Genomic DNA, 246,840 nt, shown 5'->3' with positions numbered 1-246,840 from the left:
TGAGGATTCAAGAAAAGCTGATTTAGGTATGAAGTCAACAAGTTTGTGTCAAGTGAATGTGGTATTTGGGATCAAAGGTTGTGTCTGGTGGAAATAATTGTCCAGAAATAAAGTGAAACCATGATTCACTGTTACATGCCTGAAAATAAGAATACAAAGTGTTCTTGCCTTTCATGGGTTAAGTTCACAGCCTCCTAAAACAACACATTTCAAAAAACAAACAAACAAACAAACATTAAATCAAGACAAGGGCAAGGGGATGGGGAAGGAGAAGGAATCTGCTCTCCCACAAGACCTTAAATAAACCGTGGAAGAAAGACACTGGAGAGAAAATTCAAGAAGGATGAGGATCCAGGCGGACATAACTGAACATCTGTCACATGGAGAGGGTTTAACTGCATTCTAACTACAGAAGGCAGAAGGCAGCAGTAACGGGGCAAACTTACCAAGAGGAAGGTTTCCACAAAATATCAGTACAACTACTTTGGAGGGCAGCGAGTTCCCATTTTTGAAAGTGATTCAAACCCAGGAATATGTGGTCAAAGGATTCCTGCCTTGGAGGGAGAAGAGCAAAATGATCTTGATGATGTGTCCCTTCCAGTTATGAACCTGAATATGTGTTAATTTATAGAATTACATTAGTGCGAAAAGGGCAATTATTTCACTCAAGAGCTAGAAGTGCATGTCCCCTTTAAGATCTTAAATTACACAGCTAATAGGACTCTTCAAGATTTTTATTGAAAATATCACAATAACTATGTATGGTACCTGATAAGTACTTGAAATATTAAGGGGAACACTTTGTAAAGTATATGATTGTGTAACCTCTATGCTGTGCACTTGAATCTAATACAAAATAATACTAAGTGTAAACTGTAATTGAAAAACAAAAATAATAAAAAAGGTTATTTTTCAACTTAATTGTAAAACAAATATTTGGAAAGTAGAGCATATTGCTTACTTAGTGATGCACAAAGCACAAGTAGCATATTAAGTACTCTGACAAGTCCTACAACAACACAATCCCCTTAGCTTTCTTTAATTCAGAATTTCAAATTTTTGAAATTTTTGAAATTCTGTTTTCAAAATAAATTTTGTTTTTGAGACTCAAGCCAGAAAATCAGATGTTTGCTGAGCAAACTAATGAAAGCAAAATGTCTTCTGCAACATGGTGCTGGAGGCAGAGCCCTATGAAAATGTTTGGTATCACCATGAGCAAAGACAAATAACTTTCTCAAAGCAATAACAAGGGTAGCAAGGGCTTTGACATGAGCAAATGCACCTTTTAGTGTCTGTTGTGTGGAACCCAGAAGTATGCAAAAGAGGATTTATGAAACACAAAAAAATGAAAATGAGATTATGACATAATCTTTATATTTCTCAATGAGGAGGGTTTGATATTTATTTATGTGAGTATAGTTGGTTTACAAAAATTGAGCTTATATAACTACATAGTAAACTGCTTATTGATTTTCAAAAAAATCATTGATTCTTACATATAGTGTGTTGCCTATTTTTGTTTTACTTTCAGTGATTCAAGGTGATTCTTGGAAATTAATGAAAGCTCTAGATCAGTGATTTTCAACCTTTTTCATCTCATGGCACACATGAACTAATTACTAAAATTCTGTGGCACATCAAAAAATATATTTTTTTCCAATTGGCAAAAAAAATGGGTATAATTTTGATTCACTCACACTCAATGGCTATTGTTGTGTTGGCTGTTGTCATTTTGGTGGGGAGGAGGATGTTTTTCTTTTTTTTTTAATCCTCACCCAAGGGTATGTTTTTATTGATATTAGAGAGAGAAGAAAGAAGACAGAATAAGAGAAAGAAATGTCAGTCAGTTGGATTAAACCCAAAACCTACGTGTGTCCTGACCAGGGAGCCAACCAGCAACATTTTGGTGCACTAGATGATGCTCCAACAAACCAAGCCACCAGGCCAGGGCTTTTTGTAAAAAATTGAATTCATTGAGGTGACATTGGTTAACAAAGTTATACAGGTTCAAATATACTATTCTATAGCGCATCATCTGTGTATTGTATTGTGTGTTTAGCACCCCATGTCAAGTCTCTGTCCATCGCCATTTATCCACCCTTCACATTCATCTGTATTCCTACCTCCCCCCTTCCCTCTGGCGATCACCGTACTGTTGTCTGCTATTGCCATTTTTTTATTTGACAATCTAAGGGAAAGAGGTCAGTGTGTCCATGACTAAATAGTCAGATAATGCCTGTTTTAAAAATTCTTGTGGCACACCAGTGTGCTGTGGGCACATCTGTTGAAAATTGCTGCTCTAGATGATTCATCTACACCCAACAAGTTGTTCATTCCCAGCTTGAACAGCAGCATTGATAATGTGTGGATTTTTTCACAAACATAAATGGGTTTAAAATAATACAAATTTTATATCACAGATTTTTGAAAACAAATTTTTATTTATCAACCATTCATGTCTATGTATGCACATTTGCTAAGCCATCAACCACACAAGACAATAAACAGAAAAATAAGTAATAATCAACCTGCTTGGGAACCTTACCAAATAGTTAACATGATGTAAACACTCAACTAAGAAGAAGTATTCAAAATTTTAGCTACTAATGTCAACGAAAGAAAAGTTCAAATCTATAAATAATTTTATAACAGTTTATTTAAGCCAAAACTCATGGCAATTCCCAGGAAACAAGATCCCAATTGCTCTGGAAAGTAACAGTTTTGCAACTTCTTTTATGCATTTGAAATCAAGGAGGAAATGTCAAGAAAGGTTACATGGAGATATGAGAAAGCAAGGTGGGGATGGGTTACCGAAGAATTAGGATGTTGTACACTCTTGAAGGTGCTCCTGTTTTAAAAGGAGAAGCCTAAGAAAAGAGGCATCTCAAAGGTGTGTTAACCTAGATACCCAGAAACAATGGGCAGGGTTTTACTAAGGCAAATTAGCATTTTACTAAAGTAGCTACAGGCCTGGCCCCAGCCAGGTGGCTCCGCGGGTTGGAGCAAGGTCGTGACTGCCCACCATGACCTGTCCAGTTAGGAATTTATGATCTTCCCTAAAATCCTTTTTTTTTAATCCACACTATTAAATTACTGTTGTTACTAACTACCAAATTGGTATGGTTAATTTCCAGATACTCCACTCTAATAAAATATGATCACCAAAGTACTATTCAGATATGTTAGGGCCTAAAATATGGCATTCTGTTAGCAATCCCATTACAGAAGGAAAAGACTTCCAATATAAAATATAAGGTGTCTATGTATAAGCTATCCTTTTTCTCAGAAATTTTTCTTCAAGGTCAAATAATTTTAAGTGATAGTAATGAAGAGAACACTGGCCAGAATGTTGAAAAATATCCTTTTTCTAGGTTACCAGGGAAACTAGGGAAAGTTATGTGACCTAACCAGAATGCAATTCCTTCATCAATAAAAGAAGAAAATTGGATGAGGAGAGCAAATATCCATTTCAGCCTTTTTATTTCTAAATGTATAATTTGATAGTAATTTATCATATCAAAACATGAAATACCCAGAAGAGAAATGAAAGTTCAAGGGCATTTAATGTCAAATGTTACTTTCTCTAACAGCTTCAAAGTTTCTCAGTCCCAATCTTTAGTTACAAGGAACAAACTGGCCTCTTACAAACTTTTTCACACACTCATTTCCTGTGGAAGGAATAATAAGCAAATCAAAGAGATGGCATGTCCCTTCCCTTCTTCTTCTTTTTTTCTCTTTTTCTACCTTCCAGTCCTAAAGTCATTACGTGGAGCATAGCACAATAAATGGAAATGACCAGAGGGCAGTCATAGTGCCCCAATGAGGTGTGTTGGAGACTGAACCAGGGAAGAAGGGTATCCTAGAAAGAGGAAAACTTAGTCCAGGCAGTTAGAGCCCAAGCGGGGTGACAAAGGTATCCAGAGTGTGGAGGGAACATGGAAAATCACCCATGCATCTTTAATGGGTTAAGAGTTTGTATGTGCACCTCAGCACCGAATGTCTGCACCCAAGTGTGACAAGGGGAGCATACTTCCCCCCATAGTTTGTTACAGCCCAAGCTAGAGGAGGACGGAGTACATGCAAAGCAATGGTCTTGCTGTAGAGCAAAGACTGGAGGGCATCCACATGTCGAGAGTGAAGAGGGACAGTCTGGTGTGGATAGTCAGAGCCTGGGTGGGTGAGGAAGGCATCCCTGCTTGGTGGTGGCCCTGCGCAGAACGTCAGAGGTGGGTGGGCAAGGGTGAGAAGGGAGACCCCGCTGAGGTACCAGAGTCTATGCAGGGAGGAGGGCGTCTGACACGGGGGTGTGGTAGTATGATTTAAATAGGAAATATACATTTGGTCTTCATTCAGTTTCTGGCACACAGCTAAAACCCTTGGAATTTCCGAAGTGAAAAAGGAGTTATGTCAATGCAGTGACTTTTGGACAGACCAGAGGATGGGAGCCTGTTGCCAGAAAAACCAACTATATAATTAGAGGGTTGGAAATTTCAGTCGCTCTCCCACCCCTGTCCTCTGGAAGGAAGGAGGGACTGGAGATTAAATTATTTGCCAATGGTAAATGATTTGATCAACGATGCCTAACCCAAAAGGACTGGGTTCAGAGAGTTTCTGCATCGGTAAATACATTGAGATTTGTGGAGAACAGTCAGAGAAAGGATCGAAGCTCCATGCCCTTTCCCAATACCTTGCCCTCGGCATCTCTTCCATCTGGTTGGTCCTCAGTTATATTCTTTTATAATAAACCAGGGATGAAATAAGTAAAGGTTTCTCTGTGAGTGATTGGAATCTCTGACCTATAACCAATCAGTCAGAAGCGTAAGTGACAACTTGGACTTTCTGACTGGAGCGTGAAGGGAGAGGCAGTCTTTCTTGTGGAACTGAACCCTTAAACTGGGATCTGACGGTACCTTCAGACAGGTAGTGTCAGAATTGAGTTCAGTGTAGAACACCCAGCTGGTGTGTGATACTTGCTTCAGGCGTGTGGAACCCTCCCGACATATTGAAATTTGGGTGCAGAATAATAGAGTATCAGAAGCCAAGAGGAGAAGTGGGGAATCAAGAGATGACATCAAAAATAGAAGATGAGTTATACATAGGAGACTCATTAAATAAATAAATATATTATAGACAATAGTGGTCAGTTTTCACATTGTTGGGGACGGTTGTTGCAAACAGGGAGAAAACAAGAAATGAACTAGAAAACTAAAATGAACTCGTGGTGTTAGGTTGGAATTGGCGATATAAGAGTAAAATTATGGTTTTCTGTATATAAACAGATGAAAAGATACAGTTGTAAATAATCCCCAACACTGTCCACTGGGATGGCCTGGGAACAGCAACACCCTAAGAGCAATGAGCATATGTAAGGCCCTGAGCTTGGCCTCTAAAAACTATTCTCCACTAACAAGAACCAGGGCTCCTTAGAGAAAAGGTAGATCACAGGGCTAGGCAGAAAAAGAAACAAGATGAATCCAGGAACTCATATGTCTGAAGGCAAGGAAGTGGTCAAAAATGTGGAAATACATATTCAAGTATTCTAAGATAATGAGTGGGACATCAGAGCAGCCACTTACCCTCAAATGGTCCAGAGGAAAGGTCTTTGTACTGTGCATCTTTTCTGTGAGTTTGTAATTGCTTCAAAATTTTAGAAAAAGAACACCGAGTAAGTAATAAGGAGAAACTTCTGGCAACAAATTACATAAAAATTAAAAATAAAACTTTGCTAAAATCCTGACTTGATAACATCCAGTGAAACTAACTTACTCACCACATATTTTTAACCTCTGGATCACAGTCCATGCGGTCGGTCTATTTTCTATTAAATACCTTGTAGTTGAGGTTAAGCAGAAGTAAGATGATTGCTATAATGGAGATGTTAAAGATTGCTGTAGAGATAGGATGCTGAGCAAATAATTGACAAAGCAGTTAACCCTTGAGCTTGAATGGTAAGTAGAAGTTTGACAGAAAGACAGGAAGTAGAAGCACATTCCAGGACAAAGAAATGCAAAATAAAAAATCCTAGTAGACCTGAAAGAGCAAGAACTACAAGAAGGTCTTTGGGGCTGGAGAGTCTGGAGCAGAAACACAGAATCTGACAAAGTTAGGAAAAATCTCAAAGTTCCACTGGTCAAAGATGTCTTTTATCTAACGATGTTCCAGAAGATTTTTTATGGTCATCTTCAGTAAAAGTCCCCTTGGTGAATTTAAACCTTTTTCATATATTACAAATATCAAATATTTATTTCTTATTATCACAAACACACCACACATAAAATTCTCAAATAATAGCAAGATGGTGACTCTCTCCAAATCATATATGGCTATTCAGCCATAAATGCCACAGACAATGTAGGTAGGAATCAGATTTGTATACATCTACACTGAACTTAATTCCTAATATACAAAGTGGTAATTAAAGTAATATTTGCTCAATCTACATCACTGAATAAATGAAAATCAGATATGATAAGGTGTGTGAAAACTCTTTATAATCTGTAAAACAGAATGACAGTGTTGTAAGCTAAAATGGTAAGGTAATGTGACCTGCGTAATCGGCCAAGTGAACTGCCATTAAAAATGGAAAAGAACAACCAAGGAAACCCTGGAACAAAGTCTACTTTATACCTAACAACATTCTTGAGGTTGTTTTCCAGGAAATCAAAGCACTAATCAGGAATGGAAACAACCAAAGATACCATCAAGTCTAATCTAGTCATTTCTGAGTAAGGAAAGGGGAGCTCAGGGCAGTTAAGTGACATGGTCAAGGACACATTGAGACTGGAACATAGGCCCAAATCTGTGTCTTTCCATTATACCACCAAAAATATAACCAATGTTTTGAGAATAATAACAGCTTATGACTTTTAGTGAATTGAGAAAATGAAACTGGAAACTATATTAGCCCATGTCCTTCTTAGGTCTTTTTCCTTCTTTGTCTTTAGTACTTTTCTAATAGACCCATATCCCCACGTCTTTTGTTCCCATTCAGCCCAGCTCACCCAGGGCAGCCTCACTATGGTTTCTGTGCTTTATAATTCCACACATTTTTCAACTTTTCTTAGAATTTTTGGAAAACTTAGATGTCTAACATGGAAAGATGTTAAATAAATTAATGAAAAAAGGAACAGCAGAATATGTTGCAAAACTATATAAACAATGTGCGTGCATGTGCACACACAAGTGCATGCACTTAACATTAACAAAGGTCTAGGGGACTATGCACCAAGCTGTTTACAGTTTCCATCCTAAGGAGTAGGTTTTGGAGAACAGGAAATTCAAAGGAAAGAATAAGACCTTTCTCTGGAGAGAAGAATTAGAAAAACGTATATTTTTCTTTATACATTTCTTTGGCATTTAAATTTTTCAAAAGGTGTGTCTTTTATAATCAAATGAATAACAAAATGATCAAAATGTGGATGGTCCTCGAAGTCTGGGTGGCTCTAAAACGGGGAGTTAGATTAGTCAGTGTCTTCATGCACCCCAAGACGATAATCCTGTACAAGAGATGAGACACTCCTATGCTGTGTGACCAGCATGATTCTGTATCACAGAAAGCTAAGAAAAATAGCAGATTTATAAAAATAATCCTGAAAGGCATCTAGCTCCTCTCACTCTGTAAATCTAGAATAGCCAGTCTCTGATGATGAAAGGGGTAAGTGGGGCAACGACCATGAATAATTCTCCTTAAAAGGATACTTGCTGTACTCTCAACTTTCCCAGCACCTGAGGGTCATAGTCCCAAAGTTCCAAGTGGCATTGACCTGTGGGGAAATATAACCATGTAAGAACAATTAAGAGCTTGGTTTTCAGAATAAGAGCTTAGTACAAAGCCTAGTCTTAGGCAAATTTATGGAATGAAATCATGGCAAGTAACTCTTCTCAGAGTTCTCAACCCCTTAGTACCCAGAACCCACATCTGTGCCCCTGCCCACCCTTCCTGCTGTTACTTCTTTCATTATTAAAAGTTAAAAACCAAACAGAGCAAATGTTTTCTCTTCAGTGCATGCAAGATTAGGAGTTTAAATCTACATAAGGATTCTCTTGACCAGCTTCATTTCTAGGTTTTTTCGAGAGACTCATTCACACCATATTCTTGCCGCAGAGGTGCTCTCCCAGTTATAAAACATTCGTCTACGACTCCTCGTGAAGTAATGAAGCCGTGTTGAAAAGAGCTGCCACATCTCTAAGGAATGCACCATAGACTACTTCAACCCAAGATGCCCTGGCAGCATAGTAGTGAGGAAAGAACAATGGAATAAGAATGAGAAGACTTGAGTTCTCATTCTAACTGAAACCATGTAAACAGTTTTGTCACCTTTGCAGCTTCAGTCCTATAGATCTTCCGTGAATCTCATGGGGTGGTGCTGAGAGTTCAATGTCATAACACAAATTAAAGCATTTCATAAACTGCAAAACAAAGGAAAAGTAAAATTTCATCCTAGTCAAACCAGACTGAAACATCATTTTGAGCATGGTTTACAGCATTGTGATGCTACTTGTCTGTCGGACACACATAACATCAAACAGGCGAGGTAGCCATTCCTCTCTGGACCAGAAAATGACTTCTTTGTTGGCCCACGCATGGTTCAGAAAGCTCACTTTAGAAAACGCTGATTTCTTTCTTTCTTTCTTTTTAAAATTTGGATGGAGTTTGTCCTTTTGTAGAAATTTGAGCATTTTCTAGTTCTATTTCTTATTTGGATGTCTTTGGTATGTTTCAGAAGGAAGGAAATTATTCTTGGCACACACTCATGAAAAACCAAACTTTAGTACCTGTGCCTTTTCACATAAATGTGATCCATCCTGATGTGACAGTCTTAATGCAGATAAATGTACTTGGAGCAAAGTATGACTTACACAAAAATAATGTAAAAGCAGGATAGATATTATAGTGAAAGAAAATGATTTGAATACACAAGAGACATCCTTCCCCAAATAGCATGTCTTAATACCCTAAGACCTGTAGGGAAGGGTTCAACTTGTATTTGTGACAGAAAAAAAAAAATTCCTTAGACATGAAGTTTGATGCCACTGAGAAAATAACAGATTTGCAAGTGTCCAGGGTTTTTTTATGTTCCAAGCACAATCTCTAAAAATGCCTCATTTGTTGGATGTGTATTTCTGAAAGTTTGTGGACAACTGATAGTCTTCAGATGTCTTCTAGGATCCCCAAAAGCTGGTCTTCGATTCAAGTTACCCAAAACATGTTTCCTCTCTTTTGTAGGTGAAAAATGTATTTTCCACTGCAGCTTGGGGACTAAAGTAGATATGGAGAAAAAAATTCCTATTAAAAGAAGCCCAAATATTTACTCAGAAAAAAGCACCATGGGTCTTTTCAAGGTTAATATAAGCAGGAAAAATTAGGTGTTTTATTCCAAACTTCCATAGCTATCATCTAGATTTCTCTTACATGAAAGAAAAAAGAATTGCTATAATGAAATTAACTCCAAGAAAATACTGAATGCAGATGGATTCCTTTTTAATCTTTCACTACCTATCACTTGTGAATTTGAGGGGAGGAGAAAGGAAGAAGGAGGGTAGAGGAAATTGGTCTATAATGGTATGGGTTTGATAATATCAGTTTCATATACTAAGTTCTTATTTCCTTTGACATTTTTCAGTTTTACTATTTAAAATGGAATTGAATCTTCAAACTATAATTTCCAAATTGTTTTATTTTCCGACAATATAATTGTTCTTAAGATATAGTTTACATTATCTTAAATGTCATAAAATATAGTTTACATTATCTTAAATGTCATAAGAATGTGTAGTTGTTCTTAAAATATAGTTTACATTATCTTAAATGTCATAAGAATATGTTGCCGATATAATCTTAATTTTTTGATAAGCTTGAATTTGTTTTTGTAAGAAATGTGCTTAGAGAAAAGAACTGAATGTACAAAAACATCAACTATCATCATATATGGATGCTGAAAATGTGAAAACTTTTTTCTGATTTTTTATATTTTCTAAATCTGAAAAAAATGATTTCACAATTAAGTTTTTACTATTAATTTGAAAATAGCAATAACAACAAAATAAAAGCATTACAGAGTTAAATACAATGATAATATAAACATCTTTTGATTGAAAAACCCAGTGTTAAGAGTGTGGCAAAACTTTCCTATTCTGGATTTTATGCCTGTGTGATTTCCTTTAATTTGAAGAAAAAACCCTTCTTTCTTCTTGCCTATAGGGTTAATTACAGAGTCACATTAAGAACAAAAGCTGAGTCTGCAAACTCAATATTGAGCAGGGAAAAAATGTCGTAAGGCCAGAATTTTTATGCTTCCTAAAACTTTCCAACTGCAATTGTACCAGCCCACATGTAAAGGAAAAGGCACATTAAAACCTTAAAATCCAAAATATTGCATAGGAATAATAATTACTTCAGAGAGTTTTAATGTAAAATATGACTATCTAAATACTAAGCTATCTAAATAACACCAAAAATTTGATCTAAATATTTTATTTAAAATAAATTCTCCAAGCTGTTTCTTCCTACTTAATCATTTAAGTAGGAAGAAACTTTAATCAACCAAAAGTCGACACAAACAAATATTTACCAATATTATGTTCAAGTTTTCAATCTTTATGATGCAAAGTTATCTCTATTGGATCACTGTCTATTTTATTCTTCATCATCTTTTAATTCTACAATTTGAATTTTTGAAAAACTCCGAAAAATCTTGGAATAAACTTGGAGCCAAAATAAATTTGTCATCCAGATAATTTAGACAGAAAGTTGAAGCTGATAAACCTTAGTTTCCTTTCTGCTCCTTTATCTTGAAAGAGGTTCTTAATGCTCCATCTTGGCCAAGGCTGGAGAGTAAGAGTAGCAAAATGACTGGGATTATGAAAAGAAGTACACACGCAGCAACAGTGTCTCAAGCACTATGTCTGGGCTCTGCTCTAGATACAGCACCAAAGAAAGGAGCTGGGTGCTGTTAGAGACCTTTTCTAGAGTAGGTTCAGAGATGACTGGTTTGTAAGATAGAGAATATTTAGATTACTGTCATTTTTTAGGCATCTATGCTACTGCTGACACTATAGAATTCAATATTTATGACTATTGCTCCAATTCCATCAACAAAAATAACATATGCAATTACTCTTTCTAATCTACAGTTAGAATAAAGACATGCTCACTCTGGGACAGTTTGGTCAATAGGGCAGGTCTGCTCAAAACCTACAATAAGATAAAAGTTTTTTCACTATATCATCCAGATTAATGTGTAGTAGGATAAATGCCATCATTTCCGTACAGATGTTATTTTCTTCATATAACCTTTGCTCCAATTATTTGACATTTCAATTCTAGTATATGAACATTTGGAAAATAAACTCATTGTCTTAACCAGAAAATAATGTTTTGCCTATAATTTATACCGTTAAACATTAGGAGTGAATTTAAATCAAAGATAGACTAAATATAGAAAAGTAAATTGGTTTTATAAGTTGACTCATTTATAACAAATTCCAATATTAAAGAGCAGTATACATTTCTAATTCATAATCTTCTTTTGATATAAATATTGATAAGGGTAGTGAAGACCTTTATCTGCTAACAAATTCATCTATGTTTGAGAAACAAAAACAAAAAGAGACAATGCTCTCCGACTGGGCTGCTGGCCAAGAAGCCAGATTAAAATAGAAGCATCAGTGTTTGATCAGCTGGTGAAGTCAGCCATGGCAAACCAAGAATGCTATTTACACTGCATTTCCACTTGCAACTCTTACAGCTGTTCAAGTGGGGTTTTCTTTTTTTTTTGAGGGGGGACATTTCTTTTCTTTACCTGGATTCTTCTAACAGCTAAATATCATCCAAAACATATGATTTTAAAAAATGGCACGGAGGTCCCTCGCATAGAAGTTTTTCTCTCTCTCCTCCTCTCTCTCTAAAAAAGCAATGAGAAAATGTCCTCAGGTGAGGATTTCAAAACAGGAAATACCTTTGTCAAACATTGTAAGGACTGTAGTAGATACTACAGTGAAAGTACCTATCACAAAGGTGTGTGTGCATATATAAAGGTGTTTCAAGCACTGCACTGTACTTTCATATATTTCTTTCTTTTTCCAATATGTACCACAATTCCCTAAAACAATACTAATTGTGATGATGACATTGTTCCTTATTTCAAATCAGAAACATTTGTTTCTTTTTCATTGATAAAATATAAACACTCAGAAAAGAAATTTCTTTTTCCATCATCAAATCTACAGCCACCCTTATTTGAACTCTTAAACTCTGCCTTCTCTCCTGCTACTGCAAATAAACTTTTCAAGTTCTTTTCTAAGACCAGCTCTCCACCTGGGCAATACATTTCTCTTGTTCATTCAAAGTCTTTGTTGCCACAATTAACCGTCTCTCTCTTACTATATCATCAGTTTTTCCCTCTGCACCAGATCATTCCCATGAACAGAAAATGTTATCTACGAGCACTTAAAAGTTCCTTTCACCCAACATTTCTCTCAAGCTATCACTCCATTTCTTATGGGTTGAATTGTGTCCATCTAAAGAAGATATGTTAAAGTCCAAACCTTCAATAACTCAGAATGTGACCTGTTTGGAAATAATGTCATTGAAGATAGAATTCGTTAGGGTAAGATCATAGGGTGGGCTTCTGATCAATGTTACTATTGTCCTTACAAGAAAATGGACTTGTAGAGACAGGGCCACAAAGGGAGAAGGCCATGGGACAGAAATTGGAGTTGTACAGCTCCAAGTCAAGGAATGCCGAAGAGTGATGGCCAAGTACCAGAAACCAGGAACTGCAAGGCAGGACTCCCTTAATGGTTTTAGGGCAGGTATGGCCCTGCCAACAACTCAATTTCCAACTTCCAGACTCCAGAACTGGGTGCGAGACGGTACATATTTGTTGTTGTAGCACTTAGATTCCAGTGAGGGAGACAGACAATAAGCATATTAAGAAATAAACATAAAATATTATTTGTTTTCAAGAATTCAACAGTAACTGATACAAAGAGGTCTTGGGCTTTGCAAGCATACATTATCACTGATATTTTACCCTAAGGTAAACTATGATGTCTTTATTTTATATTATACCTTCCAACACTGCTAGCAGATATGAATCTTCATATTTGTCCTACGTGTTGGGGAAAGGAGGTTTTAACTTTATCGTACAGATTTGGAAACTGAATTGAGAACCAAAGGGCCTCCTTGTAACCCCTAAGTTGGTAAATAATAAAATGCAAACTGGGATAAAAATTTTCACTACCAAGTTAGTTTAATTTTCACTAAAATCCTCCACCACTATCCCTACCATATAATTTCATTGACATTTCAGATTATTTTCTTAATTATATTAAATGAGAAAAACAACTTCCTCCTGGACAATAAGGCAATGTAGAGATGAGGAATATGAAATCAGAGATATTATGCAAATAAGTGCAATAAATGAAGATTTCTTGTTCAGTTAAATACTCTGAAGACCAGCAGAAATTTAGCACAGTGACCCGATAAAAAGAGATAATTAAAAAGAACTGTTAAGCATCTTCATAAAATGGATTATCTAAAATGTGAATGAGACTATGATCACGTCAGTCCATGACATGATAGTTCACAGTAATCAGCCACCCATAACCACATAATACTTGACTTCCCATTTTCCCATTACCCCTTGTATTAGAAGTAAACAGTAGCTCAACTGCAAGATGAGGCAGCAAATTAAAGATATGGAATTTTTCTAACTGAAGATATCAGGGATATGTTGTGAAAATTCCTATAGAGGCCTCCATAGTGAAAGAACACTGTACATTTTATTGAAGTCATTTTCCGGAAATAGAATAACATGACAATACATTTTAGTCATCCATATGTATCTGCAGTAACAATAATTTTATGAATACTGTGTTTCATATTTCCACTAAACTCATCTTTTTAAAATGCCTATGTGCTGATTTTATGAAGAAAATCAAGAAATTTCAAGGACAAAAGTTATATTGGATGTAACAATATAAAAATTATTTACAAAAATGCATCTGTGTGCTATTTTATGAAATCTTACTTTAACCTTTGTTTTAATTCTCTGTCCCCTAAAACTCTGCCTTCATAACTACTCCTCCTTCCTTTCCCATCATTTCTTCCTTCCATTCTAGACAAATGGAAAAAGTTGTCTCTATTCTTATCCTGTACCTGAACTATAAACCCTTTCTCTTTGTCCACTTCTAGCATGCTCACCAGTTATCTCTTCTCTCTCCTGCACAGTTCCTGCCCCTGTGCCTTCTTCCCAACAACACACACACACGCACCCAACTATTCTTCATTCTCCTGGAGACATTATGCTATGTCATTTCCCTTTTCCCAGCCCAAGTTTGCACCTTGTTGGGGACCACTTTGTGTGGTAACTGTAGCCCTGCACGAGCCAGGCCCTGAGGAGAGTCTCTGTAAGCTTCGACTGGAACACCAGGAATGCTGGAGGCAAACATGACCTGATACCAGCACAGAGGGCTCTAGTGGGAGATTTGGCCTAAGCAATAATTATTTACTGAAATTTGCTCTGCTTAGTACCACCCTGAGAAGGAAAAGCCAAGTGCCTGACTTCAAGTCTAGAAGAAAAATTCCTGAGCCCCTGAGCCATGCCTTAATGACCACCTGGCATCAGTATGTCTAACAGACCCTAACCTAAGGCTAACCTGTATGTTCTTTCTATTATCTATAATAGAAGTCTGTTTTCTATTAACTGTAGCTTTATGTCACTGATTGATGAGCTATGCATGTATGCTGTATACCCCCACACGTCTAGTTCTCATTAAAGCCACTTCAGTGATGGGTTCGAGGCATTCTCCACCACAGAGAATCACCACCCCGTTCTCCTGACAGGCAAATTGTTTCTTGTACAATTTATTTCTTCATCTGTGGCAGCTGGGAGCACTCTGTGGGATGGGGCCTCCCTCAGCACCTTCCTTACAATGATCAACCTACAGGCTCAACAGTCTCATGTTTGCCCTCTCTGCTAGGTCTCTCAGCAGCATTTGGATTTGGCTGATGACTCTCTGCTTCTCTGAACAGTCCTGCCCTTGTCTTCCAGGAGACCACACAGCCCTGGTTTTCTATATAGTTTTTTTCTATGGTCCTTATCAGTCTGTTTTCTGGCGTTAGATGTTAGTTATATTGATGTTGGTGTCTCTCCAAACCCTGTTCTAGGCTCTGTTTTCCTCATTTTACGTGTATTTCTTGAAAGTTTATTCCCTTTGTCTCAATTACTACAATGTTATGGGCTGACTATGTCCTCTCAAACGTCATATAAAGAAATCCTAACCACTAGTACCTCAGAATGTGACTGTGTTTGGAGATAAAGTTTTTAAAGAGGTAATTAAGTTAAAGTGAGGCTATATGGCTGGGCCCAATCCGATATAACTGATGTCCTTATAAGAAGGAGGAGATTGGGGCATAGATAGACACAGAGGAAAGACCATGTAAAGACACAGGGAAAAGATGGGCAAAAAGAGAAGCCTCACAAAAATTCTTTCCTGTTGTCACGTTGATCTTGGGTCTCTGGCCTCCAGAACTGTGAGAAATAAATGTCTGTTCTTTCAGCCATTGATCTGTGAAATTTTGTTATGGCAGCACTCACAGACTGATACACAACCATTAATAAGGCAATGATCTCTAAACTCATTACTGTAGTGTCAGCTCTAACCACCAGATCATATCACACAATCTAGCAGATCTCATTACATGGATGTCTCAAAAATATTTCAAAACTTCAACATATCCAGTTGCCACACATCCAGCTGCCTAAGCCAAAAATGTGGTCCCCACTGTAGACTCTGCTCGTGCCCTGCGTCAAACCCCCTCAGCCCTCCTCTAACTCCAGTTTCACCTCAAGTAATTCTCTCAGGTTTTCTGACTCAAGGTTTTCTCCAAAGTTCTGAGAACTTGCTCAGCAGCTCTCAATAGTTAACATTACTGAGGCAACCACAGACCAAAGAGACATTAGTCTGTGAATGAAGGCCCAGTCTCCAGTCTTCCAGAAGGATACTTCTAAGGAGCTTTCAGCATGGTTCCTCAGAAGATCCCCCACAAGACTGTGTCCCAATTTTTCATGGTAGTAAAAAGCTCAGTAATGCACACTGGTTGACTTTTCTCCTTCCTTAAACTGGCTACCCTCATTTCCTGACTCACTCTCTCCATTCCTTCATTCTTACTTCCTGGGGTCATCTCTAAAACAAACCTCCTGAACTCTAGTCCTTATCTCATCAGACTTGCTTTTAGGGGGAACCCACACTTAAATAGTCAATGTATTGTCTTTATTTTTTATCCATTTTTATCTGGCAATCAGTTATTATTCTACCATGGCTTTCAAATTAGTCTACCCTTTCCAAGCCTACTGCCTCTATCCTGGATTCAGGCCACAATCAACTCTTACCTGGATCTCCAATCTAACTGATCTCCTTGCCTGTGAGTTGCCCCTCACCAAATTGCTCTCCACAGAGAAGTCAGTGTGTGCTTTCTAAATGAGCTGCCTGATCCCATTCACTCACTCATTAAAGCCTTCAATATTCCTCATTGTTTTAGGTATAATGTCCTTAACATGATTTGCAAGGTCTTTCAGACATAGTTTTCCTCCTCAACCTCATCTTTTACCTCTCACTTGATGGTCTAGTCCTATTAAGCTACTTCCAGGTCTCTAACCAGCCACACAACGTCTCACAACAGAGACTTTGCACAAATTAATAAACGAAGTAAAAATTGTTAATAATGTTACTAAAGATTTTAACAGCAAAATAACTGGTAAGCAAGTTTTCAAATCATATAGAAATGGTTGAAGCAAAACAGAGAGAAGATTAATAAATAGAAACTCTATAAAAATCTAGGACAAAAATTCTATCTTCAGAAATCTTTGATATCATTATGTGGTAACCATGGATACATGCCTACTCAGATTTTTTAAAAACTCATTACTTAGAAAGCAATTTTTAAAGTTTGTAATATAAAGAAGGAATTTTCAAATTGAAAAAATTAAGTCAAAATCAATCCCGTAAATTAGTGACTTTTTAATAAAATGGTTCTAATTTTTATCTCATCAATTGTAACACTAAGATGCTGAACAGGATTAACCTATGAGTAAAGCTGAGACATAAGTAAAATCTGTTCCAGGCCTTTGGCTCCATGATTTCCCATCTTCACAGAGTTCTTTCCCTCTCCCCGCCTCCCCCCAATGGCTTTGCTCTAAAATCTGAAGCTACCTATGTCTACCCACTGCCCTGTTGAATTGTCTTCCCAGCTCCAACCATTTAAACAACATGTGGTCACTGCCACTCCCCACCCCTCCACTTGGTTGAACACAGACAAATGCCTGCAGTTCAGTGCATAATTGGGAATTTCAGGTCAGCTAAGATGAAAAGGTTTGTTTCCTGGGCCATCGACGGAGAATGTGTAGAGGCACAGCCTCGAAGGATCTTGCCAACTCCTCTGGCTAAATGATTCCTGTTCAAGATCCTGAAGAAGTACTTCCTGGCAGGGAACCTGTTATCAGGGTGCCAGTACCACCAAGTAAAAGTTTTTTTCAGCATAATCCAGGAAGTGTTGCTCTGGCCAAGACAAAGCTTTAATCCTCACCAGCCCTTAAAAACAGTCTGCCATTATTCTCAAGAGAAGGGGCAGGAGAGGAAGCATATCACTCCACCACTGAAAAACCATTGAGTTGCAGAGATATTGTCATCCGTGACTCTGTGAGAAAGCCACTACAGTAATGTGTTCCTTAAAAGCACTGCATTCCTTCAGATGTATTCCCAGAAATGGGATAGCTGGGTCAAAAGGCAGATCCATTTTTAATTTTTTGAGGTATCTCCATCCAGCTTTCCACAGTGGCTGCACCAGTCTGCATTCCCACCAACAGTGCAAAAGGGTTCCCCTCTTACCACATATTCGCCAGCACTTGTTGTTTGTTGATTTATTGATTCAATGTTGCTGGTCATATTTTCCTAGCCTGCTTCCTTTGCTGATTAGGTTCCACTTACAGGTGAGATCATATGGTATTTGTCTTTACCCCCTGCCCAGCTTATTTCACTTAGCATAATGCTCTCCAGTTCCATCCATGCTGTTGCAAATGGCAGTAGCTCTTTCTTTTTGCTGTGTAGTATTCCCTTGTGTAAATGTACCATAGGTTTTTGACCCACTCATTTACTGATGGACACTTAGGTTGCTTCCAGCACTTGGCTATTGTAAATTGTGCTGTTATGAACACTGGGGTACATAGGTTCTTTTGAACTGGTGTTTTGGGATTCTTAAGGTATAATCCCAGCAGAGGAAATGCTGGGTCAAAAGGCCGTTCTATTTTTAGCTTTTTGAGGAAATTCCAAACTGTTTTCCACAGTGGCTGTACTAGTCTGTATTCCCACCAACAGTGTACTAGGGTTCTCTTTTCTCCACAACCTCACCAGCACTTGTTTGTTGATTAGTTTAAGATGGCCATTCTGACCAGTATGAAGTGGTATCTCACTGTGGTTTTCATTTGCATTTCTCTGATGGCCAGTGATGCTGAGCATCCTTTCATATGTCTCTGGGCCCTCTGTACATCCTCCTTGGAGAGGTGTCTGTTCAGGTCCTTTGCCCATTTTTTAATTGGATTGTTTGTCTTCCTGGAGTGGAGTCATGTGAGTTCTTTATGTATTTTGGAGATCAAACCCCTATCTGAAGTATCATTGGCAAATACATTTTCCCATATGGTTGGTTCCCTTTTCATTTTGCTGATGTTTTCTTTAGCCTTGTTGAAGCTTCTTATTTTGATGAAGTCCCATTTGTTTATTCTTTCCATTATCTCCCTTGCTTTAGGGGACATATTGGTGAAAATATCACTGCATGGGATATATGAGAGTTTCCTGACTATGCTCTCCTCTAGGATTTTAATGGTGTCATGACTTATATTTAAGTCTTTTATCCATCTTAAGTTTATTTTTGTGTATAGCATAAGCTTGTGGTTGAATTTCAATTTTTTGCATATAGCTGTCCAGCTCTCCCAACACCTTTGTTGAAGGGGCCATTTTTATTCCATTTTATGTTTCTGCACTCTTTGTGAAATATTAATTGACCATAAAAATATGGGTTTATTTCTGAGTTCTCTATTCTGTTCTATTGATCTATGTGTCTGATTTCAGATATTGTGATACCTCTTACTTTGTCCTTCTTTCTCAAAATTACTGCAGCTATTTGGTGTCATTTATGGTTCCATATAAATTTTTTAAATGTTTGATATATACTTTTGGACTGTTGTGTGTTCATTTTCATTTGTTTCCAGAAACTTTTTGATTTCTTCTTGGATATCATTATTGACCCATTCATTGTTTAATAGCATGCTCTTCAGTCTCCATGAGTCTGAATGTTTTTGAGGATTTTCCTTGAGGTTGGTTTCTAGTTTTAAGCCTTTGTTGTCTGAGAAAACACTTGTTATGATTTCAATTTTCCTAAATTTGTTGAGACTTGTTTTGTGTCCTATCATGTGGTCTATCTTTGAAAATGTTCCATGTGCATTTGAAAAGAATGTGTATTTTGCTTCCTTGGGATGAAATGTTCCATATATGTCAGTTAAGTCCATTTGATCTAATGCATTGTTCAGTTCCGCAATATCCTTGTTGATGTTTTGTTTGGAAGATATAGCCATTGTTGATAATGGGGTGTTAAAATCCCCTACTATCAATGTGTTGCTGTCTCTATCTTTCATGAAGTCCTCCAAGATATTCCTTATATATTTGGGTGCTCCTCTGTTGGGTGCATATAGGTTTACAATGTTTGTGTCTTCTTGATATATTCTTCCTTTGAGTATTATGAAGTGTCCTTCTGGGTCACTTTTTACGGCCTTTGTTTTGAAATCTATTTTGTCTGATATAAGTATTGATACTCCAGCTTTTTTTTTCTGTCCATTTGCTTAGAATACTTTTTTCAAACCCTTTTTTTTTCAGCCTCTGCAGGTCCTTTGTTCTGAAGTGTGTCTCTTGCAGGTGGCACATGTGTAGGTCATGTTTTCTTATCCATTCAGCTACCTTATGTCTTTTGATTGAAGCATTTAATCCATTTACATTTAAAGTTACTGTTCATAGGTACATATTAATTTTTTTTCCTTTGTACCTGTGTTCCTCTTTCTTACTCTTTTTCTTCATCTTAAAGCAGTCCTTTTAGCATATTTTGCAGTGCTGGTTTGGTGGAGGTGTATTCTTTTAGCCTTCTTTTGTCTGGGAAACTCCTTATTTCGCCTTCCATTTTAATTGAGAGCCTTGCTGGGTAGAGCAGTCTTGGTTGCAGGCCTTTGTTTTTCATGACTTGGAATATTTCTTGCCATTCCCTTCTGGCTTGTAGTGTCTCTGTTGAGAAGTCAGCTGCTAGCCATATTGGGGCTCTCTTGTGTGTTACTACCTGTTTCTCCCTTGCTGCCTTTAGGATTCTCTGTTTGTCTTTGATATTTGCAATTTTAATGATGATGTGTCTTGGAATGGGCCTCATTGGGTTCCTCTTGAATGAGACCCTCTATGCTTCCTGGACTTGTGTAACTTTTTTCTCCTCAAATTAGGGAAGTTTCCCATCATTACTTTTTGAAACAGGTTCTCTATCCCTTGCTCCTCTTCTTCTCCTTCTGGTATCCCTATTATACCGATATTATTACATTTCAGGTTGTCTTGCATTTCCCTAAATGCCTCTTCATTCTTTTTGAGTCTTTGTTCATTTTTTTTTTTTTTTTGCTCTTTCTAGGGGCTTTTTTCTACCTCACCCTCCAGCTCACTGATTTGATCCTCTGCTTCATCAAGCCTGCTTTTGATTCCTTCTACTGTGTTCTTCAATTTAGAAACTGTATTCTTCATTTCCTCTTGTCTCTTATTGATAGTTTCTATGTCCTTTTTGCTGATATAGTCTGCAGTAAGTTCCTCATAATTTCCCTGTAAGTTTTGGTAATTCTCTTTGATCTCACTGAGCTCACTGAGCTTCCTTAGAACCATTGTTTTGAACTCAGTATCTGATAGTTCACTTGCTTTTATTTCATTTAGTTCTCTTTCTGGGGATTACTCTTTTCCCTTAGATTGGGGGTGTTTCTTTGTCTTCCCATTATTTGTGAGATTCTTCTTTTTTGCTTCTGCTTCTTAAATTGATCCATCTTGACTTCCTGACTTTGTGGTGTGAACTTATATGGTAGGAGACCACTGTCTTTTCTTTCTGGATCTGCCCCTGATGATGCCAGATGTTGACCCCATCTGACCTTAGGCAGTCATTTTGAAGCTTCCAGGAATCTACTGTCTGTGGCTGTCTCCATCAGTTGTGAATCTAGTAACTCTGCACTCAGCAGTCAGGTTTAGGCACCACACGGCAGGACAGAGTCCCTCCGAGGGGCAGGGTTATTGTGTCCTTTCCCGCTGTTGCTGCTCAGGGGAAATGGTCTGCCTGAGCAAGATGGCTGCTGCATAGGGGGAGGAGTCAGCACCAGGATCCTGCCCACTACTCTCTCCATTCTCTCCCCAGATCCTCTGTCTCCAGACCCTCCTCCAAGGTCTCTAGACCACTCTGTGCCCCCGTTAACCAGGCATCTATTCTCTGTGACTGCCACTCTCTACTCAGCAGTCACGTTTTAGCACCACCGGGCCAACGCAGAGCCTCTTGGGTGTGGGGCTATTGTGTCCTCTCACATTATTGCTACTCAGGGGAGTGGTCTGCCTGAGTATGATGGCTGCTGCCATATGGGGAAGGGGTCAGCACCAGGATCCCACCAACCACTCTCTCAGTTCTCTCCCCAAAGCCTCCTTCCCCAGTCTCTCCTTTGGTGGCTCCAACCCTCTCTGCTCCTGCTTTTGCCAGAGCCCAGGGTAAGTGGCTACAAATAAATATTTATGCATTGGCCCTTTAAACAGCTCTTTGCATCTCCAGCCACCTGTCTCTGGCAGAGAGCAGCCCTGTCACTTTTCGCAGATGGCTGTTATCTGCATATATTTTTGGGTCTCTGGTGCTGCAGGCTGGAAATCTCCACCAATGGTTCAGACTGCACTCTTCTCAGCAGGCTTGAATTGACCATTTAAATACCCTTCTGGCACTGTTGTCCGTGGGTGCCCAACCCCGTCTTCTCGAGTCTCTACCACATTCCTTACCAGTTAGATTGTGCCAAAGCTGATTCCGCTGTCTGTCCGAAGTTATAAGGCTCTTCTTTTGCTTTTGTTCAGTTGCTCATTCCAGGTGATTTCTCCACAATTTAGCTGTAATTCCAGATTGGTCCTGGGAGGAGGTCAGTGTGACTTCCATTCACCCCTCTGCCATCTTGAAGTACAAAAAAAATTATTAATTTTTTAAAATTTATTTTTTATTGTTGTTAAGTTACAGTTGTCCCCATCCTCCCACTGCTCTCCTTTGCAAAATTACTAAATATTTTTTTAAATAAAAAAAGATTAAAACCTCCTAAAAAAAGAAAGCACTGTGTTTAAGACTGCAAATTCCTTTGGTCCTCAATTTAGCAGGCACTAAATTTCACCATATGTAAGCTCTGTATTGATTCTAAGGAGCAGCTAATAAAAGCAAACAAATTTCAAAAATACAATTTTGTCATTTCACCAAATGTTTTTGGAGTGCTTGTTATGGACCTGCCAGGCAGTACTCTGTGCACTAAAAGATCATCAGTGAAAGGACTACCATCCTTGCTTTGATAGAGTTCATGCTGCAGTAAGAGTAGAATGAAAAAACATATAGTGCATTTTTAAAAACACATATACAATGAGTCACTCACTGTCTAATTATTAAATATCACCTCCCCAAAGAATAAATTTAAATATTTGAAAATATGTATATATAACGTTAAGTGGAAAAAAACTAAGATACAAAATATTATGCATTATATATGTATGATACAACTATACATGTATGATTTCCAAATTTATAAAAACAAATTAATTGAGGCATATGTAGACATAGATATAGCTTCCATAGAGAAGTTTATATTTATAACTAGACATAAATTTAGGGGGGAAAAAAGAAATTGTACATACACACCAACAGTTACTCATGTTATCTTCAAAGTGAGATTATTAATATATATTTTCTTTTTTATGTTTCTTGTACTTTCTAAAATCTTATAATGAATATCCTTTCAAGACCAGCAAAATAATACTACATTATATATTTTTAAATGTAAAAAGAAGGCTCAGATGAAATTTCATTCATAACTGCTGACAGCTGAAGGCACCCAAGAGGTCCTTCGATAGGTGAGTGGGTAAGCAAACTGATAAGGAAATATTATTTAGTGATTTAAAATAAATGAGCTATCAAACCACAAAAGACATGGAAGAAGCTTAAAAACATATTGGTTAAAAAAAAAAGAGAAGCCAATCCAAAAAGTCTTCATACTATGTGACTACAGCTATTTCACATTCTGATAAGGATAAAACAATGGTAACAGTAAAAAGATCGGTACTTGTCAGGGGTTTGGGTTGAGGAAAGGATGAATAGGCAGAGCAGGGATGATTTCTAGAGCAATAAAATCACAGTGCATGATACTGTGTTGGTGGATACATGTTATTATATACATTATCAAAACCCATAGAATGTGCAACACAAAGAGTGAACCTGAATGTAAACTATGGACTTTAGTTAATAACAACATATCAATATTGGTTCATCAATTACACCAAACATTAAGGCAAGGTATTAATAAAAGGGAAAAGTGAGGAAATGGGTGGGAGCTTATGGAAATTCTCAGTATCTTTCACTCATTTCTCTGTAAACCTAATATTTTTCTAAAATAAATTTATTAATTTTTATAAGAAATAGGCCAAGATGAACTCTTATATTTTTGAAGTTCTGGTGGTATAGGATTCAAACCACTATACGAAATAGTGGTTTCCAGATCTTGGAACTTCAAAAATCAGTAAAATTTCCCAGAGTCAGAAAGAGACAAGGTGTTTCTCACTTTTTCTTTGTGGAGCAAATACGGACACACACGCACGTGCCCACATACACCCACTCACTCTCTCCACTATATTCTCTTAAAAAAGGGAGGGCATTTTATTGCCAAAACCTAAAAGCATTATCTTAAGAAAATTTCCTGTAAAGGTAATAAACTTGGCCTTATGAAAAACCTACTTCATTTTGTGACTCTTCTCATTTCTCTATGCCCTGTGAATACCTGTGCCTCAAGGGGTGGGAAACACTACATGTGGCCCAGTATTTTACCCTGCTATGAACCAGGAATGGAGAAGGACGTGTTACAGAAGTCAGGACTCTTCAGCCTTATCTTTCAGACGTCGCAGAGTCAATCTCCTGAAGTCAACCATTCTTGAGCAGTTGGCTGATTGCATGTTCCACACTCTTCTTTGTCATTTATCATTATTGTGAAATCATAGAAAATGATTTCATTTTCTATGCTAACATTGCGTAAACAGTGAAATAGTCATCCAAGGTGCTCATTTTATTTGTTTATGTCCTTGAAGTTCTCACACCTGTTCCTATGAAACAGAACTGGAAGTGTACGTCCACAGACCAGATCTCCCAGTAAAACCTTTAGAGTATGGTTCACTGCAGAATCAATGAGGTGATGACAGAGTACTGGCAGAGGAGGCGGGTGTTGTCACTCACCAAAGATTTCCAATAAGTACTCCCTGATCCTCAATGAGAAGCTCAGAACTTCCAGATCCAACGCTGTGGTCCACTGCTTCCTCTGCAGGTGCTCACCTCTGCCCCAGGCCTGCTGCATTGCCAGGTGTGGCCTCCATAGCATTTATCTCTGCCTCTGAGAGGAGTACCGAGTGCAGAGCATTAGTGTTGAAGGGCAGGGGTCACAGCTATCTGTTAGTGATGTGTTATTTTACATGATCATTGGAAATGGCATAATTTTCCTCAGGACACAACATTCAGGGGAATTCCTGATCCTACTCCCCAGCTAAATTCTCTTTCTACGAGCACGGTCCATGGCAACTCCTGGATGAATGCAAGGCTGCAATAGCAAAGTCAAGGAGGATGGGAGGGAGTCACACACACCCTTCCCTTCTTGGGTCTCAGGCAGATTAGAACAGGTCCACATTCCTCCTCTCACACTCTCCCCAGAGGTTAGAAGTAAAGACTTGGAACTTTGCGTTGGGCTTCCCCTCTGGCACTTGAGTGATTATTATTCTGGAAAGAAAGCAGTGTGGCCCGATCTTTTTATCTGACTCCTTCTCTGTAAATTGACAAAGAGAAAATGGTGAGCTCCTCTGGTCATTCCAGTTCCACAAAATTCCAAATAAAGGAAAAGTTTTAGGTACAATTTTTAAAGATCGAATTGCAAATAATGTGTAATGCCTCTATTTATCAAATAAGGGAAAACTGATCTTTCTTCTAAGGTTATTGGTCCTAGAGGAAAGTAGTCTTACACAACTAATAAGAGAAATTAAGAATATGATAAAACATACTGTATAAATTGTGCTGCATTTAATTTTTTTTCACTTCACCCACTGAATGATGTTTGTGTTAAATTAACACCTCAGAACGACCTGGTGCACATAACCCTGCAGTGTTACTGACATCTTAGCCCAGACAAAATCCTGGGGGCCTAGAACACACCGACAGAGTGAAGAAATTCAAGCTGGCCACCTGGGATGCTCACAGTAACTGAGAAAGGCCTTCTCCATGCGCACAAACCCGGGCATGTGCTGTTTTCCCCATATGATTTTTTTCAGTCCATAGAACACCAATTGCCTGACTCTTCAATCCTCCTGACAATACCATTGATGACATTTGAACCAGTTTCCCTAATTCTCCATATATATTGATTTGTTTGGAGAGATTGATCTAATGGGATTGAGCTTTCGCACCAAAAGGTAGAGGGCCCATGCTAGGCCATTTCCCTAAACCTGAGGACCAGAGTCACTATTATTATGGACTATTGACACACATCTTGCTTAAGAAGGATAGCACCACATCTCCCTCCTTTCCGGGTAATTCCAGACCGTTCCCTTTCCTGTCTTCCATCATCTGTACTGATCTTATCTGCACAGTTAACAAATGATACATGACTGCCCTGTTTAGCAATTTTAGTTTAAACTTCCGGATTCTTTCCTCATCATTCAGAGAATAAACTGCTAAGATCTTTTCCTAGCAGTAAATATTAATTTTCTTTTTTACGTATTATAGTAACCCCTAGGTAAAATGGTAAAGGTAAAATTTCTGTCTCAGCACCTTTCTCACCATTGTTCCCTTTCAGGCACACATTTCAGACATCCACATGTTCCCTATTCTCCCCTCTAATACAACTAGTTTCTAGAAAAATTAATAAATCGTTCACTCTAAGGTACAATATTAGCAAATTTGAGCCCCTTTCCAAAGATATTTGCTTTAACAGACAACAAAATTCTTGATTTTCAGAGCTAGAAATGCAACATCAATAGACGGTATCAGGAAATGATACTGTTTGATATGTTTTAAATCAGACCCCTTAGGATATAGTTTCAAATTGGGGACAACCTCCTTCGTGGGTTAATGCCACGTTATTTTGAAATAAAACAGAAATGAAAGAAATAGAAATATCAAGGCAAGCATCAGTTCCATTATACCTATATATGTATATGTATATCTATGTACTTACATATAGAATACACAAATGCTTTTTTTACAGTGATCATCATAAAACTGTAATTATAGTGATGATTTTTGATCATCATCAAAAGTGTGAGTTACCTGCACATTGTCTCTAAGTCAAGTCACCAGATTCTTTTGACTCTTCCCATATAACCTCACTAACATACATCCCACTTTTTCATTCCCAGCACTATCAACATAAGTCAGACTTTTCATTTCAATTCCAAAGTTCTGAAATAATCACAAAGTCTCCATAACTGCAATCTCTTTCATTCTTCTGGATATTGAGGGTTTTTGAAACACAGAGGCTCCCTCTTCAAACTCATTCCTTAACTCTTACAACTTTACAGGACAAAAATCTATATTTCTTAGCTTGGCTCTCCACCGTCTGGCCCATTTTGACCTTGTCAACACTACCTCCTGCAGTCACTAGACTTGTCTCCAGATACTCCAGAGCATGCTGAGCTTTGCCATAATGATACAATCAAAAAAGCCCAGGCTGCAAGACACTTTATATTAAGTGCCTAGATTGTTCAACTGATAAACTGCAAGGCAAACCAACTGTCCGTCAACAGATGAGTGGATTAAAAAAGCTGTGGTATGTATATACAATAGAATATTAATTGACCATTAAAAAGAATGAAATCTTACTTTTTGCCACAGCGTGGTTGGACCTAGAGGGTATCACGGAAAGTGTAGTAAGTCAGAAAAAGACAAATATCATATGAGTTCACTTATATATGGTATCTAAAGAACAAAATAAACAACAACAACAAAAGAGAAACAGGCTCATAGATTCTGTTCTCTTTTTCAATTCCAAAGTTCTGAAATAATCACAAAGTCTGCAATAATCACGAAGTTCTGAAATAATCACAAAATTGAAAAGAGAACAGACTGTTGGTTGCCAGACAGGAGGGGGTTCGGGGCGGGGGTACTGGGTGAAAAGGCGAAGAGACTAAGAAGTACAGATTGGCAGTTACAAAATAGTCATGGGGTGTAAAGTACAGCACAAGGAATGTAGTCAATAATATTGTAATAACTAGGTACAGTGCCAGGCAAGCACTAAAAAAATTTGAGAGGGGATATACTTTGTAAAATATATGATTGTCTAACCACTATGCTGTGTACACCTGAAACTAATACAAAATAATGTTGAATGTAAACTGTAATTGATACATTTTTAAAATTTTTTAAAGATTGGAATGGAAGGTAAGCTTGTAGGATAAAATAGACCCCCAAAAAGCTATATCCAGTTTTTAAACAGACAAAATAAACTATAGTATCTAACAAAGTATATTCACATGATAAAAATAATGAGAAGGAAGTGATTACCATAACATTCAGGAGAGTGTTTACCTTTGGGGAGAGTGCTGAGTCTGAATGGACAGGTCACCTGGGAAGGCTTCTGAAATGGCCCGCAAAACTTTATTTTAGGGCAGGTGGTAGTTAACAGAGTGTTCATCTTATAATGTTTTGAAGTCATACAATTCTTTTGTGTGGTTTTTTGGGATCTGTATTTTATTTTACAATAAAAAAGAAAAATATACAAGTCTTGTGATTTAAAAACCCAGAACTAATACAGCTTTGCTTGACATCTCATCACTCACATGGGAAAAACCACAGAAGCTCACAGGAGTATTTTTCCCACATGATTTACAGGCATTACCTTCTCTGAAATGAAGAGCTCTTTTCTGTAAGTAGAACTTAGGTTTTAAATCTCTCCCGTATCTCCGAAGTACACAGCTGCAACTGGCTCTACGGTGATAACAGAATACGATACATTCTGAGCCAAATACCAGCTTTACTAGCAATTAAAAGTCATGCAGGTCTTTACAGAAATATAACCTACACATAAATTCTGGCTACGGGTTATGACAATATACTGGCTTCCCCTGCTTTTATTTTTGTCCCCCTAACCATCTTCTCCACATAGCAACTAAAATGATTGTTTGTAAAAGCCAAATGAGAGTGGTACGTGCACTTCAGGAAAAGGTCAGCTAGCTTCCTGTGAAACAAAACACACCTACTTTATGGCCCATCATTTCTACTCCCAGGGATTTGCCTAAAAGACACAAAGAGTATATATTTACACAAAAAGATTTATACGAGAATTCTCACTACTCCTTTCACTGTAATTGCCACATACTGCAGACAGCCCAGATGTTCGCTGATAAAATGGACAAACTGTGGTACATTTATATAATGGAATACTACTCCACAATAAAAAGTTACTGATACATACAACACATGGGTGGATTTCAAAAAGAGTATCTTGGCTGAAAGACACTTTACACAAAAGAGCATATACTGTATGAATAGTATATTTATGGGAAACTTTCAACAGGCTTCATTAATCTATGGTGGGAATAAATGAGTATAGCAGTTGCCTCTGGGACAGTGAGTATGAATATTTACTGGGGAAAAAGCACAAGGTTTCCAGTGTGATGGCAATGGTCTATATTTTAGTAGGGTTTGATTAGCACAAGCGGAAATATTCGTAGAATGCAAACTGTTTATGCACTTCATGTTATGTAAATTTTTCACCAAAATAAAAAGAACAACCAAAAACTTTAGATAACAATATGCATATTGAATTAATTAGAGGTAAATGTATAGGGATCTATAAATCATGAACTGCATTAAAAGCTGATAAATTACTGGATGAACAAGTGAATAGGTACATGGTAAAACAAGTTTAACAAAATGATACTAGTAGGATCCAAATGTGGCTATGTAGGTGTTCACTCTAAAATTCTTCCAATTTTGTTGTACATTTACAATTATCATAATAAAATGTTAAGCAGGGGGAAAAAATGAGATCGTCTATTTCCTTATTTAGACACCTAAGGAAGATTCCCATGTCAAGCAGAGTGAAACACAAACTCCTAATGCATGGCCTAAAAAGCCCTGTATAATCTGAGCTGTATCTATCTCTCTGTTCTCATCCAATATTACTCCAGCACTCTGTCATTTTGCTCCAATGACCTTGACCCTCTGTCTATTCTTCAAGTACACATCAAGCTTACTTGTACTCCTCTCCCAGGTCTGCTCATTGCTGCTCTTTCTTAGTTCACTCTCAGCTCAGTTGTAACCTCAGAAAGACCTTTTGTTACCCACCAGTCGACACTGACATGCCAAACATTCCTGCTTTCACCCTATCACATCTGCCTGATTTATTTTCTTCATACCTTTTACCCTCATTGAAATTATTTATCCATTTGGAACTGCCTAAGGTCTAGCATACTTTTCAACACATGTTTCCAGACAAGTAGCTGATATCTTCAGAGAAATACTAGCTAATTGCCTACATGACTAATCACATAAGGAATATAACCAGTATTAAAGAAAAAAATCAAAATGAAAAGAATCTACCACATGAAGAAAAATTAAAAATAAGCACAATACATTTCCTCAATGACATCCAGGAGAATATTAATAAAATGAAGAAAAGAGATTGATGAAGTTGAATATGATTGAACTAAGACACAATAAATTGAATAAATAGGATGGATACTACTAAAGAATAAATCAGTAAGTTGGAAGATAAATTGAAGGAACTTCTAGAAAGTATCAAAAAAGGGAAAAAGGAATAAAAACATGAACTAAATATAAGAGACATGGGGAACAGAAGTAGAAATGCCAATGTCTTGAAAATAGAATCCCAGAGAGAAAATAACAATTGCAGGTGAGAAATTGTTTCTCTACAAAAACAAATTTCAAGCTCCATGAGAAGACTATTTTTTAATTTTTAAAATATGTTTATTGATTTTAGAGAGAAAGGTAGAGAGAAAGAAAGAAAAAGATCGATTGATTGCCTCCTATACATGCCCTAACCAGGAATTGTACACACAAACTAGGTATGAGGATTAAATCCTCAACCTTTTGGTGTATGGAACAATGCTCCAACCAACTAAGCCACACTGACTGCCCAGAGCAGAGAAGACACTTAAAAATACCTGAATAAATGAAACAGTATTTTATGCTATTAGATGAGACAGCTTAATTTTTTAAAGTTGTCACTTTTCATCAAATTAATCTATAATTTCAAAATTATGCCAATAACAATGCCAACCATATTTTATTATGGACTCCATGAAGTGATTCTAAAATTTATATGGAAGAATAAATGCCCCCAAATAATTAAAACAACTTTGAAAAAAGAGCAAAAGGGAGGATCTTCTTGACAGGTATTAAAATGTATTTTCATGGAAAAAATACACTATTGTGCAAGAATTAAAAAAAGTGGAACACTGTATCAAAATAGACAAGTCAGTCTATTTTGAATAAAATAGAAATCTGACAATCGATCATTATTAACATGGTAATTTAATGTATGAATTAAACAACACAAATTAAGAATGACAAGAAGGACTATTGCAGTGGATATTAGTGGAAAAGTGAGTCACTGTGAGGATAGAAGATCTAACACCATGTGCAACATGAAATCACAGATGGATTAAAGGCTCAAAAGTGAATTTAAAAAATGGGCACATATTAGGGAGGCTAATATGGGAAAGTATCTTCATGAACAAGAAAAAGGACTTCTTAAGTAAAATTCCAATAGTACAAACCATAAGATAAACTTTGATTAATTCAATTAAATCAAAACTAAATATGCCTTTCCAACAAATGACAATGTCAATAGAGTAAGAAAATGAATGACAGATTAAGACAAATATGTGAAATATACAAGGTTCTAACATCTGGAATAAACAAGGATTTTTTCAAAAACAAAGCTTAAATTATGAACAGACAATTCACTGAAGAAACCAAACTCATTAATAATTAGACAAATTTAAATTAAACCAATGATTTTCACTTTATATGCATTATGTTGCCAAAAAATAACAAACAGAATAATGCTAAGTTTTGACATGAATATAATTATATAAGAACTACCATTCCCTGCTAGCAGGTGTGCAAACTGGGACAGTCTTTCTAAAGAGAAATCTGACAATCACACAACCTGTAGGGAACATATTGAAAGGTACTCATCACAGCATTCTTTGCCATAAAAGGAGACTGAAGATAATCTCACAGTCTTTCTCCAGGGGAACTGAGAAATATGATGTGACAGAAGCACAGTGAAAAATGTTGCACAATATTTCAAAGGGCTGTATTATTTATACAATTACATGAGTAGATCTTATATCAAAAAGCCAAGTTAAAAAAAAAGGGAAGAATGAGATGAAGTCTACAAGACAATAACATTTCTATAATTTTTATTTTAAAATGCACATAAAACAACTATACATATTTAGTGAAACAAACAAATAAATGGATCAACTCCACGTATGACATTTGTAGGGCCTAGAATAAGAATGTAGACCTATGTATCTAAAGTCTTTAAAGTTATGAATCAGGCCAATAAATTGCTAAATAAAATGTTTTATCCTTTTATTTTGACAAATATACCTTCTTTTTTTGATAATTTTTATTGTTGTTCAATTACAATTGTCCCCATTTTCCCCACATTACTCCCCCCACCCTACCCACCCCCATCTCCCACTTTCAACCCTCTCCACGCTCCCATTGTCTTTGCCCATGGGTTCTTCATACATGTTCCTTGATAACCCTTCCCCTTCTTTCCCCCCTTACTCTCCTCCACCCTCCCCTCTTGTTACTGCCAGTTATTTCTTTATTTCCATGTCTCTGGTTATATTTTGCTTGCCTGTTTGTTTTGTTGATTAGGTTCTACTTATAGGTGAGATCATATGGTATTTGTCTTTCACTACCTGGCTTATTTCACTTAGCATAATGCTCTCCAGTTCCCTCCATGCTGTCGTGAAGGGCAGGAGTTCCTTCTTTCTTTCTGTTGCAGAGTATTGCATTGGGTTTGATCTCCAAATTATATGAAGAATTTATACAACTCCACCCCAGGAAGACAAACAATCCAATTAAAAAATGGGCAAAGGACCTGAACAGACACTTCTCCAAGGAGGACATAAATAGGGCCCAGAGACATGTGAAAGGATGCTCAGCATCACTAGCCATCAGAGAGATGCAAATTAAAACCACAGTGAGATACCACTTCACATGGCTCAGGATGACCATCATAAACAAATCAACAAACAAGTGCTGGCGAGATTGTAGAGAAAAGGGAACCCTAGGACACTGTTGGTGGGAATGAAGACTGGTGCAGTCACTGTGGAAAACAATATGGAATTTCCTTAAGAAACTAAAAATGCAACTGCCTTTTGACCTAACAATTCCACTTCTTGGAGTATACCCTAAGAATCCTGAAACACCAATTCAAAAGAACCTGTGCACCCCAATATTCATAACAGCTCAATTTACAATAGCCAAGTGCTGGAACCAGCCTAAGTGCTCATCAGTAAATGAGTGGTCAAAGAACTATGGTACATTGAAAAATATACCTTCTTAATGATAACATTTATAAACATGTAAATATATGACTAAAAGTTGACAAAATATCAAAGACAAAACTGAACTTAGTTACTACTGCACCTGACTGGGTATTCAGTAAGGGACAACAATATTTGGCTCAGTAATTGTTGAACTACAGACTAACCCTTGGTTACCATGTGCAACTTTTCAACTAACATGCTTATTCACAAATCCTCTTGAACTGCTACTTGAACACAAAAAATGTTGAACACAAAGAGGTCAAGAAAATATTTATCACTTAAAATTATACTTAATTTTGTCAAAATCTATGACTTCATATCATCTGAAAGCAAGGATTTGACAAGGTAATTTATCTTTTTTCATACCTAAGTGTTTGCATTATTCAAATCTAACAGCACAATGCACAAACCTTCCATGCATTTGGACCCAAAAGATACAGAGAAATTCTACCCAGGGGGCTGAATAGTGTCAGAAGTACGAATGTCAAGGGTTACAGGTTGTGCTGTGCCAGTTCTGAGCACTGGACAGAAATGTCTGGGTATTTTTTAAATAAATTTGTTTTTGTGATATTCAGGTCCCTCTGAAGTAAGGTCTAGGCCAAGGGCCAAAGCGTAGCATCAGTTGGATACAAAATAAATATTTTGTTAACAGGCTTATGGGAGGGAGCAGAACGGAAATAGGAAATGGGAGTAGAACAGAATAGATAGTTGAAAGATGAATAGATGATAGATTGAGACATAATAGAATAGCAATGATGGTATGCCATGAGCCTAAATGCGTGATTAACTTAAACTTCTCTACTTGTGGTTCATAAAAGAGGAGAAAAAATGAGTAAGGAATGAACCGAGTACTGTTTGGATAGTGGGTTGTGTTTTGGTAGCATTTTTCTGCCGAAATTCCAAAAGATCACTGTATCACATCATTCACAGTTTGATCATGCAGCATGATCTGAGTTTTGTCATTTTTGTAGAAATATTTGGGTGCCTCATCAGTTTTTCTGAGTACATTTTCTTCATTCTTTGATATTCAAATCAATCTCTTTTGAAGCACCAATTATCATTTGGGTAGATTTTTGCTGTCTTCTGTTGCTAACTGGTTTAATTGTTCCTTATGTTCTTTTTCCAATGAAAGGTTCAGTAGTTCTTCAACATTGTGTCCCACACTGCATGTAATCCTACATTTTTTTTTGCAAGATTTGGAATTTCACTTTGCAATTGATTTGCATTTTATTGTGACATCTAAAAATCAGTAAGGGGAAGATGAAGAACACACACTATAGGCCTAAAAATCTCGAGTGGTGTTAAGGGGAAGGGAAGCATAAGTGGAGATTAAGTTTGTAAATAGAAGTTCATTAGTAATTATTTTCATGCTTTAAGAACTTTTGCCTGTCTCTACAAATCTGTGTCTTTTCTCTGGGGACTCTCTCAATGAAAACTTGGATAGCAAGCAAGGATCTCTTAATAAAAAGTTGGATAACTATCAAGGATTCCCAACATGGTTATCTCAACTCCTTTAATTGACCCAGATGGGAGAATGTTGAATTGTGACCCTACCTAAGAAACGAAGGTTTTAATCTCCCTTAATACAAGTATAACTTATTATTAAATAATTCCAACTCTTTTTTAATATTGTTAGTTCTGACAGTGAGAAGATTTATGATATTTTAAATAAGATTGCCATAAGTAACACTAAAGGAAGAATTTCCAGGGACAACACACTCCAGAAAGAACAGTACTGTTAAGAAAAAGATCATTTTGACTCCATGCTTAAAGGGAGACTCACTTAACCTGCTCATACACATTAGAGCCGGGTTGTTAGCGGCATATTCAAGTTAAAATAAGAAGAATATGTATTAGAACAGAAAAAATTAAACAATCAAGCAAACATAAGAGTTTCCAGTTGACACAGTTCTGGATATTTTGAAAATCTTTGAACTCACACAAATTTTACAAAAAAGTGTCAGTGTAATTCTGCCTTCCCTTGGCCTTAATACCCTCCTTCTATTGCCCTATTTCATTTTGCTCAGGTATTTAGAAATATATTACTACTAAAATCTTAATTATTTAGCAGCTGACTATTTGAACAATTGGATTTCTTGAGCTCCTTTGACCTTCTCTTTCTCTATATATTGAACAAGTTTTTCCTGAGGTTCAGGAGAGTACAAAGAAGCAGAAGCATGAATCGCTTAGTTTTAAGAATTCTGTGATATGGGAAGAAAATGTATGCTATTGCATTAGTCTGGGTTCTCCAGAGAAATAGAACTAATAAGAGATTAGATAGATATATAGATATTTATATCTATATATCTATATCTATGTATTATCTATATCTACTTATATCTATCTATAGCTACATATTTATATTTATCTATATCTATGTATCTATCTATATACTTCTATGTATATCTGTATATCTATGCAGATATTTACACCTAATATATCTACATGTGTGTGTGTGTGTGTGTGTGTGTGAGCGAGCGCGCACGCATGGGGAGAGAAAGATTTTAAGGAATTGGTTCATGCCATTGTGTAGGCTGTTAAGACCAAAGTCTGCAGAGTAGGCTGTGAGGGTAGAGTCCCGGTAAAGAGTTGCAGTTCATGCCTTTACCTCATCACAAGTTGTTTCTCCACAAATATATATTAACTAAGATGAAACAGCAATTTACGATAGAAAAATCAAGCAGATACATCCTGATAGAGTGATCATTATCAGCTCCCCCAGTAATGGGACAAATGCAATAGTGTGTCCCTGATAAGATCAGGGGAAGCGCCCAGAATTACAAGGGGACGCGCACAGAATTATTTCTGTGATACTCTGCAAAAATGCAAAACCTGGCCCTGAATCATGAGGCTGCAGTGGACAAATTCAAACTGAGGAACGTTCTACGAAATTACATGCAAAAACATCAAGGTCTTGAAAGTGAAGAAAATATTAAGGAAATGTTCTGGATTGAAATAGACTGGAGAGACTTGGCAACCCAGTAGAATGCATGATCCTGAAAAGGTCCTTTAGCTATGAAAGGCAGTATTAAGGCAACGGGAAGCTTAAATGGGGTGTCTGCACAAAAGATAAGTGGATGTTCTTTGCAATATTCTTGCAACTTTTCTGTAAGTTTACAATTATTTCAAAATTTAGATAGATATTTCTTCAGATTGTTTTAACTTGCTTATGCATGCAATTTTTCTGTACATGATTAGTACTGATTATAAATTTTTCTACTTATGGAGCATTTTAAAGATTAAAAGTTAAGAAATTAGTAAGTGGCATTTTCATATGAATCTTTCTTATTATAGTTTCATAGAAAATACAGATACACATAAAGAAGAAAATAATAATCACCAAACCTCTCTCTCTCCCCACCCCACGCACATACTGCAGAATGTTAAATTGGAAGTTGCTACTAAAAGGCCCAAGGTAAAAAAAAAATATCAGATATAAAATTCAGTTATGAGACAGACCACCAAGATGCAAATTTCAAGGGAAATATTTGAAATTACATACACAGCAATTGATCTCCTTTCCGGATCAAAAATTGTAGAGTTTGAGAGAAATCTGTGAGGAAGATAGTTTTGGAGAGAGCTCCTCAGACATGAGGCATCAGTGAGCCCAGGTGCCAGGGCGGGTGCTCAGCGCCCTGGACTGCATCCCTCATTCTAGCTGGGGGCATGTTGAAGGCCCACAAACTAATTATGATCTGTAGTGATAGCCCCAATACCAAATCCTTGGATTTAGTATCTTCTTTAATTGAAGAGCATGTCTAGACCAACCTAAAATATGGCAACAGCTTCACAGTGACAGCTATTCAGACATTCAGTGTTTCCTGAGTTCAATCTCTTTGTTTCACCCCCTCAGAGGTACATCACTAACTGTCTGGTGCGGGATCTTGCTTTTGTTTGTTGTGTTTTATTTGTTTCTCTTTTGGTTTTGGTACTGCTGGTACAACATGGGGAAGAAAGAGACATGTTAAACCAAGCTGTTTTTTCCTTGACTTAGCAGGGCTGACAGACCACTGGCAAAACTCAGAGCTGGGTCCCACATTAATGTGCTAGACAGATGTGTGTGGTAGCTTGCACTTGACAAAACTTTGCAGTCAGTCTGTCTATCTTTGCTTGTGTGCTATTTTTCTCCATTAGACGTAGTCTCCTGCAAGAAGCAAAGAAAGAAGAAAGAGTGGTTACTGAAAACTTCTCCAGGAAGGATCGGATTCCAATTCACTCCCTGGTGCCAATTCCTGATGTATATTTAACTACACTGCGGCCTAACACTCAGACTCATTACCTACCTTGCTTTTCTTTGACTATTGATCTTTTTTTTCTAGTTTGAAACTATAGTTCAAAGTTCTCTTCAAAGAGAGTGTCAGTCAACACGCAACTCAGAATCATCAGAGCTAAACTATTAGATGGATATGGTCAAAGACCCTTCAGAGATTAGATACAGATCATCCTTATTGGATTCCAAAGTCACCATTGACCGTGAGGAACTTTGCCTTATTACCAGTGCCCTAGAAGGTATGTCCTTTCTTCAAACCAAAAGTCTTGCTAAACCATAAGGCTCTGATCTACAAGTTCACAGTCTTTGAGATGAAACTTTTATCTCACACCAGCCTGTTGGGCCCTTGTCCTGCAATACACACTTTATCCTGAACTCCTCACATCAGCCACTTTCTGCTTCCTCCTGAACCCCGCTAAAGAGGTTCCGAGCCTGCCTCCTCATACACTCACCACGTGCCACTTTCCATTTTAAGTATGTGTTTTCCCCCAACCCCCCAATTTTAAGCCCCCAATTTTAAGCCTCCTTTTATATCTATGCCCGAAGTACAATAATAAAAAATAAAACCTTATTGTCCCTTACATAAATTAAAGTTAAATGACCCAGAGCGGAACATCTTTTTCATGATTAATCATTGCAGTACTCACCAATATGCGCCTTTTATTACACACGCACACAATAGTAAGTGTATCTTGGAGAAGGAAATAATTGTGGTATGAGCAGAGTTTTGACATTTAAAGTAGATGGCAAGGAAACTACCTTTGAAAAATGCCTACCATGGGCCAGCTTTACAAATGGCATGCTCATGCTCCAGCCCCTGTGACAGGCACGGTGTGACAGAGCAGCATTACCGCGCCTGGGGTGCAGTCAGACAAGAACAGTCTGTTGAGTCCAACAGGCCTGGCTTAGCCACTCACTCATTATGATTTCAGGTGTGTTATATAACCACTTTGTACTCATTTCCTCCTCTATTACATAAAAAGCAAATCTTAGTTTATAAAGTTGTTTGAAGAACAAAAACAATAAACTTCAAACACCTGGCACATGCCCAATAAGGCGCAGCTATTATTATTGTCTTCATTTTACAGAGAAGGGGACTGAGGCTTAAAAGAATGTAAATCAAGGCCACATGATTCCTTAATTTAAAATACAGTTTTCAATGTTCAGTCACCTTTAGATTGATACACCTGTGTTTCATTTTGCTTTTTGAAGCAAGGTGTTGTCCAAGTACTTCATTTCAAGGGACAGGCCATAGGCCAGGAAAAAACACTCTCTGGATTAGGAGACAATGGTCTTTAATACCTCTTATTTCTTATCACTGTCTTCTATTCTCCTCTCTTCTGGAGCCAAATCACCCTTCACAGATGCCAGTTTTGTAGCCTCATTATCAGTAGAGTACTTTGCTCTTAGTCAATTCATTTCCCTGAAGTCTCTCAAGTCTTCTACATTGCCTATTTTAAATACATCACTGGATATAGATAAGGATAACATTGTCCATTGAACAAAATATCATTCTAATAAAAGAATGAATTTATACTGAAGAGTAGATTAGGTCTGGAGAGATCAAGCCTCTAAGTCACTGCTGTGCATTTTAGATGATCTTTGAATAAAACAGTACTTACTGAAAGTCCTATGATAAAGGTCTTTCTGTACTTTCATAAATTGGTTCTTTGTTATTAAGAGTTTCCTTTTTTTTTTCCTTCAGCCACCTCAGTTTTGAAAAATATAATAGATATTTACTGAAAAAGCCTGGACCATATTCAGAACTTGTGCAAGCCTCAAAATACTTAGTTTATCTGGGATGTGGAGTTTCCTCTATTGCTTAATTGTCTTTTCAAATTCTTTAGAGCTCTGCAAATCTGAAAACAATCAGAGATGATTAATTTATTTTGTTCAGTCCCAAGTGCCAAAAAAAAATTCTTTTTTTGTCTTGGAAAATTCAAGCCCTCCTATACTCTAGGTTAGATCAACACATAATCAATCCTGTGCACCCATGCTTGTTCACCTTCTTCACCAGATGATACCCTGCTTCTTCCTCCTGCTCCAGGAAGTCTGTGCACAAACTATGACATCTACCTTTCCCAAACACAAAGAACATCACTGGGGAAAAAAATAATATAAACCTTATTTTACTTAGTGAGAAATTAACATAAAAGATCCACAGATTTTTCATATAGATCCCAATTAGGGGACAGATGTAGGAATAAAAATACAAAGGTTGTTACAAATGCCCCTTGTCCTCATAGTTCTCAATACTTGTTTCTTTCCCTCTCCACCACCCCTCCCTTCCCTCTTTTGCATCAACAGCTCCTGCACTCTGTGTCTGTGCAGAGAGAGGTAGGAACCAAGTCAGAAAAGCAGTTCTAGCTGAAGTATCAAATAGATTCACAGAGCATGAGACTCACAGAGGTAAAGTGAGCCACCCACAGTTAAGTAAGTAGATAGTTGAAGAATCATGGTTTAAACCCTGATTGGTCTAACTTCAACTCTTATTCTTTTTCCTTAAGACACTAATGAGAAGTGGGATGAGAACAAGGAACAAGAAGTCAACCCTGTGTCTGGATATGCTCAGGACCATGTAGCTCCAAAGTTAGGGTAGAAACTGATGGTTACTTACAAGACTTCAGTGAAGGAGCTATGCTCGTTTTATGTCCTCATGTATTAGAGCTAGACTCTGGAGCTATAAAAACGTCACCCTTCCTGCAGTCAATGATTAAGACAAGGAAAAATAATAGCTCCACAGTGGAGTTGAATCTTAAAAATGAGTCAACATTGCCCTGGCCACATAGCTCAGTTGGTTGCAGAGTCATTCCATGCACCAAAAAGTTGTGGTTCAATTCCCACTCAGGGTACATACCTAGGTTGCAAGTTCAATTCCCAGTCAAGGCACATACAGGAGGCAACCGCTCGATGTTTCTCTCTTGCATCGATCTCTCTCCCTCTCTCTTTCTCTCTCTCTCTCTCACCCTTCCTCTCTCTTTCTAAAATCAATATCTTTGGGTGAGGATATTTTTAAAAATGAGTCAACAGCTACCAGACAATTGGGGAAAGAACATTTCAGACATTTTCAACACCTTCAGTTGATAAAGCACTTTCTGAATATTACTGCATTTAATACCAAAAAAGTAAAAGAAAATAAAACCATTTCTGAGATAGGTAGAACTGTAATCATTATACTCATTTTAAAGATTAGGAAACTGAGGATCAGGTAGGCTGAGTTAGCAAATTTTACATCCTCATGACACATTTAGGCAGTCATGTACTTGGAACATATTCGAGAGGAAATTTTGTATGCGTGTGTAGTGTTAAAAATGATTAAAGAGGACAATTTGTGTGATACAAATTTTATTTAACACTTCAAGAAGCAGGCAGTCTTCATGGCCCAGAATTTAGAGAGATGCAAAATAGGGTAGAAGGCAGGAAGCTTTTATAGGATGAAGAATAAGAATAAGGAACAAGAAAGAGAAAAATAGAGAATGTATAAGGAACAAAGAAATAAGTATAGAGCCAGAGTTTACTTGGCATTTGGGGATTGGTTGGCTGAATATACTGCATTTCTGCTCAAGGAAGCGTTTACAGGGACATAAGAGTGACCTAAGATTCAGTGTGCTAACTTGACACCCCCAGCAGGAGGGGCTCTGTCTTGGGCCTAGAAATTTATTTCCACAACGAGGTCAGAAGGGTGGTATGCCCTAAGCTGATAGGTCTGGTGTTCCTATAAGTAGAGAGAGAATATGACCAGGGATGCATGGCACAGAGAAAATGTCACATGAAGATCCAAGAATTCAGCCACCGACAGCCTAGGAAGAGAGCTCTCACTGGAAACCAACCCTGACAGCATCTTGATCTTGGACTTCCAGCCCCCCTAACTGTGAGAAAATAGATTTCTGTTGTTGAAGCCACCCAGGCTGTGGTATTTTGTTATGACCACCTTAGCAGACTAAGATACTGTCTAGCAGTAACCAAAGCTAGCCTAGGATATGGAGTGTCAGATCAATTATTGTTATGTGATCCAGAGAAATCAGAGCATAAAAGAATGATTGCCCTTGGCCTTGCATTTAAAGTATGGCAATATTCCTAGAGTTTATGCCATAACTTCAGAAGGAAACAGGTGAGGAAAATTGAGCTCAGTTATTTAATTTGTGTTTATTGTGCTCCCATAACGAACTAGATGTGGGAAATGAGGAGTAAAATTGAACCAGATATACCTGTAAACAAAGAAATGTGATGCCAGGCACAAAAGGCTGTAATGAAGGCAGAGATGACAGAACATGGAATTGAAACCAGGTTAATCTGTCTTTGAATTCCAGCTCTACTACTTACTCTAACTATTATGAACTGGGGCAAATCACCTAGCCTCTTTCTCCAAGCCTGAATTTTCTCATCTATAAAATGTGTTTCATACATACATCCCATAAAACTGTTGTGAGAATACATGAGTTTTTTTACATAAAGCAATTTTAAAGTATACAAAAGGTCTGTCCAGAAAAAGTCCAGCCATTGTTAATATAACGAGAACAGTTTGCAGGACATCGACGTAACCTGGCAGCCAAGGAGAGTGGTCTGGAATGCACATGCATGAATAATGACAACTTCACTGTACTAGTCAGTAGGGGCAGTAGACGCCATTGAATGAGCATATGTACTGTGTGGCCGTCATATGCAAAATGACCCAGCAAGTAGAGCAATGAATCTGCATCAAATTTTGCATTAAGCTTCAATATTCCTCCACATAAACTATTTGGATGATTCAGGAGACTTCTGGGGATAATGCAGTGAGTGCAGCACAAATAAAAGTGTGGCACAAAAGCTTCAAAGATGATCCAGAACCTGTTGAAAATGATCCAAATTCTGGAAGGCCTGCAACAAGCAAAACACCTGATAATATTCAACGTGTACAGGCTGCAATCAACAAAGATCGCTGACTAACAGTGCAAGAACTATAAGTAGAAGCTGATCTTGGGATTCCAAAAACTACTGTGTCTGTGGTTTTGACACAGGATCTTGGCATGAAATGTGTCATGCCAAAATTTGTTCCACAGCTTCTGCTACCAGAGCAGAAGGAATATCATGCTGCAGTTGCTAATGACTTGATTCAAAACACTTACAATGAACCAGATTTCTTCAAGAAAGTTATAACTAGAGATGAATAATGGGTCTACCATAATGATCTGGAAACAAAGGCCAGTCGTCCCAATGAAAGTCACTTGGTTCTCCACACTAGAAGAAGGTAGAGCAAAGTTCCAGCAAGATTGAGACCATGTTAACTGTGCTTTTTTATTAGAAAGGTACTGTCCACCATGAGTATGCCCCTCCAGGCCAAACAATTAATAAGGAGTACTACTTCAAGGTTCTTCAGCAGTTGAGAAATGCAATACAACAAAAATGGCCACAGCTATGGGCAACTGGTGATTGGCAGCTTCATCATGACAAAGTACCCACTCAGGCATCATGTCTCACACAGAATTTTTTGGCGAGACATTAAATCACCCAGGAGACTCTGCCCTCCTACAGCCCAGATTTAGTGCCTTAAGACTTCTGGCCTTTCCCAAAACTGAAATCACCTTTGAAACGGAAGAGATTTCAGACCATCAGTGAGATTCAGGAAAATATGGCAGGGCAGCTGATGGTGATTCCAACAAAGAATTTTGCAGTGTTTTGAACAGTGAGAGAGACACTGGGAGAACTGTATGAGGTCCCAAGATGCCTACTTTGAAGGGCCCTGAGGTGTCGTTGTTCTATGTGCAATGTTTCTTGTATCTTGTACCTTTTTCAATAACTGTCTCTATTGTTCACAGTACATGGCTGGAAACTTTCTGGACAGACCTTGTGTACATATAATAAATAGATCCTCAATAAAGTGTGTATATTGTCATTATTGTAATTATGTGCAAGGTTTATTGAGGGCAATCATAAAAAGACTATCACCTCCACATGGAAATATCAAAGAAGACTCCCCAGAGGCAGTAATATTTTATCTGAATCTTGAAAATGAGTAGAAGTTTACCTAAATGATGGAGAAAAAAATGTTTGAAAATGCAATTCAGATACAGGGAACAGCATGGGTAAAGTTATGAAGAAGACATTAAAAATCCACATTGTAAGTTCAAGGAATTGTATTTAATTGGATATGGTTGGCCTAGAAGTTGAAGGGATGGTGAATCAGTATACGGTACAGGCTTTTTATGACACAGACACAAAGTAGCAGTGGCTTAAATTTGATAGTTTATTCCTCTCTCACATAAAAGTCTGAGCAAGTATAGTACCTATACTATGTAAAATCAAGTCTCTGGTTCCTTTTATCTTTGTCTTGGTCCACAGCGTCAAAGATAGCTCACCATCACTTCCACATGGTGTCAATGGGAAGGGAAAGTTAGAGAAAAAGAAGGAACCCCCATTCCTTTTAGGAACAGAAAACTGAAATTGCATATATACTTCTACTCACATCCTCTTAACTAAAAATTAATCACATGGACACACCAAGGCTGCAATGGAGTCAAGAAGACACTTCCAGTGTCGAGATGCCATTTTCCTATGCCAGCAACTCACAGATTTTTATACTTTTGTTCTGAAATTGCGCAAAGTTCACTGTAAGATCTATGTTTGGCCAACAGTATTTCTGACAAGGTTGGCTACCTTCAAAACACCACAAAGTGTCCACCACTAATTACTGGTTCCTCCAAAACTGGCTGGCGCTGGACTCTGTGATCTGTGCACTCAGCAGTCTGCCCCTATGTGCTCTCCTATCTCAGGCTCACCGTCAGGGCAGGAGCATTGTATCTCATTTGAACTTGAATGAGAAGAGACGTTTCCAGATTGGGTGTCTGAGAAGAAATGGATTCCCCTTTGAAGAGAAACACGATACCATGATACTGACCGAGTGACCCTTTCAATTGTTCTCCTTGAATCAGGAGTTTATTGTGAGACAGTTTCATATCTACTTTATGGGAATTGCAACTGTAGTTTTAAACCTGTTGAAGTATGATAAAATAGATAATTTACGTATGTCATAATTAATTTATAAAATGAACTGACTAAACAGGGAGAGGCTGATAAGAAAAAACAGTCATGTTTTCAAAGTTAAAAAAGGATTTTTCCCATAAAGATATGAATTAGCTTTCATCAAATAAAATTAAGAATCCAAAATGTGTGAAACTAAATGCATCTATTTTTTTGGAGAAATAATGAATTTAGTTGTTTCTAAATTTAGAAATAGCTAAATTCATTATTTCTCCAAAAAAAAAGACCCCCCCAAACTGTTTCTAATTTGGGAAATAAATTTAATTAATAAATGAAAGAATTGTCCCAATTTAATTATGATACAGAATATCACCCACTGATATTGAAGTAATTGAGCCTAATGATAATAAGTTCATTAAAGAAATATTTTATCTAGTATATTTAAGACCTAGAGCCCAGTGACTGGTGCTATGAAGAGCAATAGAAAAAATATATATATAACTATTTTTCTCTTCTGTGTGCCATGAAGATTCTATTTTTTCTTATTATAGAACTTGTAATGTAGGCCCAGTGATTCTCAATCTGTTGGCCCTCTGGAATCACCTTGAAAGCTCTAAAAACATACAGGGTCTGGCACAAATAACGCCCCTGTTTATTACAAAATCATACACGTGTAATCCTGTAACATAACAATATCACACTCAAGCACACCATTTCACATTTTAGTTGACATGTTCAAATTGCTGTCCATCTCATGCAAGACATTCACGTATCCTACCAGCCACACTCAAGCAGGTGTTACTTCTGCCGGACCCTGTATCTATAGCACTACCTAGGCCACCCTCTAGTACAATGAGAAAGACGTCCTGAAAGTGGAGCCAGGAACCCAGGTGATTCCTACATGCAGCCACAGTAGGTAACCACTGTCCTAAGTGAACAATGAGATCTTTGAGGGAAAAATATGATGTTCATCCCTAAGTTCATCACAGTGCCTGACACAAATACTCAAGTGTTCAATAAATGGATGGATGGACAGACAGATGAGCAGAGGGAATAAAAGCTAGTGTTTCATGCCCCCGAGGTACTTATTATAGGGTAAGAAAAACACAACTTGTACGCAGCTGAGTAGATACAAACCAGTAGAAGTTGCGTGCTTGCCACTGTATTTCACAACAGAGATTCTGATCTGAAAGAAAGCCCAGTTAAGTGCATGTAATGGAACACTTGCATTTATAAATCAAACAGGAAAGGCTTAATTACACGCTGATTAACATGTAATTTTAAAAAAGAAGGAAGGAGTCATCACAAAGATTGTATCACATAAAAGGGATAAAATGAAAATGCTATTCATAATGAAGGGGTACAAAGACAAAATCTTGGAAGTGAATTTCAGGGTTCCCTTAAGCCATGTCCCAATATCACCTTCTCTAGAAGAGACTAAGTGGTTTCAGGGTGACTTTCTTCCCTGTTAGGATTATTTAGAGGTCAGCTGGCTCTCTTCTAATCTACAAACAGTGCTTTCACTCAGCTATATAATCCAGCATTTAGATAGTAATCCTTCCAGGACACTCGGCCAGCATCATTCAACCTAACTCCGCCACACTCCGATAAGTGTCCCTTAGCATCTAAACTGGGCCCAGATCCTTTGATACCGAACACTGCTCATTAGGGTCTGTGCAAATTAAATGACTCATCTTAAACAATTGTGACATATATAATTAATATATTTCCCAATGTAAATTAAATGAGTAAATAAACAATAAAAACAAATGACATTTGGACAAAAGCCTTCTTTTCAGGTCGGCTTGCATAGTTATGTTTAATGAGAAAAGATAAAAATTTTATCATTTTCTTGGGAAAGAAGTTATTAGAACAATTTGAAGTATTTTTTATCATAAAACTGTATACCATGTCCACTCAAAAACATCTTTAAACCACCAAAAAAACAAAAAGTGATGATATGCCTTACTACGCTCTCAAATGAATTTGTCTTTATCTTCCAAACTGATCACATCCTTTCTATTTTTTGCATGTGTTGTACCCTCTGTCTGAAATGTCTGATCTTCCCCCACCCTTTCTTCTCTCCAACCTGGAAAACTTCTAATCTTTCATTAAAATAAATAAATAAATAAAATTTCACCTGGCTAGAAAGGATTCCCTAATTTTCTCAGGGTCTAAAACACCCCATGTATGACCAAGCCAGACACATAATCCCAAAGGGTAGGAGGCATTCTACTAGAATAAGCTCATTGCAACAGATAGAAACCGTACCTGACTCAGCATTGCATCACCAACATCTAACATTTTTCCCAGCATATAGTCACTGTTCAGCCTATATATATTTTAATGAATGAATCTCTTGCCCTCAGGCTTTAGAGCACAGAGACAAAAAAACAGGGTTGAGACAGGATGTTAAGGGGAGGGGGAATGTTAAAGAAAAAGAGACCAAAATCCAAGTTAGTTATTAAAGAAAAAATCTAGGCAGAGTTTACTGGGTTTGAAGTCTATCAAAGAGACATCAAAGAGACAAGGCCAGATAAGAGAGAAGGTTCAAAGGCTCAGGTGAGGACAGAGAGGAAGCAGTTACAGGTGCTAATCACATGTAAACAGTGAGGCAGGTAGATCCTCCCTCTCTGAGATCATATGGTTCATTTACAAGTAACGCCTTGTGCTGCAATTTATCTGTTTGCATGTCTGAGAAGGCAAGCCACAATGTTCATCTTTATATCCAAGCACCACCTGGTACTCTGTGCCCACCACTTAGCCATGGTTTTACTATAAACTTCTTGCTTCATTATAAAACCTTAGGTATAATCAATGGTTGTGTAAGGGCCTGAGTTTCACTATTGGAACCACCAATGAAGATGAAGGATGCCCTGAAGTTACAGAATCCAACAATATTATTGTTGGATCACGGAAGTTTCAATCATTTGTGACATCTGAGAAGCTTGCTTTTCTCAAGTTTATTTTTAGGGCAATGACCCCTGGACTTTGTGACCAGGCCTATTTCTAATCAGTTGCAGGACATTTGTTAACTTCAAAAGAGCTGAACAGCTTGAGATAAATACAGTACATAATAAAGAATTCTCGCCATGATTTAGTCAATGTCCTCTCTGACAGCCTGACTTTGATGCTTAGAATCTCTGTTGGCACTTATCATCTCTAAGAATATGGTCCTGCCTGGTTAGACTTAGAATGTAGTCAGGCCTATTTTTAAAAAAGCAACACAAAATGATTGACCTATTAGCTTTTCCATATTCCACTTAGATATAAGTCAAATATGAGCTTCTTAGATATATTTCATATGAGGACCCTCAGGAAGTGGCCACAAATTCGGTACCTGTCCCCTCATCAAGAGGTGAAGTCCATGTGTCCATCCCTTGAATTTGAGCAGGCTTGTGACTCCTTTGACTGATAGGGTACATAGGAGGCACTACCATGTGATTTCTAAGGGGAGGGCTTAAAAAAAACATGCAGCTGCTTCCCGCTTGCTCACCCTTGGAACGACCCACACCATCACAGAAGCCTGACTAGCCATGCGGTAAGGGGCACAGACAGGACATCCATCAACAGTCCCAGCTGAGCCAGTTCTTCAGCCATCTCAGGCCAGGACAGATGTGTAAGTGAAGAGGCTGGCTTGGAAGTAGATTTCCAGCCCCATTCTTTGAAGTCTCTCCCACCTATTTGAGTCATCCTCACTGAGATCCCAGAGCCATCTCTGCTATGTTCCTTCCAAGTTTCTTATCATGCCCCATTTTAGAGCCCAGACTCTTATAGCCCAGTCCATGAGAAAAAAAAAAAGAGAGTCACAGCCAAGGTAAATTGAAAGAGTGGAGAAGCAGAAGTCAAGACCCATGGGATTTCACATGTATGTGTATGATTGTGAATGAATGAACAAGAACCCAGGAAATGGGGAGTGGGGGGGCAAGAGGGAGTAGGAAAATCTATTTATCACCCACTACCTTCATCTTTCTACTATTTCACTCATTGCACTACACTCGCATTAGTTTGCAATTTTTGAATAGAAATGAAAGGAAGAAAATTGCTTTTATTTTTTAAGCCTCAGTCCATGCCAATTTCCTTTTCCTTCTTCCTTTCCCCTTCCCCCCACTCTCCCATGCTGATTATCTCTTGATCTATTCCTAGAATTCTACATACTGCACCACATGAGTTAGAATTTGAAATGTTAAATGAAGAAGGTGTGAAGTCATTGGTGATGGTGAGGAAGCACTTTTGAATGACTGAGGTGTGTTTCTTTATATACAACTTCAGCCCCTGAGAGCTCCTCTAATACATGAAGTTTTGGTCCACAGCTAGTGAGTACAAATTTAGAAGGCCTCTGAGTACTTATTTTAATTATCCACATTTCCTGGAGAGTTGTTTTAAAATTCTAACATTTACAGTTTTTTAATAATTTGTAAACAAATTCCCAGTTAACAGCAATCTCATTGAGACTATCAGAAGCTAATAGAAACCAATCTCAACTTTACAATCCAAGTCCAATACTTCTTTCAAGGAAACTAAAAAGACAATTAATTATTCTGTGATAGTACTAGGCTATACCCAATGTTCTTACCATGTCAGAAGAAGCTTACTTAAGATCAATTATTTATAAATACAAATTCACATTTTGGGCAGACGTCCTCCAACGTTTAATTGGTTTATAACTAACAACTCTAAACAGCATACCAATCATTTTTATAGTATGGCAGACATTTCTCAAGTAATTTTCCCCTGAAGTTTCACTAGATATTTCAAACTCAGATATTTCACAAATGGATTTCTAAAAACGTTTTATAGGTAACTGTGCTTTGAAAATTTTCCAGGCTAAAACTGCCAAAGCCACGGTCTGCAGTGTAGAACTTTGGAACCTTGTTTATTGATTTGCTCTATCCTGGAGCACAGCCAGAATTGTTTTCTGAGAAAAATCTTTATATTGTCTACAGTGCTACCCAGGCCTCCTCTAAGCAGAGGTGAGCCAGTTCCCACCCAAGACAAAGTCTATCAAGACAGAAGCTAGGTTAAGCACCCTAAAAATCATAAGGGGATATTCACTATTTTCCCCTCTTTGTTCTGTTGATTTTTTAAACATAACCTTTTTGAAGTGTATGAGTTCTAAAAATACATGTACTTCAATCACTAATACCAAATAATTACTCCCGGGCATGAGTCAGATAATAAAATGTCTGTCACTGACGAGATTTATCAAATGTCAAAGTCCAAGAAAGAATATTCATAAAGGACTATTAAAAGGGTATGGAGTCCACTCATCCCAATAAATAGTTTAGATTTTTATCCCTGGATCAATCCAGGCATTAAGAAAGTTTATTTCATTGTTTTGCATTTTTTTTCTTTTTGTACTACCTACTTATAATTATATTTAGTACATTGTGGTTTGACCTTATGCCCTCAACTTACATTACTGTAGGAAAGAGCTACACAAAAGTAGTTATTTTGATTTTAAGAATATTATTACTACTATTGTTTATCCCATGATTCTGTGTCCTGCTCTTAAGCATTCCAGTTCTTCAGCATTCAGAATACTAAATACAAGAGAAAATTTTCGTCAAATTTTATAACCAGAACAATATTGACTCTAGTTGTATCTGCATTTATTATTTTAATTATTTATCAATAATCTATTATATCATTTTTATTATTTGTTTCATCTAAATTGTTGTTATTGTTACTATTATTATTACATCAGAAGCATGACATTTTATTGATGATATTGTCTTTTTGTCTGTGGCTAATCAGAAGTTTGGAACTGAATAGAAATATGTAGCATTCTTTAAACAGTTGCAGTACACCTTGTGGCATATATACCTGTGTATTATTAACTCTTCCTCCATTATATGTCACCATTCTAAATTTCTTTTCCCTGTAAATAAATTTCTTTAACTTTTATGATATACTGTGCATGATTTAATAAGATCTCAAATCTTTGTTAAAACAAAATAGGTTATAATTTGATAGATGTTCATAATCTTTTGATAAGGAAGCTTTCTAGGTGTATATACATTGGGTAGGATTTGGTAAGAGGCAGAATAGAGAATGCTGATTAAAAACAACTGCTGGGTTGATTGTATTAGAAAGGTATCACATATTTCTAAATAAATGGAAAAATACTAAAAGCCATGATGTGATTTATATGAAAACAATAATACATAGTATCTTAATATTAAAAGGGAACCAATTTACAGTTTCAGAAAACTGTGTCTACTGATACATTTTTCCTGAACAGTAATTATTTAAAAAAAAAAAAAAAAGCCTTGAAAACTCTGGGATTGCCTTGTTCCGAATTGTTAAGTTTCATTAGCAGAACTGTGACAAAGAAACATTGATCCTAAATGAAGCTCTAATGATCAAAGGTAGAAGTGGAGGTGTATAATTGAATTGCAAATTGTACTCACACTGAAATTCAGATATTCAGAGAAAATGTACTTCAATTATTTTGCCTCAATTTAAAGTGGTCTAGTGCCAGCCACAAATTAAGAAGAGGGGAAAAAATAAACTGTTATCTTTATTCAGTTTAAAATATAATGTTTCACCCGGCTGGTGTGGCTCAGTGGATTGAGTGCTGGCCTGCAAAACAAAAGGTCGCCGGTTCAATCCCCAGTCAGGGCACATGTCTTGATTGCAGGCCAGGTCCTCCAGTCGGGCGCACGCAAGAGGCAACCACACATTGATGTTTCTCTCCCTCTCTTTCTCCCTCCCGTCCCCTCTCTAAAAACAAATATAATATTTTAAAAAATAAAATAAAATATAAAGTTGCAGTCTGTGTCCAATCAGAAAAACAAAACACATCAAGTATTTTCTAACATGGAGAGCTAATATAGGGAATTGGTTGCATTTTTGTTGGGAGACTGAAAGAGCAAAGAGGCGATGCTGACAATCAAGCCATCAGAAACAGAAGAGAGCAGTTGTGAATAGTTTCAGTCAATTAGAGATATATGTATGGTATTTTAGAGAAAAAGCACACTAATATTTTCCAAACTGTTAATATACTTGCCTTTAATTTTTTTAAAGTCTCTTTGTCCTGTCTTCTTTTATTGCTCTATCAACACCTCCTTGTCAGAAAATTAATTTTTTATTTAAAATAATGAAATTTTTCACTTGCATATACAAATGTTTATCACATAATACTAGAAATATTAACGGAAAAATAAAGTTTGCTGACTTCTAGTATTACTATAAAAGACAAAAAAAGTTTCACTACATTTATTCATACAGAGAGTTAATGAACCTTTGGGGGTTTATGTTTAAAAAGCTGATTTTTTTAGTCTCTATTGTGAAAAGAATAAAAGAAGGCCATTTCTCCAATTTCTGTTAAAAGCTCACCAAAGTTCTATGTATTATGTTAAATAGGTTATTCCTTATGAACACACCAGGATATTTCTTAGTTTGGATTAAAAATGAAACAAATGTCCTAGTTCCTACAAATACATACCTTCCCACTGAACAAGGGTGAGCTCTTTGAGAGCAGAGGCTGGGAGGACTTTTCAGGTCCAGGATCACTGTGGTGTCCCTTAACTGTCCCAGCTGCACGGAAGGGGAAAAGGTGCCACTTAAGATTTATTCTACCTTAGACATTATTATAAAAACAAAACCTACAACAAAGAAATCCACCAAACTTTCCATACTTGTACATAATTTCAATTGTGTAGAACTGACAGTTAAACAATCTTTTCTGAACTTTTAGAAGAAAACAATGAACAGGAAAATGAGTGACAAGAAATGCTTCTTGCTGTCCTGAACAGGGACCAGGCCCAGAGCAGGTCTGCCTGAGGCTGCCCTGTAGTGTGCGGGTCCTTGACTTCATGCAGGGAAGATTTCACAGCATGAGTCCCGGTGATCCTGAGAGTATGTTTAATAAAGCTGGGGACAGTAAAACAAAAGAAGGGCTTAGAGTAGAAAAAGCAGCAGGAGAGAGCCCAGGCGGTGCTCTGCTTTGGCTCCCTAGAAACACTATAGGGAAGCAGTGAGCCAAGCGGGGGCTGCTGTCAGCTCACCGGGAAGTCAGAGAAAAGGGGCACTTGGCGAAAAGATGAGGGGGTAACCTCAGGACAAGCTGCTGCTGCCTACTGCTCCTCTAGTTGTAAGACTGGTGGGGGCCCTTAGAGTTTAGAAGGAAGTAAAGAAGTTCATGGCCAGGAAGGTATCTCTCTTCTGCAGGTGAGAATCTTATGGGAGGATTTCAGCAGAATGTTCATAAAGCTTTCCAGGTACATTTTTAATATGCCAATGTATCAAAATGTGCATATAGGGGAGCTGGGGTTTATTCTTTGGTCTGCTTTACTGTTTTACTTTTATCTTGGGTCTGTCTGGCTTTTTAGGGCTTTTGTTATTTGTCCCCCTGACTTCATCTGTCCTTGGATTTGGCTGGCACAGATGGCATTTCTTGAGCCTCTGTCCTCAATCTCCTCAGCCAGGGTCATTTAGGCTATGTATTCTCTGGTTAGGGAGGAGAGGTATAAACTATTTACTCTTAAGTGTTCTCGGTTGGGAAAGATAAGGTCTTGCAATTCACTGACTGGCTGTAAGTTTTTCAAATTTTTTGGCATTGTTTAATTTTCTTGATTCAGTTTCTCTATTCCACTTGCCCAAGATTTTTTCTAGCTTCTGAGTATCTTGTCACATTGCAGTATAACAAGAAAAATACAACATTACCAACTTTTAACAATACTAAATTAATAACAAGGCAGCGAATATCACATTTTCTTAACACATTGATTTTAAAAGCCATTTAGCTTTTCATGAATAACAAAACACCACAGAATGACATACTATATGAACTGGAACTTCAGGAAAACATATAATCATATAGCAGTGAAAGTATTTATTACTAGGTTGCTAAGACACGATTTTAAGGATGAAATCAGCCTCAGATAATAAGTAATACTTAGAATAACTGGCAAAGCTTTAAGGAGTGCATCTTGTATCAAGTCTCTTTAACAAGATGTAGTTAAGTTTGTAAAAAAAAAAAAAAAAAACCCACCAGTTGACTATACCATTTTAATTACTTTATGAGCAATTGTAATGACCATTTGATATGTTCAAACCGAAAAAACAATTTGCAATTAGGTGCTGATGGATTAAATATGGTTCATTAATCAAAGCATTATAGAAATGTGCAGATTTTATTTCAGAGTATGAAACCCTTCTATCCTTGTTAAAACTTTCCCACTGTTACTTTCACAATATGAATTCATAAATAAATAATTCTACAATCAGAGGAAAAGATGATCAAAGAGCCCATAGTAAGTATTTTCCACAAGATTACAAACTATGATGAAAAGATAAGAAGCCATTAAAATTACACTTTTAAAGAATGTTTAATGATACAATGTCTAAAAATAAGTAGAACCTAATACTTTGATTCCACTTTTGCTAAAAATATTTCTCTATATATAGTATATATGATGTGTCTTTATATACTCACACATACACACACATGACTATATCCAGAAAAAATATACCAAGATATATGTACAGTGTACATTTCTAGTTATAGGAATTATTAGTAATTTTTATTTTCTTCTTTTTAGTTTCTGCATTTTTTAATATTCTGCAGGACTATAAGATATTTTTTAAATGAGGGGAGAAATTTGTTTAAAAATAACTCAGTGAACGAAAAAGCAAAATATAACCAGAGACATTAAAATAAATAACTGACAGTAAACAGCAAGGAGGTGGGAGGGTGATGACAGGGGAGAATTGAGGGAGGGTGATCAAGGAACACGTATAAAGGACCCATGGACATAGTCAAAGGGGTTGGGATTGAAGGTGGGAGGCGGGGGTGGGTGGGGTGGGGGAAGGGGGGGGGGGAAATGGAGAGAACTGTACTTGAACAATATAAGTAAATAAATAAAATTTTAAAAAGAAACTACTTGGAAAAATATATATTATATTAAGAGTACAAGTTGACTATTTCTGTAAATTCAGTATTTAATAAAGGTTTTTAAAAGTCTGAAGAAAATAACTCAGTGCAACTTCACAACAATATCAATAAATGGTATGAAGCAGACTTCTGTAGAGGACAGAGCCACCTTAGAGCCCAGCCAATGGTATTTTTCTAATGAGTTACCAAAAAACTTTATTGTAAAATTTCACTTTTATAGTGTATGCCCTAATGACTTTAGATTTTACTTGAACCGATTATGTAACCTCATTCAACTCATATAGTAACCCTTCCCTTAGGTTTTGCCTCTCAAAGTGACATAGCTGTGTTGCCTAATTTCTCAAGTACTTAAGTGATGCCATATCTTGTGCAATGAAAGAAATATTTTAAATTTTCCATTAACAAGACACCCCATATTATAATACTCTGTATGTATTTTGATGCCACAGTTTAGTAAAATTTAAATTGGAAGTAAAACAATTTAATGTCATTGGGAAAACCCCATAATATACTATCAAACTGGCTAAAATTATTAATCTTAGATGATTATTTTTGCCTAATTCTGGATTCATCTCTCTGGAGCAATGTGATAACAACACATCACAGCTGCATTCTATTTAAGCATGTCAAATCACTTAAATATAGATGATCTTATTTGATCCTCATAATAAACCTGTTGGATGATTAAGACAAACATAATTATCCCCATTTTTCAGATGGGAAAACTGATCTATGCGGTAATTAAATCTCCAGAATCCAAATTAAAGGAGTGACTTAAGTAATCAAATTAAAGCAGAAGACACTATATATTACACTATTTATTGAGCAGCTTTCATGGTTACAGGTTTTTTTATTTTTGTATTTCTGTTGAAACTAAAAGACAGCCTAAATCCTACCCAAATCGTTAGAGTAATTTGCTGCCTGTAAAGGTTAGCTTCTTATCTAGTAATTAATCATGCAGAAGCTTGCTTCTCATACACTATAAAATGAGGTTGAACTGCTTAATAAGAGGTCATGAACTGAAGAACAATGAACAAATTCAGGATAAATTTTATTTGACCTGCAGAATCTTGACTCACAGAAAATTTTTAAAATTTAAAATTTTTTAAATTAAAAAGTCAGAGATTTGTGCTCAATGCAGCAGCACATGTACTAAAATTGGAACGATACCGAGATTAGCATGGCCTCTGCGCAAGGCTGACAGGCAAATCCGTGAAGCGTTCCATATTATTTTTTTTTTTTAAAAGGGGAAAAAAGTCAGAGATTTCCATATTCTCTTGAAATCAGAAAAAGAAAATAGTTACACGTGACCCACACTTGTGTGCGGCAGTAATCAAATGGTGTTGATTAGTGGCGTCCCCCTTCTGCCAGGCATGTACTTCTCAATTTCCCACGACCAATACCACTCCCTAAGCTGCTACATCTCCTTGCATTATTGCTCGAGTCTTGTATATATTTACTTGGCGACCTCTGTTTAGTATCACTTATTTTAGCTCATCCGTCCACTCATTCATTTTATTCAACAAGCATTTATTGAACAAACTTTATGCCTACATTATGCAAGGTGCTTAAAAGTGTGACTAAAGCATAGCCCAGAAGCTCAACAACCTCATCCTTTGGTGGGGACACAGATGTATAAACAGATTATTACTACATAGATACCTCAAGACTCAGTCTTTGGGCCTCTTCTCCTCTTTTGTCATTCAAACCCTTGGTACTTTCACTCAGTCTCATGTCTTTAAACACCATCTATATTCTGATATGTATCTCTGTTCTGGGCCGCTTCTGTGAATTCCAGTCTCATTTAACCAAATGCCTAATCAATAACTTCATTTGGAAATCTAATAGTCACTCAAACTCCTTGTATCCCAAGCTAGATCATGATTTTAGTCCATGAAGCTTCAGTCTTTCCCATCTCAAAGAAAGACAATCCCCGTTGTGTACTTGCTGAAACCAAAACCTTGAAGTCATCCTTATTTCTTCCCTTGCTCACCTATTCCATCAGCAAATCATGTTAGCACAGGGAAGGAGACCTACGGCTCTTTGTGACGTGACACCTGCGAAAGAACAGGGCATAGCTGGACAAAACAAAGGAAGAAAAGTGTATTCCAAACAGAGGGCACAGGAGCACAGACGTAAAAGTGAGAAAAAAACAAGGTGTCTAAGAGGAACACCAAGTAATTCAGTTAACTGAGGGAGAATTTAATGTGAAGGGAGAGGGTTTTAGAGAGGTAGATAGGGTTTGGAACCTGGAAGGCCTATCATCCCATTTATACTGTCACCATACAGCACTGTGTTATCAAAGGGTTGTAGGCAGCTAAGACATTGTTACATCATGCCAAGGGAGAAATGGCTAGGTCTTAAACTGAAGCAGCAATAATTGGATTAAAATTCAATGGGACAGAAGATTGGTCATAGACTAGGAAGGGACACAAGGAATATGAGTCCCATGGCATGGTCCCTGAATGGAGAATACAGGGAAGAAACGTTTTGGGAAAGAAGATAATAATTAGTATCCAGAATGTTGAGTGTGAGAGCCCATAGGGACTTCCATGGAAATGGCTTATTGAGTTATCTATGAACGTGAATTGAGAGAGACATAGGCTGAAGATGTCTTTGAGAATCATCGGTGAATAAATGGGAGTTAAAACCATGACAACTACCTACTAATTGTGTCTCCTGAGCCAAGTCACTTAATCTCCCTATGCCTCAGTTTCTTAATCTGTAAAATGGGCATTATCATGTCTACTGCACATAGTTGTTTTGAAGGGAGAGTTCCTTAATAAAATTATTATACCTTCACTTAGCACTGTATATGAGTTTTTAATATTAAATTAATTGTTAAAATCACCTTGGGAGACCTCAAAAAATAATGATGATTAATCTTTTGAGAGATGTTAATGCCATTGAGAATATGCTGTGAACTATGGGCTTTCTCACTAGAAAATTGCACACAACCAAACACCCAAAATCCTGCACACAGTTTCAAGTGTTTGTGGATTCCTAAAGAACCCATGTTTAAAAATTCTTGATGCCAAATGAGACCAGGGAAATTTTGAGAATGAAACAAGGTGAAAATGAACATTTAGGGAATGAGCAGAGAAGGAAAAGATCAAGAAGAGATTACCAGAAAACTACAAGGAAGGAGGTTGTGATGAGTTCTCTCAAATTTGGCAAATAGGTGATGTCAGGTGGGTACTTAAAATATCAGGGGACCATTTTGTAAAGTAGATGATTGTCTAACCACTATGCTACACACCTGAAACTAATACAAAATAATATTGAATATAAACTATAATTTAAAAATAAAAAATTAGCAAAAGTCCAATAAAATAGTTTAAATGGTCATGGGCAACTTTCACAAACTGTGTCAGCCCAGTAGTGGGAGAGGAAACGAGAGCTCAGAGTTGACAAGTGAGGAGCAGATGGAAAAGTGGAGATGACTTATGGACCAAAAAAAGATGAAATTCATCAAAGGGGGAATTTCAGTCAAAAATGGCTGATTTGTTTGTTGTGTCCATTTTGCTTTTTGGACGTACAAACTTATTTTTTATTGTTTTGAAGGAGCATTTGGTTTGCTTGTTTTTTAAGAAGAGGAAAGACTTTGGGTTATAAACTTAGGATCAGAGCAAATGAAGAGATCAGGCTAAGAAATCCAGATACGTGTAGGAATGATTGATGAAGCCACATTGGACAATGAACATGGGGAGGGAGGAACGGCACCAAGAGCTCCAGGGGAGGGTGCAGCTTCAAGCAGGAAGAGGAATTGCATCATCCTCCGAGTATGGGAAATGGAGGTAGGGAAATGCTCATATATCAATACATAGTAAGTGTGGGGTAAGGCTAACAATTGACAGATCACCACAACATTCTCAGTGAAGTACGAGACAAGGCTTTCCACTGAAAACATTGGGAGTCAAATGTTGAGAATGATGGCAATTTAGAGTAGAAGCCAAAGGGGATGATAACAAAATCAAATCAAACAAGCAAAATTCTATTGTTCAGCGACAGTTGTTAGAACTCACTCATAGATCTTTAAAATCTTGATAATCATTAACAGAACAAAGAAGTACTTCAGCAATTAGTTTTTCTGTTTCACAGGAAACAGTATGTAGACAGAATCATTATAATTACATCTTTACCAATAATATATTAGTTTTACAAAATTGCAATAGCTATAATAAGTAGATATTAAGGCTGTATATGTAATACTACATGATTAATATGCAGAGAGAGACAGATAGACTGATAGATAATGGATGGATATTACATGATACTAAGTACCAAATTTTATTTGGTCTTTTGATATGCGTAAGGTGCAATGTTCATTTAACCAGCTCTTGTATTTTCAAACACTGATTCATTTTATCCTTCTCTTCCTTGCATAACCACAAGGAAAGAGAGCTTATTAGAACAACTTCTTCAAAAATCTGCCTATTGGAGGAAATGGAATGAATTTCATTCCCCATTGCTACTACCACCAATTTTAATGGTATAAGAAACAAAATTAGACCTCAAGTGTGCTCACAATGAATTACACAAATTTCATAGTAGCATTCTCCCTTTCTCTGGACCCAAGCTGTGTGTCACTTTATAATGAATCGTTACCTCAGGTAGATGCTCTTGTTAGGGAGTACATTTTTCACACTAGATTTAATGCTTAAAACAGAAGTTATCCCATCGCCATCACCCCTTCTAAATGCAAAGAGCCCCACTACAGTTTCATCTGAGTTCATTTTCTTTCTTCTTTTGGATTACATGGGAAACGTGTTGCCTATTTTCACTTAGTGATTACAGATATGTGGATGGAGGGGAGAAGGATAAAAGGGCAACCTAATTAGAACTATTTAAAGACTTAAAACTTCAAAAATCAGGAATTAAATCTGAAACTGTTTAGGTTTCTCCTGACTTAGGAGGGTTTAAACGGCAGTGTCAAAAATGTGTCATATTTCTTAGAAAACATAACACTGAAAAGGAAAATAATGTATTTGTCACATTTAATAAACTCTGATAAACAGAAATAAAACAAGCAGTACCTAGATTAGAAGTTGTGCCTTTAATGTGCTTATCCATAGTGCCACCAAGTGGCTCTATCAGTTTTACATTTCTAAATACAGTAATTTATTTATTCTAAGAGTTAGACGCTAGGTGGCAGTAGATGTCCTTTTAAAGGAGCCTTGAAAACTGATGAAGAGTTGGGAACTGTTTACTGGCCTTCAAGGTTAATTATTCATCCTTTAAAAAAAAAATTTGGAATAGCTATAATCTAGTTCAAAAGCAAAGAAGATATACTACTGGGTTTATTTTTTTTTACAATATTCTTTGCACCACAGATTGGTCACATTTGTTTTAAATGACGAATTTCTTATACTTTTTTAAAAAAACCTATTAGGGTAACACTGGCTAATAAATAAGACCATACAGGTCTCAAGCATGCAACGTATAACACATCATCTGCATACTGTGCTCTGCGCTCACCACCCAAAGTCAGTCTCTTTCTGCCCCCGTATAGCCCCTCTTTGCCCTCTTCCACCTGCCCCACTCCCCTTTCCCGCTGACAATCACCATACTGTTGTCCAAATGTTGTTTGTTTTTTTAATTATCGTTTAATTCTCAAATAGAAGCAAAGTGTTAAAATAACTACTCATTTCCTTTATTAGTGTACCCAGCCTAGGTGACAGAACCTCACCAATTTTCTCTCTGCTTCTGTCAAAGTCACACGATTACCACACACAAAAAATCCAGCTGTATTGACTCTTTATATAGTTACTAATTAACAAAACTTTGCTAAGTCAAGACTTAGAGGCAGAAAAACCAATGAAAAATGTACACAACTAGTTAGCCCAGATTAACTCATACAGTGTCTTGAAAAGAAAAAAGGAAATGCAGGAAGAAATACTACACCACCTTGAAACACAAATTCAAGATGCATGGTTTAGCAGGAGTCCCTCGCTTCGAACAGTAAGTGCCGCATAATGTACAGGAATCCAACAAAGCCATAGTTTTTGTGTAGGATCTGTCTCCTTAACTTAAGTAGCATTCATATCTTCCCAAACTGCCAGAGGATTACCACACAAAAAGGATAGCGAGAAAACGAAGACCTCTCTCTCCCTGACAGACTCATTTCTTTAGGATCTTACTTCTGACAGCTGCCGTTAGCAGGTCAGGTGAAGATGAGAAGAAAGGAAACATCCTTTCACCTTTATCATCCTGGCCCGTTTTTGGTTGGTGTTACTTTCTTTAACACCAACAACTGAAACTTGAACAGGGCTAGCATATTTAAACAAGATTTGACTAAATAAAAAGGAATAAACTATAGAAACTTGATGAAACGGAGAATTTCACTAGCACCATCAGGGTGAAAAAATTGAACAAATCCCTTCTCCACCCTTATTCTAATCCTCTGTGAGAAAAGATTAGACTTTGGAAATCTCAAATTCGGATGGATCCTAATGGCTTTTCTTGGAGATAGTATTATGGAGTGGAGAGTGGCAAGGAACTGACATTTTGGGGTTTTGAAACTAAAAAAAGTAGTCGTAATCCTCACTAATAACCACTCCCTGCCCCCCCCCCCCAAAAAAAATCAGGCCTTTTTTTGGAAGGTGTATCAGGGAATTAGGCTAAATTGCTCTCTGAAAGGGAGCCACCACATTGGGTAGAGGGGTATGTGGCTGAGCCCAGGTAGGTGAGTCTGCCAAAAGCGAGAGGGAGGACCACGGGCGCCCACGCAGATGGAAACCAAGACCCCACGCAGACCCAATTCCCCAGATGTGGCAGAGCCTTACGCACAAACACACCAGGCAAACGGGGGTCCTGTACTTGGCCTTGGAAGCCTCAGCGGAGGTTCCTGTCACTGGGTTTAACAAAAATCTCCCTTTTTGACTGTACTGCTGGTCTATCCTGGGAAAGGAATAATGACAACATCACGGACTGAAACTGCGATCTTCACCCCGATGAAGACGAAGACCCAGGTATCTTAGACAATGCAAAGTGTCCTTAACTTCTTGTCCACACTAAGGAATGGAGGAATGAACTACACAGAAAGTCGAGAAATGGCATTTTTAAATACAAAGTGTAAGCGGAGCAAAGTCATCCTTCACATAGATCATACGGCTTTCAGACTATGATGTGCAGCCTTGGAAGCCTGGGTATATCAGGTTCGAGCATCCAAGTGATGGGCTCCGTCTAAGAATCTGCCTCCTACACACATAGGCCAGTGTCCTCTAATGTATTGAGACTAAGAGATTAGGACCGAGTCAGAGAGAAATCCCTTCCTCCAGCCAGTGACAGCCCAGTTCCAGTCTGAAAGGTTCCTCCTCCCAGAGTGACTGACGTGGGGATTACACCCAGCCGACCAGAGATCATCTCCATCCACACGGGTGTGGCCTTCTGGCCTCCACAAAGCCTCAAGGAAACTAACCACCTTTATTCACCCAGAAGACTTTACAAAAACAGTCTACAAGTGGGTGTTTTTGTAATGCTACAAAATCACATTGATGCTGTGTGACACAACATGATAACTATAAACTGCTTTCCTTCTCAGATGAACACTTCCTGTTCTAGTCTTTATTGGTGAAATTGCGGGACAGCTGTGAAAAGAGGAAACATGGTTTCTCTCCTCCACCCCAGCGTTATTAAAAACAGTTCGTTTTCAAGTTTGTGAATGTCTGATGTTTGTTCGTAATATATTTTCACAAATGGCTCTTTTTCAGATCTGGGAATTGATACTTCTTGAATTTAATATACAGACAGACACATACAGACAAGTATCCTGGAAATAAAACAGGCACCAGATGAGTGACCGAACCTAGCAGGCTTTATGACAAAGCACTTGGAGCTCCTCAGGCATGCCAGGGCCTTCCCGTAGTAGAACAGTTTGGTTATTATGTCTTCTTTGGGCAATGTGAACACAGCATTCTAAAGATTGTCTTGCTTTCCTCAGGTCCTCCAGTACACTCAGGGAATAGTTGGTTACTTCTGTAAATTCTGGCTTATTTATTATAACAATTATTTTGCTCACCTATGCAAAATGTCATATGTCATCTCTCTGTTTAATCAGCAGTTTAGGAAATACAAAGCCATCACCTGTGTAGAAAATCTGGCCTAATGAAATATCTTGGAGGCACTCCTCGGTGCTAATTAAAGTAATAGACATTGTCACGTGGTGCAATTATTTTTCAGGAAACAGCTGACATGTACACACTCTGCTTGGCAAAAATCCTGGCCAATTTCGCAAGAACGTTTATTCCAGACTGAGATCATCTTTTTAAAAAAAGTAAAAGAAAAAGACAGACAGAGGGGTGGGGGTGGGGGGCAAAGGTAGAGGGAAGAGAGAGTGAGTATGTAAGGAGGGAGGGAAAGAGGAAGATTTCTTAATAAACAAAGAGACATTTTAAATTTTAAAGTTGTCTTTCTGCATTCTGATCAGAAAGGAAATTTTATTACAAATATATTTTTTAACATTTTTTAAAAATCTAGAAAATAGGTCAAACAGATATACATTATTATTTACTTTAAATTCAAAATAGAATGTTTTGCTATTTACATTTAAATCAAAATTTTTTAAAGCTTTAACAATTTTGAGAAATATAATATGAAATCATGAAAATTATTACACATAGAACAAATGGTCTGAGACATGAAATATTTTATTTTTACCAAAGAGGTTCATTAATTTAAAATATTCTAACTTAAAATTCACATTGAAGAAACATAATAGTACTAGGTTTCACTTCCAATTTTAATAATTTCTCCAGTTAACATAAATGACTTTAAGGAAACTCAATCAAGAGGAAACACTATTCAGAAGGCTCAGGGAAAGGAAAGTATGAGTGAACATTAAAATCAAGAGAAAAGCCTACAGAAAAGCAGAATCATGATCTGCTCATTCTGATTTTGTAGATGTATAGAATACATCCGCAAATCATCTGCTCTACTGTCAGCATAGACTGCAGGAACAGGGGCAAGGCTACCCACACACCCAGAGGGAGCTGGGCTTTGTCAGGAGTGGAGGAAGCCAGTGCTGACATGTTGGTCCTTTATCTGGGAAGAAGAAATAATGAAGTGCTCTTTCTATCAGACTTAATTTGTTCCTGATTTATGAATCTTGCTAAAAGGAGGAGGATGAAAGGAGGAGGATTTTTTTCCCCCTTCTTCTTTGATTCAGCTGGATTTTGACTAAAAAAAAAATTTTATTCTTTCCTTTAGTCTAAAGGAGGAGGGTCATTCAGAGAATTTATTAGCTGCTAATGTGTAATTTAATGAAAATATTAGGATTTGGGATTCTGAAGAGAAATAGAATTTGTAACTTGCTTCAAAATTATCATGTTCCCCAAAACATAATTATTAAGATATAGTCTCCTTGTTGTTTACCTGCATTCAGCTTTTCTAAATATTGTTCTAGAGAAATATCTTGGAATAACACTGGCTACTGCCATGAGTTTCTTGACAGTGGGAAAGTTATACAACAAGCAACCCAGATAATGGCTTCACAAGTCAGTTTAGAAGATCATATAAAGTTTTAAATTTTCACATAAAGATTGTTTTAAGTATTTATACAACAAGCTGTGTGTCAGAAATGCAGAGAGAATGATAAACAGTTGGATAATATTATGGACTTCCTGAATTTCCCAGTTTATGGATTTTCTTTCAGAAACTTGTTAATTAATAGGAAAGAGGCAGCACAGTCTTAATACAGGGGGACAAAGTAGGTTACAGAATAAACTTTTCTTTTTTTTTAATTGAGGTATAATTGACACTAAATGTTACATTAATTTTAGGTGTGCAAAATAATTATTCGATATTTATAAATATTGTGAAATAATCACCACAAGTCTAGTTATTATTAATTACCATACTTTGGTACAATTTTGTTTCTTGAGATGAAAACATTTTCTTTAATCCTCACCCAAGGACAATTTTTTCTTTTTTTAATTTATTTTTTATTTAATCTTTATTGCATTTTCTCTCATTACCACTTAGTCCCCTTCCCCCCCCCCTTTTCCCAGCAATCACCACACTGTTGTCAATGTCCACGAGTCCTTTTTCCTTTTTTCTCAATCCCTCCACCCTCTAAGCTCTCCCCTCTACTACCTGTCATCTATTCTCCATCTATGAGTCTATCTCTGTTTTGCTTGTTAGTTCAGTTTGTTCATTAGAGTCTACATATGAGTGAAATCATATCGTATTTGTCTTTCTCTGACTGGCTTATTTTACTTAGCATAATGTTCCTTAGGTCCACCCATACTGTCACTAAAGGTAAAATTTTCTTTTTTAGAGCTGAGTAGTATTCCACTGTGTAAATGTCCCATAGTTGTTTTATTCACTCATCTACTGATGGGCACTTGGGCTGCTTCCACATCTTGGTGATTGTAAATAACACTGCGATGATCATGGGAGTGCTTAGGTTCTTTTGAATTAGTGTTTTGGGTTCCTTCAGATATATTCCCAGAAGTGGGATTGCTAGGTCAAAAGGCAGATCCATTTTTAATGTTTTGAGGTACCTCCAAACTGCTTTCCAGAGTGGCTGCACCAGTCTGCATTCCCACCAACAACGCAAAGGGTTCCCCTTTCTCCACATGGTTAGTGACATTGAGCATCTTTTCATATGTCTATTGGTCATCTTTATGGAGGACATTTTTCTCATTGCTTTTTAGAGAGAGGGGAAAGGAGAGAGAGAAACATCAATGCAAGAGAGAAACATCGATTGGTTGTCTCTGGTACATGCCCACAGAGGGGATCATATACATCTGGACCAGGGACTGAACCCTCAACCAAGGCATGTGCCCTGACCGGGGATCAAACCCTCGACTCTTTGGTTATAGGATAGTGCTCCTACCAACTGGGTCACACCCGCTGGGGCTTGTGATGAGAACTCTTAAGATCTACTCTATTAGCAATATTCTAATGTACAATAAGCTTTCTTTTGTGAGTTTCTAATTAATAGAATCATACTTGTTCATGGTAACTCTCTCTTAGGACTAAGCAAAGTAAAGCATTATCAATATCATGGCATTTTTCTCTTTGCTACATTTTTGTTTCACATAGATATTTTGCCCATATAAACAAAAAAGGAGAAAAAACCTTTCTGTTACAGTACAGTCATGCGTCACTTAACCATGAGGATATGTTCTGAGAAATGCATCATTAAGCACTAATACAAATTTAGATGCTATAGCCTACTACACCCCTAGGCTGCATGGTATAGCCATTGCTACTAAGCTACAAGCCTGTATAGCATGTTACTGTACTGAATACTGTAGACAATGGTAACACAATGTATTTATATATCTAAACATATCTAAACATAAAAAAGTACAGTAAAAATATGGTATAAAAGACCAAGTGTGTGTGCATGTGTGTGTGTGCTCGGGGGAAGGCTGTGGAGGAAGGCACCTGGGAGAGAGAATAGACACCGGGAGGCGGGAGAGAGGGGAGGAAGAGAAGAGGGAGTGGAATGGAGAGCAGTGCTTGAAAGAGATCCAGAGAGATAAAGCTTGAGATGAGAAGTAACAAAAGGGAGAGAGAGAGAAGAAAGAGGGAGAGGGGTTTGGGACTGGGAGGGTTCGGGATGGGCTCCCAGGCTTCTCTCCTTCTCAGCCCCATCTGTCACCAAGTCAGACTCCATCCGTAGGTATGGGTGGGCCGAAGGTAGACAGCATGCTGAGTCTTCTTGTCTAGTTAGGCCACCAGGCCTAGCAGTAAATTCAACATCATAGTCAGGTCCAGACTTTTCTTTCAACATTGCAAGCAAACTTTTTGCTTATATCCTTTATAGTCTTAGGAGACCACTGTTGTATATGTGGTCCTTCTTGCCTAAAACATCTTTATGCAATGCATAATTGTAGAGCCTCCTTACCTGCAATGTCGCTTGTCACAATTTCAGTTACCTATGGTCAATCACAGTCCAAAAATATTAAATGAAAAATTCCAGAAATAGAGATTTCATAAGCACAGTGTTCTGAGTAGTTGATGAACTCTTGCCCTGTTCTGCTCTGTCCCACCCACTAAACCTTCCCTTTGTCAGCCATCTCAGCACTGTAAATGGTTCCTCACCTGTTAGTCACTTAATAGCTGATGTGGTTATCAGAGCAACGGATGAGGAATGGCAGTGCTTGTGTTCAAGTAATGCTTATATTACTAAATAATGGCCACAAAGCCATTTATATAACTTTTATTATAGTATGTTGCTATAATTGTTCTATTTTACTAGTTATTGTTATTAAACTCTTACTGTGCCTAATTTACAAATTAAACTTTATAATAAGCATGAAAGTATAGAGAAAACATAGTATATATAGGATTTGGTACTAGCTTCAGTTTCAGGCACCCACTGTGGTTCCTGGAATGTATCCCCTGCAGATAAGTGGGGACTACTATATATTAGTTACAGTTTAAATCGGCCAATTTTAACTATACCTTCATTAACCTTTTAGCTCAGATATAGTCAAAAAGAAAAAATGCCCTATGAAGATGTACTTTTGATAGAATATCTTTAGATAATACCTCTTTTATCTAACCATCTTTTTTATGCTAAATGAAGCATTTCATCAAATTATCTTGTAAATTTTTATCTGCTTTATTTCTCTGCAGGAAAAAATGTTAATCCACATATATTCTTTAGGAAAGCTTTGATCAGACTATAAAGGATCAATATTAGATGCCAAATTAATATTACAGATTTATTCCTCCAATCAAATATGTACTGAACTTCTACTATACGCCAGAAGCTCTGTTAACTGCTGGGGATACACATTGAGTAAGATGCCTGGGCCCCGACTTCAAAGAGCAGACAACCTACTGGAAAAGATACCAACAAACAGCTATAAGACAGTGTGATCTTTTTTATTGTGAAAGTATAGCAGTCGGAAGTCTTTGATTGCAAGTGACAGAAATCATGATTCACACTGGTTTCAGCAATAAGGAAATGAATTGGTTCACAAAACCGAAACTGAAGGAGGGAGAATGGTCCATAGGGTTGATGTAGAACACATCTCAATCCAGGCATGCAAGCGATGTCACCAGGACTGGTTTGTGCTCCTCTCTTAGCTCTGCCCTCTATTGCACTGAACTTGTTCTCAAGTTCCCTGGAAACTCCCAGCTCACTTCTTATGTAGTATTTGGGGAAATTGCCTTTTATTACCCAACATTAAGGGAAGGGTTAGACTTGAAACTTATTGCCTCCTTATTTTGTCTCTGTCTGTATCCTTATTGGTCTTATATTTTTGTTTTCCGGAGACATGTATTTAGCCAGACTTGATGTACCTAAGACTTTGTCTCAAGTTCTTCTTGGAGAGAATGCAGGCTCTGACTGCGGCATACACTGACTCCCTAATTGCCTCTCTGACCTGTTAGAGCAGAACTCCAACAACCATGTTTCCTTCTACTGCATAGGCATGGTACCCTGATTACAGCTGATGAAACTAAGGACAGAGCCTGAGAGACAAGCTGGGCCACTAAAAATTTTCCCCAGCCACCCTAGTGCACTGCTGGTGGGAATGCAGGCTGGTGCAGCCACTATAGAAAAATTATGGAGTTTCCTCAAAATATTAAAAATGGAACTGCCTTTTGGCCCAGCAATCCCACTTCTGGGAATATATCCTCAGAATCCTGAAACACCAATTTGAAAGAATATATGCACCCCTATGTTCATCGCAGCATCATTTACAATGGCAAGATATGGAAGGAGCCAAAGTGTCCATCAGTAGATGAGTGGATTAAAAAAAAACCACAACAAATAAATCCCAGAGCAAGTAGAAGGGAGGAAATAGTCAAGATTAGAGCAGAACTGAATGACAGAGAGATGAAAAGAACAATTCAAAGGATCAACCAATCCAGAAACTGGTTCTTTGAAAAGATAAATAAAATCGACAAGCCTTTAAGCAGACTCATCAAGAATAAAAGGGAGAGGACCCAAATTAATAATATCAGAAATGAAAAAGGAGAAATAATAACTGATACCGCAGAAATACAAAGGATTGTCAGAAACTACTATGAACAATTATATGCCAAGAAATTTGAAAACCTTGATGAAATGGACAAACTTTTAGAAAAGTATAATCTTCCAACACTGAAGGAGGAAGAAACAGAAAGCTTGAACAGACCGATAACAGCTGGGGAAATTGAAACAGTAATCAAGAAACTCCCAGCACACAAAAGCCCAGGGCCGGACGGTTTCCCAGGAGAATTTTACAAAACATTTAAGGAAGAGCTAACCCCTGTCCTTCTCAGACTATTCCAAACAATCCAAGAGGAGGGAAGACTCCCAGACTCCTTCTATGAGGCCAGCATCACCCTGATCCCAAAACCAGATAAAGACCCTACAAAGAAAGAAAACTACAGGCCAATTTCGCTGATGAACATAGATGCTAAAATCCTCAACAAAATATTGGCAAACCGCATCCAGCAATACATTAAAAAGATTATCCACCATGATTAAGTGCAATTCATCCCAGGGATGCAGTGATAGTTCAATATACTCAGGTCAATAAACATAATACATCACATAAATAAAAGGAAAGACAAAAACCACATGATCATCTCGATAGATGCAGAAAAAGCATTTGATAAGGTACAGCACCCATTTATGATCAAAACACTCAGCAAAATGGGAATCAAGGGGGCATTCCTCAATGTAATAAAGGCCATATGTGAAAAACCTACAGCCAATATCATACTCAACGGGCAAAAACTGAAAGCTTTCCCACTAAGATCGGGAACATGACAAGGATATCCGCTCTCACCACTTCTTTTCAACATCGTATTGGAAGTCCTAGCCACAGCAGTCAGACAAGAAAAAGAAATAAAAGACACACAGATAGGAAAGGAGGAAGTAAAACTATCACTGTTTGCAGATGACATGATAGTGTACATAGAAAACCCTGTAGACTCTACCAAAAAACTCCTCAACCTAATAAGTGAATTTGGCAAAACAGCAGGATACAAAGTCAACATTCAGAAATCAAAGGCATTTTTGTACACCAGCAATGAAATAGAGGAAGAAGAAATAAGGAAAAAAATACCATTCCATATAGCAAGAAGAAAAATAAAGTACCTACCTAGGAATAAATTTAACCAAGGAGGTAAAAGACCTGTACGCAGAAAACTATACAACATTGAAGAAAGAAATTAAGGAAGACACAAATAAATGGAAGTATATACTGTGCTCATGGATTGGAAGAATTAATATCATCAAAATGTCCATACTACCCAAAGCAATTTATAGATTCAACACAATCCCTTTTAAGATACCAATGACGTACTTCACAGAAACAGAACAGATATTTCGAAAATTTATATGGAACCATAAATGACCCCAAATAGCCACAGCAGTTTTGAGAAGGAAAAACAAAGTAGGAGGGATCACAGTACCGGATATCAAACTGTACTACAAAGCCAATATACTCAAAACAATATGATACTGGCACAAGAACAGACCCATAGACCAGTGGAACAGAATAGAAAGCCCAGAAATAAGCCTAGGTCTATACGGGCAACTAATATTTGACAAAGGGGGCAGAAGCATAAAATGGAGCGATAATAGCCTTTTCAACAAACGGTGAGGGAGAGCTGGATGGCTACATGCAAAAAAATTGAAATTGGATCATCAGCTGACACCATACACAAAAATAAACTCCAGATGGATAAAAGACTTAAATATAAGTTGCAACACCATAAAAGTCCTAGAGGAGAACATTGGAAGGAAACTCTCAGATATCCCACGCAGCAATTTTTTCACCGATATGTCTCCTAAAGCAAGGGACATAAAGGAAAGAATAAACAATTGGGACCTTATCAAAATAAGAAGCTTCTGCATGGCTAAAGAAAACATCAGCAAAATGAAAAGGGAGTGAACCCTATGGAAAAATATATTTACTAATCATATATCAGATAGAAGTTTGATCTCCAAGATATCTAAAGAACTCACTCAACCCCTCTCCAAGAAGACAAGTGATCCAGTCAAAAAATGGGAAAAGGACCTGGGCAGACGTTTTTCCAAGGAAGAGATACAGAGGGCCCAGAGGCATTTGAAAGGATGCTCGGCATCACTAGCCATCAGAGAAATGCAGATCAAAACCACCCTGAGGTATCACCTCACACCGGTCAGAATGGCCATCATAAACAGATCAACAAACAGCAGGTGCTGGCGAGGCTGTGGAGAAAAGGGAACCCTAGTCCACTGTTGGTGGGAATGCAGACTGGTGCAGCCATTGTGGAAAGCAACGTGGAATTTCCTCAAAAAGCTGAAAATGGAACTGCCTTTGATCCAGCGATTCCCCTGCTGGGACTATACCCTGAGAATCCCAAAATGCCAATTCAAAAGAACCTATGCACTTCAACGTTCATAGCAGAGCAATTTACAATAGCCAGGTGTTGGAAGCCACCTAAATGCCCATCAGTAGATGATTGGATCAAAAAATTATGGTACATTTACACAATGGAATACTATGAAGCAGAAAGAAAAAAAGAACTACTACACTTCATGACAGCATGGATGGAACTAGAGAGCATTATCCTAAGCGAAATAAGCCAGGGGGCGAAAGACAAATACCATATGATCTCACCTATAAGCGGAACCTAACCAACAATACAAAGATGTAAGGAAAATAAGACCAGCGACACTGAAAGGAAAGGAAACCAACAGAGACAAGAGGGAAGGAGGGGGGAGGGGCAGGGGGAAAGGAAGGGAAAGGGCAAGTCAAGGAACATATAGCAAGGACTCATGGACAAAACCAAAGGGGAAGGGTTGAGAGAGGGAGAGGGGAGGGGGCAAGGGAAAGTGGTGGGAAGGCAGAGACAAATGTATTTGAAAAGAATTAATTAATTAAGTTATAAAAAAAAAACCTGTGGTACATTTACATAAAAGAATACTATGTGACTGTGAAAAAGAAGGAAATCTTACCTTTTGCAACAGCATGGATGGGTCTGGAGAGTATTACGCTAAGCGAAATAAGCCAGTCAGAGAAAGGCAAATACCATATGATCTCACTTACATTTGAAATCTAATGAACAAAATAAACAGGTGAACAAAACAGAAACAGAGGTATGGATACATAGAACAGACTGACAGCTGTCAGAGGAGAGAGGTGTGGGGGGCACTGGATAAAAGAAGTGAAGGGATTAGCTAAAGAACATATATGCATAACCCAGAGACACAGACAACAGTATAGAGATAGCCAGAGGGAAAGCGGGGTTGAGGGTTGGGTGGAGGTGGGCAAAGCGGGGGAAATAGGGACATCTATAATAGTGTCAACAATAAAATAAAATGAAAGAGAAAAAGAGAGAGAGAGAAACAGAAAAGAAAAAGAAAAAGAAACAGAAAAGAAAAAAAGAATTTTCTCCAGTAGTTGGATATGGATTGAAAGTAAGTTGTTCCCTCACTGTAGTAAATTGCATCTGATGAAGCTTAATGGCTCCTTTTCCCCATAATGTACAGGAGCACACACACAAAGCTGACGGTTAAACACTCAAGAATTTTGTCTACCAGCATGTTGGGAACTGGAAATATGTCATGGTGAGAAGATTTACATTACAAAGATCCAGGCACTGCTCCAAATCTGGCCTTTCACCACCCTCACCCCCTCACCAAAGAGCCAGTTTACCAGTGTACCACTACGTCCTTACCTCTGTTATCTAAAACCTAAGAAATGCATAAGGATCTGGTTGGAGAACAAAGTATGGACTGGCATTCTAGGTCAAGCAAAACCAAATAAAGAATTTTGGTAATGTGCTGGGGAACACAATATTCAGCTGAGGTCTCTTTCAAATGACAATCTCTCCTGAATCGGGGACCCCTGGGCCCACAGAGCAACTCCACTTGATCTACTCACTTATTAATGGGCTTAGAAGTACACTGAGCCTGCCAGAGACAATCCTTGGTCTGGCCTAGTTATCACCAGGAGACAAAGGACAAGTGGTGACACAGGTCCACAAACTAACAAGAAACAACAGACGTGCTACTGTGCTGCTCACATTCGGAAGCCATAATCTCATTGCCAGTTGACAAAGTTCAATGTGTAAAGATCAGCGCTTGATGTCACTAGTGAAATAACCAAGCCTCCTTCTATGAGGAGGAGCATGCCACAGGATGTAAAGGATAGAACTGTTTCCTTTTGGGGAGAAAAGGAGAAGGGTGTGTTCCTCCGTAAAAACGTGAGTGGCTAGGCAGCAGCCATGTTCTCTGCCGTGAGGTCAGAGGAGAGAGGAGGCCACTGCTGAGGAGAATAATGAGGCAAAGGACGCAAGGCGAGGAACGCTGCTGCCATAGGTTCCTGGAGCCTTTAATTTCTTCTGGAGGCCCAAAAGATAAAGCCTTTAGTACAATAGATAATGGTTCTCTATGAACATTGGCCACATTTATTTATTGAAGCCAGCATGCTCTTTCAAATATTTTGTTTTTTTAATTTATTAAATGTATTTATTAAATATATAAATAAAATTATTCTGACACTTGTTAAACAGTAAGAAAGAAGGTATGGAAGACTATTGCAACAGGAGAGAGAGATCAGACTCCATTCTGAATACAGCAAGGACACATGGGGATTTATAGCCAAGGAGCAGCGTGGAGAGGTCAATCAATAGAAAATTACTAAGGAGACATCAAGGGTAGGGGGATTCTTGTTAAACTGACCTAACAGGAATCTTGCTAAAGGCAGGCCAAAAACTTAAACATCAAAGGTGGGGAATAAGGAATATGATCAGATATTGATGGTTCATTCAAAGATTTTAACTTATATACAGTACAAATATGTGCATTTTTAACATTGTTTTGACTAGTTCTTAACATATGCAATATCTAAATTCTTCAGTCATCCTGAAAAAGAAAAATAACTAAGCACGATCATCTAACTTTGTGTTTTAGTAACAAAATTGAATGTTCTTCTCATTAAACGGGTAGCACTTTTGAAGTCTTCTGGAGTTGTAGCCAGCATCCTGTAACAGAGGCCACACATTCTTGTTTTTTGAAGCACGCCCTGGAATTTAGTTCAAATGAAATCATTTCTACTTTCTAACCACTGCTCCATTTAAACTTATACCTATGATGCAAAAGAATTAGCTTCCTAGTATTAATATTCTGCATGACTCTTTTTTCTCTCTGACTCATTCAGGAACCCAGCCACAGTCCACTGCTCATGGGAGTTTTCTGCCTAGTCATTGAACCATCCTCTAAGTATTGACCCAGTCGTTTTCTTCATTCAGCTCCCTTCCCATGTGCCTTATTTATAACCAAGTTGAAGCAGCACAGAGGATACAGGTTTGATAAGGGAACTATGAGTATTTTTGTCAGACACAATATTTTCCAATCTTCTCTGTTAGAAAATGCAAACAGTTGAGAACTGTTATGAAAATGCACTTTGCCCAGGAAAGTGGGGGGGAGGAGGAGGCAGAGACAAATGTATTTAAAAAATTAATTAATTAATTAATTAATTAAAAAATAAAAGAAAAAGAAAAAGAAAATGCACTTTGTCCTATACAGACAAACCTACCATATTGCTTGAGAGTTCCACAGTGAAGTTCTGTGGTATGAGAGAAAAATATACCCTGGTTTGGGGGGTTTTTTAAAGATATATTTATTTTTAGAGAAAGGAAGGGATGGAGAAAGAGAGGGAGAGAAACATCAATGTGTGGTTGCATCTTATGTGCCCCCTACTGGGGCCCTGGCCTGCAACCTAGGCATGTACCTACACTGGGAATTGAAATGGTGAACTGGTTCACAGGCCAGTGCTCAATCCACTGAACCATACCAGCCAGGGCTATTACTGAAATTCCTCTGCATTATCTTCCTAAAACTGAGAACTACCACACGGAACACGGGGCAGGTAGTTCATGCCATTCAGTGTACTCACAACAGATAATGACATTAAGCTAACATTTATCGAGCACTTTTCATGTGCTTAAATTCAATAAGTTCAATTCCATTTAAAATTAATTCAATTATCTCCAAAGCTATGAACTGAGGATCACTTTACAGATGATGAAATTGAGGAATCAAGAAGTCAAGAATTTTACCAGAGTCACAAGCAAGTTAGGGGAAGAACTAAGCTACAAACTCAGATTTGCCTGATCCCAGACACCAGACTCTTAGCTATTTATCTCAAGGATGATAGATAACAAATAAAGCCAAAATTTCCTCAATGACACATTAGGGTAGACATATTGAAGCCTTTAAAAACAAATTTAAATATTCACCCAGTTGATTTGGGTACTTCCATTAATTTAGAGTACAAGGTCTGAAACTTTTTGTTTACATTAAATTCTAAAAACTTAAATTCCTTAAACTTCACCAGTATTTGGGATTTGTTTTAAAAGTCAGTCATACATTCTTACTGGGAGGATCCCCTTTGTCAGTTATATAAAGTCTAACCACTATGCCACACACCTGAAACTCATATAATATTGAATGTCAATTATAATTGAAAAGAATAATTTTTTTTAAAGTCAGTCATACATTTTATAATTCTTACATGTCAGGCAAATGCATTGTTGTTTTTTCTGCCAGATTGAAACGCCCTCATGTGCCACATGCCCTTACATAGCAACTGCTCCATCCCTTTCTATATAATTCCTAGAGTTCCAACATCTTTACATGTTTTTCTTAATAAGATGTGTTGACTAGAGCCACAAAGAATATTGCAAGTTTATACCTTATAGGCCTTGTTGAAGTACACAGGAACTTTATGTATTTTGTTTCTCACTGTGTCTCTGACGATGAATCCTCTTGACCCTTTTGACAAAGAGGACACATGTTGGCACTTCTTGGAATCTCTCTCCAGGGTCATAATGAAATGTCTCAGATTGCAGTGTAGTAGAAAGAACCATAGCCTTCAGTGGGCAGCTCACATCCAATCCTGCTCTTTGGCAATTTACAGAAGGGTGATTATAGGGAAACTACTTAAAATCTCAACTTCTTCACTAATCAAATGGGAAAATTGATGAGCAACTTTATTATGGTGTTTAAGAGCCCAGATATGGGAGCCAAACTGCACGGTTTAAAACTTAGCTTGATTCTCTATGAGTGTCACCCTTTTGTGCCTTAGTTTCCTCATCTGTAAATGAAAATTATAACACTAATACCTACCTTTAAGAAGTAAATGATTGTTACAAGCATCCGATGAATTAATGTAAAGAACTTAGAAGCTAGAACATCAGCTGGGACAATCCCCATTAGTTACTGTTACATCACAAGGGAATTATGAGGATTCAGCGAGAAAACCTGAATGTGCAGTGCCCGACCTGTTAGAAAGCACATAAAAGCTATCCCCTCCACGCACTCACCTGCAGTGGACGCTTATTATGCGCAAGGCAACAGAGGGAGGCCCAGGCATACAGACCAGTGAAAAGATCAACAAGTCACCTGTCCTCACTGTTCACATTCTCATGTGAAAATGGAACAATAAACCAGTAAATAAATATACCACAAGATAATAACAACCGTTTATCAGACACCTGCTGCATGCGAACCATCTTCGAGGCCAGGGAAATGCACACCTTAAAGACACTCACTGGCCTCCCTCCAGGAGCTCTCAGCCTAGAAGAGGGACTAGGCTCTTCACATTCAACAACACCTCCAACCTATCACAGTTAACATTTAAAAAAAAAAGTTCTGAGGGGACCCACAGCCTCGCAGGACTTGGGTAGGCCTCACCCTAAAGTCCCAGGCTCTTTCCAGAACTCTTTACAACCTGCTGGTAGACAGATCATTTCTACAAGGAGTGATAAGTACCAGAATAAGAACTGCATATGTGTTGGCAGTTTAATTTTTCCAAATGTGTTTTGTTTCTCTTGTCACAGGCCCCTAGGCTCACATGTGGGTCTCTCCTCAGGCAAAGCGTGGCCTGGCCCAGGGGTATTTGCAGCCAGCTCTAGCACAGGCTGCTTTTTATACTGGAGCTGACTTTGAAAACATATGCTTAAGATAAGCACCTTGTTAAATTAAAAAGTAAAATAATGAACAATCATCAAAGTGGTATTTTACACCAAAAATCTTAATTTTAGGCTAGTTAAAAACAACCAAAGTTGTCTTTCTAATAAAAACTATCTGTTGAGTTAATTAAGTAAAAAGCAAATAACAATTAAAAGGCACATGGATTTAGTAAGTGATCCGACTCCCTCCATAAATTTATATGTAGGCAATCTCAGAAAACAAGTTTAAAAAAAAAAGTCTGACTTCTGATAATCACTTTCTCTTTCAAGAGTCCATCATCACCAAACCAGTATTACATGAAATGTTAAAAGGTCTTCCAAAGGAGAATGAGGGGGAGCAGAGGAGGGGAAGGGTAGGGGAAGGGGAGGAGAAGGAGAAGGAGAAGGAGAGGAAGGAGAAGGAGGAGGAGGAGGAGAAAATATGAACAATAAAATGATAATAAATATATATCTATCAACGATTTAATCTAATAAAACAAAAATAAACAAGCAGGACAGAAACAGACTCACAGATACAGAGAACACTTTGATAGTTGTCAGATGGAAAGGGGATGGGGAATGGATGAAAAACATGAAAGGATTAAATACAACTTGACAAACTTTTTAAAAAAAATAGATATCATAAATATGTTGTGGCATGATTTGTTCCCTTAAATGTAGTGTCTGGTCTGCACTATACCAAGCAAACATTCTTTTAAAGAAGAATAGTGTACAAATGACAATGTTTTAATAGCCAACCATTGGTTCATCATTTAAATTTTTCAATCAGATGGCGCCAGAAGGGAATTTCCCTTATAAAAAGCCCCCCGATTCACAAATCAGGAGGAGGAACTCAGTTTCTAAGCTTGAGCAACCCTTAGAAAAGAAAAAGAGGGGAAACAAAAATGTGAAAACCTTTTTTTTTTTTTTTTTTGGCAGACTCAATTAGAAGTGCAAAGGCTAGTTATAGAATAATTTTATTAGGAAAAAGAAATCAATGAAAGAATGGATTTGATAGCTGCATGGAAATAATAATGGCAGCTAAGTTGCTTTAAAGTAATGCTTCTCAGACTCTAATGATGCATAAGAATCACCTGGGAATCTTGTCCAACTGCAGATCCTGATTCCATTGGCTTGGAGGGGAGCCTGAGATGCAGCATTTTGCACAAGGTACTGGTGTTCCCAGGAGCACATTCTAACCAGGAACATATAAAGAGCATGCAGCTGCTTATTGTAAAGGCCATATCCTCTATTAAGTTTAAACACAATTTTGTGAATTAATCTGAATAATTCAGGCATTTTCACCAAAAGGACTAGGAATTAATCATTCTTTCAATCAACATTATTGATTTTACCATGTGCTAGGCTTCACGGTAGGCACTAAACATTCAACAATAACTAAATCTATAAGTGCCTTTGATAAATCTACTTTTGACTCTTCCCCTAAAAGAGCAAAATGCACATGGATTAAAAGACTTTTCACCAATCAATCAATCATTACCATTCACACCTCACATGTCAAAATTAATCAATCATGTTGTTTGTGTTAACTTCTTCTTGACATGAACTTTTTAGGAATCCCACCAGTCAGATGGTCTATGTGTTGAAAATAATTGACAATTGAATACAATGAACTAGGATTGCTCTAGCTATTTTGTATAAACAAATAATAAAGTTTTAAAGGTTGATAGGCATGGTATAGTTTACTAGCAAAACTACGTTATTGTAAGTGTTGGCAGATCATATCTATTAAAAGTAAATATCTATAGTCATGTAACAAGAACATTTTTACCTAATTTTGGCTGAGGATAGCCAAGTGCTCTAGACTAAAGTCATGACTCTGCCTGAAACCTCCCTGTACAGTAGAGACAGTAGGACAGGGGCATCAGTTACCATCCCTGCTGCATATTAAATGGCAAAATAGAATCACCAAGTAGGCTTTCAAATTCCCTCAAGTTGGACATACTAGGAGAACAGATGGCCTATCCAAGATTTTTGTTGTTGTTCTCCCATAAGCAACCAAAAGTGGATGACTCTGAGCAAGAGAGTAAACACACAAATGGCCGTGTCTGAGTGATGTGGCAAACAGCTTCTGAAGCAAGGTCAAGTCTCTGCTTACCGGCGGTCACCTCTTCTAAAGACGCCAGCAGGTGGCAGCCTCCGTGCAGCTTGTGTAACTGTAGGCATTGATGCCTAGATTGTCAGAGGGAAGGGTCTAGGGGATCACATTTGGAGGGGAGGAAGGTGACAAGAATAAAGTGGTGGCAGACTGACTGAAAACACATCAGGACAATATTAAAACATCATTTTGGCAGTGAAACAAGCCTGGTGTCATAGGGTGTTCTTTCAACAGAAATGACTCTTGGCTAGCGGAAAGAAACAAGTTATTTCAATTCTCTACTGACAGGCAGAAGGGCACAGAGGAATCATAGATTTTAATTGAAAGACATACGACTGAAGGGTTGTTTCAGAATATCGCCATAACCACTTTGTTTCTCTCATACATCATATTTGTGGAGGATTTGGCGTGCTGCCAAGTACAGAGTTAAAAAACCTCAATAAATACTAATTTTTTTTTCATAATTCATTCCCACTACTGTGGATATTTGCCCCAGGCTACTGTTACTTCACCATCCCCTAGGAGTTCTATTTTTGCTTTTCATACCTTTCATATAGGAAAATCATTTAAAAATATAATAGTCATGAACATCTGGTAAATAGCACACAAACTTGGCAGACAGATAATCAGGAATAAAATGTTTTGTTTTTCTAAGCAAAGTTTCAGATTAACAATAAATCTACAGAATAATCACAACAAGTGATTATTTTTCCAGTTGCCACAGCCCTGTATTATGTTGAGTTTGAAAGTCTTCGTTTCTTAATGCTAATTGGCCTTTTTTTCCATGCTCTCATACAGAAAGTATTTACCACATGAATTCTTGTTTTAAATTGCAAATAGAATAACTTAGAAAAAAGAAGTTGTCTTAGCTTAAGAAACAGTGACCTGTATTTATCCTGTTAAGATATATTCTTAAAATTTGAAAATATGCAGATTAAAAGTCCTGCTATTCTTCTGCTCTTGCTTTCCATACAAAATTCTACCTCACGATCATGTACAATATTTTTATTATTAGAAACAGATAGCAAAATTTTTAAGGCTAAAATTTATTCGGGGCTAATGGCTTCCCCTTTTTGCACCTTGTGAATTCCTCATCTTGAGTGAACTAAAAATGAACGATGAATCATGCGTGGTTTGGAATGACTCAAAATTCTAAAGAATAGACGTGTTAATTGTTATACATTATTTCCCAGAAAAAAAAGTGTAGATTTGTGACCAAAACTTCTATTTAAAAATCCACCAACATCTACTTACATACTAAGTTTTCAAAAGAGAAATTAAAAGCTAGAAAGGGTACAAAAGATACAATATAAGCCAACATTTTTATATGACAGCTGAGAAAATTTAAATAATTCAATCAAGAACACTTTTTTTATTATTGTCGTTCAGTGACAGTTGTCTCATCTTTTTCCCCATTGCCCTCCCCTGCCCTACCCCCTCCCTCTCCCACGGTCAATCCCCACCCCATTGTCTGTGCCCATGAGTCCGCTATTCATGTTCCTTGACTTGCCCTTTCTCCTTTTCCCTGTTATCCCTCTAACCACTCCTCTCTGGTCACTGTCAGTTTGTTATTTATTTCCATGTCTCTGGTTCTGTTTTGCTCATTTGTTTGTTTGGTTCCTTAGGTTCCACTTATAGATGAGATCACAAGGTATTTGTCTTTCACCCCCAGGCTTGTTTCACTTAGCATAATGCTCTCCAGTTCCATCCATGCTGTCTTGAAGGGCAGGAATTCCTTCTTTCTTTCTGCTGTGTAGTATTCCATTGTGTAAATGAACCATAGTTTTTTGATCCACTCATTTACCAATGGGCACTTAGGTTGCTTCCAGCACTTGGCTATTGTAAATAACACTGCTATGAACATCGGTGTGCACAGGTTCTTTTGAATTGGTGTCTCGGGATTCTTAGGGTATAGTCCCAGCAACAGGATCACTGATTAAAAAGGCAGTTCCATCTTTAGGTTTCAAGGGAATTCCATCCTGTTTTCCACAGTGCAAACAGAACGGAATTTTCTTAAGGAATATTTATATTTTAACATTTTAAGAACGTTATTTTGAATTACTCATCACTATATGTGATTATTACATTTATGAGCAATTTAAGTATTTGGTTTTGAAGTCTTCCTTCTTTTTACACAAAAAGGTTATATTTCTAGCTATGTTAACTATGAATTCCAAGCAGCAATATGTTTTATTCCTTGAAATGGCTGTTTCATGAGATTCTATCTGGCTCAGCCTGCCATACACTTCACTATATCAAGCCTAAAAAGTGGCAAAGCCAATATCTATGTACCTGTGTAATTTGAATGGAGGAGAAAATGCTTACAGTGGCATAAGTATTTAGAAAAGCAAGAGGAAAAGGGATGAAACTGGAATAGTACACTTTTGTGGCAACACAAAGTGTAAGCAGAACCCTCTTATGTTACATTAGAAATTAGAGGTAGAAAATTACTTCTATGTGTTGTGTGTACCAACAAGGAAATTAAAGAGAGAATTTTTCAGCACTTTAGGGAGATTTGATTTACTTAATATGCTTTTTCCCAACTTTCCATTAACATACATATGAGTATATCTAGTTTTGTTTTTAAACTTCAAATAGCTCTGTAAACTCGGAAGAACGTAGGCCAAATTTGGGGAGGAATTTTCACTAAAGATGACATCGAAGATGGATGGACTATATAGCAGATTCTCCCATCCTATGAATTCAAACCAGACAACTTGTCCCTAAGAGATGGGGACATACTTCAACTCACCTTCTATCTCATACCTCAACTACAATAACTTCGTTCACATATCTTCACAGCATAGCAGCCAAACGCACACACTCCCCGCGTCCGTAGAAGGAATGCTCTCACGGCCTCCACCACGGCCTAGAGCACAAGTGAAGAGCAGGCCCAAAAGCAAGATATAAAAAGACATTTATTTAAGACAAGTGTGTTTGTACATTTTAATGTGTGATTTCTGTAAAAGGGTAATTTGATTTTCAGATTATCAATGTGGTTTCTCTTTCTCGTTTGAGGCACATGACTTGTCCCTTATTCTTCTCTAAATAACTGTTTTCCTGAGTTATAAAAGGAACACCAAAAAAAAAGAAAAGAGACTAGTATACCATCAACTGTTTTATTCAAATACAGAATTTTGTAGCAAGACAATAAATAGAGTTGTAAGTAAGTTGAGATCATAAGATTTTACATCAGAAAAAGGAAAGTCCTGGACCCTGAGAAAAAGAGGGAGAGAGGAAGGCAAGAGGAGCAAGTTTATATTGTAAATATTTTTGAAATAGGGCAGCAAAATGCAAAAGCCAGCAAACTTGAAATTGAAATGGGCATATTTCTAAAAGTAAAAGTAAATATTAAACAAGGTCTGTGAGCCCCAATTACATGAACAAAAACTGCACTGTGGAGTGGAGGATCAGAGTTGAAAAAAGTTCTGCTTTCCCAGGTTCCTTTGACCACATTCTACAAATGTTCATAGGAGGGATACTAGGTTTAAGTTTAGTCACAGACTCCAAGTGCATCAGAAATATAACCTAGCTTATTTTCTACAAATACTCCTATATCAATTTACTATCTATTTCAAGTCCCCAGTCAGTTTAGGGCTCCCTCATGCCCTTTAAATAAGTCATTTACGTAGCGCCAAGGTGACAGGCAGAGCATCCGCTCTTCAGTGTGGACAGACCACATAGGCACCACCTAAGAAACCTGTTATCCAGTCCCGTCCTCAGGGTTCAAACATCATCAATCCAAACAAGGTGACACTGAGACATCACACCACCTTAAGACACTCTGCACACCATGATCCCTATAGGCCTAGACTCACCAGTCAGTCTTTTCTTCTCTACGCAAATGCCATTTTTCAGAACTCTGCTTACCAGTCAGGTTACTAAGGTGCCCTACAGGACTCCAGTGATGGTGTTTCCTCTGTTTGTCCTCACGCTTTCCAATTTAAGAAATATTTTTCTATTTTCTGAGTGGAGTAGGAGAAAATATCTTAACCACCTCTGCTAAAACATTTTCTCTATAATTCAGTATTTCCCTAAAGACCCTAAGTTTTTCAAAGACAAATTATATAACGATAAAAAATAAACTGCTACTTATTTCTACACTGACCCATCTCTTTTCTGAGTCAACGATCACAGATTCAGGAGCATCCAACCTGCAGTCTACAGGCTGCATGCAGCCCAGGATGACTGTGAATGTGGCCCAACACAAAATCGTAAATTTACTTAAAGCATTATGAGATTTTTTTTGTGATTACATGTCTCAATGTATTTAATGTGTGGCCCAAGACAACTCTTCTTCTTCCAGTGTGGCCCAGAGATGCCAAAAGCTTGGACACCCTGGTAGACATTTGAATGATGAAACAGTGAAGGGGAATGAAAGGAAATATGAGTCAAATGGAAGAAATGCCTGTAACATGATATTAACATTTTAATTTTTTTATTTAAATTCTCTTTTTACCCTATGGTCATTGGAAAAAGATTTTTAATCTCTGTATCTGTCTTGTGTCTCTTTAATCTTTTCAAATTAACTTCTAGGATGGTTACATTTAAGAGAATATGCCCTTTATTCTTTTGTATGTGTGTGCTGGCCAGGTGGCTCATTTGGTTGCAGTGTCGTCCCATACACCAAAAGGTTGTGGGTTCAATCCCTGGTCAGGGCACATACAAGAGAAAACCAATTGATATCTCTCCCTCTCTCCATCCCCTTCCAATTTAATTTTTTAATAAAATAAAAGTTACATTTTTGAGGAAGAAAGTGAAGTTCTTTTGTAGCTAGTATACTATTTTTAAAGAAGTACAGTCCACCTGATATCAAAAACTTATGTACTATTAATCCATTATTAATTATATTATTAAATTCTCTGAAGTGTTATTATTCTTTTCTTGCTTGGACTGCTATGTTGTTAGGAATCTTTTTATTGCAAACAATATAAACCCAATTCAAACTAGCATAATTCACTGAAAGAACTAGTGAGCTGGTAAAACTGGGATTTCCGAAATACAAACTTCCTCAGCAAAGGCTGGATCTAAGGATCCAAAGGATGGAATTGGCACTGTCTTTCTTCATTTCTTAGCCTTGCTTGTCTGTCTACATTTCTCAGGTAAGTGATCCCGCGCGCGCGAGCACGCGCTCTCTCTCTCTCTTTCAAAGACTGAGATAACGATATTAAATATTTCTGCAACTATAGTATTCTGTACATTTCTGCTTTTCTCCTAATTACTTTTGACTATATATGTTGATGCTATTTTAGTCAGTACATAAAGTTTTACGATTTTTATCATTTATCATGCAGTCTAGTATATGATAAAAATGACTTTAAAGTTTTATTATTTTGATCCTTGATATCTACATTATCTGAAATAATTAATTTCATCTCTTTTTTTTTTAGTTTGCCTTAGAAATCTTCCTCCATCCTCTTATAAAATTTGTTTTGTTTTAGAAGTTCCCTTTGAAAACAGCATAAAGATATGTTTTTTAACTTCCTTATTTGGCAAAACTTTGTATTAATTAGGAAATACAAACCATTTAAATTTAGTACCCAAACTAATATGTTTCATTTTATTTTACTATCTTGGGTTATGCCTTTTTTTAAGGCTTTTATACTACTTCCTGTTTCCTGTCATTTGTTGTTGAGGTTGATTTTATCTTTTGCAGATTTGGAAGATTTCAATCCAGTTTTAACTCTTTTTCGATAGTGTTTAAAAAACTTTCTTTTCTATTCTTTACTAATTTTCATATGATTCTTTAAAAAGAATTTTTCTACATTCAATCCCAATCAACATTCTTCTCACTGATTTATAGTTTTTATTCATATTACCTTGACATTAAGACCCACATTATTATGATTTATTTTTATATGTAATTTGTACATCATTCTCTTTTAAGATCAATTCTGACATTTGCATTCATTTTCCATAACCAAATACACAACAACTATTTATACCTAGTGTTATGGTTAATTTTATGTGTCTACTTGACTGGATCACAGAGTGACTGCATATTTGGTTAAAAATTATTATGGGTGGGTCTGTAAGGAATTTTTTAATGAAATTAACATTTGATTCAGGAAACCAAGTAAAGGAGATTACCCTCACCAATGTGGGCAGGCCTCACTCAGTCCTCTGAAGGCCTGAAAAGAAGAAAAAATATTGAGTAGGAGGGAATTTGTTCCCTTTGCCTGGCTGTCTTCAAGCTGGGACATCAATCTCTGTTTTGGAACTGGAACTCAAATTGCAGCTTACACTATCAGCTCTCCTGTTTCTCACATCTTTGAACTCAGCTGGAACTATGCCATTAGCTCTTCTGAGTCTCCATTTTGCAGACTGGAGGTCCTGGGACTTCTTGGCCTTCACAATCTCATGAGGCAATTCCATGTGTATGTATATCTCATAAATATAAATAAGAGATCTCATGTTGGTTTGGTTTCTCTGGGGAAGCCTGATTAATACACCTAGTTTTATGTTTGAATTATTTCAATGCATAAGTCCTTTTATAGAATATTTTACATATTGTTAAATTTTTATTGACTTCATAGTTATCTGAAATATGTTTTCAAGTATGGTAATTTTTTTAACAAAAAGAATGTGGATGGTGTGTTTTCTGAGTAATTATATATATTTTTAAATGCCCTCATGTAGTTTTTGCAAATAAACAAAAACTTGAGTGGATATAGGATTCTTAAGGCACAGTTTTATCCACTTAAAATTCTATAGAAAAAAAATCATTGTAAACTGATATTTACTACTGTGAAAGAAAATGTCCAAGAGAGCTGACTTTTGTTTCATAGGTAAAAAAAAAAAAAAAAAAAACTACAATTATTTTTTTTCCAAATAATTATTTTAAGTTTTTTTAATTCCTTTTCTTTATCTCTAAAATGGAAGTTTTGGTCAAGATATACTTCTCTCTCTGCTAATTTTCTTTGGAACATGGTAAGTCTTTTGAACCAATATAATGTTATAGTTTCTTTTGTCTGGTCAGGAAAGCATTGTTTGTTGGTTGCTTGGTTGTTGGTTCACTTTTCATTTTTAACCTTTAAATTTTTTGCTTTCAATTTCCTATTCTAAAAATTTATAACTTTTTAATATGGATAATTGTTCTCTATCTTTAATACCTACCATCTTCTCTTCCATATTTTGTATTCTGCCCTTGTATTGTAGAAAACCTTTTTCAAGTAACTGCTACATAATTGATTAAATTTTTTGTTAATCAAGTCTGCCCTTGCTGACTGTGTTGATTTTAATTCTATTGGATTTTTCATTTGCTTGACAATCTCCCCATCTCAGGCAGTTGATTTTATCTCCAGCACGTTTCTCCAGCACATTTCACACTACTATCTCTTTAGAATACACACTGCTGTATTCTCTTCTTTGGTTTTACGTTGCAATTTCATAAAGACTATCTTTCCTGGCATTTTAATGACCATGCCAAAAAGTTTTCCAAAACATTCTCCTGGTTCCAACAGTAAATTATTTTCAAGATATGCAATCCTTCTGAGTCTTCAAGGGGAAAAAATAACTTCTTGTTTTCTTTTCTTTTCTTTTCTTTTCTTTTTTTGGAAAGCTCATATCATTTTTCCCTCTCTAATTCCACCAAACAAGAAGGATTTTTTTTTTTCAGTTCTTATAAATTTCAACAGTCAGAAGTCTTACTTGTCCATGATACTATCTCAGTCTCTTTGGGGAGGTTAATAGAAATCTCCTCTGCACTATTTCTGGGAGGCAACTTCATATGCAAATGTACTGGTTTATTCTCCTTATTCCAAAGGTTTCTGTTGGGGTCTTCTCAGACTGCCAATTCCTTTGACCCTTTTCTCCCATAGAATATGCAAAATTCACAGCCGAACGCTCTCCCAATATCTACCCTAAATCATTTTATCTCAGAACTACATTCCTCTGTATTCAATGAGCCACACCGTCCTCACTCTCCCATGGCTGGACACAAATTACCAGAAGTCCATATATCCTGTCTTCTTGTTTCTAAGTGGTTACACAAAAGTTACAGTTTCGAAATGCATATAAAAAAACAAAATGGAACAGGAAGGAGGTTCAGCTCAAAGTAGGAACAATCCTCTGAATGCCTCAAAATAACACCAAGCCTACCCAAGTTTACCGGCCTACCCAAGCTAATAGTGGCTTTTCCATAAAAATGGCTTATCTTGGCTCATGCTTCCAGTCTTCCTAAATCCTCTCAAACAAGTAGCAGCTGGCCTCAGCAAGCCTCTGTACCTCTTGTTAATGGCCCCAGGCCCAGCACTAGCAGCAGTTGGCCTTAGTTCACAGCCTGGCCACACTAGGGCACCTCCAAGTCCAGCACAAGTAGCAGATATCAGCAGATCACTTTATAGCTTATCCCAAGTGTCCTCACCTAGACCACAGGTTGTGGCTGACCTTGAACTGCACCTCCTGGGGAACACCAGAGCTTGTGCATCTGGTAGACCCACGTTGAAAGACTACCACCCAACTATGAGGTCTGTCCAGAAAAAGTCCAGTCATTGTTAATATAATGAGTGGTTTGTGTGATATTCATGTAACCTGGCAGCCAAGGAGAGTGGACTGGAATGCATGAGCATGAACAATGATGACTTCACTGTACTAGTCAGTGGGGGTGGTAGACGCTGTTGAGTGAGCATGTGCACTGTATGGTAGTCACATTCAAAATGACCAAGCGAATAGAGCAATGAATCTGCATCAAATTTTTCATTAAGCTTGAATATTCCCCCATGGAAACTATTCAGATGGTTCAGAAGGCCACAGCTATGGGCAACTGGTAATTGGCAGCTTCATCACAACAATACACCCACTCATGCCTCATGTCCTGTGAAGAATTTTTTGCAAAACATCAAATCACCCAGTTCCTCAGCCCCGCTACTGCCCCAATTTGGTGTTCTGGGACTTCTCTGGCTTTTCCCAAAACTAGAATCACCTTTAAAGGGGAAGATATTTCAGATTGTCGAGATTCAGAAAAAAACAACGGAGCAGCTGATAGCAATGTGTGAAATCCTAAGGTGCCTACTTTAAAGGGGACTGCAGCATCATTGTCTTATGTACAATGTTTTTCACATCTTGTATCTTCTTCAATACATCTATTGAAGAAGACTCATATGAAAAAAAAGGAAAAAGAGAGTTCCTGAATGGCAGTTTCATTGGTCTGTCAACAGCAAGCAAGGCTCAACTACAAGAGGAAGATATACTTAGCCCGTACAATGGGTGCACCATGAGTACCCAGCTTGGGTGATAGGGGAGGCTGTGCCACTGGACCCTACAGGACACCTACTACATTAGGCCATACTACCAAGACAGGGAGTCAGAGTAGCTCTACCTAAGACATAAGAACAAACACAGGGAGACTGCTAAAATGAGGAGACAAAGATATGAAAGAACAGAACAAAACTCCAGAAAAAGGACTAAACAAAAGAGAGATAAGCAACTTATCAGATACAGAGTTCAAAACACTGGTTATAAGGATGCTCTAGAAACTTAGTGAGGACCTCAACAGCATAAAAAAGATCCAATAAAAAATGAAGCATACACCAATTAAAATAAAGAACAATTTTCAGGCAATCAACAGTAGAGTGGATGAAGCTGAGAATCAAATCACATAAGAAGAAAACCAACCAATCAAAACAAGAGGAAAAAAGAATCCAAAAAAGCAAGGATAGTATAAGCAGCTTCTGGGACAACTTCAAGTGTACCAATATCCACATATTAAGGGTGCTGGAAGGAGAAAAGAAAGAGCAAGAAATTGGAAACGCATTTGAAAAAATAATGAGAGAAAACATCCCCAATTTGGTGAAGAAAATAGACATATAAGTCCAGGAAGCACAGAGTCCCAAACAAGATGGATGCAAAGAGGCCCATGCCAATTAAAATGCCAAGGGTTAAAGATAAAGAGAGAATCTTAAAGGCTGTAAGAAAAAAGAAGTTACCTACTTACAACTGAGTTCTCATAAGACTATCAGCTGATTCTCAAAAGAAATTTTGCAGGCTACAAGGGATTGGCAAGAAATACTCAAGGTGTAGAAAAGCAAGGAACTACAACTGAGATTACCCAGCAAAGCTATCATTTAGAACTGAAGGGCAGGTAGAGAGATTCCCACACAATAAAAAGTTAAAAGAGTTCATCATCACCAAATAATTATTATATGAAATATTAAAGGGACTTAAGAAAAAGAAGAAAATCAGAACTATGAACAATAAAATGGCAATAAATATATATCTATTAACAGTTGAATCTAAAAAAACAAACTAAGCAAACAAGCGGAACAGAAACAGAAGCATAGATGCAGAGAACATTTTGATGGTTACCAGAGGGAAGGGGCATCTGGGGGAATAGGTGAAAAGGTGAAGGGATTAAGAAATGTAAATTGGAAAAAAAAAGTGAAAATTGGTAGTAACAGAATAGCCATGGGGATATAAAGAACAATATAGGAAAGGAAGCAGCCAAAGAATTTGTATGCATATCCCATGGAAATGAACAATGGTATGTAGATTACCTGAGGGAGTTGGGGGTCCTGTATAGAGGGGGACAAAGGAGAAATGTTTGGGACAACTGTAATAGAGTAATCAATAAAATATACTCTTATAAAATAATAATACTTGGGTAATAGTGGGACCGTCCTCCCCACTTGTTATCCATTAGTCCAGAGCTCATATTTTTTGTTTTGAGAGGGGAGCAGAGAGTAGGTTTCTCCACCTATTTTCAAGATAGTAAATTTATTCCATTCCAAGAGAAAAAAGAATAAAAAACAAACAAAGCGAACTACCTACACTGGTCATGAATTGTGAGCATAACTGTCAGTTGTGATTATTCTTTGAATAACTTCAAAATAAACAGCTGTCAGGCTTTTTCATTGCTATGAATGTTCATCCTTTTCTGTGTCTTCATCAATATCTTTGTAAGGAATTCAGAGAGTTCCTGAAAAAGTACCTACTAGCCAGATGCTATTTAAATTTAAGACTGTAGTTCAATATTTAAAGTAATATTGAAAAATTAATTTATTTTATTTTTTTCTTGTTATAATTATTGTTATTATTGTTGTTTTAGAGCAATAATAATAGCTACCATTTGTTGAATGTTTATTATCAGGCTGGCACTGAGGTGAGCACTTTACATAATCTTTTTCTAATTCTCATGACACTAAAAGATAATTACTACTAATTTCACTTTTCATAAAAAATATTGGCATTCAATGAGTTTAAGTTACTTGCCAAAATTATCCTGCTAATAAGTTGTAACAACAACAATTCATAATCAGATAGCTTTGATTCCACGCTCTTGAATCTGTTACCTGATGATGCATCACCTAGTAAAGGACCCTGTGGTTATATAAACACAACAACCACCACCACAATCGAACTTTTCCTGCATGTAAATTTTATATAACAAACATCCTTACAGTAAGCCTGCACAAATTGCCAACAAATATCACTAGTAATATATATGAGAGAAAACAAGAAAGCAATTGATAGTACAACTAATCCAGATAAATTGACACAAAATCTTTGATCAAGCATTAACAGCTGCATAGATGCATACACATATATTTGATCTAAGTCTGTGATGCTAGTTCTGATGGTAGAGATAGTATTTTTTCAATGTATCACGTCATTAAATGAGTTATTTCCTGTATTCAACTTCCTTCAGCAAGATTTAAGCTGGTTGATAAAAAATGTTAACTGTTTGAGGGAGTGTGGTTTACTATCCATATTCTTTCAGTTAAAAGTCATATTTAGAGTTATTGGGAATGAATGACTGAGTTAGCTTTATATAATTATAAAAGACATTATTCTGTAAAATAACTGATTTTTAAAAGAGCAGTCCTTTAACTCTCTAATGCTTCATTTTTATTCATATTTTAAAATCTAAACTCTGAACAACTTCTACAGTATTGTTGTAAGAGTTTGAATTCCAGCCTAAAAAATGTCATTAGTGCTTTATAAGAGGGAAGCTGGAAATAAATATTCCACTTAAAATGAGTGTAAGCATATGTTGTTCAGAATCACAGTTGCTTGCAGTATAGGAATAAAAGAGATCTTAACTGGTTAAAGCCTCTAGTTTCACTCATAAGAAAATTATAATCCAAAGGATCAAACAGATATCAGCAAGAATATAGAGATATTACCATTAACCCTAAAACATTAAAATGTAACAAAAGGACAACTCTATACACATAAATTTAAAAACTGAGGTGAAACAGATCAATCGGTTCCTTGGAAAGTGTAAATTACAACAGTCACCCATTATAAAAGAGTTTGAATAACTCTATAACTATTAATGAAATTTAATTCATAACTTTAAAACTTTCAAAAAAAGAAAAGACCTCCAAGCTTAGGGGATTTCATGGGAGAAATTTACAAAAAGTTGAAAGGATAATTAATACCAATTCTACACAATATTTTTTCGGAAAATAGAAAAGAATGCTTCTTAATTCATTTTATGAAGCTAGTAATTCCCTGATGCCCAAATCAGGTGAAGACAGTACAAAAAAAGAAACTATAGATGAATACCCTGAATATAAATGTGAGAAATTTAGCAATTTATCAATATCTAAAAAGAGCTATATACCATTACCAAGAGGGATTTATTCCTAGGATCCAAATCTCCTTCCCCATTTAAAAATCAATCAGAGATTAACAGCTGAAGGAGACAGCCACAAACAGTAGATTACTGGAAGTCTCGAACAGACAGCCTAAGGTCAGTCAGGGTCAATATCTGACATCATCAGAGGCAGATACAGAAAGTAAAAACAGTGGTCTCCAACCATAGAAGTTCACACCACAAAGTCGGGAAATCAAGACAGATCAACTTAAGAAGCAGAAGCAAAAGAGAAGAGTCTCACAAATAATGGGAAGACAAAGAAATACCCCCCACTCGAAGGGAAAGGAGGAATCCCCAGAAAGAGAACTAAATGAAATAGAGGCAAGTAAACTATCAGATATTGAATTCCAAACAACAACTCTAAGGAAGTTCAATGAGCTCAGTGAGCTCAGAGAGAATTACCAAAAACTCCAGGGAAACTACGAGGAACTTACTGCAAACTGTATCAGCATGAAAAAGGACATAGAAACTATCAATAAGAGACCAGAGGAAATGAAGAATACCATTTCTGAATTGAAGAACACAGTACAAGGAATCAAAAGCAGGCTAGATGAAGCCAAGGACTGAATCAGTGAGCTGGAGGACAAGAAAGAAAAAAGCTCCCAGAAAGAGCAAGAAAATGAAAAAAGACTCAAAAACAATGAAGAGGCATTTAGAGAAATGCAGGACAACCTGAAACGTAATAATATCCGTATAATAGGGATACCAGAAGGAGAAGAGGAGGAGGAAGGGGTAGAAAACCTGTTTGAAAAAGTAATGATGGAAAACTTCCCTAATTGGAAGAGAGAAAAAGTCACACCAGTCCAGGAAGCACAGAGGGTCTCATTCAAGAGGAACCCAATGAGGCCCACTCTAAGACACATCAGCATTAAAATGGCAAATATCAAAGACAAACAGAGAATCCTAAAGCAAGCAAGAGCGAAAGAGGTAATAATATATAAGGGAACTCCAATATTCAGGCTAGCATCTGACTTCTCAACAGAAACACTGCAAGCCAGAAGGGAATGGCAAGAAATATTCCAAGTCATGAAAAGCAAAGGCCTGCAACCAAGACTGCTCTACCCAGCAAGGCTCTCAATTAAAATGGAAGGTGAGATAAGGAGTTTCCCAGACAAAAGAAGACTAAAAGAATACACCTCCACCAAATGCAAAATATGCTAAAGGAACTGCTTTAAGATGAAGAAAGAGTTTCTATGAATACCCAGTTCCTTTCAGAGTTGCCAATACTTGATATTACCAATATTTTTAATACTCATTAATCTGATTGTGACAATGATATTAATTGTTCTTTTACTATTTGTTGAAAGTAAACCTGTTTTAGTATATTTCCTGCCTATTTATATTATTTTTTTATAAAAAGCTTTAAATGACTTTTTGGTATTCTTTACCATTTATTGAGTAAAGGTTTGTATAACTTTTTTCTCTAAAAAAAAAAAACCAAGAAACAAAAAACCTATTAACCATGTTTTAGATGTGTTGCAAATACTTTTCTATTCTATTCCTTGTCCTTTAATCTTTTTTACATGTATATTACTATATAGTTAAGTGCTTAATATAGTCATATTGTCAATATTTACTTTATAGCTTCTGGGCTTGAATATTTTACTTCAGGGTAAGGAAAATCTTATTTTGTACTTTCTCCTAAAACTCCTTAGACTCTACATGTTGATTTTTAACTCACCTGAATATTTCTTGTATAATGTGTGAAATAGGGCTCTATATTTTTTTTATTTCAAAGAATAGTGGTCCATGCACCTTATTTGTTGAATAAGCCTTATTTTACCTATTGATTTGAAATATCAACTTAATCATACATATATTAATCAGATATATATGTTTGTCTCTAGGATGTTCATTATATTTCATTGATCTACTTGATTATTTCTGTGCTGGTGTCATGTTGGTTTAATTGCTGAGACTTCATAATGGTTTTAAATTTTTTTAAATATTTTATAATTAACTTTGACATTTAAAAAAATAAATAAAATCAATCTACATTTAAGAAAGAAAGAGAGAGAGATGGAACTCCTACCTTTTGTGACAACATGGATGGAAGTGGAGAATATTAAGCTAAGTGAAATAAGCCAATTGATGAAAGACAAATACCATATGATCTCACCTATAAGTGGACTCTATTCAACAAAATAAACTAATGAACAAAATAAACCACAGGCATGGAAACATGGAGCAGACTGAAAGTGACCAGAAGGGATGGGGAAGGAGGACAATGATGGTAAGAAGGGGAAGGGACTAGACAAAGCACATGTATGAATGACCCATAGACACGAACAACAGAGTGGGAATTGACTGTGGGAGCGAGGGATCGGTGGTGGGATGGGTGGAGGGGGTAAAGGAGGAAAAACTGAGACAATTGTAATAGAATAAACATGATTTTTTCAAAAAAATCAATGAATGTAATCCACCATGTAAAAGACTAAAGAAGAAAGAAGACATGATCCTATCGACTGGATGCAGCAAAAGCCATTTGGCAAAATTCAACACCCATTCATGATAACAAACAAAAACAAACACCTCTCAGAAAAACAGAAGTGAAGAAAAACTTACTCAACTTGATAAAGAGTATTTATTTTAAAAACCTCCAAATACCATCATACTTAATGGTGAAAGATTAAATGCTTTCCTCCTAACATCAGGAGCAAGGCAAGTATTTCACTCTCACCACTTTTTTTCAGTAAAATGCTCTAAGTTCTAGCTGGTACAATCACCCTAGAAAACAAAAGGACTGAACGGGAAAAAAAACAGTCCTCATTTACAGACAAGATTGGTCACACAGAAAATCCCAAGAAGTCCACAAAAGAACTTCCAGAACTAGTAAGTAAGTTCAGCAAGGTCACAGGATATAAGATACACTTTAAAAAATTAGTTGTATTTTACACACTAGCAATGAGCATATGAAAACTGCAATTAAAAATATAAAACTACTGGTAATCACAACAAATAAATACATGTAAACCCAGTAAAACATGTACAGACTGTATATGTTTAAAACTACAAAATTCTGATTAAAAAATCAAAGAAAAACTAATAGATATACCATGTTCATGAATTGGAATACTCAACATAGTAAATATGTCAATTCTCTTCAAATTCACACACAAGTTTAATACAATTCCTACCAAAATCACAACAAAACTTTTAGTAGATATAGACAAAATTATCCTAAAATGACATGGAAAGACAAAAGAACTCAAATAACAAAAATTAAAATGAAAAATTATTCTAAATGTATATCTAGGAAGTTGAAGGAATTAGAATAGCTAAAAACAATTTTTGAAGAAGAAGAATAAAATAAGAGAAATCAGTCTATCCAATTCCAAGATACTTTATAGCTATAGTAATCAAGATTTCAAGTTATCGTCAGTGGGAAAGACACACAGATCAAGGGAACAGAATAATCCAGGTCACAGAAATATTCCCAGCTGATTTTTGACAACAGTGCACAAGCAACTCAATACAGAAAAGACAGCCTCTTCAATAAATGGTCCTTGAACAGTTAGACATCCAGAGGCATAATAAAATGAACATTGTCTTAAGTTAAAAACTAACTCAAAATAGATCATGGACTTAAATGTAAATATAAATAAGTTTTTTTAAAAACACAGAGCATCTTTGGGATCTCAGGCTAGGCAAAGAAGTCTTAGAATTCACACCAAAAGCATGCTATGAGAGGAAAAAATATTACACTTTTACTTTAGGAAAGGTTAAGACCTTTTTTATTAAAGTAAAAAAAATCAAGCCACAGCCTGGGAGAAGATATTTGCAGACTACACAGGCAACAAACTACAAGTATCTAGAATACATAAAGAACTCTCAAAACTTGAAGTAAACAAAAAATAAGCAGTCCAATTAGAAGATGGACAAAAAGACATGAACAGAAACTTAACTAAAAAGGATAAACAGATAGCAAGTAAGCACATAGAAATATGTTCAACTTTATTATACTTTGAAACGTACAAACTCAAACCACAGTGAAATATCACAATGCACTTACGAGAAGGGCTAAAGTCAAAGATAGTGACACCACCAACTGCTGGTCAGGGTGTGAAAAAACTGGATCACTCAAGTATCACTGGTTGGAATGTAAATGGTACAGCCACTCTGGAAAGCAGTTTAGTAGTTTCTTAAAAAATTAAGCATATAAATTCCATATGACCTAGTAATTACACTTCTGGGCATTTATCCCAGAGAAATGAAAAATTATGTTCATACAAATACCTACACCAGAATTTTTAAAGAAGCTTTATTTGCAACAACCAAAAAGTAGAAACAACCCAGGTGTCTCTCAGTGAGCAATCAAACTGGAACATCCATACAATGGAATACTACTCAGCAATATAAAGGGATGCAATATTGATACACAAAACTACCTGTATGAAATTTTGGGATATTAGGCTGAGTGAAAAACAAAATTCCAAAAAGTTACATACTGTAGAATTCCATTTACGTAGTATCCTTAATGTAACAAAATTATAGGGATGGAGAACAGATTAGTAGTTATCAGGGCTAAGAACAGAAAGAGAAAAGTGGATGCAGCTATTGAAGAGCAACATGAGGGATCCTTTTGGTGGTGGAAATGTTCTGTAGCTTGATTGTAGCAATGTCGATATCCTGGCTGTAATATTTACTACTGTTTTGCAAGATAGTACCACTAGAAAAAACTGGATTTAAGAAAAGTACATGTGAAGCTACAGTTACTTCAAAATGAAAAGTATAAGTATTAAGAAGGCTAATAAGAAAATATTTAATGAAAGGATAAATTCTTTGTAAGACACCAACTACCAAAAAGAACTAGATAATTTGAAGAGTCTTATGTCTGTTAAAGAAATTTTATTTGTAAGTTCAAAACCTTCTTACAAAGAAAATTTCCAGTACAAAAAACTTTGCTGGTAAAGTCTTATGAAAAAATATCAATTCTACACAGAGACACAAAAAAAATCAAGAAGGAGTGAAAACTTTTCAATTCATTGTAAAATGCTAACAATACTCTAAAGCCAAAACCAAAGAAAGACATTACAAGAAAAGAAAACTACAGATCAATGTAACTCATGAATATAAATGCAAAAATTCTATATCGAACTTTAGAAAACTGAACTCAACCACATATTAAATGTGTGATATACAAAAATACGTGGGGTTTGTCCCAAGAATACAAGGTTCATTTAACATTCAAAAATCAATCAATGCATTTCAATATATTAATAAACTAAAAAGGAAAAACCATATGACCATTTCAATTGATGCAGAAAAAGCATTTGATAAAATCCAACACCCATGCATAATACATTAAAAAAAATTCCCAGCAAATTGGGAATAGAGGGTGACATGAGAGAAAACACTGGCTGGTTGCCTCAGTAGGCACCCAGACCAGGGATTGTACACACCCAGACTGAAGATCAAACCCATAACCTAGGTATGTGTTCTGACCAGGATTCGAACCCATGACATTTCAGTTACAGGACAGCACTTGAAGCAACTGAGCCACACCAGGTAGGGCAGAGGGGAACATTTTTATCTTACAGTAAACACCATACTTAATAGTGAAAGATTAAATGTTTTTCCCTTAAAATCAGGAAGAAGACAATGGTGTGTGCTCTCACTACTTCTATTCATCATTTCACTGGTGATTCTAGTCAGTACAATCAGGCAAGAAAAGTAAATAAAAGGCATTCAGAATTTTTAAAAAGAAGTAAAATTATTTTTATTCACAGAGGACACAATCATCTACATAGAAAAATGCAATGAAATCTACTAGAACTAAAAAGTAATATATTTTCTCTACACCCTCACCAATATTTGGTGTTGCCACTATCTTTGACTTTACCCCTTCTCATAAGTGTGTTGTGATATTTCATTGTGGTTTGATTGTGCACACTTGCAAGGGCTGACTAAATTGAATGTATTTTTTATATGCGCACTTATCAAAGTGGTAGACTACAAGATCAATAAGCAATAATCAATTTTAATTCTATATACTCGTAATTAAAATTTAAAATTAAATATTAAATATTATTAAATGCCATTAAATATCATTAAAAATATAAGTCCTAGTGATAAATCTAACCAAAAGAATGTGAAAGTCTTAAACACTCAATACTCTAAAACATTGCAGAAAGAAATTAAAGATTGTCTAAATAAATGGAGACATAAACCTTTTTTATGGGACAGAAGATTCGTGATTATTAAGATGCCAATATTCCCCACATGGATCTGTAGATTTAACACAATCCAAACCCTAGCACACTAATTGTAGAAACTGAGAATCTGATTCTAAAATTCATGTGGAAATGCACAGGACCTAGAAGAAACAAGACAACTTTGAAAGAGTAGAAGAAAGAGAGTGAAGACTACCTGATTTCAAGACGTCTTACAAAAATTTAGTAATCAAAAAAAATGGTGGTATTAGAAAAAAGATCAATGGAACAAAATAGAGAGTGAGTAAATAGACCCATAAATACAGGGTCAACTGATTTTTGACAAGTTGTAAAGGCAATTCAATAGAGGGTAAAAAAGGGTATTTTCAACAAATGATGCTGGAAAAACTGGACTTTGATCTGTATCTTGCACCAATAAACCAGTCAAAGAAAGAGAAGTTACCATATCATTTCACTCATGTGGAATCTAATGAACAAACTGAACTAACAAACAAAATAGAGACAGACTCATAGATAAAGAGCAGGCTGACAGCTGTGGAGTGAGGGCAGGGCTGGGGGGAGGGTGAAGGGGTTGAGCAAAAAAAAAAGAGAGGAGAAAAACTCATGGACACTGACAACAGTGTGGTGATTGCTAGGGAGGGGGGATTGAGGGAGGTTGAGGAGGGTATAGAGGGTATGAACAGTGATGGACGGAGACTTGACTCAGGGTGGTGAACATATGATTCAGGGTACAGATGATGTGCTGTAGCATTCTGCACCTGAAACCTGTGTCATTTTGTTAAGTGATATATTTAATAAAAAGGGAAAAAAACTTGATTTAAAATGTATCATAGATCTAAATGTAAAGCTTCAGATTACCAAAGCTCTAGAATAAATCATGAGAGAAAATCTTTGTGAGACCTGATCAGTGTGGCTAAGTTGGTTGCACATTGTCCTGCAAGGTGAAATGTCACTGTTTCGATTCCCAGTCACAGCACATGCCTGGGTTATCGCCTGGTCCCGGTTGGAGCACGTGTGAGAGGTAACTGACTGATGTTCCTCGCACACATCCATGTTTCTCTCCTTTTCTTTCTCTCTCCCTTTCCCTTTCTCTAAAAATAAATAAAATCTTTTTTTAAAAACTGTGACTTTAAATTATGCAAAAGTTTTTATATACAACACTGAAAACACGATGCAATAAAAAACTGATAAAGTAGACTACATCAAAATTAGAACTTTCTGCTCTTCAAAAGCAAATAAAAGATAAGCATCACAGACTAGAAGAAAATATTTACAAATCATGTATCTGATAAAAGACTTTTATCCAAGATATAAAACAATCTCTCAAATTCAATAATAAGAAATCAAACACCCTACTAAAACTGGACAAAATATTTGAACAAACATTTCAGCAAATAGCAAATAAGCATATGAAAAGAGGCTCACTATCATTAGATGTTAAGATAATGCAAAAGAAATCACAATGAAATACACATAAAAATTAGAATGATTAAAATTAAGAAGACTGTCCATACCAAATATCACAAGGACGTGGTAGAACTAGAAGTCTCATAAGTTGCTGGTGGGAATATAAAATGATACAACTTCTTTGGGAGAACAGTTTGCCATTTCTTTAAAAGTTATACATGTGCTAACCATATGCCCCAGCCATTTCACTCCTGGACATTTACCCAGGAGAAAAGAAAGTATATGTCTATACAAACAGTTATACACAAACATTTTAGCAACTTTTTTTGTATAGTGCCAAACTGGAAACAACCCAAATGTCTATCGACAGAAAAATAAATAAGTAAGTCATAGTCTATCCATATATCAGAATCCTATTCAACTGTAACAGGAATGAACTGCTGATACACACAACATGAACAGATGTTACGTTAAATGAAAGAGGCCAGTTAAAAAGGAGTGCATAGTTAATAATTTCATTTATATAAAACTCCAGGAAATACAAACTAATCTATAGTGAAAGAAAGTATATCAGTTTTTTCTTAGGAACGGGCAGAATGAGAATGAAGGACTACAGAAGCCACGAAAAACTTTTGAGGGGAAAGGAATGTATGCATGACCCAATTCTGACTAATGAGAATCAAAGAAAAGTGTTCTGAATGCTTCTGGGAAAATTCTTCTTTGATCTTGAAAGAGAGCCAAAAGGAGATATCTTCCCCACCCCACCCTTCTCTTTCAAGGTCTCCATATAAAGAAGAAGCATGTTGTCCATGTATAGCTGGAAGCCATCTTTTGACCAGGCAGAAAGCCAGTGTGAGAAAATTGCTAACTCAGAGACAGAAAAGCATAAACAAATGCCCCTGAGAAGAACAGAGTTAAAGTCCTGATTGCATTGACTCTGAAGTCCTCTTTATCTAAGGATTTTAAACTGCAAGACCTATATTATTCCATAATTGTTCAATCATTTTGAGTCAGAATTCTATACCTTGCAGTGAAAACACCCTAATCAAGAAAAACAAAATCTCATTTAAAAACCGCATAAACAATTTAGAATATGCCATCAGAATGGAATTCTATTTCTGATATTTAATTAAATTACATATTTTTAAAAACATAGTCTGTGTATATCTACAGTTTGTAACATTAATAAATGTCATAACATAGGAGACATTAGATGTTTATACCCTCCCATCATCTTTCTCCTTCTTTTAAGAACAGCACTCTAATTTTCCCTCGGCAAACTACCTCTCTGGCACTCCTTAGTTCATGTCTTTCAAATGAGACAGACTCTCATGGTCATTAACAGTGGACATGTGATTCAAAGGGCACTTTGAGAAGATGGCCAACTGAGCACTGAAGTTCCCTCCCCAAACCCCTCTCAATTATTTCTCTGAACAAGAAAACAATTGGGGCAGGTAAGTGGGAGCACCTGGATGGGGCACTGGACGTCATAGGCTCCAGGATCTTCAAAAGAAAACACACGTTGTCACTCTCCTTTGTTTTGGGCATGCATAATGTGAAAACCTGAATTTCATTGTTCCCACTGAAAGCTAGTTGTGAGGAACCTATGAATCCCTTGAGGAAATAGCTACACTTGTTTGTTTATGCGTTTTGTTTTGTTTTTTTTTAATGAGGGATGACCTAATCGAGCTGGTGACAGATAATGTGGAGGAGAGCCGCACCCATGAAAAGAGTTGCTCCTAGTCACTGAGAGGAGGAAAGAGCCCTCGCTTGCACCCAGGGAGATCTGCGGGGGTGGGGAGAAGACTTCCTTCCAAAGCTTCAGCTGGGTATTGACAGTTTGCCAGTTGGTTCAGCTCTAGCCCACAAGAGTAGAAACTTTCCCCTTTGCAGACTCACTATTGCATAAAATATTCTAATACTTGACCCGTAATTAATGATAGGTCAGTGTATACAGAGCCTGAGGTCTGAGCGGGAAATGGAAAATAACAGCTTGCCCTAGAGTACCAGCAAGCCAAGAAATGAAAACCAAGATAAACACTTCAAACAGGTGTTTCATTGAAACAGAACTGTTGGAAGAGTCAGATGAAAACTTTTTTTTTAAAGTAATAAAATCACTGAAAAGATATAATTAAAGTTTAGGAAACTAACAGTTAAATGTATGATCAATGCTATAACTAGGGAAAAAAATCCATCATTTAAAATATATAATAACTATGTTTTTCTCACAGTGTATGTTTCCTGATTCAAATAACTAATGGAAATAATTGATTGAAATTCTGCATAACATATTTTAAAACTTAATGCATTCCTAAGGTTGCATGAAAGTCAAGAATTCACACATTCCCAAAACTGAAAGCAAAAAGAAACAGCTGAGAAATTGCCTGTCTAGACCTTGTTACTGTGTAAAGAGAAGGAATTCTCTCCAGAGAATTCATAATCGCTCACCCTATATGTGGAGGTCAAATATTCTCAAGTAAATAATTTAATTTAAAGTGTTCCCAATTTAATAATGTACCCAGAGTACAGGCCAAAAGAAATACAAATATCCTTTGAGTACTCAATTTCAACCCAAGTTTCAAAAATTTCCAAAGATACAGTTTCAAGAAATGTAAACAATTTATTATTTAAATCTCAGTTGATGTGTTAAATAGCAAATGAAATGCAGCTAAAGAGAGAATTGGTGAACTGGATGATAAATCTGAAAAGAAAATTAGTAAGCTGGAAAATAAATTTAAAGAAATTATCCCGGATGCAATTCAAATAGATAAAAAGATGTTGGACATAAAATTTACAGTAATAGCTTTTATAATCATAATTATGCTATTAGTAGTAGTAGTAATAACTGGTAATACCTAATTAAAATTCCAGAAGAAGAGATTAGAGAAAATGAAGGAGCAGCTATATTGGAAAAGATAATGGACGGGAATCTTTCCAGAATTGTTGAAAGATATTAAACCCTGAGATCCAGGAGGTCCCATTACAAAAACAATAAGCTCCAAGTAGGGAATATAAAAATGTACCAAATCTACATTTGTCACTCAAAGAAACTCAAGATTTAAAAAATAGAAATCAGAAAAGCAGCAATTAGGTGATCTAGGCTGACTGCTTAAGAGTAACAATGAAAGTTAAAGAGAATGGAATGAAATACTTAATGTGTAAAGAAAAGTAACTCCTAATCTAGAATTACGTAATCGGTGAAACAATTTCTTAAGAACAGTGATAAAATATAGATACATATAACCAAATGAGACTAAAAAATTTCTCAAGTTTAAGATTTGCTACTTGGATATAGCCAAATTGTACTACTGAAAAAAGCGACTCATAGTGACGGTTACTAACTTAGATATGATTGTATCTCTCTTCTAAAGGTTGAAGGACTGGTGTTGCTATTTTATAAAGGGACATTTGAGCAGAGACTTGAAGGAAATGAGGGAGTCAACCATGTGGATATTCCCAGGGTGCTCGAAACATAAAACACAGCATGTGAGTAAGCTCCAGGAGGAGTAGGGGAATATGCTTGGTGTGTTCAAGTAGCAGCAATTGAAATTTGATTATCAGCTGACACCATACAGAAAAATAAACTCAAGATGGATAAAAGACCTAAATATAAGTTGCAACACCATAAAAGTCCTAGAGGAGAACATTGGAAGGAAACTCTCAGATACCCTATGCAGCAATTTTTTCACCGATACGTCTCCTAAAGCAAGGGACATAAAGGAAAGAATAAACAACTGGGACCTTATCAAAATAAGAAGCTTCTGCACGGCTAAAAAAAAATCAGCAAAAGAAAAAGGGAACCAACTGTATGGGAAAATATATTTGCTAATGATACATCAGATAGAGGTTTGATCTCCAAGATATCTAAAGAACTCACTCAACCCCTCTCCAAGAAGACAAGTGATCCAGTCAAAAAATGGGCAAAGGACCTGGGCAGACGCTTTTCCAAGGAAGAGATACAGAGGGCCCAGAGGCATTTGAAAGGATGCTCGGCATCACTAGCCATCAGAGAAATGCAGATCAAAACCACCCTGAGGTACCACCTCACACCGGTCAGAATGGCCATCATAAACAGATCCACAAACAGCAGGTGCTGGCGAGGCTGTGGAGAAAAGGGAACCCTAGTACACTGTTGGTGGGAATGCAGACTGGTGCAGCCATTGTGGAAAGCAGCATGGAATTTCCTCAAAAAACTGAAAATGGAACTGCCTTTTGGTCCAGTGATTCCCCTGCTGGGACTATACCCTACGAATCCCAAAACGCCAATTCAAAAGAACCTATGCACCCCAATGTTCATAGCAGCACAATTTACAAGAGCCAAGTGTTGGAAGCAACCTGAATGCCCATCAGTAGATGATTGGATCAAAAAATTATGGTACATTTACACAATGGAATACTACGCAGCAGAAAGAAAAAAAGAACTACTAAACTTCGCGACAGCATGGATGGAACTGGAGAGCAATTCCAGTTATTAGCAAGTTATTATGCTAAGCGAAATAAGCCAGGGGGCGAAAGACAAATTCCATATGATCTCAGCTATAAGTGGAACCTAACCAACGAAACAGAGATTTAAGGAAAATAAGACCAGCAACACCGAAAGAAAAAAGAAACCAACAGAGACAGGAGGGAAGGAGGAAGGGTGAGTGGGGGAAAAGGAAGGGAAGGGGCAAAGGAAAGGAAGGGAAGGGAAGTCAAGGAACATATAGCAAAAACTCATGGACAAAGCCAAAGTGGGGAAGGATTGAGGGAGCGAGAGGGGGGAAGGGGCAAGGGAAAGTGGTGGGGGTAAGGCGGAGCCAAATGTATTTGAAAAAATAAATTAATTAATTTAAAAAATAAAAAAAGAAAAGAAAACAGAGAGAGTAACCAGCAGAGTGGTAGGAAGTGAAATCTGAGAAGCAGCATTCGGCCAGACTACAAAGGGCCTTTCAGATCATTTTAAGGACTTCAGTGTTTATGCTGAGTGACTGAGGGAGCCATTGGAGGATTTTGAAGTGAGAAATGACTTGATCTGATCAGGTGGATGAAATACCTTAGAAATAATTTAGGTCAAAGTCACCAAAAATTTTTCTTCCATGAATTAATATAACCTGGTACTTAAGAGGTTCCTGCTGATCCATTTTGACATAAGAATTGAATTTAAGAGGAAATAGGTATCACACATCTTCTTTGGTGAAGACTCTCTTCCCTATTTATAATTTCCATCTAATAGGCTTTGAAAAGGAACTGGATTGCTGAGTATTTAAGGTCACACTCTCTGATAAGGACTGCAATGTGTTCTCTATAGCACCTCCATCATATAATAATATTTCAAGGCATTACACCATTTTATAACCCACAATGAGATACCACTTCACACTGGTCAGAATGGCCATCATAAACAGATCAACAAACAACAGGTGCTGGCGAGGCTGTGGAGAAAAGGGAACCCTAGTACATTGCTGGTGGGAATGCAGACTGGTGTAGTCAGTGTGGAAAAGAGTGTGGAATTTCCTCAAAAAACTAAAAATGAAACTGCCTTTTGACCCAGTGATCCCACTGCTGGTATTATACCCTAAGAATCCTGAAATGCCATTCAAAAGAACCTATGCACCCCAAAGTTCAAGCAGCACTATTTACAATAGCCAAGTGCTGGAAGCAACCTAAATGCCCATCGGTAGATGAGCGGATCAAAAAACTGTGGCACATTTACACAATGGAATACTACGCAGCAGAAAGAAAGAAGGAATTCCTGCCCTTTGCCACAGCCTGGATAGAACTGGAGAGCATTATGCTAAGTGAAATAAACCAGACAGTGAAAGACAAATATCATATGATCTTACCTATAAGTAGAACCTAATCAACAAAACAAACAAGTGAGCAAAACAGAACCAGAGACACGGAAACAAAGAACAAACTGACAGTGTTCAGAGGAGAGAGGGAAGAGAGATAATGAGGGAAAGAAGGGGAAGGGTCTGGTCAAGGAACATGGACCCATGGTGATGGACAATAGGGTGGGGACTGACTGAGGGAATGGGGAGTGGGAGGGGCAGGGGAGAGCAATGGAGGAAAAACTGGGACACCTGTAATTGAAAAATGATTGAAAAATAAAATATCTCATTAAAAATGGTGAAGAAGATTAAGAGGTACAAACTTCCAGTTATAAAATATATGCCACAGAGATGGAATGTACAGCATAAGGGAATATAGTCAATAATATAGTAATAACTTTATATGGTGACAGATGGTTATTAGACTTCTCGTGGTGATCACTTTATAAGGTATATAAATATTGAAGCACTATGTTGTATATCTAAAACCAATATAATATTCTATGTCAACTATACTTTAAATTTTAAAAAAAGCAGGGAAACATGCAATGAATCAGTGATCTGGGCTAAGTGGTATGGAATGTATTTCCTTCTTCCTAAAAATAAATAAACAAATAAAATTGTAGCAAAAGAAAATGTAAAAAAAAAAAATGAATTAGCTATAGAATGAGCCTACACACATCACATAAAATGACCAGATAGATTCTTTTTTTTTAGATTATAGGTATTTTGAATTTGCATCATCTTCTAGATACTCTGCATTTGCTCCTCCAAATCCATTCCCCACTTCTCTCAATTTTGTTTTGTGCCTATGGCTTCCATAGGAGTCCTCTTAATAGGAAACACTGGAGATGTGAATGGTGGGGAAAGGGTTGGGTAATATATCACATTGGCTCCCCCCACAACATGTGGTAAGTTGTCCATCATTAGCTTCTCTAGTGAAGTGCTCCGCTCTTTTTTAGAACTCTTCTCCTACAGCTATTAGCTCTTTCTTGGTTCCAAGCACCATCCCCCTCCTTGAGGCTTCAGGCCTGGGAGTGGTAAAGGCTCCCTGTCCTTGCCATCCTTGGGATACTTTGCCATCCCTTTTTAGTGTCCCTGAACACTACCCCCACTCCTCTAAATAACTCCTTCATTAAAGTCTTGTTAGTGACTCCCAAGGATGCTGCTTTCTGTCCACACTCATATTGATACACAGAGTAAATTCAGCTAACTTCAATTTATCAACTTTGCTTTTCTTTTTATATGCCTTACTTTTTAAATTTTATGACACATTTCAAAGTTTTTTCATTTTTCATATTCAAAATTAAACACGGACTCACCAACCACTTACTGAGTAGGCCTAATGGCACCTGCCTGCTGCTGTGCAGACGCGCGCACGCTCAGGGAGCCGAGCTGTTAAGACTGTGTGAGGGCTCTGAGACAATGTCTTTACGTGGAATGAGAGTAATTTTAAACCACACTAAAACTGAAGTTTTAAAAAATTGTTGAAACAGTTGAATAGTCAAACAATAAGCAGTATTGTTTGAATTTGCACAAGTCCTAAAAATGCTTTTCTTAAGTGTTTCTGCCAATACCATGAAGAGAGATCTGCTAAAATAGTTATTATTATTGTAATGAGTTTTTTTTCACATTTCTGTAACAGCTTGTCAGGAGATATATGCATGCAAAGGCATATTTATGCCAATATATGTATTAGAATATATACATATACGTATGTATATATCTGAAGACAGAAGCCCTCTCCATAAAAACAAGTAATTAGCAGCCGTCTTAATGGGATGCCTGCCAGAGAGGCTGGTTTCAGTCAAACCGATTTTGTTGGTTTCATGTAGCCTGACCAATCACCCTGGTTTAACAGGACTGAGGGTTTCCTGGACACAGAGTGATTCTGTGCTAAAACCAGGGGAGTCCTGGTCAAAATGAGATGAGCTGGTCCTCCTGCTCTATGTCTTCATGCATCTTAGAAGATATTCCTGTTGGGGGCTGAGCTGTGTCATCCCAAAATTCATGAGTTGAAGTTCTAACCCCAGCAGCTCAGAATGTGACTATATTTGGAAACAGGGTCTTTAAAGAGATAATTAAATTAAAATGAAGTCATTAGAGTGGGCCTTAATCCAATAAAATGAGCATCCTTGCAAAAGAGGGAGATTAGATCACAGACACACAGGAGAAACCCATGTGAAGACACAGGGAGGAGGCGGCTATCCACAAGCCAAGGAGAGAGGCCTCAGAAGGAATTGGCCCAGCTGAACCTTGGCTGTAGACTCATAACTTCCAGAACCATGAGAAAAATTAATTTCTGTTGTTTAAGCCATCCAAGCTATGGTATTTCGTTATGGCAGCCCTAACAAACTAGTATACACTCTAACAGTTATTTTTGGTTTGTGTTGAGTGTATTTCAGCTGATAATTAGAACCTAGTCCCCTCTTTCTCAGAGCACCTCTTCTCTTTATCCTTTCTCCTCCCTTCTCAAACAGGCAGACTTGTCTGCCTATTCCTCCACCTGTACTGAGACCTCCACACATCCCATTTCTCTTTTCTTCTGGCACCTTGCTCCTTTATTAATCCTCTTTCTCTTATTAATTCAATTAATGCATTAAACTATCTCACTGCCCTTCCAGACTTCCTTTAAACCTAGGACTCCATAAATGTTAGTCAAATAAATGAAGAATCACAGCATCTTCTCCTTCCTTCCTTCTCACCCAATTTCTCCCTGAGATTCTTTTGCAATTATTGACTTCACTTTTCCATTGCACATTCACTTGTCACCCCCCTGTAATCAGGTTCTTGGCTCTCACCATTATGCTGAAACTCCTCCAAAAAAGTAACCTGGGACCGTGGCCATTACTATCTGTGCCATTTTGAGAATGAATGAAGTTCTTTTATTCTTCCAGAGTGAGCAGGGTGAGCAGAGCGTGGAGTGGCTTCTTCCCTTAGCTGCACGGCCATCCATGCAGCCATACTTGGAATTTTGTAATTCCCAAATTCAACCCGTCTCTTCACATCTGCACCTTTTGGAAACTGTCTGTAGTATTTGACATGGTTGAACAATCTCTACCCTTGCAACTCTCTCTTCTCTGATTTTCCAAGCCTCTCTCCTGCCTTTGATGGCATCTCAGGAGCCCTTAAGCATCTCTGCTCCCAAACCTAGCGAGCGCACACACACACCTAAATCCTAATCCTAAAAATAAAGTTATTTATCAGTTTCCTGTCCCTGATCCTCCTCTCTTCTAAATCTCTATGGTCACTTATGTTTTACATCCTCATGAAAACTACCACATCTTTGCAGTTAGTTCTCAATTTAGATCTCCAACCTTATGTCTTTCTGAGCATCTGGCTTGAATTTCCAATTGAATATTAGCTAATTTCATCTCATTGAGCCTATAATACTGAATGCATCATATTCCTACATATTCTTATGATAAATTCCAGGACTTTCATACCTTCCATAAACCACAACTTCTCTCCCACCACAAGTCTTAGCCTCCTTAAATGTAGGTTCAAATCCTGACTCTCCCATCCTGTCTCCTTATTCCTGAGTCTCCCCATGTATGGGATATGCTTTTATGGCCAGTTCTTTGGTGAAACAATATGTATTGCCCCTCTTTCCATCATGCCTATAGTTTACATTTGAACAATTGTTCTTTTTTTAACTTATTATTTTTGGAACATATTTTAAGTGTTATGAATGTGTTTTAGAGAGGTGATATTAGACCAAAAAAAATGTTGGCTGGTGGGTATCTGGCTAAAAAACTAGATTTTTTTTTACATGAATAATTACAACATACAACTCCACTTACTAAGTCTTTTTGTTACAAACTATTTTAAACCCAGACATCATGTCTTTAACTTTCATTACCCCTCATATGTCAGTTTCCTTTCTTCTGATCATTTCACCAGTATATCGTATCCACTAAATTCTATCTCTTTCATGAAGTTTTTCCTTGGAGAATCAACAGTATTAATAATAATAATGAACATAAATGCAAGCTGCCTGAGTACCTGGCACCTAGTAGTTCGTGCACATTATCTTATTTGACCCTTACAACACCACTATGAGGTGGGCATAATTAACACCCTATCTTACAGGTGAGAAAAAGGGGGCTAGGGCAGTTATGCACCTTGTCTAGGGTCACATAGCTACTTAGGGCTGCTATCACAACACACTACAGACCCACTGGCTTACAAAGAACAGTACAGCAGTGAACTAATTTCTGTGAAGGGCGCAGTCAGGCAACAGCTTCAAATCTGAAGGTAACTCCTGATTCCACAGACTGAACGCTTACCTACCAGCCATAACGCAGGCACTGTGGTCTCCCTCCCTCTATTCCTAAGTATTAGAGTCAACCTCCATGAAGACATTTGCTATACCCTGCCCAGTACTGGAATTACATGCAGTCCTTTGTGTTTTGTGAACTCTTTGAAGGCAGTGATGATAGTGCATAAATATTAATTTGAACTGATAGAAAAGATGCTAGTATTTATAAGACCAGTGATGTCTCATTTCCGTGTGTCTTCATTTCCAAAGGAATACAATTCTGGATTCTCTATGTAATCTTCAGAGGAAGATGATTTCTTTGTCCTCTCCCATTGGTTTTACCATTGCTGATATGATCCATTGGGTAAATCACTTTTGTCCTGCTTATTATATAAGGAGTCATCTTTTCTGGCTTTGATCTTATGAATAGAGATTGCATCTTCTGTGTGTGTGTTTTTTTAACCATTTATATAAGCTAAACTGAGTGCTCTCTCAATTAGAACTACTGACTAACTGCAAGCAGGAGACAGAATATGGCAAGCGCTCTAAATTGGGGTGTAATGAAATACTTCATTACCAGCAAGGAGAGATGCTGTAAGGATGAGTGTATGTCCTAGCAGTCAACAGTGTGAGCATTTCTGTCCCCTAAGGCAATTCATTTCAAGTCTCTTTTTCTTACAATAACTGTTTGCATTTGTATAGACCTTTTAAATGCTTTATCTCTCCCTTGTCTCTTAATATTTGTGAGGTAGGATTACTATAATGTAACACATATATAATACAAGATATGTTGTTAATATATATGCATACATACAGGTCTTAATCTGCTAACCTGGGCTGCTATAACAAAATACTCTATACCTGGAGGCTTATGAACAACAGAAGTTTATTTCTCACAGCTCTGGAATCTGAGATCAGGGTGCCAGCTAGGTCTGATGAGAGCCCTCTTTCAGGTTACAGACTTTTCATTGTATCCTCACATGGTAGAAGGGAGGTGCCAGCTCTCGAGTCTCATTTATAAGAGCACCAATTTCAGTTATGAGGGTTCCGCCTTCATGATCTAATCATCTCCCAAAGGCCCCACCTCCTAATGCCATCACTTTAGGGAGTGGGTATTCAGACCACAGCAATACAACATGTAAAATGTAAAACTTTATGTAAAGTTTTTACACAGCTTGCGATGCTCACTATAATGTTATGCTTATTTTATAGGCAAAGAAACTGAAATTTATACAATGTTATTACTTGGGAAAAGTTACACAGATCATCTGAGGCAAAACCAGGATTTCATCTCAAATCTGATTTCAAGTCTAGTGAAGTCTCTTCATTTTGGCTCCCATAGCCAAGAGCTGTGGCCTGGATGTTTCTAAGCATGTTGGGGTGATTTCATGACCCAAAGCAGGTTGCACCCCTTACAGAAATACAGTTCAGTCCTGCCCCATCCCCAAGACTGGCCTAAGAGTTTACAAAGCTCAGATGTATGAGCTTGTATTTGTGAATCCCCTTCACACATTATGTAATTTCTCATTGTCAATGTACACACTATAGAGATCTCAACCTCAGAATTCTCTGGACACTGACGTTCTAATACTCAGCTTCATGAAAAGGTAAATTTGTGTGATTTCGAAGATTTAGCAATAAACATAACACAATTTTCTGCAATCTTGATGCCTGAAATTCCACATTAAGGCGTTTTTTTCCATTATAGCCTGGTAATGGCAAATGCCCTCTGACATTTTAGGGTGTGTGCAGTTCTAAGAAACATTCTGGGAAGCAGAAGAAGAGCAAATACCGGGGAAAAAAGCAAGGATACAGGAAGGTTAGCTGGTGAGCCAAAAAGAGTAGATGGGGGGCTTTTTATAGTTCTGTCCGGTGTAGTGCTTCGAATTGTGTCCCCCGGAAAGGCATGTTCAAGGCTTAACCCCATGTATGTATGGACATGACCTTATTTGGATACAGGGTCTTTACAGAGTAATTAAGTTAAAATGAGGTCATACTGGATTGGGGGGCCTCTAAATGCAAAGGCTGGTATCTTAATAGGAGAAAGAACAGGGAGATTTGGATACAGAGACACAGTGAAGAAAGCCATGTGAAGAGAGAGGCAGAAACTAGAGTTACACAGCTAAGAGCCAAGGAACACCAGGGGTGGCTGAGAGCCATCAGAAGCTAGGAAGAGGCAAGAAAGGACCCTTTCCTAGAGCCTTCAGAGGGAGCATGGCTATGCTGATACCTGGATTTCTGACTTCTGCCCCCTCCCCAGAACTGTGAGAGAATAGACTCCCATTGTTTTAAGCCACCCGGTTTGTGGTGATTTCTTTAGGCACCCTTTGGAAGCTAAATACACCTGCCTAACATCTGGTCCTCGATTTTAAGTCCATTATATAGGATAATTTTGAATTTGAAATGTAATCCTTTTCACTAATTACTACTCATTTATTGTTCCCAAAATATGTCACCTTGGTTCTACTCTTTTAACACTCCAACCTTGCCTACCCATTATTTCAGCAAAGGGGTACTCACTCCCCCAACCCTGAATGAAGAGTGTGAATGTTCATACTTACTCTATAAAGAAAGAAAACCACTCCCCTAATACTTTGCTGTTTCATGGGAGTTTGCACTATTTATATTCATGTCAATAGCAAAAATCATTTTATATAAACTATATATTAATCTACCAAAATATGGTAATGGCACATTTTCTAATAATGTCTCATACATAATAATACAGGATTTCTAAAAATCATTGTCTTCAGTCATTCTAGGTCCTCTGACCCTGGGAGCTAAATCACATCTCTTAATGATAGATTGTTGGTTGTTCCCAAGGTCACTGCAGAGACTCACCCCAGACTGAATAAATGAATCTCTACTCCTCTGCCAAACATCCACCAAGATTCTTATAACCTTGGGGAGGGAGGGGACAGAGAAAGGAGGAGGCATAAGAGGAATGTGGCAAACTTGCCAGGGGCAATCCAATGTCATAGCAAGCCTGCTTGGGGGTTGCTTGATTACTGATGTTTTAAAGTGCGCTGTGGTCACTGACCTCAGAAGTGAGATAATAAGCTCTAAAATATCAGTGTAAGGGTTTTTTTTGGGGGGGGGGGCGGGGGGCTAACCTATTTCAAAATATCCCCAGCCATAGTCTAGTGCAGTGCCTGGCACGTAAAGAAGCTCAAATCTAGTGAATAATGATCCCTGGGAGGCCGGTCTGTAGGTTCTACTAGTGGTCTCTAAAAAACAAAGGAGAAAAATTCCCTTCTGCGGGACCGATGTTTTTTTTACGAGCTGTGAGCCAAAACTATTGTTACCACCATCACTATAATTCTGTCCACAGTAATTATCATAAAGGCCTGACAATGCCCTGTAGATGACAGTTCAAAATCAGTCATAACCTGGGGATTTAAGACCTCACTCAAGCTCAATAGATGTTCAGACTTTACTGGACAGAAGTCAGCTATTATATAGAAATTCCAGTTTAATCTGTAAAGAGATTTGGGTGTAATTGAGACAATTTAAAGGGAACATACAGATGTGATTTTTTTATACGTGGCATGCCTGGCACTACGACGACCCAACATCCCCTCCGGATGCTTAGGCCTGTCCTTTAGGTGCTCTGGACCGCCCGCCTCTACATCGCACGCCACCGCCCGGGTGCCGCCTGCTTCCCAGGACAATCTGACCCCGCACGGTCTTCAGGGGGCGTCCCCGTTCGCTCCAGCCTTCGGGGCTTGGGGAGCGCGGCCCGGAGAGGGAGCTCCGCAGGGGACCCTGACGTCCAGGCCGCCTACCGCGCGCTCCTTGTCGTCCGCTCCGTGGCGGCCCCGAGGGGCGGGAGCCCAGCTGGGCGGCGGGTCTCCGGGCACAGGGCGCCCCTGAAGTGCGGGCTTTCCCCACCTCCGGCGGCGACCCCACCTCCCGCCCCCGCGGCGTGCACGCATGTGTCCGTCTGTCTTCTCTCTCGACGTCAGTGGGAATTTCCAGCCAGGAAGTGAGAGAGTGAGCAAGAGAGAAAGACAGAGAAGTGCACCAGCGAGCCACGGCAGGAAGAGGAGGTTTCGCCACCGGAGCAGCCCGGCTACGCACTGACAGCTTCCCCTGTCCTTCCCGTCCGTCGGGCCTCTCGTCACTGCCGCCGCCCTCGGCCTGCGCCCCGCCGCCGGCCCCGCTCCGAGAGCCTCTCGCAGCCCAGGCCAGAGCCGCCGCGGCCGGGAAGGCGGCGCCGCCGCGGCCCGGCCCCCGCGCGCCCCGCGCTTCCCTCCGCCCGCGCTGCGACATGGCGCGGCACTGACTGGCCCGGCCCGGCGAGACCGCGCGCCCGCTCCTCCGGAACCGACCCGGCGCGACCCGCACCCGGACCTGCTCCTTCTCCGGCCCCCAGGCCCGTGCCGGCCCGGAGGGGGAGCCCGCAGGCACAGCGAGGCCGAGCGCGGACTCGCCACCAGGGTAAGCCAAATTCGGGCAGGAGGGGGCCACGCCGGGGACCTGCGGCCCGAGGGCCGCCACCTCCCCGCCCTGCGCCCCTTCAGCCCCGCTCGGACTTCCTCGTTCCTGCACTAACTGCTAGGCTACACCGTGAGAGGAGGTTGACAGGAGTTGAGCGGCACTTAGGACTGGTGACCGAGGGAAAGACACATCCGGACCGGGCGGGGGCCGGTCGACCCGAGGGCCGCGCCGCCCGGGCTGTCCTTCCTTTCTTTTCACGTCCCGCGGCCAGGCGGGAACGGGACCCGGAGGGGAACTCTTGCAAACTTTTAAAAAATCCCCACCCCCACCCCCACCCCCTGCTGGGGGATGGCTTGAGGTGCGCTTGGGCTCGGTGCAGAGAGGGGAAGGTGGTTGGTGCAGTGCTGAACCAGATTTCACCTAAGGGCGTTCCATGAAATGAAAGCAGAAGTGCACAGCAGTCCTCTCGGCTGGGAAAGCCCTCCCCAGCTCCCTCGAATTGAGTAGGGCAGCCTTATTCCTTGGTCTCCTACTTCAAAAAGAACCCCCACTTCCCTCACACGCAAACACATGGACACACACACACCCCCAACCAGAACATAATGTGTTCACCTCCTATATAGGTCCTGTACATTAGTTTTCAAAATAAGGAGGGCTTGATACTGATCCTAAAGGGTCTGACATTTAAGAAAGGAAAAAAATTACCTACATAGAGCACTTTTTAGACACTCCGATTACGTAAAACTTGACAAACGGTACCCTGTATTGTGCATGACCTCTGAAACAAAAATAATAACATAAATAAAGCCTAGCCTGAATACAAGTTTTCTTATGGTCTTTAAAAAGAAACACCGATGGAGATGTTTGCCCTGATTTATTGGTCTATCCTGAAACTTAAATGGGACTAATGATACAGTATCTCATTATCAGGGTTTAAGATTTCTTCATGGACGTGTTAAGTAGGGTTTTTAGCATTGCATCTTATTAAATAACTATATTTAAACGTAAAGATTTTGTCATAAAGCCCATAAGCTGAGAAAATGAGTGGTATTACTAGAACACTTAATAGCTCTGAAATACAAATGTTCTTCTACAAACTGGTGATCTTTGGTAAACAGTAAAACTTGGGATCGAGATAATTAGTACTTATTTTTCTAGCAAAATACGCCAACTGAATTTTTTTTAGTACTTTAAATTGCATTAATGTTTGTTAAACCTTTAAAAGGGATACTTGATTAACATAAAGCCCTTAGCTGATGTTTGTTGTTTTTCTGATTTTAATATTGTGCTTTCTAGAGATGAATTCTTTTGCAGTTTGATGCACTAATGAAATTCTATAAAGGACTTAAAGTAAAATATTTTTTGAGCTTATGAACTTGGGAACCCAGGAAATGAAAAGATTCGTTTCTCATAGCCTTTAAAAATTATTATGTAGCTAAATTGCTAAGGTGAGAAGAACATATACGATAAATGGAAACATGAAATCTGAAATTATTCATCCATATTGATATACCTACAACTCCTCAGTTTTCTCTGGAACTTGTTTAGATAAAATGTCTTCCTGGGCCACAGCCTGCTGGACAAATACAAACACAAAGGTAGACTCATTGTGTGTTGATTTATGCTAGCATTGAAATACTGCTTGCTGTGAAAGGTAAACCACTTCTCACCTGTTTGAAAGACTTCTTAAAGAAAATATAATCCAATTAGGGATTGGAGGTGATTTGAAAATTTATATTTTTATTTTGAAATTTCAGTTATTTTAAGTTCTGCAGTTGGCATTCACATTGGTTGAATACATGCTCCTATTTTTCAAACCCAGCCAGTAAATACTGGAGTACAAATACTAAAATAGTTGTTCCCCTTTGTAAGCACTGCTTTGATCTTTGTACTTCCTCCTTCTACCTCTTAAAACAAGATCATCCTTGATGACTGGCTCACAGTTGGTAAAAGCTCAACTAATTGGGAGTAGGCAGAGCTTCAGGTTTAGTGATCATATTCCTCATAGTTTTCTTGTCATGTTCCTTGAAACAAATTGAAGCTCGTTTGAAAAACTCATATTTACTCGGGTTGTTTTTACTCCTTCTTTTAGACTTCCAGATAATAAATGAAGTTAAAATACTACCTTGACTTTCAGGTACTGCTCATTGTGGTAAATAGGAGGTCTAGATAAGGAATTGGGGGTTACAGGAAACTGGGACTCTCATTCAATCAGCAAGACCTTATTTTTTACCTAATTAATGAGAGGTATTCCCCTGTTCAGAGGAGGTGAAAGTTCTGGCTTTTGGGGGAAGTGGTTACTTTATAACCTTCAATTAGTTTGAGCTCTGGGAGAAGAAAGAACAGTAGTAGTTGGCATTTTAAAACAATACAAAAAAAATCTTGTTTCCATATGGATTTTTGATAGTCAAATATCATCTTTTTCTTCTTCAGAACTTATTGGTAGATGTCCTGTTCTGAGGATAGAGACGACTGTAGTAGAAAGTGTTTCTGGAAATGTAGAGTCAGTATTGAGATTATGCCTTTCTATTCTACAGATTGAACATGAATCACATTAGCAAGAATAAATATATAAGAATCAATGGCTACACAGAATTCCTAATTAATTTACCTTAGTAGGAACATTGTTTTGTTTGCTTGACTGGTTTTTTGTTTGTATTAAGAATTATATAAGATAGTGCCATTGTTACATGTTGCAAGAGGAGAAAGAGGAGGGGAAGGAAGAGTAGAATGTTAGTGCTGGAGGACACTTAAATCTTCTTTCTACGTGTATGATCAGAGTTAATTGCCAACTGCTTTCTTGGTGACCAGTAAACCACATTGAGGCAGTGTACCCTGCTTTCTGGGAATTAATTCTCATTTGCACTCTTGCACTATAAATGCTGAACACACTATAGTGTTCTTTAGAGGGGACCAGATAAATCATCAGAAGGCTATATACTCCTTTGAGTAGACCCTATCACTCCTTAGGAGATGTTGATGGTTTGAAGAACTAGAGGCATTCAGCCTCAGAGAGGAATGTTTGGATTTGTGGTATGGTCTTGCAAGTTAGTTTGGCTCCTTGACTGTGTGTGTATTTGTTGTGTGTGTGTTTAATAAAAAACAAAAGATTAATAATTGAAACCAGGTAATTTGGTGTAGTTAATAATAGGGGTACATAACCAAGATTTTTATCTTTGTGATAGTTCATTAATGATTAGATTTTTAAAAGAAGTAGAATTTTTTATGATGATGAAATTGCTTTATGCCTTTGGTATCTGTTGTATTAGAAATGTTACTGAGCGCAAATTAATAAGGTAACTTTCATATTTGCAGATGAGGTTTGTAGACCCACCCTTGTAAATCAGCTAATACTTTAGAAAATAAATTGTGAAATAAAATCATATTGTTTCACTATGAATAATTTAAAACCAACAGTTTTACACGAAATACGTAATATAGGTGTGATTTCTTAAAGATTATAGAATCCTGAGGAATTTAGACTACAGATGAAAATATTTGTTTAATTTAGAGTATTAATCATAAAAAATATTGTTTTAAATTTTAAAAAGAAATCAATTATCCTCTTATGTTTTCTGTAGATTATTAGATTTAATTATCAGTAATAAAAGTTTATCTGCTTTAATTTGTTTCTTGTTTTGAAATTAGAATAATGAAATGGGTGGTTTAATTCCACATCACAAATTGGCTTACTACTCTTCACTTACATTTGACCATAAGGCCAAAAATCTTATAACCAGTTTTCTTATGATTTGTACTTTCAACAGATAATTTAAAAAAATTAAACTACCAATAAATTTAATTTCTTTAATCTGTGAAAAAAAATTCTGATAGAGCTTTAAAGGAGACTGTAAAGATTCTATATGGCTTATTCTTTAAGAGCCTAGAGGTGAACAAAATAATAAAAAGGGGAGGAAAAGGAGCTACATGACAATCAAAATCCTCTAGTTCCAGTTTTTAAAAAATCCTATCTAGTCTATAGTGATAAATATTGACACTTAGCATATGCTTATTGGTACACACTGAACAATCAGTAACTATTTGTAGGCAGAAGGAATGACATAAGTTTTGTTTTGTTTGTTTATAAAAGGGCAGCTGTTTTCTGCAAGGAACAAGAATCACACTATTTTGCTTTGCCTTCTGGAAAGAAAGAAGCCAATAACTGGTTCTTACTTCCTAGATATTATATTCTCATATAAAGAACACTTCAAGTTTACTAGAACAAGTAATTTATTTAAAAGTAACTAGTGCCTTCCAAAAGGGAAGCATTTCATTCTGAAAGAGGAGTTTATGAACTGGAAAAAGAACGCCTATTAGTTTCAAAGTTTTAAAGGCACTCATCAAATAGATAATAAAGTAATTGAAATAATACTGTTTTTTAAAAAATGTCACTTTTTGGCTAGGCTAGAATTTCTCTGAGCTCCATTGAATATTAATTTCAATATTAATATCTCAAAAAAAGAAAACAGTATTAAAACACTGTTTTGTAATCCAAAAATTGTTAAAGCCTATCTAAATTAATCAAAAAGTAAAAACAAATATGTCATGACATCTAGAATTAAATACTTAATCACCTATACAAAGTTGGGGGGAGGGAGTTAGCTGGGAACCTCAGGAACAAGCAGGCAGTTAGCAAGATTTACTGTACTTTCCACTGTCATTACTTTACCGATTCTGCAACACTGTAAAACCTGGGCCTCATCATGACAGCGTTTTTGCTGATTACTCCTCAATTGTAGCATTTTCAGAAACTTGTCCTTGAAACTCTGGCCATAAATGTTTATTCTGTGTGGACATAATGTATGTAATGAAATACACCACCCAGACTGGAGAAGAGAATAATGTCAACAGCCTGGGCCCTGGTGGTGTTGTGCCCCCAGGGAGAGTCAGAACCATTTTATTGAAAACTGCTCACTTCAGTCCACTCAGCTTTGCTGTCCCCTAGTTCTGGTTCTCACCCTGGCCTCTCTTCAAGTCACTTACAAACATACATTCAAGTTTAAAAGGTTAGTTTTAACATTGTTTACAAATACATAGATATGTAATCATTTTTGTTGTCACCAACAAATTGAGGAAGAAACTAAATGTTTACTTATGTAACAGCTACACTGAACAGGTGTCCCTGTTGAAAAGTACTCTGAAAGTGAGTAACAGCAGCGCTTGTTAGCTAAGAGAGTAAAAGAGTTCAGATACTCTGAAGGTGGCTTCCCTGTGGGAGGGGCACAGTGAAAGACAAATTTTGCTGTGTTCGATTGCACGCTTAGCTCATTCTACAGCTTCTGGGCATGAAGACAAATGTAAACAAAAACACAAAGTTGTAACATTGTTCTAACCTTTTCCATACCAGTAAAAAAATGTATGAATAATTCATGCATTTTATAGTAGAAAATAAAGCTATTGGATTTTTCTTAGAGTTTAGTCTTTTGATATATGGCGCTCTATAGTATTTGTGGATGAAATTTACTTTTGCTAACTTGAATTTAAAAAATACAAAGCATTGCCCTGGATTCAGTGTATTGAGTGCCAGCCTGCGAACCAAAGGGTTAGCGGTTCAATTCCCAGTCGGGGCACATGCCTGGGTTGTGGGCTGGGTCTGCAGTGGGGGGCACATGAGAGGCAACCACACACTGATGTTTCTCTCCCTCTTTCCCTCCCTTCCTGTCTCTCTAAAAAGAAATAAAATCATTTAAAAAATACAATACCTACATAAAGTTAAGCACACCTTTTTCATTAACATTTTAAAAACAACTTGATTGCTGTAATTAATTTCGCTTGTCAAAATAGCAGTTATTTTTAAAATTATTTTTATTATTTGTCGCGTCGTTTGGACTAAACATATTATACTACATTTCAGTGTCAGGGCATACTTAGCCCCATTATCTCCAGAAATCCATTCTAACCTAACATATCAAGCATGAAAGTAAAAAATTAAAAGTAATGACAAATTCCTTAATCAGCCTACTTATCTATTGGTTTTGTGCCCAAGCCTGCAATTCATTTAAATAATGAAAATAAATTACTTAATTGTCTTAGAAAATATGCCACCCAAGGCAAGAATTTTAGGAATGGAGGAAATGACTATTTTTTTAACGTTTTAACATGAAATCCTGACTCATGTTTTATTGGTACTTAAAGAACTAGTCTTCCAGTTCTTAACTTTGGTATAGGTTTGTTTTCTAGGATTTAACCATGTATTGGTTGGTGTTTGATCATTAAGACGATATATAAACTTCAATGTCTTTTTCTTATAAATAGGGCTAGGTGTGGTGGTGAGGTAAAAGGAAAAGAACCTGTTACAATTTACAGCATCTGCCATAATGTTGTCTATATAATACAAACACCTCTATGACTTATGCAGTTAAAATAAAGATGTGAAAGTATGGAAGGAGTACAGTTGGCTATTCATAGAAAGAAAATTTAAAGTAGAAAAAGAGAAACATGAAGAAGGTAAAGAATATATATTACACTTAATGTGTTATAGTTCTGTTGGATTTCAGGGAAGTACTTAAGGGAATACACAAAGCCATTGGTTTATGTAAAATTAAAACTGAATATAAAATATCTGGGAAGTAGAAAAGATGACTTTTTTGAAATGTACTCACACTGCTAATTTCAAGTCAACCAAGAAGGCATGAGAAAATGCTTTTTGTAGGTGATGAGTTAATATGAGCCAAAAATATAGACAGTCCCATACCATGCTCATTTAACTATGCTATTAGCATAATTAAATATAAATTTATAAATTTATAAATATAAATTTACTTATGCTAATATATGATAAGGTGTGCAAGTTAAGTTATGTATCTTGTGTTTCAAACCTATGGGTCTTAAAAAATTTGGTCAGAACAAATGATAATGAAAGCATAGATAAAAGTTTAAGGGGAAAGTCCTCTATAACATTAGACCTTGAATTTTATTATTGACTTGAATGTGAAAAAGGAAAACAGTGTAGAAAGTGAATCAGAATTCCAGAGAAAAGGGTAAATTCTATGTATCATGGATAAGAATGGGAGAATCATAATGAAAGAGGTAGAGGTTGCCCTTGAATAGAACTTTTTTACAGGCGTTTCACTGTAAATTATCCTATTTTTAATTAATTGAAAACAATGGTCATTTGTTCCATGTTCTGAAAACTATTCTTTTTTTTCCATTTTATCCTCACCTGGGGGCATTTTTTTTAAAATTCCTTTTAGAGGTGGGGGGTAGGCAGAGACAAATGTATTTGAAAAATAAATAAATAAAGCAAATGAGGAAAAAAAATTCCTTTTAGAAAGAGAGGAAGGGAGAGAGAGAAACATCAATGCAAGAGAGAAGTATTGATCGGTTGCCTCCCAAACGTGCCCAGACTAGGAATGGAACATGCAACCTAGGTATGTGCCCTGACCGGGAATCAAACCAGCAGCCTTTTGGTTATGAGACAATGCTCCAACCAACTGAGCTATGCTGACCAGGGTAAAAAACACTTTAGAAGTCAGTTGTGATTAAGCAAACTTCAAAATACCTGGTAAATTAAAATCAGAATCATGTATGTGACAACAATTTAATGTACTTCCTTGCTCTCAGGCCATAGCGTAGCATTCATTTGAAATAATGTTTTTATAGTTTCTCTCCATGTGTTGCCCATGTTAGGCATTTCCCATTTCTTTCCCAGTTTCCTGTTTTAGACATTTAACTGAATTTAACAAGCACACCTTAGAACATTTTAATATTTCCTGATTATTTTAAAACATTACCTTATTAGTCATTTACCCTGAAGTTCTTTGTCCTGATACACAGGGAAAATATCCTATTTCTCTTAGAAAGTCCGTAGGAATAGCCAAATAGGAATTAGTCCAAGTTGTTTAAAGAGATTTTAATCTTATATTGAAATAAATGGATGGTTTCATTGGGGGCAGCTGTGTTATATTAGAAAAATATCTGTTAAACTGAAGGAGCCCAGTCGTTCAAGGCAAGTCATAGAAAACAATAATTTTATTGCTGAGGCACTTCAGTATCTTTACATAGATGTCCCCATCAGTATGCAAATATCCAATTATCATCATCCCCGTGCACCAGATTGCTACCCCCGCACACTAGGGAATATAGTCGTTAACCTGCCATGGTTCCCTCAGTAGGTTTCCCACACCAAAAGCCTAGGAACCTATTCTTTATGCACACTCACTTATTTCTTCCAGTCAATCCCCACGTTCTGTCAACGCAGCTGTCTCCTCATATCCAGAATTTATTTCTTCCTCACTGAATTTCTAGTTTCATGTTTGCACTGTAATAAATTATCTCCTGCTTCTATTCCATCCTTCATTCCAGCATAAGAGTCAGCTTTCCAAAGTGCAAGTCTGATCATGTCACAGTTTTTATATTTCTGAAATGAATCTCCATTGTCTTTACCAGCTGATTCCTGCACACCTCACCTCCCTTTCTTGCTCTTCAGCCTTCCCCTATTTCTCATATGATCCACATCAATTTTCAGTTCCTTATCCACCATGTTTTCTCTCTTTGACAGCCTCTGCATATGTGTGTCCTGTGTGAGGAGTGCCCTCGCTTTCTTAGCCATTGTGCTAACTGCACAACCTTCAGGTGTGGTTCGGCCATCACCATTTCTCTCTCCCTCCTTTACCCATTCTCCCTGACCTACCCTTCAAGAGTTTTGTGCCCTGCATCCTTGTTCTCTTGACTTCTTAGGCATTCCAGACAGAAAGTACCTTCAGGGCAGGGACTTTATCTTACTTTTTATTTGCAGAGCACCTGGTAAGTCTGCTGGATGACTAAGTACATAACTAGACAAAATATCAGTAGACTATGGCCCTGACCAGGTTGCTCAGTTGGTTGAAGCACCATCCCATACACCAAAAAAGTTGCGGGTTTGATCACCTGTCAGCATGCATACCTAGGTTGTGGGCATGTACAAGAGGCAACCAATCGACATTTCTCTCTCTCTCTCTCTCTCTCTCTCTCCCCCCTTCCCCATTCCCCTCTGTCTAAAATCAATGAACATAACCTCGGGTGAGAATCAAAAAAAAAAAAAGGAAAAAAAAAGACTGTGCTATTGATCAAACTCTGTGGCTCTGGGCAATTTAATTAACTTCTCTGGGCCTCATTTTCTCTCTGTAAAAAAAATGAGAGACTAACTGAGCATCTTCCTCTAAAATCATTTCTTTCTTTGATATAATAGTGTTATTTGGAAGATTTCAGATTTTCTTTCCATACTGAGATAGATCAGCTTAAGAAAAATGCACATGAGAAGTTACAGAGACGATTCTTGATTATTAATGTGATAAATATACAGAACTATCCATTTGTTTGGATTGCGTTGTCATTCATGATCCCAGCGTAGTTTCTCCCTGACATCCAGATGTTTCAGGGATTGTACCTTTTCAGTATTGTTAGTCTCTACTCTGGACTCATATTCATATTTCTCCAAAGAAGTTAAAGGCAAACTTGATACAAAAATTGAATATAAAATTCAATATTTTAATTATAAATTAGTTCAAGGTTTAACTAATTATTACTATATTTGGAGAAGGGAGAAATGGAAGTGGTAGTGCTCTGCTCTGAATCCTCATCTCATGGATAGAACACAATTTCTAAAACTGATAAGTTAAGAAAAGAATTATAAGCATAGTATTAGGTTGGCCAAAAAGTCCGTCATATTTTTTCCATATGATGGCTCTAGTAGTGCTTAGTTGTCTTTAACTTCATTCAAAGCAATTTTGTTAGATTGTATTGTGACAGCTGTCATATCAGCATGCATTGAAAAAGAACTTATCAAAACTGGTGAATTTTCTGTGCAGCCATTTTAATATTGAACGTGGAAGAAGATATGCAACATTTTTGGTGTATTATGCTTTATTATTCCAAGAAAGGTAAAGATGCAAAAAAAAATTGTGCAGTGTATGGTAAAGGTGCCATGACTGATTGAATGTGTCAAAAGTGATTTGTGAATTTTCTTGCTACTGTTGACATTTTAGCCAAATAATTCTTTGCTGTGGAGCTGTCTTACACATTGGAAGATGTTTGGTGGCACCCCTGGCCTCTACCCACTAGAAGCCCATAGCAGGAGATAACCAACATACTGAAAATATCTAAATCAATAAAGTTATTGGTGAAAATGAAAAATGTGTTTTTTATTTTACGGGAAAAAAATGTAATGGGCTTTTTGGCCAACCCACTATCTGGTGATATGAAAAGAAATCCCAGGAAAACCAAAAAGGGGAAGTTAAATATTAAAAAGTAAATCATTCTGCAAAGCAGGATTGTGGAGGTGAGGAGAGGTGGGGTAGGGGAAGCTTTGCTTTTTTATATAAGCTCTCTATCCTTGCATAGTGGGATTTCTTTTTTAACTATTAACTTATTTGAATATCTGTTGAGTCCATTCTATGTTGTAGGTTCTAGGTACTGGAAACACAGTGTTGAACAAGACAGAAATCAATAATTTCATGGAGCTTATTTTCATGTAATGTTTTCAGTTTAAAATTTTTTCTTCTTTTTACATTAACCTTTTTAAAATTGAAGAATCACTGAAAAGAAGTGCAGAAATTACAACAGTACAGCTTTAATGATTTACCTCAAAGTGAACACACTTAACCTAGGTAGTGTTCTCAAAACAGTATCCCACAAACCCTCTTTCTGCCCTTCCTGGTCAGGACCATTACCATTGACTCTCCTTTAAAAGGTTTCATTAATGACATTTGGATTACTCACATGTGGATTCCATGACTCATATTCATCTACATGCAACTGAGAATTGACTGAATAAATTAATTACTCAGAGGTGCTAATAAACAGCTTCATACAAATAAGAACTTTGCTATGGCTAAAAGCTCTAAGGTCTGTTTGTTTCAGATTTTCCTCCCTAAACAAAATATGTTAGTAAAAATATCAAACAAATCACATTTTTTACATTAATTTTTCATTTGTGAGTTTGGGTAAGTATTTTGTTTATTGCCAAGCAGTCAAGTTCACTGAGAAAGAAATAGGGGAGAAGGAGGTATTCACATCAGACCTTATCAGACACAGAAGAGAGTATAGTTCACCTCTTTTTTTCCTATTTACTTCGTACATTAACATCTGCATATATTGAAGGGTTTTTTGAGTGGTCAGTGTGGAAAAGCCTTCACAACTACATTCAAGGACTGAAAGGTCCCTGTATAAGGCCTGATTTTGATGTTTGCAAATTATTTTCTGTGTGTGTGTTTGATCGGAAGGTCGTTGTTGTGATTATTTATTCAAGGAAACTTTTTTTCTCCCTCCACGCCAATGGCCACTATATCCTTCGAACAAAGTTTTGTTGATTCACATGATAAATTCTTTTATTTTTTCTCTCTTTTTTTATTGTATTTTCTCCCATTACCATTTAGTCCCCTTATACTCCCTTCCCCCGCAATCACTACCCTGTTGACCATGTGTAGGAGTCCTTTTTCCTTTTTGTTCAATCCCTCCACCCACTAACTTCCCCCATGTTAGCTGCCATCCTGCTGTCTATCTATGAGGAATCCTCTTCTTTTAAAACATAAAGGATATATTTTTATTGATATTTTAGGATTAATAAAAATGAAAATCCAAACTAAAGTCATATTCAGATCTAAAGAACGTGATCGGTTACTCTACATTTGATCAAAGGAATATTAACCTCTGATTCATAATCCTTGAGGTTTACTTCTTCCTCAATCTGGAAATTCAAATACTCCATAATGATACTCAAGACAAAGACCAGATACGAAGTTAAAATTTGGTCATACTCTATTTTCTAAATTAAGACTTCATGTTTTTAGAGCAATTTAAGGTTCACAGCAAAATTGAGAGGAAAAAAGTACAGAGACTTCTCATATATTCCCTGCCCCTACACATGCGTGGCCTCCATCGTTATCAGCATCCCCCATCACAGTGATGTAGTTCTTACAATTGATAGGCCTATGTTTTTACATCATCCATACTTTTACCTTATTGTTCATTCTGGTGTGGTGCGTTCTTTGGGTTTGGACAAATGTATAATGACATGTATCCATCATTATGCTGTTATACAAGAGTATTTTTACTGCCTTAAAATCCTCTGTGCTCTGTGCACACTATTTTATGTGAATAAGATATCTGTAGAATTAGAAATGTGGAAGCAAAAGATTCAAAACAAAGTCCATCAGATCAAAATCCTTTCTATGGCACCTGAATGAAGCACCCCAAAGTTTGTTTTTTAATGTAGAAATGGAAGGCAACAATATTCCATGAGTAACTTGAGTTATAAAATGTAAGCTTTTGTCTAATTTAGTATAATATTTAGAGAATTTCTCTAAGTATACAAATTTATACTCAATAGATTTTTATCCTGCGGCAGTGCTGACAAAAAGAAATTTTGTTTAAAATGGAATCTGCCAGTTGATATATATGATAATTATATGATTAGAAAAACTCCAAAATATGTTTTTGATTCTAAAAATTTCAATTATTTATGATTAAGAAAACTTCCATAGGCAAAAGTTTTTTTTTTTCTTTTGGAATGCATTGGAATTCATTCTAATCATTTCTCTAAGAAAATCCATGGTTACAATAGACATGATACAGCCAGAATTTAGATGCTTTTTTCATACAGGAGAACAAGGTTTTATTTACTTTGTTTTCTTGATTCTAAGAAGCACTTCTCCTGACACCTATTAAACATCTTGGCTTAAATATATATATATATATTTGATGATTTTTCTAGATAGCTTTCTGTTACTGGTTTCTAATTTAATTTCATTGTGTTTCCACAACATATATATATGTATGATTTCACTTCTTTGAAATTTATTGAGACTTGTTTTATGTTCCAACATATAATCTATCTTAGATAATATTCTGTGTGCACTAGAAAAGAATGTGTATTCTGCAGTCATTGGTGGAGTGTTCTATACATACACTTAAGTTAATTTGATTGATGATGGTGCTCCACATTTTCTATATCCTTACTCATGTTCTGTTGCTTTATTTTTATCAATTACTGAGAGAGGAGTGTTAAAAATCTTAAATGTAATGGTGGATATTTCTGTTTTTCCCTTTCTGCCACTTTTTGCTTCATATATTTTGAAGCTCTTACACACACATTAAGATTATTTTTTTCTTCCTGATGAATTGACACTTTTATTATTATGAAATGTCCTGTGTCCCTGGTAATATTTCTTCTCTTGATGGCTACAGTATCTGATATTTTAATATAGCTTACTTTTGTATATTTAATATTTCCATGGTATAACTGGCATAACTTTCTATTCTTATACTTTTAAACTATATGATATTTAAAATTGAAATGTAATTCTTTTGAAAAGCATGTACTTGGATATTGCTTTTATTGACAATATATACTATGCTTCCATTTGTCCTCTTCCTATGTGCTGTTTGTTATACATTTTCCTCATGCATATGTTATAAACACCCAAATAGATTGTATTTTTTGGACAAGAAAAAATGCTTTGTACTCATCTACATATTCATCATATTTGGCATTTTCGTTCTTTTATGTAGGTCCGAGTTTCTATCTGGTATCATTTCCCTTTAGCACGAGGAACTTGGTTTTACAAGTGTTTTAACAGGCCTGCTAATGATTAATTCTCTCAGCTCTTGTTTACTTAAAAATTGTAAATTTTACATTTATTTTTAAAGGATATTTTTTCTGAATATAGAATTGTACACTAATCTTTGTTTTCTTTTAGCACTTTCATTATTGTTTCTAATGAGAAGTCAGCCATAATACTTATCTTAGTTCCCCCTTTCCCCGGATGCTTTTAGGATTTTTTTTCTTTAGCTTTAGTTTTTAACAGTTTGGCTATAACGTAACAAAACATGGTTTTATTTGTCCTTATCCAACATGGGGATCTTTGGGAATCCTGTATATGTGGTTTGATTTTTGTTAAATTTTAGAAATCCCTGACAATTGTTCAGTATTTTTTTTCTTGCTCCTCTCTCTTCCTAGGACTCTAAATTACAGACGACTTGATATTGTCTCAGAAGTCACTGAAGGGGTCTTAATTCTTTCTGTCATTTTTCTCTGTGCTTCAGATTGGATATATTTTATTGACCATTCTTCAAGTTTATTGACCCTTTATTTCACAATGTTCAATATGATAGTAAGTCCACCTAGTGAAATTTCATTTGTCTAGAATTTTTCATTGAGTCTTTTTCTTTTATAAGAGTTCTAGTTTCTCTGCTGAGATTTCCTGTCTGCTCATTCACTATGTACATCTTTTCCTTTACATTCTCAAACATCCTGCTATTAGTAGTTTTAAAGTCATAGCTGCTAATCCCATCATTTATGTCATTTTTTTCTTCTAAGTCACATATTCCTACCTCTCCGCATGTTTTGCTATTTTTTGTTGTATGTTGTGGATACTACTTGTACAGAGTATAGATTTTTTTCTTCCTTTAAAGAGCATTAAGTGTTGTTGTAACAAGCAATAAATTTACTGGTGAATCACCTGGTTTTATTGAGATGGGTGTAGAGTGGCCCTTATTGTAGTGTATGTCCCTTACTCCCATTGCATGGTACTCTTGGGACCACAGCTGAATGCTCAGATTGTTCATTAATGTCTCTTCACCTTGGGTGATGGGAACTTCTCAGAAGTTCCAGGACCTTGTGGAATTCTCATTCAGCTCTTAGATCCCAAGCATTTGTTTTCTAGTAGGATTTGCAGACTCTTGTCCTACACTAGCATAGGTTAATATTTGGCTGTGCTATGTTTGGTAACTAGCCAAATATTAAGCCTCTTTCTGTTTGTGAATCCCTTCTTTCTGAAACCCTCCCCAGTGAAATTGCTTCCCCCAGAGGCTCTACCTTCCTGTGTCATGATTTGGAACGTGGCTGCAATCAAAAACGAATTTGGAGCTCACCTCAATCGTTTTTAGTCTCTTACAGTATTTAGCCCTATGCTATCTTTTGTCCTCTGTCATAAATGTATTGCTTCAAATATTTTGTATAGTTTTACAGTTGAGTATGGCATGGAGGCAAGTTCAATAATTGTTACTCTGTCGGGACTGAAACCAGAAGTCCATATTTCGACAAATCTGAAGTTGCAGTGTTCCTTGCCATTAATTTAAAAGTACTTAGTGTTTACTAATTTGGAAATACCAAAAATAAAAACTCTCATGTCTACTCTTAGGCATTTATATCCTCTTAAGAAGATGGTAAATATAGAGATAAAGTTAAATTGCTGTAGAAAAGTATTTTGTCAAGTGTAAAATCACCAATACACTTAAATGTGATAGCACTTATGTGGACTACTGAGCTGTAGGTTATAGGTGAAATATAGGGCTTCTTGGCAGAGGTCAGTTTTGAGTAGAGGCATTGAGGAGTGGATAGTATTTAAGTAGGAAAAATGGCATTTCAGGACGCAGCACATATTTCGAGCAAATATACAAGGTGGAAATGAGCAAGGTGTTTTGGAATGATCATCTGCTTATAGTAGAAGATTTGGTTAGGATATAATAGGTGATGTTATGATTTAATTTAATATAATATGCTGAGTGGTTGAGGACTTTCGACTACCTTCTGAGTAATACGGCAATAATGTGAAAGAAGCTTAAGGAAGAAGTAGCAGCGCAATAAGGGAGAACAGTGAAGAGATTACTGTTCTCATTCAGAGGTGACACAATGAAGGTTTAAGTAGGGTGAAATGGTAGAAATGGCACAGAGAAGGAGATACAAGAAATAACACCCTCCCCAGATGCGCAGAAATTGATTGACTGGATGTGTGTGAGATAAAGAGAGGGGAAAAGAAAAGAATGAATGAACTGTTGACCCTGAATACCTGACAGAACAATATATTACACAAATTGGGAAGTCGTGAATGGGGTCTGTTGCCACAGGAATGATGAATTTGGTTTTCAATACTGGAGGATTGAAGGGATTAAAAATAGTATTAACTTGTTTATAATGGTATCACTGCCTAAAACTAACAGCAATTTATTTATATTTACATATTTAAGGTTAACAGTACTAATTTTATTTCTGTTTATACCACAGTGTCTTTTGACTAATGTACTTGTTTCTTTTGTTCAGTTGGGCACTGAATAAGGCAATAGAGTAAAAATGACAGTATGACTTTTACTGTGTCAATTTCTCTTCCCGTTTTATTGTCCTAACTGAATAGGACCCTAATAAAGTCATTACTGAATTATCAAAATACCTAAACCTTGCCCCACATCCCATCCATTTCCTACAACACTTACCATGTTGCATTGCTTTTGCCTATTTGTCTTACTAAACTGTTGCATTAGTTAGCTCCTGCTGCATATAAAAATCTCTATAAAGCTGATTAAAACACAAACATTTGCTATTTCTCCCCATTCAGCGGGCTGTCTAGGTCATCTTGCCTGGGCTGGCTCAGCTGACCTCTGGAATCTTTCTGCTGCTCAGCTGGTGGTGTCTGGTCTAGGGGAGCCTCGGCCAGGACTTCCCCACTCGCGCCAGGTGGCCTCTTGTCCTCCAGTGGGCCAGCCCAGGCTTGTTCACATGGCAGCAGTGTTACACGGAAGCAAGAATGTTGGCTCAAGGTCTCTTGAAACCTACATTTAAAATTCACACTTGTCTCATTCCATTGGTCAGAGAAAGTAACAGGCCTTTCAAGGTTCAAGGGATAGAGAAACAGATTTTTCCCTTTGTTGGGTGGAGTTGCGAATTTTGTCCATTGCTTTCCGTGTACCACAACTCTAAGCTCCGTGAGTACAGAGACTGTATCACCCCCTATACTTTGGTGTCTTTACTAACACATAATAAACTCAAGTATTTTTAATAAATGGCTAAGTTAATGAAGGGAGAAAAATATTCAAGGAGCATTTCAGTGTGTCTTAGTTTTAAATATATACATACTTTTATTATACCATTAGTGAATATGGTGTTTTCTATGGACATGTTTCAGAAAGAATCTCTTTATTCTCCTTCTGTCCTCTGAAATTAAAGAAAATATTTAAAACAAAATCGAACAAAAAGCAACGGCCACTGAGTTACCATTGTTTGCTATTTTTCCTTCATTTTTGATCGTCTGAAGAACTCAGTTGAGCTTTGTGCATTGTCGCAGTCCTGCTTTGCTTTCCAGGCTATGCTGTGGGTAGACTAGCTCCAAACTAAAGGAGACCTTGAGCAATACACTGTATTAAAATAAATAAATATGTAATCCAAGGGGTAAAATCACTTCTGCCTCTCAGACAAGTGAACAAACCATAGTGTGTGGAGTCAGATTTGCCAGCATTACTCTGTCAACCTAAGCACGTGACGTACTCTCTCTAAACCTCGGTCTGCTCATCTGGGACAATATTTCTCAGGATTATTGTGAGAATTAAGTGAAATATGAGATGCACTAGCTGTAAGTCATGACTCACTCATGGGAGGCAGTCAGTCAAGTTTAGTCCTTTCTCCATGCGAACCCAAGCACTGGACATGGTGTGATGGCGTTCATCAGGGTTTCTCATCCTTGTCGTGACATTGGGGTTGGATATTTCTTTATTGTGAGGAGCTGTCCTGTGCATTACACAATGTTTAGCAGTATTTTTAACCTCTACACTCTAGATGCCGGTAGGAACACCCACCCAGTTGTGACAGCTAAAAATGTCTCCGGATATTGGCAAATGTCCCCAGGGGCACAATGCAAACATTTTATTCAGTAGTGATAAAGATAGGGATAAAGAGGGAATGTGGCCATGGACCCATACATGTAGAAAGAAAAATAAATAAAAATGTTTGATTCTTCTCAGAATGTCAAAAACTTTTACTGTCTCAGTCACTTTTCCCAATTTATCATAAACATATTGTTTATTATGCCAGCTAATAAAATGACCATCATTTGCTCTGTATCACTGACTGTGCTAATAAACTTTGCATGAATTAACGGTTGAATACTGTGTATGTATCTGCCGTCCCTATTAGATTGACATCCCACTGTGAACAGAGACTTTATCTTATACCGGCTGCAAACACAATGTATTTGTACTTACTAGGTAGCTATTATAGATGTTAGTTTGTCACATTACACCCATACAAAACAATAGAGGGTTGAAAACAAATGGAAAAGTGGAAATACATGGAAAATATATTCATATAAATCTAAATATGGTAGGACACATGTATTGATTCTTTTTCAAACTTTCAAAAATCAGCAATTTTTGAGAAAGGTAACTAAAACCACCATTAACTTTTCTTTCGTCACCACTAAGCCAATATTTCATAAGAAAGATGTAAATAAACAGAACCTTTAAAACTAAATTTTTTCTATTATATTTATTATGCAGAGGATTTTGGTAACACTTACAAATGTTTGAGTTATTCCATACTTCATGTTTTATTCACCATATGTTGTAATTGTTAAAAATGCCAGAATTAAACTCTAAATCCTGGATTGGGTTTGATTTACTCTTTTTTCTATTAAAATGTATATTTCCAATTACTTAATTGAGTTAGAAAATTGAAACACAGAATTGTATAACTTAGGGAGTAAAAGTCTCCTTGTTATTACAAATAGATCTGAATTTCTATTTTAAACAATTACATAATATATAACTACGGATGTAGCATAATTATAAACAGTGTGCTATCAAAGAATGTTTATATTGTTACCTTTTCTCTGCAATAAACATTGTTGAACTTATTTTTTTTCACACTTGTTCATGTAACTCTTGGAATTGGAATGCCAGAGTCAAAAGATACTCTCCTTTGAGTGCTTCACATTATATGTAGTACACGTCATATACCTTATAGCATGTTCCCTCAAAAAAACATATCCTTTCTGGAAAGAGTCTCCAGAATGTTTTTCTCTTTTTAATTTATTATCCATCAGAGAAATGATGAAAAATCACTTTTTCTTGAAATATCAACCCTCTTGCTCTCCAAGATAAGGTATTAAAATTACACCAAAGTGTGACCCTGGCTGGTATGGCTCAGTGGATTGAACACTGGCCTAAGAACCAAAGGGTCGCTGGTTTGATGCCCAGTCAGGGCACATGTCTGGGTTGCGGGCCAGGTCCCCAATATGGGGCGTGCCAGAGGCAAACACACATCGATCTTTCTCTCCCTCTCTTTCTACCTTCCTTCCTGTCTCTCTAAAAATAAATAAAATCTTTTTAAAAAATTACACCTAACTGGTGTCTGCTGCGGCTGAATATAATCTGGAAAATAGAGACACTTTATCTCTGTGATTCCCCACTGTGCCCTCTGGATGGTAACTCAGATTCTGTTTTCAAACTTCAGATTGTGACCCATTAGTGAGTCTTGGAATCATTTTAATGGGTTTGAAAAGTTTTGGGGGGTTTTAAAAATAAAATCTGATAGAATAAAAAGAATATGATTTTATACTGGGTACTGGTTAGAAAGTATGAATATATCTTATTCTATGAAATTTCCCCAGTTACAAGGGGGGCCGTGCCCCCAGCTCCATCCTTAATGATCCAAACCTGTGGCCTTGGTCTTGCCACCTTCACTAAGATTTACTTACCCTGGTCTTTGATGTCAGTGATGGGATTGTCACATAGGTGCAGAAAATAATTCATTAGGCATTTCATGTGAACTCATCACATACTCAGAACTTAGCCAGTTATAACATTATGCTTCTCATATGAAAAATACAAGCAATTCCCCGGACAAGATATTTTATTTACTGCTAGCTAGCTACATTTTCTATTTTTCTTTAAATGGCGTGAAATTTTTTCTGAGAACCTCAACTTTGGGGACAGAGATAAAGAGTATAGGCCATCATCTCAGCAATCAACCCAGCATGTCCCTTTCTGTTTCAAGGTCCTTCCTCAAAAGCACAGAGCTGTGCAAAGGGAAAGTGAGAGGAGGGGCTGGGGAAGCAGGGGGGGCAGAAGGGGTTTTCCCTGGTCTTTCCTAATCCTTCGGTTCCAAAGGCTTGTTGGTATTTCAGAATTTGAAATTAAACCTGCTTCTAGAGTTAATGCAAATATTACTCAGTGATTCATCCTTTCCAAATAATTGCTAGTTTCTTTTGACATTTATTTTTAAGTTATGAATTAACATTGACATCACTCTAGAGTTGCTGTTACCTCAGCTCTTCATAATGAACTTAAACTATCTTACACAGTGCGTAAAAGTTTAGATTTAACCATCACTCAAGTATCTGTGGGGCCACTGTTGGGCCTCTAAAACTATGACTCTTTTAGCACACATTTGTGCATGGGAGGTTGTTGGATGGAGGACTGTGCTTACCTGGGTGTTTTGTCTAGTGCCTACAATTTGGGTTCATTAAAGTTTTAACTACAATAGTGGTCATGATAACAACCCTGCATCACTTCTGATAAAGTAGATTTAGCTGAGTTTTTTAAATTAGGGCGAGGGCTGCTTCATATTAAATCTACTTCAAATTTTTAAAAAGAGAAAGAAGTAAGAAAATAATATAAAATTAAAAAGTAAATCCATGCATTCAAAGGTCAGGAAACCATCCGAGTTTAAAAATATAAATATATTGAATGTAATAGAGGTACTGAACAAGTCTGCACATTTAACAAGTCAACATCCTCATTTCTGCTTTTCAAAACTGCGGGCTAAAATTGTTTGAAAGAATTCAAATAATCAGCCCAGATTAATAGAAAACCTAATGACAAAAAATGGTGGTTTTATTTTTTGGGGGGGGGATGGAAATTGAGGTCCCATGGTATTCTAGGAATAAAGATTTTTCACATAGAATGTTGTAACTGGTATTACCACTGTATTGTAATACTGTTTTACTTGTCTTCTCCATATAACTGAAAATTAGGCTAATGATTCTTTAATATAGATCTCTACCTGAGTATATATAAAAATCTAAGTTCACAAAAAGTATTATGATTTAGTGATTTGTTTTTTGAATAAGCATTTATTAGATAAGTAAAATTCTGAGTTCCTTTTCAAAAGTCCATCCCATCAAGCTCTCTCGTTTTGCAGATGAAGTAACAGACAGCAGTGAATTTAGTTGCGCATCTAGTCACATACTTGGTAGTGGCAAAACTCTTTAATTCCAAATGACTTGATTCCTCTTTATTGTATGAAGTCAAATTTTCCCTATTTAACTGCTTGTCTTAATTGACTAGAGCTGTTTGTAAATCTTCAATCAATAATTTCTTGTTTAGACTAATACTTTCTTGCAAATCTGTATGGACTTCTTGTCCCATAGAACTGAGAGCTGCCGTTTCGCCTTTTGTTGAAGTTGCCCACCATTCTCTATCCCACTAGGAATCCTCTCGAGGCTTTCTCACTCCTCACCAGACACACAGGGCCCTAATGGACATCTAGAGGGTTTCATTGAATAATAGGGTCCTCTTTGGATGATTTTGTCCTTATTGAAGTGTTGGATGGTGTATTCATTAGGGTGAGGGCTAAACTGTTATAACAAAGAGCTTTGCCAACAATACACGGGATTAAAGAACAAAGAAATTTCTTTCTCACATCACCACCACCAGTATTAGCTTCCTGCCATTCATCATCTATGTGGTAGCTGTGCCTTCTCCATGTCTAGGTTTTATCCACCAGAAAAGAGAAAAAACAAAACCATGTCAAGGACGTTAAGCCCAGACCTGGAGGTGACACAGAGTAGTTCTGACATTCCGCTTGTGAGCACTTCATCAGATGGCCATCCGTCGCTCCAAGGCGGTGTGTGGTACACTCTAGCAGAGCAGCCACTCTTCCAGCTACAACTCTGTTTCTGTGGGGAAAGAATTTTTTGGTGGGCAGTTAACATTTTCAGCCCCAGTCTCAAGTGCCTTTGAGTGCTTTGTAGACTTCATGGGGAGGAAAAAAACCAACTTTGCCTCAGGAATTAATGTTTGCTTTCAACTTTCTTTTTTAACTTTTATTTTTTCATGTAATATATCTAAAATGTGATCTTAGTGAATTTAAATGATAATTAACCTATATTTAAAATAATGATAAAGATATTTCTTAAGTAATCCAAAATGATATGTGATTTCAGATTCTGTTTTTATCTGACAATGAGGTTCTTCATTTTTCTCAGGGCCTCTGGGCAGGAGAAGATCACTAGGGCCTGCAATGTATTCCCATCTGGCTGCAGGTGATTAAATCTGAGACTATAGCCTTAATAATAAGGGCTCTTATTTTTGTGTGTTTTTATTACCATTTTAAAATTACAGTATTTCTATACAGTACTTGCCTCTCATCCATGGGGGTTTCCAACGCCCCCAATAAATGCCTGAAACCAAGGATAATGCCAAACCCTATATATATTATGGTTTTTTCCCCTAAACGTACTTATGAATGATAAAATTTGATTTATAAATTATGCCTGGTAAAAAACAACAATAACTGATGACATAATAGAACAATTATAACAATATACTGTGATAACAGTTACATGAATGTGGTCTCTATCTCTTAAAATACCCTATTGTACTGTACTCACACTTTCCCCTAAAGGAAGCACTTTATGACTTCTCTTTGACATATTCACATTGCCAGCATCACTACTTGCACTTTGGGGCCATTATTAAGTAAAACAAGGATTATGTGAACACAAGCACTGAGATACTGTGACAGTCGATCTGCCAAGTGGGTACTAAGGGACCAACAGGTGGTGGCATGCACAGCATGGAGACACTGGACGGGGGATGAATCACATCCTGGCTGGGATGGGGCAGGGGGTGGCAGGGGATTTCATCACGCTATTCAGAAAGGCGCACAATTTAAAACTTATGAATTGTTCATTTTGGGAATTTTCTGACTGTAGGTAACTGAAACTGCAGAACGGGAAACCGTGGTTAAAGGGGTACTACATTTTGACAGCGGCAGGAAGTGGCCTGCGGCAGTGGGGCGCCCTGAAGGACAGAGCGCAGCATACTGTAGCCAATGTCTCCTGGTGCCATGATGCTGTGAACAGGCCCTTTTACAGCAGGACGGCCCCCTCTTAGCTTTTCAACTTATGAGGCGTACACAAAACTTGGAGACAGTTTTAACACCACCACAGGATTCATGAAGGCTTGGAAAATGATCCACAAAAAGAGCAAAGACTATAAATCCTTGAAGTCTACGTGGTGACAAAAAGAAATGGCCTCTGAGAATCCAAATATGCATAATTTTTATCGTGAAGATGAAGGTTGGTTGTACCAAACTACAGGACACTGTTATGAGCCTGACGTAAGGGTTTTAGACTATACATAAATGGCAGTTCTTTCATTATGCAGTCCATCTGCTGTTAGATTTGGATTCCAAAGAAGAACTGTGCTAAGTTATAGCAAAAAAATGGGTCATATATGGTCTTACTAGAATAATACAGTTTACACCTGCATGATGGAATATTTTTTCTCCTGTTTATTTTTTTAATTACATTTTATTGAATGTACTGTCACAGTTGTCCCTTTGCCCTGCGTCCAACCTGCACCTCCCACTCCCCCAGGCAATCCGGACACCATCGTTCATGTCCGTGGGTCGTGCATGTGAGTTCTTTGGCTACTTCATTTCCTGTACTGGACTTTACATCCTCATGGCTATTCTGTAACTACCGATTTGTGTTTCTTAATCCCCTTGCCTCTTCACCATTCCCCCACACTGTCTTTCATTGTTTTTTTCAAATAGATCTCTAATTTCTTGCTCTTTCTCGTCTCTTGGCACCCCTAGGAGGCAAACGTTGGAATACTTGAAGTTGTCCAGAAGCTGCTTACACTGTCCTTGCTTTTTTGGATCCTTTTTTTATCTTGGTGTTTTGATTGGTTGTTTTTTGCTTCCTTATGTTCGAAATCATTGATTTGATTCTTGGCTTCTACTCTACTGTTGTCTCCCTGTGAATTGTTCTTCATTAATTGATGTATGATTCATTTTTGACTGGATCTTTTTTATGCTGTTGAGGTCCTATCACTAAGTTCCTTGAGCATCCTTATAACCAGTGTTTTGAACTCTGCATCTGATAGGTTGCTTATCTCCCTTTTGTTTAGTTCTTTTTCTGGAGTTTTGATCTGTTCTTTCATTTGGGCCTTGTTTCTTTGTCTCCATTTTGGCAGCCTCCCTGTGTTTGTTTCTATATTAGGTAGAGCTGCGGTGACTCCCTCTCTTGGTGATATGGCCTAATGTAGTAGGTGTCCTGTAGGGCCCAGTGGCACAGCCTCCCCCATCATCCAAGCTGTGTACTCGAGGTGCGCCCTATGTGTGGGTTGAGTATACCCTCCTTTTGTAGTTGAGCCTTGATTGCTATTGGCAGGTCAGTGAGAGGGATTTACCCAGGCCAGTCAGCTGCAAAGACTGGCTATGACCATTAACCACCAACCTTTGCCCTCTGTGTAGGATCAGCTATGCAATTGATTGGGTAGTGGTGCACCGACATGGTCTGTAGCTGGTCACTGGGTGCACAGGCTCTGCGGTTTCCCGTGTGGTGCAGGCCAAGGTCAGCCCCAGCCTGCGTTTTGCCCGGGGCCACCCTTCCTGGGCTATAGAGCTATGTGAGATGGCTGCTACTTGTGCTTGGCTTGGAGATTCCCAGGCAAAGTGAAACTGAATCTAGGCTGGCTGCTACTAGTGCCAGGCCTGGGGCCACCTTAGCAAGAGGTATAGTGGCTGGAGGCCCACTGAGGCTGGATATTTCTTATTTGAGAAAATTTAGGAAGTTGTGAAGCATGAGTCAAGACCAGACATTCATATGGAAAAGTCTCTGTTAGCAGTTTGGGTGGGCCCATATGTTGGGTGGGATGGAGTCTCGGGGGATCTCCAGGGAGAGCAAACAATGTTAACCAAGTGATGGAGTCTCAGTATGACACTGGCCTGCTGGCTCTGTGGCTCTGTGGGGGAGGGTTCAGAAAAAGGATGATGGCCTTTGCCTAACTTTCTATCTGGGAGAAAGCTGTCCCGCAGCTCTTGCCTTGATGCCAGACACTTCAGTTCCTCCCCCTATGCCACTGGTGCCATTCAAGCGGCTACCCTGGTGCTGGAGCTCGGAGGGAGTGAATCAGAGTAAGTTCGTGTGTGGGTTCTTTAAGAAGAACTTCTTGGTACTCCAGAAGTTTCTTCCCCTGACACAGTTCCCACTAGTTTTTGAAGCCAGAAGTTTGGAGAATTATCTTTCTGGCACTGGAGCCCTTGGCTGGGGATCTGGTGCGGGGCTGGGACTCCTCACACCCGTGATATCCCTCCCGAATTTTTATCCATCAAATGTGGATATGGGACCAGCCAGTCCTGCACCTCCTCCCCTCCTATCAGTCTGGATGGATGTGGTTTCTTTAATTCTGTAGTTGTCAGACTTCCATTCAACTCAATTTCTGATGGTTCTGTGTGATGGTTGTTCTATAATTTAGTTGTAATTTTGATGTGGTTGTGCGAGGGGGAGAGCCACATTTACATATGCTTTCATCTTGAAGTGCATGATGGAATTTTTAAGGATCATTTCAGTCTCACAGTTTGCTTTTGTTTTGTTTTGATACACAGCTCCAGGATGGCAGAAGAGGATCCCTATTTGGGAGGGCATGAACAAGTAGGTATTCTAATATCATCTCACTGATAATTTTTTGTAAATATTCATATTTTTAAATATACAGAGGTAACAATAGTAACTACCAGGCAAACTGAAAATTGGTAAAAATTTCTTTCAATTGTTTTTGCAGTTTCCCTGTCCCTCCGTGTAAGGTCAGAGAAGACATTTCTTATAAATGAGTAACTTAAACCCTGCTATCATGTACATTGCTGCATAAGAATTATATATGTTGCAGGTCAAATGATAACTACTGTATTAGTGTCCTAGGGCTGCTGTAACAAATGACCACAGCCTGCGTGGCTTAAAACTACAGAAATAAATTCTCTCACAGTTCTTATCAAGATGACGACAGGGTTGGTTACTTTCAGAGTTCTGAAGGAGAATCTGTCCCATGTCATTCCCCCAGCTGCTGGTGGTTGCCAGCAATCTTGGCATTCCTTAGCTTATAATTCTATCACTCTCGCACATGGCCTTCTTCCACGTGTATCTCTCATTTCTCTGTATCCAGACGTCTGTCACTTTTCCTATATGAAGGCACTAGTCACTGGATTTAGGGCCCACCCTTCAGTATGACTACATCTTAACCTGATTACATTTGCAAAGACCTTATATCTAAGTAAAGTCACATTCACAGGAGTGACTTGATCCTGTCTTTTTGGGGGGAACACAAAATATTTATTTAAAAGTCATCAAATGAGGAGGCAGATTGATATAGTGAAAATACCTTTTGGACTCAGAATTTGAAGGTATTTATGTAAGTGCTGGTTGCTACTAATGAGCTCTTAAAGCTTGAGGAGTCACTTAGCACCCCTGATCCTCACTTTTCTCCTTTGCAAAAAAAAGGAATGCTAACCCCACACTAATGGGTGTTGCAAAAACTTAATGAGCAGTGAATGGGCTTTGGGAGCATAAAACTCTTCATTATATTAGCAGTTATGAAGAGATACCAGTATTTTTTTTTCTCCTAGTTTTTACAAGGAAAATTTAAAGCTTGTAGAAAAATAGCCCAACAAATCTTTGCTGATCATTATTATTTTGCTTTATATTTATATATACATTTATATATTTAAACTCATTTATATGTTAGCTGAGCCATTTGAAAGCAATTTTCAGACTCTAGAGTAATTGCAATGGCAATATTAAAATTTTAATATAATGATTTAAGAAGTATGTAAACTGAGTTTTATTCATTCATCAGCTATTTACTGAGGCATTATTATGTAGCAGAACATAGCTAAGGAGGGGGTACAAACATAAGTGATACATAAACCCGAATTTCAGAAACTGTCACTCGAATGGGAGAGACACTGACATAAATAGCTTTGTATGGTGGTAAATACTGTAATAGTAGTCCGTACAGAATGGGGCGGAAATGTTGAAAGGCACTGCTCCCTGCTGCCTGGTGGAAGAACAGAGTAATGGAGGACTTTCCAAACGAGGCCTATGTAGGCTGAGATTTGGAAGATGTTAACTAGCTAGGCTAAACGAGGAGAGGGAACACAAGGCTCTAGGACACGCCCTGGGCCAAGATTCTTAATCATTTCATACTTTATCTTCAGTGTTAACCACCTAAAAAATGAATTTCCCAAATTTACACATGCAACAATCAGTCAGAAAGATCAAACCAAAAGTGAAATACTTTTAAGGGGTCTAGTTATTGTTTTTTAAAATGAAATAGACATATCTAGCACTCATTACTCTCGATAATGTTCTGATTGATTTGGAAACAATGAGTATGCATTGCTTTTTACATTAAGATGCTCCTTTTGAACTTTATTGTAATAATGGTGATATAGGATAAATCTAGGAACACTTTCTTTGATTACAGAATGAAAGACATTTGGCTACTCATATTATCAAAAACCTGTGTTTTACCTTTCGTTTTTAATGTGCCGTCTCTAACAGTTAAAGGCAAAGTCTAATCCACATTATTCTTGGTTTTAGACCATGCTTTCCTGTTTACTTACAGGAAATCTTGTCAACAAGAGATAGACCTTTAGGCCACACAAGAGTAAAATCTGCTAAAAAACATTCATTTCAAAAGTTTTTCTTATGTGGGCATTTTTGTGATCATCAGCAACAGAGATGTGGGGCATGTTCTGATATTTTCATTTTTTTTAGGGGTAAAGTACTTGAAATTTAGGTTTTTTGCCTTTCTCTCGGGCCTAATGGTACATATTTCCAGAAGTTTACTTGTCTTCAGTGAGATAGGCTCAGTGTTGCAGCATATTCTGGAATTTGTTCTCCACCTTTGACCTAATACACAAGGCAAGCCGCACACAGCACAGCTGCTCTCTTCTTTGAAGTGGAGTGTGTGTCTCTCTCCCAAGATGGGTGCTTTTGCCCTCTAACTAACCATTTTAACCACCTGTAAGACCATAGGAAAGATTTTTTTCTGCTTGGTCATCTTTTCTGCCCTGAGACTTTCTGCTTTGAGAATGCTCTGTAAGGTGGGGCCCATTTTTACAATAACATGTTTTTTCAATCCTATATTTCCTTTTCAGCAAACAAAAGCGTAGATGAACTTTACTCTTAAGCAGTGAAGTAGAGCACATTTATTATTCCTCAACTGAAAATCTGCATACCTCACAACTGAATGTGAAGTATTCTTTATTTAAACACTGTTTCTAACTCTTTATTTAACTAGGCATCTAGGTTCAAGAACCTAGTAATAAAAAAAAAAGTAAATTGTAACCCTGGTTATTTTTTCAAATACCAGATCCAGAACACTTACCAACTAGCATATCATAAAAAGTGAAATATGGTTGGTTTCTGTGTAGTCCACAAACATTTCAAACAGAAATATGAATTTAAAGTCTTAACTAAACTTAATGGAAAGAAAGTTTTTTTCTTGGTATAAGTAACTATTAGTAACATATGAATATAGAATATAATTCCATCAAAATATATTTCATGCCCAGAAGAAAATATGTTTCTCCTGATGCTATAACAAATTACCTCAAATTTAGTAGCTTAAAACAGCACAGAGTTATTCTCTTATAATCTGGAGGTCAGAAGTTGAAACTCAAGGTGTTGGCAGGCCTGCTTTCCCTCTGGAAGCTTTCATTCCCTGGCTTTTTTGGGCTACTAGAAGCCACCTGCATTCCTTGGCTTGTGACTGTGACCCCTTCCATCACGCCAACCTGCTGTCTCCATCGCCACATCTCCTATTGACTTTGATATCATGCATCCCTCTTATCAAGCCCATCTGGATAATCCAGAAGAATGTCCCCGTCTCTAGATTCTTACTTTAATCTGCAGAATCTCTTTTGCTTTATGAGCTAGTGTTCACAAATTCTGGGGATGAGGGTCATTCATTCAGGAACTGTTCATTACGTATCCACTGTGTGATAAACATAGACTGGGCCCTGAAGATAAACAAGTTAAGCAAACTGCCCTTCTGCGCTTTATAGCTACGTCTTTCTTTTCTAATCCCTTTATCACATAAACACAGTCCAGCCCTATGTAAAGGTCCACACACATGAGAATTTAGCTAGGTCTCATGAAGATATTTTTAAAATCCTGATTTGAAATATATTCGGCTCTAGTTTTGGTTCCTGAAATTAAGTTTTAGGTCTACCAACTTCAAATGTTTAATACAATATTAGAAAAATAATGGTTGAACATTTTAATTTTTTTGTTGCAGATGTTTCATTTGGATTCTTTAAATCATACAATATTTAATCCAGAAATATATCAACAAGAGATGCCACTGCCAACGGGTAAGAAAATTCCTCACTTCTACTATCCTATTGTTTTGCTGTTACTTTTTTAAATTCAGGATTTGCTAGTAGTCTCTTTTACAAAGTCAGTAATGTACCTATAAAGGAAATGGTGATTATGTTCTAAGAAACAATCTTTTAATATTATTTTCTTGAAATATATTTGCACAAAAATGTTTTACCCCCATTACACATTGTATGACTTACAATTGTTGCTAATATCTGCTAGGACAGCTTAGAAGGAATTTCTTCACTGAATATAAAGATTTTCCCTTTTGACCAATCTTACTGTCTTTGGGTTATTTTTAACTCCTCTTTGTTTTGTCCCAGACTCAGGCAGTCTCAACTCCTTAGATATATTCCAAAAACACTGTTTGAGTTCCTGTTGTGTTTGCCAGTCATTGGGGAAACAAGTGTACAAAAATCATAAAAATCAGGTTAGTTGTAAAATCATCTTTTAAAAAAGCTTTTAGCTTTACATTCTGACCCGTAGAATAAAACGCATAATAATCATCCTTCCTCCTAACATGACTGTATTAATTATCATCAACCACAAATTGTTTACTCTCATACGAGTGATTTTTAAAAAATCAACTCATTTAGTCTCCCTTTTTTAATTTATTGATTCATAAGTAAGCTGTGTGTGATGGCTCTTTTATTATTTTTTAAATTTTTTCAAGTTTATTTTTTCATGTATTTTTTCCCATTGTCCTTTATCCCCCTTATACCCTCTTCCCCCTCCACTCAGCCGCCTCTCCCCTGTAGTCACCACGCTGTTGTCCATGTCCGTAAGTGCTTTTTCTTATGGGCTCCTCCCATCACTAACAGGACTTAAGGGATGTTCAAAAGCAGTGTGAGTAAATGATGGAAGTTGTATATAAAACAGGGAGTTTTGTAATCGCTGAAGCGGACGTCAGCTCTTTGATTTACCGTAGACTTGCTTGGCCTCATTGGAAGACTTAATCCAATTTTTACCATTCTCATCTAAAATTATTCTTGTTTTTCTGGTACTTACTTTTCATCTTTTAGATCAGAATGTTTTTCTGCATTTTTATCTCTATTATTTCTAGGAGTTCATGGGAGGAAAATCATCTGCTATACTTTCACCTTCACTATCAAAAGTTGTACTGCTGAAGTCTTTTTCTCTTTACCCCACAAAACATACTTTGTAGGCTGCCGTATCTGAGATCCCATCAACTGCTGTCTAATTCAAGCTCTAGGTCAGCTTCCTGTGAAAAACAAGTAACTGTCTTGGTGTTTTCTGTGAACTTTTAACTTTGGGGCTCAAAATATTTTTCTTGGTATTAATCCTTTATTGAAAACATAAGAATTTGGTTCCATTCAATGCCTTGTAGATACCAGAAAGTATCCTGAGGCAAATGCTTTCATAATGTTTTTATTTCATCAGGTTTATGGAGATAGAAATAAAATTGCCAAAAGAACCATCTTAATAAATATTCTGTGGTCAGAGCTTCACAGTGCAGATATTATTTTGTCATAATATTAGAAAAACTTTAAAATTATACCAGAAAACATTATTTCCCAGTTATAACTTCATCATTTTTATTGTCATTCTTCCCTTTTTGTTGCAGTAGCATAGTCAAATTTTTATAATCCAAGATGCATGCTGTTTTATTCATATTGTAAAGGGGTAAAAAGATTATGGAAACCAATACTGTGATTTTCACACGGACTGTTTTATCTTGTATATTTCTTGAAATCTAAAACTATAAGTAGTTAAAGTATTTGTTGAAAACTATGGGATATAGTACAGCTGTTAAGTCCATAACATTGTGCTGTATTTTAAATTTCTCTATATAGTGAGTTATTACTTCATGGGATAGACATGTAACCAAAAGAAAATTGGCATTAAAACAAAAACATGCATATGAAATCTAAATTTTCTAGTTGATTTAACTTTTGCGTATGTTCCCTAAAAAAGAAAATTGGACGCACTCCACTGATAAGACTCCCAAATCTTGAAATTTCACCTTTTTAAAGGAAATTTAATTATTCAGCAAAAATAATAGAAAAACTTCAAGTACAAGAGTCAATAGTGAGTGAGATACACCTGTGACTAATATAAAATAGTATTTCATATCAACTGTAATTAAAAAATAAAATATATTGGGTTGGCCAAAAAGTTTGTTTAGTTTTTTCTGTAAAGTATAAGACACATTTTTCATTTTCTCCAATAGGTTATTGATTTAGGCATTTTGAGTATGTTGGCTACTTCCCATGTGGTATGATGTTGATTGTCCTTAGTTAATGTCTTGATTTAATCACTATCAACTTCAGCTGGTCTGCCAGACTGTGGTGCATCATCCAGCGAAAAATCTCCAGCATGAAACTTCACTAACCGCTTTTGACGCATTCGATTAGTCATAGCACCTTCTCCATACACTGCACAAATCTGTTTTTGCATTTCAGTGGCGGTTTTACCGATCTTGAAATAATAAAGTATAATATGCTGAAAATATTGCATATTTTCTTCCCTTTTTAATATTAAAATGGCTACACAAAAATTCACCAATTTTGATAAGTTTTTTTAAAATACACTTTGATATGACAGCTGTTGCAATACAACCCAACAAAATTGTTTCAAACCAAGTTAAAGACAACAAAATGCTACCTTACAGAAAAAAACTAAACAAACTTTTTGGCCAACCCAATTAGTAATTAATAATAATAGTAAGTGAGAGACTTGAAGTTTATTGTAAATGTGTTCAAACTCTCCTATATTTTCTATGGCTTCCAAGTACTGCTTTCTTAGAGGTCTTTCTTCATAATATATTCTAGGAGGAATTTTCTTGTGACTATACTTGTTACATTGACATATAAGCTATATGTTAGTAGTGTGAAAATATTTCTCTTTCTAATTGGTTTTATCTTATAAAATATTAAATTCTAGCCATGTTTTAGAATCTTAAAATTACAATTACTTTTCTAAAAGTAATTTAAAACATCCAGGGATAAATTTTATACAGATAATACAGATGATTTACCTAAATTATGTTACATTGGCCAGTTACTTTCCATATTACCTTTCGTTTGTATGTTTCACTTCAAATTCAGTCATTTTTCAACTGACTTTCTTATAAAATTCTTGAATTTGTTTTCTGCAGTTTTCTAGCCTTATTCTGATTCATCATAAAACTAAGATAAAAATAATTTCTCTATTAAATTAGTAGTTTATTTTTTATTTCAACCTGAAGGTATTTAATTCTTCATAAATTTATTTATCTAAAATAGGTCTTAAACTTAGGCTAAGAGACAGTGAAAATTGAAATGGACACAAGTATTCCCTTAGTTTTCTTTTTTTAGTACCAAACTTTTAAATTCACATGTGAACAATTGAGAAACACCATATGCCTTTATTGCAGAGCAATGGGTTATTATACTGTTGACATAAGACCCCCATGGGGAGGTTAGGGACTTTCTCATATTGAACAAATTTATATTTATACTGTCAGAGGTTTTGCTTTTCCTTTGAGTTTCCAAAGTCAGATACAATCAGTATTTGGATTAAGCTACCAGGGTTTTTTTTATGGTTTTATAATAATTAATTGACATGCACCTATCTTCAGTTAAATTATTTTAAGGATTTTACAAAATGCATGTGCTTTTTTAGAACATAGTTTTTATCAGAGCACAGTGTTCAAAAGTTGTATACAAACATCAAAAGCTATGGATTAATTAGAAAAGTCCACCATATCTGATAGACCAAATTAAATTTGGGAGGGTGGGGGAAGAAGCTAGCAGTTAGAGAATGAAGGCAGTACTTATGGATTCAACTAGGGGAAAAGAACCAAAAACGCAGTGTAAGGAAGAGCAGACAGCCTGAGACCATTATCTGTGTATTTTGGACATGTAGGTGCCAACTCAGTCTCGAAAGTTCATAGGAAGCACATTCCCTCTGAGGGAAAGTCAAAATCTAATGATGTGAGGCAAAATAAAATATCATAGAGTCCAGGAAGTTGTTGCTGCTTTTAATTGGTATTTGTGTCATTTTTAAGATTCTGCATTAGTACACAAGATTGTGAAGGCTATTAATATCATCCTACCAAACATCAGGCCTTTTGTTGTATTGTACAGTATACCATCACCATTCAAGAAACGTTTATTTATTATGGCTTTCTAACGGTGTAAGACTATTAAAACAAGGATACATTTAATATTCAAGTGAGGAGGATAAATTATATCCTTGTGGAATTTTAGCTAAAAAAATTTTAATTGAAACCTCTTTTTAAAAACATAATTTCAGTTTTTTACTTGCTTAGTATTTTATACCGAATTTGAGAAGCCTCACATTCTTTTGATTTCAGTCTGTTTTTTTTGTTTTTAGCAGATGGCCCATACCTTCAAATATTAGAGCAACCTAAACAGGTAAGATTAAAGGGGTGGGCACTTTCTCTTTGAATGTTAGATCCATAAGTCTAATATTAATATCTTAAGCACCAAAAAATAGTAACTGAATTTTGTGAAGGAAGTAGCTTTTCTAGAAGGTCAACAACATGCCAGCTTCTGAAGTAATGACTTCATTTGTCCATTTTACATTTCTCTTAGTCATTTTTCAGACTGCCTTGAGCCTCAATATGTAGTTCTGTAAAACTTCAGTTATTTATAGATCTTTGGTGTCTTACAATCCCTACCAACTTTGCTTAGCAGCCACTCCTAGAAAAGATAGGTTCTTTCCATCACACTGAAATACACATAGATGCAGCTCATATATATACACACAGCTCACACGGAGTTAACACCCATCAGTTATGTCCATGTGTGTGAAGTACTTACTAGCCTTCCTCCTACCTTTAGTAGCTCTAGCCTTTTCTGTTCTGTCTTTGGGACATGTACTCTAAAGATACTAAAACCACAGTGGGAGATAGTATTTGAATGGACAGTCGAGTCCTCTTCCTTCTGGTGTCAGCTTTAGATTCAGCCTCTGTAGAGTCAGGAGGGAAGCATTTTATTTTCTCAGGCTCTTCCTCTTACCACTGGATTCTGTAGAGGATCCCTGAGAACTGAAATGGCCTTCTCAACCTTTTCCAAATCTGTGGATAATATTTATTGGAAATTGGATGGGACCAACACTATGAAAGAGGAGGAAAGAGAATCTTTAATATCTGCCTATAGATTTCAAATATGAAGCGATAAGAGTAATGGTATAGTCCTTTACAGATTGAAAGCAAAGTTTGAAATCTCTGAATGGATGTGCTTACCAGATTTGTGTGAGACTGAGGGTATGTATATGTCCTGTCCTGTACATACCCAATACCTTTCCTAAGTATTTTTAGTACCTCCGGTGAGTGATTATAGCACTTTCACATTTTGTAACATTTAACCAATGCTAACTAGGTCAAAAACTTTAAAGCATTTACTGTGGTTACTATAATTATATACATATCTGGATTTTGGTCATATTTAAAGGATATAAATATCTTAACTATGACCAAATAGACTCCTTACAAGGCTGAATTGAGTCAAAAGTTTTTGGTGCAGAGACTGGAATGCCACATGAGACTTTGAGTCATTGTTCTAGTTGCTTGTAGGTGACGCACCCGACTCTACAGGCTGGTGACATGACTTTCCTTTGCTTATGTCCAGTTCCATAGTAGGAAGGTTGCAGCTAAGGGGCTTCTCACAGGAGGTCACCAGTCCTTGCAGACCCTCCCAGTGGAACTTTATCCCTAAAATCCCATGCAGTGGTCTGGCCTCCCAGAAATTTTTCTATTGGAAAATCTAGATAATTTCTGAAACTGAGAAATCAACTAAAAATTATTTGTCTTCATACCAAATGTTTTCAAATATCCATTTTCATAAGTGTAGCACTACAATGAGAATTTTAAATGCAATTTATTATTATGGGTCTAACAGTTATAGGGAATAAATGACATTTATAATTTACCTGAAGGGATATATATTTCCAAAATTTATAACTTAACCCATTATATGTGGAGGTGTAAAAGCTCATTGGAGTAAAACAATGTATCTATGTACCAAACTGATGTTATTTTGATGTCTGACTCCAGTGAAAGTAAGAAGGTTGTATTTAAGTCAGACTTTCTGACCTGGTGGCTGTTGCCTTGCCTTTGAGGTTGATGACTCATATTAAGCAAATGGAGTTACTGAGATGAATGGCTGTGGATTTGCAAACCTTTAATCTCAAAAATTTAGAATCAGAAATGCATCTAGACTACTCATTTCAAGACATTCTATCTTTCCTTTAAAAAAAAAAGAGGTAATAAATATCCACCCTAAGGTTAAAATTCCTTTAGAACTTTAGATACTCGTTATGCAACCATGAAGATATCCATTTTTTTTTTAACTTAAGCAAGCTACTAAGACATGTCTCTTTAATCATTCTATTTGATACCACTCCCAGGAAGATATAAAAGGTTTACATGCATATATTTTTCCAACTGTCCTAAAGGAATTCTGTGATTCAAGATAATGAATTGCTTTATTACATTAAAAAAATAAATAAAAGTTAGAAAAATAAGATCTCTTTGCCACAATTCTCCCCTGTCCTGACAGAGATGAGTCATAGTATAGATTGCTAATCTTTAAAATGTCCAATTCTGTTGCATATTATTCCGTGGTAATTATCTAATACTATTTAAAAACTGAAATTGTATTTAAATTGAGTAGCAGTCATGTAAATTTCTACCTTTATTTCAGAGGCTGTTACAGATGCTGATACGTTTTCATGCTTTTAGTAATTTCATTAAAGTTTAAAAATAAGCCAACAGCCCTTGTCTACAAAAGTACAGGGCTGAATTTGTAACTTTTTTTTTAGTGTGAATTTTTTGAAAGGCAAAAATTGGAGAATTGCCTCTAAATGACTAAGCTCACCTCAGAAGGCTCTGCTAGCATTTAGATCCCACTGTGATGAGCTGATCATACCCTCCGAACCTGTGTGTGACTTGAGGTTTCCTTCACTAGGGAGTTTACTTCAGGCCATACTCATCCCATGAAATATGCTCTAGTGCTGATTCTCTTTGCATAAATCAGGAAGATCTCAGAGAGTACAGGGACAGTCAGTTCCTGATGCCAAAGATTTAAATTTGTTCAGGGCCACCTGGACCACTCAGATACTGTTTCCCAAGACCCTACCCGAGGAACAATGAAATATAGTGCAGTCTAAGGAGGAAGGCAAAAATTTTACATTGGGCAATGAGCTCAAAGCTGTTAAAACCTTTATGCTTGCCGGCATTATAGTTGCTGTGAGTGTGCAGGGCAGAAGCCCCCACTAGCTAGCAGTCAGTGAGCAGAGCTCGCATGGCCTAGTAATCTAGCACTGTTTAGATGAAGTCAGTCCCACAGAAATAAATGAAAGATGAAGTTATTACTTAAAGTATTGTATATTAACATATTCTTTTCACTAAAGGATGAATTTGAAAAAATATCTGGTTAGTGACTGTATAAATATAAACTATTAACACTACCACAAATTGATTTACATCATTATAAAGTTGAGTCAGGAAATATATTGAAAGTTCCATTAATATGATTATGAGATCCATTCTCATAATTGTCTGTTTTATTTTTTGTATACACATAATTGTTAGCTTTGTAAAGTGTAAAATATTAGAACTAGGATACCTTAAAGATAGTCTAGTCTATTCTCATTTGCATAGATTAAAAAAAAAATGGGACTTAAGTGTTTTTTAGCCCATAGTAGTTCACATAGTAAAGACTTCTGGCTAACTCTTCATTCATTTACAACAGTTATAAAATTCTTGAGTTAATAATATTTAAAGGACCTGGTTTTGGACTCATTCAGATCAGTTAATATAGAGGGCTTGAGCTTGATAATATCAATAATCATAAAATCAAAACTCTTAATCTTCTGGATTATTGAAAGAAGCTGACCAAATGTAGAGTGCGGCATAAGATGTGTTCTACAACACTGACATATTGTATTTAACAAGGCCTTTCTGTTGTCTCTCCTGAACCAACTGTAATCAAAATAGATAAAAGAATTCCTTTAAGTTAGAGTCAAGGAAGCATAACTTGGAGTAATATGGCCAAGTTCAGAGCTTGGCGGCAGCAATTTGAGATGAAGAAGCTCTGTTTCAAACAAGCTGTGGCATGTCGAGTCCAAGGCTTACACTAACTCTTCAGCAGTTCACTCCCCACTGAACTGCTGTGCACAGCAGGAGGGTTTCTGCAGGGTTCCGGACTCAGCGTTTACACCAGGGCTCTGTACACAAGTGCCAATTAACCTCAGTGTTCATAGTAAGATTATGGGAAAAGTTGTTCTTTTTTACAGCCTCCTTCCATAGCCTCCTTTCACATATTTCTTGGTTTTTCTCCCTCATCTAATAAACAAAATATTAAAAATATGTATAGTTTGTCCTGATACCTGTTAGTAAGTGCTTCTCAAACTTGTTGGCTCTGTGCTGACTTTGCAGAGAGGATTTCGTTTCCGTTATGTCTGTGAAGGCCCGTCCCACGGTGGACTCCCTGGTGCATCGAGTGAAAAGAATAAGAAGTCCTACCCTCAGGTCAAAGTAAGTTCATGATATCTTTCTATGTAGATTTTGGAAATTTTGATTTTCTAGGTATAAAAGTGAGGAACTGCTTTATACAATTTGCCTTTGCCCCTAAGCTGAAATATTCCCATGATTATTATGCTTTTTAAGTAGAAATTTATCTCTTAGCAATAGAAGTGACAGATTTTAAAACTTCATTATTATTTCCATTTAGTAGAGATTATATCAACATTAGCCAACCAACTTTTACTATGTCTTGACCACTTTAAAGGGTTTTTTAATTACATACTTCTTGACACTTTAATAAGTCTTTGAAAGAAGTGCTTAATTTCAGCTCTTTAGAGGTTTAGTGAAAAATGAAACAGATGACTTGAGTGTATGGACTGTATAGCGTAGTATTTAATATCAAGAATTCAGATCCAGACTCACTCTGCATGGCTTGCTTAAGTTATCCAGCACTTCGAAACCTCAATACCCTAATGTGTGAAATGCAGAAATACTGATCTCATGCCCTTCATAGAGTCTCTTAGAGATTAAATGAGCGGGGGGAATATATATGCCCCCCAAAGAGCCTGGAAGTACCATAAGGTCTCTGCTTGAGCAAATGCAGATCCACAAGTGCTGGTCTTTGGAATGCACTGCCGGTGCTGTGCGTGGTCAAGCCCTTTACACATCTTCAAGTTCTTTTTCTGTTTGTTAATTTAAGAAGACTGTCTTTCTCTAAGTTAATATGAGCTGTTTTTATTTTCATAAATAGTGTCATGTTTCATAGACTGATTGATAATAGTTTTTCAGATAAGCCAGTCAACATTTGCAGTTTTGTTGTTTATAAAAATTTGTATTTGTTCAGTAATTCAAGGCTTTGGCTATCAACTGAATTCCTAGTAAGGTGTGTGTGCCCCCCTAGGATATGACATACTTTCCGCCTCAGTTTTTTCGTTGGTTTGTTTTGTGAATAGGTAAAAGGCAACAGTGCAGACCCTCGGTAAAATTAGCATGATATCAAGGAAATTTGTCTTTGGTTTTGCCAGGCTTGCATTTTGTTTCCTCCCTTTCCTCGCTCCCCACTTCTAACCTAGGCCTTTCTAATTTCTTATCCCTGTTCCAAAACAAAAGACAAAAAAATGTGATGTTATTCCTTATCTTTTGAGTGAAACCCACCCATATTATAGAGTATGGGTCCGACCAATCATATTTGCATTTATGTCTCCTACCTCTCCTGTGGAATGAAAGATATTTTTCTTATTTAAGGCCATTAAGCAGGGTAAATATGATATGGTTAGCCCACAGGAGATCACAGTCTTATTTATGGTCACAGTCCTTTAGAATCTAGATGAGGAAAGAGGAGCAGCGATTAAACAAGGAAATTAGCATTTATTAAGCACCAAAGATTTTCCAAGTGCTTTGCATATATTACCTCTTCTAATCCTCATAATTATGCTGGTAGGTTAAAAGTGTAATGCCTGCAAGAAACCGAGGCTCAGAGAGAAGAGTTAACTTGCCTTTCTCACAGGATTCATGGCTCTCTATCCTACAGTTGACTGTTGCTCATTGAACTCTCACATGGAATGTGTGCTTTTGCAATGCTGCGGGCAGGGACCTAGGGGACAGGACATGGGAGGACAATGGTGAAATGAAGGACAGAGAATTATAACTCTGGAAACAAGGGATAGTGGGGCCTAGCAGCAAAGCATGGTCAGATATTAGGGAGTTGAACCCAGCACTTATCTTTGTAACACAAGTGTCTGTGTGCCATATATATAAATATTGTATGTGTCCGTGTGTGTGCGCTTGTGATAAGGATAATTGAAAAATACATGTTATCAGCATTGACACTGATTATAATTACTGAAGAATTAACATTAAGAAAAAACTGGGAATTTTTTCTGGACTGGCTCTGTACAAAACTATAAATTACACTGTTTTCATGAACTAGCGCTCTGGTCTTTTGTGGCTGAATAACAATTCTTGGTACTAACAAGTACATGACATTGACTTTGTTGTAAATTTATTATCTAATAAAAAACCTTATGTGTTCATTTATGCCCAGTCTTCATATATCCTTTCTCATGTAGTGGTTGCTGCCTTACATTTACAAAACAATTAGAAATGAAACAACCTAATGGACATTAGATGTTCTTATCACATTATAGTCTCTGTATCTGTAAGTGCAGTACTTAGTGGAAAAAACAGATACATAAACAACTAGTAATAAAATGAGTCAAGTACATTATTAAACTTCAGCTACAGCTTTATTATTTCACCCATTAATTTTTATTCATTAATATTCACCATATATGTATTAAGCATTTAATCACCGTGTATGTATTAAGCATTTAATCCAGGTGTAAGAAAAAGAAGAACAATTTAGAGAATCTGTTACAAACTGGCATTGTTCTCCCAGCCTATCATCACAGACAGAGTTTAAATGATTCTGCTGTTTGTAACAGTTAAAGGAAGTAATGTTAATTATCTTAGAAGCTCTTGATAAGAAGAATGGGGAGGAGGAAGAGAAAGAGACAAGTATGAGATTATTTTTTTCCAGAGCTCTTCTCCCAGTATCACTTTCATTAGTATTTTCGGAGTGGATAGCTGAGGGTGACCTTTCAGTTTACAAGATTTTAAATCCCTTTTCCCTGTAAAGTCTAAGCAGGGGAAAAACTTGCTCTCGGTGGATATCTCTTATCAAGAGGATCTTTATAATTGCACGTCTTCTGCAGTAGCTAACTAGGCACCAGCTCTGTGTGAGGTAAGAGAAACAGTAGACAGACACACCTAGGCCAAGGTTTCTCAGATCCTTCACTATTGACATTTTGGGCCAGAAAACTCTGCTGTAAGGGGCTTTCCAGTGCACTGTAGGATGTTCAGCAGCATCCCTGGCTTCTAGCCACTAGATGCCAATAGCATCCCTACAGCTGTCACAACCGCCCCTGGGGAGCAAAATCACCTGCTTGAGAACTGCTGATCTAGATACAGTGTTGAATCAACCTTAACCGTTGTTTTTTTCATACTTTTCTAGTCTAAAGCTGTGACACATAGGTTATAGAGGATTGCCTATGTATATTATTTTGCAAACATACTTTTCCTAGTTATTGGCAGATACATATTTTCAAGATACTGGTCATAGTGACTGTGTAATCTCCTAGAATCTCAGAGGAGCTAGTGTACTTGGATATTAAGGCGAAAGATAGAAGGAGAAGAAAAAAGCATATATTAAATATTCCATATTCTATGATAACTGTGTATCTAAAAGTAAACATAGTAGCTCTTTTGGCTCTCGGCATAAGCTGTTACAGAAGAGAAAGTGAAAGTGGAGGTGGGTTCAGTTAAGGCTGTGAACCTGCAGAGCAGCGGTGTGTGAGCAGTGGGTGCATCTATGGAATGGTCCTCATCCACACTTTTGGTGGAGGGAGGTATAATTGGAGAGTGTCCCCACTTACCCCCAGAATCCATTCTGCAGGAACTTCAAAAGGAGGGCATTTACATTTACTGGGGGAAAAAATGATATTTTCAAGATTTGCTACGTATCTAATAAAATACATTTGTTCAGGCTTAACAGTAAAATGTTATGGGCTCTGCCTTTTCCTCACTCACACACAGCCTCTTACTCTTCTGTCCCCTCCAACCTCCTGCCCTCTTCTCCCATCATGCCTCTGTGAGCGTACACCACTCCCTTGAGAGAACGAACGGCAGGTGGCCTGGCGTGCACTCAGTCATAGCAGGCTGCAGCAGCAAAGTGTTAGGGCCAACCCGAAAGCTGTTTGGGCTGGATGTGGTTTGGGGGTGCACACCCCTAACTGCATTTTACAGACCACATAAATATTTAACCTGCTTGGCTTACTGTCTTGCTGATTGTCCAAATATACTCAAATTAAATCATTTAGGACCAACTCCAGGAGGCTACCCCAGCCTTTCTTTTTCTACTGAAATCTTGTCTCATGTTTAAAACTGTTCTTCAGATAAGCTCAGTGTAAGCTAGGTTTAGATGCTTTTTTACTATGTCCAGATTATTTCTAGAATGCAGGCTACTGGACCATCTGTTGTCCTGCATATTTCCTTCATGTCAGAGAACCCCAGTTAGCTTTCTAGAGTCTTGCTGTGTAAGTCTTCACATTCTCTTTTTAAAATTGTTTTAAATATAAAAGCTTTCAAGCATATAGAACATTTTAAAAACTGATATAACAGACACAAGATATCATCTCAATTAAATACATATTAACATTTTACCATATTTGCCTCTGAGCTCTCTCCCTCTTTCTAAAATAAAACATAGTTACAGCTAAAGCCCCACCCATTCATCACTTTTTCCTTTTTTCATACATAAACCACTATTCTAAGCTTTTATTCTCTGACGTGTTTTACTGGCTATGTCTTTTTTCAGGGCAAATAAGAGTTAAAACTGGTATCCACTGGAGATTCATCTTCACTTTGATCCTATTGACTCCTCTTCCATCATCTAGATAAAATTTATTCATTTACAATGTGGAGTTTATTCTCTTACAGAAAAATAATTGACAAAAATCTAGGTAAAGTAAATATGCAGTCTAACTCTTATAACTTGCTTTAAAAAAAAAAAGGAGCGGAGGAGGAAGGAAAGCTTCCTGTTGTTAAACATTTAATCACCTATTATGCTGTCCTATAAAGTTTCTCTTAAAGTGTCCTCAGTTCTAATTTCATCAGGGAGCTCCTAATGGCAGAAACTGGCAGAAAAGCACAAGTACTTTCCTCAAGGCCAAGCTTGTCCCTGCCTGTTTTTGACTCAGCAAGGAGTGCCAGGGAAGGCTCATTTCCCTCTTTTTCCCGAAAGTTATGCATGAGACTTTTGTTAATCAAACTGCCTTCCCCTTCACAGAGGTGGAAAGGTGCCAAAAGGATCAGCCCCATGGGGCTTCAGAAGCCCTTCCTGATTTTCTTCCCGAGTGGCCAGGAAGCACCCATTCTCAGCTAGAGTGACATCCTCTAGCGTGGCTCACATCATGCCAAACAGAAGTCAGCATCAGTGACCTTGATTCTAAATCCAAACAGCTTGCCCATGGTATTCTTATTTTCTCTTTAGTTATAAATATCAAGTGCAATGGACTACAACTTGAAACACAGCTGATGTAAGTGTAACTATTTTTAATCAAATGTTTTCTGAAAGCTAGTTCTCACATATGTTTTCTTTCCTGAGTGTTTTATGTTGAACAGGGGGCATGTGGTGAAATGTTTAGGTTAACAGCAGCTTTTTGTTGCCGCCCCCCCCACCCCCGGCAAATTAACTTTTTAAATCAACTCTTGGTGCCTCTCACTTAAAAATCTTAAATGCTAAATTTCTGTTAAGTCAAATAAAGACTGGCTGATCTGCTGTGGCATTTAAGGATATCACATATCCTTGCATAACTTCCCTTTCCTTTGTGTAGACTTGTCTGATTTGGGAGTCTTGCCATTTTAAGGATCGAGTTGTAATATCAATTTTAAATAATCTGATTCAGTTGCTAAAAGCAACAGGGAAGATCACCAACAATCAATTAGGAAAGCATATAGAACCTAGTTGATGGCATTTATTAAAATTTCCACCAGCACTCCTCAGATGTTCACTATTTGCATATGTTAATAAGAGAAAATCACCATACTCCTATGTACAGAGTCCTGTGCTATTGAAGAGAAGGCTTTGTAACCTGGATCCCTTTTAGTGGTTTCAGAGAGCTTTTGGACTTCTGAATTTATATGCGTATGTACGCTTCTGGGGAGATAAGTATAACTTTTTGTAAGATTTTCAAAGAGGAGGATTCAAACATGGTTCAAAACCACTGTTGTAGGTTACATGTTACTTCAGCTTTTTGACAGTAGCTAATTGAAAAATTGGTGCATATAGGATGTCTTTTAATTTTTTTTATTTTTGTACTTTTTAATCTTGTATTTATATTTTTTTTCATTTTCAGCAAGTTGAAATACTTCAGGTTGCTCAACACAAAGCCCAGCAAAGTCTCCCCTCACTTGGGGTGAAGGGTAGAAAAGAAGGGAAACTTGGTATCAACAGCCAGTAAAGATGAATCGGTTTCACTGCTTTTTCTCTCTTGCTCTCCATTATAAATTAGAGGAAGCTACTCCTTATAGGAAACCTCTAGCACAGATCATAGCTGAGAAAACTTAACCTCTAGAAATGATTAGAACCATAGGCTACTTGAATTTAAAAATCATTTTAATTTTAGTTACGTTTTTGTCAGTTGTGGCTCGGTGACCTTTCTCTCTTGGCCATTCCCATTTTTCTCCCCTGTACTCCTCCTTAAATCCATGATTGTTCCTGGGACCATTGTGATTCTGAAGCAAATCTCTGATGGCTTCTTCTAACCCCAGTGGTCCCCATGAAGATTGTATAGCATCTCTTCATTCCATTCAGGAATTCATGCCTCATTAACTCACATACTGATTATTCTTTTTGATAAGGTAAGAATATATCAAAGTACGACAGCCCCAAGTAGTGTGTAATACCTCTCCTTCACATACAGACTTTTTCCCCATGTCAGCAGGTCTAGAGGTGAGGCAGTAAACTACCCTGCAGCCTAGGTTGCCTCTCTGAGGTCTCCCGGGGGTGGACTGAAGTGCCCACACACTTTCACAGAGTGCCTCTCAGCTTCAGGTCCCCATCTACACAACAGAATGATTACAAGAAGAGCTTGCTGAGCTTACCTACATCTCATTTAACCATGGCAGCAATCCACAGCAGAAGGTTCTATGATCCTCATTTTAAAAATGAGGAAATTGAAGCCGAGAGAAGTCATGAAGCTTACTCCGGGTCTCACAGCCTTTCAGACATGGAGGCCAAGATTTCAGTTCAAAGAGTATGATTTAAGATTCTACACTCTTAACCATTAATTATAATATTAAGAGTCTATCTCTACTTGTGGGGTCCTTCAGATCTGTGGTCCTTGGTCATGGGTGTGCGTCAGAATCACCAAGAATATTCTAACCACACAGATGCCTGGGTCCCATTCCGTACATTAATCTATATATCACAATGGGTCATCCAGCCAATCTAGGGTTATATGATAATTTCTAAGGACTCATGTCATATAAGGACAACATATAACAACAGATGAATGATGAGGTACATCACGGTATAACCAGGGAATGGAATATTCTGCCACTGTTTTAAAAAATAATTATGAAGGCTCTGTACAACATGGAAAACTGCTTATGACCTAATGCTAAGAAAACAGGCAGGATTCCAAATTGAAATAGTAATTGCTGAAAGGATTTAAGTCAGTGAAAGAGTTAAAATCAAGGTTAGAGAGAGTGGAAAAAAGAATTTTCAAAATGAAAAATAAGTTTGAAGTATGTGGAACATAGCACAGAAAGACAGAAAACTTGAAAGAAAGCTATGAGACACAGGGCACAAGAGAATGACTAACAGGTGCCTAATTGAAGTGCTAGAAGGAAGTAACAAAGATACAGATGTCTGGTCCTACACTTAGAAGTTCTAGGTCTGGGGTGAGGTTCAGGTGGCTTGTGGACCACACCTTTAGGTTTTAAAGCATTAGCTCTGAAGTCAGTCAGTGCAGGGCTGGACATGATGTCGACTCCTAGTTTTGCCACTTACTAGCAATGTTACTTAATCTGGCTAAGCCTTAGTTTCTGCATATGTAAAGTTGAGATAAATACCACCTACTTTATAGACTACATGTATAAATTGTTCAATGCCTGTCACCTAATAAGCATTGAAAAATGATAGTTGCTTCTATTTTTTATATACCCACCTACATTACTTTGAGTATTGAATGGCAACTTTGCTGATTAGTTTATGGAACCATGGATCTACACAGAAGCTTCACCAGTCCACTCATTTATTCTCAACACAACCTCACTAATTATTTTTGTTTCCACTCAATTTACGCCCTATCCTTCTTCCTCTCTGGGGTTATTAAGGTAGGCAAGTGAATACAGATGCTATGGCGAAAGCTTACTTTTAGATGTAACACATGATTTCTTATGAAAATCTTTTATGTAGCAGGAAGCCAGAAAGGAATTTAGTAAATTCTTGTTAGGCTCCTTGACTATTTTCTATTAGGCACTACGCATATACAAATTTGCACAAGTACTGTATTAGTTTCCTAAGGCTTCCATAACAAATTACCACAAACTGGGTGGTTTAAAGCAACAGAAATTTATTCTCTCAAAGCCCTAGAGGCTAGAAGTTCCAAATCAAGTTGTCATCAGGGCTGCACTCCTCTGATGGCTCTAGGGAAGTGTCCTTCCTTACCCCATTTTAGCTTCCGGTGGTGCTGTCAGTCCTTGACACTGACTGGCTGGTGGCTGCATCACTCTGATTTCTGCCTGCCTTCCCATGGCCGACTGCCCTCGGTTTCTCTGTGTCTGAATCTCCCTCTCCTTTCTCTTTTAAAGACCCCAGTCATAGCTTTTAGGTCCCACCATAATCCAGTTGACCTTATCTTAGTTATATCTGCAAAAACCCCATTTCCAACTAATGCCGCATTCCGAGGCTCTGAGTAGACATAAATTTTGAGAGGGAAACTAGTCAACCCATTACATGTATATTATAGCATTCAACTTAAAAACTAGTGGTCCTGAAAGTATGAGGTAATTAATGACTATTTTAACCCCATGGTGCACTGGGAAAGACAAAGGTATCCATGGTGTTCTCTTATATATCATTATTATAGAGAGAGGGCGCAGTAGAAAACTCTTTCAAGTTGGAGAAACTTGCCAGTATTTTGAATAATTTCTTAAAGAAAGTAATTTCCATGCTATTTCCCCATTGAGTAGTTGATGGGCCTTCAGTCCAGTGGTATTCCAGGAGATGTTTAATAACTGGTTCCCCAGGAAAACAAAATAAAGCCCTGATCTGTAGCATTTGTCTTGTTTCCTGGATGTAAATATTCCCACCATCTTGAATTTCAAGTTACGAACATAAAGCCAGCGGGCTTGCAAAATTTCTGAAAATTCACCAGTCACTCTTGTGAGCAGGTCAAGCCAACTCCAGCATACCACTGCAAGATTTCACAGAGAAAACAGATATGAGATCATATCCTAGGTATTAACCCAATGAGCAATAGTCAGATCAAGAGAAGATAATAAATTGTATCATATAAGATTCTTTATTCATGCGTTATATAATACCAGCAACTTTGCAGGATCTGAGTATACTCATTAAGTTGCTAAAGTGGAGACATGTCATGTACTATAGATAGTTAAATTGAGCTGTGGTTTGTTTAGTGAGCAAAATGCTATACTTGAACAAGTTAGATCTTACTCGAGATTGTGCCCTTACAAATGGTGTGATTTTCACCATGTTGCTTCATCTCGCCCAACTTTATTTTCCTCATTTTTAGGATGAAAATAAAAATACCTACCTCGCAGCAATAGTACTAGAATTAAGTGAAGGAATTGACATAAAAGCACCTAGCACCATCCCTGGCATGTCTGTAGCAGTAAATGTTCATTCTGTACGTTTGTTTTTAATTAAAAAATCATGAAAATGTCTATAAAATGATTATTAGCTCCATGAAAGCAGGGATTTTTTTGTTTACTGCTGTGTCCCCAGTACCTGAAATAATATCTAGATAATATCTAGGATACATAATCTATATAAAATCTATAGTAGGTGTTAGAATCATCTTCCCAAAAAAAGCGCTAGTACTATCATGAGGTAGCTAAAGAAGAGACAGGTGACATAACATAATAGTGTTAGATTGTTATTGGAAACAGCAAGAGTCTTCAACCAGCCTTCAGGGCTCCTCCAACTGCTGTTCCATCTGTCCATCCCATCTTGCCAGCCTTCCTTTCCATCTCCTCCCCTGCCGTCTCCCCTGACTAGGTGTGAGGTGACCTGTATCCTGGTCCCAAAGACTTAGGACACTGTAACTTAAATCTTAGCCATGTTAGGAAGCTTTTCCCGGTTGAAATGGGCTTTTTCTGCCTCCGCTTCTCTATGTCAAGTAAGAGAAAAATCAACTAAAACTAAGTGATATTGGGAATTTATTTGTTCAAAAAGCCAAAAAGTCAAAAGGAAGCGCTAACTAGCTTTTAACTCCACTGGATTCACAGCCGGCACTGTACCCTGTGGCTCCTCTCTGTCTCGCAGGTCTGACTTCTGTTGTGTAGGCTCCCATCTTTGGCTCCAGACGGCGGCCCCTGGAGCCCCAGGCTCCCGCTGTTGGGGTCCAAGCCCTGCAGCAGAGAGCCTGCTTTCCTGGGAGCTAAAACGAATGTTTCAGAGGTCCCAGGTTGGAGGTTTCTAAGCCCTCATTGGTTTGCATTGGTTCCTGGCCCCTGGAGGTATCACTGGGGACAGGGAATACGGGACAGAGCGATTGTGTTAACACCCGTTTCCAGACCACTCCCCTGATCCGGCAGTGGGATTAGCTCTACCACAAACACGTGGAGCAAACAGGGTGTGCGTGGGGGTAGGGGGGTAGGTGGGTACCCAAACAAAAAACATGAGTACTGGTAAAATTCAAAAATTCAAAATAACAAATATCAGTCAATTTCTCTGCCACTGAATAGACTAAAACTTATAAACTCCCTTCATACTGAAATTGCACGACCCTGTGTACTCCATCTTTAGACCAGACCACAGATTGTCTAGTCTGTGTGACATTCCCATTGTTGTATTTTTTTTAAAAAATTAGAACTAGTTCTTTATTTAATTAAAAGTATCAGTTCTGTTAAACATTCAAGTAATACAAAGACATGTAAAATGAAAAGTAAGTTTCCCTTCTATTCAAGATCCCTCTTCTCCCCAGAAAGAGGCACTGTTACAAATTTCTTAAGTAGGCCTCCAAAAATACTTCATGCATATACAAGCCTATATGTGTTTATTTATGTGGATAAGCACATGTGAATTTATACATCCAAATACATATAAAGCAAACTATAAAGCATGTGCATTTATACACACACATATTCGGTCAATCTATAAAATACTCTGCTTCTTGCTTTTTTCACTTAAGGAACTTTATAGGACATTGCTCAGTGGCATATAGACCTCTAGGAAAGTGATAAAAGGAAATGATTAATAATGGACTCAAGAGCACACTACCCTGGGTTCAAATCCAGCTCTGCCCCTTACTAGCTGTGCCACCTTGGACAAGTTGGTTAACCTCTCTGTGCCTCTTTAAGAGAGAGATAGAAACAGTAGTTACTCTGTAGGGTTGTTGGGAAGATTAAAATGAATTAGTGTTTGTAAAGAACGGTGGTAAGTGCTCTATCAGGTTTGGGTATCTACCTTATTCTTTGTAAGGAGTGCAGGGCGTTTCGTTGCTTATATGCAGCTTCTCATTACATTGACATGTCCCCACTTCTTTTGTTCATACCATTTTTACAGCCTCTGAATCCATCTACTTTCCTTTCCTCTATCACAGACAAACTCAAAAATCGTGCCTTGATAATTCTACTTGGTCCCAATTTCTCACTTACACCAAGGTCTTCATGTTTTTGAAAGGTATTTTGTCATCAAGTTGCCTTTTAAGAGCCATGAATTTTCTTTTTATAAATGTTTTCATTTCTTCTGAACTCTTTAATAGGTGCATGATATTCTTGCATATTTATGTTACTGTTCCTCATACTGTCTCACAGTTACTCATTTAATATTCCTGTCTCCTCATCTGTAGACTTTATTTCTTAAGGGCAGGTACCATGTCTTATTCTTAATGATACATTCTGCTGGTAGATGTACAACATATATTTGCTGAATTACAGTGAATTCTTTTTCATTCTTTGGGCACTCAATTGTTGCTCACCAATTAAAAGTATAAATTTAAACTTAAATAGAAAGTTAATTTGTTTAACTAGTTAAAAAGTGTTTTGCTAAAACTTGATCAAGAACATTTTCTATGTTTCCTCCCTCTTAGGGCTTTAGGTAGCATGTATACTATGCTGATCACTTCACATTCTCTTCTCCAGCCTGGATTTCTACTCAGAAATCAAAGCTCCAACCTTAGCTGCTTGATTAACTTTATCATTTGGATATCTGATAGACTTAACATGGCCAAAACTGAATTCCAAATCTTCCCCACCAGTTTGCTCTTCCTAATATCTTCCCCTTCTCAGAAAATGGCAGCTCCATCCTTCCAGTCGCTCAGTCCAAAAACCTTGGAGTTCTCCTGAGCTCCGCTCTTGCTTTTGCACCCTCCAGCTCATCCTTCAGGTAATCCTGTTGATTGTGCCTTCAAAACAATCAGGATCTAATCACACTTCACCACCTTTACTGCCGCCACCCTAGTATAAGCCACCATCTTCAGCATCTTTTGCCCATTGGTTTTAAGTTCCAGGGATGATCCTTTCCTGAATCAATTTTATTAGTAATTGATGATTATAAATTTGTAGATTTCTGTTTCTGTCATTCCTTGCACTTTTTGTTAGTTGGAATTCTTATGTTTAAAAAGAAGCTTTTTCCTCTTCTTTGCATTCCTTTAAAAACTTTTTAGAAACGGTATGTACTCATGGATTATTTTATTAGCTATAGTGTAAGCCATTCTGTCATTATTTTTTTTACTGCTTAAATTGTCCCAGCCTTGGCCAGTAGGAGTCTAATGTGCTAGCTCCTGTTTTCTTCTGACATGTCCCCACTTGATTTGAACACTTCCTTACTTCTGAAATATTCCAGGCTCACCCCATGCTTTCCCAGCCTCCAGTCCTGAAATTATCTGTCTCTCCAAGAAGCCCTGGTTCCTTTTCTCAGAGAAATTTCTTCTTGAGTTCATACCTTTAACTCTAGTCCAACACCACAGGCTTCTTCCTTTCCTTCCCCCATTTTTTATTTGCATCATATTTCCCCAGTAATGAAAACCCTAGTTACCAATAATATCAGTATTATTCATTTGCTCAGCCCTATGGTACATACAGAATAGCTTCAGAATTGCTATACCAATATCAGTACCAGCTACAGACTTACTAAATACATCTCACAAATTTTTTACAGTTCTTTTGACCTTCAGGTATATTCAAGAGAAGGTATTCAATTAGAGGACTGTGCTCAGAAGTTTCTTCCATTAAACATTTTTCTTTCTGTGTAGTTACAGTGCCATCAGGATATATAGTTATATAGTCACCTTTTCTGTTTACATTCAGCTTTAGGGATTTCCCAAACTTACTGAATTTATTTTATTTTTTGAATATCACTATTTATCAATCTTATAATCTTTCATTTGCATTAAATTAACTCCACCCTTTAGAAGTCATTAAGTCAAGTTGTCTTATTAATTTTTAAAATATAAATATAGACACAACATGGATCAGTCAGAGCCTTGATTTAAATTGTGTTCTGGATTGATAGTTTAGAAACCTGAATCCATCTAAAATTAAACCATTCCTTTTGTAGATTTCAGAGCCTTCTTGGCATTACTTCCTTCTCACATTCTTGTAGCACATATTTATCTGGGGCACACCACACGCCAGGGACAGCGTTGAGCTCTGTGGTCACACACCTGAATGTGATCATCTCTGCCCCCAGGGTTACATGAAACAGCCAGGGAACAGATACATACAGATGATAATACAGTTGTTACCAAGGATTTGCGGGTGGAATGCCTCATCAGAAGATGCTCTGCTGTGTGTGGGTGTGGGTGTGGGTGTGGGTGTGGGTGTGGGTGTTGTGGAAGGCTGGGGGGAAATGCGCTTTTACTTGAAATCATCTCCTGATTATATAATCCCAGCCTCCTCTATTTTTGGCAAAATACTCGTGACATTTGATAGGTGCATTTCCAAACAGGAGACTGGAGAGCTGGGTATCCATCTCAGGCACCTTAGTAAGAACAAATCACACCAAATGTACCTCACTGTTTATTTTGACTGGGTCTCTAAGATGGTGAAATAGTGAAATGCTGGAGATCTGTGGGCTGGTACTTCAGGAGTTAACAGCGTTTCTGATGCTGTTGATGTCAGCGGAGGGATATTTCCAGCCGCAGGGATTTTTCTCCCGCCACTTCAGTATATTTTATCAGTGCCTTCAATGGAAGCCTTATCAAATTTGCAGTGACATGAAGTGATAGATAACAAATAATTTGAGTTCAAATTAATTTTGAAAAGCTGGGGCAAAGGGCTGAATTCTTAAGCAGTGACATATAAAAGAGATGAATGCATCCAAAAAGAAATTACCACAAGTACAGAGTGGGAGAGAGAGCATACCAAGCGATCTAGAAGTCTTCGTAAATAATAAACTCAACATGAGCCAACAATGTGATGTGACTGCTAAACAACTAATTGCACATTGGACTGCATCAATAGAAATATGGTATATAAGACCAAGCAGGCAGCGGTTTCAACCCCATTCTGGGTTGAAAGGCCACATCAGGAATACTGTGTACACTGCTGGGTAACTCATTTGTAGGGAAACAGAAGCCAGCTTGTGTGTGTTCAAAGCAAAATAGTGACAGAACTCAAACCTTTCTCAAAAAAGGAAAAGCCTGAGAATTAAATCATTAAGCCTGAGAATATTTGTAGCCTGAAGAATTTGGTTGTCTTCAAATATTTGAATGGCTATCATGAGAAAGAAAGAAGGATGAGATGCATTCTGTCTTTCACAAAAGGCTGAAATAAGGCGCAGTGAGTGGAAGCCCCTTAGCGGTTTCAGTTGTCAGCTGCCTGACAGGGTGGAATGTATAACCTCAGGATAAAGTTGATTGTCACTGGACTGGTTCAAAAATAAGCTGGAAGCCTACAGGGCAGGGAAGCTAATTTATGTTAAGATCCTTTACAATCAGACAATTCTTTTTGTTTATGCTTTTAAAAAGATTTTCTACTTAATAAATTGTAACTTCATAATAATGGAAATTCAAGATTTGGTTATAGGGCAGTTAAATTTTTCTGGCAAGTCCCTAAAAATAATAGAAATTAACAGCTTGCACAACATTTCATCCGAACATCAAAGTTTATGATTTATTTCACATGAACTTTGTGTTTTAGTCTACTTACACACGCTGAACAACATAAAGTTATCCCATTGAAGGTTTGGGGGCAGCTTTCAAATGCTACCATTTTTCCAAATTACCGGCTGATGTTATCCTAGAGCGTGTTAGAAATTTTGGTGTTTCCCCTTCCTTCTTTTGCTTACATCATAGTATGTACATGGTACAGCGTGTTGGTTAACCTCAGTCTGACACTTAGATTGGTTTTCTCTTTTGCCCTATCAGTGTCTGAGATGTAAATTAACCAAAAAAATGGCAACAAGAAATCAGACAAAGAAAATTTCCCAGTTCTACTCGCTTGTAATTCTCCTCATTTAGTAGGGGTTTTCCACAGGAAATCACAGAAGAATAGTTGAAATTCTTTATCTTATGTACTTTCCTTCTGAAGAAAGGAACAGTTAATTGTTTTCTTCCCAAATTGGTGCAAATTCTTGTATAGGCAGCTGCATTTACTATAGTACAAATTAAATGCTGTGAAAAATGATGTCTCTAAATACTTTCAATCATTGAGAGCCAAATTATTTAATTACATCGCTAACCAGTGGATTTCAGTGAAAGTTATAGAATAGTTTTTCTAAGCCAGAAAAATATATGACGAGGGTGATTGTATGCTGTTAAGAAGAAAGAAATCAGTGAGTGATATGTATTTTTTTCGAAGTCTTAAAAATTTGTATTAAACTTTAGTGGGGTGACATTGGTTAATAACACTATAAATTTCAGGTGTATAAATTTACAGTTCATCTGTATACTCCATTGTGTGCTGACCGCCCGGTCTTGTCTCCTTCCATCACCATGTGTTTGACCCCCTTTACAAGGCAGATACCTTTACCAGACTGAGGACAGGGCTTCACCCCCCCCTCACCCTCCTTCCCCTCTGATAACCGCCATTCTGTAGTTTGTATCTATGAGTTTGTTTGTTTTATTTGTTCATTTGTTGTTTATTGTTTTATGAGTGAAGTTATGCAGCTTTTATCCTTTTCCATCTGACTTATTTCACTTAGCATACTCAAGGTCCATCCATATTGTTGCAAAGGGCAGTCAATATTTTATCTTTTTAATGGCTGGGTAATATTCCATTATATATATGTACCACTTCTTTTTTATTCAGTCATCTGTTGAAGGATACTTAGGTTGTTTCCATTTCTTGGCTATTTTCAATAATGCTGCTTTGAACAGAGGGGTACATGCATCTTTATGAATAGGGGTTTCAAATTCTTCATGTATATACCCAGAATAGGGATTCCTGTGTCATATGGTAGCTCTATTCTTAATTTAGAAACAAAAATAAAACTCCATTCTGTTTTCCATAGAGGCTGCACCAACTTACATTCCCACCAGCAGTGGGCAAGTGTTCCCTTTACTCCACATCCTTTCCATCATTTGTTATTTTTTTGCCTAATTGATAATAGTCATTCTAATGTGGTGAGGTGGTATTTCATTGTGGTTTTGATCAACATTTCCCTTTTAGCTGGTAAATTTGAGCATCTTTTATACATCTTTGGCCATCTGTATGTCTCCTTGGAAAAGTAGCTATTCAGGTCCTCTGCCCACTTTTTTAAAATCAGATTGTTTGTATTTGTTCTTGTTGCTGTGGAGTTGTATGAGTTCTTCACATATTATGGATATTAGCCCCTTAGCAGAGAAATCATTTACAAATATTTTCTCCTATTCAGTTGGTTGTCTTTTTGTTTGTTGATGGTTTCTTCTGCTGTGCAGAAGATGTTTAGTTTGATGAAGTCCTCTTCATTTATTTTTGTTTTTTACTTCCCTCTCCTTTGGTGTCATGTTCACAAAAATCCTCTGCGATTTAGTGGTTGTGTTTTCTTCTATGAATTTTTTTGTTTCAGATGTTATGTTCAAGTCTTTAATCCATTTTGAGATAATTTTTGTATATGGTGTTAGGTAGCATTCTAGTTTCATTCTTTTGCATGTGGCTTTCCAGTTTTCCAAAAAGTTATTGAAGAGATCTTCCTTTCTTCATTATATGTTTTTGGCTCCTTCATTGAAAATTAGTTGTCCATATATGGGGATCTATTTATGGGCTCTCAGTTCTGTTCTTATTTGTCTATGTATCTGGTTTTCTGCCAATACTATATACTGTTTTGATTTTTGTAGTTTTGGAATATAGTTTGAAGCCAGGAAGTGTAAAACATCTAGCTTTGTTCTTTTTTGCAGGATTGCTTTGGCTGTTTGAGGTCTTTTGTGGTGCCATACAAATTTGAGGAATTTTTTATCTTTCTGTGGAAGATGTCATTGGGATTTTGATGAGGATTGTATTGAATCTGTGGATTGCTTTAGGTAACATGGACATTTCAACAATGTTAATTCTTCCAGTCCATGAACATGGAATATCTTTCCAAGACATCAGTGATATTCAATCTCAAGTAAATTTTGAGTATCACAGAGGCAGAAGATATCCTTAACTATATCAGATTAAGTTTGGGTCAAAACAATATGCTGAGAGACTTTAAACTATTTTGAAACAATGTTAAAAAGCATCTTAATAATTTCTGTTTTAAAGAACACATAAATCAGAAATCTAATATTTTTATTTTGGACAGACTTCAATCAAACCTTACATGTGATCTTAACCTTCTAATTATTTTTATGTTGTTTGTAAGGATTGTTTTTTAATTTTGTAAATTAAAATGTTTCATCCTGTCTTTGTTTTGCTTGTCTTTGTTTTTCCTACACCTGGGTACTCAATATCATTTATAATGACAAAAGTTGAAATCTTTTGCCCTGGCTGGTAAGTGTCAGTTGGTTGGAGCATCCTCCCTTAGCCAAAAGGTTGCAGGTTTGGTTTTTGGTCAGGGCACATACACCTAGGTTGTGGGTTCAATTCCCGGACTGGGTGCCTACAGTTCCCAGTCTGGGTGTTTATGATCCCCAGGCCCAGTGCAAGCAGGAGGAAACCAATCGATGCTTCTCTCTCACACTGATGTTTCTCTCTCTCCATTCCTCTTCCCTTTCCCTCTCTCTGAAAGCAATGAGAAAATGTCCTCAGGTGAGGATTTAAAAAAATTAAAAACTAAAAAAAAAAGTTGAAATATTTGCCTAACATAAAGGTTTTTCTTTGTCTCTAAATTTTGATTTTCCATGCTATCAGAGGCCCCATTACAACAGGTAATTTGAGTGTTGATTGTATGTTTTCTCAGTATATAAATGTGATGAAGTGTAAAATGTTAACAGTTTAAAAACTCAGTTTGCCTATTAGGTTCCTCCCAACTTAGGAATTCTATGATTTTAAACTTTTCTTTTGTTTTCAGTTTTAAAATGTGGTCTTTGGGTGTTGTCCTGTGTGTCCTATACTGATGACTAGGAATCAGAATTTTTAGAGCTGCAAGGCACATGAGACAGTCTAGTGATTTTGCAAATGAAGGGTTGAAAGGCCCACACAGGTTAGGTGACTAACACAAGATCATGACAGTAACTGGTGACTGTGACTAGAACACTCACCACTTACTGGAGCACTAAAAATTAACTCACCCAGATGTTCTTACTTGAAAATTTGTAGACTTCAGAAGAACATTGTTTCACAAATTTAAGAACTTTTAGGCACTTATATTCAGCACAGCTAATTCAAACTCTATAAACTGTGCTGTTTTCTCCAAACCTGGAATCATACTTGAAAATAAATCACAACTCTGGATGGGTAAAGCTTCCTAATTTCACACTCCAGGGATATTTTCAGTGACTTAGGAATGTCAACTGACACTTGAAGTTAGGACTGTTTTCCAGTGGGAGATGAGCTATGTCTCTGGGGAGCTGCTGAGGAAAGCCCTCCTGCGCAGCTGCGTGGGCAGAGTCTAGCTGGGATGGTGAATGAGGTCAACTGTCCAGATTACACAGCCCCTGAAGCCAAGGCAGCTCTTCTTTTCCTCCCAGTCTCACTTCTGTTTTACCTGAAACTAGCCTTTAGAAAAAAAGTATTCAATTCATTGGGGTGACATTAGTTAATAAAATTTTATAGAATTTAGGTGTACAATTCTAGAATACACCATCTGTATGTTGTATTGTGTTCACCACCCCAAGTCAAGTCTCCTTCCATCACGATTTATCCCCTCTACCCTCTTCCACTTTCCCCTACCCCCTCTCCCTCTGCTAATCACCATACTGTTGGTGGTGTCTACGAGGTTTTTTTTCTTTGCTTAATCCCTTTACTTTTTTCACCCAGCCCCACAAGCCCTCTCCCCTCTGACATCTGTCAGTCTATTTTCTGTATCTATAAGTCTGTTTCTATTATGTTTGTAAGTTTGTTTTGTTCATTAGATTCCACATATAACAGAAATCATATGGTGTTTGTCTTTCTCTGACTGGTTTATTTCACTTAGCATAATACGTTGCAGGTCCATCCATGCTCTCCCAAAAGGTAAGATTTCCTTTTTTTTTGTTTGTTTTTTGGGGTTTTGTTTGTTTGTTTGTTTGTTTGTTTGTTTTACAGCTGAGTAGTATCCCATTGTGTAAATGTACCGCAGCTTTTTTATCCACTCATCTACTGATGGGCACCTGGGCTTTTTCCAAGTCTTAGCTATTATAAATAATGCTGCAGTGAATACAGGGATTCATATATTCTTTCAAATTAGCGTTTCTGGTTTCTTTGGGTAAATTCCCAGAAGTGGAATTGCTAAGTCATAAGGCAGCTCCATGTTTAAGGTTTTGAGGTAACTCCATACTGCCGTCCACAGCAGCTGCTCCAGTCCGCATTCCCACCACCAGTACATGAGGGTTCCCTTTTGTCCGCATCCTCGCCAACATTTGTTGTTTCTTGATTTATTGATGGTAACCGTTCTGACTGGTGTGAGATGATATCTCATTGTGGTTTTAATTTTCATTTCTCTGATGATTAGTGACATTGAGCACTTTTCATATGTCTGTTGGCCATCTTATGTCCTCTTTGGAGAAGTGTCTGTTTAGGTCCTTTCCCCATTTCTAATTGGATTGTTCGTTTTCTTGGTGTTATTTTATAAGTTCATTATAAATTTTGGATATTAACTTCTTGTCAGATGTATTGTTGGCAAACACAGTATATTTTCCCACTCAGTGGGTTGTCCTTTCACTTTGTTAATGGCTTCCTTTGCTGTGCAAAAACTTCTTAGTTTGATGTACTCCCATTTGTTTATTTTTTTTCCCTTGCCTGAGGAGATATATCAGGAAAAAATAGTGCTCCATGAAATGTTACTGCCTATGTTTTCCTCTAGGATTTTTCTTGGTTTTGAGTCTTAACATTTAAGTCTTTAATCTATTTTGAGTTTATTCTTGTGTATGGTGTGAGAAGGTGATCTAGTTTTGTTTTGTTTTGTTTGCGCATATCTAATTTTCCTAATATCATTTATTGAATAGACTATCTTTACCCCATTACAAAGGGGGCCCCAAAAAACAGGAATTATCTTCTGGGGGACGAACTCCTTATAGTACAGGCTTCCCCCGCTAGGTGTGTTCTAGGAACCCATCTGTATCAGTGTACCAGCTGGCATTGTTGAGTGAGGCTGCGTTCAACTTCAGTGAATTGTTTTGAAGACTTTTCAACACGTTTGCCCATTTCATGATAGGTGATTTTGAGCACACTTGCCCACACCTTGCTGATTGTTCAGCAGTTTTTGACCTTAAACGGCATGACCACATGCCCCACCCTCCCTATTCACCTGATCTTACCCTGAGCAAGTTTTTTTCATTTCCCCGGATGAAAATCCTCAAAAGGAAACATTTTGCCCATGGTAAAGTGGTGAAACAAAAAACAGCAGAAGTACTAAAATTGATGAGTTCAAAAATTGTTTTGAATAGTGGAAAACATCTCAATAGATGTATTGCATCACATGGAGAGTACTTTGAAAATGACTAAAGTTTAAACATGTAATAATAAATACACCATTTTTTATAAATAAATTACAGTCCCTACTTCATATGTTTGTGGCTCCATTGTCACATATTAATTGACCATAAAGGCCTTGGTTTATTTGTGGGCTCTCTATTCTCTTCCATTGATCTATGTCTGTTTTTATCCAGTACCATGCTGTTTTGATTACTATGACCTTGTGGCATAGTTTAATATCAGGTAGCATGATTCCTCTAACTTTTTTCTTCTTTTTCAATATTGCTGTGGCTATTCAGGGTCTTTAATGGTTCCATATACATTTTTGGAATATTTGTTCTAGTTTTATGAAATACGTCATTGCTATCTTAATAGGAATTGCGTTGAATCTATAGATTGCTTTGGGTAGTATGAACATTTTAATGATGTTAATTCTTCCTATTCATTAACACGGTATATACTTCCACTTATTTGTCTTCATTTTCTTTAATGTCTTATAGTTTGTCAAATATAAATCTTCTACACCCTTGGTTAAATTTATCCCCAGGAGTTTTTTTTCATGCAATTACAAATGGGATTCTTTTCTTAGTTTCTATTTCAGATAGTTCATTATTGGTGTATAAAAATGCAACTTCTTTCTGTATATTTATTTTGTATCCTGCTACTTGATTGAATTCAGTTGTCAATAGAGAAGCTCTGTCCAGAAAAAGTCCAGCCATTGTTAATATAAGGAGAACAGTTTGCGTGACATCCATGTAACCTGGCATTCAAGGAGAGTGGACTGGAATGCACATGTGTGAACAGTGATGACATTACTGTACTAGTCAGTGGGGGCAGTAGACGTTGTTTCATGAGCATGCATACTGCGTGGCCATTACATCCAAAATGACTGAGCGAATAGAGCAAGAAATCTGCATCAAGTTTTGCGCTAAGCTTGAACATTCCTTTGTGGAAACTATTCAGATGACTCGGAAGTCCGCATCTATGGGCAACTGGTATTGACAGCTTCATCACGAGAACACACCTGCTCATGCATCACATCTCATTCAGAGCCTTTTGGCAAAACATCAAATCACGCAGGTGACTCAGCCCACCTACAGCTCAAATTTGGTGCTCTGCGACTTCTGGCTTTTCCCAAAACTAAAATCTTTGAAATGGAAGAGCTTCAGACCCTTGGTGCGATTTAGGAAAATACAAAGGGCAGCTCATGGTGATTGGGAGAACCTTGTGAGATCCCAGAATGCCTACTTTTAAGGGGACTGAAGCATCATTGTCCTACATAACAATATTTCTTGCATCTTGTATCTGTTTTAAAATAAATGTCTCTTTCATATTATATGGCTGGATACCTTCTGGACAGATCTCACACAGTATCATATCCATAGTATCAAATAATAACAGTTCTGTTTATTTATTTCTAATTTGGATGCCTTTTATTTTTTCTCTTCCTCTTTGATTACTGTGGCTAGGACTTTCAGTACTATGTTGAATAGTGGTGAAAGTGAACATCCCTGCCTTGTTCCCAGTCTAAGTGGAAACACTAGTTATTTCTCTTTGAGTATGATGTTCACTGTAGGTTTGTCATCTGTGGCCTCTATTATGTTGGCGTATAGTCCCTTTATTCCCACTTTGCTGAGAGTTTTTATCATAAATGGTGCTGGATTTTATAAAATGATTTTTCTGCATCTATTAATAGGATTGTGTGATTTTAATCCTTTATTTTGTTTATGTGGTATATCACATTTATTGATTTTCAGAAAATCAATTAGTATTGTACCATATTTGCATCCCTGGAATAAATCCCACTTGCTCATGGTGTATGGTCTTTTTACTGTATTGCTGGATTCGGTTTGTTAAGTTTGTTGCTGATTTTAGCATCTATGTTCATTAGGGGTATTGGCATTTAATTTTCTTTCTTTATAGTGTCTTTATTGGTTTTGAAATTAGAATAATGCTGGCCTCATAAAATGAGCTTGGGAGTCTTCCTTCCTCTTGAATATTTTGGAATAGTTTGAGAAGGATAGGTGTTAGTTCTTTAAATGCTTGGTAAAATTCATCTGAGAACCCATATAGTCCAGGACTTCTGTTTATTGGCAGGTTTTAAGTTTTCTTTTTTAATACTGCTTCAATTTATTTAGCTGTAATTGGTCTATTCAGGTTTTCTGATTTCTTCTTGATTATGTTTTGGAAGATTTTGCTTCTCCAGGAATTTTTCCATTTCATCCAGATTGTCCAATTTGTTGGCATATAATTGTTTGTAATATTTTCTTAAAATCCTTCATATTTTTTCGTGTCAGTCGTTACTTCTCTTTCATTTTTTATTCTACTTATTTGAGTCTTCTCTCTTTTTCTTGATGAGTCTGGTTAAAATTTTGTCAATCTTATTTATCTTTTTAAAGTACCATCTCTTGGATTCATTGGTCCCTTGTGTTTTTAATCCTGTTTTGTTTATTTTTGCTCTGATCTTTATTATTTCTTTTATTCTACTCACTTTGGGCTTTGTTCTTTTCGTAGTTTTTTTAATGTAAAGTTAGATTGTTTATTCAAGATTTTTCTTCTTTCTTGAGGTAAGCCTATAATGATATGAATTTCCCTCTTAGTACTGCATTCACTGTGTCCCATAAATTTTGGGTTATGGGTCTCATTTTCTTTTGTATCAAGGTATCTCTTGATTTATTCCTTCATCTCATTGTTAATCCACTTATTGTTTAGTAACATGTTATTTAGCTTCCATATCTTTGTATGTGTTTCAATTTTTTTTCTCTTGGTTGATTTCTAGTGTCATACCATTGTGGTCAGAGAAGATGCTTGATGTGATTTGTCTTCTTAAATTTATTGAGACTTGTTTTGTGGCCTAAATGTGGTTTATCCTAGAAAATGTTACATGTGCACTTGAAAAAAATGTATATTTTGTTGCTTTGGAGTGAAATGTTCTAAAGAATCAATTAAGTCCATATAGTGTAGTGTGTCATTTAAGGCCACGGTTTCCTTATTTCTGTCTGGAAAATCTATCCATTGATGTCAAATGGGTGTAAAAATCCCCTACTATGACTGTATTACTGTTGATCTCTCCTTTTATGCCCAGCAAAATTTGCTTTATATATTTAGGTGCTTCTATATTGGGTGCATAAATGTTCACAAGGGTTATATCCTCTTGTTGGATTGATCCTTTTATCATTATGTAGCGTCCTTCTTTGTCTCTTATTATAGGCTTTGTTTTAAAGTCTATTTGTCTAAGTATTGGAACACCAGCTTTATGTCCCTTTCCATTTGCATGAAATAATCTTTTTCCATCCCTTTACTTTTAACCTATGCGTGTCTTTCATTCTGAGTTGTCTCTTGTAGTCAGCATTTATAAGGGATTGTTTTCTTTTCCATTCAGCTACCCTATGTCTTTTGATTGAAGCATTTAAGCCATTTACATTTAAAGTGATTATTGGTAGATACATGTTTATTGCCATTTTATTCTTTTAACTGTGTTCCTCTTTCTTTTTCCTCTTCTTCTCCTTCTCATTCTTCTTGTTCCCTCCTCCTTCTCCTCCTCCTTTTTCTTCCTTCTCCTCCTCCTCTTCTTCTCTTTCTCCTTCTTCTCCTTCATCTTCTTTTTCAACATGCTCTTTCACATTTCTTGAAATATTGGTTTGTTGGTAACAAACTCCTTTAGCTGCTTCTTGTCTGTAAAGCTCTTTATTTCTCCTTTAATTTTAAATGATAGCCTTGCTGGATAAAGAAGTCTTGATCACAGGTCCTTTCTTTTCATCATTTTGTATATTTTGTGCCAATCCCTTCTAGCCTGAAATCTTTCTGTTGAGAGATCAGGTCACAGTCTTATGAGAGCTCCCTTGTAGGTAACTGCCTTTCTCTTGCTGTTTTTAACATTTTCTCTTTGTCTTTAACCTTTGCCATTTAATTATGATGTGTCTAGGTGTGGGCCTCTTTGGGCTCATCTTGTTTGGGAGTTGGCACTTCCTGGATTTGCATGTCACTTTTCTTCACAAGGTTAGCAACGTTTTCAGTCATTATTTTGCAAATAAGTTCTGCATCCCTTGCTCTTTCTCTCTCTTCTCCTTCTGGTACTTCTGTGATGTGGATGTTGTTACTCTTTATGTTATCCCAAAAAGCCCTTAAATTATCTTCATTAAAAAAAATTTGTTTTTCATTTTGCTGCTCTGATTGTTTTCTGCTACTTTGTCTTTCAAACTGCCGGTTTGATCCTCTGTTTCATCCAACCTACTGTTTCTAGTGCATCCTTCATTTCAGATATTGTATTATTCATTTCTGACAGGTACTCTTTTATGTTTGGTTTCTCTTTGTTGAAGTTCTCACTAAGTTCTTTGAGCATCCTTATAACCATTTTTTTAACTCTATATTTAGTAAGTTGCTTACCTCCATTTCATTTAGCTTTTTTTCCTGGAGATTTTTCTTGTTCTTTCATTCGGGGCATGTTTCTTTGTCTCCCCATTTTGGCTGCCTCTTCGTGTTTGTTTGTATGTATTAGGTCGTAGGCAATTTTCAATCTTTTTAATCTCATGGCACACATAAACTAATTACTGAAATTGTGTGGCCCATGAAATATATATATTTTTTACCAATCTGACAAATATAGGTATAATTTTGATTTATTCACACCAGGCATCTGATATGTTGGCTGTTACTCTTTATTTGACAATCTAAGGGAAAAGAAGTCAGTGCCCCTGACTAAATAGTCAGGTATTGAATGTTTTAAAAATTCTTGCAATACACCGGTGTGCCTTTTGTGGCACACCAGTTGAAAATCACTGTATTAGGTAGATCTTTATGAGTTTCAGTCTTGTTAGGATGGCCTTATGTAGTAGGTGTCCTGTGGGACCCAGTGGTGCAGTCTCCTTTAGCACCTGTTCTGAGTGCTTCAGGAAAGCCTCTTATATGGGTTATGTGGGCCCCCTTTTGTAATTGAGTCTTGAATTCTGTTGGCCTGTTCATGCATGAGGTTGACCCTTAGGTTGGCTGACTTTCAAAATCGACCCATACCTCAAAGTATGAGCTGCCGTGTTCATTACCCACACAAAGTGAATTTGTCTCAGCAAGGCCTTGTGCCTCCCGAGATCTCCCTTTGGATATGTTGTCTGTGAAGTTCATTGAATCCTGCTCTGAGTTGTCTGAAGCTGGCCACTAGGTGTTTTGGTTCTGGGGCCTTTTGGGAGGGCCTCTGGTCAGCCCAATGTCAGCTGCTGCCTGTGACTGGCCCTGGGCAACCTGCTTGGGGCTACAAACTGATCCAGAGTTTGTGGCTGCCTCTACTAGGCTTCGGTGTGCACAGCAAGGACCAAGCTGCACACCAACACTAGTTTGATAGGCAGGTCAGCGAACGTCTCAAGGTACTCTAAGATCTGCCTCTACCGGTCTCTGCTTGTTGGGCTCAGCCTCCAGGAATTGGGAGGATATGACTAGTGGATCTCCCATGAGGAGGAAGTGCCAGTCAGGCTTAGGAAAAGATGGGAACAGAGCCCACACCCTGAGCCATACAGCTCAGTCCCGTTGTGGATTCTGCCCAGACTTCAGCAGGGTGGAGCCACCAGGAGCCAGAAGGGTAGGGTTTTCGGAAGCCCAGAGAGTGGGGCTAGTGGATCTCCCATAAGAGGGATGTACCAGTAAGATTCGCAGAAAAGTCAGGGAAATGTTCCCCACCGCAAAGCCACACAACTCAGTCCTTGTTACCCCCTGCATCTGCACAGGCCTTATACCCTAGGCCAGGCAGCTCTCTCCTCAACAGGACTCAGTCCCCACTGGGTGGGGCTACAAGAAGTACAGAGAGTGGGGCTATTGCTTTTCCTCAAGCTGATGCCATTTGGAAGGGAATGCTCTACCCAAGAAAGATGGCGTCTGCAGTCTGGGAGAGTGACTCAGCATATGGTTCCTTTTGGCTGTCCCTTCAGCTCTCTCCCTAGAGCCACAAAATCCAGTCTCTTCTAATACTGCTCTAGTCTACTTTGTCCTCCCTCCACCAGAGTCCAAGGTGAGTGGTTACATGTGAGATTTTTTTGTGTTGACCCCCTTAGGGGGACTGTGTCTCTAGCAGACCCTGGTTTCTCCCTGGAGGACCGAATCCCTTCTTAGTGTCACAGCCAGATGTTATGTGGGTGCCTCTTCCCAGCTCTGGGGCTCTTGGCTGGGGAGCCTGACTTGGGGTTGAGACCCCATGCTCCTCAGGGGGAACCTTTGCAGCTAACATATCCCTCCGGAATCTCATCCACTGCTTGTGGGAGAAGGGCCAGCCCATTTCTCATTTCTACCCGTCCTATCATTCTCGATGTGGCTTCTTCTGTAAATTCCTGGTTATAAGACTTCTCTTCAGCTAATCTTCAGTTAGTTATTCAGGGTGATTGCTTGATAATGTAGTTGTAGTTCTAGTTTAGTTCCAGGAGGAGGAGAATGTAACATCCACCCACTCTGCTGCTATCTCGGATCTCCAAAGCCAGTCTTTGATGGTTGTTTGAAACACACCTTATCACCTTGGCCAGACCCCAGCACAATAGTAAATTGTATGCCAGGGCTGAGTTATACCTGGTAATTAAATTTGTAAAAATTAAAGATGTTTTATCATCTCTGCCACCAGTCTGTCTATAAAGGAAAGTTACTTTTCTCATTAGAAAAGGCTAAGGGAATATAGGTACTTCAAAAAAAATAACAATAACCTTCTTATAAATAAAAATACTGCAAGGGTTCAATGTTCCCAACTGTGATTTCAAGCCGGGGAGTTAGTAAAATTCACAAGTTAGTTGGCTTCATGCACTCACCTTTGCTAGGACCCTTCAGAAACTCCTCAGGTCGTACCTTATAGTTACGTTAGTGAGGAGAATCCTGCCACTTGACATAACCCTTCAACAGACCTGAAGGCAGGGTAGCGTGGTGGGCCCCGCGGTTAGCATCCTTTCTGAATGCTGTCTGGGAGCTCTTCATCACTTCGCTGTGCCCTCCTTCCTCAGAGTAGCCTGGCTTTATTAAGGCATTAGTTCTTTAAAAAAATATTGGATAAATAAAGGTACTGGTTCTGTGCTGGGAGCTGGAGAAATATAAAGAAGAATAGCGCCTTTGTCTTCAGGGATCAATTGGTTTAATAGAGGAACTAAGATATGTCCTTAAATATTTGACATATGATAATATTGTTTGTTCTGTTCACTACTAGATAACCAGCACCGACAGCTGCCATGTAGTAATTTCTGAATAAAAAAGTTTTTGAAGGAAAGAATGAGTGACCAAATGGCTCTAAAGTAAAGATAAACTTATACAAGCCAGCTAGTTGGGGTGCTCATAAAAGACTTTAAGGCAGAAATTGCATTGTAAGTTGAATCTCAAGAGAAAGGTAAAAATTTGAAAGGAGAGACCTAACTAGAGAAGGCAGCCTAAGCAGAAAAATCAGCCACAATGGCTCAAAAATAGAAGTTGCTGAGAATGAATGGAAAGGTGGGATTAAGGCTGGACAGGTATGATGGGTCCAAATTGTACAGGGCTCATGAATTTCCACTGGATTTTGTAGAAAATGGAGAGATCACCTAAGTTTTAATATAGAATTGATATGTTCTAATCAGCATTATGCCTTAGAAATATAAATCTGGTAGCAATCTGCTAAGGGACATTAGAAAGGCACAGAAACATGAGCTTAAAGAATTGCGGTGATTCTTCATGAGTTAAACTCAGAGTTAGGGCTGAGACCGATAAACGAAAGCAATAAGAATAGAAGAAAGGGACACAGGTCAGCGGTTTGTTGGGGTGCAGGGGTGCCACCTGGCCAAAATTTGGGAACCAATTACACATAGAAGACAACAGAGGACACCAAGATGAAAGGAGGAGTTCGGTGGAGCTGCTTAGAAGGTGGTGCTCCATTTAATGCGGGGTAGAGTAGGTGTTAGAAGGACAGCAGTTTGTTCCGTCTTGGGCAAAGTGAATTGTAAAGATATTATGGACAGGAAAGTAAGCACATGAGATTTAAATTACGAGTATCTGAATGGAGTAGTAATTAAATCTGAGAGATCAGATAAGAGTGTCAAGAGAGTGATCATGGCAAAGATCAGAAATGAACCAAGGACAGATTTCTAGCGAAACTTCCCTCTGAGGAAGAGGAAGAGTGCCTTCGCAGAAGTGTCCCATGAAGCATGAGGAGAGAATTTCAAGGAGGGAATGGTGGCACATCCCTGGCTTCACACAGGTTAGGATGAAGAAGAAGATAGGGCTAGTGGGTTTGGAAACATGGAGTCAATCGTGACCTTTAAGCATTTTTTCATTTGAGGAAAGTAATTAATTCCTATAGGGCTACAGATTAAATAGGAGTTTCAGCATTGGTGATTAGAGCTTTTCTTGCATATTTGGTAAGGAAAAAGAGAATGGCACTCAAGCACATTGTAAGTACCTTTTAAGTACCTTTCTCATTGAATTTTAGAGGAAATTGAATGGAAGACAGGTTCTGCAGGTCTTATTGTAATTCCTGGCCCGTAGGTTTCAATAAATGCTAACTGTTACAGTTGTCATCATCATCATCAGCGGAGGGGTTCTGTGGAATAAGAGAGAAAAGTGTGCATGTTTTGTGGACTAAAGGGAAGAGTCTGTTGGAGAGGGGGGGAGGAGGGTAATTCAAGGAGATTTGGAATAAGGATGACATTAAGGGCAAAACCAGAGTGGTTAGTCCTGGAAAAGGGAACATATCTCCATTTCCCTGAATTAGAAGAGGATATGTGAAATAATAGGTACATTCTGAGCCTGAGTAACAGTAGAAGAGAGGCTGAAGAGACACGCATGCAATGGCTTCTGTCTTCTCATTGAAGTCAAAGGAACTCTCAACTGCAGATATCTGCTTAAGCATGAAGAGATGAGAATCGTGTCATTTATCTTGAGACACTTAAAATTATCTTCTTTAAACATGAAAATTTGATTATGTATGTATATTCACATTTTACGTGTGGGAAAACAAGTCAAAAAGGCTAAGTAACTTGCCCAGGAGTGCACAGCTAGCAGCGGCAGGCGCCACAGTTCAGAGCGGGTCGGTCCGACTCTAGGGTCTGTGGTCTTTATTGAAAGGGAGCTCAGCAGTTTGAGATCATGACTGCATCATAATAAGGTCCTGTGGGGTGGTTATTCCTGTCAGTCACCAGAATGACCATCATAGAAAGTGCCTCTCATTTGAGGAACAAGAGGATGTAAAATTGGGGTGAATCGGTAATGTGAATTCTGGGTACCCCTGAGGATGATAATAAGGCAAGAAATAGAGAAAATGTTTGAGTGAAGTGCTAAGACTTCAGTACAGTGGGCAAAGGCCTTATGGGCAACAGCAATTAGGGTGGGAAGAGGGAAAGACAGGGGGCTCTTGAACTTTAAGAGGAGAGCTGCTGCCTTGGTTTTCCAAGGACAATGATTCAGGAGTCACCTTCCCTTCACTTTCTCCCAGCCGCCAGAATTCCTGCCTCTCAGCAGTTGGATTCTCTCCCCATCCAGAGCACCCTTTGCCACCTTAGGCTAAGGTCCTGCCCTGGTCAATAATAATCATATCCTAATTTAAGTAGCCTACTGAGAGGCTACACTAGGATCTAGACCTTTTTTAAAAAAGACAAAATAACAAAAGGAAGAATATAGTTCCCTTATTTTTACCTCTTACCTAACACAACTCTTTATATTTTCATAAATTGCCTTCCATAGATAACATTATAATCATGACTTATTCAATCATGCATTCACTAAATAATTAATTATTGAATGTCCACAATATGACAAATATTGCCAGCACTGGGGATATAACACAGAAGAAATCAGTATCCCCACATTCATAGAGCTTCTATTCTCATGGGGAAGATAGGAAACAATGAAAATTCGTAAAACGTGTGGCATTTTAAATAGTATTGAATACTGGGAGAAAAATAACGCAGGATAAAGGAGGACGGAATGCAGGGGTTGGAGTGTGGGAGTGGGCGCAGTTTGCAGAGGGGCAGGTGATCAGTGAAAGCCTCCCTGAAAGAAGGCCATCCTGCCAAGCCTGAAGGAAGGTGAGAGAACATGCAGGAAAAGGGTCCTCAGCAGAGGACAGCAGACACAGGCGCTTCCAGGTCGGAGCCAAGCTGACAAGGTCAAGAACAAAGAGCAGGGAGGTTTAGGTGGCTGCACAGAATTAGTAAGAAACAAACTGAAGAGGAAAAGGAGGGTTAGATTGCCCAGGGCCTCATGTGCCATTGTAAAGACTGGCTTTTAACATGAAAAGGCACTTGAGGCTTTGGATTGGGGTTGTTTTTTTTTAACTTCTTGTATGGAAAATGTCATATATACACGGAATAATATAATGAGTCCCCTTGTGGTACTAAATCGTTCGGCGTCACCAGCTTTCGCTTTTGGAGAACTTTGAGCAGAGTAACAAGCCTGGCATGACCTGACTTGAACAGAATCATTCAGGGCTGTGGGGAAGGAAGCGGGGCAGGCACAAGAAACTTAGATTGGAACAAAAACTCAGGAAACAGATCCTGGAGGCCTGAAACCAGTGAGTGGCAGTGGAGGGGTAAGAAGTGGTCAGATTCAGGGCATCTTTTGAAGGTCTGACTAGATATTATATTGTTTATGCTTTGTTCATAAAAAGAATTTGAGAATATACATAGTAGAGTAAGAAGGGTAAGAGATATAGGAAAAAATGGTACCAGAACACCACTGTTTTAAACTTCATTTTCTGCTAAGAATGAACACAAGTTCCCAATGCAAGTGGCTTATAAATGAACATTTGTAACACAGTTCATCCATAAATTACAAATTGCCTACTCCTCCCATATTCTTTTGCAACTATGGTTAATTGGGCCGGATTTAGTTGTAATTTGTTAATGAAGTAATGACATCTTTTGAGGTACAAGTCCCCAAAAATTCTTGGAGGTAGCAATAGTATGTGACCTCCAAGAATTTTCTGAAAGAAGCATGATTTATAAAAAGCTATGTGTGATGTAATGAAACTTAAAATTAAAACAGAGCAGCAACAAAAAAAAAAAAGGAAGAAAGAAAGAAAGACAGACAAAAGAAATTCCAGGTCAAAGTGTGACAGAAAACTCAAACTTTTTCTTTTTTTCTTTTTTTTTTAAATTACAAAAGGAAATTTATTTCAAAAGCATAAGGGAACATTTACTTTTGAACAAGGTGATAAACAGGTGTCTTGCAAAAAAAAAATCATGAGAAAGTTTTTCATCCAAATTTTTTAAGCAAAAAAACCTAAGTTGTGCACTATTTATTGCCTCAGGAAAGGGAAGGAGAACAATGAGGTGGTAAAGCAGAAACACAGTCAATTCAGTATCAAACTTGAAGTAGAGTCAATTTCTGCTTACCTTTGAGTTTACAAATATTCTTTAAAAAAAAAGAGGAAAAGTTACACTTAATGTTCAAATTTATATAACTGTAATCTCAATATAGTTCCTGTGCTTGAAATGGCTTTAGGCTACTGGCTGGTCTGCCTCTGAGGTCCAGACTACCTGGTCACAGAGAAAACTCAAACTTTTAAAGCGGAGTTATATGTATACAAACGTTTTATTTGTCTTCTCTGTAGAGTTGATGAGACCCTCTCAGCTTCTTTACTTGTATTTAATGGTGCAGTTTGCCCTTCTAATCCCAGCCTAACATTTGCGCCATGCGTGATGTTACTCAAACAAGTAGGGCATTGAACAACGTGAAAGAATGTGAACGTATTGACACAGGTCCAGGAGCACTTTATGTAAAGACAACCATGTCGTCCACAGGGAGTGGGTCACGAAGGACATTTTCGTGTCATCCCACCTAACTGAGAACACCACATTTATATTCAGAAGACTCAGGATGGCTCCCAAGGTCCTTTGTGTCCTGGCCGTCTGACTTTGTGTTATGTCACTTGTTAATCTATCTGAACTTCTGTTTGGTTATCTTCAGAATGGGGAGGATAGTGCCCATGGTCTACCTCACAGAGTCATCGAGAGGCCCGGGGGTGACACTGACTGTTTGTAAATAAAAGAGAAGGAAAAAAACTAGTGCTTCCATGGCACCTGCCATGGGCCAGGCACTGAGCAGTGCTCACAGCAGCCCTCTCAGGTCACATTACAATGTGGGTCATGAGGCCCAAAGAGGTTCTTGAACTTGGGTAAGGCCACTGACCTGGAAGAAGAAAGAGCTGGTATTTAATCCCAGATTGGATCAACCTGAAACCCCTTCCTTTAAAAAAACAAAACTACCTTTACCGACCACCTTCCCACTCTATGCCAGAAACTGTGTTAGACATGGTTCATACTATCTTGTTTAATAAAGGTTATCCTTTACTTCTGGGTGCTCAACAAATAAGAAATACCAATAAAACCTGACTGTTGTTCATCACTGAGAGAAGACATATTATGAAAACAATGTTCTTCTATTTATCTTCTCCTTTCCCCTCCCCCCTCACTCTCCTTTTCCCCATCCTCTTCGTCATTTTGTATTCTGACTTGCAACCTAACAAAGAAGAGTCAATGCATAGTTTAATAATGTCTATGGCATGATGTTTCTTATGAAGGAAGCTTCCTTGCAAGAGTGCACTTCTGCCACCTCACAACTCGTTCTGAGACCTCTTTCTCACAACACACACCAACAAAACTAGGCGAACAGGTTTTTCAGGAATAACTGTCATGTACCAACACTGTGCTGCACAAAGGAGAGCTACGGAATATTAGGCAGACTGACATACAAAAGAAAAAGTGATGAAGCCATATGGCACCCAGTGTAATGCAAAATGTGAATAGGCTTTGGAAATGGACAGGGCCAAGTTCAAAGGGCCGCCCATTCAACCCAGCTGTAGAAATGATGGCAGTTTACTGCATCTTAATGTGCCTTGGCTCCCTTCGCTGTGGAATGGGGTACCATTACTGACCCCACAGGGCTGATGTGAAGATTGGCCGAGTTAACACGTTTCCTTCTCTTTCCTTCCATTAAAACGGTAAGTTAGGATACACACACACACACACACACACACACACACACATATACACGTGCACGTGCATGGAATTTAACAAGCAAGAGAGGTAAGACAATAACCCTATAGTTGCCAATTGGTTTTACCATTTTTTCATTGCAGTAAGTTGCCTGTAGTTTTCCTTCCCTATTCCAATGACATTCCCCCAACAAGAGACAGCAGTGGAGTTTTGTGGGCTATAAAGTGGTGAGGACTTGCCCTTGAGGAATGGGTGGTTTCAGGTAGAGAAGAGAAGGCAGGGACACACCCAGGTGGTAGGAACCACTTAAAGGAAACTCTGAGACATGGTGGTGAGAATGACTGAGGAGATAGTAAGTGGGACTCTCCACAGAGCCTTTGCACATGCTGTTCTTCCTTTCAGGAATACTGTTCTCAACCCCCTCATCTCCTCCTCATCCCTTCCCTTGTTCCTCTCCTGTTCTCTCAGCCCTCATTACTCCCTCAGGATGCTTTCTCGCACTTCCTGACCAGATCATATCCCTACAAGATATGTGCTTTGTCAGGGCCTCACTGGTTCACATTTGCATTTATTGGTGAGGTTCTTTGATTAGTATTGGTTGCACTCTTTAATTCCCATAAGAACAGGGGTCCTGTCTGTTTTATACTCACTATGTGTCCCTTCATTCCCTGGCTTAATGCAGGGTGTGAAACAGAGAGGGGCTTAAAAATCCTCTTTGACTAAATGGATACATTTTGGTTATCAGTGAGGTAATAGCCAGGATAGGAGAGTTGATGTTTGAGATTGCTAATCCCATTAGGTTCTGGGTAATATATCAACTCATTTAATCCTTAAAAATAATCCTGCGAAATAAACTATGTTACCACTTTCATTTTGGGATGGAGAAACTGATATTCCGAGATGTTAACCACTTTTCCCTGCTGACCCATCTAGTAAGTGGCAACAGAGGGATTTTAGCCCAGCACTCTGGCCTCTGAGCTCTTGGAATTAACCACAGTGCTCTGCTGCTTTAGGGATATAGGACAAAGTTAAGTGCGCAAAGTCAAGATAGATTTCTGTTTGAAAACTGGATTATTTTCTCCTCCACCTCTTCTTTAATTATCATCATCATTGTCATCACTTTATGAGAAAAACTAAGCAGAAAAGAACTACTTCATGTGTTATGTCTTAGATTCATGTTGACTTTCCATTTTGCCAAAGTGATTTGGTCACATTTACTCAGCAAGTAAACGGAACGTTTCAAATTCTAATTCCCAGAAAATTCTGGGCCACTTCTCTTAGTCACCTTTAAAGAATCAGTGTGTACTTGGCCAGAGCATGACAGAGTTGTTTTAAATAAGAGGAGGTGATTTGACTAAATTTGGTATTATGAGACCTTGATTTCTATTTCTTACTCAAAAAGCAGATCTAGCCTATGGTCATCAGTAGGTACTGAATCATAAAGCTCCTGAAAGAAAGGCTTAATTTCATCAAGGAAGCCACAAAATCCTGAGCATCCCCAAGAGTGAGAGCTATTACTAAATAACATAATTATTGCTAGAAAATTTTAAAAGCCCAATAAAATGTGGCACTCTGATAAAAAGACTTACCCCGGGAATAAAAGTGGCTTTAATTAGTCATTTATACTACCACCTGCCTTCAGATAGGATTTTTTTTTTTTAAATCATCCCAGAGAAGTTGTATTATTTAAAGATCTCTAGGTAGAGGAGTACATTATAGTAATAAGGTATTAATTAACACTTGTGTACTACTGTTACTTACTGGAGAGTGTCCTAAAGACTTCACATGCATTAAATTCACATGTATTTAATTCTCACAACCAACCTGTGAGGTATTATTATCGCCTGTTTTACTGATGAGGAATTGAATACTGCCCGAGGCCACACAGCAGGTAAATGATAGAACTGTCTTTCAACCTAACTAGTCTGCCCATTAAGTACTTGCTCTTAAAATGTCCCCATGAGAGCTGATTACTCAAGTTGTCATCTTTGTCTCCTTGGCTATAACTGAAAACTCAACTTGTGTTTAAACCGTTAGTGTTAAATTAAGAGCCTGAAATGTTCAAAATCTTCCAAAAATAATCCAACCTTTCTGGAAGATACAGTTGCTTTCTATAACCTTAATTTTCAAGGGAACCACTATTCAAAGAAGTAAAAGGGAAGCCGAAGAAAAATAATCAAATTTTCCATAGGGCAAATGAATTTCGGAATCACCTGCAAATAGTTTTCAGCTGTTGTGGCATTTTATAAAGTATCTGCCCCTCCCCCACCCACATTAAAATCCTGTTGTCCTCATTTGCCATATAATTTTAAAATAATACCATTTTTTTTACTGTTTCATACTTCAGCTTTCTTCTTTCAGTCGGTATTTTGGAAAGTCCACAAAACCCAGAGCCCTCCCTGCCGTCGCCCTGTGGTCTGTGTAAAAACCAGATGATGCCATGCTGACTTGAGCTCTTTCAAATGGCCCAGAAAGCACGTTAGTCACTGGCAAATTTTTCAGGTACCTTTACCTCAGAGACTACTCAGTTCCTCATTCTTGCCACTCTTTGATCATGAAGTAAATAGCAAGATAGAGATGTGAGTACTTCTCAGGACACCTCCCACCTCTTTCCTTGAGCTACTGATTCCTTCATAGTGGTGACATTGAAGGGCCCGGATATCCAAAGTGACTGGGCTTTAATTGCTAGATTCTTTCTGGTATCCTGCTTAAGTGGAAAGCCTACCCAGTTTCACCTAAGTGAAGCATTTCATCATGCCTTACACTGTTGCATCTCTGTGCTTAGTGCTTTCACTGTTCATTTACTCCTGAAGAAATCCCTGTAGAGATGTCATCATAACAAAGACTAATTTCAGGTGTCAGCGCCAAAGGCACAAACGGGAGTCAGTGATCCAGGGAGTATGTAGGATCAACAGGCAACTTTGGAACGAGCCAGAACCTTTCATTCCCTCTCCTGCCCTGAAGGGCAGAGACTTTCTGCCTGTTATCAAGGGAAAGCACTAAATTCATAATTAGTTTTATGCTCAGAGGGTTTTTTAAAGTGCTATGTGTGTTTAAGAAATTGTTTATTTGTGCTTTGAGGTGGTCAAAACCACATTTAATCCTAAGTGTGTTTTGTAATTAGCGTGCTCTACAAGGAGAGGAGACCACTCCCACAGGTGGCCGTGCTCCCTGGGAAGGGCTGTTAGAGGTTCGGAAGCAAACTCTTGCATCAGCTCTGAGTCAAGGTTCAGGCAGAGAAGCCCTAAGGTTTCCGGGCAGGGGGGGGTGAACACACACTTTTGGTTAGAAAGAAGTCTGTCTTTTGCTGGGGGTTGTGGATCTTCTCTCCCCAAAAACCCTCTGGGGAGTAACCCCAGCTCTTAGCAACTTCTCCTCAAGTCCTACATGAGAGATTGGATTTGGGGGAAAATCCATACTGAAAAAACCCTAACAAAACCTGCATCAATGGAATCTGAATCTATTTGATGATATTATAGAAGAAATAGACTGGTTGAAAGGGATTCTGTCTCTTTATAAGAAATTTTATTGACAAGTGTAGGTTCTTCCTCAAGTTTGCTAGATGGAATTCTTATCTATTGGGTTGGCCAAAATGTCCATTTAGTTTTTTCCACAAAATAAAAGACATTTTTCATTTTCACCAATAACTTTATTGATTTGGATATTTTGAGTATGTCAGCTATCTCCCATGTGGTATAATGTTGACTGTTCTCTATTAATGTCTCGATTTGATCGCTATCAACTTCTACGAGTCTACTTGACCATGGAGCATCCAACAAGAAATCTCCAGCACAAAACTTCGCAAACCACTTTTGACACGTTCAGTCAGTCACAGCACCTTCTCCATACACTGCACAAATCTTCTTTAGCATTTCAGTGGTGTTTTTCCCTTTCTCGAAATAATAAAGCATAAATGCCAAAAATGTTGCTAATTTTATTCCATCTTCAATATTTAAAATGGCTACACAAAAATTCATCAATTTTGACAAGTTTTTTAAATGCATACTGATGCAACAGCTGTCACAATCCAACCTAACAAAATTGTTTTGAATAAACTTAAAGACAACTAAGCATTACTAGAGCCATCTTACAGAAAAGACCCCACGAACTTTTTGGCAAATCCAATACTTTCTTTCCCTTCTGAGCTAAAGACTGCTTGTAGAGATTTAAATATTTCTAATGATTGTGTAGTTGAGGGACTGGGTTTAAGTCATGCACTTCCTCAAAAAAGAGACAATGTGAATTTAGGAGACAGGGTGGCAAACTCTTAATCCTGAAAGACCTGTGTACCAGGAAACCTGCTCAGCTTTAGGCAAACTAGGAGGGCTGGTCACCCTTTGAGGAGATACAGTGCATTCCCAACAGTATGGCTGAATTTTTAACAGGATCCTGACTTCTGGATTCAGAAACATAAAAATAAAGCCATAGTCTTTTCTGTTAATATGGTTTTTCAAGGAAGGAATCTGGTCTGCTTCAGGGGCCTGAGGACCAATGAGGGAGAATGTGTGTCCAGCCTCTCTTTGCTTAAAATGTAATTATCAGCCTGACTGGTGGCTCAGTTGGTTGAACATTGTCCCATGAAGCAGAAGGTTGCCAATTTGATTGCCAGTCAGGTTGTAGGTTCGGTTCCTGGTCAGGGTGCGTACAAGAGGCAACCGAATGAAAAGTCTCTCTCACATCAATGTCTCTCTCCCTCTCTTTTTCCCTCCCTTCCCTTCTCTCTAAAAAATAAATAAATAAATTTTTAAATGTAATTATCCCCATGCTATTTCCTTTTTATTGCTTTTATTATCATTTTAATGATAATAAAAAAGACAAGTTACCTTAAATGAAAAACTTGATTGTGTAAAATAAGATCTAAATACGTGTCAGATCTAAGGATTTGCAGCTGGGAAGTACACTTATTTGAACTGAAGAAATGGACTAAGACCTGGGGCATACGTAATTCAGTTATCAGAGCTCATAGCAGAGAGTGCTAGTGTGAAGTCTCCTAACAAACCACCACAGGTCCAGTCAGCGAGCTTGAGTGTCCGCTGACAACCTTCACAGCCAGGCTTCTGGCAACACTCTCTCCTGCCCAGTCTCGTGGCAGATACATAGGGCACGCGGTTCCTGCTCACTTCTCTCCTTCCCTTGATTTCCATTATCCATCAATCCCAGTTCCCTTCTGACAGGTCTTTAATCCCACTGTTATGACCAAAACTTGTGATGAGGGTGCAGATGGAAATGCATTCTTGGTTAGTAGGCAGAGGATACTCCATGGCTTCACAGCATCCTCTTTAAGATGTTCTGACTTTAACATTACAGACCGTGTTAATATATATGGATTACTTGTTGGAATAGATCCTCCACACGCACAAAAATCACCATTAGCATTCTGACTTATTTCCATCCTATCAATTGTTCATCGTGTATTTTTGAATAACAGAGTTGTGGTCATATATGTACAGGTATGCCTAATTTTGTATCATTTCTTTTTATGCTTCCTGGCTTGTCCTAAACATTCCTCTACATTGCAATATAGTCAGATGTACTAACTTTTAAAATGTGCTTCTTACATAGATCTGCAACTATGTGGGACCTGCAAAGGTTATTGTTCAGTTGGTCACAAATGGAAAAAGCATCCACCTCCATGCACACAGCCTGGTGGGGAAGCACTGTGAGGATGGGATCTGCACTGTAAATGCTGGACCCAAGGACATGGTGGTCGGGTAAGTGAGAGGACCTGCTGCCGTGGCAGTTAGGAGCAGGTCGGACGTGACACACAAGGACTTCGACTGAAAAGGCCCTTTTCATTCGGGGCATTTCCAAGACCCTCAGAAGGCCTAAAAATGAAAATGTGTGTCTTAACATGGATCCAGAGGCATAAGGTGCCCACATGCCTGATTTCCCTGAGAAAGCCCAGTTTGCCCCTGTGGTCCTGGTCTAATTACTTACAGCACCCCCATTTACTCTCAAAAGTGGCCCAATTTAGATGACAGATTACATGGTTGTTTGACCTATGATGCATTTATGCCACTTTTAGCAATATTTTTCTTCTGGAAATAAAGAAAGAGCAAATTAGAAAAAATTTGTTGATAGCAGAAATCAACACTTCATGAATGCCTTTATACTGCTGATGATTCCTTTAATGAAGTGTCGACTCGATTTATAATGCGAACATTTTGAGCATGAAGTGAATAGGTAAATGTTGTTTCAGTTCTGTGCTGCTTAGAAAGTGTGCACACATAAGAAGCCAAGGAATTAAATGTTTTGACATTAATTAGATTTAAAATGTAAATACAAAGTGATATATTCATTTAAGGGTTGGTCAGACAGATCAATCAATTTTAAATGAAGGAAATTTTATAAAAATCAGTCCAGAAGAAGTAAGAATTGTTATTGATTTTATTTAATTTTTAAAAATATCTTTCAGTGTCTCCTAATACTGGTTTAAATAGTGTATGATAAAATCCCAGTTAATCTGGACTATTCACTCAAAAGAAAGGAATTGCTTTAGTCAACTGTAATTAAGCTGATGGTAGCATTTCAGGCTTTGAATTCCGATCAAGTTTCAAGTTGGTTGTTACTGGGGAGGTTGAGCTTTCATGTTCCTAGGCATTTCTTTGTTTGACTGTGAAAATATTCAAGTGTGAAAAACCTAGAGAGAGAGCATTCTTTTAAGTCACTAAAATCTGATTCTTTTGATGTTCAAAAAAAAAAAAAGACTGTAGATTGGAGGAAGAAGCTTAAATTGATTTGAAAAATTCTCCTGTGCTTATATAAACTTGTTTCAACATCCTCTTGAAAGATTGGCCTGTTTCCTGTTATATGTCACAGTTGGTTCATCGTCTGTTTTGGATACCCTTACGGATCTTGACTAACCTATGAGAGCTTTGAAATGTAGGGTAATTGTTAGAGTTTCAGACTAATTGATCACTTAGTGTTTCTTCATATTTACTCCAATAGGCTGCTGTCAGTTTGAAGTGTTTATTCTCTTTGGTCCTGTTTAATCTGTGATAATCACATCCTTCAGAGGAAATTATAGATGAAGTTCCCTACTAATAATATTTGTTATTATAAAACTTCCAGTATGTTGTCTGTAATTTGGTGTTTCTGTGGTTTGGCTTACTAATCTTTCAGGATTCTAGAAAGAACTAATGAGACCTACAGCAAGAGTCAAAGTAAATTCCATGTTACCAAGGAAAGTGAGGAAAATTCTTTACTCTTTTGCAGTGTTGGAGTATGGGGTACAGTAGTTTAGAGAATTCATTAATTCATTAATTCATTCAACAAACATTTTGATCATCTAAGCTCTTTAAATTGATCATCAAGATGTCTGGTCATAGTGCTGTGTGATTTCCTAACCCTATACAATTTCACTGAGAAATTTAATTAAGACGATGCCACTTGAAAGTTACAATAGACTCAGTAGACTTTGTTGTTCAGAATGTTCTATGAAATATTGGTCTTCCCTTTGTAATTTGATTTTTAACTGAGAAACTTTTGCTTACAATGTTTTCCAGAATGCAGTATTTCCTTCATGATTCATTTCCCTTCCTTCTCCTCCTCTCTCCTCTCCCCTTCCGTTCTTTCCCCTCTCCTCCCCCCTTCTTCCCTATCCTCCTCGCCCCTCGCCCACTCCACTTCTCCCCTCCCCTCCCCTCCCTCTCTTTAAGTTTCCAATGTCAGAGTTGCATTTCAGTAGGAAAACTATGCTAGTAGTCTGGAAACCAGAATTCTATTTCCATTTCTGTGACTCTCAACAGTAGATTGTGGACAATTTGCTTGACTTCTTGAGGACTTTAATTTCTTCCTTTCTAAAATATGTATTGAGCTACAGAATTTATCTCCAGGCCCTTTACATCCCCATAATTGTAGGCTGAAGTAACATTAGCTAATATTATGAAATAACATGAGCAGACTTGCCACATACATCTTTATGGTATGTCATTGATTATTTATTTAGTTCTAACTTGTAGGTAAGAAGAACACACAGAGAAATTTAGGAAGATAGCCAGCATTATTCCATAGACTTGTCAATACTAGAAATGAAACCAAGATAACCTGTTTTCAATAATATAGTTTAGGCTAAGAATAGTATAGGTTTACAAGGAGGGCACTGATCCAACACATCAAAAAAGTTACATAAAAATGAAACTGAGAAGATAATCTTTAAATTATTAAAAACAAAAGAATTACCTTTCTTTGGGGTTCTCAGTAAAATTTAGTTTCTATTTTCAAAGATATTTTATCTATATTAAAATATTCATGATGGTGGGTGTGATTGTGTTAACTTGGGGGATTTGCCCTTTTAATTTTTTTTAGTTAGCTTTAATTTTGTCTTTATATTTCCTATTCATGTATTTGGTTAGCTTTTAGTACAGGTCCTTATTTTAAAAATCTTAGTTTGGTATTAATTTTTTTGTCCCTGAATATCAACAATTTGTTTCAATATTTTAGTTCTCTGAAATTTCCAGGTGATGGAAACTGTTATTTGGCTTTGCTTTAAGCCACCAAGCTCACCAACAATCACCATACCCTCTTTCTGCTCTCTTCCTGACAACCCTGGTTTAGAGAGATGTGAAGTCTTTTTTTTAACTAATATTTATGGCATATACCAATTGGTAAGCACTAGAAGCAGATATATAATCTACTTTTTGTATATAAAAAATGAGAAAGAGGAACATGGCCTCCCTCAAGGAGCTAGTGCAAACCATAGTAAGTTGCTGTTTTTGAGGGTCCAAAACAATTAATTATTGGCAATTTCATATGGGTCAACGTTAATACACACAAAAGGAATGTTTGGGAAAAATAGACAAAGTATGGATTTAGATTGTAAGTATCCAACTTCTAAATAAGGATGTGAGGAGGAGGCTGTTTTAAAATCCTGTGCCAGCAAGTCAGTGTTCAAGGCCAGGTGGAGGAGCAACTTTAAAATCCTAGCTCAGTGACACCAGGATTCAAACCTACCCAGAGGGCAGCAGCAGTTCCCAGATTATGATAATGATGGAAACATCTGGCCCAGTGCAGAGGATTTCAAATCTGGCTGCTAATTAAAGTCACCTCTGGTCACTTTAAAAAATACTGACGCCAGGCCCTACTCCCAGAGATGCGAATCTCATTGGTCTTTCATAGGGTAGAGCAGTGGTTCACGACCTGTAGGGCGATTAGGAATCTCCCAGAGGAGCTGTTAGAACAGATGGCTGAGCCCCACCCTCAGAATTTCTGATTCAGTAGGTTTGGGAAAGGGCCCAAGAGTTTAAATTTTAGTAAATTCTGAGGTAATGTTGATGCCACTGGTAGAGAGACCTCACTTTGAAAACCACTAGTGTGGAAGAACACGGCATTTTGAGTAAGAAACAGAATTGTAGTCATGGTCATATTATTAGCTGTGATGACCTTTTTTGGTCAGGTTTTACTAAAGTATAATTTAAATACTGTAATATTCGCCCTTTAAAGCGAACAGTTCTATGAGTTTTGGCAATACTCATAAGCACCGCTGTCAAGGTATAAAGCAGTTCCGTCACCCCCCAGAATCTCGATGTGCCCTTTGGAAGTCAGCCCCTCCTCCCACTCCGGACCCTGGCACCCCCGATCTGATTTCTAGCCTGCAGTTTTACCTTTCCAGAATGACATACAGATGGAATAATATAACATTTTTATGTAGCATTTTAAAGTCTGGCTTCTTTCACTTGTATAATGTATTTGAGATTCCTCCAGATTAATGTGTATATCAACAGTTTTCAGTAACGAAAAATGTATTATATTTACCCACACATTTGCATTGCTCTTCATTCTGTTTCATCATCAGACTTTGTCTGATTTCATTTCCGTCTGCCTGAAACCCTTTCTTTCTTTCTTTTTTTTGTACTGCTGATCTGCTGTTGATAAATTCTTTCAGTTGTTTTATATCTTTAAACTCTCTATTTCATCTTTGTTTTTCAAAGATATCTTTGAGGAGTATAGAATTCTAAGTTGACAGTGTTTTTCTTTCATGCTCTTAAATATATACTGCAGTAGGGTCTTCTGGCTTGCCTTGTTTCCAACAAGAAATCCCATCATTCTTATTTTTTGTTCCTATTCACGTAGTTTGTCTTGTTTTTTTCTATCAGACTTCAGATTTTCTCTATCACCAGTTTTAAGCAATTTTATTATAGTGGACTTCAGGGTAGTTTTCTTCATGTGTCTTGTGTTTTAGCATTCATTAAAATTGTGGGATAACTCACTAAATTTTAAAACTTTTCAGTCATTATTTTTTAAAACATTTCTTCAATTCCTCTTTTTTCCTCTTCTTCTGGAACACCAATCACATGTATATTTGGATGTGAGATTGTATAACAGCTTATTGATGATCAGTTCTTTTAAAAATTTTTTTCATTTTTTTTATCAAGTTTCATTTTGAATAGTTGTATTACTGCGTCCGCTGGTTCGCTAATCTTTTGTTTGTTGTGTCTAATGTGTTCCTAATCTTATCTAGTGTATTTTTCTTCTCTGACATTGTAGTTTTCATCTCTACAGGCTTGTTTGGTTGTTTTTTTTAAAATATATTTTATGTCCCTACGTAGCATACTAATACTTTCTACTTTCCTTGACTTCCTTTTTCCATTGACTATATGACCATATATATAATAGCTATTTCAGGGTACTTGCCTACACATTCTATCACATTTCTGTGTATTTCTATTAATTTATTTTTATCTTTATTATGAGTTATATTTTTCTACTTTTTTGCATGCCTGGTTAATTTTTTATTGGATGGCAGACATTTTGAATTTTGGATGTTGCTTGCTGGATTTTTTTTGTATGCTTTTAAATACTTTTGAGCATTGGGATGAATGTAAATTTGAGAACAGTTTGATCCTTTCTAGACTTACTTTTAAACTTTGTTAGGGAAACCAGAGCTGTCTTTAGTCAAGGGTTAATTTGATATTGTTAGTAAGGCATTCCTGAATATTCTTTCTGATGATTTGTGTCTTACAAGACTTCTTGAATTATTGCAGCCCTGCCCTACAAGAATTGTTTCACCTGTTCCTTTCTGGTGGCTCTTTTCCCAGCCCTGGGTCATTTCCTCACGTACATGCTCTAATAGTACTCAGCTGCAGACTCAAGGTGGAGCCCCTGTACATCTCTGTCTCTCTGTGGTTCTTTCTTCTCTGCTGCTTTGCCTGTGAATCCTAGCTAGCCTCGTTGGCCTCCTCAAATTTTTAACTGTCTCCTCAACTCAGGGAGACCAGGTCCTATTTGGAGTCCCCCTTCCTGAGCTGCAGCCTAGAAACTCTTACGCTTTAAGCTAGCATAACTGTAGGATTCATTGTATTTGTTTCCCTCTTCTTAAGAATTGCTGCCTCTTGTCCAGTGTCTGAAATTGATTTTTTTTATGTGCTTTTTGTTGTTTAAGGTAAAAGGTTTAATCTGGTCTCTGATACTCCATCATTACTTGAAGCAGAAGACTGACTTCATACTGTTTCATTTCTTGCCAAAGTAAATTCACTATTCACATAATGAATAAGAGGATGTTGCCTTTTCCACAGGAATTAAATTAATATACATGAAAAGCACTTTATACATGATAAAGTGTGAAGTGCTACAAAGATGTTTGTCATTGCCATTATCTAAAAGAGTACCTTATTTTCCCATAGTTGTGGATGTTCTATATAGGAATAAGGCCCCAAAAACCAAAAGATGAAGATGTGGTTTCTGAAAAATTGCCTATGCCCTCATGCATATTAGTATGTCATGTTTGCATATTTTTCTGTCCTATATTAATTCATCCATTAATTGATTCAACAGACATTTATCAGACAACCAGTGTTCTATGCACTGAGACTTCTGCCCTCAAGGAGCTTAAATTCTCTTAGTCTATTTTCTTCTCTGTGTGTGTCTCAGCTATCCCATTTTTTTCTATCACTTTCTGGACACATGTCTCGTTCTGTCTGTGGGCCTCTGTGTGAGGGCTCACCTCATTCTGCCTCCACTCATATTTTCTTTCCATAGTTTACCTGGTCTTCCCACGTTAATCACGTATCCTTTGTTTCATTCAATCCAGTTCAGTTGTCATAATATTTCTTTCCTCTACTAATCTTTTTTTTTTCTTCTTTTCTGGGTGAAAGCTAGAATAAAACAGAAGTCCTTACAAAAGCTTACAAGGCTTTAAAAAAATCTGTGCCACCCCTTGCCTCCTTGAACTCCTTGACTTTTTCTTCACTTTCCTGTAGCTGTCTCGACCTCCTTGCCATTGTGATCTTTTGAAAACGCCAGGCATGACCCTACATTGGGGTGTTTGCACTTGCTGTTCCTTCTGCCTTGAATACGCTTCTTCCACATATCCACGTTTTTCCCCTCACTTCCTTCAAGTCTTTGCTCAGCTATCTTTTCAGTGAGGCCTTTTCTGGCCTCTGTCTATTTTAAAGTGTCATTCCTTTTACTACCTCTTCTATTCCCCACTCCTACCTTACTTTTCTCAGAAACATTTATTATTTTCTAAATTATACTGTAAAATTTGTTTTGTTTCTTCTCTGTGGCTGCATTAGCTAATAAATCCTATGGAACCAGGGATTCCTCTACTGTTGACAGGAGCGATAGGGCACTGCTTGGCACTAATAAGGAGCTGAATAAACATTTGCTGAATGAATGAGTATCCTTGGTAAAGTGTTTTTTGTTCATTTGTTTGTTGTATTACATTTATTGAATATACTTCTTCATTTCATGTACTTAAAAACAAATGGTTGGAGCATTTTATATATTTTCTTTAAAGATCCCTTAAATTGCTTTATTTAGCTAGTAACATATTTTATTCTCTTCATGAGATAAAATGTTTTCCACCCCTGATTATAGGTATACCTTCAAGCATAAGTCCATGTAGAATTAGATAACATTCTAATAATAAAAAATAATTTCAACCTTACAAGATAACCCAGGAGGAAATAGAATTCTGGGAAGGGGGATCCCTTCAGGACCTAGACTCTAAATCCCATCTAGAAACCCAAGGATAAGCCAAAAGAAAAAAAAATCTTCAAAATACATATTCCCCTTTTTCCAAGGGAAAAAATTTAGAAAAGTTAGCACTATATTGGAAATTAAAATATTTTTATACAGTTCTCCCCATGCATATCTACCCCAGCTCCTTAATCATAATTTGAAAGTCTAATAAGCCCTGAAAACCAAAAGGTTTTGCTGAGTTTACCACAAACTTGTTTGGTGGCAAAACCCCAGTCTGCCCTGATGTACAGCTGGTTATAATCTTTATTTTTCCCTTTGGTGAGTCTACATATTTTACTGCAGAAGTAGTAATGTGTTTGATTATAGTATGGGCCCCAGTAACAGAGTACCTGTGGTTTGGTTTTGTTTTGTTTTCATTCTCTTTGCTTAAATGAAACCATGAACTCTAGTCATTGACTCCCTAACTTTGGGTTATTGTTGCTTGCTGCTTTTACTGTGTTTTCTCCAGCTTCGCAAACCTGGGTATACTTCATGTGACAAAGAAAAAAGTATTTGAAACACTGGAAGCACGAATGACAGAGGCGTGCATAAGGGGCTATAATCCCGGACTTTTGGTGCATCCTGATCTTGCCTATTTGCAAGCAGAAGGTGCAGGAGACCGACAGCTCACAGGTGAGTGTCATTCTCCCATCCTTGCTTTTTTGCAAGCTCGGGCTCTCATTTTTCTCACGTGTAGACTCTGTACTCATTTATATGCCCCAGGTTTCTCTTTCTCCTCATCTGTACCCCAAGCCGCTCCTGCTCTTTTCCTGCTCAGAAACCTTTGATGGCATCCTGCTACCTCTAGAATAAAATCTCTACCTCCATAGGCTGCATGTGAAGCCCTCACAGTCTTGCCCGAGCCACCGTTCCAGCTTCATCTTCAGTCCCACTCTGCACCCACCTCCGCCCACCACTGCCCTCTGAACAACACGTGCATCTCCATTCTTTCATATGTGTGTTCCTGTGCTTCAAACACCTCACCTTTCCCTTCTCAACCTCTCAAAACCAATTCATAATTTAAGACTTAGTTCAAAAACAGCCCCCGCTTATATCTCTCCCAGCTCACCTTCTTATAAAGAATCTTTCTTTCTTTGGGCTTTTCAGGCACATTATAAACTATTTTTTGGTCATAAAAATGCTGTGATTTTATGATTTTTTTTTTTGCCTTTACTCATTTTTTTTCTTTTAACCCCAAATTGTGCCTTGCCACCTACACCACATCTGCTTTTATATGTTGTCCTTCAGTCTGGACACCCTGTCATCAGCTCACATCCAGGTGATCCAAAACCACCATCATTTTTCCCCTAACTGTGTCCCATCTTCTGACATCCAGGCTCCAAACTTTCTCATCATCTCTGACACTTCCTTCGCCCTGTGCTGCGTCCCCAAGTAGCGGTCCAGCTATGCTGTGCCCCGTGGGGCTCCAGTCCTCACTCCGTTTTTGTAGCTCTGTCTCTGCCCCCCAACTTCTGATCCAGTTTATACCCTATGGCCGGATGGATCTTACTCAAACCTGCATGTCATCACTGCTCAGGGTCTCCCCATTGCCAACAAAACCCAAATTCAAGAAGCTGGCATTAAATTTCTCCCAAGAGCTGGCCCCGTCTGCATTTCCAGCTGTTCCCCACCATGTCCCTTCATGTCAGACCAAACTACTCCATAGAAGCACCATGGTCTCTCGCTCCTTTGCCTTAGCACATTCTTTCTATACTTGCTCCTTCCTCTTTCTGGGATGTCCTTATTCACCCTCTTCATAAGGACAAGTTCTACCATCCCCTTAAGATTTAGAGCAAATGTTTCTCCTGCTCCAAAGCCTCTGGATTCTCCCCTTCTTTGAAATTCCCTATCACTTCATCTGTAGCTCTTTGAAAGCACTTATCTCTTGAATTATCACTTTTCATGATATAAGGTAATTATACCCATCGGCATGAAAGCTCCATCAGGAGGGAGGGAAGGAGCCAAATGCAGTAGAGTCATTCATTTCCTTCAAAAGTACTTTTTGAGTACCTGCCATGTGCCAAGGAGGGTGCTAGGCGTATGTGTAAGATTTATTACACATACACATAAGAGGGTATGTGTAAGATTTATTAAAGAGATATTTCCAGAAACTCTACAAGTGCACCAGATAGGCTCATTGGCAGTCTCTGTGCTTATAGGACTTTTGGAATACTTAGTTTTCACATTTTGCAATACAACCGATGCACAGTTGACTTTTCTCATTCCATTCCATCGCGTTCCTTGTATCTTCACCTCTTATTGTAGGGATAAAAGGGAGAGTTTGGAGAAAGCTAGGAAAGGAGAGAGGCAATGTGATACATACAGGACAGTTTTCAACTGGAATTCCAAGAAAATCCAGGTCTTCTTTTGATGGCTTTAATTTTGGGTGACCTAAACAAGATAAATTTTAAAAATTTTATTAGCAGCATGAAGAATTTCAAAACAGCAATTTTTATTTCAAGTTTCTGTTATCTGAGCTTTATAACAGCATCCTATCTAAAATGTTCATCTTTTGCTCTTACCCTGTGCTGTGTGGTCCTAGATCGGGAGAAGGAGATCATCCGCCAGGCAGCGCTTCAGCAGACGAAGGAGATGGACCTCAGCGTTGTGCGGCTCATGTTTACAGCTTTCCTTCCGGACAGCACCGGTAGCTTCACGAGGCGCCTGGACCCCGTGGTGTCAGACGCCATCTACGACAGCAGTGAGTGCTTGACTTTTAATGCGAGGCAGCTCCGTGCAATGTCAAGGACAGACTTGCAACCTGCTCTGGCAGTTACTTACTAACTCTGAGTCCTGGGCCAAGTAACTTAATCCCTTGGAGCCTCATGTTTATCATCGACAAGATGGGAATACTAAAATCTAATATAAAAAGTTGATGTCTAGATTAGAAGTGAAATATTACAAAGTTCTCAATACATATAGTTCTTTTCCTCAGATGTGCATTTTAGTCTTTTACATGTAAAGCCAAATCTCTTATTTCTTACAAATGCCTTGCTGTGAGGATATCTTGTTGGTACTCATAGATGAGAAAAGTATCTCAATTTTTTTCATCAAGAGTCTAAATAGAAGTTAATAAAAGGCAACTATTATTATCCATCTTCTTTCTCACATGTTGTAGCTTTATCAAGATAGAAACTTCAGGTTAATTGAATGAGCAGCACAGATCGTATGTGGCTTCAAAATTCTATTTCAGTCACTAGTTCCTAGACTTTTTAAAGAGTCTTACAATGATATTCAAATTTACCATGCAAACTTGTTTGGTAAAATTTTTGGTATGTGTAAGATTTATTAAAGAGATATTTCCAGAAACTCTACAAGTGCACCAGATAGGCTCATTGGCAGTTTATAGGGTTTAGTCTAAGCAGAAAACTCCAGGCTCCAAGTACAATTGATTTCTCTAATTTAAACAAGTTTGAAAGGAAGTGAAAGCATTATAAAATGATGTGGACTCACATAGCAAAGATTACCTTAAATGCAGCTGTTGCGGGGGGTGGAGGAGGAAGCTTTATGCTATTACCACACAAAACTTTTGCCCCTAACCACACAGAATTCTAATTTAGTTTGTGGAAAAGAAATATAACATCTCCATTTTTTCTTTTTTGTAGACTAAAAATTAATATTTTAAGAAAATTGTGCTTCTCCTAAATTTCTAGGACTCTTGTAAGTGGTCTATCACTCTCATCAAAATAGCTTGGGCGTAAGTGTTGACCTAATTGAGATTCCACCAGCCCGTTGGCTTGGTACCTCCCAGAACATCAGAAGAGCTCTTTCTGTCTGTATTAATCCCTTACTGTATTAGTAGGAGAAACAAAGATCGCTCCTATCTGCCTCCTCTGTTTTGGTGGTAATGAATGACCCATGCCCAAGAAGTGCTCTGAGGACTTCAGGAGGCATTTTTCTGTTACTTGTATCCTTGCCAAAACAGTACGAGTGAAAGCATCTATTTAAACTTTCTTTTGGTTAATGTGTGCTAAGGACAGGGTCCCTCATAAGAGATTGGCTTGTGAAACTCAGATAAACCAGGATGTTTGTTGTTTTTCTCCTGTGGACAGAAGCCCCCAATGCATCCAACTTGAAAATTGTACGAATGGACAGGACAGCTGGCTGCGTAACTGGCGGGGAAGAGATTTATCTTCTGTGTGACAAAGTTCAAAAAGGTAAACATATGCTCTGATCTCAAGGTGTGAAATATTTTTAAAGTGTCTGTGAGTCACTTTTTGGCTGTGGACCCAGTAATATCCCTTTAAAATTTATACATTTCAGGTCTTCCAGATTAAAGTTACCTGTGTTATTTTTTAAACCCAACTAGTTTATTTTAAAATTTTCAACAGAAGTAACGAGAAGTTCTAAAATGGTGGTGATCAGTGACATTTCAGTGTTTCATGCTTTAAAGTTTGGTATCTGAACTTAGTTAAACTAAAATAAATGAGTAAAAGTCCATACTACATACACACAGAATAATGTTTTATGTGTGTTACATGTCATGCCCTTTAGTCAGCTCTGACTCCCGCTAGCCGCTGAATGGCTGATGCCCACCGTGTCCTGTCCTCGACAGCCCTGCTCGGCCCCTGCAGCCTCATGCCTATGGCTTCTTTTGTGGAGTCTGCCCATCTCATACTTGGTCTTCTCTTTTCCAGCTGCCTTCTCTTTTTCCCAGCAGTGTTGTCTTTCCCAAAGAATTCTGCCTGCTTGTGATGTGCCCGAAGTGGGACAGCTTCAGTTTTTCATTTTTGCCCCCAGTGATGTTTCAGGCTTCATTTGCTGGAAGACTCATTTGTTCCTCTAAAGTTTTACATAATATAAAATTATTTTGTTTATCTTACAGTGCTTTGTTGCAACACTGAGAGAGCTTCTCCAAGTATTTTCACATGACAGTGTGATGTCAGCTAAGAAAAAGAAAGACATTATAAGAGATTAAAAGAAAATCAGGATTATAGGGAAATTCTCAAAGCATATTTCTCTCATAAATTTGACTTTCAGAAAGGGTCCTTGGCATTCATCTCATAAGATATAATGCAAGATTGATAAATTACAAAGGCTAAAGGAGATTGTGTTATTTCCTCAAATTTCACTCATTTTGAAAATAAATGATCAAAAGTATAGTATAATAAAGATGTGGTCATTGCAAAGTGATGAGCAAAGGAAGCAGATGCACAATTGGAAATATAGCCCCTAAATAAAAGAACTGTGGTTTCAAAAAAAGAAAATTCTTACTGGAGGACAAATGCTCTGAGGTAAAAAGTAAAAAAAATAAAATCAGATTTTAAGGTAAAAGTATGTATGTTTATCCAAAAAAATGTATACTTTCTCTGCTCTCCTGATATCAGCCTTCTTTTAACCTGTTCTCTCCAAGTAATTTACACTTCCAAATTCCTGGGCAAGCCAGGGAGATGCCAACCTGAGTTACATTGTCATATTTCTGCAAAAGTAGAATCCACGACTGAAGTGTGAAATTTAGGCATTCTAATTTAATCTGAAGGGACTTGACTGACATTATATTTTTAACAGTTTTCCAATAAGGATTAATAAAGTATTCTATATAGTAAGGCAGCATAGTAGAATGTTTAAGAGTAGAATGCTTAAGCTGGAAACTATACTGATTGTGTTCAAACCCTGGCTTCTTCATTTGCTACTGTTCACCCTTGGATAAGTTACTTAACCTCTCTGGACTCCAGTTTCTCTTCTGCAAAATGAAGATATTAATAGCACACCTACATTACAAAGTTATTGTGAGGATTAAGTGAGTTAATATGTCCATATAAACCTCTTAGAATTGTGTCTAACACATAGTAAACTTTATGTAAGCTAAATATTATTATGTAAATCTATATTGAGTAGAACCACATTTTGGGATTCTGGTATTCCTCACTACCCTTCATCTTTCTCTTGAGTGAATTGGTTTAGAGATGGAGAAGTGGGAAGATCAAAGATTGATTAAGAGAAAACTCAAATTGAATAGGTAAATCTGTCATTGTAAATGAAACTTAGGCCCATTCTGTGGTAACTAATTAAAAATTTGGTGATTTTTGAAAAATTTAAATTATTCAAAAGTCAGTTTCATTTTACTTTCAAATTTTAAGTATATAGTATGTTTAGTCTTGAACTAACTTTTTTCCAACATGTTTGTAAATATTATTACACTGTGTGGATTACACACCTGACTATGACTGTTTGCAGATGACATCCAGATTCGATTTTATGAAGAGGAGGAAAATGGTGGAATCTGGGAAGGATTTGGAGATTTTTCCCCAACAGACGTTCATAGACAAGTAAGTGGATAATGATGATGATGATGATAATTTTACATTTTCTGCCTTGTTGAAAAAGGAAAAAATATAAATATTTATTTAACTTTTATAAAAAGAGTACTATATTTTTAAGATTCTTACAGGTTTTATAGAAAAGTTACCTCCCATAGAAGTATGGGCAAGTTTCTATAACAAAACACCAAAGACTGGGTGGATTAAACAACAGAAATTTATTTTCTCACAGTTCTGGAGGCTGGAAGTTCCAGACCAAGGTTTGACAGGGTCACTTTCTGGCGAGAGCTTTCTTCCTGGCTTCTAGATCACAGCCTTCCCACCATGTCCTCCATGGGAGAGAGTAAGCTCTCTGGTGTCTCTTCTTATAAGGACACCTATCCTACTGAATCAGGGCTCTGCCCTTATGACCTCCTTTACCCGTAATTATATCCATAAAAGCCTTATAGCCAAATACATATACATTAGAGGTTGGAGCTTCACCATTCAAATTTGACGAGACACAATCAGTTCAAAACAGTGTTCTACTGGAATAATTAGGTGAAACATGTTACACAGATATTCTAATGGAAAATGTTGAAAGGAAGAGACTTCTAGTTGGGGTTGATGTCATCACGATAAATCAAGATTTCCAAGTGGCAAATGAGTATATGACTAAGAGAGGAAAATACTAAATCCCCATCATAATGACTACTCTGAGTGACTGAGGAATACTGTTTTCACCAAAAAAAAAAAAAAATGGAAATGATCCAAATACCCATCAATAAGTGGCCAATTACTGGTAAATAAACTATGTTGTATCTATGTGATGGAATATTATGCAGTTATTGAAAAGAATAACTCTATGAACTAATATGAAAAGATCTTAAATACACAACATTAAAAAATTTTAGATACAGATATAAAACAAAGTATACATTAGAAAGATTACATGTTCAAGTTAGCACACTCATAAAGAAACTCTGGGAGAATACAAAAGAAATTAATAAATTCTCTGCATTTACCTCTGGGCATCGGAGGGGTGGAGGGCGAAGAAAGCAGTTGGAATTGCCTGGATGGAGGACAGGAGTGGCAAGAAGAAATTTCAGTGAATGTCATTAGATACCTTTTTATATTTTACAAAATCTTGATACCTATGAATATATTAAATGATCAAAATATCAAACTGAAAAAAAAATGTGAAATGCCTAACTATTCTAGCACCACCAGAGATGTTACAGAGTGCCCTGTATATGCCTAGAGCCTTAGCCATTCTCGCCTCAGGATGCACTGACCCTGACCTGGCTGGTGTGGCTCAGTTGGTTGGCCATCATCCTGCAAGCCGAAAGGTCTCAGGTTTGATTCCTGGTCAGGGCACTTGCCTGGGCTGTGGGTGCAGTCCCAAGTCGGAGCGCATTCGAAAGGCAACCACTCAGTGTTTCTCTCTCACGTCGATATTTCTCTCCTTTCCCCTCTCTTTAAAAATCAATCAATAAAAAGATAATAATAAAATACACTGACGCTGTGATGATGCCTCCCTTGCAGGGTTTACTTTCCTCATCAACAGGCCTGCAGCTGATAGTAGTACCACCTTTCTTTTCTCTCCCATCCCACAACCAACCTTTCTAATGTTGGTGTAATAATCTTAGAGGATTTTAAGGCTGATTTGAAAGAGGAGAATGTGTATGCAGTGTATTTTTTGCATAATTATTTACAAATAAAGGCATTTGAATTATTAGACAAATGAAATAATAAAGATTTGTAATACATCAGCATAGTCTTGCTTCATTTTCACAGTGGCAATTTAATTAAAATCTATGGGTATAGAATTCTGAGTTCAAAACTTTCTCCAGTGTGCTGTATTTTTTGTACACTGTCTCTACACATTGAGTATAAAGAATGTGTTTAATGAGTAGCATTACTGGAAAAAATAGCAGTTACACCCTAATATTTGGATCTTTGTATCCTCCAGTTTGCCATCGTCTTCAAAACACCAAAATACAAAGATGTCAACATTACTAAACCAGCCTCTGTGTTTGTCCAACTTCGGAGGAAATCTGATTTGGAAACTAGCGAACCAAAACCTTTTCTCTATTATCCTGAAATCAAAGGTAACTCAATTGTTTATACTCTTGCTCTTGTTTCAGTAAGGGGACAGGCTTATTAGAAAATATCAGTTAGTCACCTCCTTTGAACAACTTCCTAGTAACTGGCCTCTAGACCCATGGTACTTATTTTAGAGAGAAGTTAATGTACAATTTGGGGGTCTTGGTATTAAGTCCAGACTTTTAAAATAATGCTATTTTCACCATTTATGCACCTGATAATTTGAAACTATCATTTATTGAGTAATACAGGGTTCAGGCAGTTGAGATGAAAAGATAAGGCTTGCTGTGGAGGAGAGTCAGCCACTCCATCAGTGGGCCTCAAGCAGGTGAACAGAAGACTCAGCCTGTGTGCAGTGCAGAACTATAAAAATGAATAAAGCGCCATTCTTTTCCTCACGAAAGACATACCAAGAAAGAGCGATAATAGTCTCCTTAAGTACTTACAATGCAAATTAATTATTTTGATAAGTTCCAAAAGTGAAGCTTCCACAAACACATACGAGAATGCTGAAGAAAGAGAGCCCTTGCTTCTAAAGCCACCTAGATTCTTCAAGGTCCTTAACATTGGGGGTATATTTCAGTAGTTGGGTATGAAAGGGAAAAGGGAGTTTCCTAGGATTCAGAAACTTGAGGAGCTAAAAGAGTCTGTGTGCTCAGAGAAAAGTGAGTATTATGATCATTGAGGTGGACTCCCAGGCCAAGGTGGGACAAGAAGGCCAGAGCCAGCCTCTGAAGTGCTAGGATTGGCGGCTGAGAAATTTTGCATCATTTCTGGGATAGGAATGATTAGGCCTGTTTGAATTTGGAATGAGGGCTCTGACTTCTTTCTGTGAACACTGAGGAGACCATCTGGGCAGCAATGAGTCAAAAGACTATTGCAGGGATCCAGGTGAGAAATGGTGAGGCTATTAAAGGTATTACTGCAAAGAATGAAAGGAGAAGGTGGATTCAAAAGGCAGTTCATTGATGGCGTCAAGAGGACCCAGGTGCTGGTTGAGGTCGGAGGTGAGGAAGTAATTCAGAAGTCATACATGGTTCTAGGAATCCCCGCCTAGGAAGTCTGTGTTGTGGTTGAACTGGTGAAAGAAGCAGGGGAGCAAAAGAGTGTTTGGGTGAGCAAAGGAAGAGCTCAGTTTAAAATATGACGCACTTTAGGTTCTCGTACCAAATTCCAAATAGGCCAGTCGAAAGAGAGGAGTGGAACTTGAGAGGGCAGGGTGGGAAATTCAGCATTGAGAATGCTCTCAGAATGAATGTAACAGGTATTTCTTTTCCTGGTGTCCACTGACTCCCCGACCATGGGGTCTATGAATAGAAATGCACTTTAATAATATTAGCTTTTTTGTAAACCTATTTCGTATTTTTCATATTGAAAACTGTGATCTAAGAGGGGATCCAAAGGCTTCGCGCACTGCAAAATGGGCCACGGCGCAAACAGAATTAGAAACCGCTTGGCAAGAGGGAAGTGAGACTAGAGAGGGAGTTCAGTGAATGATTGTCACAGGGGACCCAAGTCCTGGCTGAGTTGGAGATCACGAAAGTGCCTCAGCCACAGTCTCCATGTGTGTTGGATCCTGTGATAGCAACATGTGATGTGTGATTTTAAAGAGGACCCTCTTTTTTCTAGAATTCATATTGCAGCAGAAGGATTTAGATGCCTTATGAGTTGCTGTTTCTTTTCTGAGGTGGCGGCCTCTCTGCTGATGAGTCAGATTTGTAGTGCCTTCCGCGACTGGTGGTTTGAAAATGTTGTGAGCGGAGGAGCCTTTTTTCCCCTCCGCATGAAATTTCATGCAAAATCCCAGTATGTAAACCTGACAGGCTTTGGTTAAAATAGGGGTAGAGAGCTCTGCCCACTTAGCCTTTCCCAGAAGCTTGCTCACCTGTCTTCACTGCCCCCCGCCACCCCGCCCAGGAGCTGCCTGGGATCTTCTGAATGCTCCAGTCTGCATGCAATTTGAAAATCACTGCTTTGGGTTAAACACCCTTCTTTAAAAGTAGACAAAAATTTTGGACTTTCTGAGAAAAAAGTTAGATTCCTGAAATGTTTTCAAAATAATGTCAATTTTTCTAACACACAAAAAAAAATCATATTAAGAAAGGAAAACCAGCCCTGGCCAGTGTGACTCGGTTGGTTGGGTATTGTCCCGCAATGTGAAACTGGCAGCCAGTTTGATTCCCGGTCACGGCACGTGCCTGGGTTGTGGGTTTGGTCCCAGGTCAGGGCACGCACAAGAGGCAACTGAATGATGTTTCTTTTTCACATCGATGTTTTCTCTCCCTCTCTCTCTCCCTCCCTTCCCCTCTCTCTAAGAAAGAAATAAAATCTTTAAAAAAAAGAAAACCAGATATAAATATGAGCATAGAAATGACCAACATTTATTATGATTGAGTCATGAGATTAGAGCTATTTTATTGAAGATAACAAATTAACTTAGTCTACAAAACGTTCTGGATTATAAAATCCCAAATTGGAATAATCACAAGGAGAAACAGTCACACCACGCATGCGACTAGTCAGAAAAATAGCAGGCCATTTACCATAAGAGTAAGTATATGAAAACGATCCAAACTATACAACCCAAGGAATCACTATGTACCTCTCTCCGAAGTCATTGCACACGCCCAACCCCTGCAGCCACTCCCTAGCTCATTGCCTAATTTTCTATTTTTCCTAACTTTCAATGGTCTGTGAAATTGTTTTCTCTACTAACTTATGTGTCTGTTGTCTTCTCCCTACCTCCAGATTTGGTCTTTCATGTTTATGGCTACATCCCCAGCATCTAGAACACTATGTGTCACATAGTAGATGTTCCTTGAATATCAGAGAGCTGACTTACTGATTGACCAAGTTGACAACCTCCTCCAAAAAGCTAGTAATTTGTTGAGTGCTGTCAAGCAGAACGATAGATTTAAAAATATAACATATTCTTCTCATTGTTCAGAATTACCCAGCCCTGCACTCTGCATATTCTATGGTCATTGATTGGCACTGTGCTTCATAAAAACTTCATCGAGATGGTTGGATCCAGGGAGACAGTTAAAATAATCAAGCGAGTGATGATCAGCAAGGGAAGAAAATAGTTGAGAAACTGCTATCCAAAAGCAAAGAAAGGCCATGTGACTCTTCAGTCTGAAAAGACCGAGATTAGGAAGAAACAAGATAATCTTTAAATTATGAAAGATATGGTCAAGATAAATGCAGGCATAATTACCGGCAAATTATAACCTGGAAAGTGAAAACAAGGTACTTTTAAGGCACATGTACAGCAAAAGGTGGTCGAGGCTAAAAGTTTATCTCCTTTTGTAAATTTACCTGTTATCTTAAGTCATCAGTTATTAAAGGAAGCAAAGATACTGTGGAATGTTTCCCAAAGAATGGCAACTTAATGTATTGGAAAGCTCACTAGACTTTGGATCTGATCTTCGCTCTGCCCTGACCTCAGAGAAGTCCCTTAATCACATTAGCTTCCATTCCTCCACTGTAAAAGGAGAACTTACAGTGAGTGGCCTTCTAGACTTAGGTCCTTTCTAGAATAGGTTGATATTTCATTGTACATCCTGTGGTGCCCCTGTCAAAGGCAGACCACAAGGATAAATGAACCCAGTGTGACAATCATCACGTAATCTTCAATTCCATGGAAATTTAAACAGCAGGATTTTTTATTAAAAAGCTTGTCACATGGAATTTTCTGTATCAATTTCTTGTCATTGAAATCTTAATGTCTGTAGAATAATTAATATTTTTTTAAATTGACTCTTTAAAATTCCCACTTTGGAGTGAAATATAACCAGTGAACCTGTTTTATGAGTCAAAAGAAGTACATGGCAAATACAAAATGATCTCTGTGCCAGGAAGCATGTCAAGAGATAACATTTTTTTCTGAAGATGAGTCAGTTGTCTGTTTCCCTCTTGTGTTTCATATTCCTAGTGAACTAATATTCTCTGCAAGTGCAACAGTTTGTAGGATGTGTAAGTATGACTGTTAGTTATCATACAACTGGTAAAAAATTTCTACAAGTCTGTCTAAAACCTTTGATGATAAGGAAGTTGTTAAAGTGTCTCCACTTTGAGATCACCTCTTTTTATGGAAGCATAGTTTCTTTAAAGTTGACCTTGGCTTTTTTCCTACTAACAAATCTGGACATGGTTAGTTTTTAAACGATGATTTTCTAAATGCACTTCACTACCCTACTTTCTCCGGCTTCAACTTTCAACTGCACTCAGATGATCGCAAGATAATCAGTAAACATCAGCCTTCTTTCTAACTCTGAGGTGAAGGAAACAACCACAGAATTAGAAACAAGTGAAGGTATTTCTGAACATAAACAATGGGTCACAGCGACATTGAAAAATCAGAAATAGGACAGTTGTTAAGTCCTGGACTGCTGCTGATTGGGGAAAAGGGTACCACATTGATTGCTTGTTCAATTTAAACAAAAATCTTTTTTCATTCCTTCAGCCCAAAAGAGAGAAGGGAGGAAAAAAATAAATAGAAGGAAACTCAGAGAAGAGAAAGGGAAACAGGAAGAAGAAACAAGAGCGGAACATTAGACCACAAAGGCAGTGCCAGAACTTAGCGGGCAGTGGGGCTGGTAAGAAGCATCGCTAGTGAGAAGCAAAAGAAAGAGCAGCCACATGTGGAATAGCAAAGAGTCTAAGGAGCATTTAGTCCTGGACAATCAAAACTCTCAGCATCACTGTATTTTAGTCAAGTAGTGGTCATAGACGTTTAGTCCCCCATACCTCATCGGTCACCCCAAGGGCTACAGGTCCCTCTTTCATTGTACTTCTGTGGGTCACCCATTTTTATCATCATGTTCACCACTAAGCAACAGTTTCCATCACCTTATATCTGCACTGCCTCTGCCTCTCACTTTGACTATTTTGTCTGATATACCAGTGACAGATGAATCTTCCTGTAATACCAGCACCACACATCATTCCCCAGTTCAAAAATACTGGTTGGCTCTCCTGCCTGTAAGTTAAATCCCTTCAGTTCGTCCTCCACAATGGGATCCCAACCAGAGCTCTTTCTCAAGAATTCCTCATACTAAACTCTCACTTCAGCTAAACTGATCCACGGCTATTCTCATAAGTATGCACTGCACATGCTTGCCTTCATTACTTTCCTTCTATACCCCCTTCCCAAAACATCTTCCCGTTGCCCTCTCCCAATTTAAAGTTGATTCTAAGAGGCTTTCTCTGAATTTTCCAGCCCACTAGGACTTCCAAGAAGTCCTTTTTTGAACTCCTTGAACTGGTTTGTACCATGCATGTAACATGTATGGCATTATAGTGCTGTCTCTCTAAGCCTTGCCCCACATCCTTAAAATTATATTGGAGGGTTCTTGACAGCAAAGACGTTAGATTATACTTCTCTGTATCCCCAGTGCCTAGCTCATGGGAGATGCATAATGAATGTCAGCTAGTTAATAATAGATGTTCTGTATGACCAAGTGAAATGCTCAATATTTTTCTTACTCAGGATCTTAATCTTTGATGGACATTTTAGTTTGCCTTTGGAGACTTAAGAGACTGTTGCAGGGAGGATTTGGGTGTGTACTCTTCTGTGGTCTCTCTGAGGCTGCTCCTCAGTCTTCATGTCACTGGAACACATCTAATGCTTCTTGAAATTTGACATCTCTTCCTCCTTGGGCACTTTCTGTTTCCCTTTAAGATATTTAAAAATACCATCAGAATCAATATTCTTTCTGTGGCTAGTCATGGAACTGAATCAATCTTTTCTCCTCTGGTTTCTCTTCCTTTAACAACAGATAAAGAGGAAGTGCAGAGGAAGCGGCAGAAGCTCATGCCCAATTTCTCGGACAGTTTCGGCGGTGGCGGTGGCGCAGGGGCTGGCGGTGGAGGCATGTATGGCAGTGGCGGTGGAGGAGGGGGTGCTGGAAGCACCGGTCCAGGTACGAAGCAGGTCTTTTCTCTCTAAAACTTTTTCCCATCGCAGAGGGCAGAATTTTCCTTTTCTAGATTTCCCAGCTTATCGGTGAGTGAGGTGGCTCTGACAATATTGAGTGTGATATATTAAATTACAATTTCCCAACAAATATAATTCTTTCAAAGAAACGCCGTTTCATCTTATAACACATAGATACCAAAAATCGCCTAAGACCAGATACCCAAAGATTACCTCTGTTAACATTTTGATATATCCCCTCTTTTTTCTTAGCATAGTTTTTTTGATATTTTTTGGAAACATTGAAAATTATAGAAATTACAAAAATATATAAAATCCTGCCATCCAAGTTTAACTACCTCTAGTTTTTTCTGTTCATACATACATCACAGTATATATTTATGCATTTTTTCAAGTTCAGCGGTGCATATCCTTATTATGCACAGTATTTTAAACTGTTTACGTGTATTAGCTGTTTATTATCATCGCATCATGATTATGAGCAGAGAATCATTTTTAAAAAGCATATGCTGCTTTTCCCTAATGAGTTGCCATAATATAACCTGCTTGACTGTTGTTTCCTTTTCCTATATAAAATGTTATACTGAACCTTTCAACCCATGTTCCTTTTTCTTTTGCTCTAGATTTTTTAAAAAATTAGATTCTTTGAAGTAACATTACTATGTCAGAGAGTGTAACATGTAACACCAGCTGCTTTCCCAGAGTTTTACCAGTTTATGCTTCTATCAAAAGTACACGAGAATGAACAGTGATAGCCGTGTTTCTGCTGAGGAATCTCTGTATTTTTCTTTATTTTGTCTGGTTCAGTTTTTCCCTCCAGAGGTCATTTTCCTGTCTTCTCTGTTGGCAAGTCTGACTCTGGGTGGTCTCATTCATCCCTAGCCTCTCCCCTCCACGGGTCGGGGAGATTGCCTCCAGCAAGGACTCCCTGGTGCTGCCCAAGGCCCGGCACTGCCTGACTTGCCCAGGTGTGAGTTTGCCAGAGTGGAATTTTGATTACCCATGACCCCACCCCCGCAACGATGCATCTTAATCTCTCAGCAGAAGCGCTGTGTCAGGCAAATGCCTCCCACACCAAAGCCTGTGCTCCCCTGAGTGGAGGACACTAAGGTTGCTGAGTCTTTGTAAAGAAAACTGTCCTGAGGGTTCCTTGTTTTACTTGCCATTTCAGGGTATGGCTTCTCCCACTATGGATTTCCAACATATGGTGGAATTACCTTTCACACTGGAACCACTAAATCTAATGCGGGGATGAAGCATGGTAAGTAATACTTTCTTTTTTTAATTCTGAGGAAGGAAGAAAAAACCTAGGTAATGCCAAAAAGGTATTTTTTCATCATTATTTATCACAATATTATCATCTTGAAAAAATGATGAATGCAAATAAGCTAAGAAGATGATATTTTCAAAAAAAATTATTGTTTCCTGGGGGAAAATTCTCCTCTTGATGCAATGTTTATACTTTTATATTTACTTTGTAAATGTCATAAGCAGGAGGAAGAAAAGAACATTAAAAAGGGACATACAGGGACTTAATTATGCAAACATAAAAAAGTCACCAAACTTAACTCTTCTCTCTTTTTTTTCCTCACACACTATACTTTTGAAAACATTTTGAATTTTATAGGGATGGCCTTTTCCCATCAAACGCTTCCCCTGATTATCCGTTGTCACACCATGTGGTCGTAGTTTATATTCCATGGCCATTCTCATGTACCCATTGAAGAAATAATACAATGACATCTTCCCCTCTGTTGAATGCTTGTTTTAGGTCAGCTGCTTTAACATGTTTTAAGTAATCTTCAAGATTGATCTGTAAGAAAAAATATTAGCATCTCCATTTAACAGAGAACACTGTGGTTCAGAAATGTTCATTCACTTACTGAAGGCCGTATCTGTTAGTGGCAGGACCAGGGTTTGAACCAGTCTGCCCATGAAACATAGGTGCTCTCTCATCGTACCAGTCAGATACCATAGTCAGACCTGAAAGAGCGTGACCTGAAACGATGCACTGGCTGGCTCCCACACTAAAGATTGTGAATCGAGATGATGTCTCTACAGCTCACTTGGTTAATTAGCGTTAGGAAAGAAAGAAGTACTCTGCTTTCACAAACCTGAAAAATTCCACTTCCCTATAATTCGCAAAAGAGCTTTATTTTATTTTGTTACTTACAAAGAAAAAGAAGAGATGCAAGTTTTTTGAAGTGTAAAAAAGATGTTTTTTAACATCTTAAAAGTTCCTATCGCAAGAAAAAATATTTTGTAACTGTGTATGCTGACAGGTGTTAACTAGGTTTATTATAATGATTACTTCTTAATATATGCAAATATCAAACCATTATATTGTACACCTGAAATTAATATACTGTTCTGTCAGTTCCGCCTCAGTATTTTTAAAACTGGTTTTTAGAACTGAGAATTTAAAATAGCTCCATAGCCATGTTGAAACAGTGATTATATCTTAATAAATAGATTTTATTGAGAAAAAGCTGATGTTTTTGCTTTTATCTTAGGAACCATGAACACCTCATCTAAAAGTGACCCTGAAGGTTGTGACAAGAGTGATGACAGAGAGGCCGTGAGTCTCTCTGGGAAAGTAACCGAAACCTCAGAACAAGATAAGGAAGCCAGCGATGGGGACGATGGTGTTACCGTGACGTATCCAGTGGGAGGAAAGGAAGAGATTTCTAGGTTTCAGGGTAAGCGAGCACACAGATGATTGCACTGTATGATTGGCGAGGGGTGAGTCGGTGCTAGGTGCAGAAATTATTTCAGAAGACAGGTTTTTTTTGTTAATCTAAAGATGATATAGCAATACCTAGCTCAATGTGCTCTCCGAAGTCCTGTATGCCTTTTAAAAAGCATGTGCCATGTCATTTTATTCACACATGGATTTCCATTTTCCCAGTGTTATCTTTGAATATAAAGTACATTAATTTACACAGCATTCATCAGTCATAACCATGCAGTTTTAGAGTATTGCAAGATAGAATCTAATTCATTTCTACCACAGATAACAGAAAACAGTTTCGATAACTTTACGTCTCCCGTCTCTAGATTATAGCTTGACCGTCATGCTGAAGTGGGACTTTGCCTCAAAATAAGAACTTTACCTTTTATCCTGGTGCCCTTTTCTAAAGAATCAGGATTAGAAGGGGCAGTGCACTTTTGTGTGCATTTTGAACCAGTGCTCATTAGAATATATGTCAGGAGTCTAGGTCAACCTGTATTGTATTCCCTTTCTGTAAAGGGAAGGATAGTAAATACTTAGACTTGGTGGCCCCATACGGTCTCTATCACATATTTTTTATACTCCTTTAAAAATAAACAAACCATCCTTACCTAGGGGCCATATAAAAACAGGCCATGCACAGGATGTGGTCCACAGGCCACAATTTGGGTCCCTGACCCACAGGAAGCGAACTTTACAAAAGCATCAATGGCTCATGGAACGCCTCTCTGTCTGTGGCAGAGACTGTAATTTTTGACGTTTGCCTGAGGACAGAGCTGCTCAAGATTCCAACAAAGGATTATTTCACCAGGAGATTGAGCACTTACTTACAAAATCCAATCAACATTATTGGGATTGTTTCTCTTAAAATAACAGACATTTCTTTTTTTCTTTTTTTTTTTTTTAATTGGAACTCAGTGCCTGTGTGCACTATGGCCAGGAATGGCTTCCCCTCCCGTTTCTTTCATCACACCCTGGAAACCTCCTATTTATCATTAAAGGCTGAATTTGAATGTGCTGCCCTCTGTAAAGCTTCCCGATTGCTTCAGGCTGGGCTAATCCTCCCTCTGTGCTTCTGCAATACTGTGTTCTCACCCCTGCTCCAGCATTTGGCCCCTATTTTGGGCTGTTTACACCAGGCTGTCTCACCCACAGAGCTGGGGGGGGGGGGGGCAAGGACTTATCTGTACTTATTTCCCTCTTACACAAAGTGACTAGTACATTCTGAGGGCTCAGTAAAATTTATTGTACTAGTGGATGAATGATTACAGTTGCCTTTGAAGAAATTAGAGAGGTAATTATTTTCATGCAGAAAAAGAGTACACTATAGTAGTGTTGGAGGGAAATATTAAAAAATTTGCTAGCTATGAATGAATCAAAAAGATGTGCTTACTCAAAGAATGAGAATAAATCTAATGGTATTTTATGATCTCTTTACCTTTGTGGTTGTAACTTCTGCATTTCTGTCTTTCCTATTTCCTTCATGATGTTTTCTGCGCTTGAATGAGGGGGAAGGCAATTTTTAAAAATACAGAGTACTTATAAAGTTACTAGAATTATAAGAAATAAAATCCCTCCCCCCCCAAAGTAGCTACTACTGGTCTTCATGGTACAATATTAATATAACCCGCAAGCACGCTAACTGGAGTAAATTATTAAATTGTCTCTTACTCTTGAAATATACCAAACATTCCTCCCAGTTCATACTGTTTACATCCTAATAATAAAGTTATCGCCTGTTATTTTATGCTTCTTTTTATATGATAGGTCGTATTTTACGGTTATAATTACCATTGGTATGTAGTATTGAGAAGTTTTTATGACAAAGTTTTTAACTATGACATATAAGAGCTATGTTGATCCTGAATACCATTGCACACGTTAGTGATGTTGGATAATGTGGTAGTTTCTACAATGCTAATTTTTATGTATATTTTTAATTTGGAAATGTACTTACAATTATAACAAAATCCAATCAACATTATTGGGATTGTTCCTCTTAAAATAACAGACATTTCTGAACTCCTTTCCCCCTAACAAACTGAAGGTTGATTTTTTTTAGACCAGTCTCTATATTTGTCAGTCAGCCAATGTCCAGTTGTACTTTTTCCAGTAAACACAGTCCAGAAGCACTGAAAGGAGCATTTCCAACTAAAATGATGTGTGTCAAGGTATCAGAACACTGATGCTGATGGTTTTGACCTCAATCATGCCGTACCTGTAGTGCAAGTATAGACATATAGGAAACTCATCTGTGATTGTGATCATTGCCTTGCAGATAACCTCTTTCTAGAGAAGGCCATGCAGCTTGCCAAGCGGCATGCCAATGCCCTATTTGACTACGCGGTGACAGGAGATGTGAAGATGCTGCTGGCTGTCCAGCGCCATCTCACTGCAGTGCAGGACGAGAATGGGGATAGGTAAGTGAGGCTTTCTGTACACAAGGGTTGTTTTAGGATAGAGAAAAGAGATCATCATTGTATGCATACTGGCTACAGGAAAGAATTGATCAAGCATTATTAGATCCTGTAACTGGAATACTCTTCCAAGGAAAATAACATGTCAATAAGGTTGAATGGCGTAAGTTGCTTTCTCTGTCCTGTGACTCTCACCTCTTGGACTCCAGAATAGCTGGAATAGTCATCTGAGAGTACAGCCTTCTGGGCAAGAGAACTAAGATGTGTATGAGGAATAGTACTTTTTGAAAAGCTTTGCTTTATTTATGGAAATAAAATTTGGAATAATAGTAAGCAAATATTTAGAATAATAACATTTACTTTTATTATTGGAATAATATAATAATCCATTTAGTCTACCAAATCCCTAAAGCACTTGTTATTCCGTCGTCTCTCTGTAATGAAAGCTTACTCAAGAGAAAGCCCAATAAAGACACCACAGTCTACGGCCATACCACTTTTAACTTTCCCAATCTTGTCTCATCTCAGAAGCTTATGCAGGGTCAGGCCTGGTTAGTATTTAAATGGGAATCTATCAGGGAATACTGGATGCTGTAGTCTTCAAAAAAAAGGGAGAGAGAGAGAGAGAGAGTCAAGTGTCATTCTTTCCCAGTTACTGGTTCCTTCTCTGCCCCCGCTGTTGATGATCACCAGCCTGTGACTGGCTCAGACTCATGACCGCTCTACCCCACATTGTAAGGGAGTCTCACATTCCTAACACCGTGCCTCCCATTCCCACTATGACTGGGCTTGTATTTGCAAAGCCACCTGGCTTCTTTCTAAAACAGTTCTCTTCGTCCTTTCATTGAGACTTCTAAAATAATCTCAATGGCCTATAAAAATAACAAGACAGCAGTCCTCAGATTCAAGTCAAATGCCTTCTCTAAAACCTTCCTAAAATAGTGTTGACAATGAGAAATCCTTTTTTGGAAAAGAGCTCTTGAGTGCTGTATTTTAAATCTCTGTTTGAAAACTGAACCAAATTCTTTAGGAAAGTGCCAACCTCAGGTTTTCAAACAGAGACCTTTGTTCTCATTCCTTACAACGTAACCAAGGATGTGGTATAACCACTGGCCTTGTTATATAGTATGAGAGGAACCAGTGCAGCCTTCTTTGTATAACGCCATGAACAGCAGAATGTTTTTTAAGAGGGGTAAATTACCTTATTAGCACTCAATAACATATAACCACAAGAGAAAGCAGTTAACCAAGGCAGGACAGTAGCATTTTAAGTAACACTCCTAGGGACCTGCCGAATTGATGAACCTAAGAAAAACACGCACATATAAGTTAGAAAGGGACTGCTGATGTTGGAAGGGAGGGTGGTGGTAAGGGACACAACGTGCATGCATTCAAGTGGCCGCACCGTAGAGGAGGCATAGACAGGTATAAGGACCCTGGACGTACATAGAGGGCCAAGGAGGTGGCCTTCCCTGCCCAAGCAGGAAATCCCTACTCAGGGCCCCTTCTGAGGCCCCCAGACACTCTTGTGCAGTCAGGCTCTCAGGACTCACCACAGCTGGAGGCCCGAGATCTGAGACTTGGGGAGACTACGGGGGTCCTGACAAGTACGTAGACAAGGGATACCTTTTGGCCTTCTGGGCTCAGGCATGTTGTTTTCTTTGAGCTTGTCATACGCGGCTAATAATCTGAATCCTATGTCTATTAGTCATCACAGAAAATAGAATAAAGAAAAAAATAATAAAAACTTCTGGTATTGGGGAAATTCCCATGAGGGTGTGAGGATTTATGGGGGAGGGGGAATGTACTTCTGCTATGAACTGCTGAGCTGCACATGGAAATTTTTAGGCTGTTTTTGAAGTGCAGCCTTTTTCTTGGTATATGTGCATCATGTCTGCGTCAGACCTCAGGCCTTTTTCAGAAGTCTTCTTCCAGCCTCTCATTTCAAGAGACAATAGTGAAACTCTGAAATCATTTATTTAAAAATATCTCTCAAGTAATGGAGTCACAGTGTAGTTTCTGAGGCCCTCCTGGGAAGGTATACTTGCTATTGCTAAGAAAAAGGACTGGATAAAATGACACCTGTTATCTTTAAATTAGAGCAGATCCAGCCTGTGCCTCCAATCATAGATATGCTGCCATCACTGGCTGTGAGCGTGCCCTGCATCACAGTCTGCCCATACTTGAGAGCGTTCACCCTGTTAGATGTTCACCTGCAGCTCTTCAGAGTAGTGCACATATTCCCTGAAAGCAGGATTAAAGATTACAGGATTAAGAGATGATTTTGGAGCAAGACACAGGTGGGTTTAAATTCCAGCTTCACCACTCACTATCTCTGCAACCCAGGTTGATTTCTTTTATACCTGTAAGTCTCAGTTTCATCCTCTGAAAAATGAGGATAATATTACCTACCTGACTGGACTGTTGTTACAATAAACAAGATTAATATATGTCAAATTCTTAGCATAGTCTGATCAGTAGATGTTCTAAAAAAATAGTAGACACCTTTTTGTTGTTTGTTACTAAATTAATTTTAGTAGTAAGGTTTCTTAACAATTAAAAAAATGGAGTGATGCTTGGCAAATGCCAGGATTTTCTACCTCATAGTATAAGCCCCTAGGTTCCTTCTGTCATCCTTATTTTAGTGCCTAAACTGTGTGCCAGGCCTGTAAAGCTGACCCAGAGACCAGCCTCCACAAAGATCACAGAACAGAGAGGGAGAAAGATGTGTAGAAAATTGCAGTTGTACAGCCAAGTGGTAAACCCAAGGGGAGACAACTCACTCTGCCTAGGAAGTTGGGGATGTCTTCTCTGAGGATGTAAGGTTCGAACTGAAATGTGAAGAATGGAGACGCACTGTCCAGACAGAGAAGAGGGGACCAAAACCATTTCAGGCAGAGGGAACATGTGAGAGGAAGAAATACATTCACATTGTTCCTTTAGAAGTTTGCCTCAAGAGTCTTCTCCCACTAGTTAAATGCCTGACTCCATCCTCCCCTCTTGGGATCTCAGAGGATCTTAAGAAGCCACCACAGCCCAGACCTGTGTGGCTCGGTTGGGCATTGTCTCACAGAGGGAAAGGTCACTGGTTCAGTTCCTGGTCAGGACACGTGGCTGGGGTGTGGATTTGGTCTCCATTTGGAGCACTTTCAAGAGAGACAGACAGACAGGGAGAGGGGGATAGCGGGGGAGAGAGAGAGAGAGAGGGGCAGTGTATCTATATGTCTTTGTCACATCGATGCTTCTTTCCCTCTTTTTCTCCCTCTCTTCCCCCTCTCTAAAAATAAATAAATAAAACCTTAAAAAGAAAAAAGCCACCACACTGTGTTTTGCACATATGGTGGCAAGGCTAGGTAAGGTAGCTGTAGTTTTCTGAACAGATCCTAATTCAGGCATTTTATATGCATCATCTATATGTCAGGGCAAGTAAGAGAATGTTAAAGGAGAAAATGCTCTGAAGCCATAGCACAGAGGCAGAGTTGGGATTTGAACTCAGGTTGCACTTCCTGATAGCCCAGGGGCCTTTCCACTTCAGGGCGTGAAATCTGCATGCCCCCAGAGACAAGACAGGCACAGTAAATGAGTGCAGGAGCCTTAGGTAAGCAGAAGAGCATCTTCACCTCAGATGCAGACATTTTATAAATTGAAAACATTTGGGGGCCAAAGAAACCTAGATATGAGAGTCAGATGCAGTCTGCAAGTGTAATCTTGGGAATCTTTTGTTTTTTTCAGTAACACTTTAGTTGATTATTGCCATTGTATTTTTGTTCCAGTGTCTTACACTTAGCAGTCATCCACCTTCATGCTCAACTTGTGAGGGATCTGCTGGAAGTCACGTCTGGTTTGGTTTTGGATGACATTATCAACATGAGAAATGATCTCTACCAGGTAAAAAGAAATACCAAGGATACAACTGAAAAATATGTAGTATGCAAGCGCATGTGGGGGGTGTGTGCTTCTTATTTCTAATGTTAGCAGTAGTAGTAAAACATACAACAAAACATCTTTGCAGGTGATAGCCTAAAAGCCCACCACTTGGCAATGTTTTTTAATGAATTAGGATGCTTCGCTCTGTGGGTGTAATAGCAATCACCCCACAGTGAAATTCAGCACCCTGCTGGAGGAAGGCAAACTTGAAACTTGAAAAGCCATCAGAGTCGATCCATTTTAGAGGGAAAACCTAGCGTAAATGCATCACATCTGACAAAAAAAAAAAAAAAAAGTAAAATTGAAAACGATTAAGTTTGAAAAGGCAATAATTTACAAGAATTTTTGAAGTGTGATGAAACACATTTTGACAACACAGATTAAATGTATATCAAACAAAACATGCTGATTAAGTCAAAATACAAAAAGATGAACAGACTGCTTGAAGGAGAAAAAAATGTCTTTCAAAAAAGGAATGACGGCTCAGAGTGAAGAAAACAGGAAACACCAAAGAGTTTTGCCCAAAGCAGGTTTAAAGAAAAATTAGGTAGGCTCAGAAGTAATGGAGGAGCTCCGTTACAGAGGTCTTCAGAGTTGCAGAGAGGGAAGTTCATTGGAGCCTCAGTGAGGCTGCCCGATGGGCACGCACAGATGTCAGGTGAGGAAAGGAGTTAAAACTGCCTGGGCAGAACCACAGCCTGGGTGCTGGGTGCTGAGAGGCCGAAGACCTTGGCCACCCTCTAGCTAAGGGGTCTACAGGCCCGCACTAACACGAGGGGAGAGTTTTCAGCTCCCACTTCTCCCCCACTCTCCCCGGGGCGCCTTCCTGGCCCCGCCAGTCCTCAGGACAATCTACTGGTATCACGCCTGCTCAGCTCGCCTGTGTTCTCCTTCCCTTCACTCAACCCATAGGAACTACCCAGTCCTCCTTGGCCTGGATGGTATGCTCAGATGCCCAATTCAAGCACCTCTCTCAGTCTGAAGTTTACATGATAAAGGGCCTGTTCCAGTTCTCAATTTTTAAAGGAGGTGACATGAATCATTCTTATTTCCTCAAAGCCAACGTACTAAAATGTTTACAAGCAGCTGTCAATCGATTTTTATCTGTGAATAAGTGTTTCCTAATAAGACAAGATAACAATTTCCCTTTGGATGTAAGACTTCTTCTCTGGCTGTTGTGATTAATATCAAAGGACAAATGAAGTTAGGGATTCCTCACTGACTCATAAAATAAGTAGGATGAGGTCCAATTTTAGATATACTACATTTAAAGGATATCTTCTTCAAATAGCTTTCATACCATTTTGAGGGCAGTTGGTATTTAGAAAGCCATTTGGCCCACAAAGCCTGATTCTCTCAGGCCTTTGCAGTGACTGTTCCCTTTCACCATCACAAGCACACAAGTCAAACTGGGAATCGGACATTGTCACTTCTCAGTCCTCTATTCAAAAACTGCTTAACTTCACTGCCTGCAGGTCAGATTCAAGGAATTACTTGTTTTTCTGTTTATGAATAGGACCTGCAAAGGATACAGCACAAAAGGATTAGTAGTTGGGATTTATTATGTGCTTAACTCCTTGCTGTATCATTTGGTTACATACATTGAGACCCCAGTGTGCTGGAGACAAAACCCTGAAACCGCTGCCTTTGACCCTTCTGAGCCTTCTGATTCGGGGACTTTTGGGAGACCACAGGCCTATTTTTCCCTCCCTTGCCAGTACTCTTCTCAGGAGGCAAGGATTCTGGATCTCCTGGATGCTTTCTAGGTCTCAAACTACACACACCCAATGGCAACTTCAGTTTGAGAGCTAGAAACCACTAAGACTTAGACTCCCTTTCATCTATTGTGAAAGTTCTCTGTTCACAATTCTTGATGAGAAATTAAACAGTTCTCTAAGCAAGTTGGATTATTTGGCAGTCGTCTTAAACATTCTCCCAAAATACCTTTCTCTAATCTTAGAGCATTTCTGTGGCCATCTGTCATGATCAAATCTCTCTCCTCACCCACCGCCTAGAGACACACTCAAAATAATCCAGGTCCATAGAGCTAAGATTTTTCTGAAAATATTTTTGAAATCTATTCCCTTTAAACCCTATTTTCCTCTCCCCTTCTGCTCACCCCAACAGAGATATCCACTCCAGTGCGTTTGATACGGGTTATTTTATTTACATATGTTCCTGTAAAACATTAGCGGGGCGGAGGGGGGGGTTGCCTGCATTCTTTGTTTTCAATTATTATAAATATAATACATATTTATAATTTTTAAATGGCACAGAAGGATGTACATTCCTTGGAGAATCCAGGTTGCCCTCCCTGGCAGTGTACACGTCTCCCCAACCCACTCCCCAACGAAACTGTTATATTTGCAAGTACATTCCCACATATCGGCTACATGAACATATATACTTTATTTTTTTATTTTTCACTTACAGTTGACATACACTATTATACACTATTGTGTATACACTATTATAGTGACATACACTATTTTAGGTGTACAACATAGTGACTAGACATTTACAGAATTTACAGAATGATCCCCTGAAAAACCTAGTAACCATCTCACACCATACAAATTATTATAACATTATTGACCATGTTCCCTATGCTGTACTTTATTTACATCCCTATGACTGTTTTATAACTGGCAATTTATAAATCTTAATCCCTTAAATAGGTAGATAGTTTAGTATATTCTTACACGCAATCCACATTATGTGATACATACTGGCCCTGCTGCACATTAACTTTTTCCTTTCATTTGTACTTTGATGCAATTATAGGTTCATAGATGGTTGCAAAAAATGTACAAGAAGGTCCCATGTACCCTTCACCCAGTTTCCCCAGTGGTAGCATCTTGCATAACTAGAGTTCAGCATCAAAACCAGGAAATTGACATTGATATGATCTTATTCAGGTTTCACCAGTTTTACATGTATTCATCTGCATGTGTCTGTATAATTCTTCATGCATATATTTTTAGAATGCGTAAGTGGCTTTGTGCTGCATGTCACTACTTTTCTGCCTTCTGTATTTACGGGATTTATGCATGCACCTGGTTGTAGAGCTAGTTAATTGTTTTTGTTCCTGAGAGTCCCATAGTGTACCTCTCCCACCTATAAAGTACCTGTTTCCCAGGAGGGGATAGCTTCTTGCTTCCCACCTCCATACACAATATTGTGACGAATGTCCTCACCCGGTCCCCTTTGTGGGTTTGTATCACTCAGATATATATGCAGGAGTTGGGCTGCTGGGTCATTTGTCTGCTTGGCTCTGAAGAATGTTTGCATATGTCCACATGCCAACAGGCATAGCATAAGGGTTCCTAGTTTCCCATATTTTGTAATTGTGTGAGATAAAACCCTCAGGTTTAAGGTCTAGAGCCTGAAATAGCATAGAAAACTTTTGGTGGGACTATGGGAGATAACTTTTTTAAAAAATAACTTTTTAAAAAACTTCCAAAACAAAAATCCTCTCTTATGATAGTTTGTATGACACGAGAAAGAATTGCTTTAAAACTATAGATGATTCCTAATCTCTGAATGTTATAATATCTTATCATTTCAGATCTTCTTTTCTCACTCTATTTTCCTTTCCCATTTCCCCAAATAGCATTTCTGACTAATAAAATAAAAGCATTTATTTATATACTTACTTATTTTTCAAGAGGAAGGCTTTTAGCCAAGAGCCTATATATCATTCCATTTCAAGCTAGGATATAGTCCTAAAAGACAAAAAAAATAAAAGGAAGAACTTGACGCAAAAAAAAAGAAAGAAAAAAAAGCATCCTCTCCTGTTTCTGCTGTATTAAATAGTCACTGTAATTGAGACTTAGACGGCTGAGCATCTTTCATCCAAGTTCTCATGTGCTGTGGTCCTGCTGCACCAGCCAGGATATGGTTAATGGTCGTTGCTACAAGAACTGCTTTCCGAGAGGGAAAGGTTAAGCAGATTGTCACTAGACAGGCTGGATTTCACAGGCATCTGTGAAATAGACTGATTTGTATAAAAAATATACTACTTTTGGGTCAGTGACCCCAGTTCTTTGAAAGATACTTTTGTGACTGTTTGTCCTACTCATTTTGAGAACACACAGTTTTCAAAATATCTCCTTTGCATTGACTTAGGTGCTACTTCATGGGCAGAGGAATCAAATGGACTCTCCATTTACCTATTAGGTGTCAGCAGGTCAGCTTATCTGTCCATCAAAGCCCTCTCAGTGAGATGGTGCTACGGTTTCACTTAGGAAGAATCCTTCGCCACCTTTTGTAAGACAGGGGCCAGAGAATTCTATTGAATGGCGTCATGAAGCCAGACCATGGAACGATATTTTTTAATTAAACAAATTTATTTTCCATGTTAGTATAGAATGACAGCACCTTTGTAAAATGGTTTCATTTACACTTCTTCAGTAAAATCATAGCCTTGATTTGATTTGTTAACATAGGGAATTATAAGCTGAAAATCAAGTCCTACTTAAATTTCAAGAAAATTAAAATTACCAATAGGTGAGTTAATAGATCAGAATCAGTGGGCTGAAGTGAGAAACAAGAATTGTAAATAGAAAAATACTCTTAATAATTGAGTGGCTAAAAGTTTGCCCAGTATGTATATTTCATTAGCATATGATATAGAACAGCAAATAATTCCTTCACAAAGGTGTGGAGTTAGTTAATCTGGGAATGAAAAATGTCCCACAGTATGACTCCATCTACTGCCAAGACTGTGGGTTGTAAGTGTTTGCTACTGACAGTGTTATCCTCTGCCCCTTCTCCAACTTCCCAGACGCCCTTGCAGTTGGCAGTTATCACCAAGCAGGAAGCTGTGGTGGAGGACTTGCTGAAGGCTGGGGCTGACCTGAGCCTTCTGGACCGCTTGGGTAACTCTGTTTTACACCTAGCTGCCAAAGAAGGACATGAAAAAATTCTCAGTATTTTACTCAAGCACAAAAAGGCAGCACTACTTATCAACCACCCCAACGGGGAAGGTAAGAGAAAAATCACACGTCATGTGCTTTTTTCTAAAGAGTTAGTAAGTATTTGATAAAGGTGTTGTTATTTGATTTACACCCAAAGAAAAAAGCTTTTCTTAGTGACCTGGGGTTCATCATCTCTTGTGGGAATTTCTGTTGCTCACCATAGCTGGTCCCTTTAAAGATCACTTGGCAAAGTTAGTCAGTAGGAGAACAAGCAGAGGCCTGACAAAGCACTGGGCTTGAAGTGTAGAAAGCATCATTTGTTCAGAGAATGTTCATTTGTTTTTGGTGTCTCCTGAGAACATAAAAGGAGACTGTGGGTTTACATGCAGAACAGTTGACTTACCACACCAGTAAAGACTATCTGGAATAGAGACTCTGCACTAGGCATGCTGAAACCCATCAGCCTTCCCTTTCTATGGACCAGTTTTGTCATTTCCTTCAGCTCCACTGAGAGCTGTCTTGTGAGCACCCTTCCCAATCTGTGACTGTCCTTGTGCTTGGGCCGCAGGTCAGAACGCCATTCACATAGCCGTGATGAGCAACAGCATGCCATGTCTGAAGCTGTTGGTGGCCGCCGGAGCAGACATCAATGCGCAGGAGCAGAAGTCAGGTCGCACAGCGCTGCACCTGGCTGTGGAGCATGACAACATCTCCTTGGCTGGCTATCTGCTCCTGGAGGTATAGGATGCACTTATTTGCCTTTGCTTTAAATTCTGAGGGAGATTTAGGGAACCCTTGAGAAAATGGTGTTGCTAACAGCCTTTCTCCCTCCACTCATCTCTGCCTATTTCCTGTCTATGCAAGGCTTCCGAGCTGCAGCTTCAGACATTCCTGTCAGCCCTTGCCTGGGACCTCTAACAGGGCATTGTTTCAATGGCAGAGCCTGCCCCAAATAGTAACTGTGCTAGTAATGTAACTCAAGGAGCCATGAAGCCTGGGACATGGGGACAAACGGGCAAGAGAACCTTCAACTAACCCTTTTCTATGTGGGGCGGATTGTAGGGTGATGCCGACGTAGACAGTACCACCTATGATGGAACGACACCCTTGCACATAGCGGCTGGGAGAGGGTCCACCCGGATGGCAGCGCTTCTCAAAGCCGCAGGTAAGGCGGCCTGGCAGGCAGTTGTGGAAAATGTCATCAGGAATGCAAACCCAGCTTCAGTCAAGCAGCCTGTTGCCGCCTCTGAGCCACAGATCTGCTGCTGAAAGGCACAAGTAAAAAAGTTCCATGGCAGATCACACTTGAACTGCCATAAAGCACTGCTTGGCTTCATCCGGAGTCATGTTAGTTTTTACTCTAATTCACCTCTTTGTTTTGGGTTTTGGTTGTTTAGGGTGACTGCCATGACAAGAGATCTTAAAGTTGAATTAAATTCCTTTATAGAATTCTTAGTACCAGCCTCGTCATGTCAGAAGTCCTCAGAAGAAAAATGTATTGGTATAAGAAATAATTTAAAGACTCCTTTTGCAAGAAAGGTCTCTTAGAAATCGAAGTAATAGGAAAAGATAAATGGGGCACATATTGAGTACTGGCATGTGGGAGGCACTAAAAATTTCTAGTGTTTATTGACCTACCTTTGTACCAGGCTCTGTGCTAGACATTTCAGATGCATTCTCTCATTTAATCTTACTTTATCCACAATAACCCCTCAAGATAAATCCCATTATTATGATTATTCCCATCTCACAGCTGAGGAGACAGGCTAGAGAACCTTTTGCGTCCCAGTCCCAGTGTCCTATAAGTGGCAGAGCTATGAAGCACACCTTGTCAGTCCGAACTTCCAAACTTCCTTCTCCCTACTGTGTTTCTCTCGCCTGTCTTGCTCAAGGATTTGCCGGTGTTACTCCACCTAATCCTCTACTCCTTTGAAGTATAGAAAAATTATTCCTGCTCATCCCTGAATCACTATTGCTTTGACTGTTTAGAACCTTAAAAACTCCTTAATGAAATTGGTATCTCAAACCTGCTCTGATATATCTGATTTACTTCAGAGGTTATTAAATTTCTTTACAAAGTCAATGCTTTATAAATTCAAGAAAACAAAGCAGGTTACATACCTTCTTGAAAAGTTGACTCTAGAAAAATGTAGGAACTTCTTCTCTGGGGCACCCCCTTTTTCTGACAAGTAAAGTCATGTCCCAAATAAACAGCAGCCTTTTCTTTTCTCCTTTGTCTAGTTAAACTTTCTCTTGAATAAGACACTGTTGTTTGGTAAGTTAGTGGTTATAATTAAGTACGTTCAGCCCTAGCAGGTGTGGCTCAGTGGATTGAGCGCTGACCTGCCAAGGGAGGGTCGCTGGTTCAATTCTCATCGTAGGGCACATGCCTGTGTTGCAGGCCAGGTCCCCAGTAGGAGGCATGCGAGATGCAACCACACATCGATGTTCCTCTCTTTCTCCCTCCCCTCCCTTCTCTAAAAATAAGTAAATAAAAATCTTAAAAAAAAGAAAAAATAAATGCCCTCAGACAAGAAACTATAACCCTTTAAAAAATGCTTTCTCTTGACTTCTCAGTATCCCATGGGAGGAGTAGCAAGTAGCAGATTCTTTAGTAGATAAATGAAGAAACTCAGATGAAAAACCTAGCGCTGAGATCAAAGTTGTGAGGAAGGTCGCGTAAGGAACCCCCATAGCTCAGCTCCTCCAGTCTTCAGTCCTGGGAATTGTCCACCTGAGGGCCTGTACTATTTTCATGGTCAGATGACACTTACTGCCCCATCAGTCAGGCTAGGACTGACATAATGAAACAAGGAAGAACATGAAGACCCTCCTTCGACTCTATTGAAGTTAGTACAAATCAAAAGTTCTCCCAGCAAGATAAAAAACAAGTTCTTCTTCCCAAAAGGGTGTGCTGAACTTACTAGTGTTCATTAGGCCCCAAGCTAAACACTGCCTCATTAAAACAGTTGCTGAACCTTGGAGAAGTAACTCTAGCTCTAATCTTTGAGTTACTTTTGATGGTTCCTCCAGCAGGCTAAGGAACAGACTGGATTTTCCAAGATAAACCCTAAATTCTTCCATAACTACACATTCTAGCAGAGGTTAATTTGGTGCTTTTTGTGTGTGTGTAGTGAGTAGGGCCTCGCAGTGTTGTACCCAGGAATAAAACTGAACATGTAGCCACCAGACTGCACGCATCTTTGGTCTTCTGAGCAAATAGGAGAAGAAGTTGAGAAATGCATATAAATTTGAACATCAGGACCGTCATCCTGAGGGTGCACCCCAGGCCCTGTGACGTGCTGTCATTTGTCTCCAGATTAAAGATGCATCGTTCAATTTAAAACTATCCTACAGCGTTAAATGCAAGAGTCAGTATGCCAAGTGTTTTGCTTTGAAAGTGTCCTTGGCTCTATAGGGTATCGTCAGACACCTTTACAGTCAAAATAAATTAGAATTCAAAAGACGGTCTCTGGATATTTCAGTAGAAATATGTTTTATATGTTTCTAAGTAATGCTTCATATATTTATATAATCTGGCCCCTGCAGGCAGTTGGCAGTTGACAAGATATGGGTTTACCTAACACTGTGTAACTTGACTTCACAGGAGCAGATCCCCTGGTGGAGAACTTTGAGCCTCTCTATGACCTGGACGATGCTTGGGAAAAGGATGGAGAAGATGAAGGAGTCGTGCCTGGGACCACGCCTCTAGACATGGCCACCAACTGGCAGGTGAGCGTAGCTCCAGTCTGATGGCAGCTCCTGGGGGAGCTAAAGCTTCAGGAATGTAAGAACAGATGGCCTTCCTGGGTCTTTATTCCCCAAAGCACATGCCTTTTATTTTTTAAGAAAGTCTGCTTTTCAAAAGCTATGTTTATCTTAAAAAACTTATCCATGAAAGATCTAGGTCAGCAGAGTAGCGAGTGTAAAAGTGTACGCCTAATCAGATCAGAGTTCAGTTGTAAGAGAGGGTTAGACAAGAGCAAACTCAAAATTCACATGTGGAGTTATCCATTCTGAACTCACGTCAGAATTGTCCCGTCTTAGTTCCTGAAGCTGGGATAAAATGTTATGGTTTGCTTGAACTTTGGTTAAGTGATTTCTCAACTTAAAAGGAAACTGGAGATTCTTCTGAGGATTTCGGTAATGTAAACAGAGTAAACAGATGTAAAGCCTTCCTCAGAACTCCACTGACCAGAGATCTGAAGGTGAAAAGCAGTTGCCAGGTCTTTTTGGCCCCGCAAGGAGAGCCAGAGCGAGGGGGTGGGCAGCACACAGATCTCCAACACAACAAAATCAACTTTCTTGTGGGCAAGCACTGCTCCACATGCAAAAGCCGCTCGCTGCCTCCCCGCAGCTCGTGTGGATTAAGCTAAGTGACCCTGGCAGAGACCACACGGTTCTTCTTCTACACTGAGCACCAGGCTTTCCCAGAAGCCTCACCACAGAAGGCAGATAACCCACTTCAGTGACCCGCGTCATCCTTCCGCAGGTCAGCCAGCCACAAAGTGACTGCAGAGAACACAGAAAGGCCTCCATAGCTATGGGATTTTGTTTATTTGTTTTAACTTAAGACTTTTCTGGCCCCTCCGTTAGAATGTAGGTGCTAGAAAGCTAACACCAAGCCCTGTGAGCATATCCATACCTCGCTTTGAGCAAGTTTGTAAAACTCATTCTCATAAGCCTTTTACCAGGGAGGAGGAGGCCGCGAGGGGACACAGCCTCACAGCTCTGAGCAAGGTCAGCCCTCACCTGCCTGGCAGGAAGACATCACCGACCAATGTCCCTGACCAGGACATGGCTGACGTGGCCCTATGGACTGCCTTTGTCCCTCAGAAGGGCCTGGCCCTTGCTGTCTGTGAGGCTGGGTTGGGTCCTCCAGCACTTCTCAGACAGCTCCCATGGACACAGCCTCCCGGCCCCAAAGCCCCAAAGGGCCTGCGTGCCCCAGGGCCATGGCACTGACCCTGCACTCCACTCTTCCATCTTTGGGGAACCACACCACACATAAGAAGGACATTCTGGGTTCTTAATGACAGAAAAAGAAAAAAAAGCAAAAACAAAATCAAATTTCCCTCGTGGTTCTTTTAATGTGCAATTGTTCCCCCTGTTTTTCTTCCAACAGGTGTTCGACATATTAAATGGGAAACCATATGAGCCAGAGTTTACATCTGATGATTTACTGGCACAAGGTGAGTTCTTATAACCCGTGTTATCTGCACACTGTCACTTGAAGGGGGTGGGGGAGAGCGGCATCCTAAAGGTGTCCCGCAGAAGGCACAAAGGTTATTTCAGAATCAGGAGAATCTGGAGGTGCGAAAGGGAATATGGAGTTACAGTCTCTCACCTGCCTCCACGAGGCTGCAAATAGGTAAAGGGACAAAGAAGAAAAAGCAGCTGAGGTATTTTCCTGAGTACTGCTGGTACTCAGCTGGGCTTCTGCCAACTCTCAGATAAGGGGGCTTGGCCACCTCCAGGGGGCGTTGGAGGGCGAGCAGCATGGCAGCCATCACTCTGCCCCACCCGCGCGTCTCTGTTCAGCTAGGACAGTCGTGGTTCCTCTTTGTTTCTTTCAGGAGACATGAAACAGCTGACTGAAGATGCAAAGTTGCAGCTCTACAAGTTGCTAGAATTTCCTGATCCAGACAAAAACTGGGCTACTCTGGCACAGAAATTAGGTCTGGGGATACTCAATAATGCCTTCCGGCTGAGTCCTGCTCCTTCCAAAACCCTCATGGACAACTACGAGGTAAGACATCACCTGACATGGCTAACTACGTTTATTTGACTTTGCCCTGTAAACATTACTCTGGGCACAACTCCCTTTCCTCTCCCTTCATTCTGAAGAGGAAAAAGGCATCGTTACCCACATCCTGGGAGAGTGGCCCAGGCCAAGATCGAAGCCCTCCTTCATAGAGGGCTGTTTTCAGATACGTAGAGATATTCCCTATTTTCAAATACCTTAAGATTTTCTGCAAAAATCCTACTTAGAGGGTCTGGATGGTCACAGAAGTTTGATCTCCCTGGACAAACACGATAGACTATAATCAATATTCATTGCTTCCTGTCCCCAAGATCATGCTTTGATCACATGTCAGGACATGGAATCAGCTTTCTGTGAGGTGACTTCTCGTGGAGCCATTACCTGGTGATTTCTAAAATTAAAAGATCAGAAAATTTGGGGTGAAATTATTTTCTTTTGAAAACGTTATTGAGAGCTCTTATTTCTCAGTAGTTTTAAAGGAGCTTCAGCTTAAAGAGGGCTACTGCATAGACTTAGCTCTAGGGAGCGTCACTGCCTCAGCATGTCTCTCTCTCTCTCTCAATCTGCGCTTACTATCGACTGCTTCTCTGTCATTTTCTGAGTGCTCGTTGAGCTAAAACAGGAAACTTGACTCACAGACAGTATTCTCTTAGATGCTGTTTGCTCTGACCTTTCCAGGACCACCTGCCGCTCACAGTGGAGGAGGCAGCGTAGCAGAGGAAGGCATGCGCTGTCGTGTTTGCAGCCTGCCTGGTCGTTCCTTGCATAAGTTTACACACAAAAACGCACCCTTTCTTTATTTCTTCATGCAGGTGTCTGGAGGGACGATAAGGGAGCTGCTGGAGGCCCTGAGACAGATGGGCTACACTGAAGCGATCGAAGTGATCCAGGCGGCCTTCTGCACCTCAGGCACCGCAGTCCCCAGCCCAGCGAAGACCACCTCTCGGGCCCACTCGCTGCCTCTCTCACCTGACTCCACGAGGCAACAAATAGGTAAGGAAAGAAAAAGCAGTTGAGATGTTTTCCTGCTTCCCAGGCCAGTGTGTCAGGCCAGTGCGTTCACTCTCTTGGGCTATGGCATGTGCTCCCCGCCATCATCTCCGGAATACACTGCCCCAGGTGTCTGTTTCCCCCCTGCTGGGGGCTCACAAGTTCTACTTTCTGTCACCTCTCCCCCCGCCCCCCCACCACACCTGTGTTCAGGTAAGAGGCTCTCCCCAGGAGCAATCACAGTTACACGTGAGTTACTTAAATTCACAATAGATACTAAAAACATGATGTGGATGGTTAAGGTAAATATTATTTCTCTCATCTTTTAAATGTAAAAGAGAAGAATGCACTAGAACCAGCACTGGCACCCCGACTGTGGATGGACGCTGTGGTTTTCCCACCACAGCCTCCTCAGCTCCTCAGCCTCCTCCCGGGGTTCATGACACTGACCTTGTCTCCCACCGTTGCTGGGTCCGTCCGTCAGCCCCCTGAAATGCATAACACAGTGGACTCACCTCACAGCCCAGCAATCCTGTATTTCCCTTCATTGTCTCTCAACAACCATTTCTTGTGTTTTCTTTCTAACCCCAGCATCCCTTCCCCTACGCTCGCAGTTTCTCCCTCCCACTAGGTAACTTAGCAAGCAAGCTATGGTTTCCCTCATCTTTTCAAGGTAAATCAAACAAAACCAAAAGATATTCCTTTTATCCCACTTCCCCCAAACCCACAGCCCAATTCCTCTGCTCTCCTCCACAGCACTGCGGCTCAGGAGAACTTTGTAGTGTTGTCCCTTCGGCCTTCTCTCCTCTCCTTGACCCCTGCAGTCGGGGCCCATCCCAGCCCCCGACCGGGCCTGCTCTCATCGGGATGCCCGGGATCTGGTCATCGCTCACCGCCCTTCTCACCTTCTCCGGGGCTCCCAGCACACACCACAGTTGACCATTCCCTCCTGTTTCAAACAGTCACCCTCTTGGCTTTTCCAGTGCACGCTCACCTCACTGCCCTCTCCACATGCCCCTTTTAAAGTCACCATCCTCCAGAGCCCAGTCCTGGGCCCTCCTTACGTACCCTTATTTCCACGGGACTCTCACCAAACCACATGAGCTGAACATTGGCCGTGTCAGTCCAAAGCACTGCCGTGCTCCAGGAGGTTAAGACAAAAACCTAAGACTGGCCCGTGAATGCTCCCTGGTCCTGACAGCCGTGCGGCCAGCCACGGGCTGCTTCCTCTCGGGCACCGCCACCCTCGCCCCGTCCACCACCATTGCCTGTCTGTCTCCATTCCTGCAGCAGCTGCTGATCAGTCTCCTGGTTTCCCTTCAGTTCATTCTCTACACAACAGGCAGTTTAAAAAATGTGTGAGATTATGGTACTTCTGTTGTATACCCTCCGATTCATTCATTCATTCAACAAATCTTTGCTGAGTGCGTCCGGTGTGCTTAGCACTGTTGGAGGCTTTGAACACAGGGCAGTGAGCAATAAAGGCAGTGTCCCTCCCTTTTTCATTCTCGCTCTGAACGTGCCTTTCATCAGCCCGTCCCCACTGCCCTGCAGCTCCGCTTTCCTGGGTACCTGCTCTCCCCCTGCCCTGCAGAGACCCCCCGTCCCCCCCGGCTCCTTCCTGCCATTCAGTTTCAGCACCAGTGCCTCCTTGGCCGGTGGTCCTTCCTAGGGAGTCAGGACAGGTGTTGTGCCCACTTTAGAAAAAAATAATGTATCCACCCAGAAAACAAGCCCCATCTCCTGTCTTATGCTTTGATGTTTCCAAAGAAATGGGTCCTTATATATTAAAAAGCATAAAGCCCTTGATTGTAGTTATTTTTTAAAACACCTCAGTTCCCAGCATGTAACAGAAACCCAATTAAGATCAATTGAATAAATCAATAAATAGTAGCCATGTCATTGCCATTAAAGTCTGGATTTTAATATTGGAATCTAATATATAAGAAGTTAACATTTTGATTCAGATGTATTAGACTTCTGTTCCCTTGATCACTCTCTGTCTGTAGAAAATAATTCACATTGTTCATTCAGACCCATAAAGAGACTTCTCAGCAAGGAGCTGTGGACCTAATTGTCCAGTATGGACTCATTTTCATCAAAACCGCTTTCCTTTTTTTTGCTAACAAAATGTTTTTTGAGGCAGCATATAGTGCTTAATAGCATATGAGGCCCAGAAAGATATCTTTAGTTCCTACTTCTGTCAACAGTTGATTTTGCCTAGGTTCAGCAATTTCCCCTGTTTCAGCTATAAAATAGGTAATGCAGTGGTTGGAAAAATACACCCAATTTCTAAGAAAGAAAGGTACACAATGGGTCAAAAGAATTCAGAAAGGATTCTGCTAAAGAGGACGCTGAGTCTTAAGAAAAGAGATGTGAAAACAATTGGCTAATTTTGGTACCTTCACAGTTTTTATATTACTTTGGGTGCTTTCTGCCCCTCCCCACACTGCGAACGGTGGCGAACAGGCGGGCAGCATAGGCAGAATGTGGTGACTTGTAGAAGCTAATGGGCAAGAGTAGCACACATACCTTTTAGATCCAAACTTTGAGCCTGGCTGGAATGAAGGGTGTACAAGAGGGAAGGCTCTGCCATGTTTCCAGCTGCACCCCAATGGACGTGTGTTTTCTCCCCTCAGATGAGCTCCATGGTGACAGCATCTGTGACAGCGGCGTGGAGACATCCTTCCACAAACTCAGCTTTACGGAGTCTCTGACCAGCGGCGGCTCATTGCTAACTCTTAACAAAATGCCCCACGATTACGGGCAGGAAGGACCTATAGAAGGCAAAATTTAGCCCTCTGGCAATTTGCAACACCCTGTAAACCAGAGCTCTGAAATTCTACCACATTGTCCAAAAGGAGGAAGGTAAAGTGCATACAAGGTGCTCAGAGGAAAACCGACTGGCCTGGATTGTTCTGGATTTACTCCAGGCCTTTTGAACTTGGCTTCCTTTCTTGGTTCTTAAGTGAATTTCTGTCTGGCTCAGTTGCAGATAGTATCTAGCAGTCACGGCCTTCAGTGGCGCTGATGCCTCATCGGAGGTGAGGCACCTTGTTGAGCTTTTCCAGCTGCTTCTCTTGTCATTGCTGCTGTCCCTCTGCTGTGTTCCCACTGTCATTAGAAGGTGTAACAGCCCCCACCTGGTTTTCCTCCCAGCTGTCAACAGCACTGTTATGCATTCAGATTAAGAATTAAGAAAATTCTTAATATTTTATTGAGAATATTTTAAATGAGATATTTTAAAATGAGAGCCTCTTGGTGCATAATTACAAAAGGCTTACAGCTTATTCTAATGTGGTTATCTCTGTGATTTGAAAAAACATGTATGTGACAATATTTAAACATGGTTACAATCAGTGCTGAAAATGGTATTTTCCCCCTTTTCTGCATTTTGCTATTGTAAATATGTTTTTAAATCAAATACTTTAAGAGAAGAAATGTTGGATTTATAAATGCTATTTTTTATTTTACTTTTATAATAAAAGGAAAAGCTAATTGATGGCCTTGTCTTGTTGGATCTATATAAATACTTTCCTTATAACTACAGGATCGTTCCACAGCCTGGTGATCGCATTCACATTCCTCTGTGGGGTCAATTTTTTTGATCCAGAAGTAAACAAAAATTACCAAGGAAGTGTTTTAACCTGCAGTGAAAGCTTCGGGCTTGTCAAATCCTTGCTTGGCTCATTTCATGTGGGCTCTGTCATCTCACCGTTCTTCCATGTCAGGCAAAACTCTTCCTCCTCGACCCTGAGTGTGTCTCAGTGCTTTCGTGACGCCTACGGTATTGAAATGTCAGCGTACCTGGGGGTCTTGTATGAGAAACCTTCCAGCATGAAGCTCTACTGAACTGCTCTTCCCTCAAAGAGTTGGAAATAAGGGGGAGGAGAAATGAAAAGTGAAGGAGGCACTGTGGTGGGCACTGTGATGTGCAGCCAGCCATGATCCCTCTGCCATAGGGACTTAGCAGCCCCGCCACTGAGAACACACTTGGCAAATGGCCTCAGATGCAGAGCGCTACCTCAGCCAGCTCATGCCCTTTCCTTGGCGGTCCCACATATATAACACTGATTGACGTGGTGTATGAAACCTGTCCACCCCAGGACAACATTGAAGAGCTGTGTGACCTCCAGAGCTCCCTCAGGGTTGGCGGAGGCATTGTCTGGGCTGCGTCACTGCCTGGTACTCTGTTCGCCCTCCTTGCCGCAGGTGTGGATCCCAGGGCACTCCCAAAGAAACACCCCGCACGTGGGTCTCCACCTCAGAGTCACCTCCCCGGAGAACCCAACCCGCACAGATGCTGCGAATTCCTGCTGACCAATTTCGCAGAGCTTGTGAAGTCATTTATTCATGTAAATAACCCAATGAGATATGTAGAATTATCCCCATTTTGAAGAAAAGGAAATTGAGGCTTCAAGAATTCAACTAGGCGATGGCTACGCTGCTCCTGGGTTTACACCCTGGTCTGTTTAGCTCCAGAGCTCATGAGTTGGAGAATTATCTTAGTAGGATGAGAAGGCAGATTAAAATAATTGAGTCCACACCCTGGCTAGTGTGGCTCAGTTCTTTGGAGCATAGTCCTGTAAACCAAAGGTCATAGGTTCAATTCCTGGTCAAGGCACATGCCTAGGTTGTGGGTTTGGTCCCTGGTCAGGGCGCATATGAGAAGCACCCAGCTAACTGATCAATGTTTCTCCCTCAAATCAATGTTTTCTCCTTATCTGTCTCCCTTCCTTTCCCTCTCTGTAAAACCCAATAAGCATGACCTCGGGTGAGGATGGTAATAATAATAATAATAATAATAATAATGACAATAATAATAGAGTCCAAAAGTAGACCCCCAAATGTATAGGACTTTATTATTTGATAAAGTAAATTTCCAAGTTAATGAGGAAAAGACAAATAATCAGTAAGTAGACGTCCAACTCAGAAAAAAATCAATCTGTACTCCTGTGTTCTTCCTTTCATCAAAATAATTTCCAGATCTATCAAAAGTTAAACCATAAAAATATTAGAAATAGTCCTGGCTGGTGTGGCTCAGTGGATTGAGTGCCAGCCTGCGAACCAAAGGGTGGCTAGTTGATTCCCAGTCAGGGCACATGCCTGCGTTGCGAGCCAGGTCCCCAGTAGGGGGCACACAAGAGGCAACCACACATTGATGTTTCTTTCCCTCTCTTCCTTCCTCTCTCTTTAAAAATCAATAAAATCTTTTTTTGAAATACTAGAAATACTGGAAATCATGAACAAATATTCTTGAAATAGAAAAGACCTTTCTAAGTAAGACTATTCAGTGGTGTAAAATATTTTGGGTTCTTCATTTTGCAGTGTGTCCCAAATGAATGAATTTTCTTTAATTCTACTTCTGTTTTCTTTTACATTGCCATTCTTCCACACATCCCAATCCATTATTCCAGTTTTTGAACGTTGTATCTTTAAAGTTAAAAAAAAAAAGTCTGACTTTCTTTAATTCTCCAACAACAAGCCCTTGCCTCCACTCCTCCACCAGTTCCTCTCTGCATCAGATAGTTATTTTTCTTCTGACCACAATAAGGCCTCCTGTCTTCCAGTACAATGCTGATACTCCTCTCACCGAGGGGAGGAGTCCGATCTTCCTTCCCTGTGAATCTAGAAGGAATTTTGACAAGAATCGAATTGGTGCTAAGTGACCGCCAAGCTTAGATCAAAAAATGCAGTACAACTTCTGCCCAGCCTGAGTCCCTCCCTCTTGCAACCAGGTTACCATGCTGTGAGGGAGCCAGGTGACCCCATGGAGAAGCACATGCAGGTGTCCAGCCAGCAACCCTCACTGAGGTCACAGATGTATGAGGGAGTGAAGACCAGAGTTGACTCCAGCCACCAGCCACTGAGTCAAACCGGACTAGCCTTCGCGCCACCTCAGCTGACCTGCCGAGGTAGTCAGACAGCTCCGCCGAGCCCCACCCACAGGCAAATCAGGAGTAAATGAAGTCATGGTAGGTGCGTCAAGCCCTAAGTGTGGAGAGTGGATTGTTACCATTCTCCACATCTCTCACCTGACAGGTCCCATACCAGAGGTCACTTTGTGAGAAGCTGACAGCAGGAAGAACAACTAAGCAACTCATGCTGAGACTAAAAATACATTCCCATTTTTTAATAGAAAGCCCCATTTCTCTTCAGTTCCAGAAGCTTCCTCTTTTTCCTCCTAAATCTCAGTGCTGACCAGAGCCTCTGCGTGGCGCTCTGAAGAAAAGGCTACAATGCCAGCAGTGCGTCTGAGGCAGGCGTCTTTCACTTTGTACCAGCAGATGGGGATCCATGCCAGGAGGGACGCAGGAGCTCAGGTGGAAAGCTGCAACGGGCCTGAACTAAACCTTCCCTGAAAGCTTGTCTCTCAGAAGGAAGCCATTTAAAAATAGCTTTTTCAGAACCTCTGTCCCCTTTTGATGTTTCTGTACTCTGCAGGCATAACCTAGACTCTCTCAGGATCAGCTGTCTCTCTCTCCTGGCAGAAGGAAGCTCTGCTGCTGCTCATTCACTGACCTGAGTCCCCGCAGTGCTCCGCCCAGCTCCTTTCTTCCCTTCCTCTTGCTCAGCTGGGAGCCCCTATTGCACGCCCCTTTGCATTAACGACTTCTAAGATTCTCAAGCCATCCTTATCAGATACATATTTAACCCCAATTTTACAATGAGGAAACATCTAAATATTAACTGACTCGCCTAAGATGCAAATCCAGATCCGATTCCACAGCTTAGTCTTTAATGATGTCTGAAGTCCTTTGAAGAATAGATGCTGTATTTAAAAGAGAACAAAAATGTATAAAAATCTGTACAAAGATGATGGACTAATACCCCTGTCATAAGGCAAAATGAACCAAGAGTATTATTAACAGGATATGTTGCTAAATATTAACGTGACTTGTTTTTTCCCCCTCATAACAGAAATAAGATGCTTCTGTGAATTTTTTATGGACCAGAGACCACTGGTTTTATCACTTTCTCCCTATTTTGTGCTTTTGAGGGGGGGGTTTTCTTTCTGAGTTGTGCTGCCCCAGGTAATGATGGGCTTGGGGAGGCATAGGAGTCAAGAGAAGATGAAACTAAAATTCTGTGTTCTTAAGGGTCACAGAACTTGAAGCTGGACGGTGTCTTAAAGATCACCTAAATAAATGATCCCAGTTGCCATCTTTTTTTAAACACTCACAATATGGAAGCATCTCGTCATAGAGTCCTCCCTGTGGTCCTGCTGCTTGTTTAAACTCCAGTCCCAGGGAATACAAGTTCCTGTCTACTGGTTTACCAGGTTCATCAGTTGGCTTTGGGGTCCATGGGAAGGGGGGAGACACTGAGGAGAGGCTCGAAGTTAAGTGAATGTCACTCTGTGTTATTATGGATTCTGTCTACAACACCCTGCTTCCATGACCCTGGACAAGTGACTACTTCCACCAATTGTTCAACCATCTTAGAATGAGAGCAATAGAGGGGCTGCTTCTCACTTCCATCTTCCAGCTTTCCCATGTTGATCTCTCTCTTCAAAATGATTATTTCATTGAAATATCACAACCCTCAAAGAACAAAGATTTCTTGAGCCTCTATTACATGCCTGGCATTACAATGAATGGTCGTCATTCATTATTTTGTATTATTTGTTCAAAAACCCTGTGCAGTAAAAATTTTGTCTCCCTGTTGCAGATGAGGAAACTGGGCACACATAAAGCATTTAACTGCAGGGTCTACTGACTCCAGTAACATGTTTTCGTGAACTGCAGTTACAGCAGGGGACAGGGCGGGTAGGGGTGTCTCTCTTCCACTTCATCATGAAAGGATCCCAGCTGACAGTCATTGTACTCCCACGCTTGGCTCCTGAGGTCTTGCAGGGGGGGTTGGGCCAGGTCAGCTGGGAGGACAAAAGAGGACAGAGGAGTGAGTACCTGTAGGAGAAAAGCTTCAGTCCCAGGCCACACCAAGAAGAGGGAGGCCGTAGGGGTGACCCACTTTTGTTTCCATTATTAGGAGGGGGGTTGATTTTGGTGAACAGTTTCCAATCTCTGCACAGATCAAAATTCCTTACCTGAATGATGGAGGCCGAACCTGAAGGTTCTGTCTAGTTTCAACTTGTAAGCAAATATACACTCACCCTGAAAGTCATCTGCAGTCCCGGTAAATGGCCATCCCCAGAGGCGAAATCACTTCCCAGGATAAAGAATGAAAGTTACATTGTAAGGACAAAGTCATGGTTCTCTTAAGGAAATCCTCAGGGGTGACCACGGGTATTAGTTCGGGTAAGGCGAGGGAGTTACAGCGAAGACTCGTGGCCCCTGCACTGATTCAGGGAGGACTCCTGCTCCACAGCCTCCAGGAGCCCCCGGGCTTGTTCAAGTCCAGGTGAAGGGTTTGCCAGAGGCCGTGGCCCTTGAGATCCTGCCCATAGGAGAGGGGCAAGCCAGTTCATCTTTCCGTGATCTGCGGAGAACTGGTGGGACTTTGATTCCCAATATTCAGATGAATGGGAAAGAGGCAGAAGTTGGTTCTTGGCAAAATAATATTCTCTCCAGAGCAGAAGGTTAGCAGATGAAACGGAATCCTAGAAACCCCTTCTCCCAGGACTCTGTCTGGGGAACCAGGAAGCAGAGTGGTGCCGAAATGGTGAGGCGGAACCTAGAGGCACACAATGGGTGGGAATGTGTCAGACCAGAAATGAGTTGATGTTGGATACCAGACAAACAGGTTGCTCAGTCTATTCTCTGGCAGAGAGAGAGAGAGAGAGATTTTTTTCATTTCTAAACTGTTCAGGCAGTTCCCCTTCCCTATCCTTAGGCAAGCATCCACAACTTATTTTTGCTTAAAAAATTTAAATGACAAACTTCATGTCATGGAATTTTTATTTCTTTTGCAGAACACCTACTTACCACCTTGTTCAAATGTAAATGTTGCCTTTTGCTTTTGAAATAAGCTGACTTTTGTAATTTTTAATTTACAAGAAAACTTTTGACAAAACAAAACCTTTAATGCTTTTATTTACCAAGTATTTTCAATTATTCTCATAACAATCTCACAGGGAAACAGGGAGGGGTTTTAACTCCTGCCATTTTCCACTGAATTACCAACGTGCTGATGGCCAGAGGTCCCCGGTGCCGCGTAAGGAGTGGGGGCTGGACTCAGCCTTCAGTGCTCACCCTGTGCTCCCGGGCCTCGCTCTGTGGCCCACGGCTGCTCCGGAGGGGCCGGTCACAGACGTGCCCTGGAGGGGGGAGGCTGGCATTGCAGCGGGAAGCCGGCATCCCATCAACAAAGGGACTGAGCGGCGAGGGCACACGTGGCACCGGGAACTAGTTCCTGCGAACCCCCGGGAGCAGCCGAGAGCATCGTGCAGGCTTCCTCTTCCCATGCTTCTCCTTCCAGCCACACTCTCCTCCTCTTCCTTTGGGGCCCTCAGCTTTTTTCTCCACATTCTGTCCCATTCTGCCCAGCAATTCAAGGCAGGGCTTCCAACCTGCTCCCCTGAGTGTCAGCGCGGAGTCCTGCTCCCAGTGGAATTGCGCCCGGCCCCAGGCCACAGGGCCAGGAATCACCGCGTGGGGACACCCCTCCGCCACCGCTGCAGGGCAAGGGCCTGCTGGGGGCAGGACAGCGCCAAAGAACCGCTCCGGCCTCCTCTATGTGCAACCTTTGCCCCAGTCCTGTCTCCGTCCTGGACCACAGCACCGGGGTTACTTTTCCTCCCCTCAGGAGGGGATGGATATGCTGAGGAAGTACGTTTTGTCCTCGAGGATGAACGGTCACTCGGCCTGATGTCAAAGCAGTCCTTGCCGTCTTCTCCCTCCTACAGCTGATCTGGGAAGGTCACAGCCACCATTGGGCCTGACTGCCTTCCTGCCGCGCCAAAGGCACATCGTGAATGATGATCAGGCATATGCACACAGCATAGGGACCGGGGACCGTATTGGTTCTGAAAGGCAGAGACGCCATGTTTAAATCTTCAGGAAAGTGGGTGTGGACAGTGAGTCATCTACACGCCCACACGGCCAACCCTTAGAGAGAAGAGGCCCTGCTGGGCCAGGGAAAACACCTCCACCACGTCCTCCTCGTCACCAGAATGTCGTTCCTTTCTTTAACCAGGCCCTGAGTCAGGCTCAGCCCTTCCCTTATAACTCTGTTACTGTGCCTGTGAAGGCTCCTCTGACTCCTCTCCCATCAGTCATTTGTTCTGGAGGCTTTGTGCTAAGTATTCACAGATCCATTGTAATTAAATCGCATTAAAAAGTCACTCAGATGCCACCCTTTTGCCAAGGTAGCAACACTGGAAAGGAAGAAAGTAAATGAAGACAGAGAGCAGAAAACGCTGCTGTGCTTGGGAGCAGCCTTGCTGGGGCCTGAGGGGAAACCCGAACCGCAGGACAACCCTGCTGTTTGCCTTCCTCTCTCTCTCTCTCTTTCTCTCTCTCCCCTCATTCTCTCTCTCTTGTTCTCTCTTTCCCTTTCTCTGTCTTCCCTTCTGTTTCTCTTCCTCCCCCACCCTTTCTGCCACCAACCCTCCCTCTCTTTCAAGGAAGACTCTTGCATTGCAGCGCACTGGCACCAGCTCTCCGACACCCAGAGAGCGAGTGGGGTGGGGGCGGAGGCCCCGCAAGTCTTCTTTAGACTCCCCTCCCTGCCTCCTGCTGGGGAAGCCTCCTCGAACCGGTGCCCGGCCCCTGTCGGCCGCGCCACCAGCCTCATTTCCTGTGCACAAGGGGCCTCTGCTGGAAGAAGTGCGACTCTGCACAGTCACCCAGCAGCCGGCACGCCTCTTGCTACACAACATTGTTGCTTCAATAAAATTGGAAAAAGGCTTTCAGAAAAAGGGAACAGAAGCTTCAGCTGTCTGCCTGAACTGTTCTTCAACTCAGGTTGGCAAGGAAAGTGTAAGACTCCTAGGCCTGACCACTTCAGCCACCGCCAACCTTACGCTCTCAGGAATAACAATCATAAGCCAGCATTGACTGTCCACTTACCCATCCTAGGCGTTGTTCATCTTTTACCCCCATTTAATCCTAGCAACCCAATGAGATAGTTACTATTAACCCCACCTTGAAGATAAGGAAACTGGGGTGTAGAGGTTGAATGATTTGTTCAAGTTCGGTAGGTATTGTAGCCAAATTTGCATATTGGAGGTTCAATATCAGAGCATGAACCTATGGCCACTATGCAACATGTGGTTTTCATGTGTGTACACACACGCCCACGCCATTTGGATCTTTGACAAAATCTAGTCCCTTTTATTTACAAGGTCGACTAGTTAAGAATCTTTTAGTTCAAGCATCAAAAATGTGGAAAGGATATATGCCAATCACCCAGCTTCAGCTGGGTGCCCACATAAACAAGCAGCGGCCTTCCTTCAGCCACCTGGGCAGGTCAGGCATCCAGAGCCTTCCTCCCTGGAGACAACACGGAGACAGCCAAGCACAGCGACGGGGATGACCAGGCTTCCGTGGGTGCACAGGACACCCGGCACCACACGGCTCTCTCAGAGGCCCAGCTCTGGCGATCTCCGGGCCCATGCCTTTATCCGGGCCAGTGTTTCTGGTTATAAAATGAGAATACCTGACCTTGAGTGGATTAAACAAATAGGGGCTTTTTAAAAATATGTGTATAATTACAAAAATATCAGGGATAGATCTAGATTTTGTATGGAGTCTTTCATTTTAAAATGTAAGCAAGTAATTCAACTTCTTAAAATGCTGTTTTGGCCAACATATCACCTGCTGGCCAGCTAGGCCCTGGCCCACACTTTCTCTACACCTGCACCTTCGGGAGGACCAGGCCGGCCGATGAGCCTATGACTCTGGGGAGAATCCAGGTCCTCACATCCACCCTTCTGGGTGCTGCTGCTGCCCCTCATGCCCGGCAGCGCCCCGGTGGACGTGGCTCCCATCATCGCGTCTCCGCGCGTTCCAGTTCTGCCCCCATTCTGAGGCTTCTTTTTTGAAGACCTAACAAGGAGGTGCTCATAATTATAATAGCTAACATTTGCTGACTAGTTCTTGCATGCTATCAGCATCTGTGCAATCTTTCATTTAGTCCTCACAATTTAATCTATGAGCTATTGTCTACGGCCATACCACCCTGAACGCGCCCGATCTCGTCTAATCTATGAGTTATTATATTTTATTATTATGATTACCCCCATTTTTAAAGATATAGAAATGAAGGCACAGAAAGACTCAGCTACTTAAATCCAATGTCAAACTGCCTGCTAGTGGTGGATCTGGAACTCCAATATAAGTGTGTCTGGTTTCAAAACCCACAGCTTTAACTGCTGTATCAATCAGGATGCTTTTGGTTGTAAAATCAGAATACCTGACTACAGAATAACTGGTTTAAACAAACAGCCAGAGTTTTGGAGGGGGGGGGGGTGTTGTAAGACCAGAGTTAGATAATTACAGGGTTACTTCAGTAGTTCCACATCTCTGAAATCCCACCGTGTCAACAATGTTTCCTCAAGGTCATAAAAAGGCTGCAGCAGCTCCAAATATCACATAGAAGCTTCTCAACTTCACCCAACAGCAGAGGGTCTCCCTTTGGTCTCTTTCTTATCAGGCAGGAAAACCTGTCCCCAAAACTCCACATTAAGTGGCAACTTAAGTTTCATTTGCCAGAATTGGATAATATGCCTAACCCTAGACCAATCAGAATTGAATTAATACAACCAATTATGATTCAGTCCCTGGGGCTGGACGCACAGCCACCTCTATCAACAGAAAAGAGGGGGATATGGCTGTGGGGCAGGCGGTTGTAGGCAGGTGTAAGCTCATGTATTCTGCTCCAAATACTGGGAATATGCAAATTGTCTTCCAGGAGCCAGTAACTGATACAAAAGCAATAGTAGTAACAGAACAATAAGAAAAGAGGGTTGTTCCCACATACTTTATAAGGCAGGAATGAGGACTAGTTCTCAAGCAGAAGTTTCCATGATCCCCACATCTAATTTCCCAGGAATTCTAAGTCACTTGAGGTCATCCTTCATAATTGCTCACTGCAGAGCATACTGTGAAAGTAGTTGGAGCTCAATAAATCCTGTATAAAGGCTGAGACTCAACCTAAGGGGTTAAGCTGTGTTACTGTTGCAAACATTTCCTCCATGGCAGGACTCAGTAACCCATGCCTAGAGAGATAAGAACAGGTAGTTATAGCACATGACACAATCATGCAACGCCCTTATTTCTGCAAAGCCATTCCCTGTTTGGCCTCTATTCAGAGGGCTCCAAGATGTCTTGGCAGATTAGCCCACACTTAGCTTATCGATCACAAGCTAAGAGCCCAGCCTAGTTCCCTAGTTGGTCTGTGCTTTTCCTTCCTTATACATTAATTGCAGCAAAGATCTTTCACAACTCCCTTCTCAACTGAAAAAAAAAAAATTATTTTTTATCCTAAACTTTCAAAACATTTTCTCAAAGTGCTGAAAAAGATGGCCTCATCTAACTATCACATAAATCTTACAGTATCTGTCACCAGCTGAAATGGCCTTATTTGTTTCCTTGCTTATTGTCTGTCCCCCCACACAACGGACAGGGCAGGAGAGCAGAACTTGTCTTTTTTCATTGCAATACCCCCACTGATGCAACCGAGCCTGCGAAGTGCGGCCCTCAATAAATGCTTGGCAAATGAATGAATACATTCTTAAGTTAAACAGCCTTTAGAGTCAAAATATGAATGTGTCTAGACACTGGTTTTGTCTGTGACTTTTAGGGTTTTGTACAGCATCACGTTGGTTCATATCCTCTGATAAGTCAGTTAGAAAACAATAATTCTCCCACTGGCTTCGAAATATACTAAATACCTTTTCAGCACAACCCTTCTCATTTTATGTGCTTACAGAATTGATCAGATTGCGTTCACAGTCAAGGTAGACTCTAGGAGTATTTATAAATGCTTTGAATTTCCCACACAAACAATGCCTGCTCTTTTTTCTCCTAAATCTTACCAAGTTGAGGAACAAGTTTCATATCTGAGAGCCAGAGGTAGCCCAAGAGAATATTCCTCTGTCACGCTAGGAATGCTTGGGAAACAAACCTTTATTTCTCTGCACGCCAATTCCTTTTCATTACAACAGAGGATGAAACTTTCCTATTTATTTTCCAAGTGACTTCCCATGCTTTGAAAACCTCTCACAATAAAAAGTCAAGAGGAAAAGTAAGAAGAGTTACAGTGAATGTGAATGAGAAAATTACCATTTTTATTGTTCTGTTCCTTCTAAGATAGGAAGATGTAACCCTATGAACTGACCTCTCTTCATCCCACTCTCTGGAAAGTGCTTTGCAACCAGCGCAGCAGAAGGACCTGATCCCCTTCTTTCCAATCTGTTAACATGGCTGCTAACAGAAATGCCTTCTCAGAAATCCAAAGCCAAGAGTAAGCAAGTCAGATTCTACTCCAGTATAGGCAACAAAATGAATCTATGAAAATGGCTAACCAAAGAGCCACACAAAAAACTATGTGAGAACATTCTGTTACTATTCTCCTACAGAAATGTACAGTGTACAGTGTATATAGCACATCTCTCTCCTTTTACAAATTGTTGCCAGCATATACTTATGCCCATTCATTAATTTATTCTTCCTTTAAAAATTCACTCTTCTTGCCCTGGCCAGGTGGCTCAGTTGGTTGGAACATCATCCCATACACCAGAAGGTTGCAGGTTCGGTCCCTATACAAGAGGCGTACAATAGATGTTTCTTTCTCACATCGGTGTTTCTATCTCCCCGCCTCTTGTCTATAATCAGTGAATATATTCTCAGGCGAGAATTGTTTTAAAAGTCATTCTTCTCTGATATCTTTTTTTGCTCTTAAAAAAAATTAAGACATTTGCCTTTATTTG

General features: G+C 38.5%; 1 protein-coding gene and 1 non-coding gene across 3 annotated transcripts; both read left to right on the top strand.

Annotated features, from left to right (window-relative positions):
* The first annotated feature begins 55,172 nt into the window (after positions 1-55,172).
* Positions 55,173-55,276, top strand: LOC129085455 (U6 spliceosomal RNA). Its single transcript, XR_008530709.1, has one exon. It is a non-coding gene; the product is annotated as a U6 spliceosomal RNA (small nuclear RNA).
* A 56,817-nt stretch (positions 55,277-112,093) lies between these two features.
* On the top strand, positions 112,094-235,486 carry NFKB1 (nuclear factor kappa B subunit 1). Of its 2 annotated transcripts, none has more exons than XM_054591679.1 (24): positions 112,094-112,752; positions 138,116-138,161; positions 141,808-141,883; positions 146,232-146,269; positions 150,298-150,396; positions 189,576-189,724; positions 197,443-197,606; positions 199,516-199,674; positions 201,026-201,130; positions 203,151-203,242; positions 205,185-205,323; positions 211,099-211,242; positions 212,428-212,517; positions 213,770-213,955; positions 216,266-216,407; positions 220,178-220,292; positions 225,118-225,319; positions 225,819-225,988; positions 226,313-226,415; positions 228,858-228,982; positions 230,376-230,442; positions 230,827-230,999; positions 231,827-232,007; positions 234,644-235,486. In XM_054591679.1, exons 2-24 carry the CDS (start codon positions 138,123-138,125, stop codon positions 234,799-234,801), a joined length of 2,916 nt encoding a protein of 971 aa, XP_054447654.1. In that variant the 5' UTR covers positions 112,094-112,752; positions 138,116-138,122; the 3' UTR covers positions 234,802-235,486. The 2 variants fall into 2 exon arrangements, with proteins under 2 accessions (XP_054447654.1, XP_054447653.1); XM_054591678.1 differs by having other exon boundaries at positions 146,229-146,269.
* The last annotated feature ends 11,354 nt before the right edge of the window (positions 235,487-246,840 follow it).

Source organism: Pteronotus mesoamericanus, unplaced genomic scaffold (assembly GCF_021234165.1).
Source record: "Pteronotus mesoamericanus isolate MK-2021 breed Mesoamerican mustached bat unplaced genomic scaffold, CSHL_Meso_final scaffold_232, whole genome shotgun sequence".
NCBI classification, from domain to species: Eukaryota; Metazoa; Chordata; class Mammalia; order Chiroptera; family Mormoopidae; genus Pteronotus; species Pteronotus mesoamericanus.
Note: the sequence above shows the minus strand (reverse complement) of the source record. Positions and strands in the feature narration are given on the sequence as shown.

Excerpts from the sequence above, each read along its gene's own strand:
- NFKB1 (XM_054591678.1), top strand. The coding sequence starts at position 138,123 with ATGGCAGAAGAGGATCCCTATTTGGGAGGGCATGAACAA. Across the intron at positions 213,956-216,265 it reads AGAGATTTCTAGGTTTCAGG|ATAACCTCTTTCTAGAGAAG; the intron begins GTAAGCGAGCAC and ends ATTGCCTTGCAG. Across the intron at positions 220,293-225,117 it reads TGAGAAATGATCTCTACCAG|ACGCCCTTGCAGTTGGCAGT; the intron begins GTAAAAAGAAAT and ends CCAACTTCCCAG.